Source organism: Bubalus kerabau, chromosome 5 (assembly GCF_029407905.1).
Source record: "Bubalus kerabau isolate K-KA32 ecotype Philippines breed swamp buffalo chromosome 5, PCC_UOA_SB_1v2, whole genome shotgun sequence".
NCBI lineage: Eukaryota > Metazoa > Chordata > Mammalia > Artiodactyla > Bovidae > Bubalus > Bubalus kerabau.
The window spans coordinates 80265687-80554044 of NC_073628.1; the positions used below are offsets into that span (position 1 = coordinate 80265687).

At 40.6% G+C, this 288358-nt stretch overlaps 1 protein-coding gene, 3 long non-coding RNA genes and 1 pseudogene across 4 annotated transcripts; 4 read left to right on the forward strand and 1 right to left on the reverse strand.

Annotated features, from left to right (window-relative positions):
- Positions 1-3063: 3063 nt before the first annotated feature.
- Positions 3064-222400, forward strand: DISP1 (dispatched RND transporter family member 1). The gene is made up of 8 exons (XM_055581955.1): positions 3064-4279; positions 162425-162950; positions 199386-199415; positions 206526-206649; positions 207482-207609; positions 207973-208070; positions 210329-210426; positions 218768-222400. The coding sequence occupies exons 1-8, from the start codon at positions 4150-4152 to the stop codon at positions 222377-222379; spliced, it is 4746 nt and encodes a 1581-aa protein (XP_055437930.1). The 5' UTR covers positions 3064-4149; the 3' UTR covers positions 222380-222400.
- Positions 13632-84364, forward strand: LOC129652882 (uncharacterized). Its single transcript, XR_008714827.1, has 3 exons — positions 13632-18545; positions 45602-45696; positions 84131-84364. It is a non-coding gene; the product is annotated as an uncharacterized LOC129652882 (long non-coding RNA).
- LOC129652881 (uncharacterized) lies at positions 19011-24402 on the forward strand. The gene is made up of 3 exons (XR_008714826.1): positions 19011-19909; positions 21550-23372; positions 23896-24402. It is a non-coding gene; the product is annotated as an uncharacterized LOC129652881 (long non-coding RNA).
- Positions 59660-60942, forward strand: LOC129652878 (methylglutaconyl-CoA hydratase, mitochondrial-like; annotated as a pseudogene).
- Positions 207825-211897, reverse strand: LOC129652880 (uncharacterized). The gene is made up of 4 exons (XR_008714825.1): positions 211502-211897; positions 210837-210897; positions 208423-208549; positions 207825-207963 (listed from the first exon to the last, which is right to left on the reverse strand). It is a non-coding gene; the product is annotated as an uncharacterized LOC129652880 (long non-coding RNA).
- Positions 222401-288358: the final 65958 nt, after the last annotated feature.

Genomic DNA, 288358 nt, shown 5'->3' on the forward strand with positions numbered 1-288358 from the left:
TGGATGGGAGGGGAGCTTGGGGGAGAATGGATACATGTATATGTATGGCTGAGTCCCTTCGCTGCTCACCTGACACTATCACAGCATTGTTAACTGGCTATACTCCAATACAAAATAAAAAGTTCACAAAAAGAAGTGTGGGTTTCCAAAATCTTCCTCCATATTTACATACTGATGGTGGTATGATTTGCTCCACCTATCAATGCCATGGTAACTCTGACAGTTTTCCTGTAGGCAGTAGTGGAGGTGTGAAAATCTTGCCCCTGCTGTTAATGGCAACCCACTCCAGTACTCTTGCCTGGAAAATCCCATGGACAGAGGAGCCTGGAAGGCTGCAGTCCATGGGGTCGTGAAGAGTTGGACATGACTGAGCGACTTCCCTTTCACTTTTCACTTTCATGCATTGAAGAAGGAAATGGCAACCCACTCCAGTGTTCTTGCCTGGAGAATTCCAGGGACGGGGGAGCCTGGTGGGCTGCTGTCTATGGGGTTGCACAGAGTTGGACACAACTGAAGTGACTTAGCAGCAGCAGCAGCAGCTGTTGGGCCTTGGGTGAGAAGCTGACTCCCAAGTTCTGGGGAGAAGAGAGTGATGCAGAAAAGAGAATGAACAGGCAACCTTGTGTCTTGTGGACTGATGTCTTGGAATTTCATTTCTAGGAATAAAAAGCTACTAACACTAACCCAAGTCAAATGGGAAATTTACTGGAAGGACACAGAATTTCCATAGAATTTAAGGACAGAAAGTTTAGCTGGACCCCATAAGGGTTTGGATTAAAAAACTGAAAAGATAGAAACTAAGATGACCTAATTATTTCTCAGATAATTATGTCTTCTCTTTCCCCTTCTTTCTCTCTTCCATATTGCTTCTCTCTCCTCTTCCCTCTGGTTCCTCTACCCATTTTTTTCCTACCAGCATGGGACACCTTGCTCATGCCTAACCCAATCCTAGGTTTGCGTCACATTTCTATTTCAACATGAAAGGGAGACCAAGTGGAGGGCTATATGTCAATGCTTAAATCCATGCATGAGAGATCCTCTTAGCCTATTTGGGTTGTGTCTACATCCACTTCAGCTTCCTAGGTAGCTCAGTGGTAAAGAATCTGCCTGCCATGCAGGAGACACAAGAGAACCAAGTTTGATCCCTGGGTCAGAAAGATCCCCTGAAGGAGGAAATGGCAATTCAATCCAGTATTCTTGCTTGGAAAATCCTATGGACAGATGAGCCTGGCGGGTTACAGTCTATAGGGTCACAAAAAGTTGGGCATGACTGAACGCATGCTATATTCATTTCAGTTTGCTGTGGCAATGAATGTGGATCATTTGACTCAGTGCCTATTCAACAGGAGCTCTGGGAGTAGATTGTCTTAAGCAAAATTACTTTGGTTGCAAATAGTAGGAATCTTTCTTGCCTAGTTAAGCAAAACAAAAAAATATTTCAGAAGTACACAGGAATATTTCCTGTAATCAAAGAAAACAGATCAGGTCCTGTGTCCTTGGTAAGGGGTGTTAATAGATCTTTTCTGTAGGGCACTGCCACGTGACTCAGCTTTAATGGCCATTTTCTCTCTGTGTTCCTTCAGTTCAGTTCAGTTCAGTTGGTCAGTCCTGTCTGACTCTTTGCAACCCCATGGACCACAGCACACCAGGTTTCCCTGTCCATCACCAGCTACTGGAGCTTACTCAAACTCATGTCCATTGAGTTGGTGATGCCATCCAACCATCTCATCCTCTGTCATCCCCTTCTCCTCCCACTTTCAATCTTTCCCAGCATCCGGGTCTTTTCCAATGAGTCAGCTCTTCACATCAGGTGGCCAAAGTATTGGAGTTTCAGCTTCAACATCAGTCCTTCCAGTGAATATTTATGACTGATTTCCTTTAGGATGGACTGGTTGGATCTCCTTGCGGTCCAAGAGACTCTCAAAAGTCTTCTCCAACACCACAGTTCAAAAGCATCAATTCTTCCGTGCTCAGCTTTCTTTATAGTCTAACTCTCACATTCATGACTACTGGAAAGACCATAGCTTTGACTAGGCAGACCTTTGTTGGCAAAGTAATGTCTGCTTTTCAATACGCTGTGTAGGTTGGTCATAGCTTTTCTTCCAAGAAGAAAGCGTCTTTTAATTTCATGGCTGCAGTCACCATCTGCAGTGATTTTGGAGCCCAAGAAAATAAAGTCTCCCACTGTTTCCATTGTTTCCCCATCTATTTGCCATGAAGTGATGGGACCGGATGCCATGATCTTAGTTTTCTGAATGTTGAGTTTTAAGCTCAAATCTGTGTCTTTCTACTCCATCCAGAGGTGATACTATGCCCTCTAAGTACAGATGTTCTACAAGATGTCCAGTCTTCCTTTTATTTTACCATAATTCTATCTCCATATATTGGAACATAGTTTGTTGCTGGCAAAAGGAAAAGAATTGGAAAAACTGCTATACCATTTATTTCTCAAAAGGAAAAATGGGGTTTGGTGTGCAAGAGGGTACTGATTAAACAGTTGGAGTAGCAAGTAAGAGAATAGAGACAACAGTCCTCATTATTGTAGCCGGTAATGAAGTTTCTTCCGTCTCAGCCCCTTCATCCCATGGTTGCCACAGCTTCAGCTGGCCACTCAGTTGGTTGGGGTGATTTGCCCAGTAGACAACCCCAGGGGTCTGAACTCTGGTGGCCTTCCTGTGTAGAGTTGTTGTAGTCATCCATTGTTTTTACATCTGGGTATAACAGTTTAAATTGATGCTTTTGTACTATGGTGTTGGAGAAGACTCTTGACAGTCCCTTGGACTTCAAGGAGATCAAACCAATCAACCCTAAAGGAAATCTGTCCTGAATATTCACTGGAAGGACTGATGCTGAAGCTGAAGTTCCAATACTTTGGCCACCTGATGTGAAGAACTGACTCATCAGAAAACTGACCACCTGATGCTGCAAAGGACTGAGGCAGGAGGAGAACGGGCGATGGAGAATGAGAGAGTTGGATGGCATCACTGACTCTATGGACATGAGTTTAAGTAAACTCCAGGAGATGGTGATGGACAGGGAAGCCTGGTCTGCTGCAGTCCGTGGGGTCACAAATAGTTGGACACGACTGAGGGGCTGAATTGATGACAGCTTGAGAAAACACCCTCACAGGTACAATGTTCTATCCATGATCTTTCAAGTTATTTTCCTTTGATGAGTAGGCCAATCATCCTAATCAACCCATGACTCAGTGTTTTGTCTGTTCCCCTACAGATAATGTGCTGATTCCCTGTTGCCTGGAGTCTAAAGTCTAAATTCCTTAGTATAACGCAAAGCAGTCTTCCAGATCTGGGCTTGCCTCCTCTCACTGCTTCCTCCCGCCTTTCCGATCACAGACCTTGCTAAATTAGGTGTACTCTCCTCCAGATCCCTAATCAAACCAAGCTCTCTCTGGCATCCTTCTCCTCTGCATGCCCTTCTCTACCTTGTTTGACCTTTAACTCTTATTCATCGTTCATTTCAGACTCACCGAGGAGCCAGTATTTCTATCGTCTTGTGTCTGCTCACCTTCCTACCGCCACCACTGCCTTCAGCTCGGCCATAGTTCCTTTAATGCGCGATGGTTTCATTGCACTTATTTGTTCATATATCTGTCCCTATACTACTCTAAGTTTCCCGAGGGACGGGTCGCTGTTTCATTTACTCTCTGCCTAGTTCATTGCCCTGAGTGCCTCCCTCGCTTCATAAGACAGGGGTTTGCATCTGTTTACAGCCTAGTCGGACACGACTGAAGCGACTTAGCAGCAGGTGATAAACATCTGGATTAAGGAATGAAGCAGTGCTGCCTTGTGGTGTTATTCATCTCTGTTTATATTTATGTCAATTTTCAACTAGATTGTGGGGGCAGGGGTCAGGGTCTGAGTCATCTTGTTCCTCTGGGGGCGTCAGCAAGAACAGCCCCTTGGTCAAGCGATTGCAGGTGCGTTGGCTCATCGGCTGTAAAGAGAAGCTGCAAGGAGAAAGACTTTTGGCGCCTTGGCCCTTCACGGTAAGCCTTTTTTCTCTAGGCCGGGTGCCTACGACCCCTGTTAACCCCCAGCGAATCCTCCTGACGTTCTGGCTAGACCCCACTGTGCGCTCTTTGCCCGCCGGCCGGCGGGGAGCGGGCGGGACTTCCGCTCCCGCTCGCGAATGCCTTCCGGCGCGAGGCGGAAGCCCGGCTCCGGTCCAGATCGGAGCCGGAGAGTCCCCAGGCACTTGTCTCCTCAGTGGATGCTTCTCGGCGCCCCTGCCGCCCCGCGTCGCGGGACGCGGATACCGGGTAGGGACGGGAGAATCGGGACTCCCCGCGCGGGCAGAGGGAGAACGGTGACCCCAGGTTTGAGGGAGGGGACTAGAATTGGGGGTCGGGGACCGGGGGCGGGGAGCTCAGGGCAGCCGTGAGGGTTTGGGGAGGGAGGCACTGGGGACCCCGAGGCCGGAGAGGCCCTGAGAAGGGGAGGGGGACTGGCGGGTGACCCTGGGCAGGAGGCGTCTCGGAGGAAGGCTGTCCCGCTTGGGGGAGTGTCCCGGGACTTGGCAGAGATCATCTGTGAGGGTGGCATGAGCTGGCAAAGGTTGGCTTGCTGAGGAGGTTTGAGAGCAGGGAGTCAGCCCTTCTCTGAGGGTCGTAGGTGAGAAGGACTCTTGACCTAACGGATTAGAAAGATGATCAGACCACCTATTGGATGCTGAACTCCTGTTGCCTCATTTGCAATTAATCCTGGTTTACTGATGCGGCTTTTTTTTTTAAACCCTTGTGAATTTCGGTGAAGAATTTACATTTCCAGGGAAAACTTGAGCTCTTCCGCACCCAGGTTCAACTGCATTTCTTTGTCAAATAGATATTACTTTCAAGTTATCCTCATACCAGTAAGCCAGCCGAAGTTTCCCTTTTGGAATCTTTCCTACCTTGCAGAGTTTAGGCTGTCTTATTTCCTTTGTCATGCAATCAGCTTCTAAATGCGTTTAGAATTACAGTGATAATTATATGGAAAGCCAGTGCACTCACGTTGTCAGTTACTGTTCATTGTTTTTCTATGTAACTTTGTAATGTATTTTTATTACAAGTTATCCGGTTGTGTTTAGTTTTTGAGTGCAATTCCCATGGATTTACTGTTACTTTTTATTTGTGCTACAAGGAAAACATGTATTTTCCATTGGTAGATTTTTTAAAAGTATTGATAACCCAAGATCTGTTGTTACATACATATTAGCATATTTAGTTTTCCTTATTGGCGATTGTGTAGTGTGTGGGCTTGCTTTTATCATTACCAGAGCTAATTATTATTAATTTTAGTTATTGTCTGCATTTATGTTTTATGGACTACAATTGATATGTACTTCCTAATCTACATCATTATAGTATCTCACTTCTTTGTACTTATAAAGACTGTTTTGCTTTAGGTAATGGCAAATTTTGTATTTTTGTCACAAGCTGGGCAAGGTACCTAGGGAGAGCGTTGTCCTTGGTGGAGGGTGATATCTGATGATTGAGTCTTTTGCTTGTTTCAAGCAGTTTATATTTCGAAGGTTAACATTTTTTTATTTTTGAAACTACAGTATTGGTTTGTAGATCTTTTAGATCTGATTTAGTGGTTTGACTTGCACTAATTCAAGTAAACCTGAGCAGTTTATGTTTATTGATGGCTTGGTGTCTTGCTAGCTTGTAAACTCTTTTCCTCAGCTTTCATGAAGCATACTTGACAAATCAAAATTGCGTATACTTGAGGTGTACAACGTGATAACTTGACATGTACGTATATTGTGAAATGATTATCACAGTCAAGCTAATTAACAAACCATCACTTCACATAGTTACTAATTTCTCTCTTTCCTTTTGTGGTGAGAACGCTTAAGATGTACTCTTTTAATAAATTTGAAGTATGCAACATAGTATTATTAAGCTAAACTCTTGATGGCTTTGAAAATGTATGCTTGGGTAAGATTGTTATAACTTCCTGTGTTTAGGGGCACACCTGAAACTTTCAAGTGGAAAGCATTACGTAAACATAAATAATGCTGTAACATGAAAGGAAATTGAATAATTTTTCAAATTAGAAAATGAAAAGATGACACTTATCTTTAAAGCTATTGAATTAAATGTCAGGTAGATTTCTATATGTTTTAATTCAATCTTATTTCTTTAGACATACTGTTTTTCTGAAAGGCCTTTTCTGATTTTTCCATATATTGTTGATTTGAAAATGTGTTCTTTTCCCCTTTCCCTTGGTTTTAGGAGAAAGCCTGTAGGTTCTTGGACATTAGTTCATAGGAGAGGAAGTGCTCATTTTTTTGAAACATAAGAGCCCTGCTTTCTGTAGCAAGTTTCTAGTTATGTGTCTGAGTAGTATGTTTGAAATTTAATTGCTTTGTGTTCTCGATTATCTTTGGAATTTTTGTCTTTTGTTCTAATGCTGCATAAATTTCTTAGCCTTCTCTAGATAAATGCTAAGTATTATTTTGTAGGATTTAGATGTATTTTACAGTTTAACCAGTAATGGCATTTTTTTTTTTTTAAATCAGGGTATGGCAGATTACTCATTATTCTTATGAATTTACTATTTTTTATTTCTGCTGCACTGAAACATGTATCTGTGCATTGGAAGAACTGTTAAAACGGCTATAATCAAAACCGCCTTGATATACACATGCTAGCACGTTTCTTTTTAATCACCAGTTTGTAATACGTGAAGTAGTAGCTTGTTATATTGAGTTTTTTGGTTCTGTACTCTGATTGGGCTTTCTTGGTGGCTCAGTGCTAAAGAACCTGTCTGCCAGTGCAGAAGATTTGGGTTCCATCCCTGAGTGGGTAAGATCCCCTGGAGAAGGAAATGGCAACCACTCCAGTATTCTTGCCTGGGAAATCCCATCAACAGAGGAGCCTGGCGGGCTACAGCATGGGGTTGCAAAGAGTTGGACATGACTTAGTGACTAAACAACAACTCTCTGATTATCAATTCTATGATTTATGTAGTCAATTCTCAGTTATCTGCATACCCTAGTGGGCAGCCATTCCCTGCCTTTTGATGGAATCAGGAGGATTTGTTACAGCTGAGGAGTACAGCTTTGAACAGGGGGATACCAAGCAGAGTGTTGATCTGCTGATTTTACCATCCAACTGTGTACTACCTTTGATGCAGGCCCTCGGCAAGATTAACGGAGGCATAGTCGACCCCTTCTTTTAAAAGCTCTTTCTGTCCTTTTCTTTCTCTGAGTTAGACCTTTTTTTTCATAGTGACTAAGATGACATGGCCCTCCGTATGATGCAAGGCGAACAGAGGCTGAAAGGACTGCAGTTATGCTAGGAGAGCCTTGTTCATTCTGCTGAGTCTGAGCCCATAAATCTTGGCAAATTTTCCAGTCTCCAGGCATTGGGTTATGGCTGTGAACCACTTGTTTACATTATTGTTGTTTGAAAAATAGTTTTAATGCTAAATCATAATTGAGGTGATATATAGAGACGCTACTTAGTTCTGTTTGAGAGAGGCATCACATTAGATTTTATATGAGCTTTTCTATTAAAGTGACAATGATATGCCTCACAGTTACAACTATTGTAGAAAGTACACTGATTATTTTTAATATTTGTTGTTCTTATTATTAGCTTTTGTTTTTATTTTGAGATCCTGAGGTAAAGAAAAACTATTGGATAAAAGATTTGGGCAGAGGTTGAAGAGGCTGACCATTACTGGTGACATGTTAAGGGGTAATGTTTGAAGCTGTCTGCAGTGGTTGGAAGGAGTGTCTAAACATTAAGGTTGTTTCATATTGCCAGTGCCTGGTGATGATAAGAAGCAGAAGGACTTTTAGTTGCTTTTATTATTGTTTTAAAATACCCTGCAGACAGTGTGCTCCCTCATTGCCTGTAGCGGGCAGGGAAGAAAATCCCTTCCATCTCTGCCACCTCTGTGAGAATGACCTGGCACAGGCTGGGAAGTCAAAGTTTATATGGTAATTAGGAGTGTTGGGGAGGTTTAAAGGAAGGGTTGAAGATTCAAGAAGTGTCAGTCGCTTAGTCCTGTCCAACTCTGCGATCCCATGGACTGTAGCCTGCCAGGCTCCGCTAGTCCATGGGGTTCTCCAGGCAAGACAAGAGGGAGACGATATATATGTATGTGTGTATATGTGTGAAAGTCACTCATTAGTATCTGACTCTTTGCGACCCCATGGACTATACAGTCCATAGAATTCTCCAGGTCAGAATCCTGGAGTGGGTTGCTGTTCCCTTCTACACACACACACACACACACACACACACATCCATGGAATTCTCCAGGCACGCGCACACACACACACACATCCATGGAATTCTCCAGGCACACACACACACAGAAACACATCCATGGAATTCTCCAGGCTAGAAAACTGGAGTGGGTTGCTGTTCCGTTCTTCAGATACATGTGTGCGCGCACGTGCACACACACACACACACACACACACAATTTTGATTTGCATTGTTGTATGGCATAAACCAACACAACATTGTAAAGCAATTATTCTCTAATTAAAAAACAAATTAAAAAGACATGTGAATAAAAAACAAATATTGAAGTTTATTTGCAAAATTGAGAGGAAGTAAACATTGGGATTGATGAGAACACTGTAGATGCCAGAAGACCAAGCACTATTTATGAGTGAACTTGTGTTAATTAACAGCAGAGGAGGGAGGGCAGGCCCTAGGAAGTGATACATAATCAAGTTATAGGCTTTCCCACAAGAACTAGTAAGATAAGCCGTATCAGTCAACTCCTAATATTTTAAACCTAAATGATGACTATTTCATAGTAATTGAATAAAGTTGCAAAAATAAAAATAGTACAGGGAACCACCTGTATACTGTTTACTCAGATTCACCTATTTTTAACATTTTACCTTATTTGCTTTATCACTTAAGTAAGAGCACTTTGATGAAAGTAGAAAGCTCATAAAAAACATGCTCCCAAGTATAACTGCTAACTTTATTTCTTTTCCTAGTAAAGTTATTTATTGGTTCTAACTCTGAGTTCTAGAGCTGGAAAGGACCTTGGGAAATAATCTGATTTGACTCCCTTAAGGATATTAAATGTTGACCAATCCAGGACAAGTAGGTTTTGAGTTCTAAATCCCTATAGCCTCTTCCAGGGTCTTATCATCCTGACATGTTGGATTCGTTTCATTTGATCTCAAAAAAAGCATGTAAAATGTTATTCTCTAGACCTGCCTGTAATCTCGCTTGCAACCATTTAAGTCCACCTCTTCTAAATCTCATTTCCTTTTCCTATAGAAAACAGCTGAACAGCATTCTTTAGAAGAACACACAACTTATTCTATAATAAATACCTTGTTACTATTCTTTGGAGAAGACTCTCTTTTCCTTGAGGTTTTCTACCCAAAACATGCTTTCTGTGTCTCTACTTAAATCATAAGGTCTGAACTTGGTTGATTTTTATGATAATAGGTTTTTCATATCCTTTTTAAAGTGAGGTGAACAGAGCTTAGAAGAGTCAGACTAATGTAGAACAATAACAGTGATAAGTTATGTATAAATTATTTAGGTAGTGCTTTTCTTATTTGGTCCTTTGATCCTTGAGGCAGGAGAGGTGGTATCCTTAGTTCAGAGGTAGAAAAACTTAAGCCACAGAAAGGTTCACTGACTGGCTAGGCTGGGCTGGAACTGGGATGCAGCTATTCAGCATTTTTGAATGAAAACACTGCACTTGTATAACTGAATTTTAAATTGAGATGCATGACTTTACACTTGCTTCCTGTTAAATTTTATCCCGCCTGTGTTTCAGCTGTTCACCATTTTAAAGGAAAAGTCTTCCAACCCTAAATACAGTTCTCTTTTCCACCGCATCTCACTTTGAGGTCCTTACATACCATGTATTTTAAAATGTACCTTAAAATCACTTGGCTGTCTTATTTCTTCTCTCCTTTCTCTAACATAACTTGCTACTAGGGAAATAAAGAGTCTGTTGCCTCAGCCTGTACTTTTTCTTCTGCACTTAAAAGAATGTTACTGCAGAATTGGATGAACCTGTAACAGTCCCTTAATCCATTCTTCTACCTGATTTGGGTACCCTGATAACACTTCTTATCCGAAAGGACTTGAGGCCCTTGCCTGAATACATAGAGTGACTAGGTGTTCACTTCCTTTTTATGCAACAGATCCAAATTACCTATTGTGTATATTTTTTAAAAATCTAGTTGGTTTAATTGTAGAGAGACACAGAAGAACTATTTCCTCTTTGCTATGTAAAGTTTTGTCACATATTTAAAGATAATTATGTCTTATTATCTCTTCTTCAGGTTAAATAATGCCAATATCTAGATCTCTCACTAACCCAGTTGTCTTATTCTGGATGCAGTAGATTGTCAGTATTTTGAAAATTCAGCTTCCATAACTGTCTACAGTAGTTTAGGTGTCTGATCAAGGCAGCAAATAGTGGGACTGTTAACTTCCTGTAAGGTGGACACCATACCCTTTTTGTCCAAAATTGTGTTAATATCCAAACAGACACGTCTTGCTCTTATATTAAGCATTTGGTAAGCCAAAGCCCCCTACATTTCTGCAGGAACTCTCTGTTAGTGTGGTCCTTGTACCTGTAGAGCTGATTTTTAAATTGAAATGCATAACTTTACACTTACTCCCTATTTAATTTTATCCTACCTGTGTTTCAACTATTCAGCTTTTTAGCTTATAAAGACGTACATTGGTCTCAGTATTCTTGTTTGTGTATTAGCCATCCTTTTCAGCTTTGTCCTCTCTATTTATAATACTTATTCCTCAGATATTGTGTTGAGTCAGGGCTGGCTTTGGGCTGTTTGTGGCTAAGTAGCTTGTAGCACCTTGTAGGTTTAGAAGTGGGTCATATAGAAAGTTCTCTGCAGAGAAATGTGAGAAGTGCTAGTTCCCTGGACCTGGTTGCCTTATTCCCTGGGAGACTCAAGAATTACTTATAGACCATTTCAAACCCTTGCTGTTATTTTTTCCTCTTCCTTCCACTCACTTTTACATGCATGTCTCTGAAGAATAAAAAAATAAGTAAATCATTGAAATTATGTTCCAACGTGCCTGTCTCTCTTAGCTCTCAAAACTGAATGTCACCACTTAACCTAGAATAGTTGGAAACTTGGTTTAAAGAAAGTATCTGGGACCCACCCTTACTTATGTTTACGGTGTTGCTTTGGGATTTAGTCTTTGAGATACTTAAATACTATAGATGGGGAAACAGTGTAAACAGTGTCAGACTTTAGTTTTCTGTGCTCCAAAATCACTGCAGATGGTGATTGCAGCCATGAAATTAAAAGACGCTTACTCCTTGAAAGGAAAGTTATGACCAACCTAGATAGCATATTCAAAAGCAGAGACATTACTTTGCCAACAAAGGTCCGTCTAGTCAAGGCTATGGTTTTTCCAGTGGTCATGTATGGATGTGAGAGTTGGACTGTGTAGAAAGCTGAGCACCGAAGAATTGATGTTTTTGAACTGTGGTGTTGGAGAAGACTCTTGAGAGTCCCTTGGACTGTAAGGAGATCCAACCAGTCCATCCTAAAGGAGATCAGTCCTGGGTGTTCATTGGAAGGACTGATGCTGAAGCTGAAACGCCAATACTTTGGCCACCTTGTGCGAAGAGTTGACTCATTGGAAAAGACCCTGATGCTGGGAGGGATTGGGGGCAGGAGGAGAAGGGGACGACAGAGGATGAAATGGCTGGATGGCATCACCAACTCGATGGACATGAGTTTGGGTAAACTCCAGGAGTTGGTGATGGACAGGGAGGCCTGGTGTGCTGTGATTCACGGGGTCGCAAAGAGTCGGACACGACTGAGCAACTGAACTGAACTGATGGGCTCTTACTTACACTCTAGGGCTTCCCTGGTGGCTCAGTGTTAAGAATCCACTTGCCAATGTGGGAGATGCGGGTTCCGTCCCTGGGTCGGGAAGATCTCTTGGAGAAGGAATGCGAGCCCACTCCAGTAGTCTTGTCTGGAAAAATCCCATGGACAGAGGAGCCTGGTGGGCTACAGTCCATGGGGTCGCAAAGAATCTGACATGACTTAGCCACTGAGCATGAGCACGATTCACACTCTAAGACTTAAAACTGCCATGAACTATAAAAGGTATTTAGAGAGACTTGTACTAGGAAACAATAATTAACATTCTTAGAAACTAGGCTTGCCGTTGGCCTTAGTCCATTATACATGTGTGTGTATAATATGTAGACTTATGTGGAGATTATTTCCACTTTCAGTCAATGTCAAGCCTTAAAATTTTTAATCTAGTAATCTCTTACATAGACAGTTGCAGATACTGAACATTTCTGCCCTCTTGAATGCGGTTCTAGAGCTGTTCTGTGCAGAACAAGAGACAGCTCTCAATAACATAATTGAATGTGGAAAATGGACTGGCTTAGAGTAGAATCTTTCTGTCTGATGCTCAAGGGCAGTTGCCTCGGTGATGACTGGGTTCTTTCATTGACTCTGTAACACTGCCAGTTCTCTTCACAATTGGTTGGAAATAATCAGTGACAGCTCCAGTGTGCTGGAGGACTTAGAGGTCCTAAGCCATTTCTTGTGTATTTAATACAGCAGGGGAGAGGAGATACAGAAACTGCACCTACATTGAGAGATCTGTGTTTTTCTGTAAAAATGACTTCAGCTAGCCAGTGAAAGTTGTTGTGTTTAAACTCTTGAAACACGTTAGATTTGTTTCAAAATTGTGGGCAAGATTAGTGTCTTTGTTAGTGAAATTTGGTCAAAAAGATTTCATTAGTTTAGACCAGTGGTTCTTAACCTGGCAGAGCCAATAAAAACAAATGTCTTGTAGTCCCCCCTTTATTATGCTGAAGTGAATTCATAGATACATTGTAACTACTTGCAAAACTGACTGCAAAGAAATGAACGTAATGTTCCAACTGTAAATATAAAGGAGAAATAAAGTCATTAAATATATTTTTCAAAACACATATGTTCTATACATAGCAAGTGGTTAACTTTGTTACCTGTGTCTGGAATTATTGTGACTGAAATAAGTAAAAATTCAGGTTTATTCAGATAAATTGTACTTACATACACTGAATTCTACTGCAGTCATTGAGATGATTTTCCAAAATGTTGAATTAACTCTTGGCAAAATTCAGAAAAAAAATTTAAATACAGTCTTGCCTTGACTTTCAGAGCAATTACACTTTGGGCAAGCTTATGTATTATTAAAAATGTGAAAAAGAATTCCTATTTGTATGTTAAATGGAGTTAGAGTCTAGACTTAGATAATGTAAACAGGTCTATTTCTAGTGGGATATTAAAAAATCGAGGAGGATGCAGGATTATCCTTTGTTGTACAGCAGTGCCCCTCATTCCTTAATGCGCCAAGTGCCTTCGGCGGCCCCGGTCATTGTCAAAACCAAGAAATGTTCACACAAACTTTCAAAACATCCCATAGGGTTTAAAATTAAATCATATTATTTTTCAGCTTCATAAGCTTAAAGGAAGCCAGTTTCTTTTCTGTGTGTGTGTGTGTGTGTGTGTGTGTGTGTGTGTGTGTAGAACTATCTTTTTCGATTAGGGATAACAAATATGTTTTAACGTCACAGTTCTGGTTCATTGGTGATGGTTGCCTTGAGCATTGTATTAAACATTCTGAGGCAAAGTCCAACCTCAGTAGGAAATAGTATTGTGATTGATTTAGTGATGTCTGCCCTAGGTAGAAGGGGAAATGGCTGCGTGGACAGCTGCTGCATATCCCATCTCAAGATAGCGCAATATATCTTCACCCACTGGGTACCAGTACCCCCACCTTATGAGATTTGGGAACACGTGGGGAAGGTTTTGGTTGTCATAGTGATGGATGTGTATTTGTGACTGTTCATGAAACCGGGAATGCTAAATGACCTACAGTGCTCTAGATAGTTCCACACTGTAGGAAAATATCCTATCCAAAAAGCATGAAGTCACTTATTGAGGAATAACCAATCTAGCTTGGAAAACAGTTCATTTATAGAGCCTATTCTGAGCCAGATGGTCACTGGTGTTGGATATAAAGATATCTTGGCATTGAATGGGAGTTTGCCGTATGATCTCCAGGGTCTTTTCTAGCTCCTTGATTTCATGTGTATGAATCAGAGCTTAGCAAACTATGGTCCACAGGCCACATCTGGCCTGTTTTAGTAAATCAAGTTTTATTGGAATATCAGACATACTCATTCATTTATGTACTCTCATTGGCTGCCCTGGGGCTACAATGGCAGAGCTGAGTAGTTGCCAATGAGACTTTACGGCCTGCAAGGCCTAAATACTACTGACCCTTTACAGAAAAAAAGTTTATAGGTACCTAGAATCAGTAACACTTTTTGAATGGAACCAGCATATGAACTGATATTTCTAAATATGTCATTCTATGTCTTTAGTAGTTTCTGTGTATCTTGGGATTCTAAGATCTTTTTCTGTGTCAGGGTACCATGGCGGGCTAACTAGTTGATGCATCAACAATAAAACTTAGAGCTGGAAAATTCCCAGCTTGATTCTGCAAATATACCTCAATAAAGTACTGCAAAATCTACTACTTCTCTTTGCCTGATTCCTCAGTCTTTAAAATTGGGCTGGTCAGTGACTTTCTTCAGTAATGTTATATAATGGCTAGTTATGAAACTCTTTGAAGGCCATGAAAATGAGAAAAAAAGTTGAATCTCAGAATTTTCTGAAATCAGTTTTGGAATTTAACAGTTCAATGTGGAAAACATCACTGTTCTTTTTCTTCCTGTGTATTTTAATAAAGAAAAGCAGAGTGAGATAATCATTGCAGTAACATTCTGAATACTTATTTAAAATGCTTTAATATTTTAAAGAGGTTACAAGAAACAGACATCTGTTAATTCTTACTTAAAAAAGAAAATACTAGTTTGAGTATTTAGTATGTTAGTGTAGCAGTCAGGGTTCTCAAGTGAAACAAAACCACTCTCATTTGTAGTGCATATGTGTGTTTTTAGAAAGAGATTTGTTTTTGTGAATTGACTCATGACATGGTGGGGGGACAAGTTCAAAATTTGTAGGAAAGACTGCCAGTTTAAGGTCAGGTGATGCTTCAGTATTGAGATAGGATTCTTTCTCTGGGAGAACTCGGTTTTTACTCTTAAGCCCTTCGACTGATTAGATGTGTCCCACCCACATTGTCAAGGGTAATCTTCTTTACTTAAAGTCAACTTACTGTAGATATTAACTACATCTACATAATACCTTTACAGTAACACCTAAATTAATGTTTGATTAAGTGACTGGGTACTATAACCTGGCAAAGTTGACAGATAAGACTAATCTTCACAGTTAGTATGTGGAATACTTTTGGTGTATTAAACAAATATGTGGTGTATGAAATATTGCAGTAGTGATTAGTTAATAGGAGAGTGTGTATGTTCATAGTCTAGTAGTCTTTAAGGGATTACCTGGGTTTTCAGTCATGTGTCAAATAGAGAATGGAAAATGGACAACTTAATCTACCTTGTCACCCTTTGAAATTTAAGTTTTTCTCTGTTTTTATGGTTTTAATATGTTGTATATTAATTTTTTTAAAATGTAAGATGCCTCAAGTAATTTTAATATTTCATAACAATTTTTCTGTTTTTAAAAGTTAATTGCTTTTGGTAGCCTTTTTATAGGAAAAAAAATGTAGATCTAGGAATTAGTCTTGAACTCATTTAGTCTAATTCCCTTCATTAACAGTTGAGAAACTAGTCTTGGAAAAGTGGAGTGATTTGCCCTGGTAACATGCTATGTTATGCTAAGTCACTTCAGTCGTGTCCAACTCTGTGTGACCCCAGAGACGGCAGCCCACCAGGCTCCCCTGTCCCTGGGATTCTCCAGGCAAGAACACTGGAGTGGGCTGCCATTTTCTTCTCCAATGCATGAAAGTGAAAACTGAAAGTGAAGTCGCTCAGTCGTGTCCGACTCTTAGCGACCCCATGGATTGCAGCCTAACAGGCTCCTCCGTCCATGGGATTTTCCAAGCAAGGGTACTGGAGTGGGGTGCCATTGCCTGGTAACATATCCTACTGTAAAAGAACCAAGATTAGAAGCCAGATCTATCCAGATCTGGTTTCCAGTCCAGGGCCTTTTCTGCCACCAGAATGGTTACAGTTAAATGATGCTAATCATGGGCAGGTTTTCTGAAGAGAAAGTCATTTTGAGTCTTATTTAAGGGAGTGAATATGAATTAATAGTTAAGAGAATAGTGGTGAAATTCATGCCATTCAATGACACTGAAAGGAGGGGGAGGGCAGAGAGAAGTGTGATACTGTAAGATATTTCCAACTGGACAACGCATCCATCTGGGGCGCACAGTGACATGGGATACCCCCAGGGCTTGAAGAGATTTTACTAGGAAATACAATACAGCCTAGCCACTGGATGATTCACAGGGGATATTCCCAAGGATCTTAAGAGTAGGTAACACTTGGACCAAGATAAGTTACTGAAAGCTTTCTTTGTTGAGGAGATTGAGAATAGAGAAAAATGTAGCTGTTGTAACTCAAGGGCTCTCTGTAAGCCCGCATAGGGCAAGGGTTTGGAATCCCTCTAGGAGGGAATTTTAAGGACCTTGGGGCATAGAGAAAAGTTGTAGGATGTAAAGGGATCCTTTAGAAGGTTGCCAGGTTTCAGGTATAATCTGAGCTTCCTTATCTGTAAAATCATAATACCTGATGCACATAGTTGTTATAAGGAGTGAAGGGGATACTGTGTGTAATGTGCTTAGCAACGTCTGGCACATAGGATTCAGTAAACAGTAGCATTTATTTTATTATGTCATAGCAATTGGCTGAGGGTCTAGAGTGAGATCCTTTTTTCCCTACTTCCTTATTCTTTACATCTCCTCCATTGCTCTTTATCGTGCCTTTTCCCCCCTCAAGTATTTTTTAATCTCTTTATTTTTAATTAGAGGGTAAATGCTTTACAATATTGTGTTGGTTTCTGCCATACATTGGCATGAATCAGTCAAAGGTATGTGTGTCCCCTCCGTCTTGAACCTCCCTCGCACCTCCCACCCCATCACACCCTTCTAGGCTGTCGCAGAGCACCAGATTTAAGCTACCTGCGTCCTACGGCAGATTTCCACTGGCTGTATCTGTTGTACGTACGGTAATGTGTATGCTTCAGTGCTGCTCTCTCAGTGTGTCTCACCCTCTCCTTCCTCCCCTGTCCGTAAGTCTGTTTTCTTTGTCTGTATCTTCATTGCTGCCCTGTAGGTAGGTTCATCAGTACCATCTTTCTAGATTCCATATATATGCACTAATATATGTAATATATGATATTATCCTCTCAAGAAAGGAGAAAATTATATTAATATGAAACACTAGGGGACTCTTCAGCATGCTTTTTGTTTCAGGTTTCTTACTTCCGGGCAGGTGCAGGTGTCTGACTCTGTTTCGTACTTCTCTACCTCTGTGATCCTCAGGCTAGCTCTTTTTTGAATAAACTCTGCACTTTTTTGGGGGGGACCATATTTCAATTTCAAAATTCCATCTCATCAAATTAAAAGGATGTATTTTTCTAACAGCACTATCTCCAATTAACTTTGTTGCCTCTCCCCCACCCCCAACACTCTTTGGAATTTAATTGTGAAGATATGGTTGGGAAGGGAAGTGGAAAGTACAAGTTTTTGGAGTAACTTCTCACTTTCCCTTCAGAGGGTTATTTCTTTTAGTTTTCAGAAAAAAGCAAACTATTTGATGGATGTCAACTCCAAAAATAACTGGTTTAAAAAAAAAAAGGAATTTTCTATGTTAATTGTGTGTTAAGATAGAAAAACACTTAAGAATGTAGACTTGGTAGTCAAGTGACAGATTTTTTCAGTGTGTAGGCTTATGGGGTTTTTTGTTTGTTTTTTGGCCGTGTCTTAGGGCATACAGGATCTTAGTTCCTTGACCAGGGATTGAACTTGTGCCCCCGGAAGTGGAAGCACAGGTCATAATCACTGGACCGTCAGGGAAGTTCCATGGGCTAAATATGAGGCTTAGAGTATCTGTCTCAACTTTACTGCGACTGTTTCTGAACCAGACCTGGAAACCATTGCACTAGTGTTCAGAGGCTGGTAAAGTTTACACTTAACTTGGAGTGACTTAGTATGTTATCATTCGAAGGAGCCTTTGCAGTGCTTGAAGATCTGTTAAAAAAGGGTTCTTTCTTGGAACCCTTAGAGGTGAAAGAGAGGTTCTGTGCACAATTTTGTACGCTAGGCTTTTAAATTTAAACTGAGAAATTTGTTGTATGTCTACATTCATAAGCAAAGGAGTTCAGAAAAGCTTGAAAGAGGCCTTTAAGGAGAAGTGAATTTGACTCTTTCTTTCTAGCGATCCCTATTTTTTCCCCCAAAGATGCAACTAAATAAACATCACATTTTAGTGATTTTTGATTTTTCTATAGTTTGATCATAAGATAGAACAGCTTCCTATTTTCAGGCCCCAGTGTTTCAAATTGTATGGTATTCTGTTTCACAGTCCTACAGTTGATAAGTATTGGTGGTTTGCAGGAGCGTTTGGTCAGTGAGACATGCTGGTAATTATTGTCTCAAAAAAGTAAGTGCTGTGTTGATCATTAGTGTTTGTTCTCTGATGCACACTCGCCTGCAATTTCTTCCTTTCCTGGCTGTTATTTCCTCCATTGGATAATGACGCTTTCTCATCTCACAAGTGCTCTATGCATTCATAACACTTGTTTTTCTTTCTTTTGTCCTTTAATCTCTCCTCCAAATGAAATCTCTGTTTCTCTCATATCTGATAGCTAATGTGTAATTATTTGATTAAGTTAATTCAGAGTAGGAGTGGAATGATTGATAGACCTAATCACAAGGTATATTATGTAAGTTAGATGTATTTTAAAGTGAAATTTATGAAACTAAACAAAAAAACCTGTCAACTCAGAGAAATAGCAGATGGTTTCATATTTAGAGATGACATGTTTCCTTTATTCCTTCTGACTTCCTTTTTTTTTTTTTTTTTTTGATTCCCAATTTCTGTGAGAACATATTTCTTCCCTCCAGAAATTGAGAAAGAATAAGAGGAAGAGACAAGATGTTTGACCAAAAGGGATAGCTACTTCTTGACTCTTCCTTCTCCAGGCCTTCCCTCTGTAATGTTGCTGTATGTTTTTTGTTTGTTTAGTTAGATACTCTTCTTGTGAAATATAACTCATCTCTTAGTTCAGGTTCCTGTCTTCCAACTTGTCAAAAGAAATTCTCCTTTTTTAAATGTTGTCAAATTATGTGTTCGTCTATGAAACTTATGATTTTACTTTGTTTTTCAGAACAGTTTTAAGTGACATGATGAATTTTTTCCATCAAGGAGTAAAAGTCACTACTAAGTGTGTCCTGTTGTTGAAAATGTCTCTAATAATACTAGTCTTTATATGTTGATAATGTATTCAATACTATATGCCAGGCGCTACACTGGGCATTTAATATATATTATATTCAATCCTTATAACAGCCTTTATATAAGGTAAATATTTATATTTCCCTTTTAGAGATAAGTGAAGTTTGGAGAGAGTAAATCATTTGTGTAAGTTTATACTACTTGTAAATGGTGGAACTAATTTTAAAACCCATCTGCTTTTGGTTGTACACTGTTTTCCTCTGCATTTGAAAAGCACCTGAAATATTTTGGGGCCTGTACCTACAGTACTTTTTAGAGAGTATGAGCAGCATGTTGAGTCTAGAATTTTTTTGTTTTGTATATCCTTATACTCCTGAAAGTGTTTTATGATTCATTTGCTCCACTTTAAACTTTTATTAATGCAATCAGTTTATTACTGATAAATGTGTTTTTTTCTTTTGTTTGTTTCCCAAGGATGGTACTATAATTAATGTAGCATCTAGCATAAAGAAGTAGATGCCTAATATTTGCTGCATGAATAGAAATAACAATGAAAAGAGAAGTGACAGGTAATATGAGGGGGGTGTTCACATAAAAATTCATTTCTTTTGGAATGTGAGGCAGGAACATTCCTCATATTATAGCATGCTGAAGGGCAGGGTTAGAATCCAAGCTTTGATTAAAATCATCCAAACTCTTTTATTTCTTTGCTTTACTACCACAGATTTTTGCAGGCTGAAAAGAATAATGGAGAGAGTAATGATGAAATACATTTCCATCTGCTGCAAAAAACAACAACAAAACAACATTTAGACAGTTTCATTTTTTTTTTTAACCTAGATTAAAAAGGCTGCTTTGAAATGAAGAGTAAATTAGTGGCTACCTAATAAGTAGTTATTACATTCCTGTGCTGGAAGCCTGTTCAGGTGATACTGAAGGTGCCGGCTGCCAGTTAACAGTTCAGTCTCAAATAGTTTCTCCCTTGGGGATAGTGTAAGCATTCAAGCATTCTTGAGAAGCTTTCCTTTTCATCCCCAATTGAGAGGTTTTAGATAAAGGTGTTACCTTCCCTGAACTACTTAGGTTTTCTTAGGCTGTCAAGGTCAAAAGCAAACCAAACATTTAAAATTATCTGCAGTAGATCATTTTACTCACTGGAACGAGAGAGAATGAAGCTGTTTTGAATAGCTCCTATCTCGAATATATTTCCCTTCTCACCAGCCACTAGAGCTGTCGGGGGTGAGGGGGGCATATTGCATCGCTGTGTTCACAGAATAGTTGATGGTTCTTGATTTTTTTAGACATTGTATGGTTTATCATGGTTGCCCCTCAAGATCACTTTACTAGCAATATGTTGTTGTTTAGTCGCTAAGTCATGCACAACTCTTTTGTGACCCCATGGGCTTCCATGGTGGCTCAGATGATAAAGAATCTGCTTGCAGTGCAGGAGAACATATTTAATCCCTGAGTCGGGAAGATCCCCTGGAGAAGGAAATGGCAACCCACTCCAGTATTCTTGCCTGAGAAATCTGGTGGACAGAGAAGCCTGGTGGCATATAGTCCATGGGGTCGCAAAGTGAGTGGACATGACTGAGCGACCTAACACTTTCACTTTATTTCACTTCCACTGTAGCCCACCAGGCTCCTCTGTCCATGGGATTTCCCAGGCAAGAATACTGGAGTGGGGTACCATTTCCTCATCCAGGGGATCTTCGCAACCTGGAGATTGAATCCTGGAACCCATGTTTCCTGAACTGCAGATGGATTCTTTACCACTGAGCCACCTGAGAAGCAGCAGTATAGTGTAGAAGAAATTCATTAGTCACTTAATACTGTAATCTAATTATTAGTAATTAGATCTCTGAGCTCAAGTGAGTAGATTAGTAGTCACCTTTATGCTTTACTAATTTTTAATGATTTAATTTGTGGTTCTTTGGTGTTGGCTTCAAGGTTATTATATTTGCTGAATGTTGTATGATGGGCATTAGGATTATCTAGTCCCATCAACGAGTGAGAACATAATTTCTTAATTTAACTCCTTCAGGTGATTTTTTTTGACACTTCTGCTAGTGTGGTGCCACAAAGCAGTTTTAGATAGAGGATAATAGTTATACAACTAGCTAATAATAAATATTTACTATGTGCCAATCATTGTGCTCATTGGTTTACACCTGTTTTCTAATTTAATCCTCGTTGCAATTTTATTAAGGACCCTTATTATGCCAACTTCTGCTGCTGCTATGTCGCTTCAGTCGTGTCCGACTCTGTGCGACCCCATAGACGGCAGCCCACCAGGATCCCCCGTCCCCGGGATTGTCCAGGCAAGAACACTGGAGTGGATTGCCATTTCCGTCTCCAAGGCATGAAAGTGAAAAGTGAAAGTGAAGACGCTCAGTCGTGTCTGACTCTAGCGACCCCATGGATTGCAGCCTACCAGGCTCCTCCGTCCATGGGATTTTCCAGGCAAGAGTACTGGAGTAGTGTGCCATTGCCTTCTCCAATGCCAACTTCATAGATACAGAAATTGAGTCGTATGGAGGCTAAATAGCTTGCTTATGTTACACAGGAATTAGAGGTGGGATTTGAATGGGGACAACCTGACTTCAGGGCTTTAGCCCTTAACTGCTCTACTGTACAGCAAGTTGATGCCTTCTGTTTTATGCATAACAACTCTTGTTAAGATTTCCACTCGTAAAATTCTCCCATGTTGTTTCCTGTTAGAGTCTGTGTATACAGATTTTCCATTTCTATTCTCATAAAACTTTCATCTTTAGTTTTAGAGGTTACCAGTTGGTTTCCTGCAAAACTTTTAAAGTTTTTACCATTTTTATTCCAGGTAAGAGGGTTGTGTCACCTTGCTATTTGACGTATGTGCTTTAAAGTTGGCAGTAGTCGATCCTTTGTCTCAGTAGAAATGAACAGTTAAAGTACTTAAACTTTATTTCGGATTAGAACAGTTTGTGGGTAGATTTTCCATTTTACATTTATCTTAGACACATGTAGAAGTTCATTTTTATTCTGTAAATGTGCAGATGGGGAACTTCTGGAAGCAACCTTATGCAAAAGAAAAAAAGAATCCTCTCAGAATTAAGAATTGGTCATGCTGAATTTAAAAAGTGAGTGGGAGTGTGGATAATCCATATATAGGTTGTTGAATGAAGAGTTTTTCACTTTTTTGTCCTTAGTGTCAACGCTTATAACACTGTTATTGGGAAATACTAATTTCCCAATTAGTAAATTTGGGAAATTTGACTAAACTTTTACTGAGGATCTTAATTTTCAGAGCACAATATCTAATCCATGAAATAATCTTCATGCAACAAGGTATTTTATTTTATTATGGGATTACATGCTCATTCTGAATTTCAGCAAATTGATTAACTAAAGTGAGTTACACATCTTTGAGGTGACATAACTAATAGCCATTTCTTTTTCTCCCAGCAAGTTATAGATAGGAAGAGTAGGTAGCTATTTAATAAAGCAGCCACTGGGTTTTCTTTGTCTTATATGAAGTGTTCACCTTTGCCTTTTACTATGGAAGAGGTATTTGCTTCAGGTTAAACTTATCTTTCTTTGAAAACCTAAATATGTTTAAGCATAGTTTTGAAGCAATAATAAGCTGGAGGTACTTACACATAATATGATTTTATTTGGAAGCTTTTTTAGTCCTGAATAAGGAAGGAGTATAGCAGAAAGCCAAGGAAGCAAGGATGACAGTTGTATGTAATAGTTGTGGAATTCATGATTAAAGTGTCTCATTTAGTCTAAAACAATGACCTGCTTATTAGTGACTGTACTTCAGTGTCATGAAAAGGGAAAGGAAAAAGTTGTTTATGCATCTTTATGGCAGGCACTGTGCTGCTATTGAATGTTTGCACAGTAACTCATGTCCTGGGTTTAATAACTTTGAGCTTTTAATCTCTTTTTTTTAAAGATGAGGAAATGGAATTTTAAATAGCACATGATTTGTCTGTGGTGAGAACTAATACTTGGCAGGGCTGGGATTCGAACTCAGGAATATCTTATTCTAAGGTATGAATTCATATCCCGTGCTGTCTTTTTTGTTTCCCTTTGTTTTCTTATTCCATTTTTACCCTTAAACTCTGTTGGAAGTTTTCACTTTTATTTCTTTTCTTTTAGTGGTTACCCTAAGAAATATTGATATGTATACTTAAAAAGTAAATGTTGCTCAGTTGTGTCCAACTCTTTGTGACCCCATGGACTGTAGCCTTCCAGGTTCGTCCATCCATGGGATTTTCCAGGCAAGAATACTGGAGTGGGTTACCATTTCCTTCTCCAGGAGATCTTCCCAACCCAGGGATTGAACCCAGGTCTCCCGCCTTGTAGGCAGACGCTTTACCATCTGAGCCACTAGGGAAGTCACCTGTATACTTAACAAATTCTAATATGTATACTTAACAAATTCTAAATATGAGTAGTATTTTTACCTTCTTCCTGAGCATGACCAGTAATGTGGAAGAAGTTGAATGGTTCTATGAAGACCTCCAAGACCTTTAAGAACTAACACCCAAAAAAGATGTCCTTTTCATTACAGGGGACTGGAATGTGAAAGTAGGAAGTCAAGAAACACCTGGAGTAACAGGCAAATTTGGCCTTGAAGTACAGAATGAAGCAGGGCAAAGACTAATAGTGTTTTGCCAAGAGAATGCACTGGTCATAGCAAACACCCTCTTCCAACAACACAAGAGAAGACTCTACACATGGACATCACCAGATGGTCAACACTGAAATCAGATTGACTATATTCTTTGCAGCCAAAGATGGAGAAGCTCTATACAGTCAGCAAAAACACAACTGGGAGCTGACTGTGGCTCAGATCATGAACTCCTTGTTGCCAAATTTAGACTTAAATTGAAGAAAGTAGGGAAAACCACTAGACCATTCAGGTATGACCTAAATCAAATCCCTTACTATTATACAGTGGAAGTGAGAAATAGATTCAAGGGATTATATGTGACAGAGAGTGCCTGAAGAACTATGGTCAGAGGTTCATGACATTGTATAGGAGGCAGGGATCAAGACCATTCCCAAGAAAAAGAAATGCAAAAAGGCAAAATGGTTGTCTGAGGAGGCCTTCCAAATAGCTGTGAAAAGAAGAAAAGCGAAAGGCAAAGGAGAAAAGGAAATATATACCCATTTGAATGCAGAGGTCCAAAGAATAGCAAGGAGGGATAAGAAAGCCTTCCTCAGTGATCAATGAAAAGAAATAGAGGAAAACAATAGAATGGGAAAGACTAGAGATCTCTTCAAGAAAATTAGAGATACCAAGGGAACATTTCGTGCAAAGATGGGCTCAATAAAGGAGAGAAATGGTATGGACCTAATAGAAGCAGGAGATATTAAGAAGAGGTGGCAAGAATACAGAGAAGAACTATACAAAAAAGAACTTCATGACCGAGATGATCACGATGGTATGATCACTCACCTGGAGCCAGACACCCTGGAATGCAAAATCAAGTGGGCCTTAGGAAATATCACTATGAACAAAGCTAGTGGAGGTGATGGAATTCCAGTTGAGCTATTTCAAATCCTAAAAGATGATGCTGTGAAAGTGCTGCCACTCAGTATGCCAGCAAATTTGGAAAACTCAGTAGCGGCCACAGGACTGGAAAAGGTCAGTTTTCATTCCAGTACCAAAGAAAGGCAATGCCAGAGAATGCTCAAACTATCGTACAATTGCACTCATCTCACATGCTAGTAAAGTAATGCTCAAAATTCTCCAAGCCAGGCTTCAACAGTATGTGAACTGTGAACTTTCAGATGTTCAAGCTGGATTTAGAAAAGGCAGAGGAACAAGAAATCAAATTGTGAACATCTGTTGGATCATCAGAAAAGCAGGAGAGTTCCAGAGAAACATCTACTTTGGCTTTATTGACTATGCCAAAGCCTTTGACTGTGTGGATCACAACAACTGTGGAAAATTCTTCAAGAGATGGGAATACCAGACCACCTGACCTGTCTATTGAGACATCTGTATGCGGATCAGGAAGCAACAGTTAGAACTGGACATGGAATAACAGACAGGTTCCAAATAGGGAAAGGAGTATGTCAAGGCTGTATGTTGTCACCCTGCTTATTTAACTTATATGCAGAGTACATCATGAGAAACGCTGAGCTGGATGAAGCACAAGCCGGAATCAAGATTGCCTGGAGAAGTATCAATAACCTCAGATATGCAGATGACACCAGCCTTATGGCAGAAAGCAAAGAACTAAAGAGCCTCTTGATGAAAGAGGAGAGTGAAAAAGTTGGCTTAAAACTCAGCATTCCGAAAACTAAGATCATGGCATCTGGTCCTATCACTTCATGGCAAATAGATGTGGAAACAGTGAGAGACTATTTTTGGGGGCTCCAAAATCACTGCAGATGGTGACTGCATCCATGAAATTAAAAGATGCTTACTCCTTGGAAGAAAAGTTATGACCAACCTAGACAGCATATTAAAAAGCAGAGACATTACTTTGCCAACAAAGGTCTGTCTAGTCAAGCTATGGTTTGGTTTTTCCAGTAGTCATATGTGAGAACTGAACTATAAAGAAAACTGAGCGCTGAAGAATTGATGCTTTTGAATGCTTTTGAACTGTGGTGTTGGAGAAGACCCTTGAGAGTCCCTTGGACTGCAAGGAGATCCAATCAGTCCATTCTAAAGGAAATCAGTCCTGAATATTCACTGGAAGGACTCATGCTCAAGCTGAAACTCCAATACTTAGGCTACCTGATGCGAAGAACTGACTCATTTGAAAAGACCCTGATAATGGAAAAGATTGAAGGCAGGAGGAGAAGGGGATGACAGAGGATGAGATGGTTGGATAGCATCACCGACTCAATGGACATGAGTTTGAGTAAACTCCTGGAGTTGGACAGGAAGGCCTGGCGTGCTGCAGTCCACGGGGTCGCAGAGAGTCAGACACGACTGAGTGACTGAACTGAACTGATGGAACTGAGCAATAAGATCAACCTCCTTCTGGTATAAATTATTTTTATTAGAAGTTATATTCCTCAGACTTGATCTTTAACCACAGAAATGACAGAATAGCAGTGTTTAGATTTACCTGTATTCATTTATAATTTCTTTTTCCTTTTGATTGTATGCCTGTTCTTCATGCGTATTAGCTGGAAGATGAATTGGTTTTTAGCCACCCCCAATTCAGGGGTCCCCCAGCTCCCTGGTTCCCCAGCTTCCCTGTGGAAACGCTGCTGCCCTAGCTCTCCACCTTGAACAGGCCCTTGAATTCTGCCTCTTGTTACCCTATGTCATATGACTTCCTTACTTTCCTCAATCAGAAGAATTTTAAACTATTGACTCTAGCATTTTTAGGCGATTTCCAAGCATCAGATCTGCACTGCCAGAAACAGAAGTTCATGCTATCGTTGTGCTTGACTGGAGTGTTTTGCATTGACCCTGGGAGGTGGGGAGAGGACCTTTATTTTAGTCTACCATACCTATTCCTAGTAATTGGCAAAAATCTTTTATTGAGAGCATAAGAAAGAAACTATTTAAGGGAGAATGATGGGATTCAGGACATTCTACCCCCCAAATATGACACCTAGACATATTGAATATTTTAAGCTGAAGGGGTTTGAGAAATGGCAGGTGTAGCTCCTAACCTTCCCCTAGGCAGGTCATACGACACCTCAGTGTATGAGGTGTCCTCCATGTACACTAAGGAAAAGAGCATCCTTATCTCCTAAGGTGGAGGAACACCGGAGAAATCTAAACGTACAGTCCTTACTAGGTTTTCCCCAGTTCACTACTCTTAGCTCATACAACTTTTTGTCCTGTCATATTTTTCCACGACTCTTCTTTTCATCAAACTTGGTATAAAGGCGCAGGTTTAACCAATTCTTGGTCTTGATTTCCTTGTGAAGGCTCCTATGTCACATAAAACTTAATTTGTATGTTTTTCTTTGGTTAATCTGTCTTTTGTTACAGAGAGCCAGCTGACAACTTAGAACCCTAGAGGGAAAAGATAGTTTTCCTCCCCTACAGTTTCTGGTGACCAGGAAATGATGACTGGGGCACCCTGTTCGCTCCAGAAGCTGCAGATGGAATCTTGGGAAAACTGACAAAAGTTAGAGGAAAAAAGCGATTCTTAACCAGCCAGCACTCCCAGATCTCTGTCTATAGTGCTCAGTCAAGAGAGAAGGGTAAAAATTGCTTTGTCCATTCTTTTCCAGATTCAGATTAGCAGGAGAAAAACAATTGTAACAGTTAGTTCTTTGAAGTTTGACTCTTGTGAGTTTGTCTTCTACTGGCTACTGATTATTAATCCTGTCCCTCTCAGGTACTGCTGCTGTTCTCCTCCTTGTCTCCTTTTGTGTCCTGAGAACTTGGCTTGGCTTTCCTCCTGCTGGGGCATTCGGGTTGTTAAACCTGTGTGAGTGGGCATCAGTTGTCAGATTGGAGGCACCTAGAACGTGAATGGCACCTAGAATGGGTTTCCCTGGTGGCTCAGATGGTAAAGAATCTGCCTGTAATGGTGGAGACCTGGGTTTGATCCCTCAATAGGGAAGATCCCCTGGAGAAGGGAATGGCTACCCACTCCAGTATTCTTGCCGGGAGAATTCCATGGATAGAGGATGGGGTCGAGAAGAGTCAGACATGACAGAGTGACTAACACTTTCAGAATGTGTCCAGATAGAAATGTGGAATGCACCCCATTTGGGGGTAATGTCCTCCCCACCATTGCCAGTTCTTGGGCAGAGTGAAGGGTTGGGATCTTGGGAGGGCTATATCTTCTGCACCCTCTGAGGAAGCCTCTTGTGTCCATGACTGAGCCGTAACAGGCTCAATGGTTTTAAGTCATGAAAGGCTTAACAGTTTTGAGTCACTTGAGATAGGCATACCTTTGGTTTTAAAATCAAAACAGAACAAAAAACACGCAGAACTTCCAGATATTTACCGTTTGCCTTATGTGATACCTGATTTTAAGATATTTGAAAGGATACAAGAGCTCTATGGTCAGAAGTTGGCATAATTGAAAGCTGATATTCAGCACTTTATAGGAATTTTTTGGTTTGTTTTTTAAAGTCCTTTCTGTTTTTCCTCTTCGATCCTGCTCTTCACATGGAACTTCTACATTGAGTGAAACTCCCTTCAGAAACAAAGACTGTATGTTCCACCAGCTTTGTCTAATTCAGTTCTGATTGGCACAGTTTTGCTGAGGATGGTTTAGAACTTTGCTGACTTCTTTGAGAGACTTAAGATCTCAAACTGGCTCTTCTGAGACCTCATTCTTCCTTCACTTATGATTCTGTTTCCTCCTTTTGCCACCTTCGCTCTTCTAGTTTCCTTGAATCCTTTGATAGGTCCCTCTTCAAGCCCCTATCTCTTCCACCCTTTATTTTTCTCTGCCAGATATTTTCCACTTCAGCCCCTCAGTTACTTAAACTCTGGTCTCCTGCTCTCAGGGGACACAGGGTCCCTCCCACCAGAGTAACGATCTGAGGTTGGGAAGGAAAAAGGCTAATTGGGTGGAGTATTTTATGTCCTCAGATGAGCTTTAGATACATCCAGACAGCTGCTCAGTGTCTCCTCAATCACCTGCCTAAAATGTAGTTCACAGGCTGCATCAGAGTATATATCAGAGAAGGTGAAAATTTTAAAAGTCTTCTCCACAAATATTGATAAAAAACATTAACCTCATATTGAGTAAGTTACCTCAACTGATCCCATTTGCCAGAAATATAAAGTGAGTAAAATCCAGTGATTTTTGTATTACTATGTTTTACTGACACATGGCTGAAATTTTATTTATTTATTTATTTATTTTTTAAATTTTATTTTATTTTTAAACTTTACAGTATTGTATTGGTTTTGCCAAATATCGAAATGAATCCACCACAGGTATACATGTGTTCCCCATCCTGAACCCTCCTTCCTCCTCCCTCCCCATACCATCCTTCTGGGTCATCCCAGTGCACCAGCCCCAAGCATCCAGTATCATGCATCGAACCTGGACTGGCAACTCGTTTCATACATGATATTATACATGTTTCAATGCCATTCTCCCAAATCTTCCCAAGTTATAAAATCTTTGTTTGCATTTATCTATGTGTGTATATATGTCTATGTATGCATATTATGTATATGTGCTGTTTTTCTTTCTTTGGAAGATTAATTTATAAGATCCCTTAAAGAAGTTCTGTTCAAATTGGCTTAGAGATGAATGAACATTTATATAAACTTAAGTATTCCTAAAATTCTCAGGAGTATAGAAATTAACCCCAACTTTAAAAAGAAGTTAACCCAAACTTTTTAAAGTTCACGTTATCTGGGATACCCTATGGTAAATAAGGCTAGTTTTAGTATTCTTGGTAAAATAAGAACAGGTGTGTTCTCATAGTTTTCAGTATTAAATATAATGCAGAAGTACACTTTTTTTTTCTACCTAGGTTTACTAGTCAAACAAATCTGTATTAGATATTTAAGATTATGAAACTAAGTCCAACCTAGCAGCAAAATATGTAGTAAAAATAAATTGCTTGATGTATGTTAAGCACAACAGGTTAAAAATAAAAACAGTTGAAGGGAATCATGTTTAGCTTTTTGGGTTCTTTGTGTTTGTGATATTTTTTATATTTGCCTGTTTTATCAACAAGAAAAATAAAATGATGGCTAGCTTTGTTTAATGTCTCATGAAATTTTCATGAGCAAGTCAGGCATAATTGTTAAGAATAAGTGAGTTAATGTAAGTAGGATAAAATTTATAAATGAAATTTTCAGTGATAATTATATTTTATAATATGTCTACTTAAGAATAATTTCCAAAATCTTTTTGGTAACTTGAAACCTTAGAGCATACTAAGTTATGTTCAAATGATGGGTGTTCATTGAATATCTGATCATTTCCACATAAAATGAAATACTGAAACGTTGATCGCTGGATATAGCTTATCTTCTTTTGGCATCCTAAATTTTGTAGAGGCTAAAGATACTTCATTCTATTAGCAAACATCTTCTTTGCCACATGGAAAAACTATACAAAGAGGAAGTATATGCTTCCAGAAATTGTGAAATGGCGTATTTATAAATTTTCAAAGCTACCACAGACTGTTAGTATGAGGTGGGCAGTTCACAAATGTATGCTTTTTATTAAGTTTTCACTGAAAAATGGAGTGACTAGGGATTAAAAATTTTTATCAATTATGTTAATGAAACTTCTAAGAATAATAAGGACAAAGGAAAAAAATCTCTATATCCAAAGTATACAAGGAAAGTAGGATGTGTTTCTGATAAGGAAAAATATACACAGTATGAAGAATATGTTTCTGTTAAGGGGAAAGGAAAGTAATTTTATCCTAAAATAGAATGGTTATTCCACAATGAGAAAGAGGAAAAGCATGGGACCAAAACATAGTGTATATATTGAAAAAAAGCAGTAGTGTAAAAGGTTTGAGGGAAAGGAATTTTATTTGTGGTCAAGCTTCTAAGATTGAATAGATTTATTTATAAGTTAAAAATAAAAAAATAAGCCTTAATATCAAAAGGATACTGGATGTAACTAGAATGACAACATTGTCTTGGATTACTGGTCTTCCCTTATTAAGAAATTGTTAAAAAGTTTTTCTCTTAAGTAATCTGAAGAACCAAATTTTTCTGTTTTATCAGAGTGATTTCCTGTACTTCACAGTTGTCTTTATCAGATCTTTGATTACTTCAAGATTAAAAAAGCTCAGGGTTTGTTGACTATATTATCTTCTGGATCTGCCTTTAAGATTTTTTATTGTCACTTTGGTTAAGTAGATAATGATTTCCTGTACTTCACAGTTGTCTTTATCAGATCTTTGATTACTTCAAGATTAAAAAAGCTAAGGGTTTGTTGACTATATTATCTTCTGGATCTGCCTTTAAGATTTTTTATTGTCACTTTGGTTAAGTAGATAATTAAGTATTATTTTATAATCATCTGCATTCCTATTTAATCAGCTGCTCAAACCTTTTGACATTTTTGACAAACTTCCCCAAATCAAATTCTAACTGAAGTGTTTTGTTTTTGTTTTTTTTTTTTTTTACTTTGGGGTTTCCCAGAGAGTCCTCAGAAAATCTTAAAAAATTTGTCTCTCATCTTATTAAAGGAAACTAATTAGGTTTATTCGATATATTAAGCTGCGTAGGAAGCATTGTCAAATAAGAAGTGATGATGTGCCTTCATTAGGCTGTATTTGTGTGGGCGTATGTTATATAAGTATTTCAGAAATGGTATGAAGTTCATAGCAATTTGTCAATACTTGGTGTTCATATGTTCAGCATTATGTTATCAGTCATATTTCTGGTTATTATGTTAAAATATTGTATGTCACTGAAATAAACAAAGTTCCTTGTCAATTATATTATAATGACTTCGCATCAGATTTTTAACCATGGACATTTCAAAGTCTTTTGTCATTCCCAGACAGTTCTGTTTTACTCCTAATGCTTCTCTGAAAGTGTTTACAGTCAGCTGCTAGCGAGACAGCTCCATGATGCCATCACTTGAATAACTTTGAGACCAGGCCAGTGGAATAAGAATTTTCTGAACTAATGAAGTTCATGGATTCACAAAACTGCTAATCCAAGATCAAACAGAACAAGTATTAATCACATGAGACTGAATGAACTGATGAGGATGATTATAATTTTTTAATGACATTTGTTTGAAACATTGCCTATTCCTTAATGTTTTGTTTTTCTCTTTTCTCTTAAGCTATCTATAAGTTACAGCAATTTGGTAAAGTATACATTTGTGAACAAAGACGAAACAATTTATTTTCTCCCTACCTGATCCCTCCAGAATTCAGAAACTCATTAAGTATTTTTATTTTCATGGCAATATAGTTATTTGCACAAGTTCAATAAGAATCTGTTTTCCTTGTAGTAGAACATAATGAAAACATCACTTGTATTACCAAGGCTTTAACTGGACTTCTATATTTCAGAATGATGTATAAAATCAGATATGACCAGACAGCTTTAAGGAACTATGGTGGTCTTTATGGAACTAATACTTATAAACTCTCTTGGAAAAAAACAAAACAAAACAAAAAACTGGCCTGGTACCTGGCTTACAGGGTACTCAGCATTACAGGTAAGTGACGAATGTCACTTCTAGGGAGACTCAGTGAGTCAGTCAGTCAGTTCAGTTGCTCAGTTATGTCCGACTCTTTGTGACCCCATGGACTGCAGCACGCCAGGCCTCCCTGTCCATCACCAACTCCCAGAGTTTACTCAAACTCATGTCCATTGAGTCGGTGATGCCATCCAACCATCTCATCTTCTGTCATCCCCTTCTTCTCCGGCCTTCAATCTTTCCCAGCATCAGGGTCTTTTCAAATGAGTCAGTTCTTCGCATCAGGTGGCCAGAGTATTGGAGTTTCAGCTTGAGCATCAGTCCTTCCAATGAATATTCAGGACTGATTTCCTTTAGGATGGACTGATTGGATCTCCTTGCAGTCCAAGGGTCTCTCAAGAGTCTTCTCCAACACCACAGTTCAAAAGCATCAGTTCGGTGCATTCAGCCAAATCTGCACGTTTGAAGGGAGGTCTGATGGCAAGTTTCTGGCTTGACTTCGTAGCCTTGAGAGGCTTTTAAAAGTCTCATTTGAGATTCCTTATTTTAAGTTCTAGCAAACTTAAAAAGAGTCTGTATGGTCTATCACTATTCTTGCTGCACTTATGTAAATATCAGGCCAAATTTAAGAAGATGAGGCTGATTTTGCAAACAGAGTAGTCATTTATTATCTTTGCTAGAAATTGGGGTGACTACGAAGATCATGGCATCTGGTCCCATCAGTTCATGGGAAATAGATGGGGAAACAGTGGAAACAGTGTCAGACTTTATTTTTTTGGGTTCCAAAATCACTGCAGATGGTGACTGCAGCCATGAAATTAAAAGACATTTACTCCTTGGAAGGAAAGTTATGACCAACCTAGACAGCATATTAAAAAGCAGAGACATTACTTTGCCAACAAAGGTCCATCTAGTCAAGGCTATGGTTTTTCCAGTGGTCACGTATGGATGTGAGTTGGACTGTTAAGAAAGCTGAGTGCCGAAGAATTGATGCTTTTGAAGTGTGGTGTTGGAGAAGACTCTTGAGAGTCCCTTGGACTGCAAGGAGATCCAACCAGTCCATCCTAAAGGAGATCAATCTTGGGTGTTCATTGGAAGGACTGATGCTAAAGCTGAAACTCCAATACTTTGGCCACATCACATGAAGAGCTGACTCATTGGAAAAGACTCTGATGCTGGGAGGGATTGGGGGCAGGAGGAGAAGGGGACGACAGAGGATGAGATGGCTGGATGGCATCACTGACTCGATGGATGAGAGTTTGCGTGAACTCCGGGAGTTGGTGATGGATAGGGAGGCCTGGCATGCTGCGATTCATGGGGTGGCAAAGAGTCGGACATGACTGAGCAACTGAACTGAACTGAACCAAGAGAAAAAGAATGTTTCAATAGAAAACCATAGTACACCCTTGTGTGTCTTAAGTTCTAGTTCTGACCATTGTTTTTAAGGTTTTATCTACCTGTTAATTGGACTGGATTCTGAATTCTTCTAGTTGCCTCCAATGTTTGGCTATAAGTTAGCATTTCCAATTTTTCTCCTACTCTTCTGACATGGAATCATTGAGAACTAAAACTGTCCTTTTTCCTGAATCCTGGAATCTGAGGCTGGCTGACTTGATTTAAACTTAAGAGAAATCATGACAATAGATCATGTATGGGCAACCTTCATGCCTGTTGCTGTGTAGGCTACTCAGAAAGTTCATGGAGTATTTGATGACCTCACTACAGACATTTTAAACAGCCAACCAGGAAAATCCATCAGATTTCTACTGCCTGTCCTCACTCTACCATCTAAAGGTACTTTTAAGCCCAACATCAAGAAATTTTAACTGACTGCCCTCTGGACTCAAAAACTGAGTTCATGTTCTAACCATGAACCTTTACATATTTTTCTATTTGTTTTGTCCCTTATTAAGTGCTTGATTGCTCATACTGTATAGAGAACTAATAGGTAGGCATTTACTCCTACCTATGCCACCACCTCCTGAAATGAGACACAACTGTTTGAATGGACTGACCATTTTCCAGGACTGAAATTGATTCATTGGGTTATGGGATAGTCTATCAACTCAGCTTCTGGGAATGAAACTTCTCTGGGAAGTTTCATATGGGAGAGTGACAGGGTTTAGGATATGCTGCCCCCAAATATGGCATCTTGGCATGTTGACTGTCTTAAGATGAAGAAATTCGAGAAATGACAGGTACGGGACTTTCTGATTTCCCCCTGAAGCATGTCATAAGATCTCATGTAAGAGATGCTCTGCCTATACCCAAAGGAACAGAAGGATTTGAACAAACTGGCCTTGCTAAGTTTCCCCCTGTTTACTACTCTTAGCTTATACTCCTTTTTGTCCTGTAATACTTTTCCATCACTCTCTACTCTTCATCAAACGTAATATAAAAAACTCAGGCTTAACCATTGTTTTGGTCTTTATTTCTTCATGAAGGTTCCTATGTCACATAAAATTTAAGTAAATTTGTGTGCTTTTCTCTTGTTAATCTGTGTTTTATTATAGAGATCTAGCTGAGAACTTAGAGGGGTAGAAGGAAAAGATACTTTTCCTCTCCTACAGGACCAGATGGTTTCCACCAAAGGACTTTCCAAAAAACTTTTTAAAAGCTCTCTTTACTGGAGACTTACGTTGACTGCCCTCTGGAGGAAGAAAAAATATTTGAAAACAAATCTTTTAATGAGACATTAAATTGCTTTCTCTTGTATCTTATTCTGAAATAAACAGGAGCTATGATTGATATGAGCATTGATTGTCACTTGTAAAGCTCAAGTAGGAGCAAATGTTCTAGGATTTATTTAAGCTGAAATTCCCTGGTGGTTCAGATGGTAAAGAATCTGCAATGCAGAAGGCCAGGGTTTGATCCCTGGGTAGGGAAGATCCCTTGGAGAAGGGAATGGCTGCCTACTCCAGTATTCTTGCCTGGAGAATTCCATGGACAGAGGAGCCTGGCGGACTACAGTCCCTGAGGTCACAAAGGTGTTGGACACGACTGAGCAAGTGAGTGACTAGCACTGAAATTACAGTGGACATGTAAAAATGTATTGGTATTGGAATTTTGCAGAGTTTGTATCTTCTTCAAGGGCCTCAGTAATCTTCAAAGAGAAGATAACCATACTTTATCAGTTCTCATTAAATTTTAGGCTCAAAGGTAGTTTTTCATTTTTTATAAAACATTTATACAAGACAAGCTTTTCTCATGTGTTTTAATTGATTTTCAAGTGAAAAAATCATGCATTATGAAAAATAGTGCCTCAACTGCTTTTTACTTGTTCTCCTTATTTATTAGTAAATATTATGAGTATATCTAGAAGTAGAAAATAACTTTAAAGGAGTATTTTCTTTATTGTTCTTTCTTTCGTATAAACCTGTGACCAAGTTTTTATATAAGATGTATGTGTTTTTCTTTGCCCACTAAACACTGTAAAAATAATATTTTAATTGAAAAGATACTTAAACCATATTTTTTAATAGTTAAAAGTTTTATCAAGTTATTATTTTGTAGTGGGAGGTGTTAATTTCGTGTTTTTAGCAGTGACTTTGTTAGTGCTAATACAAAGGATGAGCATTCGAAGGGAAGCAATTGCTTGCTTTATGAGTGGTGATGGTGAGTAATGGCTAAGTCCATTCATTTGCACTGCCATTATAGACTCCAGACAGATATTTCCATGTCTTTTCCACAAGTGGGTCGTGTGATTTGGTGTTCATCACTGACTTGAATTATCTTCAAGTCTTACAAATCATATAACTTGACCATGAAATCGAGCAGCTGTTTCAGAGGACTCTTTACAAGTAGATTTTATTTTTAATATTTTTTGGCCACTGCAATGAAAAGAAGTTTGTGCCATTTGTGTATGCATATTGGAACTTTGTTTCTCTCCCTCTCTCCCTCCTTTGTCCATGGAATTCTCCAGGCAAGAATACTGGAGTTGGTAGCCATTCCCTTCTCTAGTAGATCTTCCCAACCCAGGGAATGAACCTGGGTCTCCTGCATTTCAGGCAGATTCTTTACTGTCTAAGCCATCAGGGGGCTTTCCAGGTGGCAGTAGTGGTAAAGAACCCACCTGCCAGTGCAGAAGATGTAAGAGACGTGGGTTTGATCCCTGGGTCGGTCCCATGGACAGAGGAGCCTGGCAGGCCATAGTCGCAAAGAGTTGGACATGACTGAAGTGACTTATCACGCACACACACTTCCTCCTTTCCTTTCTTCCTTTCTTCTTTCTTTGAAGCAAATTTCAGTGGAAAGATTGCTATAGTACTTTTTGACTGGTCTTCCCCATGTGATCCCTGCCATTAGTAGAGTTGGCTTTGTGCTAGGGCTACTAGGCCATTATGTTTTTATAGATCTGAGTCAGCATCTGTGAGGTTGCAACCTCTGCATTTTATTTAAATCTGCTCTCTGTGCTTTTGTTTTATGGTTAATGGAGAAGCCTATTCTCTATAAAGAATGGTATCTAAGTTTGTGAAGAACCTGCCAAGGTTGTTGTGGTGGCACATGTGATTGGCGAATCTTTTAGATTTAGATACCTTTAGTGTTTTCAGCACATGTTTAGTATTAGAATTGTTCCTAGGTCCTTTCTTTTGCAGGATATATATACAGATTGATTGTATAGAATCTTTAATATGCTGACCTTCAACTGTGTTAAAGTGAAATGATTCTCTGACCTCTTGCAAACTAGGTTATTTCTTTTTTTTTTTTTTGACTGTGCCACGTGGTTTGTGGGATCTTTGTTCCACATCCAGGGATTGAATCCATGCACTTCCAGTAGAAGTGCAGAGTCCTAACCACTGGATTGCCAGCGAAGTCCCTAGGTTATTTCAAGATTGAGAATTTCAACATTATTGTCTGGTAAAAGCTATTACTCTATTTTAAGTATTACACAGTTTGGCATTTACATACACACATACATATGTGGAATTTTGAATTAAAGTTAGGTAAAAAAATGGGACAATTATATCAGAGGCATTGTTTAGTTTTTGATAATAAAGGCATCTTAAGTTCATTTGACAGATATAAACTAAATGCCCATGTAGAACTTGTTTGGTACTGGATAGAATTTATAAACAGCCATAGCTTCTCATCCCTTAACCTTAAAAACCCTATAGCTGTACTTGGTGAATGTAAGTGTTGTAGTAGTTGTGATGAGAGATTATCACAGGACAAAGAGATTAGAGAAAACTTTTTGGACGCTCAAGATAGGATTTGGAAGGTGTAGGTGTAGAGGAGGAAGTACCCAGTAGAGGGAGCTGAGGTGAAGGTGAGACATCGCAGATGTGTGTGCACATTGCAGTTGCTTGTAGTGCTATGAAATGCATGTTAGGGAACAGAGAAGATACGACTGGAGCTGGGGTAGATAGGACACTGAATACCATCCTGAGAAAACTCGAAGTCTTGTAAAACTATGGGTTGATTGAGGGCCTAAATTGACGGTGTGAAACTACTTCCAGGTCTGAGTCCTGATTCACTACTTGATGGCTTAGTAATCTTGTACAAGTGTTTGGACCCTTTCTGACAGAGCTAGATTGGTTCTAGATGACACATTTGCAAATCACCAAGTCATTGATTTTACCAAAGTTTCTAATGTTTAAGGTCATAATAGTTCCTATAAGACCCTACATTTGGGGTTACTGATCATAAAATATATAGAAAATTATCTTCTTATCGCTAACAAAAATTTTATTACCTAGCAGTTTTCTAGTTGAGGATTTTTTAAATAAAGGACTGTTTTATATAGTTTTACTTTCTTTTGGATATTGTTGATTTAATTTTGAGTTAACTTTAAGGTGAAAGTAAATATAAGTTAAATTAGATTAACATTTTAAGTTTAAATATTAAGTTAAAGTTCAAAAGCACCCCAAAGAAATCAGAGCTAATAAGAACAGTCTGGTACCCATCCTGTGGATGGAATGAGAACATTGAGGGTTCTGTGCTTGAAAAGAGCCTTGTCTTTGAGAATAGACATTTAATGAAATGGTATGGATAGCTGAGATAAGTCACAAGTACAGCTTCACAGGAGTTTATATTAGAGTGGCCACAGTGTGGGTATTAATTAGGTCCTTCCAGACTGTCTCCTTTGCTGTTTAGGGCTACTCTGTGGGCTCTGATCTTGGGTTGACAGTGGTGTTTGGATAATCCACAACTACCCTTTTGTACCCTGCTTTTTGTGACCGTAAACTACCTTTTGACCTCTGAGACTGTTGGACAGTTTAGTTGTATGTTCAAACTGCATGGAGAGACTTGTGATGGAGAGTGGTAGACGGGGTTTTGTTCAAGGAGAAAGGCGGTAAGAGAGGCTTGGGCCTACTGCTGTACCTCAGCCTTTAGAATCTGTCCCTTTGGTTGTTGACCGCTTTCCTCAGATGACCACTGGCTTGCCACGACGGGTGTGAAACTACGATATGATGTGTGGGTTACGAGGAATTCACTTCAGATGTTATAAATTGGGCTCTAAATTCACCTGACAGAAACCGGACTTCTCTTCAGAGATCATTGGTGAAGGAGAATTGGAGCCAGAGGACCTGCTGCTTGGCTCCTGTTCTTACTATTTGTGTCACCCTGCAAAAAATGTTGTTTTTCTTAATCTCTTTTGTCTTGAATAAAGGGAGGGATAGTCATTTCTATCGCAGGTTGTTGCTTAGATAGGATGCTAAGAGAGGATTTTATAAAATTCTAAAGAGCTAATTAAATGTGAAGCATCATTGGTAGATTGTGAGTCTTTGGAGGCAGGCATGTGTCAAGAGTACCCACAGTGCTAAGGCACAGGTCTTGACCTTGTGAGTTCTGTGAGGGCAGGAGCTTGTTTGTTGCACCACCAGTACCTAGTGTTTTAATTTGGGTGTACCTACATCGTGTTCTCTATTTCTAAGTTTAAAAACTTTTACTCTTTTTTTTTTGTTTATCTGTTTCCTGAGAAGTTTGATTATCCCTTCTCCATCTTAGAGAAGATTCCCTGGAGAAGGGTAGACTGCCCACTCCAGTATTCTTGGGCTTTCCTGGTGACTTAGATGGTAAAGAATCCACCTGCAATGTGGGAGACCTGGGTTCGATCCCTGGATTGTGAAGATCCCCTGGAGGAGGACATGGCAACCCACTCCAGTGTTCTTGCCTGGAGAATCCCCATGGACAGAGAAGCCTGGTGGGCTACAGTCCATGGGGTTGCAAAGATTCAGACATGACTGAGCGACTAAGCAGGCAGGCACATCATAGAGAAATAGTGTAACAGCATAGCACCATATTCTGTGGCTGGAGAGAGAAGCTAACTCTTTGTGGGCTAATCCCTTGAGTAAAGAGGCGGGATCTTAACAGCAGGTTCTCTGTCTGCCTCAGATAAAAAGGAGCAAGACAGTAGGTAGGAATCTGGAGGACACAAATATTGAAAAAGAATGTTTGGGTCCTTCTTCTAGGTAACTTTGGCATCTGTTGAGAAATTTAGCTTAATTCAGCAGACATTCTGGATTTCTGTTTTGTATTTAGGACAGTAGCAAAAAGTATCAAAAAGAGTAAACAGACCTTGTATTAGAGTGAATAATTTTGACTGTTGAGATGGAAGGAATATGGTGTTTCATTCTCTGAGGGAAAACTGGTTACTGGACTCTTTCGGTGACCATGAAGGTAAACACAATTAAGAGAAAAATCAGACTTCAGTTCTTCTATTCTAGTGATGTTTGTAAGTGAGCACACTAGATTTTAGAAATATCTGTACAGACAAACTGTTGACTGTGAAGGTTTCCTCCTTTAGCTTTATGTTGGTAAAATAACATTGCTTGATAAATTTTCAGTAAATGTACAGAAGTAGTAATGTGTGGCCAAACTTTAGGATTTACTTGGGACTGGAGCTTTATTATCACCTGGAAGAAAAAATTATCATTTAAACTGTTTAACATCTGGGAATGACTATAATTGTGATAGACAAACCTTACTTCCACTGGGATAGTGAAAAGAACACTGGAATGGAAGTCAGGAGTCTCGAATCTGTCTACTTACCTTGTATATCCAGCAGAACTGTCTGTCAGCCAGACCCAAACCTCCTCTTCCTCTCAGGTGACTGACTGCATAGGTGCAGGTGCTGGGGGGTGGGGGGAACAGAGGCAGCATAGCAGGAGTGGGCCCATGAGCATCTGGGCTGCTTCTTCATATATTTTACCTGTGCCTTCACGGCCTGCTGAGCCCGATCAGGTGCACACTGCTTCCATTTGACAGTGACGTGTTGCTGTGCATGCCCAACTTTAGGGCTCAGTGGGTCATATAACACTCAGTTTGTATTGGGCAGCTCAGGTCTCATGGTAACTTGGTAGCCCGTGGTCAAGCATTTGATTTGAAGCCCAGTAGCAGGCCAAAAATTGTCTCTTAAAGGGAGAATGATTATCTGGAGATGATGTAGGGTCTTGCTCCCACATCCTAAAGTTCCGTGCTGTGATTCAATGTGAGGGCCTGCAAAAGGCTCACACAGCTTCGCTGTCTGCCAGTGATCTTTCAGGCACTGTGGGATCTGCTGCATCATGTGGCCCCAGTGCAGAGCTGCTTGCCCAGCAGCCAAAACCTGTCATAAACCTTCTGTTATTCTGGGACCCCCTCAAACCAGCAGCTCTTCTGATCACTTGGTAAATGGGCTGGAGTAACACAGCCATGTGAGGACTATGTTGCCTTTAGAATCCATCGTGGTCCCCTAAGCACTGTGCCTCTTTCTTGGTTGTGGGAGGGGCCAGATGCAGCAACCTATCCTTTACCTCAAGAAGAATGTCTCAACCTGCCTCATACCAATGCCCCCTAAAAATTTCACTGAGGTAAAAGACCCCTGAAGTTTAGTCAGATTTGTCTCTTGTCTTCTGATATACAGATGTCTGACCAATTAGTCTAGAGTAGTTGCTGCTGCTCTGCACTTAGCGTCATGTCATGGGTATAATGGGACGATGTAATGTCTTGTGGAAGGGGAAGACAGTAAGATCCCTGTGAAGTATACTGTGACACAGGGCTGGAGAGTTGATACACCCCTGAAGTAAGACAGTGGAAATGTATTACTGGTCTTACCAGCTGAGAGCAAACTCCTTTTGTTGGGTCTTATGGACAGGATAGAGGAAAAGGCATTTGCCAGGTCAATAGCTGCATATCACATCCCAGGGATTGTATTAACTTACTCAAGCAATGAAAACACATCTACTGAAACTCCTGCTATTGGAATCACCACCTGGTTAAACTTACCGTTGATCCGTCACTCTCCAAGATCCATCTGTCTTCTGCACAGGCCAAACAGGAGATTGAATGGAGAGTGGTGGGAATTGCAACTCTTGCATTTTTCAAGTCCTTGTTGATAGCCTGATTTCTGAAGTCCTCCCAGGAATGTGGTATTGCTTTTGATTTACTGGGTTTTCCTTGGTAGAATCAGTTTTAATAGCTTCCACTCAGCCTTTCCCCATATGATAACCCCCACTCCACAGGTCAGGGAGGAGACAGTGTGAAAATTCTGCCATCTAGTAAGTAGGTGTGTTACAATTATGTATCCTGGAACTGGGGAACCCACGGAGTGGGTTTGGGGACCCACTGGGCCCACTATGAATGGACCTGAGCTAAAACTCCATTGGTAACCTGTCCTCCGTAAAATCCTACTCTTGATTGGAGGGCTGTTGTTTTGGGTTCCTGGAATCAGCGTCAGTGTCCATCAGTCCCTGGAAGGTCTCGTTATTTTCTTTTCCCCAGTCCGTAGTTACTAAGGTTGGGAGAATGATTAACAGCATATGTTTTCAGTAGTCTACTGGGGTCCTTCTTCAAGGGAACTGACATTTTCATTTAAGGGGTTCTGGGTCTGTAAACTGGCTCAAGTCTGTGATCAGTTGAGGGGCCATGACTCTCTGTTTTTATGATTTGAATTAGAATTTTGTTCCTTTGACCTAGACTTTTTTGCTTATTCAGATAAAATAAGAAGTTAGTAAGCTTCCTATCTATTTCACTTCTAGCAGTACCATGATTAGCCAACATCGTAGGTCTGTATGAATCATACTATTCCAGTTGCTTTGACTCTGTTGTTCATTATGGTGACTATACCCACCTTACTTTGGCAGCTAAATGCTGCCAGTTGGTCCCTGCCACCTTGGGACCCAATTACTCCCATTGTGTGTAGGTTTTCTGGTTGAATCGTTGCGGTTCCCAGTGGAAGGTCTAGCTTACAGAGAAGAGTAATCAGAAGGCTTTTCAAGGATGTTGGGGCACCTGGCACAGATTTATTTCTCAGACTTTTCTGGATCCTTGCACTGTGGGCAAGTAGGTCTTAATTGACAATTCACTCTTAACATTTCAATTTTCCTAAGCCTTTGAATCCCTTCTGCATTAGGCCAAAGGGGATCCAGGGGTGGGGTGTTTTAAATTTGCTCATGGTATGCCATCTTTTGATGTTTTGGCCAACCAGCCAAACTGTTAGAGCCCTTTCTAATGACCCCAGCTAGAACATTAAAGGCAGAATCTTTGCTTAGTGAGCCCTTATCAAGAAACTCAGCCTGATTCAACTTTATGTTCCTTGTACCATCATCCCATACCCTTAAATACTCATTTTCAGACATGTTCCCTCGGTTTCTGCAAGCATAAATTATAATTGAAAACCCAAGTAGTTCTTTTGGAGTGTACATAGCAAACCTCCTACTTTGTAGCTCACTTTTAGGGACGTGCTGGAACTTGAGTCTAGTTATAAATCTAGAGGGAAAGGGGGGTGGTGGAGGTGAGTCAGCATTGTCTTACATGGCAGCTCCCGCTGGGGAGACCCTTGGTGTTTCATTAGGCGGAATGGGGTTAATTCCCTCAGAGGTGGAAAGGCTGACACCAGTGTGGGTGGGGTGGCTGCTACTGCTGGACACCCAGGATTATGGTTAGAATCAATCCAGTTCTGCCACATTTAGTGAAAAATTTTATAGTATATATACATTCCTATTGTTATTTAATATGATACAGGAGACATAAGTAATATATGTTTGATCCCTGGGTGGGGAAGATCCTCTGGAGGAGGGTGTGGCAACCCACTCCAGTATTCTTGCCTGGAGAATCCCATAGACAGAGGAGCCTGGTGGACTACAGTCTGTTGGTTTGCAGAGTCAGACAAGACTGAAGCAACATAGTATGCATGCACGGTAGAACTAGTATAGGATCAAGATAGAGTTGAATCGTGGCTTAATTATTATTAGCCATATGACCTTTAGGCAAACAGCTCTGATTTTTCAGTTTCTGCATTTATAAAGTAGAGATTATAATACAGACCTGTGACAAAAACTGCTAACTGTGCCCTTAGAGCCATTCTTTTTTTTTTTTTTTCTTTTGAGAAATGGAATTCCCAGCCCCACCCCAAGTTTTAGCCAGCATGACCACTCAACTACAATTACATTTCTCAGCTAGATGTACCTAAAAGGGGCCTGTGACTAAGTTTGAGACCATAAGATGTTAAAGGAAGAGATGTGGACAACTTTTGGGGTGATCTTCTTAAAGAAAAAGTCATTTGCCTTGGATGTCCTCTTCTTTTTCTCTTTGGGAAAGGACAAGAATTGAAGCAGGAGCCTTTATCCAGAGATGGACCCCAGATGATGGAGATGGCAGAACCAGCTAGCTAGTGTGGGTTCCCTGGAGCAGAGCTGTTCACTTGCCCTAGAGTCCTCACTTACCTTCCGACTGTTATGTGAGAGAGAAATAAACTGTCTTATGTAAGCCCTTAAGACTTTTTCTCCTTTATTAGAGCTGTTGACAGTTTGTTACAGTCTGCCTAAACACTACCTTAAAGAGCTGTGAAGATTAGAGATTATAACTGGCCTAGTGCAGTGTGACATAGTGAGTGCTCTGTCAGTGTTCTCTGTGGCTTGTTAAATGTTTACTTTCTACCTGTTGTGGGTGAGGCGCAATGCTAAATATAAGGATAATGAAAGTGATTTTTGTTAACAGTGGATTTAAGAAAATTAAAAACAAGGGTTCTTTGAATTAAAAATATGATAAATAACTAGCAATAACCAGTTAGAGAACAAAATTTTTATGGTGTCATTCAAGACAGTAGCCAAAAATATACTTGTCTAGAATGAAATAATAAGAAATGGGCAAGAGGATCTGTATGAGAAAAATGTTTAAATTTAAAAGAACTAAAAAATGAATAGAGAGATTAAAATATTTAATAAAATATTTCCATTGTTTTATGCTACTTAATGTTATAAAATATCTCTTACAGAGGTTAGTTTATAAATTTAATTAATGTTAAAAGCTCAAATAATGAGGTAAAGTGTGTAATGAAAAATGTTGATCCTTGACTAGTTCTTCTCAACCTTGGGTTATTATCCCCGGTGGCAACTATTTTTATTATCAGTTTCTTTGGGTATATACTTCCATATCTTTCACTGTTATTTATGAGCTCATTTCTTAATTTTTCAATTTTAGTCACTATATGTTGACTTTCTAATAAGACAAATGAAGATTTAGCTCTTTATACCTGCCTTCCATTAATTCTTTCCCTCTCCCCATCAACGTTCTTCTTCCATAATAGTACAGTTTTTGGTTAGTCACTGTCTTCATTATTATAATTATGTATTATTCGTAGCTGAGCCACAAAGTGATTATTATGATTATACTTACTTTTCTTTTTAACTTATTTTTCTTGGAATTTATGGGAAATTTTCTTTTATTATATCTTTGATAATTTCTTCTTCTTTTTTCTGTCTTCCAGAATTTCTGTAGTCTAATTAGCTATTGTAGATTTTGATCTTCCAAGTTTCTAGAGTCTGGGTGATTTCCTCAGCTTTATTTTCAGCCTTACTGTTATATATATTTTTAAAGTTTCTGCTCTCATTTAAATTTTTCAAAAGTTTGTTTCTTATTTTCTAGGTTTTCCTTTATGTATCCCCTATTCTTGTTTTATGGATACAGTTTCATCTCATCTTACTGAAGATATTAATTTTAATTTAAAAAAAAAAACAGTTTATTTGTGTACTGTATAGTTTTTTTTTTGTTTTGTTTTGCTATCTGATTTCGTTTCTTTTTTATTCATGATAGAATCATGTCCCAGTTGTTCCTCAAATGTTTAGTTAATGCAGAAAATTTTAGTGGAATCTCTGTGAATATGAATTGTACTCTAGGACCATTAGTTGAAAGCAAGATTTATATTATTGAGATAACTCTTGACTCTTAAAACTTACAGTCTTTTCTTTTGAACTGATTTTTCTTCACAAGGTGGAATCATTATCTCCTGCCTAGGCAGTAAAAGGCTGGTCTGACACTTGAGTAAGAGAAGAGAGCTTGGGAGTTGGGGGTGATCTCACTGCTTAGTAAGTAAACTTGTATCACTGCTTAGTAAGTAAACTTGTATTTACGCTTCTTGTTTTCAGTACAGTATCTTATCCTCACACTCAGTGTCTTTAGTTCCTAAGTCAAATCTGTCAGATTCAGTTTTTACCAGAGAGTAACTGCTTTTCTCTTGCCGGAATGAGTGTTCATGGGAGAATTGGAAAGAAGTGTCCAGTGTGTAGTTGTTGCTTATGAGAAGTTTCGTCATCCTCCTGATTTCAGCCCCACTCATTACTCTGCCTCATTCTGTGCCTTTCTGGGATTCTTTATTTGTGGATTACTTTCTTGTTGGCATCATTCTCTTAACTACAGGTTGTTAAGTTTCCACTCTATCTGTTCTGCTAAGTCAGAAACTGTTCAACTCTTTGCTTTCCATCTTCCAAAATTTTATTAGCTTCTTTTGTCTTTAATTTCCTCCAGTCTTTATCCCAAGTATTTAATACTTAAAAATTTTTCCTTTACTGTCTTTTTAGTGGAGTTTTGGGAGTGAGTGATGATAAATGCATATATTATACATATATAGTAAGAGATCTTTCAATTTTAAAAAATAGTAAACAAAGTTTAAGCAAATAGCATGAAAACAAAAAGACTGGTAAGAGGAAGTAGTTTCATACTCTCTGGATTTCTTTAGAGGCAAACCTCATTTAAGAATGTCTTGTTTTCTCTCTGGCTCTAGCATCTTAACTGTCATCTGCACAATTGTCTTAGGACATGCAGGGCCTCTGGTGTTTGGAATGCTCAGTTTTCCTGGCTCCTGCAAATTACTTTCTCATGACTAGTGAAAATCTCCCATAGCAAGCATTTTCTCATTTTTTTCCCCTAAGCCATTTCTGTATTGTATCTTAATAAATTTCTAGTCTAAAATTTGTTTTGAGTCTAAATCAGTGGAAATTTTAGTGATAAATCACATAGAGCTTTAACCATGTATCATATATATCAGATAACGTTTCTAGTTACAAATAACCGAAAACTTGACTTGGTAAAACAAAGGGAATTTGTTTCATTTACTTAACTGGAAAGTTTAGAGACAGGTCAGTCTTCAGAAGCTATTTGAGCAGGACTCTGGCTCTGTTTATTTGTAATTCTCTTGGCTTTGCTCAAATCTTCATGCTGATTTTGTTTTTAGGCTGGCTTTCCTCATGATTGCAAAATGGCTGCAGCAGTTCTAGGCATCATATTTTATACCACCATCATACAGAAGAGGAGAGATGTTCTTTTCCAAAAGTTCCCAGGAAACTTCTCCAGACATCAGGGTGAAGTAGGGGATATTACACTGAATACCTTGAACCTGAGTCCTCTGCCTTATTGCTAGAGTGAATGTGGTTGCCTCCCCGCTAAACATAAAGGCTGTGTGAGGCAGGAGTAGTGCTTCAAAGGCAAAGTAGGGGACATGGTTGCTGGGGGTGCAACCACAGTGTCCATTACAGTGTTTAGTTTTAATATTTCTGCTTTCTCACTGTATCGCCATTTTTATATTTTATATCATTATGTTTTTTATAAGTTTAGTTCAGTTCAGTCACTTAGTCGTGTCCGACTCTTTGTGACCCCATGAATTGCAGCACGCCAGGCCTCCCTGTCCATCACCAACTCTCACGTGCATTGAGTCGGTGATGCCATCCAGCCATCTCATCCTCTGTCGTCCCCTTCTCCTCCTGCCCCCAATCCCTCCCAGCATCAGTCTTTTCCAATGAGTCAACTCTTCGCATGAGGTGGCCAAAGTACTGGAGTTTCAGCTATAGCATCAGTCCTTCCAAAGAACATCCAGGACTGATCTCCTTTAGAATGGACTGGTTGGATCTCCTTGCAGTCCTAGGGACTCTCAAGAGTCTTCTCCAACACCACAGTTCAGAAGCATCAATTCTTCGGCGCTCAGCTTTCTTCACGGTCCAACTCTCACATCCATACATGACCACTGGAAAAACCATAGCCTTGACTAGATGAACCTTTGTTGACAAAGTAATGTCTCTGCTTTTTAATATGCTGTCTAGGTTGGTCATAACTTTCCTTCCAAGGAGTAAACGTCTTTTAATTTCATGGCTGCAGTCACCATCTGCAGTGATTTTGGAGCCCAAGAAAACAAAGTCTGACACTGTTTCCATTGTTTCCCCATCTATTTGCCATGAAGTGATGGGACCAGATGCCATGATCTTAGTTTTCTGAATGTTGAGCTTTAAGCCAACTTTTTCACTCTCCTCTTTCACTTTCATCAAAAGGCTTTCTGGTTCCTCTTCACTTTCTGCCATAAGGATGGTGTCATCTGCATATCTGAGGTTATTGATATTTCTCCCGGCAATCTTGATTCCAGCTTGTGCTTCTTCCAGCCCAGCGTTTCTCATGATGTACTCTGCATAGAAGTTAAATAAGCAGGGTGACAATATACAGCCTTGACGTACTCCTTTTCCTATTTGGAACCAGTCTGTTGTTCCATGTCCAGTTCTAACGGTTGCTTCCTGACCTGCATATAGGTTTCTCAAGGGGCAGGTGAGGTGGTCTGGTATTCCCATCTCTTTCAGAATTTTCCACAGTTTATTGTGATCCACACAGTCAAAGACTTTGGCATAGTCAATAAAGCAGAAATAGATGTTTTTCTGGAACTCTCTTGCTTTTTTGATAATCCAGAGGATGTTGGCAATTTGATCTCTGGTTCCTCTGCCTTTTCTAAAACCAGCTTGAACATTGGAAGTTCATGGTTCATGTATTGCTGAAGCCTGGCTTGGAGAATTTTGAGCATTACTTTACTAGTGTGTGAGATGCGTGCAATTGTGTGATAGTTTGAGCATTCTTTGGTATTGCCTTTCTTTGGGATTGGAATGAAAACTGACCTTTTCCAGTCCTGTGGCCACTGCTGAGTTAGGATTCCCCTAATTATTCAAATTTCATCAGTCTTACCCATAAACAAAGCATTTTTGTCTTCATCCTAGAGGCTTTCTGTGAAAATTTGTTTTATAAAAATTCTCCCCCAAATTCTTTTGTCTTTAGAAACCTTTTTATTCTATCTTATTATAGTCTCTTATAAGGAAAGAGAATTTTTCTTCTCCCTCTTTCCCTTCTTTCATTTTACTTTACCTTCCTTCTCTCATCTCAGTGAAGCCCAAAAAGAAAAAGAATTGTATTTTTACTGCTTGACAAGTGCTCCCTCCTGGGAGGAAGAAGTGTTCTGTGGTTCCTTCTTTCACATGCTGTTTGATCCTGTCTCCCCTTCTGCTTTCTAGATGTGCTTATTGAATGACAGGAATATCAGCATAGAGCCTTCCTAATGTCTTACTGTGTTTAATTTTGGTTTGCAGTGTACCATTTCGTTTCTTCCTCTTGAGACCATGTTCTCTGATTGCTTTTGAGATAATCTCTTTGTCTTTGGTGTTTGTATAGTTTGTTGACAATGCATCTTAGTGAGATGTGTATGTAGGAGGTTTCTCAGTCTGATGATTAATGCCTTTCATCATTTTTGGAAAATTCTCACCTATTTCTTCAAATATTGCTTCTCATTCTGTTCTCTTCTTGATTTGCTGCAAGTTGTTACTAGGTCTTTTTTCCTATGCTCTGTATTTCTTAATGCCATGTTTCATTTTCCATGTCTCTGTTTTGTATCTGAGTAATTTCCTAAGCTCTTTGGTTTTTCCCCTAATACTCACTTATGTATTTGGCTGTGCTGGCTCTCAGTTGCAGCATGCAGGACCGTTGCTGTGTCCTGTGGGACCTTTCATTGCAGTACGTGGGCTCTGTAGTTGTGGCACACGGGCTCTGGAGCTCGTGGACTCAGTAGCTGTGGCACTCGGGCTAGTTGCCCCACAGCATGTGGGATCTTAGTTCCCCCACCAGGGATCGAACCTGTGTCCCCTGCACTGCAAGGCTGACTCCTAACCCCTGAACCACCAGGGAAGTTCTAACTCTTTGTCTTTTTTTTAATGGTTTCTTAAGCTGTGTCTTAACCTGCAGCTTGCTATGCTGTGCTTAGTCGCTCAGTTGTGTCCGACTCTTTATGACCCCATGGACTGTAGCCCATCAGGTTCCTCTGTCCATGGGGATTCTTCAGGCAAGAATGCTGGAGTGGTTTGCCATCTCCACCCAGGGACTGGACTGGGGTCTTCTGCATTGCAGGTGGATTCTTTACCATCTGAGCCACAAGGGAAGCCCAAGAATACTGGAGTAGCTAGCCTATCCCTTCTCCAGGGGATCTTCCTGACCCAATATTCGAACGAGGGTCTCCTCCATCTCAGGCAGATGGATTCTTTCCTAGATGAGCTACCAGAGAAGCCCAATCTGCAGCTTAGTAAAATATATATTTTAATTTCAGTGCTTATAAAACTCCTATTCCCCCTCCCAAATCTGTCTGACATTTTTGATATGTTTTATAATGTCTTTTAAATAATTTTAAGCATGCTTATTTTGTAAGGTCTATCTGTACTATTAACTGAAGTTTTTATTTGTCTAATTCTATTGTCTTTTATGTCTTCTGTTTACCATATGGTGGGTTATTTCTTCAGGTGCTTTGTAACTTTGGATTATAAGCTCATCTTTAGTGAGGCTTTATTTTTAGAAATTCTCTAGGTCTAGAATAGTTTTGCATTTGTTTTTGCTAGGTATCCCAGGAGTATTATTGGCCTGAGATGAGTTTTTTTGATAAGTTTCTGAGCCTCGGATTTCTTGACCCATGCAGCTAATATACATTTGAACTTCAAACCTCTCTAAAGGCTGGGCCACACTCTCAAGTTCTCAGTGTAGGCTGTTTTTGTCCATTAGAACCCTGGCCAAGATAGTTAAGCCTCTTAGCTGGGTAACTTGTTTTATGAGAGCATTTTATTCTAACTCTCTGTTTCTCAAGGTTAAGGCCCCATTTCCAGCTACTTAATAGGTGTTAAAATTCAAGCCTTTTGGTTATTGAAACTGGCATGTCTCCCCACAGCAACCACAATCAGTTCATGCTTATGGCTCTGGTTTTCTCAGTTCCTGTCTCTTATTTTTGGCCTCTCACGGCTTAATTTCCTTCTATGTGGTTAAAGGGTTATTGTTTTATTTCATCCAGCATTGTGAAATGTTTAAGATAGTCTTAGGTCTGGTTCTCCAGGAAATAAGAGAGTTGAGGCAGAGATTTGCATGGAGGAGGTTTTTGAGGCAGTTCTCTTGGGAACAGCATCTGTAGGAAAGTGAAAGATGGTGAAGCAGGATTGAGCAGAGGGAGAAGCTAACCTACAGTGCAGTTGCAACCAGAATTTCAATTCTCTGGGGAGCTCTGGGCTGGGCTCAGTGTTCAGAGATATTTCAGTTTCAGGTATGGGGCCAGGTCTTTGTACCTCAGGGAACCCTGCTCTCTAATAATATTTCCTCTGGTCAAACTGGCCTATGAGGACAGCTACCGCTGAGCTGGATGATGCTCACCAGCGCGTTCCTTACTGCTTTGGGGATATAGTGTCTTCTGGGCCCTCCTGTGGAGTATGGTTGGCAGGCACCTTTTTTTCAGTCTAAACCTGATGTGTGCTCTCCAGGGTCCCACTATTCCTTCACTTTACCGTCTTCAACAACTGCTGCTGCTGCTAAGTCGCTTAGTCATGTCCGACTCTGTGTGACCCCATAGAGGGCAGCCCACCAGGCTCCCCCGTCCCTGGGATTCTCCAGGCAAGAACACTGGAGTGGGTTGCCATTTCCTTCTCCAATGCATGAAAGTGAAAAGTCAAAGTGAAGTTGCTCAGTCGTGTCTGACAGCAGTTCTGGCATTTTCCTTTCATGTACAGTAGACCTTTACATCATCCAAGCTTTAACAGCTATCTTAGTAGTAGAGTAGTATCATTTCCAAGGTCCTTGTCTAGGTGTTAAATTCTGTATCATGGGAGGATACCTGCTTTCAGCTAGATGCATGCTCAGTCACTCAGTTGTGTCCAACTCTTTGTGATCCTATGGATTGTAACCTGCCAGGCTCCTCTGTCCATGGGATCCTCCAGGCAAGAATACTGGAGTGGGTTGCCATTTATTTCTCCAGGGGATCTTCCTGACCAACAAATTGAATCCACGTCTCCTGTGTCTCCTGCATTGTCAAGTAGATTCTTTACCACTGAGTCACCTGGGAAGCCCTTTCAACTAAGCTCTCCTTTATCCAACTTTATATTCTGTCTCCCTTGATCAGCATTTTCAGGATCCAGCCCTACATGTACTTTTCCAGCTGCTGTGGGTAAATGTTGGCTAAGTCAGTCCTGCAGCTCCTTCAGCATATAGTCCTGTTCTACCTTAGCACATTCCGCACTTCCCAAGCATAGTTGTTTGTGATTGGTCTGGAGGCTGGAAGGGGAAGTGGAGGTTGACCGTGGAGGAAATAGGTTGTCTTGTGTAGTAGAAACCTTTGTATCATCTTCAGGCAAGGACAAGTGTTATTAATAATTCCTCAGGATCAGATAGATCCTGGGAACCTGGAGATTCAAGATTTTCAAGCTCATCACTCAGATATCCTCATGCTAAGTCTTAGGGTTCCATGCCTTTCTAATCAGAACCCTGACCTTGATGTAGTTGATTTGAGGGGATTGAAAATCCAGCCTGGAGCTCAGCTACCCTTGTGTTGAGTCTTGGGCTGAAGCTTTGGTTTTCTGTTGTTTTTGTTGTTGTTGTTGTTGGAGATGAGAGGCTCTTTATATGCTGCCAAGAGGTCTTTTGACTTTTGCACTTTACGTTCAGTTGGTGATTAATCAGTCAGTTGCCCACAGCACCAGTAGCATCTAGCAAGAGCCATGTGATTTCACAGTTCTTATAATTACTGCTTTACTCTTAACTTCTCAAATCCTGAAACGTGATATCCACCAGCTCATTCATCTTATACTGGTGTCTCATTCCAGATTACTAGTGGTGAACGTTCTAACAACTGTCCTGCCACCTGCCAGGGGCTAATGGTACTCCATCTCCTCCTAGTGATGGGCGTCTTTGGGTGAGGGCAATTCCTGGAGTGACTCTTGGCTGTGAACCAACAGTAGCTAACATTCTTGGCAGCTGGGGAGATTGAGTCTTCAAGCACAAGACCTGGGAGATGAATCATAGTGTCCACTCCAGAAGGGTTTCTGGTATCTTGGTGTGTAGTACAGCCAGAAATAAGAGCTAGCCCAAACATGTAGAACATAAATTCTTATGTGGACTCTTTTTCTTAGTAGGTAACAAGTTTGGATGTGATTTCTTTGAGTCATTCAATCCTCAGCAGAAATTCCATTTTCAAAGTGTATATAAATCACTAATCATATTACTGGATTGGGAGATCATGATTTTGTGATAAACTTAGGCATTATTGATTTATTACTTTAAGGGGTAGATACTACTTTTTGGTGATATAATTTTTCTTAGAAAGTTTTGTAATAGGGTGTCATGTTGCCAGCTTATTGAAAAAATACTTTTTACAGAATCTGTTCCTATAGCTTTAATTACGGACATTCATGGAAAAGAAAAGTTAGAAAACATGCTCATCCAGTCTAGTGGTTTCCCGTTTATTCACATTTGGTTATGCAACCATTACATCTAAGTTTTGAAAAATTTTAACACTCCTAAAGAAACCCCATACTTGTGAGCAGTCACTCCTCATTCTGCTGCTTGCCCTTCCTCCCCCACCTCAGCACCAGAAAACCACTAGTCTCCTTTCTGTTGGTATGGATTTGCCTCTTCGGGACATTTCATATAAATGGAATCATACAATATGTGTCTGACTTCTTTGACTTACAGCCAATACCTCTTTATTGCACTGTAGATTAAGCCTAGTAATGATTTTCTGTCTTATAGTGAGAGAAAGAACATTGCACACCAAAGCTGAAACCCTTCTAATACCACCTCTACTTTATGCCACTCCTGTTCCATCAGCTATGGCTTGGTGAGAAGTTTCTAGTTATGGGTAGCAACCACAGTATATCATTGAAGTGGCTGTATTTCAGCAGTCTCATGAATTAAGTAGTAATGGATGAAGTCATTTCAGAGATTTATTTATTTACTTAATTTGTTCATTGATTCATTCATTCACTTATTCATTCAAACTGGCTTTGTGGAAGGAAAAGAATGAGGTATCTTATATATTTCAGCCTGCTCTAATGAAGAACTGCATTCCAAGTAATAATGGGTGGTGGTTTTGACTTTTTTTTTTCTAGAAAGGAACATCTCAAGTATTTTTTTTTCTTTTAGAGAACTAGAACAGTTTAATTTCCCTTCTATTGTTATCTGATTATAAGAGAAGAAAAGTGCCTGTCATCATCATAGTTGTAATTCTAATATCATTTGTTGGCTGCTTATAAGCTGTTGGCTTATAAGCCAACAGCTTATAAGCAGCCTGTTGGGCACTGTACTAAACAAGTCACATGAATTATTCTCTATTATTCTAACAGCCTTGTCAGTTAAGTGGTATTCTTCATATTAGAAATACGAAAAATGAAACTCAGAGATTGAATAACGTTCAGATTCACATCTGTGCCAGCTTGAGTGTTCACGCATTTCTAGATGGCTGTTTTCTGATTATTCTTTTAAAGTCTGTAATATTAATGTTAACCCCTACAAAGCATCTGTGTAATGCGTTGGTCATGATTCAAATGATACCTTCATGAAGGCCCATGGAACTCCATAGTTGTGTGCCCTACAGCTCAGGAACGGTGTTCCTTCTTAATAGTGTGCCTAGAGAGCTGTTTGTTCAGATTTATCGCTGCATATTAATAGTACCTGTTTTAGGCTAACATTTATTGGGTGTTTATATGTGCCAGCCTCTATGCTGAAGGCATTGTCTCATTTGAACTTTAAAACAACTAATGTGACTGTGACTTCTGATATCCTCATTTTCCAAATAAAGCAGCTAAGCTTTGAGAAGTTAAGATAGCTCCCTTTGGTACCCTAAGTTTATATCTGTATAAAGAGACAGCACTGGGATTTGAAGAGTGTGTGTTATCACACTCTTAACACACTGTGCTGTGCTGGCTCTCTCGTTGGATGTTGGTAACGGTCATTTTTACTTGTCTTTGGTGAGCTTAGTCTTTCCACTCCTATGCCGTTTCTCTTTATTGATGATCTTTGTCTTCTTTCAAGACCACTTGTTCATTTGCTAAGTTGTGTCCAACTCTTTGCAACCCTGTGAGCTGCAGCATGCCAGGCTGTCTTTCACTATCTCCCGAGTTTGCTCAGATTCATGTCCATTGAGTCAGTGATGTCATTCAACCATCTCATCCTCTATTGCCCCCTTCTCCTCCTACTCTCAGTCTTTCCCAGCATCAGAGTCTTTTCCAGTGAGTCAGCTCTTCACATCAGGTGGCCAGAGTATTGGAGCTTCAGCTTCAGCAGCAATCCTTCCAGTGAATATTTAGGGTTGATTTCCCTTAGGATTGACTGGTTTGATCTCCTTTCTGTCCAAGGGACTCTCAAGAGTCTTCTCCAGTTCCACAGCTTGAAAGCATCAATTCTTTGGCGCTAAGCCTTCTTTATGGCCCAGCTGGTCTTGTCTTTTTAATTTTGATGGAATGGTGAACTGCTGTGTTATTTATACTTGTAGATTAATTGTATTTTTAGTCAAAAAATTTGAAAGATAATATGTGATAAAACCAATTAAAGTATTTACAAATTTTTTTCATTGGAGAAGTAACATATTCACTGTAATAAAGGGGAAAACACTTAAAGCTATATGTATATTTATTCCTTTTTCTTGGTATATTTATTCTTTTTTCTTCTTCAAATTTTTGTTTCATTTTAAATGTTCTTTATCTGTTATCATCATAAGAAAGTAATTATCATCTCAAAGACATTTTAATCATCAGCAGATAAGTGGAAGGAAGTTATTTTAAAGTGGCTGTGCATTAAAAATTGCACTGTTTATATGTTATATCCCAAAGGTAAAACTTGATTCACCTTTAAGGATGAAGACAGGGAAGGGCGTGCTCTAATCTATTAATAGTTTCTTCCCCTTAATTCAGATAGCCTTTGGCATCTTGGAGGAAGATAAGCCCAGAGGTAGATACCTGTATCTATTAATATTAGAAGCATACTTTTCAGAGGTGCTGGGTGCAGGAGAGTGTTTCCTCTGCTTACTGGCTCCTATTGCGATCTGTATACCTCATGGCCACCTAACATATTCATGACAAGAAGGCCTTCTCCCCTTCCTCCCTTCCCTGCTGAGTACAAGTTACACTTCCTAAATCTCAACTTCTCCCGCATACTCCTGGTTATAATCAGTAGATTTCCTGGCACACTTGTACATGCTCTAATATTTAGTAATGTTTTCTTAAGGAAATCCCTTTTCTGGAATGTTGGAATGCATTTCTGTGCCTCTCCATTTTTTACCTCCTATACAAATTTTTTGATAAGGAAATATTTCACTAGAAAACATAGAGCTTTTCCTTATGCTCGTTCTTTTCACCCAACTTTCTAGGCTAAACACCTAAATGTTTGTGCTAAAAACATCAAAAAAGTTATAATAATTTACATGTTCTCCCTTTTTCTCCTCCTAGTGTAATTCAAGCATATTTTAAATAGACTAGGTTTTAAAATAGAATCATTGGTAAGTGATTTGACAGTATTTATCCAAACTTTTAGTACCTGTTCTCTGGACCTTATTATGTGCAATTTGGAGTACCACAGTTAAAATTTTAAAGGGGCTGATTAGAGTTGAGTGTATCCTTTTTGCCTGTAAGATAGAGAAACAGGAAATTAATGATACAATGTATACATGTGTTTGGGGGGAGTGACTTTGTAATAATATAAAAGATTAGAGAGTATATTGGTGGCATTAAAATTTCATGGGTGAGCATGATTGGGGGAAAATGCCTAAAAAGGCACCTTAGGGAGATGATAGAAACAACGATCTGGAGTATAGATAGTTCTTATGTAGCATGTTATATATTGTTGTTCAGTCACTAAGTCGTGTCCGACTCTTTTGCAACACCATGGACTGTAGCCCTCTAGGCTCCTCTGTCCATGGGATTTCCCAGGCAAGGATAATGAAGTGGGTTGCCATTTGCTTCTCCAGGGGGTCTTCCCGACCCAGGAATCAAACCCGTATATCCTGTATTGGCAGATGGATTCTTTACCACTGAGTCGCCAGGGAAGCCCACACCTAATTATTTCTATTATCTCTATCCCAGGGACAGAGGAGCCTGGTAGGGCTGCCGTCTATGGGGTCGCACAGAGTCGGACATGACTGAAGCGACTTAGCAGTAGCAGCAGTACGTATTTATATGTAAAATATGTAGTATTTTGTATACTATGTATTTTATATGTATATAAATATGTGTATATAATACACATGTATTATATATATAATTTATATACATATAAAATATGTACTATGTTATACTTAATATTAGCATATTTTATATGTTAATACATATTTATATGTAAAAATGTACATTTTTATATTCTGGATGCTGCTGCTGCTGCTGCTAAGTCGCTTCAGTCATGTCCGACTCTGTGCGACCCCATAGACGGCAGCCCTACCAGGCTCCTCTGTCCCTGGGATTCTCCAGGCAAGAAAACTGGAGTGGGTTGCCATTTCCTTCTCCAATGCATGAAAGTGAAAAGAGAAAGTGAAGTCGCTCAGTCCGACTGAAGTGTCCAACTCTTCGTGATCCCATAGACTGCAGCCTACCAGACTCCTGTGTCCATGGGATTTTCCAGGCAAAAGTACTGGAGCTAGCCTGCTTTAAATAGCAAAATATCTAATATTGAATAGAAAGCCCTGTAATAACATGGCATGTGTTGATTTCATCTCCCAAATCTGCATTAATCATGTGATTTAAAATATTTAGCGTTCTTAGAGGTTTTAAAATTTGTTTTTTATTATCCTGCATGAACTTGTCATTTGAAACTAAAAGTACAGATTTCTTTTTTATTTAGCATACTTATTTTTTACAGCATTTTTAGATTTATAGAAAAATTGAGTGTAAGTACAGAAAATTCCCATATTCTTTTCCCACTTCCATCCCCACCCCGCCAGTTTCTCCTATTGCTAACTTTTTGTGTTGTACAAGTCTGTGAGTTTTGATGACTGCATAATGTCATATATACATCATTGTAGTTTCATACAGAATAGTTTTACTGCCTTAAAAATGTTAAATGAATGTTAAATGAAAATAAGAAGTCCTTTTTTTGACCCACCTTTCCAGTCTGACTCCAGGAAACTACGGTTAATATTTTCTTGCGTGTATTTTCAGAATTGTCTTGCAATTTGACTTTTTAATGAAGCAATGAATTTTGGACCTCTTTCCATATGCTGTGTGGAGATACTGCCTATTTTCCAGTGGCAGCCGAGTAAACATTCTGGAACCCTCTTGAAGGAATTTTCAGTGACTGTGGGGACCAAGCCCACAGTGCATTTGCTTGGAGCAGTGCTCTTAGGAGGAGACCATAAGGTGGCATAGCTAAATGCTACACAATAATGACACTTTGGTATGAAAATTGAATGTTATAACATAGTCATGATTTTAGGATTATTTAACACATAATAACGTATTATTAACTGGAAGATGAAGTGCTCTGACATATAGGCATACGTGTATTACGTTCACTTCATGAGTACCTTTGTCTAAATAGAAAAGCTTTTACTTAATATTATTCAAGACTTAATAATAGTTCCTCATTCTGGATATTTTAAACCTTTAAATAGCTTTCATTGATTATATGATTAAACGCTTGTCAAAGAGTGTATTGTGTTTTCTCTTTGAAATATGAAATTTGAAAAAAATGTCATTCAGTGAGGTTATAAGGATGTTTCAGGAAAAAAAAAATCAGTCATCGTTTTAAGCTTCCCCATAAAGTTATAAGAATATTTGCTGTGGAAAAAAGATTTCTGAATACTCGTGCATGATAAATTCTTGATATGTGTTAATTTTAGATATAAAAATTAGGCATTGTTCAATTGACCTGGTAGACTTTTAAAACTAATTGTGAAAGATAGAGAACTTAGTGACAATTCAAATATATGCGGGCCTTTTGCTATTTTCTGTTTACCAGTTTTTAAAAATAATTTTATTTATTTATTTGTTGTTTGGCCGTGCTGGGTCTTGGTTGCTGCGCGGGCTTTTCTCTAGTTGCCGTGCTGCAGGGGCTTCTCGTTGCGGTGGCTTCTCTTGCTGTGGAACATGAGCTCTAGAGCCCACACGCCTCAGTAGTTGTGGCACACGGGCTCGGTTGCTGTGTGGCATGTGGGATCTTTCCAGATCAGGGATTGAACCTGTGTCTCTTGCATTGGCAGGCATTACCAGTCTATTGAATGGAGATGAGCACCTTTTATTAGAAAACCAAGTGATAATTTGTTTTGGTGTTTTTCTTAGCTTTCATATACATCATTGAATAATTTAGTAATATGTACTTTAAATGAATCATTTAATTTACATTCGTAGCAGCATTATTCGTGATAGACAAAGGAAGCAACCCAAGTGTCCATCAGTGGATAAATGGTTAAACAAAATGTAGTATATACATACAATGGAATATTATACAGCCTTAAGAAGGAAGGAAATTCTGACACATGCTATACAACCTTGAAGACATGCTAAATGAAATAAGCTAATCACAAAAAGGCAAATACTGTATAATTCTACTCATTAGGTAGCTAGGGTAGTCAGAGTCATGGAGATAGAAAGTAAAATGGTGGTTTCATTTATTGTTTAATGAGTGTAGAGTTTCAGTTTTACAGGATGACATTGGTTGTACACAGTGTGCTTGTATTTAACACCACTGAGCCGTACACTTAGAAGTGGTTCAGATGTTAAATTTTATATGTATGTTCTACTACAATTAAAAATTTAAAAAATCAATTTCAAGATAGACACAAACTAATTTTTTCCCGTGGAGTAGTCTAGCAAGGAGTAGAGAAGTCTAGCCGTTTGAGAGACTTTTCCCAAGATTGTACTATCTCATTTCCTAAATATTTGGAAATATGTTGCTGGTTCAAATTGCTATGACAGGGCAGAGGGAGAGGATTCATTTGGTAAGTACTGTCTGTTCTTAAAAGGATATATAGACTGAGACAACATGGCGGTGGCAGCTTCCGCGGCACCTGGGGCCTTGGGCACTTTGCAAGCCAGCTGTGCCTGCTTGGTGGCCGCTTGCTGTGCGCGGCTAGGCGCCAGGTGGAGGCTGCCCAGCTCCTGGATGTGCCCGCGGATCGACTCGACATGGGTCCGGGGCTGGACGCCCGCGGCTGGGGGAGCGGCCTGGCAGAGGGGCTACAGTGCAGAGGTGAAGACTGAGGAGGAGCTGCGGGTGCGGTACCTGGAGGAGGAAAACCGAGGAATTGTGGTGCTTGGAATAAACAGAGCCTATGCCAAAAATTCACTGAGTAAAAATCTTATAAAAATGCTTTCAAAAGCTGTATGCTTTAAAATCCGATAAGAAAGTACGGACCATAATGGTCAGAAATGAAGTCCCGGGGATATTCTGTGCTGGTGCTGATCTTAAGGAAAGAGCCAAAATGAGTTCCAGTGAAGTTGGTCCTTTTGTCTCCAAAATAAGAGCAATGATTAATGAAATTGGGGGAACACAGCGACTGCCACGTGCCATTGGGGTGTCCCTGGAGAAAGAGCTCATCTTCTCTGCGCGTGTGCTTGATGGCCAAGAAGCCAAGTCAGTGGGCTTGATCAGCCGTGTTCCAGAACAGAACCAGGAGGGGGACGCTGCCTACAGAAAGGCCTTGGACCTAGCAAGAGAGGTTTTACCTCAGGGACCTGTTGCAATGAGAGTGGCAAAATTAGCAATTAATCAAGGAATGGGGGTTGATTTAGTAACAGGATTAGCCATAGAAGAAGCATGTTATGCTCAGACCATTCCAACAAAAGACAGACTTGAAGGTCTTCTTGCTTTTAAAGAGAAAAGGACCCCTCGCTATAAAGGAGAATAGAAGAAACAGAAATCTTTAAAATGCCAATGTAATAAATAATACTCCTGGAAGTACCTTTCAGATCCACATATGCCTCAGCACCTGGAATTGCAGTGACCAAAGTGAAGAACGAGTTATCTGTGTACTGAATTAAGTATCTGGAGTGGGCCCATATGCGTACTTTTTTCAAATATGTATCATCATACTCATTCAGATTTGTAAGCTAGTTGTGTATACTGTCAAAAACACCAATTCAAAATTAGGTATGCATTTTTAAATACCTCCTGCATATGAGGCTTTCTGTTCTTAATTTTTTTAATGTGAATAATTTATATATTATACACTCTAGGAAAAAATATTGATTGTATGTCTCCTGTGCTATAGTATGAAAATAAATTTTATTTCTATACACCAAAAAAGAAAAGGATATATAGACTTAAAGCTTTAAAAATTTCTATATGAGAGTTTTCTTTTAAAGACCATTTATTTGACTATTTATTTGTATCCATTGTTTTGTGTGCATGGTGTCTCCAAGTCAAATAATATAATCTAGAGGTTATGAAGCTAAGTAGATATAAGGTCAAGTTAGAAGATTTCTGTGTCATAATGCTAAGATGCGGGTTGAAAAGTATAGCCTACCCACAACAAAAATGTGAGGATATAAGAGCAACCATAAATCTGCTTCAGAGAAAAGAGGCAAATTGCATGCTTCAAATTGCTCCTGTTCATTTTTCTCAGAGTGATCAAATTATTTGATAACTGAAAACCATATTAGTTTCTTTCAAGTTTAACCATCACAGCCAGGCTTTCATATCCAACGTTCTTTAATTAGCTGCTGGGTTCTGAGAGAAGAGTAAGGAGAAGATGTGTTTGGATACACTTGTCTGTCTGTTTCACCAGCCTTCAGCTTTTATTTGCAATATGTTTAGAAGGGTTCTTTAAACTATGATGACAGCAGCAAAACCACATTACTGTGCATAGTTACACCATTTAGTTAAATGCTATGTAAGTGTCACATTTTCTTTAAATTCTTAATAAATTCAAAAGTGAGCAGAGTACCTGATTAGTCTTGGGTCACAGATTTTATCTTAATTATCTCTCTTATTTTATCGTATTTATCTCTTAATACCTAGCCCAGTGCTAGGAAAATAACCTATTAGTAAATGTTTGAATGAATGAATGAATGACTAAATCAATGAACTTGTACTCATTTGTGAATTGGAATAAATGCCAGTTTCATCTATAAATCTTTCTTTTATGAATATAATGTTTCATTTGCCTTCCCACGATTGATCTCACCGTTATGGATTCTGTGTCTGCTTATGCTATCAATTACTGTAAAAGAAGTATTGAAGTCACAATTGGAAATGTGAATTTGTCTGTTTCTTTTTCCATTCTCTCCAGTTTTGCTTCATATAGTTTGAATCTCTTTTTTGAATGGGCATGCATATTTAGAATTGCTATGTCTTTTTGATGAACAGCCCCTTTGTCATTATGTAGTGTTCCTCTCTACCCCTGGCAATATTCCTTATTCTCAAGTCTACTTTGTCTCATTTTAATAAAGCCACTCTACCTTTCAATAAGTAAGTAAATAAAGAAAAATGAAAGCTTTTTACCACACTTTCTTTAAAATAATTTTCTTTTGTAATAGGATTCTATAACAACAACCTTTATTTGCAAATGTGTATTTAAAGGTATATTTAACAAAAATTTGTATAGTGCTTACATGTGCCTTGTACTGGTCTCTGTAGGTCATAAAAACTCCTTGCCCAGTTTGTCCAGTGCTGTGATCTAAGGAGTTCTGAAGATTCAAACTTTAGTCGAGTTTGAGTTCGATTATTTCACAGATCAAGACACCAATTCATATTAATGGTTATATGCAACCGTTCTTTAAAGCCTTTTGGGATATTTCTTAGTACCTTGGTTGTTTGAAGTCCCTAAATAGTTACATTTTTAAAAAGTCTGAATTCACTGTGATATTTATTAAACAAAACCTGTCATCTTTTTGAAAAATAAGGAATCATCTATTATATTCAAATATAACTATAGCAGAAGGCTTAAATATGAACAGAGCACTATTTATCTTATCAGGTGTAGCTGCTTTAGAGAAGAGTAATACCTACATTTCTGTTTTTTAAACCTCATACCTTCCCTTTTCACCCAGGTAACTAGTGCTCTCACACATACAGTATCTGACAGAAATTGCTTTATTGTTGTTGTTCAGTCACTCAGTTGTGTCCTGCTCTCTGTGACCCCATGGACTGTAGCACACCCATGCTTCCCTGTTTTTTATCATCTTCCAGAGCTTGCTTAGGCTCATGTACATTGAGTCAGTGATGCCATTCAACCATCTCATCCTCTGTTGTCCCCTCTGCTTTTGCCTTCAATTTTTCCCAGCATCAGGGTCTTTCCTGATGAGTCGTTTCTTTGCATCAGGTGGTCAAAGTATTGGAGTACTTTGACTGAAGTACTGAAGCTTCTGCTTCAGTCCTTCCAATGAATATTCAGGGTTGATTTCCTTTAGGATTGATTGGTTTGATCTCCTTGCTGTCCAAGGGACTCTCAAGAGTCTTCTCTAGCACCACGATTTGAAAGCAGCATTCTTCTACTCTTTATTTTTGTGTTTTAAAAATAGCATTTATGCATTTGTTTCTTAAAATCTTGTCAAACCAGTGTTCTTACCAGGCTTTAATAGACCTGATGTGTTCAGATTTCCTCCAGCTCCTTTCTACTTCCTTTGATATTGTATATTCCTTTGTGGTAAGCAAAGCATGGTGTAGTATCACCCGTTTTGTAGAAATGGGGAAATCAAGGCAAAGGTTAATTGGCTCTTTTAGGAATGGAGGAAAGGAGGCTTTCAAATGTCACTCAGAAGCTAGGAGTTTGGTATTTTTTAATATATGTGCTGCTAAAGAGAGCACAGGAATTTGGTATTTTTATAAGGAAAGAGTATTATGGCTAATTGAGCAGACTTTATGAATTTAACTTTTTAATGCTTGATTCTACACTTAAGTATTAAATCTTTCAAGTATTATCTGTATCAGTACTAACTAATCTGCCTTTCATTATATAATGGATAGCTGATCCAGCCTTTCCTTTTAAGAAAATCCTTGATGTATTAGATCGTTAAAACAAATTCTAACATTTGGTGTTCATTAGTGTTGTGACCGAAACAAAAACATTTTAATGGTTGATCCCAGAGTATTTTGAAGTTAGTATAACTTTGCTGGAAAGGTATTTAAGCTCTAGTATCAGTTGCAAATAGGCCATGAGCCAGTTTTCAAAGCTGTTTCTAAGATACTGAGTATGTCAGACTGCAAAAAGTACATTATGTGGCACTGTGCCATGTGGCAAGGAGACAGAATGAAACGATTACAGTGGGATTTGTATCGATAATTGTGTTTCTGAGTAAGTAGTTTAAGATACTATGAAGCAAAGTTTAAAATAACTCCCTATCCTGTTCAACAGTCACTTTATTTGTTTGAAAGAGGTGTTTTGAATATAAAGAAGAATGAGAATTGTTTGAGAAATGGTTAAGACTTCAGGCTCAGCGTTTAGGATTTATATCTAATTGACCTGGCTATAAAAAACTGCGGATTATCATTTATCTAGCAAGGTAAAATAATGACTATGTAATCTCGTGATTTAAAAGGTAAAATTTTCACTGACGGTAGCTCACTGCTTATTCTTGACAAAAATATTTCTTCTTTTAAAGAATACTCAAATAATTTACTTGTGGTACATGCCAAAAAAAAAAAAAAAAAGGGCACAGTTAATGTTATATGCACATTTGAAATTGAAATTTTGTACTTCATTTGCCATCCTAATGCAAACAAGAAACTGAAGAGAGAGTAATTGGATTGATAGTAAATACAGCCTAATAGTTACATGTGTGTTTTGGCATTTAACCATGGACATTATTATTTGCAAGAGCTCTTTAAAAAAAAAAAAACTCAGTGTATTTTTTTATTCAGAGTTGTCTTCATTAGTGTAATTTTTCAATGTAAGATAAAAGGTTTAAAATTCGCATAACTATTAGATCTGTTTTCAACAAATGTTTCTGAAGCATATGTAGATTTGCAGTGTTATTCACATTACCACAATAAACATTTCCTAACACAGTCCTTTATGAGTTTCTGGTTGTTTGAACATGTTTAGGTTGTTTTGAATTATTTTTATTATGACTGAACTGATTTGTTTTCATATGTGTATTTGTGTATTTTGGCTTTATCCAGATCTCAGATAGTTTAATGCCAGTTCTGTCAGAAGATAATTTTGAAGCCTTACTCTTCACTTTTTTCCCCCTCTCTGATATACAGCTTTTTGGTTGGAAATACATTTGAGGATGTAGTATTTGGAGTGTGTGAATCACTTGGTGAGCTTCAATATTTAAAATAATTTATAGTGAAGCTGAATTTTCAGTGGCTAATCAGTATCCTTTATTTGATACTTTTACTCAAGTAAACTGCAAATTTGTCAGGTTGAATTTAAGGATACTTTGAAAAAATATTGATTTTCTATCTTTAATTTTGAAAAAATTCAACTCAGTTAAAAATTAAGTTTTAGTTTTTAGCTTATTAATGGTTTTTTGTGTTGGTTTATTATTTATTTTGTTCTCAATTCACATGATAGAACCTTGCTGTTACCATAAAATGTCATTAGATCCAAATAGGCTTGAGTAATTTTTAAAATCACCCTTATGATATTTCAGTAATCTTCTGTTGTTTCTTGAGCCTATTCTTTTGAGTGAATGTTACCTTCTGACTTTTCCTGTGTTAGCCAGTATGATTTGTATGCAGAGTAAGAGCTATGTGTGTTCATCAGGGAGAAAAAAAATAGAAGATGGATCAGTTTGTTGGAAAGCGTTTTCAATGATGTAAACACTGACATACTGACTAATAAAATAAAACTGTCATTTTTATGATGATAAATAAGTGTAGGTAACAAAAATGAGAGAGTTTAAGAACTGGTGTCAATTTCTGACACTCTTTCTATTCAAAGGTGCAGTAAAGCTGGAAATCTGTAAAGCTGTAAGAGGAGATCATCTCCCATTTTCTAATTATGGTAAATATCGCTGTTTTATGAGTAATGGCTTATATATATTTTAGATTACTTTTAAAAGTAGATACCATATGCACATGGTACAAAATTCAAAAAGAATAAAGATTGAGTATCAATCTCTCTAACCTTGCCCTTCAACCCACCTGTTCCTCTCCTTAAAGGCAACAGTAATACCAGTTTCTTAAATATCTTTCCAAAGATTTTATGTGAGTACAAGCATATATGTAAAGTGTGCATATATTTTATTTTATAGTTTATTATTCAAATTATAGTAAACTAATAACAGTGTAATATCCTTTTTTTCCTTTTCCCCCATTTAACAACATATCTTGGAGATCATTTATTTGAGAGGTGTTAATTGAGTGCCTAGTCTCTCTCCTGGGAATACAGCAGTGAACACAACAGACAAGGGCTCTGCTCCTATGGTGCTCAGGTTCAAGTGAGGAAGATAGAAGGGGAGAGAGAAAGAATACTAAAGTAGGGTTATATGGTAAAAAAAAAAATGACTAGATTAGGTGCTTAGGAAAGGTCTCTGAAGAGGTGACTTAAAAAAAATTCTCTTTAATTTAATGTATATTAAATGTTCTAATATTCAGAATACTTCTGAAGTTCATATTATTGTTAATCTTTCTTGTATTTATGAAAAACAAGTGGTGAGTGAAGTAGTATTTGTATCACGAGTTATAAGAGAGGGGCACTTGGAAGAGCCTGATGGATTTCAGAGCCTGAGATCTTCCAATTTTAGCAGGAAGAGATATGCACCCCACCATGAGGCCTGCCCATTAAAATCCTTAATGGATCTGGGGTTTGTTTTCTAGATGTTGAAAATGTTCTGCTGTTAGTGGTGATGGTTGCAAAATGTACTAAAAATGACTAAATTGTACAATTTAAAATGATCAAATTGGCAAAATTTATGTTCCGTCAATTTTATCTCAATAAAAAATTGTGTAAATAGTCAATGTAAAAAAACAAACAAGCAAAAAAAATTATTTATTTTAAATTGAAAGATAATTGCTCTATAATATGGTTTTGGTTTCCACCAAACATCAACATGAATCAGTCATAGGTATACATATATCCCCTCCCTCTTGAACCTTCCTTCCACCTCCAAGATGGAGACCGGAATGACACAAAGGGACTGGCTGATGAAGATCAGAGGAAAGAGGCTCCAGGGACTTTAGGAAGGCCAATGTAGATGGAGCATGGGAGGTAAAAGGGATTAGATGGGCAAGAGGTAGGTGGAACAGGGCCAAGGCAAAGGATTTTATTTTTAAGTGTGATGAGAAGGCATTAACAGGTTTGTTTATTTGCTCATTTGTTTTTGTCAATACTATGATACCTGCTTTAAGTTTTTAGAAGGTAATTCTGACTGCAGTGAGAATTACAGGTTGTAGATTTGGGTGTGTGCAGAGCTGCTTGGTTTCCATTGTACAGATGGATGGAGTGTATTTACTTAGTCCCCTTTAATGGACCTTTAAGTTGTTTTCATTCTTGGATTTTTTTTATATGAACAATACAGTTTGTACATTTTTAATGTACAAATCTTATTTGAAAAATTTAAAAATAATTTGGAACAGTGTTGAAACAGGATGATTCTTATAAAAGAGAACTAATAATATGCACCTAAACTTTGTACTACCAAATAAAATTTTGCAGGTGGCCAAATACCTTTACCCTGAACAGTGTAGGGGCCAGGGCAGTATCAGAAGCATTACAGGACCTCAGTAACCAGTGTGGAATGAACATTTTTGAGTCTCTCAATTTTATTTTCTTTTAAAATTAACTTTATTGAGATGTAATTTGTGTATAAAATGTTAAGTGTATAACTTTAGGTGTTTGACAGCCATGTAACTACCACTGCAATCAAGATATAGAATATTTCATCCCCTAAGAAGTTCTGTTGCACACTTGTACCTTTCAGTTTCCCCTCCTGCTGCTGGCCCCAGGCAACCACTGATCTGCTTTTGTCACAAATTTAAAACAAATGGCACTATACAACATGTCCGCTTTTGTGTCTGGCTTGTTTTGCTCAGCGTAATATTCTTGAGAGTCATCCATGTTGTATGTGTGAGTAGTTTGTTCCTGTTTATTGCTGAATAGTTTCTGTTTTATGGGTATATCACAATGCATTTATTCACTTGTTTATTAATGGACATTGGGGTTATTTCTAGTTTTTTTGGCCATTATGGATGAAGCTTCTGTGAACATTGGTGTATAACTCTTTGTATAGAGACATGTTTTCACGTCTCTTGGGTTAATACTCAGAATTGCTGGGTCACATGGTGAGCTTATGTTTAACTTGAAGAGAAACTACCAAATCGTTTTCAGAGTTGTACTGTTTTACATTCCCAGTAATTATATATGAAAGTTCTAGAGGCTTCACATCCTTATCAACTGATGATGGTGTTAGTCTTTAATTTTAGCCATTTTGGTGGTTGTGTAGTGGTGTCTCATTTGGTCTGCACCTGTATTTTTCATGTGTTTATTTTCCATCCATATAGCTTCTGTGAAATGTCTTTTCAAGTCCTTTGCCTGTTTTTGACTTGGGTTTTCTTCTTGTTATTGAACTTTTAAGAGTTCTTTATATATTCTGGATGCAAGTAGTTTGTTGAATATTTGTACTGTGATTATTTTCTTCAGTCTGTGCCCCGCCTTTTCATTTTCTTGATGGTGGTTTTTGAGGTATACATTTTTATTTTGATGAAATTGTTTACCTATTATTCTTACATGGTTTGTACTTTTTGTACCTTCTCTTACCTTGTTTAAGAGATCTTTGTTCAGCGTAGGGTTTTGAAGATTGCCTCTCAGATTTTCTTTTGGAAGTGTTATTAACGTTTTTAGCTTTTATTTTTAGGTCTGTAGTCCACTTTGAGCTGATTTTTGTATAGATTGAATATGAATTTGTGTGTGTGTGTGGTCAGTAGAAAGCTGCTGAAAATGGTTGTATACGGAGACAACTTTAGTGACAGTGTAAAGGTTGTAATGAGAGGGTGAAAAGGTGAATGGTGTGAGTTAATAAAGACCTGAACGAGAACACCAGTCACGCACATGGCATTTTAGAGATAGCATTGGATCGGGAGGAAAGATGAGGCTAAGCTTATGGTTCCAGGAAATAGTATAGCCTGTAACCAGGACTGGAATATAGGATAAGGAAAAGATTTTTGATGAATGGAGAAGGGTCCTGTTTTCACACTACTGAATTATGTGATAGCTGGATCTTTAGTCCATGTTCAACACATGCACACATGTTGGGGCATAGCCAGATTCTTAGAACATTTCTTTCTTTAACTCACTATAACCAGGTTTCTATGTTGTTACATAGTCTCCATTATGTTAATTTTTATGGCTTTACAATTTTTAAGTTTTATAGTGAAGCTACTCGGAGAAGGCAATGGCACCCCACTCCAGTACTCTTGCCTGGAAAATCCCATGGACGGAGGAGCCTGGTAGGCTGCAGTCCATGGGGTCACGAAGAGTCGGACACTACTGAGCGACTTCACTTTCACTTTTCCCTTTCATGCATTGGAGAAGGAAATGGCAACCCACTCCAGTGTTCTTGCCTGGAGAATCCCAGGGACGGTGGAGCCTGGTGGGCTGCCGTCTATGGGGTCACACAGAGTCAGATACGACTGAAGTGACTTAGCAGCAGCAGCAGCGGCAGTGAAGCTACTATATTTGCAGTATAAAAGAATGATGTTAAAAGTTGTTTCCACTGTGTTTATCTCCATCCATCACAGCATAACTGCTAATAAAATTATTCTTTCAGTTTTTGTCTAGATATGCAGACATACACTTTTCACATAAGTAAGATTGTGTTATTTTTATTTTGATTCTCCAAATTATCCTAGAAATGGCCTGTGAAAATTACTTCAAGCTGACTCGTGTCCTTTTGACATGTCCCTGGTGGCTTAGACGGTAAAGCGTCTGACTGCAGTGCGGGAGACCCGGGTTCGATCTCTGGGTTGGGAAGATCACCTGGGGAAGGAAATGGCAACCCACTCCAGTACTCTTGCCAGGAAAATTCCATGGACTGAGGAGCCTGGTGGGCTGCAGTCCCTGGGCTCGCAAAGAGTCAGACACGACTGAGCAACTTCACTTTCACTTTGTGATTGTTTGAACACTTCCTTATATTCTTTCGTAATGACATATTCTCAGCTCATTTTGCACTTTCCCTGCCTAAGCCCTGTACTCAGTCATTTCTCCAAGCATCTCTGGTTCTTTTTAGTGGAGAATGGTACTTAGAAACAAAGATCTAGATATTAACTATGATCATTGCTACTAAGGCCTCATTGTTTTTAGGTCCTATCATCATACAGAAGATGGAAATTATATATAAATATGTGTATATGCATATAGGTATATATACACACACACATATATAGAATGTACATATGTATACTTACTTTTATATCTGCCTATTTATATAAATAATCATGAGTTCATACCTATACCTTTAATTGTAGTCCAATGTCATGGGCTTTTCCCCTTGGTTTTCCTCTTTCCTTGTAAGGAAGCCTGTCTTCCATTGACTGCAGTATATTTGCTTATTTGCTCAGTTCCCTTGTACATCGCAAATCTTCTGGGTACAGATGGCCAAATTTTTCCTGCAGGACATGCCAACTCTTTTTTCTCCAGCGGCTGTGTCCAGCCCAAGGGAATGGGGAAAAAGATGAAAGAGAAGGGGGATGGGGAAAGGTCTTCCTTGTGAAATTTGGCTCAATTACCCCATTGGATTAAGAGAACTAAAGAAAAGGCCCATACAGAATTTTAAACTTAAAAATAGTAAATCTATCTTTTAAAAAATATTTTTTCTTCCATCTCACTTTTTTCTTTTCTTTTTAACATTTTAATCTTTAATAGACCTAAGATTTTAGACAGATATTTTAGGATCTAATTGTATTTTGTTTTTCCAAATGTATAGTTATTCTAGCATTAAAATTAACTAATCTGTCTTTGCCCCAGTGAGGTGAAATGCTCTCTCCATTGGATCGGAGAGAACAACATTGTTTTATGTTGTTCTCTTTCTATACTTTTATGTTCTGTTTACATGTTTGTTTCATCCATCGCATGCCTGCTAGTGGGATAGTGTAATAGTACCTTGTAGGGTGACTGTGAGCATTAGATGAGAATTGCACATAAAATGAATAGATACCAGTGATATAGTAGACACATATTAGCCGTTATTATTATCATCTCAATAGAAAATGAATCAATTTTGGGGGGGTTATTTTTAATTTATTTATTTTTAATTGAAGAGTAATTGCTTTACAGTATTGTGTTGGTTTCTGCCAAACATCAACATGAGTCAGCCATAGGTATACATGTGTCCCCTCCCTCTTGAACCTCCCTCCCTCCTCCCGCCCCCTCCCACTCCTCTAGGTTGTTACCAGGCCCTGGTTTGAGTTCCCTGAGTCATATAGCAAATTCCCATTGGCTGTCTGTTTTGCAGATGGTAATGTCTGTTTTCATGTTGCTCTCTCCATACACCCCCCTCCTCCTTCCTACCCCTCTCCCCCATGTCCACAAGTCTCTTCTCTATGTCTGTGTCTTCACTGGTGTCCTGCAAATAATTTCATCAGGACCATCATTCTAGATTGTAAAATGAATTAATTTTTTTAAAAATAGGGGAGTAAATTGCAAAAGGTAAAAGTATAGTAAGAGATACGGACATCTCTTTTTTTTTCCATAAAAGCTTAGAGCTCCTAATTTTTTATACTATGCTTATAGGAATGTCAAGAACTCATATTCTTTTTATACAGATAACTTATATTTTAAAAAAGTACAACCGAGATTAAATGATAGGTGTTGTAGATTACAAGCTCTTTGAGGGCGGAGACTATGTCTTAATTCATTTAACAGATGTTTATTGAGCACCTCAGTGTGCCAGGCCCCGAGCATAAAACAAGATATAACATCCATCAGTCTTAAGCAGCTCACAAGCTAGTTGGTGAAACAGATAAATACAAATAAATAAATACAAACACACACACACACACGCACACGGATGTTTTTAGTTGCCTTCCACTAATGTGGAAATATTTATGTCAGAACTGCACACATTCAGTCACACATTTTCCTAAACGTAAGGATGGGATAATGAGAATATTTAAACAGTGTTCTTATGCTGTCTTCCTGTGAACTGTTTCTCAAAGTGCTTATTTGACCCTCAATCCCCTACCCCCTCAACCGTATATAATATGTCACAAAGAAGACAAAAAGTCACATTTTTGGAATGTTTCTTTTGTATATTTTCTGCTTTTAAAGATCTTAACTCTATTACTGCATGTTTAGTCCTGAATAGTGAATGCATATACTGTACTGCGTATTAACAAAATGATGATGATTTCAGTACTCATTCTAATATTATTTTCTATGAATGCTTCCTCTAGTTCTGTGACTAAAATCATGTAATTGATTTCTGTTTTTATAAGATCAAGTTAATGAATTTTAAAATCCAAGCATCTGTTCTATATATGTTCCACACCTGTGACAAGATGATTTTCACCATTCACTTATAAAAGAGAAACACATTTTTAGGAAAGGGTCCCCCAGCTTTGATGCCTACGTTCTATTTTTTGCTTGGTAACCATGTGAAAAATACCAATTACCGAAACTCTGAGAAGAATGAAGTTACTTGTAAACCTAGTATTCATACAAAAAAGGCCCTCTAAATCAAAACCATACCAAGATGCAATAGACCAAATCTGTATAACATAAAACTTTCAGGATCAATGTAGCTAAAAAAAAAAATCCATGATTTGGGAAGGCAGCTTTAACAAAACAGTATTGTGAAAAATAACTAAAGTGAAACAGCTGGCAGCCAATCTGACAAACACGGACCACATCAGGAAGTTGGGGGCTCAAACCACTGAAGTGAGTATTCAGGTAAATATTAGTGGACCATTAACAGGCCATATTTCTGTACATTTTTGATAACCTTTAAATGCATTTGAAGTGTTTTGACAAGTGGAATTATGTAATTTTTTAAGATTAAAAACCTAAATTTTCAGTTGAAATGAAAATCATGACGCACAATGTTACATGGCAATTGTTTGTTAATAAAGCTGGGATAAAAACGGAAATCATGACAATTTCAGACTTTGATGAGAGTGTAATTTAGGTTTTGGTGTATGGGAGACCCTGGTTTGATTTCTGGGTTGGGAAGATTCCCCTGGAGAAGCGATAGGCTACCCACTCCAGTGTTCTTGGGCTTCCCTGGTGGCTCAGACAGTAGAGAGTCTGCCTGCAGGGCATCATACCTGGGTTTGATCGATCCCTGGGTGGGGAAGATCCCCTTGGGGAGGGCATGGCAACCCACTCCAGTATTCTTGCCTGGAGAATCCCCATGGACAGAGGAGCCTGGCGGGCTATGGTCCATGGGGTCGCAGAGAGTGGGATACAACTGAGCGACTAAGCACAGAGCTCACACACAGCGTCTATTAAGAAAGATAATGTAACAAAGTGTCACTTTCATTATTAGAAAATTTCTTCAAGAGGAATACAAATATGAAAGGTCTAGGAATGCCTTTCAAGTGGCAGAAAAACAGGTTGTATTGTGAGTATTGCTAAAAAATGTAGAGGCTGGCTTTGGGAGCAGAAAACAGGTTGTTTAAATCCTAGCTCTGCCTTTAGTCTGTTGAACAGTCTAGCTATCTGTGCTTCAGTTTCTTGAGCTGTGAAATTTATAAAATAGATCCCTTAAAGTGGTTGTGAGATTTATGTGCGTGGACACATGAAAAATGCTCAGTGTGTTATTAGCACTCGAGCAGCACTTGGTCAGTGCTGTCAATAAAGTTCAGTGTGAACACGCATGTCTCCCCTCATGCATTTTCACTCCAACTTTCTTCTCTCTGCTTACTCTTATTTTATTTTCCCCTTTCTCTTAGTTTTCTAATTTTCCCACTTCTCTTTTTACTCCACTCCCTCCTTTGTTGTTCATGCTTTCTCTCTTTTAACTCTGCTTTCTCCCACTTTACCCCAAGATTTTATCTTTGGAAATTTCCCAGCTCCTATTCCTTTGTGTGACAGACCTGGTGGCTATACTTTTTACCCTTCATAGGTCTTCCTGTATCTCTGCCTTGGGGACTCTTAAACCTGAGATCTTTGAATGTCCTTCAGAGGGCCTAAAGAACCTCTGAAATTGTATATAAAATCTTATGAAGAAGCGATTTCTAAGGGGCAGTTTCCATTGCCCCTGGTTGCTCAGAAGGTAAAGCGTCTGCCTGCAATGTGGGAGACCTGGGTTCGATCCCTGAGTCAGGAAGATCCCCTGGAGAAAGGAAAGGCAACCCACTCTGGTACTCTTGCCTGGAAAATCCCCTGGATGGAGAAGCCCGGTAGGCTACAGTCCATGGGGTCACAAAGAGTCGGACACGACTGAGCGACTTCACTTCTGCTTTTCCATAGTTCATTACCAGGGATTTAGAGAGCTTCACAAATTCTCCGAGGTTGAGAGCCATTGCTTCATGGAATATAGCAGCTACCCTCCCTTCCAGATGGTTTCTTGGGCCTTTGACCGTTTGCCTCACCGGTATTGGGGCACGTCTCTACACATGGAAAAGTGCTCACTACTCTGTTTTCTGTGCTCGGAGGGCACCTGAGATTTGTACCATAGTAATTATTATCAAGGAACTTAATTCCGAGGTGATTCATCAATTGTTGCATTACTGTGTTGTGATTTCATATTTATATGCATCAGCTTCATTTTAAAAAATGCTAGTGGTTTTAGAAATACAACATTATGTATTCCATAAAATTATTTTCCCTGTTTCAAATATTCATAACAAATGGTCAGCTTAATGTAAAACAAAGTAGATATTTCTCAATTTATTCTTATTTTCTATTTCTGGAGTCAAAGCTCAATATTCTGGAAACTCAATATTTTGAAGCCAATTGTTCAGTGAAAAAGTATATTTGGAATCAGTTATAAATTCATTAGGAAAAATATTCCATGTTGACAAGCATTTGGGGTTTCTTTTAAGCCTTTGAAGAAAGGCATGTCAACTATGACAAAACAGCAATGTAGACTTTTAGTGTTTTTTTCTAGTTGGTCAAAGAGCCAAAATTGTTTCCTTAACTAAAATCGGCATTCACATGAATCATCACAACAGCTTGAAAATTTTAGAACTCCTCTAGGAAAAGGAGATACCCAAGTATCACATTCTTCATATATCTTATCGTGTGTATAAAAGTCTAGAGAAGAAAAATATTCCTTTGAAAACAGTGCTTCTTTCATCTCTCTTGTGATTATTCTAACCTCAAAAATAAAACACCCATTTTCAAGGGCTTTGATTCTACTGGGGAGTAATCAAACCAAATTAACAAGCACAAACCCCATGTCCTATCCCACCCACCCTGTCTCTTTAAAAAATTACTGGTGACCAGCATTGGAGAAGGAAATGGCAACCCACTCCAGTGTTCTTGCCTGGAGAACCCCAGGGACGGTGGGCTGCCGTCTATGGGGTCGCACAGAGTCGGACACGACTGAAGCGACTTAAGCAGCAATCCTGGCTTCAGTTCAGTTCAGTCGCTCAGTGTGTCCGACTCTTTGTGACCCCATGAATCGCAGCACGCCAGGCCTCCCTGTCCATCACCAACTCCCGGAGTTCACCCAGACTCACGTCCATCGAGTCAGTGATGCCATCCAGCCATCTCATCCTCTGTCGTCTCCTTCTCCTCCTGCACCCAATCCCTCCCAGCATCAGAGTCTTTTCCAATGAGTCAACTCTTCGCATGAGGTGGCCAAGGTACTGGAGTTTCAGCTTTAGCATCATTCCTTCCAAAGAAATCCCAGGGCTGATCTCCTTCAGAATGGACTGGTTGGATCTCCTTGCAGTCCAAGGGACTCTCAAGAGTTTTCTCCAACACCAGAGTTCAAAGGCATCAATTATTCGGCACTCAGCCTTCTTCGCAGTCCAACTCTCACATCCATACATGACCACAGGAAAAACCATAGCCTTGACTAGATGGACCTTTGTTGGCAAAGTACCTAAGTGTCATAATTGTGTGGAACTTAGCTAACACAGTGCCATATACATACATAACAAAAATAAACCAAGTGCTTAGTAGGTGCTAGGATATTGTTGTACAGTACTAAACACGACACCTAAGGTTCTTGCCCTTGAGAAGAATAAATACATGTATATGTATATGATATATATACACACGTATATGTACATATATTTACATATATGTAAATATATGTATGTATGTCTTCATATACAAATAGTGAAAAGTGCAGTGAAGAAATGAATAGGGCCTGAGAAGGAGTCAATTTGGCTTTATAAAGCCACCTACTGATAGTTATTTGATAGAAAAGTAGAGCTCCTCCCTTAGTCCTGATTAATCTGTTTTCTGTGTCTTAATAAAGTTGATGCCAGCCCATGATTTTTGGCTGTACCACAAAGAAGGCACTCTGGTCATCCAAAAAATTTTTGTACCTTGAAACATAAAATTTGCTCTGAAGTGAAAACATGTAGATACACATTCAAGAGATGTTGGCCACAGCCTGTAGTGGGGAGTAAGGCTGGAAGAGCTTTATTATTTTTCATCACTGTGTTTCCCTAACTAGTAGATCCTTTAAACAAGGCTGAATCATAGAAGCTGAGGTCCTAGAGTTCCTGTTTTGGAAGTAGCTATGAACCCTGGGCTCTAAGGAATAATTTTAACATCACCAAAATTAGTCTGACCCTTTCACTTTTCAGGTGTAAAGTGAAGTGCTTTATTGCCCTCCTTTTGTATTAGTTGATTAGAGGGGGGGTCTTATTGCGGATCCTAAATATTCTGATCCAGTGTTTTGTTTCTTTTTTTTTTTTTTCATTGTAAATGGCTACCCATTTGAAACCTGAGTGTTAAGGAGGTGAGATAATCCCAACTTCTTGAGATAATCAAAATTTGAGGCAATAGGAGAGTAGCTTCTCTAGGATGCCAGCAATTCTGTGTTTCCTGGGGAACTGAGGAAGTTCAGTCTAAATCATTTTCAAACTTTGCTTTGTAGCTTGCTGCTGCTGCTAAGTTGCTTCAGTCGTGTCTGACTCTGTGCGACCCCATAGATGGCAGCCCATCAGGCTCCCCCGTCCCTGGGATTCTCCAGGCAAGAACACTGGAGTGGGTTGCCATTTCCTTCTCTAATGCATGAAAGTGAAAAGTGAAAGTAAAGTGGTTCATTCGTGTCCGACTCTTCGCAACCCCATGGACTGCAGCCCACCAGGCTCCTCCGTCTATGGGATTTTCCAGGCAAGAACACTGGAGTGGGGTGCCATTTGTCGCTTAGGGACCCCTTAGAGAATCCTTGGGGCTCTCAGTGGAAGTAGGTTTGTTGAGAAGGGAGAAGTCTCTGCCTGTGTCCCTCCACCCTTAGCTAGGGGGCAGATGCAAAGCAAAACAAAGAACTTGAAAACAGTAAATGAATTCTTTGTCATAGAACCTTCCTGAGATAGAGGGTTTGTTTACCAACTCTTGAGGATTCCAAATGAAAAGGAGCCTTATTAAGACCTTTAAGCTAGACTCCCATCTTCTTTTCTCTTTCTGCCATTCCTCCTCTGCCCCTCTCATCACGCAGCCCTTTTGTGCAAAGGGAAATAAGAAAAAGAAATACCACAATTGAACTTTCCACACTGTGGGAGCTGTATAATATCGGTTGGAGATGATAGATGTAAACAATTGATATTTGAAAGCGCTGAAAGTTGTGTTCTTAAATTACCTAATTAAATGGGAAAATATATTATCTTCATTAAGAATATATGTAGAAGTAACTAACATGCTGAACTATTTAGAAAGCAACATATTTTAGCAACATATTTAACTAGTGTTAACCTTCACAGGATTAGCACATGGAAAATTTTTATGTACCGGTAGATAGCTCCATGTCACCATACTTGTCAAGGATGAAGTCCTCATTATGTCAGGGCTTTCTGCTTTTTGCAGTGAATCTTAGTTGGTTGCTAAGTGCTTTCCGTGCTTAATGAAACAAAACTTAGAGAGATAATTAACTTAATTTTGCAGTGTAAAATGCTTCCTCCTCTTTATTTTCAAAACGTGTTTTTTGCCCTACCTTTTGAGGATATTTTGACTTATTCAAATTTTGCCTAGTATTAGAGTACCATAATTTATAAGCTGTAATAGTTTGTGATTTGAATGCTTTCTATCTAATATGCTTGGAATTTTCCTCCAATTAGAGGAGAGGCAAGACCATCATTCTCCAGTTTCAAACAAAAGAATGCAGCTGCTTGCAAAGGGAAAGCTAAACTAACAGAACATTTAATATTTTGAAAAATATGTCCTGGGGGAAAAGGCTTTTCTGTTCAAAAAGATATTAAATTATTTAGCTTGGCAGCTCCAGGGTGTGAATATTTTGAGCCCCATCACTGTCATTTATTTTTTTATTGCATTCAATTGGAAAAATTGAAAACTGTTCTGACATGGAGCCCTTTATTAGATCTCATATAAAGCTTTGGCTGCAGCTGCCTACATGTTACTGAGATCTGCATAGGCACATTCCATTTTTAGTGGATCAGTGTTTAATTTTCAAAATTCTCGGCAAATAGCAGAGCTGCAGCCAAAAATTCCTCCACTGAGATTCCTTCCGGCCCAGATGAAACTAATAGTTCCAAGCTGTGTTGCTGTCATTCATTACTAATCCAGGTATGGCTGCTTCACTGTTTTTAATTTTCTTTTTCTGAACTTAAAGGCAGTGTTTGCCTTTTTCCCATGAGAAGCCGGTGATAATGTGCCTGAAATTCCAGCAACTGGAGATAGTGGATCTTTTTCACACCGACATAACTAGCCTTTGTTTTAGGGCTAGTATAGTTAGGAACTTGATGATAGACATAATACAATGGAAGACAGGCTTACAGTAGGGTTTTAAGGAAAAATAAGGATGTATTAGGGATTTGTCCCAAGGTTTTGAAGTTGATGTCTTGGAAAGCAGCTGTTTGCTACCACGAGATACCCTTTGATGCCACTCGCCATTTGGGGACAGAATGTTGAATTGGGATAGACAATATATTTTCATGTTTTTTAAAGTTCTTGTTATAAAATTAGTAGAACTTTCAGAAACACTCAAAACGTTATCACCATTACCATATTGTTAAAATCAGAGTCATACTGCATTTTAACCTGTTTTAATTGATACTGAAAAATAGTGTACAAAATAAAGATCATAGAATTTGAAATTGAACAGTTCTGACTTTATCTCAGTTGGCTCTGTCCTTAGGTCAATTTTGAGTCTCAGTTTTTTCATTTGTAAAATGGGATAATAGATTAGAGATTCTGGTCCCATCTTTGAGTCGGAAAGATTCCCTGAAGGAGGAAATGGCAACCTACTCCAGTAATCTTGCCCAGAAAAATCCCATGGACAGAGGAGCCTGGTGGGCTACAGTTCACGAGGTCGCAAAAGAATCAGGCACAACTGAGTGGCTAACTAACAACAACAGCAAATTGATACTGAAAAAACAGTTTGTACAAAATAAAGATCATAGAATTTGGAATTGGACAGTTCTGGCTTTATCTCAGCTGGCTCTGTAACCTTAGGTCAGTGATAGAAGATCTCTGAGTCTGATTTTTAATTTATAAAATGGAATAATAGATTATAGAGTTAGTGTGAGGGTTAATAATATGGTAGATATAAAAATATGCCCTATGTAAGGCCTAGGGCATATTTGGTACTCAGCACATGGTATATTGTATATTTATTATAAATTACCTGTCCAGTCTGTTCATATGTCCACCCATATGCCTATTTACTTATATTTATCTTCTAGTTCTTTTTTGTTGTTGTTCAGTCACTAAGCTGTGTCCAACTCTTTGCGACCCCATGGACTGCAGCACACCAGACTTCTCTGTTCTTCACCGTTTCCCAGAGTTTGCTCAAACTCATGTCCATTGAGTCAATGATGCCATCCAACCATCTCATCCTCTGGCTTCCCCTTCTCCTCCTGCCTTCAATCTTTCCTAGCGTAAGGGTCTTTTCCAATAAGTTGGTTCTTCTCATCAGGTGGCCAAAATATTAGAGCTTCAGCAGCAGTGCTTCCAATGAGTATTCAGGGTTGATTTCCTTTAGAATTGACTGGTTTGATCTCCTTTTTGTCCAAGGGGCTCAAGAGTCTTCTGCAGCACCACGGTTTGAAAACATCAGTTCTTTGGTGCTCAGCCTTCTTTATGGTCCAACTCTCAAATCTGTACATGACTACTGCAAAGACCATAGCTTTGACTATACGGACCTTTGTAGGCAGAGCGGTCCTTGCTTTTTAATATGCTGTCTAGGTTTGTCATCTGCATATCTGAGGTTATTGAAAGAAAGTGAAGAAAAACTAAAGAGCCTCTTGATGAAAGTGAAAGAGGAGAATGGAAAAAGTTGGCTTAAAGCTCAACATTCAGAAAACTAAGATCATGGCATCTGGTCCCATCACTTCATGGCAAATAGATGGGGAAACAGTGGCTGACTTTATTTTTTTGGGCTCCAAAATCACTGCAGATGGTGATTGCAGCCATGAAATTAAAAGATGCTTACTCCTTGAAAAGAAAGTTATGACCAACCTAGTCAGGTCAGTTCAGTCACTCAGTCATGTCTGACTCTGCGACCCCATGAACTGCAGCACGACAGGCCTCCCTGTCCATCACGAACTCCTAAAGTTTGGAGTCTACGCAAACTCATGTCCATTGAGTTGGTGATGCCATCCGACCATCTTATCCTCTGTCATCCCCTTCTCCTCCTGCCCCCAATCCCTCCCAGCATCAGGGCCTTTTTAAATGAGTCAGCTCTTCACATCAGGTGGCCAAAGTACTGGAGTTTCAGCTTCAGCATCAGTCCTTCCAATGAACACCCAGGACTGGTCTCCTTTAGGATGGGCTGCTTGGATCTCCTTGAAGTCCAGTGGATTCTCAAGAGTCTTCTCCAACACCACAGTTCAAAAGCATCAATTCTTCTGCGCTCAGCTTTCTTCACAGTCTAACTCTCACATCCATACATGACTACTGGAAAAACCATAGCCTTGACTAGACGGACCTTTGTTGGCAAAGTAATGTCTCTGCTTTTTAATATGCTGTCCAGGATGGTCATAATTTTCCTTCCAAGGAGTAAGTGTCTTTTAATTTCATGGCTGCAGTCACCATCTGCAGTGATTTTGGAGCCCCCCCCAAAAAGAATAAAGTCAGCCACTGTTTCTACTGTTTCCCCATCTGTTTGCCATGAAGTGATGGGACCAGATGCCATGATCTTAGTTTTCTGAATGTTGAGCTTTAAGCCAACTTTTTCACTTTCCACTTTCATTTTCATCAAGAGGCTCTTTAGTTCTTCTTCACTTTCTGCCGTAACAGTGGTGTCATCTGCATATCTGAGGTTATTGATATTTCTCCCAGAAATCTTGATTCCAGCTTGTGCTTCCTCCAGCCCAGCATTTCTCATGATGTACTCTGCATGTAAGTTAAATAAGCAGGGTGACAATATACAGCCTTGACGTACTCCTTTCCCTATTTGGAACCAGTCTGTTGTTTCATGTCCAGTTCTAACCATTGCTTCCTGACCTGCATACAGATTTCTCGAGGCAGGTCACGTGGTCTGGTAGAATTTTCCACAGTTTATTGTGATCCACACAGTCAAAGGCTTTGGCATAGTCAATAAAACAGAAATAGATATTTTTCTGGAACTCTCTTGCTTTTTCGATGATCCAGAGGATCATCAGGCAATTTGATCTCTGGTTCCTCTTCCTTTTCTAAAACCAGCTTGAATATCTGAAAGTTCATGATTCACATATTGCTGAAGCCTGGCTTGGAGAATTTTGAGCATTACTTTAGTAGTGTGTGAGATGAATGCAATTGTGTGGTAGTTTGAGCTTTTTTTGGGATTGGAATGAAAACTGATGTTTTCCAGTCCTGTGGCCACTGCTGAGTTTTCCAAATTTGCTGACATATTGAGTGCAACACTTTTACAGCATCACCTTTTAGGATTTGAAATATCTCAACCTAGATGTCATATTAAAAAGCAGAGACATTACTTTGCCAACAAAGGTCCGTCTAGTCAAGGCTATGGTTTTTCCGGTGGTCATGTATGGATGTGAGAGTTGGACTGTGAAGAAAGCTGAGCACCGAAAAATTGATGCTTTTGAACTGTGGTGTTGGAGAAACTCTTGAGAGTCCCTTGGACTGCCAGGAGATCCAACAGTCCATCCAGTCCTAAGAGACCAGTCATGGGTGTTCATTGAAAGGACTGATGCTGAAGCTGAAACTCCAGTACTTTGGCCACCTCATGTGATGAGTTGATTCATTGGAAAAGACCCTGATGCTGGGAGGGATTGGGGGCAAGAGGAGAAGGGGACGACAGAGGATGAGATGACTGGATGGTATCACCGACTCGATGGACATGAGTTTGGGTAAACTCCGGGAGTTGGTGATGGACAGGGAGGCCTGCTGTGCTGTGATTCATGGGGTCGCAAAGAGTCAGACACTGAGTGACTGAACTGAACTGATACCTTTTAAGTATTTGAATAAATGAATCAGTAAATAAAATAGCCCTGTTGTTAACTCTGTATATCCTCATGGCTGTGACTGGTGCTTGGCATGAGGTAGATGTTGGTTAAAACTTTGTTGAAGAAATGGTTCTTTACTCTCCAGTATCTTTGTTTTTAACTTTCAAACAAGGTGAGATATGACTCCATAAGAATATTCTTGTTTTCTCCCATATACAGAGTGAATCTAGATAGATTACTCAATGAATATAAAGTCAGTCCTTTTTCCAATAAGAAAAAGTCATAAATAAAAACAAAATTACACTATAAGAAAAATAGTTCCTTTGTTTTGTTTACAAAAGCTCAAATGTGGCCTTCACCATTGAAAAGTTTCAGCATTTCTAGTTACAAAAATTGTAGCTTGCAGAGCCCGTCTGGCACATTTTTCACATTCGTCAGCTCTGGTGATGTAAAGTATGTTCTTCATCTGAACTCCCCTCCTGTACCCCCTGCCGTCAGGCAAAAAGAATTTACATTTCACTGCTGCTTGTCATTAAGCTGCTATAAACAAGAATGCTTGACGATAACTTATAAGCAAGGGACTTGAAATTTCTGATAACCTTAAGACTCATTGCCAAATTATATTACTAACTCTGTGAATAATCTGGGGAAAACAGTAGGGTTTCATTCACCTCTGCCCTCAAAGCTTATAGATTTACAATTTAGGACAGCCATTAGTGATGGTACCTCTTGAAGTGGATTTTTTTCTCCCTTAAACCTCAGGAAATGTGGTCTGTTTCTCTCTCTGATGTAATTAAAACTAACAGCTCCTTGCACATAAACTCTCAGTTTATCCCTAAAAGTTGCTTAAAAATTACTCTATATTTAATTTTTCTGTTTAACTAAAGTATGTTAGATACAGCATATGCAAGGTAATCTATACTGTAGAATTCATAATGTAAAATTTCTCATGTCATACTACCAGAAAAGTAGGAAAGAAAAAAGAGAGTTAGTTTTATGTTAAGAATGACTTTTCTATCAGATTGACTGGGAATTGATTATTTTTGTTTTAAAGAAGTTTTTCTCCAACATAGCTTCTTTAACCCTTTATGGAAACATTTATTTTAAAAAATTTCCCCCATGCATATAAGGGGAAATATCAAGTTTCCTTTAAATTAAATAGAAAAACCATGACATTTAAAGCACTTCAGTCTTCAAAGCCTATAAAGAATAACTATAGCAGTTTATATAAAGTCTTCTTTCCCAAGATTGAATTGTTGAAGGCAAGGTTTTAAAGTTTCTATGGATTCATCTCTTCTTTTTTTAAATTTGTGATAGTGTTTTGTTGCAGTCTAAAGGTTATCTTCTTTGTTGTTGTTTCAGGCTTTTTTTTTTTTCCATCCAGTTTTATTGAGATACAACTGACATACAGCATTGTATAAGTTTAAGGTAGAGCATATTGTTTTGACTTATATAAATCACAAAACGATTACCACAATAAGTTTAGTAAACATCTATTATCATATAGAAACAAAAAAAGAAAATGAAAAGACATTTTTCCCTCCAGATAAGATCTCTTAAGATTTACTCTCTTAACTTTCATATATAACATGCTGCTGTTGCTGCTAAGTCGCTTCAGTTGTGTCCGACTCTGTTCCCCCGTCCCTGGGATTCTCCAGGCAAGAACACTGGAGTGGGTTGCCATTTCCTTCTCCAGTGCATGAAAGTGAAAAGTAAAAGTGAAGTCATTCAGTCGTGTCCAACTCTTCACGATCCCATGGACTGCAGCCCACTAGGCTCCTTGGTCCATGGGATTTTCCAGGCAAGAGTACTGGAGTAGGGTGCCATTGCCTTCTCTGCATATATAACATAAAGCAGAGTTAATTATATTTATTATGTTATACCTTACATCCCTAGTACTTATTTATCTTATAACTGGAAGTTTGTACCTTTGGATTGTTCTCCCTCCCTGTCTCTACCTCCCACCACTGGTAACCACAAATCTGATCTCTTTTTTCTATGAGTTTGTTTTGGAAGTATAATTGATATACATCATTATGTTAGTTCCTGGTGTACAACATAGTGATTTAATATTTCTATACATTACAGACTGATCATCTCAAGAAGTCTCGTTATTATTTCTCACCATGCAAAGATACTACGTTATTATTGACTTGTATTCCCTACACTATGATTATACAGTGGAAGTGACCAACAGATTCAAGGGATTAGACCTGATAGACAGAATGCCTGAAGAACTATGGATGGAGGTTTGTAACACTCTACAGGAGGTGGTGATCAAAACCATCCTCAAGAAAAAGAGAAAAGAAGAGAAGGAGAAAAGGAGAGGTACACCCATCTGAATGCAGAGTTCCACAGAATAGCAAGGAGAGATGAGAAAACCTTCCTTAGTGATCAATGCAAAGAAACAGAGGAAAACAATAGAATGGGAAAGACTAAAGATCTCTTCGAGAAAGTTAGAGATACCAAGGGAACATTTCATGGAAAGATGGGCACAATAAAGGACAGAAACAGTGTGGACCTTACAGAAGCAGAAGATATTAAGAGGTTGCAGGAATGCACAGAAGCACTATACAAAAAATGCTTTAATGACTTGGACAACCACCTAGAGCCAGACATCCTGGAGTGTGAATTCTAGAGGGCCTTAGGAAGTGTTATTACAAATAATACTAGTAGAGGTGATGGAATTCCAGCTGAGCTATTTGAAATCCTAAAATATGATGCTGTTAAAGTGCTGCACTCAATATACCAGCAAATTTGAAAAACTCAGCAGTGGCCACAGGACTGGAAAAGGTCAGGTTTCATTCCAATCTCAAAGAAGGGCATTGCCAAATTGCACTCCTTTCACATGCTAGCAAGGTAATGCTCAAAATTCTCCAACCTAGGCCTCAATAGTACATGAACCGAGAACATCCAGATGTTCAAACTGGGTTTAGACAAGGCAGAGGAACCAGAGATCAAATTGCCTATGATCTACATCCGTTGGATCATAGAAAAAGCAAGAGAATTTCAGAAAAACATCTACTTCTGCTTCATTGACTATGCTAAAACGTTTGTGTGGATCACAACAAACTGTGGAAAACTCTTAAAACGATGGGAATACCAGACCACCTTACCTGCCTCCTGAGAAACCTGTATGCAAGAAGCAACACTTAGAAGTGGACATAGAACAATGAACTGGTTCCAAATTGGAAAAGGAGTGCATCAAGGCTGTATATTGTCACCCTCCTTATTTAACTTATATGCAGAGTACATCATGAGAAATGCTGGACTGCATGAAGCACAAGCTGGAATCAAGATTTCCGGGAGAAATATCAATAACTTCAGATATGCAGATGACACTACCCTTATAGTAGAAAGTGAAGAGGAACTGAACAGCCTCTTGAAGAAGGTGAAAGAGGAGAGTGAAAAAGTTGGCTTTAAACTTTACATTCAGAAAATGAAGATCATGGCATTTGGTTCCATCACTTCATGGAAAGTAGACGGGGAAAAAATGGAAACAGTGACAGACTTTCTTTTCTCGGGCTCCAAAATCACTGCAGATGGTGACTGCAGTCATGAAATTCAAAGATGCTTGCTCCATGGAAGAAAAGCTATGACAAGTCTAGACAGCGTATTAAAAAGCAGTGACATTACGTTGCCTACAAAGGTCTGTCTAGTCAAAGCTATGGTTTTTCCAATAATCATGTATGGATGTGAGAGTTGGACCACAGAGAAGGCTGAGTGCCAAAGAATTGATGCTTTTGAACTGTGGTGCTGGAGAAGATTCTTGAGAGTCCCTTGGACAGCAAGGAGATCAAGCTAGTCAGTCTGAAAGGAAATCAGTCCTAAATATTCATTGGAAGGACTTAAATTGAATCCTGAAGCCCCAGTACTTTGGCCACTGATTGAAAGAGCCAACTCGTTGGAAAAGACCCTGATGCTGGGAAAGATTGAGAGAGGGAGGAGAGGGGGCAACAGAGGATGAGATAGTTGGATGGTATCATCAACTCAATTGACGTGAGTTTAATCAAACTCTGGAAGAGACTGAAGGACAGAAGAGCCTGGTGTGCTGCAGTCCATGGGGTCACAAAGAGCTGGATACAGCTGACAGACTGAACAACACAAAGTTCTCTACACTGTGCATTTCATAATTGTGCCTCATTTATTTTGTAACTGAAAATTTTTACCTGTTTTTAATCTCCTTCACCAATCTTTCTTACCCCTACTCCCCTCTTCTCTGGCGTATACCTGTTTGTTTTCTGTATCTGTGACTGTTTCTGTTTAGTTATTCATTTGTTGTTGTTGTTGTTATTATATTCCACATCTAAGTGAAATTATATGGCATTTGTCTTTCTCTGGCTTATTTCACATAGCATAATATTCTCTAGTTTATGTTGTTACAAAAGGCAAGCTTTCATTCTTTTTACAGTTCAGCAGTACTCCATTGTACATGTAAACACAACTTCTTTCTCCATTCATCTGTTGATGGACGCTTAGGTTGCTTCCATATCTTGGCTATTTTAAATACTGTTGTTATCAACATAGGGGTGCATATATCATTTCAAATGAGTGCTTTCGTTTTCTTTAGATAAGTACCCAAGAGTGGAATTGCTGGATTGTATGATAGTTTTATTTTTAATTTTTGAGGATTCTCAGTACTGTTTTATATAGTGACCACACAAATTTACATTCCCACCAGTGATGCATGAGGGTTTCCTTTTCTTCACATCCTTGTCAACCCTGGTTATTGTTGGTTTGATAATTGTAACAGGTATAAGGTGATTGCTCATTGTACTTTTTATTTGCATTTCCCTAAGGATTCATGGTGTTGAACATCTTTTCATGGCCATCTTTATGTCACATTTAAAGAAATGTCTATTCAGGTCTTCTGCACATTTTAAAATTGGATTGTTTGCTTTTTGGATGCGTGAGTTCTTGGTATATTTTGGATATTAATCCCTTGTCATAGGTATCATTTGTAAATATCTTCTCCCATTTAATAGGTGGCCTTTTTTGTTTTGTTGACATCCTTCACTTTGTAGAAGCTTTTTAGTTTGGTGTTATCCCATTTGTTTATATTTTGCTTTTTTTCCCTTGCCTGGAGGGTGGGGGCATAGACCAAAAAAAAAAAAAAATTTTCTAAGACCTATTCGAAGAAATGTACTACCTATGTTTTCTTGTAGAAGTTTTATGACTTCAGGTCTTATATTTAAGTTTTTAATCCATTTTGAGTTTATTTTTGTATAAGATGTGAGAAAGTAGTCTGATTTGATTCATTTGCATGTAGCTGTCCAGTTTTAGTAATACCATTTATTTAAGAGACTTTTCATTTTTGCATTGTATATTTTGGCCTCCTGTGTCATAGATTAATTGCCCATATAGGCGTGGGTTCATTTCTGGGCTCTCTGTTCCATGTTTATTGATCTATGTATCTGTTTTTATATCAGTTCCATACTGTTTCGAGTACTGTAGCTTTGTAGTATAGTTTGAAATTAGGGAGCCAAATACCTCCAGTTTTATTCCTCTTTCTCACAATTGTTTTAGTCAGTCGGTATCTTCTGTGGTTACATATAAATTTTAGAGTTATTTGTTTTAATAGTGTGAAATATGCTATTGGCATTTGATAGGGCAATTTTGTATCCTGCAGCCTTACTGAATACATTGATGAGTTCTAGCTTTTTGATGGCGTCTTTAAGATTTTCTATGTTTAGTGTCATGTTATCTGTAAACAGTGACAATTTTACTTCTTTTCCAGTTTTGATTCATTTTATTTCTTTTTCTTGTCTGATTACTGTGGCTATCTTTGTTTTACGCCTGATCTTAGAGGACATGCTTTCAACTTTTCACCACTGTGTATGATGTTAACTATGGTCTTATTATATATGATCTTTATAGTGTTGAGATAACATTCTCTCTACATGCACTTTGCAAAGTTTTTTTTTATCATAAATGGATGTTGACTTTTGTCAGAAGCTCTTTCTGCATATCTCTTGAGATGTTCATAGGATTTTTATATTTTAATTTGTTAATGCCATTCATCACATTTTTGCAGATATTGCACCATGTTTATATCCCTCCTACCAATCTCGTTGTTGTTCCTATTTTATATCTTTAGTTGCAGAAGAACTTTTCTGCTAGTCTCCAGGTTTTTCTCACCAATAGTTGCTCTGTAAACAGTTATAACTTTGGTGTGCCCATGGGAGATGGTGAGCTCAGTGCTTTCTATTCTGCCATCTTGGCTTCTCCTTGGGTTTTATGTCTTTTAAATATAGGGATATAAAGCTAATATCCTAAAATTGTTGCTTAAGAAGTATTTGGGGGTGGATTGGTATTGTCATGTCATTGATTCCTTGTTGCCTGTTTTGGTTATCTCTATAAATAGAAATAGCTCCAGCATCAGCCTAATGTTAATAAACTTTATACAACCTAATATTAATGATTTTCATATCACACATGTACACAGTACCAACTATTAGAGTCAGGTATTCTTGGCTTATTTCCAAAAGTATCTCTGCACCTTTAGCCAAAGTTATGTTTTTGTTTTCTCCTTGAATTTTCATGTAAGAGATCTCTTATCTTTTTCCATTTGTTAGTCATTTTGTCTGGAGCAAATAGCATTTTCTCTCATTCACTCTCTTTACTCTTACCTCCTTTTTTATTTTTACTTCTTTCTTTCACAGAAGAATGGTGCCTCAGAAATATGATCAGTGCATGGTATTCTTAGGATATTTTTATATTTTTTTCTTCTATATGTGTTTTTAAGTCAAAGATCAAGCAAAGTGAAAATCCAGGTATATTTTAATATTGCTTATGAGCTAAATATAGTTATGGATATTAAATTACTAATTCCCACCTCTTTCCTATAAGTTTGCTAAACGTTTCTGCTAGTTGAAGTGACGACTAATTTTTTTGTTGTTGTTCTTTAACAGTGCGGTGGAATGTTTGCAAGAAAATGATACATGAGTATTTTTAAAGATATATATTAAAATTTAAATGAAGTTGAAAGCAAGGGCCAGTTTGAATCAGAAAACAGTCTGAAGTGCAGAATCATAGAATGATACCATCTTAGCACCGGGAATAGTTAGGGTGGCCATGTTTTCTTTTCACAACTGTATTCTTAGTACAGCAGCAGAATATCTGCCTGGAACATCGTAGATGCTTGGTAAAGATCTGTTGAATGAATAAATGAATCCTAAAAGTTTTGGAGATACTTTTTAATTTTACAGATGAAAAAACTTAATCTAGAAACTGAGTAGCTGAGGCAGAAGTGGAGCCCAAGTCTCCTGATGACCATTCAGTACTGGCTACATTTTTAAAAGAAATTAATTTTATTTTTAAGGTCTGTAATAATGGGACCCAAGCCAAGCATATATAATGACATAAGATTTCTCGGCCTGCTGTTTCAATGAATTGGCCATTGTGATTAGCATATTATTTGCCTGTAAATATGTAATTATGTTCTTGTGGAGATTCTTAAACTTTGCTTTCTTGTTTAGTTACAATATTTTTTTCTTTTGAGTATTGTTTGTACTGTTAATTTGTAAGTAAACCCTTTGTGGAAATTATATAGAGGTTCCTTTAGTAAACTCCTTTCTCTGGGCTATCATAAAGTCTGTATTCGTTGGAACAGTACCATTATTATTGACTTTAGTGTGAAGAGACTTTGGAAACTTTCTAGTTCAAGCGATTCATTCTTTAGAGGAGGAGATGGACCTCTAAGTAGTTAAATTACTTGTCAGCATCACATCAGTCATGTAAGTAGGGCCCGGGTTTTATGGTTCTCTGTTCAGTGTATCTTTTGCTGTTAAAGAGATCTAATAGACAAAAATTAAAAACAATCTATAGCTTTTTGTGTATGTTATTTTTTTAATGAGCTTGTAATAGTGAAGTTAGTTAATAGAATTTCCCACAGGAGAAAACATACAGATTATCTGGCCACAGGATTGCTGAACTCTGGTAGTTTCTGATACACTTAAGTTCTTCAGTAATAATGTATATACAGAAAGAAGCATCTTGAAAATAATTTTTAGATATGCTTTTTCTATGATCAGACTTTTCTAATGGTAATATTCTTGATTTACATAATGTTAAGTATTTTTCAACTTATTTTATTTTAGAAATCTTTTGTGTTTAGCAGTAAACTGATTAGTATATTCACTAATGAAAGGTGAATATTGTTTTCATGTGAAAGCAGGGCTAAAATATTCTCATAATGCTCTTGAGTCAGTTAAGACTCAGACCTTCCCTTTGTCAAGAAAGGTATATATATGTAGTGTAATTAAAGTTTTTATTTAAAGAGGGGGCAAAATAAACTCTTTGCATCTTGAGAATTTTTGTAAATTCTAAGTCTCTGACCCTTCAGTAACTCTAAATAAGTGTAAATGCCTTGTACTTTTCCACCATCAGAGATGTCTCAGGTCCTAAGTGGTTGTTTGTTTGTTTTAAATGACAGGTGCTAATAAAAGAAAAATATTTTTGAATGTAAATATTTACCAGGAGTCTGTTAGTCATAGGTTTCATGTAACACTAACAAAGGAGTTCTTCACATAAAATCTAAAAACTATAAGAAAAATACCAGTAACAATTTGAGTGTATTTGGGATGGAGAAAACAAAATACTAACCTTTTTTTTTTGGTTAAGGTGTGTGTTATGAGTTGCTCTTGTAGCAAGCTTTTATTTTTTTTCACTGAAGTAGCTCCAAATGAATATCTTTAAAAGACCATAAGATTGTAACCCAGACCTGATTCAAGCACTACCTTTTTAACAAGGGAATTCTTTCTCTCTGAGGAGCTAGTAAGGCTTGCAGAAACCATGGCCATCTGATCTAAAAGCTCATGATAGCTTTAAGGATTAGTTGATTCAGGCTACAAAGGAACAAAATAAATTACACATGATGAAACAGTTATAAAGAAAAATAGAGTGATCTGGTCTTCTTACTGGTCTTTTCCATGTTTTGAGATGTAACTTATAGACATCTAAATTTGCATAGATTAGTTTTATAAATTATAAATTTGTATAGTTTCCATTCTAGTGAAACATTAAAATTAACCCTTCATGAATTCTGACCATCTCTTATACTTAACTATTTTTATAACTCTAAGTGAAAATTAGATAATTGTCAGGTCAAAGGAAGCCATTACTTTAATATACTAATTTTTTGGAAGGGGTAAGGTGAAAATAGAAAATGGGAGAGAATTCTGGGCTGGAAATGGGGTGGGGCTGGTGGGTCATTGAGCTTGGGCCTTAGTTAATATTCTTGGAGGGCCTTAAATTTAAGTTTTTAATATTATCACCAAATAAGGTCCATGATATATAATTCTATGTGTTTTGTCTCTGTTTTAAAAACATTACACTGTAGAATATACTATAGATTATTTTAACTCTGTTTTGGCTTTTTTTTTTTTTCCCCTTTTCCATATACGAGGATCGGTCTGAGCCTCTCTTGATCTTGTAGAGGGGCAAAGAGTATTTTTCGATAGGGAATAACATCAGAAAACATTTTTTAAATATTTTTATTATGAATTAAATTTAAATGTTTTTGATCTTGCTATTGCATTTTAAGATATGCACATGATTGTAAAGTTTACCTGGAAGAAAAAAATATGAAAGCAGCCAGGAAAATTTTGAAAAAGAGAGTTATGAAGGGAGACTTGATCTATCAGATAACAAAATGCAATAGCAGCAGTATTTACTTCTTAGGGTTTTCATGAAAATTAAATGGAGTATTACTTATTTAAAATTTTCAGAATAGTGTCTGACATAGTACAAATGTTTAATAAAATTTTAACTTCTATTCTTACCTGATTTGGATATTCATTTTATTTCATAAAAATTCATTACTTGCAGTGTGTGTATGGGGAAGAGGTATGACTGATCAGTCATGGTGAGGGGAGAAAAGAGTAAGATTCAGCTTCTGGAGTATATAATGTGATTTGTCTTTAATCTTTAATAAGTAGGTTAAAAATGGAAGTAGAGTACCAACACTGTGGTGAGCAGTTTTGCCTTTTCTGTGCACATTTTTTATTCCTTCTTTCCAGCAGTTTCACTTCATAATGAAATACATTGGAAAAATTCCTGCATATATATGGGAGACATACATAAACAGATTTTTTACAGCGCTGTCTGTACTTGTAAAATATCAAAACTACCTACATGTTCATAAAAAAAGAATAAATAAATTTTGATGTCTTTATATTGTTAAGCAGTTCAAAAGAATGAAATAGAGCTGTATGAACATAAATCTCAAAGCCAGCATTGAGTAATAAGGTTGCAGAGTGATAGATACCATATGATAGTATTTCTATGAAGTTTGAACACATGCAAAATACATGTATTATTTATAGATACATATGTAGTAGTAATAGTGGTATAAGATAGGCTTCTGTGCACGCTAAGTCGCTTCAGTTTTATCTATCTCTTTGCAACCCTATGGACTGTAGCCCACCATGCTTCTTTGTCCGTGGGATTCTCCAGGCAAGAATACTGGGGTGGGTTTCTGTGACCTTCTCCAGGGGATCTTCCCAACCCAGAGACTGAACCCACGTCTCTCATGTCTCTTGTATTGGCAGGTGGGTTGTTTACCATTAGCACCACCTGGGAAGCCTAGTATAAGATAGGCATGGAATGAAAACCCTGAATTTAGGCTAGTGGTTACCTCTTTGGAAGGAAGAAAGAAAATAGGATTCTAGAACCATCCACAAGGTCTCTGTTTTGCTTGTAATATTTTACTTAAAGAAAAGCAAAGAAGTCAAAATTTTAAGATTTTTATGAATCTGGGAAACAAGTACATGGATATTTATTAGGCTTTTTATTTCCCTTTGTTGAAGTATTTCACATGCATGCAAATTAAAATGGATATGTGAAGATGTTCTACAAGCAGTACAGAGAGAAAGAAGCTGGCCTCTGGAGTCAGAGAGGCACAGGTTTGTCGTCTCTCCCTGCTTGCCTCTGTAGCCTTGGGCAAGTTGCTGTGTCTCTCTAAGATTGTTACCTCATCTATAAAATGAATATAACAATACTTCCGTCCCAGTTTATTGTGTGAAATAGATTACACATCTAAAGTGCCTTTTTTAGCTCTTGAGATGCAGAAGTGTCAGGAATACAGTATGAATGACAATAGGCATTGTCATGCCACCCTTACGTAACTTTAGAGTCTAGATGGGGAAGTAAATGATCAGTTGATCCCCCAAATAAAGGTAAATGGTATCTGTGATCTGTCTCTTAAAGGACAAGTGCAGTGTACCATGAGTTCTTCTAATAGGCTGTATTATGGATTGTGTGTTTGTGTCCCCTGGCCCAAATTCATATGTTGAAACCCTAATTCCCAATGTGATGATATTTGGAGGTGTGGCCTTTGGGAAATAAGTACTTAAGTCTGAATGTGGAGTACTCATGATGGGATTAATGCTCTTAGAAGAGAATCTAGAGAGCTTGCTTCCTCTCTCCCAGCTGCCATGCGCAGAAACCAGCAAGGGGGCTCTTGGCTGAACCCAGTCATGCTGGCACCCTTATCCAGGACTTCAGCCTCCAGAGCTGTGAGGAATTGGTGCTTGTGGTTTATGACACCCTTTTGATGGTATTCTTACTATAACAGCTCCAACTGACTGGGACAAGGGGAAATCTTGAAAGGGCTCCCTGAGAAGTGCCTTAGAGCCGGGTCTTGAAGAAGAACAGGAACCTCAGTGCAGAGGAGAGAGTTCAGTTCAGTTCAGTTCAGTCGTTCAGTCGTGTCCGACTCTTTGCGACCCCATGAATTGCAGCACACCAGGCCTCCCTGTCCATCACCAACTCCCGGAGTTCACTCAAACTCATGTCCATCGAGTCAGTGATGCCATCTAGCCATCTCATCCTCTATCGTCCCCTTCTCCTCCTGCCCCCAATCCCTCCCAGCGACAGAGTCTTTTCCAATAAGTCAGCTCTTCGCATGAGGTGGCCAAAGTACTGGAGTTTCAGCTTCAGCATCATTCCTTCCAAAGAAATCCCAGGGCTGATCTCCTTCAGAATGGACTGGTTGGATCTCCTTGTAGTCCAAGGGACTCTCAAGAGTCTTCTCCAACACCATAGTTCAAAAGCATCAATTCCTTGGCGCTCAGCCTTCTTCACAGTCCAACTCTCACATCCATACATGACCACAGGAAAAACCATAGCCTTGACTAGACGGACCTTTGTTGGCAAAGTAATGTCTCTGCTTTTGAATATGGAGAGAGTAGTGTGGTCCAACCTGAGGGAGCAGCCTGAAATGTTGTAGGAGGGAGCAGAGCCATTAGAAGGAGCTGAAAGGAGACAAGGGGGATGGAGCAGAGAGTTCTAGGCAGAGAACAGATGTGCCCTGTAGTGCTGAAGAAGTAGGAAGGCGGGGTCTGCAGAACTCTGTAGGCCCCGTTGGGTAATTAAGAATATGAGAAGAGCAATTAGAAGACACTACTAAGCTGGAGTTTCGTGAATCAGGGCGAAGGGAAGAAATGCTTGGAGGACAGTTTGGAAACCACTTTAAACAGTGCGACATTGTTAGGGGGTTCTAGAAAGTGGTCAGCTGAACTGGTCCAGAACAATCAGAGCTAGTGTTGATGGCCTATTAGAAGACAAGAATTAAGAAACTGAAGTTGCATATACAAACCAACGGGTAGTTTAACTTTTATGCAATCGGAAGGGTATTGGTCACCGAATAATCCCTTTTTTTTTTTAAACCAATAATTGCTCACCTTATTGGCCATCTTCTTTAAATATAGAGTCCTTAGTTGTGTAGATTCTGAATTTATGCTGTATTGTACAAACACAAAGTTAGAGTCTTAAATAAATAGTGAACCAATACCAAGGAATTTGACAGTATTCAAGATGGATTCCATTGTGTGGGACCACTGTTACCAAAATGACCAAAGATATGTTTACCCCTCCATCAGCTGAAATGCTTAGTACATTAATGTTTAAAATGTTTTCTATACATTAATGAATTAGATACTTGTTGAGGGTTTATTATATCTGTGTCACATGTACAGTGATCGGTAAATGAGTTTGTTGATGTTTGTTTCTCACTCTGAAAGGCTATTCCCTTCCCTTCCCCTGCTTTGGAGCTGCTCCCCTTGTTTCTGAAGCATTTCCATGTTGCCTCCAGCAATAAAGAGGTGACCAGAAATTGGAAGACAGAAGGAAGGAGGGAGTGGGTGGGTTGGTTTTTAAAATTATCTTCGAAGTAAGCCAGAAAGAAAAACACCAATACAGTATACTAACGCATATATATGGAATCTAGAAAGATGGTAACAATAACCCTGTGTACGAGACAGCAAAAGAGACACTGATGTATAGAACAGTCTTATGGACTCTGTGGGAGAGGGAGAGGGTGGGAAGATTTGGGAGAATGGCATTGAAACATGTATAATATCATGTACGAAACGAGTTGCCAGTCCAGGTCCGATGCACGATACTGGATGCTTGGGGCTAGAGCACTGGGTCGACCCAGAGGGATGGAAAGGGGAGGGAGGAGGGAGGAGGGTTCAGGATGGGGAACACATGTATACCTGTGGCGGATTCATTTTGATATTTGGCAAAACTAATACAATTTTGTAAAGTTTAAAAATAAAATTAACAAATAAAAGAAAAATAAAATTATCTTCCAAAAAAGAAAAAAATTCTCTTGCCTCATTTGTCAAATTTAGAGGATGCTAAGAAACCAACTTATTCTGAAAACTGGTGGCTAAAGGAAAAGAAAGAATAAAGGTTTTAAAGTATAAATTTAAACATAGAGAAATATGAAGATAAATATTTTTTTCATGGCTACATAACAATTCTTTTACAGGAATGGACCTTAATTTATTTAACTACTTCCCTGTTGATGGATAATTTCTTTCTTTTCTCTCTCCTCTTCCTTCTTTTTTCTTCTTTTTCTCCTTTACTAAATAAAGAATAGTACCACAACATCTTGTATCTGTTATTTTGATGAACTTTTGGGTTAGTCATAGGGTAAACTCCTGTGGTAATGGGATTTCTGGGTTACAGGTATTTTTAAAGGTATATTTTTAAGCTGTTGGTAACGATCGCTGCACGTCCTCTAGACAGGGTGCCCTCGTTTACGTTACCTCCCACAGGCACAACAGTGTACGTGTTCCCACACCTTCACCAGGGTGAGGGATCAGCAAACTTAACTTTAGCCTATGTGACAAGAAAAAAGAGCATCTGAATGTTTTGATTTGAGTGTAATGTAGTTACGAGTAAGTTAATTTTACTTTATTATTAATTTTTGGCCAATTGTTCACATTATTTAGGTAGTGCTTCTAATTTTTCATGTCTAACCAGGAGTCCTTAGGTTTAATGCTTAGTTTGGCTCCAAGTGGTCAGCAGCTTTCATTATGCTTCCAGACATTGGACTTTATAAGCAGGCACAGTGGGGGTTTCAGAAAGATCTCGAGGGTAGGAGGTTCGGTCTGCGATTAGCTCTATGGAGAATCATGTACTGGTGTCAGCGTAGGTGCCCTCTGTGAAGGTTAGGGGTTATAATGATCAACTACAGCATCTAATGGCAAATGCATTTTTGTAAACCCCAACGTAGCATGGAAGTATGACGTGTTACATTTTTTCTAAGTTTATTTACTTTGAAAATAAAAATCTCCAGATGTTCTGTTTTATTCTTAAAAGATCTTTAAGGGAGCTTCTGTAATCTTAAAAAGTTAATTTCAGGAAAGTGGAGATCTGTTCTTTAATACGGGGCTTCCTAGGTGGTGCTAGTGGTAAAGAACCCACCTGCCAATGCGAGAGACATTAGAGATCCAGGTTTGATCCCTGTGTTGGGAAGATCCCCTGAAGGAGGAAATGGCAACCCTGTCCATTATTCTTGCTTGGAGAATCCCATGGACAGAGGACCCTGATGGGTTACATACAGTCCATGGGGTCACCAAGCGTCGGACACGACTGAAGTGACTTTTATACACTTAAGATTTTATGTGTAAGGAGACTAAATGTAAATACCTGCTTTGGGGGTATAACTAAAAGCAGCATTTTATTAATAATTGATGTCTGCTTGTGTGGCAGCTTGGTCTTTTGATTTTTTCTTCTCTTCTTTTGTGCAGTTAAAGACTCTGCCCTGTAATAGATGAGGGGCTCTAGTAGTTTTACTTTATACTGAAATTGACTCTCTCAAAAAAGGACTTTTTAAAAAATATATATATATTTTATTGAAGTATAGTTGATTTACAGTGTTTCAGGTACACAGTAAGATGATTCACTTATACATATACACATACATTATTTTTCATATTATTTTCCATTTTTAGGTTATTATGTGATACTATTGTTCCCTGTGCTATACAGGAAACCTTTATTGCTTGTTGTGTACCTTTTTTTTTTTTAATTAGAAATCTCACATTATTTTCATACTAATTAAACAAGTGGAATCAAAATGTCATTAATTTTTTAGCTAGGTAAGAGATTTATAAGTTTATAAAAATATATATTTTACATACTATTTATATATATATATCTACAAAATCTTTTCTACTATGCTTGATAAAGGCTTGAGAAAGAACATCAAGTGAAAAAGAAGAGCTGGAGAAATTGGAAAATACAAGCTAAATGAAATGGGAGCTGCTGCTGCTGCTGCTAAGTCGCTTTAGTTGTGTCCGACTCTGTGCGACCCAGAGACAGCAGCCCACCAGGCTCCCCCGTCCCTGGGATTCTCCAGGCAAGAACACTGGAGTGGGTTGCCATTTCCTTCTCCAATGCATGAAAGTGAAAAGTGAAAGTGAAGTTGCTCAGTCGTGTCCGACTCCTAGCGACCCCATGGACTGCAGCCCACCAGGCTCCTCCGTCCATGGGATTTTCCAGGCAGGAGTACTGGAGTGGGGTGCCATTGCACTAAATATGAAATAGAGAATGTGAAACAAACTAGATAAAAATAAAAGATCATTATATAGCCCAGTTGTTGTTAAACATGACTGCTCGTTAGAAACACATCTGGATCTCTGGAGGAAAAAAAGCAATGCCTAGGTATTTGTATTTTTCAAAAAACACCAAGATAATTCTGATATGCATCTGGATTTAAAAAGTTATTACAGGTTTTTCTATTAAATGGTAGTTTTAGTGATATAGCATTTTGTTAATTTCTCTTGACCAATTATGATACAATAGTATTAAGTGAATAATAGTAACATAGTCACAAAAGTAAAATATATTTATCAGTTTTCACAATCAATAGCCAGACAAAAAAATGAAAGATAATGACAGTTGCAAGCCATAATGGAAACATGAGTAACCTAACAATGTAAAATAATTACATACGATTTGAGGGGTTAAGTAGAGTGATATGGTTAGTGGAGGTGCATTCATGCACATGTTTTCATCCCCCAGCCAGTCTGTGTCTTTTGGTTGGTGCATTTAATCCATTTACATTTAAGGTAATTATCCATATGTATGATCCTACTAGGATTTTCTTAATTGTTTTGGGTTTATTTTATGTATGTCTTTTCCTTCTCTGTGTTTTCAATGATGGACTCTTGACTTTAGTTTTTAATTTGTACTTGTTAGTGTAACATTTGTTTTAAAAACAGAATTGTTTAATGTCTTGAGGGACCATCTCCTCACTGGTGATAAGACATCAGGCTTAGTTAATTAAGACCTATGTGCAGTATTTTTACTTTGCCATATAAAATATATTGATGTGCTGTAAACCCAAGCAAGCAAACTTGGTGCCTGTTTATTACACTTGAGTATGTTAAGCGTGGTTGTTAAGAAATGGGGAATAACTATGTTGGTGAAGGAGGTGGTAATGATGAAAAGAGTGAACTATGTTCTATTTATTTCTTTAAACCTCATATGATATCATGATGACTTGAACTGAGGAAATTTTTGAAATTATATAAGGAATATCTATATAATAGAATTTTCAGTTTCTGTAAAATGCAGTTGTCTACATTTTCCTCTGTAGATTATGAAGAATGTATTTTAAATTTAAAGTCATTTTTTAGGACGTAAAATTATAGACAAAGATAGAAAACTAGCTAGTAATGCTATAGTTGCATCAAAAATGACAAGATTGATATCTATGAACTATAAATTGTTAAAAATACAGATTGATAAGAAGACTAAAATCTCAATAGACAAAAAGGCAATTCACAGAAGAGGACATATATATTACTCGTATATAATGGAAAAGATTTGGTTTTCTTAGTGATCAAAGAAATGTACATTTTTAATAAGATACTGTTTTTACCTAGTAATATTAACAAAATATATTTTAACACTCCATATTGTTGAAGATGGGGAAGGCAATGGCACCCCATTCCAGTACTCTTGCCCGGAAAATCCCATGGACGGAAGAGCCTGGTAGGCTGCAGTCCATGGGGTCGCTAAGAGTCGGACACCACTGAGCGACTTCACTTTCACTTTTCTCTTTTCATGCACTGGAGAAGGAAATGGCAACCCACTCCAGTATTCTTGCCTGGATAATCCCAGGGACGATGGAGCCTGGTGGGCTGCCGTCTATGGGGTCGCACAGAGTCGGACACGACTGAAGCGACTTAGCATAGCATTGTTGAAGATTTATTGAAATGAATATGTATCAAGACTCCACTTCTAGGAGTTTTAAGGAAACAATAATAAATATGCAAAAAGGTCGTGTATAAAGTATTCATTGAGTTTTTTTTTATTGTAATGAAAATCAGAAGTGATCTTAATGTTCATTCACAGCAGGGAATGTGTGAATAAATTACGAAGTGTCTATATGATGAAATATGCAACTGTTACAGTTTAGATTTATAAAATTTAAATTAACTTGAAAAAGTGATTGTTGTGATATTAAGTGGGGAGAAAGCATAAAGCACAATCTCAGTTATATTTTAAAAAGACATGGGTATATTAAAAAAGACTACAGATGCCAAGATGTTCAGAAGGTATTCAGGCGTTAGGATCATGGATGGTTATGTCACTGTTCGTGCTTTTCTGTGTGATCCAGTTTTTCTTCAGTTTGCATGTGCTACGTTTGTAATTATAGAGAGAATGGACATTATTTTCTCAGAATCATTTATTTGTGTGATGACATTCCATGCTAGGGAATTCAGTCAGTCCAGGCTTTTGTAGCAGATTCTTTTTCCATGGGGTAGGCTGTTTATCACAAGGGAGAACTTAGGTTTTTTTTGTTTTTTAAAGAGAGGGCAACATTTTCCTCTTTGATTCAACCCATCAAGAATAAATATATTTCTGTGGAAATTATGACTATGCTGAGTTTGGAGAGAGAAAGCCACATGTAACTTGGTGGATAGTCATCCTAAAATGTAATGTCTAGAAGAGTTCTAGAAAAGTGTTACATGTAGGAAAATTGATTTTAACTTGTATAAATTGGATAAACTTCTAAAGCAGAACTTGTCAGTTTCCTTCAGTTGTTGATAAACATTTCAGTTCACATTAATGGATTTTAATAAAGGAACAAGATGGTCACACAAGTGCTTTTATTTTTCCTTCCTTCTTGCAGTTCTCTTTACAATGTTGAAGTAAGAGCTGTGTTTGCAGCTTCATAATGGATTTATTGACAAAAGCCTGCTGACATTAGGGATCGTTCAAACTTGTAAAATTAGCAACATTTATTTTCAGTTGTTATGCTCAAAGGTTTTTACAGGTCATTTATATCTTTAGTTTGGTTTAAAGGAAAAATACTGCTTTGACAGTTTTTAATTCTAGATTTTTGGAAGGGACACAGAAGATACTTTAATATTAGAGAGTGGGCTGGAACACTTTTTTGAGCACTTCATATGTATTCATGTGTGTTTATGTATCTGACATGTACACATAAAGTAAGATTGTTGCACTAAATTAAAACATTTATGAAGACAGTTAACAAGACTGAACCAACAAAAGGAAAATTTTAAGGTGGGTGGAGAGGGTTATGGATTTTAATCTTAACATTTAGAGAAAACAGGTATTTTCATTTCTATAAAATTGGCATTTTGACAGATATTTAAAGGAAATGTATGAACATCCAAGAAATTATCTAATTTGTATCTGAAATTGACATGAAGAAGTTTTAGATTTTCTTAATTTTTTATTGTGCTTTATTTGCCATATGTATTCCATGTTATGAGGTAATCAAGAATAAACTACTGTACACTGCAAATAATTTTAAAATGTACATTGCAAATAAAAATAATAATTTAATTTTTAAAATAATTTTGTCTCCTCTTTTAAAATTTACCCTGTAAATTTAATTCCTCCTTGAAGCCGTGTGAATTTTGCTTTACTTCTAGAGGGCTATTCCATCATCTGCACTACAAAGGAGCAGATTCTCATTCTATTTTAGTGATCTGGGAATGGCAAATATTTAGAAGAACTCCAATACAATGGCAGAGGAGAGGGAAATTGAAGTGTGGTGGGATCTTGTCTTGTCTGCGCTACATTTAAAAGCATCTTTGTCTAGGGAGAGAAGAAGAAATATTGCAAATTTGCAGGTTAATATGAAAGAATTAATTTTTTCTCTTTGTAATTTATGAATGAACGGAGAAAATTATTCTCTGTATGTTTCTTTTGTTCCAGTTTCAAAAATCCCTATGTTATGTGTTTGACTTTTAGGCTATTTCTCATGTCTCTGACTTGGTTTTCTATAGAATTTGACAGAGCAGAGAAAGCATTTTATGATGGAATTATATGAATTCCTTCTCTTCTTATGACAGGCTAAACCTACTGGAAATAAATGGATGATGATAATTAAGAATATCTTTAAACATCAGAATAGTGCATCTGTGTGAATATTTAGAAACTAATATAGTGAAAAAATTGAATATTGTAGAAACAAGGTAAATTTTTGTCAAGAAATTTTTCAGGAAGGATGCTAAAGTCTGTCACATGTAAAACTTCAGTGAAATAGGTAAGACTATGATTGGCCCAGGCTTTAGAACACATATGTATATATATATATTAACATAGAAAAAATGCAGAATATATGTAAATATAGAAAATATATATATCTCCACATAGCAAAGAAGCTTGTGGAATAGCATCATTACTTAAAGAAAAGCCAGTTAAAATAAGGTAGGAGAAGAATCCAAAATCACTGCAGATGGTGATTGCAGCCATGAAATTAAAAGACGCTTACTCCTTGGAAGAAAAGTTATGACCAACCTAGATAGCATATTGAAAAGCAGAGACATTACTTTGCCAACAAACGTCTGTCTAGTCAAGGCTATGGTTTTTCCTGTGGTCATGTATGGATGTGAGAGTTGGACTGTGAAGAAAGCTGAGTGCCGAAGAATTGATGCTTTTGAACTGTGGTGTTGGAGAAGACTCTTGAGAGTCCCTTGGACTGCAAGGAGATCCAACCAGTCCATTCTGAAGGAGACCAGCCCTGGGATTTCTTTGGAAGGGATGATGCTAAAGCTGAAACTCCAGCACTTTGGCCACCCCATGCGAAGAGTTGACTCATTGGAAAAGACTCTGATGCCGGGAGGGATTGGGGGCAGGAGGAAGAGGGGACGACAGAGGATGAGATGGCTGGATGGCATCACCGACTCGATGGACATGAGTTTGAGTGAACTCTGGGAGATGGTGATGGACAGGGAGGCCTGGCGTGCTGCGATTCATGGGGTCGCAAAGAGTCGGACACGACTGAGCAACTGAACTGAACTGAGAATAATTTCATATCTTTTAAACTAAATTTTGTTTTCTTCTTTAAAGTAGGTGATAAGTCCTGGTATCTATCAGATTGTTGGATGCTGAGTGCAATTTGACAGTGCAATTTAAGCTCTATAAATATGTTCATATCCTCTGACCCAGTGATTCCAAGCATGAAAATTTATGCTAAGAAAATAATTTAAAAGATGACAAAGAGGAAAGCAGCAACAACCAAGGGTGTACATATGTACAAAGCTTTTTACAGAAACATTACTTTTTTTAGTTTCCACATTTTTCTTTTTTTTTTTTTTAATTTTATTTTATTTTTAAACTTTACATAACTGTATTAGTTTTGCCAAATATCAAAATGAATCCGCCACAGGTATACATGTGTATGATAAAGGTCATACATTGTATTTAGAGACAGACTATGCAAGAGTTACAAGAAACATTTGCATAGGTATAAGCATACACCGGTTAGTTAATTATACACATGTAATTATAAATGTGTTTGCAAAAGGCTTATTGTGTCTCATAAATATATATGAGACTGGAAATACACAATGTGTCATGATACATTTCTGTCCTTAAACAAGGGAACTGGACAGTATACTACATTTGCTTCAGTTCGGTTCAGTTCAGTCGCTCAGTCGTGTCCGATTCTTTGCGACCCCATGAATCGCAGCACGCCAGGCCTCCCTGTCCATCACCAACTCCCAGAGTTCCCTCAAACTCATGTCCATCGAGTCAGTGATGCCATCTCATCCTCTGTCGTCCCCTTCTCCTCCTGCCCCCAATCCCTCCCAGCATCAGAGTCTTTTCCAATGAGTCAACTCATCGCATGAGGTGGCCAAAGTACTCGAGTTTAGCTTTAGAATCATTCCTTCCAAAGAAATCCCAGGGCTGATTTTACAAGTAGACAAAATGCAAAATACATCTGTACTCAAATGGAGGGGTATCACAGTAAAAGCTAAGAGGTCCTCCTCAGACTGTAGGAAAAGCTACCAGACTGACAGCACTTTGATGACAAGAACTCATCTTGTCTTACTCATCTGGAGTAAGACTACTCACCTGGCGAGGAGTTAGTTGACTAGTAGTAAATGACTACTATTTGGATCTGTCATTTTTTTTTTTCCTCAAAATCCTGGTCCCTAATCAGGTTCCCAAGGCCCTACTGGGTGACTGCATCACAGTCATGTGGGGGTATTTAAAGATACAGTTTCTTAGGTCTCCCGCCTCTGGAATTCTTACTCATTCATCTAAGCCCAGAGGCTTTTTTTTTTAACCTTTCATTTTTGAAATAATTTAAAACCTTTAGAGACTTTACAGAGTTTCCACTGACCTTTCACTCAGGATCATTTGTTACTATTTGTATTCAGTTTGGGGTTTTTGTTTTTTGTTTTGTGATTATGGTGAAACATCTTGGAAATCCTATGAGTCAGATCAGTACAAAACAGTACACCCTGAGAAGTGTGAGTCTTATTTTTAAAAAGTCCCCCAGATGATTCTGATACTCAGCTGTTTTCAGAACCACTCACTGGTTTAGCCCATAGACTTTGAAGTCAGACCTGAATTTAAAGGTACTTTCTCTCAGGTAGGTAATGGGGGTCAGTTACTTTCCCTCTCTGGGCTTCTGATTCCTACCTCTATGGGTTGTTGTGAGGATATAAAAATATACATGAAATGTTCATGAGAATGCCAGCAGAGTGGGAACCCACATAATAGTTGTATTTATTCTCTCATACGTTCAGTTAGCAAATATTGATTGCAATGCTGCTAAGTACTGAGGCACTATACTATTTCCCGGTGATACAAAATACCTAAGACATGGTTCATGGCCCTTGAGTAGTTCACATTTTAGGGGGCTCGTAGCAGTTTTTCAGAAAATACAATGACTCTTTCGTACACTGATATGCAGTGTAAGAGGCTAAGGTAATAATTAAGTCATGATTTTATGGAAGCTTTTCTCTAGAAAGACTAAGTATCATGGTTCAAAAATGTCTGGAGAAACAGTTATGCATCTCTGACTCTCAAATACAAATCCTTTTAGGGTTTTAAAAATGTATAGATATCAGACCATTTGAAGCTGAATTTTCTAGTGAGTGCCTATAGACAGGTGATAAACGTTCTTAGGTACTAGACTTTCAAGTGATAAATATGTCACTTGTTTTAGAGCAGTGTTTTTATTATTTTTTTAACAGCATTTCTCCTATGACTTTTTTTTCAAACTTAATTTTTTTTTAACTTCCAATTTTATGTTGAGATATAATTGACATACATAGGCTTCCCAGGCAGTGCTAAAGCATCCACTTGCCAATGCAGGAGATGGAAGAGACACAGGTTTGATCCGTTAGTTGAGAAGATCCCTGGAGTAGGAAATGCAACCTGCTTCAGTATTCTGGAGAATTACATGGACAGAGGAGCCTGGTGGGCTATAGTCCATGGGGTCACAAAGAGTCGGACACAACTGAGCACACACACACACACATAACACATTGTATACACTTAAGGTGTACAGCATAATGATTTGATATACATACATCACAAAGTGATTACCACAATAAGTTTAGTGAACTTCCATTACCTCACATAGATACAAAATAAAAGAAAACTAAAAAAATTTTTTCCTTGTGATGAAAATTCAGGATTTACTTTCTTAACAAGTTTCATATATATCACAGAACAGTGTTAATGATATTTGTCATGTTGTACATTACATCCCTGATATTTATCTTATAATTTGATCTTGTGTATGATTCTCTTTGCTTCCTGACCCGGATATCCGTTTTCTTTACCAGGTTAGGAAAGCTACTACTACTAAGTCACTTCAGTCGTGTCCGACTCTGTGCGACCCCAAAGACGGCAGCCCACCAGGCCTCCCCATCCCTGGGATTCTCCAGGCAAGAACACTGGAGTGGGTTGCCATTTCCTTCTCCAATGCATGAAAGTGAAAAGTGAAAGGGAAGTTGCTCAGTCACGTCCGACTCTTCGCAACCCCATAGACTGCAGCCTACCAGGCTCCTCCATCCATGGGATTTTCCAGGCAAGAGTACTGGAGTGGGGTGCCATCGCCTTCTCCGGTTAGGAAAGCTATTAGCCATTATGTCTTCAGATATGTTCTCTGCCCTTTTCTCTGTCTCTCTCCTCCTTCTGGGACCCCTATAATGCAAATGTTAATATGCTCTCTGTTGTCTCAGAGGTCTCCTAAACTGTCCTCAAGGTTTTCCATTCTTTTTTCTTTTCTGTCTCAGCTTGAGTGATTTTCCCTGCTGTGTCTTCGGTTTAATCATCTGTTCCTCTGTATCATCTAATCTACTGTTGATTCCTTCCACTGTATTTTTTATTTCAGTTAGTGTGTTCTTTAGTTATTCTTTGTATTTTCGAACTCTTTGTTCAAGTTTTCACTGTATTCTTCTCCCAGGTTCATTGAACTTCTTTATGATCATTACCTGGAAATCTTTATCAGGTAGATTGCTTATCTCACCTTTGCTAGTTTTTCTTTTGAGGTTTTATTCTTGTTCCTTCTTTTAAAAAATATTCCTGTATTGCCTTATTTTTTTCCCGATTCTCTGTTTTTATTTGAATATAGTAGGTAGGTTGGTTATGGTCCCCATCCTGGAGAAGTGGACTTATGTAGGTGATGTCCTGTGGCATCCTGCACACTCCCTTCTGTTCACCAGAGCTGTGTTCTCTAGGGGTGCCCACTGTGTGGCTGTGTGGGTTCTTCTGTCGTGGCAGGGTTGACTACTGTGGGAATGCTGGTAGTTGTGACTGGCTCCCAACCCATTTGTTGTTCAGGCCCTGCCTAGTGTAAAGGCTGCTGACTACTGGAGGGCAGAGCTGGGTCTCGGGACTGGTCTGCTCATGAGTGGAGCCAGTCTGAGGTGACTGGCTGTGAGTTTGGGGTCCCAGAGCTGGCGTTGGCCAGCTGGTGGATGGGTCTCTGGTTGGGGTTGTCCAAGGGCTGGTGCCACCCACTGGTGGGCAGGGCTGTGTTCTGGGGAGTACTGATCCTGGTGCAGGCTCTTGGGAGGTGGAGCCATGTTCCATGTGCCTGCCTGCACAGCCTGGGGAGTTCTGGTCCGAGTGCCAGCCCACCGGTGGACAGAGCTGAGTCTCAGGGTCTCTGGCTGCAGGCCTGGGGTTCCAAAAGCTAGTGTCAGCCTGCAAATGGGCAAGACTAGGTTCCAGCTGCTGAGGGACTCCTGAGTGTCTCCTACTCCTGCTGGTTTGCTAGTGATTAAGGCTATGTTCCTGTGCAGCCAGCTGCTTGACTAAGGGGCTTTAGGACTGGTGCTGACCAGCTGCTGGGTGAGTTTGGGTCTTGGCACTAATAAGCTAGAGGGAATGCTCCAAAATGACGCTTGCCAACACCAAGGTCCTCCTGGTAGACTGAGCTCCCCAAATGGCTGTTGCCAGTGTCTGTGTCTTTAGAGTGAGTCTTTGCCTAAGCAGTTGCCTGCTGCTTCTCTGAGGGACTCTCCTAGATCTGAAAGTAAGTCTGATCCAGGCTCCTTTCAAATTATTGCTTCTGCCCTAATGTCAGAGCACATGAGATTTTGTGTGCACTCATTAAATTGGAATGTGTATTTCTCAAAAGCAAGGCCTTCTGGCCTTCAAAGCCAGACATTCTCAGGGCTCATATTCCAGTCTCAGGACCCCCAGGCCAGGTAGCTTGAACCTGATGTGAAGCTTGGACTTCTTGCTTCTAGGGGAGAACCTCTATAGTTCTCCCATTTGTGGTCACCTCCCTGGGGGTGTGGATCTTGACTATCTGTCTCCACCCCTCTTACCTCTCTTTGTGTCTTCAGTTGTAGGAGAACTTTTTTCTGTTAGTCTTCCCTTTTTCATTGCTAGTTTCTCTGTAAACAGTTGTAACTTTGATGTGCCCCTGGGAGAAGGTTTGCTCGGGATCTTCCTGCTCTACCATTTTGGCTGCACACCCAGTGCTTCCCAATTTTAATATGCACACAGATCATCTGAAGGTCTAATTTAAAAGATTTCAAGTTAGTAGATCTGGCGGAGGGACTGAGAACATGCATTTACAACAAGCTGCAGATTCAGTGACGTGGGTTACACTTTGAATAACAAGTTTATTGCACTGGCTTTGAAATCATATACTTTCTGGCCTTGAAACTCAGTTCTTCAGCTTCTTAGATACACGCATTTATTAAGGATTAATTTCACTCTATGTGCATATTGTACTTTGAGTTATTAGCTATTGAAGTTACCACTTACGGTGTTTTAAGATTTTAAATTAACACTTGGTACGTGAAGGCAAACCTCTAACAACAAATGGGTAGAATTGAAAAATAAGTGCCAACATTTGGTAATGCAGCTAAAGATGTGTGCTTCTTTCATTTGGATCTGTATACAATTTGTGAGATTTTATTCCCCACTGTGACAGCCACTAGAAGTAATTAATAAACTGAAATTGGAAGCTGACTTACAAATCCCTTTATCACAAAGGGTTAAATCAAGATTTTCTTTAAAAAAGCATATGTAACACTCTACCACTGTATTAATATATAAATAATAGAACAATGTTTTATGCAGCAGTTTTGGAGCCATTAATAAATAGAATGCTTAATGTGTTATTTCCTTCATCTTTCCTTTAAAATTTTCTAATTTGTATGTGTTTAAGTTTATCTCATTTCTTGGTATAGACGTTCACCTCTATAATTTACATTCTAAACTGGGGGTGTGTGCACAAGAATACTTTGCTCATGGTGGGGTGGAAGAACAAAGTTTAGAGTCTTCTGCTGTGTAGCACAGAAAAGATGACTTTGTTTTGGAAACAAACAAACTGAGGGCAGATGTTAATAGCTTGCCACCTCTACTAAATAAAAATCTCATTAGGGTATTTTCAAGGTGTCTGATACTGAAACGTTCTTTATGACCACCTCATGTGGTTTAGCTTGAATTTGGTGCTTGTCATTCAGAACTAAATATTTATGGCAATACAGGATCCCTTCCCCCATAACACCCCCCCCCACACACACACACACAACAGAGGATAATGGATCTTTAAGTGATTAATTAGTGTGTTACATTAGTTAAATTAATTTGTCCTAGTCCCAATTAATGAGACTTCTGGGATCCTCAAAACACAAAATAATTATTATAGGGACATTATAGGGCTATAAATATAAATGAATTAACTCACCCAGACACTGTGAAAATGCAAGTTGCTTAGGTTTTATTTATTCTAAGCCCACATCTAAGTCTCTGATATATTTCTTTTCCTTAGCACTGTCCTTTCAATCTTTACTAGTCGTTTCCTCCTCTCTAAACCAGAGGCTGTCAAAAGTTTTGATCTGTAGAACCCTTTATACTATTAAAATTGGTTGAGGACCTCAAGAAGCTTTTGTTTATGTGAGTTATATCTATCAATCTTTGCCATGATAGAAATAAAAACAATTTAAAAGTATTCAGTAAGTCATTAAAAAATAAAGTTTACATAAATAACATATTTCATGTAAAATAACTATTTCTCAAAATAAAAAATTAGAGTAGTGGCATTATTTTACACTGTTTACAAATATCTTTATGATATGGCTTAATAGAAGACATCTGGGTTTTTCTAGCTGCCTTTACATTCCATTTGTTGCAATATTGCACATCATGTGGCCTCTAGAAAACTTCATTGGCCACTCAAGAGAGAAAGAGTGAAGAAGGAACATAATGACTTGATATTGTTATAGTTTTGATCTTTTAGATCCCCTAAAAGGGTCTCTCAGACCTACAGGTGCTGCCTTTCTCCCTAAGCTAAGGAGGGAGTTGCCATGGCTGCCTAGGACCTCCAAAGGCTCAATCTACTTTTCTGAAGAGGTTTGCCAGGAGCATAATTAGGGGATGCTTTGGAGATGCAGCCATCCCCTCCATTTTACTCTCCCTGATTATGTCATAACTTCATTCTCAAGCACTCTGATGTCTCACAAGCTCCTGGTTTATATCTCTGCTAAGTACATAAACATGACATGAGTATCACTGACTCAGCAGACATTGAGTTTGAGCAGACTCAGGGAGATAGTGAAGGAAAGGAAGCCTTGCGTGCTGCAGTTCGTGGAGTCGCAAAGAATCGGACACAACTTAGTGACTGAACAACAAGTACAGTAATGGTGGTCTTTTCCAAGTTGGCTGAAAATGACAAATGGATAGAATTTGCTCAGTTTTTAATTTTCTCATAAGTTTTCATGTTCCTACTTTCTGTTAGTAAACATTAAATGGTAAGACAAATGAACAGTTAAATCATATTATCCTTGATGATCATATAAAATTCATAAGCTTATTTTGTATTGTGATATATGAACCCTTGTTTGAGTTTTATTAAAAATATATACGCATTAATATTGTCTGCTGTGAAATCATCCCTGATTTGTATGGCAGAATTAAACATACCCTGTTTTATAATCTCTCACCAAGAGTCAGCATGATATCTCATAAATAGCATCATGATTTTCTGGTGCTATTCCCTATGAGAAATAAAACCCTTGTAGAAGGCAACTTGGAAGGAGATGTATAAGTTTAAAGCAGTGTATTTAATATAGCGTATAGAGTCCTGCCATTGCCATCTCCAGTATAGGGAGATAGAGGGATGAAGGAAAAGATTAGTCAGTGATACTCTCATTGGATAATGGTGCTGATGCACTTTTTTCTGCTGCAGATGACAAAGAGAGCTTGCTAGGCAGTGGCAGATGTGACTTAGTGAGTGCTGAGAGATCACCTGAGACAGGAAGCAGAGCAACATCCTGAGGTTTATTAGGTAACACTCCAGATGACGGGGGCTTCTCCTGGTAGCTCAGCTGGTAAAGAATCCGCCTGCAGTGCAGGAGATCCTGGTTTGATCCCTGGGTTGGGAAGATCCCCTGGAGAAGGGAAAGGCTACCTACTCCAGTATTCTGGCTTGGAGAATTCCGTGGGATCCAGATGATGGGGGCAGCTGCCACACCCATTAGTTTGCACTTCTTTGTCTGCCATTCATGAAATGTTTATTGAGTACTTACTATGTGCTTTAAGATTACATTGAAAAAGTCAACAAAGCCCCCAAATTTATTTTCAGACAAAGCTCCACTGACTCTAAAAAGACAGAGTTTAGACCTTTCTGGTAAATAATACCTGCATTTCTTCCCTAGGGAGGATTAATTCAGTATTGGAGGCTACTGAGCACAAATGTGTGACTGGCTGGGGGCCAGCTCTTTGAAGTTCCTTAACTTGCACAGACTAACCCTGTCAATTCCAAAGGTATAGGAAGCTGGAGTGTACTTTGATGTCAGAACTGTTTTGAGAGACCATCTTCTGTTGCGTTTCCTTTGAAGCAGAGTGACTCAAGGCAATCTTTGCTTACATGGGGCCAATCATCGGACCTAGAAAGCCTAGAAAGAAAAAATCCTTTGCCAAAAAGGAGTTGAAAATAGCTACAAGTGATTTGAAACATCATGTTTACTTAAAGAGTTACCAGAGAGATCATTTGGAGTTAATCTGATTTACTTAAAGGCAGAGGATTAGTTGTTCAAAATGATTCCTTATGGGAATTTATAGTTCGATGTAATCCGTCTCTCAGAATTCTCAGGCACCGATGCATTTAACATCAGACATTTTTGGGAAGGGCCAGTTTATTGATAAATGCACAGCTCTACGTAAACACAGAGTGTGTAGTTGAGATATTTTTAAAAGTCAGCCAAAAAGGACTTTAAATGGGAAAAAGAAATCACAGAAGCTGAAGGTCCAGTTGCAGAGATACCAAGTGATCAGGTTTCTTCGTAATGTCAGGTTAATGGGAAACTGGAAACTGAAAGCTGGTGTGTGTTACCCTCTTCCACCTTAAAATGTTGCTTGTTAAGACAGGCACATTTTTAAAATACTTGTTTGAATACCTGAAGTACAAGCCCTTATTTTCCTGCCTGTTTGTCATCCTTCTTATTGGCTGTTCTTCTGATCATAGCCAGAGCATCTGGATATTTGGGGGATAGTCGAGATTAAAAGAAACTTGTCAAGGTATTTTCTTCTTCATTATGCTGAAATTTGTGGTTTAAAATACTTGTTAGTTTCAGGCATAAAAATTTCCTGAACTAGATAATTATTTATAAATATTCATTTTATTTTTAATATTTTCATTTTTAAAATAATGATGTCTTTGAGAATGGAAACAGTGCTTTTGTCCTAATTTGGCAGGTCAAAACAGGGTGTAGAGGTCATAGTAGCAGAGAAGTGACACCGCTGACCCGTTGTCATTTGATTGTGTCAGTCACTAATCCGAGTTATTGACCCTGCGTTCAGATTGGGACACTTCTGAGTCCTTGGCTACAAATCCTTGGAATATTATTGACTGTGGGACTTCAAGGAGTTCACAGTTTTGGGTGGGTTTGCAAAGTGGCTCTACCTGAATGTTAGGAAGAGGTTGGCATTTCCTACCATTTGTATCATTTAAGAGCCTTTCTCTGGGATCACTGATTCAATGGACATGAGTTTGAGCAAGCTCTGGGAGATGGTGAAGGACAGGGAAGCCTGGTGTGCTGCAGTCCATGGGGTCACAAAGAGTCGGACATGACTGAGCGACTGAACAACAACAAAGAGCATTTCTAGGAGATGGTTTTATCAGTTCAGTTCAGTCGCTCAGTCGTGTCCGACTCTTTGCGACCCCATGAATCGCAGCACGCCAGGCCTCCCCTGTCCATCACCAACTCCCGGAGTTCACTCAGACTCACGTCCATCGAGTCAGTGATGCCATCCAGCCATCTCATCCTCTGTTGTCCCCTTCTCCTCCTGCCCCCAATCCCTCCCAGCATCAGAGTCCTTTCCAATGAGTCAACTCTTCGCATGAGGTGGCCAAAGTACTGGAGTTTCAGCTTCAGCATCATTCCCTCCAAAGAAATCCCAGGGCTGATCTCCTTCAGAATGGACTGGTTGGATCTCCTTGCAGTCCAAGGGACTCTCATGAGTCTTCTCCAACACCACAGTTCAAAAGCATCAATTCTTCAGTGCTCAGCCTTCTTCACAGTCCAACTCTCACATCCATACATGACCACTGGAAAAACCATGGTTTTATAGAGTTACCCAAAACAGTCACAACATGGCCCTACTTGAGTTTTCCCCCATTCACTGCTAAGCGATGGGTGTGCAGTGGAGAGAAAGGCCCACTAGTAATCTTTAGTTTTATACTAGCTGGTTGTACTAGCCAATCATAATAAGCATCACTTGTGATATACAGGCTGACTACTACCTGTAGGACATGAATGAGTTGAAGCATATTGCTACATGCAAACATATATAATATATATCAAACCACCTTTTAAAAAGTAAACATGTCAAGCTATTATGTGTGTTGGACAAACCAACTTAAGAAGGAAAGAATCTTTAAAGCAGAATTTTTTGTGATGTTTTTGTTGAATGAAAAGAGTTAAAAGTTCTACTTTCAGTAAATTTTTTTCTGGAGTAAGGGAATGCTGAGGGTGTGGCAGTATAAAATGAAGAAATTAGAATTTCAGTAATGGGAGAGTATTTTTAAATTTCGAGTTTTTCAATGTTTTTATCGGAGTGTATTCTGATAACAGAATAAATTATGCTGCACATTGAAGATAGCAGATAAACCAGGAAGTGTTTAGATAATCCTTGTTTTCTCCCACAACTGGGAGAGAGCAGCTAGATCTTCCTAAACATCAACAGTGTTAACTTTTATCAGAACTATGAAAATTTTAAGATTTCTTTTTATATCATTTTGTTAACTACCTTATCTTGAGTGACTGGTTTTGTTCAGTTTTTTTCTTTTTTTTTTCCTGTTTGAAAGACTTTTAAGAAATTTCTTAGTTTCCTTGGTTGTTTGCTTCTTTTTAATCTTAAAACATGTAATAGAAATGTTTTTTCCTGAGATTCTGATAAAAATACATGTTATACTTTGAGTAGCACCTGCTTTATACTTCTGATAGTGTGATTTGGGGAAAAGGTGTTGGGATCTTTGTGAGGTCAAAAATGTTTAAGGTTAAGAGTGAGAGAAGGAAAAACTTTCAAAATCTAAGGAAGCTAGTATTAAATAAATTGATGTTTAATCTACTGAAAGCCAGGGTTTTGTTTGGTATCCAGTTAACTTGTATGCTTTGTCTGTTGAACTGAATAATGATAGAGGAATCTGTTTTCCCCCGAATAAGTGCTTTTCTGCAGTTCCTAAAGATTTGTGTTTAAAAGGAACTCTTTCAAGAGATCTTCAGATTAGAGGTGACAGAATACAAACAGGAGCATTTGGACACTATCTCTTGGCTTTTGTAGTACTGTTTTTCTTCCAAATGTAGTTTTTAGTTGGTTTATCATTTTCTGCATGTGACGATTTTTCTTATAGTTGTAGTCACATGCTCTTCAGCTACATGAAATATATACGCTTTGGGGCAAAGTCTACAAGAAACATAGAAAAAGGAAAATACCTGTTGCGTTAGAGACACAGGATAATGGCTGAAAGTAATTTTAAAAAATGTCTTAATGTTGCTGGTATTACCTCAGCAATACATAGCATTCAAAGGAAGACAATTTATGTTTTTGACAATCTTGAAAAAAAATTTTTAGAGACTTTTCCATTTTGCTGTTTTAGAAAAGAAATCTTTACGAAGAAAATGGTAAGTTTTATATCTTCATTCCATGAATTTAAATAATTTTGAGATCAGCCATAGCTGGGCCTTTTGAGTTGTTTTGTTGGCAAATATTCTTAAATATTAAATATCAAGTGGAAAGCAGAGGCAAATTGATAAATAAAATATTCTTACTGTAAAAGATTTACTATATTATATGAAAGGTTACTATCTCCAAACTTTTAGTATATTTAAACTTCCTGATAATGATATGCTTGTCATTATTAAATAGGTTCATTCATTCATTTATTCAACATATATAATTATTATTTTTATTTGTAACTTATAAGTTTAATATTATATATATTTGTTACTTTAGACATTCTAGTATAGCTTGGTAAAGCTATTTTCCAGAGTTAATATCTCTATACCAATGTAAAAAGGAAGATGCATTATCTAGAATGATTGAAAATGGGATATTTTAAAATTGAATGGTAGATGAAACTTATCTATTGTGAATTATGCGAACTACAACCTGTCAGAGTGGGAAATGACATAGCTCATAACTCAAGAACAGGGAGGGCATCCTGGGAATAGGTTAAGTTTTGAATTAGTCATGTCTTTTCATGGACATATTCCTTCCATTTGGAGCAAAGGTTACAATTGTTGTCTGAACATATATAATTATAGAGTGCTTTCATATGACCATATAGCTTCCTATATATATGTTGAGCAATGGAAACAGTCACTAGTGAGCAAAACTGTCACAGGTTTTCATCTTAGAGTTTATTTATGCCTTAGTTCATTTAATAGATAACTACTGAACACCAACCATGTACCAGGCACTGTTCTACAAGCTGGAGTTATGCTCTGTGAAGGGAGAAACACGTGATAAATAAGGATGTAAATAAATGATTATGATCATTTCAGGTGGGGATCAGTGCTTCAAAGACAGTAATGCAGGGAAAACTAATCATGTACATGTGCTGATCTATTTGATGGACTAGTCGAGGAGATAAAAATCAGTACAGTGAGTCATGCAGACAAGTCTGATGAATGCCATAAAGGAAGAGTAAAAGAGTGTTGTGAGACCATGTCCATTTGAGGGAGTCAGGGAAAACTCTCTGGAGGAAGTGACATTTGAGCTAAGATCTGAGTGATGTCTACATGTGTTAGTTTCCAAGGGCTGCCATAACAAGTGCCACAGACTGCATGGCTTAAAGAATAGAAACTGTTTCACAGTTCTGGAGACTAGAAGTCTGAGATCAAGGTGTCCGCATGGTTGGTTGCTTCTGAGGGCTTTGAGGGACAATGGGTCCCATTCCTCTCTCCCAGCTTCTACTGATTTGCTGGCAGTCCTTAGTGTTCCTTGCCTTGTAAACACATCACCTTGACTGTCATCTTCACATGACAGTCTCCCTGTGTGCATGTCTGTGTCCACACACTTTTTTCATAAGGACACCAGCCATATTGGATTAGAGGCCCACGCTCCTTCATATGACCTCATTGTAACAAATTATTCTGCATCAGCCCTATTTCCAAATGAAGTCCCACTCTGAGGTACTAGGGATTAGGATCTCAACATATACATTTGACAGGAATACAACTCAATCCATAGCAGCAGGAGTTAGCAAAGTGAGGAAGAGGGGAGGGGAAAACACCTTTTTAGAAAGTGAGAACACCTCTTTGAAGGTCTTGCATTAGAAAGAAGCATGGCTCATTCAGGGAACAATCTGTAGCTAAAGCATAGAAACTTCAGAGGAAAGGTGGAGTGAGATGATTCCAGAAATATTTTGAAGGTAGAATAGATAGGTAGGATATCATGGCCCACTGAATGTGGTGTGAAGGAACGGATAATCAAAGATAACTTCCTGTATCTCTAGTCTTCTTGAGTTAAAGTGCTATTGCCATTTCCAGTTAAAGATACCCAGGAGACAGAAATTTGTATCAGCAGGTCAAGAGAGAGCTGAGGCTACAGATAAGGATTTAGAAGTCAACTGAGCTTAGTGTTAGTGTTAGTCACTCAGTCGTGTCGAACTCTTTGTGACCCCATGGACTGTAGCCCACCAGGCTCCTCTGTCTATGGAATTCTCCTGGCAAGAATACTGGAGTGGGGTGCCATTTCCTTCTCCAGGGGATCTTCCTGGATCACGAGTCAAACCCGCATCTCCTGCATTGGTAGGCGGGTTTTTTGTCACTGAGCCACCAGGGAAGCCTGAGTGATTCATTTGTTGCTTGCTAAGTCGCTTCAGTGGGTGTCTGACTCTGTGCGACACTATGGACTGTAGCCCGCCAGGCTCCTCTGTCCACGGGATTTCCCGGGGAAGAATACTGGAGTGGGTTGCCATGCCTTTCTCCAGGGGATCTTCCCCACCCAGGGATCAAACCTGGGTCTCCCGCATTGCATTGAGGTCAGAGTTTGCTAAAATGACTCGGGAAGAGTGTTCTAGATGAAAGGGCTGGGACTTACTTAGAACCTTGAAAAAAACACATATTTAAAGGGGAGGCCAGAACAAAAAGCCAACAAAAAGGCAAAAAGCAATACGCAGTAAAAAAAAAAAAAAAAAAAAAAAAGCCTGGATGAAATACTACTTAGAAAACCAAGTTAGAAGAAAGTTTTGAGAAAGACTAGTTTGGCATCAAATTCTATACAAAGATCAAGTAGAGTAAGAACTGAAAAGAGGTCTCATTTGCCAATTCATTAGCAACCTTTAGTAAGACCAGACCCTGCAGAATGGTAAAAGTGGAAACTAGGGTTTTGTATGTTGAGTAGTGAAAGGCAAATGAGAAAGCAGAGGAGTAAAAATAAAAAATATATTTATACACTGTATTTATATAGTTACACTGTAATCATACGTTTATCAAGAACTGGCAGTGAAATGAAGGGGATAAGTAGGGGGGCACAAAATCATGTGGGTTTCAATCAACCACATGATCGGGAGCCAAGAGCAGAAAATCAGTGGGAGTGGGAGTAGGGGTCGGGGTGGGGGATTATCGATAGGGAAGCTAAGGAGAAGTGTTTTCATGTGGGGTTTGCTTTGTTTTTATCAGACGCCAAATAGTGGAGAAATCAGCAAAATGGAGAAAGTTACAGTGCTCCTATTAGAATTAAGGTTTAAGAATCAAGGCAGAGATTGTGGATTTAAAGGAGTTCATTGATCTGAGTCCAGAGCAAAAGCAGGAACCATTGACCCAGGGGGTCACAGGTTAAGATGGACATTTCTGAGAACCTGGATAGGAGCACAGAGGAGAAAAGGGTTCACAATCAGTCTTGCTTGTGGCTCTTGCCGTGTGTTAGTGGGTATTCCTAGTCCTGTCTACTGCTTATTGTGAATCATTCTTGGAAACAACATAAATATTAATAAGTTTATCCACATAGTCCACTTTGTATAATTCCAATGAGTGATGTCCCAAGAAATAACAAGTTTCAAAAGCAAAGTAAGTTCTTAAATTGGCGATTCAGACATGTGTTTCTATGTTATGTTATTAACCTGCTAGGAGATCTGAACATTATGTACTTCCCATACTGTCTAATAACGTTTGGGTTTCCAGTGTTTGGTATTTGCCACAGGCTACAATTATTTGTAAATACATTAACAGAACAAATGCAAAGAAATGTGAATGTGGCCATGTAATACTTTACCATGAAATCAGAATCTGATGTGTCATCTGAATTAGCAAAGCACCATAGTATAGTATGACTTACCAGGTGGCGCTAGCGGTAGAGAATCTGCCTGCCAATGCAGCAGATGCAAGAGACACAGGTTTGGGTCGGGAAGATCCCCTGGAGTAGGAAATAGCTACCCATTACAATATGCTTGCCTGGGAATCCCACGGACAGAGGAGCCTAGCGGGCTATAGTCCATGGGGTTGCAAAGAGTCAGACACGACTGAGTGACTGACCACGCATGCTCGCAAGTATAGTATATGGTTCCATTTACAGAGTTCTAGAACAGGCAAAAGTATTGTATGAGTGCAGAAATGAGATCATTGGTAGCCTTGAGTGGGATACACTGGGGAGATTGACTATAAGAAGGTACAAAAAACTTTCTGTGGTGCTGGAAATATTCTGTAGTTTGACTGGGTTTGTAGGAACATGGATGTATCTATCCATTTGTGAAAATTCATTCTACTATATACTTAAAATCTGTACTTTCTATTGTGTGTTAAATTATATTACAGTAAAGTTGGTTAAAAATAAGAAAACGATTAAATTGTTTTTAAAATAGTTAAAATATTGCTAGCATCTAGTTTTGTGTATTTTTGAAAAAGCATCTGTCACTTAAATTTATGGGGAGTTGGTCTGTATTTCTAGGATGCTTTATTAAACTTTCTGAGAGGCAATTCAATGATCCTGTCATGAATAATTTAATTTTGCACCTAATAGTTATAGTTAAATCCAGAAATAATGAGGTAGACCCCATTCCCTTGAGGAAACATTTCTTAACATCCATAGCTTTCACTTTGATTTGAATGTTTTTATATCTTAAAAATATGTACCAGTTTTATTATATTTACTCTGTTGTATTTTCAGAGGCTAAAGTTTTGGGGAGTTTTAGTCAAACTACACGTGCCTTAAAAATAAGAGTATACCATTTTCGATTTACTTTCAAAAACATTCTAGATCTAATCTGAATCACAAGAATATGTCTTTTTCAATCCAAGTCTTAAATCTTCAGTCAGTAGTGCATTTTTACTGTCATTTTTTCTTTGGCTTTGTGTCTTGATGTCCTACAGATGAATTGTTGACATCCGATTTTCACTAGCCGTGTTCTTTGAGAAAAAACATAAGCTTTCTTATTAAATCTTATTTGTGAAGTTCTGGTCACTTTCTCAGGGATTATAGCTCTTAGTAGATAGAAGAAATTTAACTGCAGGGACATAAACTTTGTTTTGAATGGAAAAAGTCCATACTAGCTGATATATTATAAAAGTTTAAACCAGTATCAAAGTTTCTTTTTCAGAGGTGGTAAAGAGAATTAAAAAAAAAAAAATTGAGGTCATACAGCAGAGAAGGAAACACAATTATTGAAGTTTCACCTTTATTTTTAAGAATGTGGCATAGAGTGTTCTTTAAAGAGTAAAAGTGATTCTGTTGAAAAACAAACGGAAAATTCTTAGATAATTTATAACTCTTCATAATTTATAACTCTCCTCCTGCTGAATTTTTAGTTTAATAATAGCAATACTAATCTTTTTCAATTAAAAATGCCTAATGGCTTAAAACATTTTTAGATGCGTCATCTCATGACCTACACATCAGAGCAGCTCACTGTGAAAGATATGGTTTTCATTTTTAACAGATAATGTGTGAGGTTGCATCAGGTTTGGCTGTATTGCATTACTTTCATTCCCTTACATCTGTCTCCTATATATCTGAGCTCAGCTTTTGACTAGCTTAAATTAAATTATCCAGTTAGTGTACTTGGGTCCTTATTCTGGTTTTTCTAAGCATGCACGTAATGCTGAGTTAGTTTAACTCTTGTACTCTTTAGTCTTTAATGTTTCTGGAAAAAAGACTTAAATGTTTTCTTAGTAAATAAATTGTAAATACCTTTCAAAGCAGCTTCTATGTAAAATAACACTTTATATGAATATAGCCTTTTTTAGTTGATTCCGACAATAAGGCCATAAGAAAACCAAAGTTCACAGAAATTAAGTTTAACACAGTCTTTCTATGTCATTGTGCTCTCTCCCCTAGATTTCAACCTATTGATTTTAGGGGGGAAATCAAGAAAAAAGTGTCTCAGATTCTAATGCTAAGAAAAAGTTTAAGATACTTTTTAAGGTGATTTGCTTTCAGTATCTGCCTGAGAAAATTAGAACATGTCTTCTAAGTTGAGGAATTATCTGTGATTTTTCAAGTTGTGAAATGGTCAGTAGTAATTAAAAAATGGTTGAGAGTAATTATGAGCATTAATTCCAAGTTTTATGTGGATCGAGTATGCAAAATAAAATCTCCATTTTAATTATGTGTTTGCTGCAAAGGGTGAGGGCCTTGTATTATATTGTCTGCCTTGAAGGAATGAGGTTATTTAATTAAAGCAAGAGGAAATTCAGTGTTACGCACTGTATAAAGCTGGCTTTTGCTGTAAGAAAAAATTTCAAAAAGCAATTGTTTAACACCCTCAAAGATTTCTGACTTTGAATTCAAATAATTTTATTATGAAGTTTAATAAAAGTATAATATATACTGTATAATTAAGAATTTAGTAAGATTAATTAAAATAAGTAAAATTCAAGTGGTTTAATTCCTAAAAGTACTAATAGGATTCATGTGTTGGATAGTATACATTTCCTTATTAACATAAATCCTGAGATTGAGATCGGTAATACAATGGTTAAGAGTTTAGGCTCAGGATTCAAACTGCCTAGGTTTGGGGGTCAGTCCTGCCACTTTCTCATTGTATAACTTGAGATAAGTTTTATTTTTCTCATTGAGAAATGAGGTTAGTCATAGTAATTGCCTCTACAGGTAACAGTGAGGATTAAATGAGATAATATATGTGAAGAATTTATATCGTACATTTAAACTCAACATGATACAGTTAATGTGGATTATTATCTATGATATATGAGATACCTAAAAAGGAAATCTAGTTGATGAGTGGTTTTGACTTTACTGCACTCTTAAGTTTGTTGATTTTCAGTACTTCTGTTTTCTTTCTTCTGTTGGAGATCCTAGTAATGGATTAGTCAGAATATGGAAAAGTAGTGATTCTCAACAAAGTAGCAAACTGGATGACACATAACTGGAGAGCAACACCCCAAATAACCAAGAACCTGCTTTAAAAAAAACAACAAACTTCATTTTTAGAGGAATTTTTTAAATTAACAGCAAAATTGAGAGGAAGATACAGGGATTTATCATACAACCCCTTTCCCCACACGTGCACAGCTTCCTCCGCTTTCAGCACCCCCACCAGAGTAGAATGTTGTTACAAATGATGAACCTGTGTTGACACATTGTGATCACCTGAAGTCCAGAGCTCACATTACAGCGCACTCTTGGTGTTTACATCCTATGGGTTTGTGTAAGTATTCATCATGATAGTATTATATAGAGTATTTTCTCTGCCCTAAAAACCTCTGTGCTTTGCCTTTTCATCTTTCCCTCCTCGCCTCAACCCCTGGCAACCACATTTTACTGTCTCCAAAGATTTGCCTTTTTCTAGAATGTCATATAGTTGGAACCGGTCAGAATGGCTCCTTTTACTTGCTAATACGAATTTAAGATCCCTTAGTTCTGTATTTTCATGGCCAGGCAGCTCATTTGTCTTTAGGGCTTAATAATACTCCAATGTCTGGATGTACAGCAGTTCGTTTATCTACTCATCTACTGAAAGACACTATGGTTCCTTCCAGAATGTACTTTTAGTGCATTAAAATAACTCACCTGAAAAATTAGAGAAAGGAGATCAAGATAAAATTAGTGAACTATGATCTCAATTGATCACAATATGATTCCAATTAGGTTAACTATGATCTTATTGTAAATAAGCTATTATCTCAACTAATTATATGAACAGAGAACTGAGGGGGAGCTGAAGTTAGGTGCTTTGTCTGGAGATTTGGGCAATAGCTCAAGGGAGATGTGGACCAAGAGAGGTTTTGGTTTGTTTTGTTATTTTAAAATGGGAAAAGTAAAAGCATGTTTGTAAACTGATGGAAATAGTCCACTAGAGAGAGAAAATTTTATGAGGAAAATGAAAATTGTTTGACAGTGTTCTTTAGTAGGTGAAAGGAATGGTATCTCGTACACATATGTCATGGTTAGCCCTAGATATGAGAACAGTTTACCTCCAGAAACAGCGGAGATGGCAGAAAATGAATTTGTATAGGTGAGTAGCTGTGATGACAGGCAGCCTTGGAAGTTATCTTCTGATTGTTTGTGTAGTGAAATAGATACCCAGGTCATGAACCCAACATGAGGATAGAGAAGGATTTGTCAGAGGGATGAAGGGCCAAGAAAAGGTTTGAAATAGTCATCTCTAAGAGAAAATATTAACAGTGACCAGAGACAAAAGATAGGTTTCGTACCAAGAATGAAAATTAATATTGACCCCAGACTTCTGGTGGCTCAGATGATAAAAGTGTTTGCCTACAATGCGGGAGACCCAGGTTCGATCCCTGGGTCAGGAAGATTCCCCTGGAGAAGGAAATGGCAACCCACTCCAGTACTCTTGCCTGGAAAATCCCATAGATGGAGGAGCCTGGTAGGCTACAGTCCATGGGGTCACAAAGAGTCAGACATGAGTGAGCAACTTCACTTCACTTCAGACTTCTTGCTGCTGCTAAGTTGCTTCAGTCGTATCTGACTCTGTGCGACCCATAGACAGCAGCCCACCAGGCTCCCCCGTCCCTGGGATTCTCAAGGCAAGAACACTGGAGTGGGTTGCCATTTCCCTCTCCAATGCATGAAAGTGAAAAGCAAAAGTGAAGTTGCTCAGTCGTGTCCGACTCTTAGCGACCCTGTGGACTATAGCCCACCAGGCTCCTCCATCCATGGGATTCTCCAGGCAAGAGTACAGGAGTGGGGTGCCATTGCCTTCTCCGTCAGACTTCTTAACAGATGCCAAAAGGCTGTGGAATAATGTCTTCAAAGTACTGAGGAAAATATTTAAGAGTATGAGTGAAAAGAAGGCATTTTGAAATGTGGAAAGATTGAAGATATATACTATTCAAAGATTTTTGCCAAAAGAGCTACAAAAGCATATGTTTCAACTGGAAAGAAAGTGAACCCAGATGTAAAGTGTGAAATGCAAGAATCAGTATGAGCAAAGAAAAAGGGGTAAATATGTTGCTGTGTCTAAGTAAGCATTAATTGTAAACAGTAAGGTTTTTTTTTAAGTAAGTTTTAAAATGTAAAGTTGCATATTTAAATATATCTACTAATACAATAACGTGAAGAATTTGGAACATAGGTTTTTATTTTATCAAGTACCTGAGTTATTGTGTTTTCCCTTTAGGATGAGAGAGAAAACAAAAGCTCCATAAGCTGGTTTTAAAGATCTTGTGTTATTTAGACTGGAAAGGAAAAAGAGTCTGTTTATTCCTTTCCCTAATCAGGGAAGAGGAAGCTAATAGTTGTTGGACATTGGCTGAAAAATATTCTCATGTCCTTTAGGTAAAGGCCTATACATCCTTGGAAATCACTTGAAACATGGAAGGTGTTGGATTACCTGCCATTGTGAAGTTTTTCATCTCTTTTATTTTTCCAAAGCTAAAAAGTTATCTCCAAAATATATTTATGGGAGCCTTCCTAAGCCTCTGCTCTTAAGTGATCATTCAGTGTTTGGTCTGTTACATTGTAAGTCATTACTGAGCCATTTATTGTTATGTATATACTAACATGTTTTTAGACTTTTTCATTCTCAATTAACATTAGCATTCTTTTTAAATTGATTGGTTGATTTTTACTTTTGGCTGTGCTGGGTCTTCGTTGCTGTGTGTGGGGTCTCTCCAGTTGTGGTGAGCAGGGGCGTCCTCTCCAGTCCCGGGTGCAGGCTTCTAACTGTGGCTTCTCTTGCTGTGGAGCACGGTCTCCAGGTGCACCAGCTTCGGTAGTGGAGCGTGAGGGCCAGCACTGTGGCCCATGGGCTGAGTTGCCCTGTGGCATCCGGGATCTTCCCAGACCAGGGGTTGAACCAATGTCCCCTGCACTGCAAGGCAGTTCTTCACCACCAGACCACCAGGGAAGCCCAATACTAGCATTCTTGATGTTCAAAAGAGGCTAAAAGTTCATTTCTGAAGTCTTTTCTCTTATTATGGTACTTATATTAAATTTGGAAGGAATAATTTCTCTTTAATTTATTCAGGAGCTCGTGTCCTAATAAAGTGATTTCTACTTATTATATTATTGGAGTAGTTTATTAACCTTATTAAACTATATTTTACTATGTTTCTAGAAAAATATAAAGTATACTCATGCTGCGAGTGATGTATGCTGGTAAATGCAAATCCTAATTTATGTTGAGGCTGATCTTATTGACATTTTAGATGAGGATTTAATTGTTAATATTTCTAAAATAAAGAAATTAAATAGCTGCCATAAACCCTTTTAGGAACAAGTTGGAACATAAAAATGCAAAAATGGATTATGACATAGTAAGTGTTCTGTTGGGTTAACATTTTATTTTAGTATTAGTTGAATGATTTAAGAAAAATTTCTTCCCTTCAATGTTAATTCCAAATCAGGCTAGTATGAAATACATGTTAGTAATGCTCAGAATGGAAAATATACACCTGTGGTAGAAGAATATGTCATAGTAAATATGTTTATACAGCTGTGTGGTAATGTTAGTTATTACAGAGTACATTTACAGAATCATGTAATGAGACTCATTTTCAAACAACCATTAACTTCGGCATAGAAATAGCTAATTAAAGAATAACTTCATTTTTCAGATGCAGACCATATAAGCAGTATATAGCATCACTGTAGCTATCTGCAAACTCTGAATGCATAAGTTTGATTATAAGTATATGTTAGCTAATTTCTGAGACATTACAGACTTCTATAAGACTATGTTTTATTTATAATTTATGTTTTCATTGAATATAATGCCTACTCTTAGTACCAGACTGAGTTTCCATTAAACTTTATTGCACTTACATGGACTCTTCTGTCATGCTTTAATAAAATTATAACATTGATTTAATTGGGTCTGTGTGAAAGTTTCTTTTAGCATTAATAATTCCATTTATTCCATGGAGTTATTAGTTTTGGATAACTTGTATGACTTCATTCAGATTTGTGCTAGAATATGAATAAATATTATCTAAAATTTAAGTAAGCATGAGTAAAAGCAAATTTTAAAATGTACTCATAGGACTTTGAGGATTTAAGAAATATTTGATTCAAAAGAGTGAGTAAAATGTTACCATTAAATATGTATTGCTATAGTGTTATCTATAGAAATATTTTATATGAAGAATTTAAAGGGCATTGAGTAGTTTCATCCTTTTATCTAACTTCTGAGCAATTGTTGTGTGATCTGTGAAACTCCAGAGACAACAAGATGTAAGGTTTATTTTCTGCCTTCAAATATTTCAGTTTTCTTTTAATTGTAGAGAATACCAAGCATCAACTTGTAATTACTAGCACTTACTTTTTTAAAGCCTATTACGTGAGAAGAAGATATTGCAAATCTATTCAGCTTATACGTAGTGGCATCTTTTATTAAACCCTTAACTCTTTTTACAGTAGATTCTAACTTATAAGAGGATCCCCTATCCCTTCTCCAGAGGATCTTCCTGACCCAGGAATCAAACAGGGGTCTCCTGATTGTAGGTGGATTCTTTACCAGCTGAGCTACCAGGGAAGCCCTTATAAGAGGATAAGGAAAGAAAGTATAGTAAGTTCATTGTATATCCATTTCCACTTCTGGAAAAACCAGTTCAAAATGCTTTTGGGGGGTCAGAAGTTTTTGATTGTTTAAGGAATCTAATTTCTAAGAGAGATTTAGAGTCATGGGGTGTTTGGTGTTGATTCAAGGTTAATTATGGAAGATTTGACCTCAGCTTTTTTCACAGCACCAAGCTTAGTAACTAACCCATAGTACCCACTGTGGTGGTACTTCACAAATATTTATTGAACTAGTGAATGAATAAATAACCATTGATTAAGAAAATAGTAAAAATTTATTGGCAGAAAAAGAGAACCTCCTTGCAGAGGGTGAACAGAAGTGGCAGAATTGTGAAAGGGTTTGCTCGGTTGGACAAGAGATGAGGTCAGAATGAATGAGGAATCTGATTTATAGAGGGGCTAACATTAAATGGAGTAGCTTTAGTAAGAGAGTGGTAGATACTACATAAATGTCTGATCTGAGGAGAATTCATTTGATTAGCTTTGTTAGTTCAGTTGCTCAGTCATGTCCGACTCTTTGCGACCCCATGTATCGCAGCACGCCAGGCCTCCCTGTCCATCACCAACTCCCGGAGTTCACCCAGACTCATGTCCATTGAGTCAGTGATGCCATCCAGCTATCTCATTCTCTGTCGTCCCCTTCTCCTCCTGCCCCCAATCCCTCCCAGCATCAGAGCCTTTTCCAATGAGTCAGCTCTTCGCATGACGTGGCCAAAGTACTGGAGTTTCAGCTTTAGCATCATTCCTTCCAAAGAACACCCATCAGCTTTGTAGGATATAGTAAAAAGGGAAAGAAGCTAGAGCAGTGCTTCTCAAAGTTGGCGCCTCAACTAGCCATTTCAGCATCCTCTAGGAGCTTGTTAGAAATGTAAATCTCAGGGCCCTAGCCTGAAACTAACAAATCAGGATCTGGTGGGGAGTGGGGAAGGGGAAGACCCAGTGATCTGTGTTTTATTGGACCTTCTAGAGAATTCTGATATCAGTAGGCTCATCAGGTAACAGCTAACAGTCATGAGATTAGGAATTCTATAAAAGAGATGACCACTGAGGTCATTTCCAACTGTAAACTGAATGATATAACAATTTGATGACCTAGTGTAGCTGTGCTGAAATTACTAATCGCTGAATGTACAGAGTTTTAAATGAAGTAGAGATGTTTGTACTTTGGTGCAGTAACCTCGGACTTTCATCATTGCTGGTAGAAGGACACTTGTCTGTTTAGCCAGTAGTAACTGAAGACTTATTTGTGAAGTATAATGTCAATTTTTTTATGTTATGGTGGGAACAAAACTAGCTCAGAGCAGAACAATACACTTCCATTTGCTGTGTTTATTCTCCTAAAAGGTAAACTTCTAAGTCAGAGAGGTCCTATGATGGACAGAGAATTAAAGGCAATTGGGTATTTTTAAACATTATTTCTTTTGAAATCAATAATCTAATGAACTTGCTTTCTCTGTACCAAGCATATGTCAGTGAAAAATAAAATCAGAAGACCATTTCCAAAATCAAAGACCATTTTCTCTTGGCCAGTGCTCAAGACCCTGGATGGATTTTTTTATTCTTTGATCTTTTCTTTTTCTTTCTTTCTTCCCCTCCTTTTTTTTCCCCCCCTTTTTTTAAGAATACTTGGGGATAATAGCTCTACTTTCTGTGATGTTATTGTACTACACTTTGTAAATGTATTGTATCCTGTTGTTTCTTGGTGTGCTTTGGAATACCTTTTCTTCTTCCTTAGAGTATACTCCTCTTACAAAAAAGCTTCTTGGGGTGAGTTTCTTCTGGGAATGATATGTGAATGAATTTGCTAAATGAGTATGGATTGATGCATGTTAATTTCTGTTTCTGATTCAAGATAAACTTTTCTTAGAATGATATCACCATTAGTATATTGTATGTAGAGAACAAAGGGATTCAGGAAGAGATAAATCAGACACTGTGGTTAGTGTTTTATGCCAATTAGCTCACTCATTTTCTTAAAATTATAACTATTTCAAGCTTATTATGAATTACACAGAAGTTATCACATTCATGTGATTGACATGCACAGTATGGTTATTTTTAATCAGAGCAAATAAAACATATTCTACTATGATTGTTTAAGAATGTATTAGTGCTCCTCTATTGTGATTCAAGATTCCATTGACATATTTTCATATATACACATTTATTTGCACTTTTTGTGTGAAAGTTACTTATTGAGAATCTCTTCTATGTTTGGCACCATACTGGGCACCGAGGTTCAGACAAAAGACACAGGAGAGTTCTGGTCAGGCTTGGTCCAAAATGACTTGTTTCAACACCATCCTCCACATGGCAGTGGCAGAATATAAAAAGAGAACAAAAATGTCATAGCTGACTCAAAATCAAAACAAACATCTCAGACGACCTGAAAGTGATCAGAAATAGAAAGTTGTTGGTACGACCGGAACTGTTAGCCTGCCAAGCTCCTGGCCAGAAGGCAGAAGGTTGTTCAGCTGCTCCTCAGAAGATGGGAAAGGAGCCAAGCTTATTGCTTAAAGGAAGGAGTGGAGTGAGAACCCTTTCTCCCCAGCCTGATTTCCATTATTGTGTCTGAAGCCTGAAAAGTTGCCAGCGCTGCCAACTTTGGGAAACCATAGTGTTATTAGAAGCTGTGAGTTAAATGGGGAAAGTAGGATAAAAGCACAGTTTAATGATCAGAAACTGAGTTATTTTGTCTGCTGGCTCTATATATCCCTAATATCACTGTAGAGGTATAGTTTTTAAATGTTATCGTCTGGACTGTTTTAGAGCTAAGAATTGTACAAAATCCAGCTAGGAGAGGGAGCAAGTGCAAGCAACTGCAAAAACAATTGTCAGGAGAGGGGAAGAAAGGAAAACTGGGTTAAAACAAAATAAAAAATACTCCCATTAAAAAATGAGCCTGCAGTTACCAAAAATACAAGTTTAAAAACTCCCCCTCTGCCAAAAAAATTTTTTTAATTAGAGTTGAATTCACTACTATGCAGTTTTAACGAAGGTTGTAAAATAAGTATGTTCAAAGAGCAGAGGAGGTAATATCTCAGATTTTCCAGAATTGCTGAAAGCTATGAGTCATCACATCAAAAGTGTACACGGGTACTAAACAGGGTTGTTGTTGAGTCACTAAGTCATGTCTGACTCTTTGTGACCCCATGGATTGTAGCCCTCCAGGCTTCTCCTGTCCATGGGATTTCTGGAAAGTTCATGGGATTTCCCAGGCAAGAATACTGGGGTGGGTTGCCATCTCCTTCTCCAGGGGATCTTCCCGACCCAGGAATCAAACCCGAGTCTCCTGCATTGCAGCTGGATTCTTTACCCCTAAGCCACCACGGAAGCACCCCTTACCCCCACACTAAACAGGGTAAATAAAGCTAAATCCACATCAAGAAACAATATAGTAGAACTGCAGCAAACAAAGGAGAGAATATGAAAACAGTTGGGAGAAAAAGGCTTTACCTAAAGGGACTTAGTTAGATCTGTACTAGATTTCTCATTGGCAACATAGATGCCAGAAGACAGAACTAACAGCTTCAAAGTTCTGTTAGAATAGATAGACTTTTGTATTCTGCTAAAGTATTATTCCAGAATGATAGCAAAATTAAGAAAATTTCAAGTGTATGAGAGTGTTCACTATTCACCTAACCTCCTGAGAAGAAATGCTAAATTAAAGGTGCCTTCAACAATAAGAAAAGTTATCCCGGAGGAAGGGTGTGGGCACAAATACAAAACAGTACTGAAGTTGATTAAATATGTCAGCAAGGTGTAGGAATCCTGTCTTTGAGAATGTGTGTACATAATATATTAAACAAGAACATTAATTATTCTCACTACAAAAAAAATGTGCTATTATAACACTGTAAATATCCAATACATGTTATAGAAACCAGTTGTTTGGTAGACAGAAGAGAGAATGATCTCTGTGAGGCAGAGCAGTCTAAAAAGAGAAAAGGAAATTTACCTGTACCTTGAAGAAATAGGTAGAATTCAGCTTTGTCAATGTCGTGGAGGTGAGTAGGGAGAGAGAAGGAGCAATATGAGCAAATTGTATGTAAGTGATAAAGTTCAAGACTCATTTTGAGAATAGTTTGGCTGGGCTTGAGAATTTATGTAAGAGCATGATTGGGAAGGTTCTTTTTAACCCTTTGGAACCCTTCTGGTAGGCAAGGGGGAATCTCTGTATCGAGAGTAATGGGATAGCATCGTTTTTAAAAAGTTGACTTTGTCTAGTCAAAAATCTAGTATTTGTATTCTATAAATGATCTATATACATTTCTAAATGTATATAGATTACAATTACAATTACAATAGTAATTGATTTACTGGCTTTCCTTTTTTTTTTTTCTTCTCTAGTCAATTCTTTTTTCTCAAGCTGTGTTTTCTTTTTTCCTGATGATTAGGTTATTTGAAAGCCTCCATCTCTCTTATATTATTTTAATGTACAGTTAAACCTATTTTTCATTTTGTCCCAAAGTTGATCTTTAGACTGAATAAATGCTCTGTAGATAACAGTAAGGGTATCATAGTATCAGAGATTGTCTTCTCTAAACCAAAATCTCTTGCTGTTTCCAGTTTGAATTGTCTAGGAGACAAAGGAACCTGCAACAAAAGAACTGGGTAATGTGGATTTACATTTGTTTATATTTGTGGATTTACATCTGTTTCAAGTATTACGAGACTGTATAGAGCAAAGCTAAGGAACTCTTAAAAGGAAGGATGCCATTATCTGGTGCCTTTTTATTTCTTTGGCAGATGGAAGAGATTATTTTAATGAAGAAGTGAGGTGGTGATTGCCACCTTGAGAAGTAGCGAGGAGTGGGTGCATGGTGGCAGACAAGAGTTAGCACTCAATATGACCCTTGTCCATAGGTCAGAGGAGGCTGACTCCCATCTCTGGTAGTCCAGTAGTCCTCTGTTTTTCATAAGCTCTTACTAATGTGCTTTAATCAAGTTCCTGTGTGTTCACAATTACAATGAATGTTATGGGGTTATATAGAAAGTCAGCTGGAATTTCAAGAGGAACCATAGTGTACAGTTCAGTTCAGTTCAGTCGCTCAGTCGTGTCCGACTCTCTGCGACGCCATGAATCGCAGCACGCCAGGCCTCCCTGTCCATCACCAACTCCCGGAGTTCACTCAGACTCACGTCCATCGAGTCAGTGATGCCATCCAGCCATCTCATCCTCTGTCGTCCCCTTCTCCTCTTGCCCCCAATCCCTCCCAGCATCAGAGTCTTTTCCAATGAGTCAACTCTTCGCGTGAGGTGGCCAAAGTACTGGAGTTTCAGCTTTAGCATCATTCCTTCCAAAGAAATCCCAGGGCTGATCTCCTTCAGAATGGACTGGTTGGATCTCCTTGCAGTCCAAGGGACTCTCAAGAGTCTTCTCCAATACCACAGTTCAAAAGCATCAATTCTTCGGCACTCAGCTAGTGTACAGGAGTGCTTAATTATACCTCTGCAGTAACCGTAGATATGTGGAATGTTGTAGTTTCTTCATTTGTATTTTTTTCTCCTAATAAATTGTTTTTATTTATTAAGCAAAGCAAATAAATTGTTTTTATTTATAAAAGCAAAGATTACCATGCTGTGTTAGGTTACAGCATGAAACACCTAACTTTTCTTCTGCCCTATTTTCAGTGTTGTATTTTCTCTTTTTCTTCCAGTTTTCAATTTTCCTCTCACTGCCTCCATTTCTACCTTGCTTCTTTTCATCCCCATTACTTGTGTGTGTCTTGAATTTATCACCCCAATACTACGGCCATTTTGCATTTCCCATGTTCCTTTTACCATTTGCCTTCTGTTACTCCTCTCTTTTATATCCGTTGGCTGTAGTTTCCTCATATGTTAAACTCTCTTTCTGTACAAGAGATTTCTTAAAGTTAATTATAGGGGGTTGACTCATGTATTAATCAAATTGTTCCTTTTAATTTTATTCTCAGAACTTATGAGGCAGTAGAAAATAAAAGGCAATCATACTGTATTCCTAAGCTTCAGTAAACTTTTGTTGAACTTATTTGGTTATTTGAGGTTTCACTAAAGAATGTGAGCTAGAAAAATAGCAGTGATAGGAAAGTGCTTTCATGTCTGAGTATTGACATATGAGGTAGTGGGAGCAAGAATGAAGTATCACCGCCATATGCAGTGATGTGATCTTGGGATACGAGACAGTGTGCAGGACTCAGTCCACAGAAGTAGATTTTTATAGCAGGAATGCCAAAAACAGAAACACAACTGTACTTTAAAAAACTTCGAACTATACTTCAGAGTTTTAGAATAAAGTAAAAAATATTGACTGGAACTTAGAATGTTAAGATTTATTTTGATGTAAAAAATACTGCCCTCCACCCTTTCTCCTTGATTCTTGATCACTTGTATTCTCCTTAAAAACTTAGCTATGAAATAGTTTGAAGTGAAATATAAAATTAAGACTGAATCATTTTATAAAAAACATTAAGAATCAAGCAAATACATTCATAGATTAAATTTGTTTTTCATGGATGAGATAATTTGCTTTCACGTGTTAGTATGTATGTATCTGTAAAGAGCAGAGAGAGCAGAGATGTTACTCTTATATCCATATTATCTAAAATATGAACTTCCATGTTAGAGAGTTTATTTGAAAAAGAAGTTGGTTCATAGCATATTAAAACTACCTGAACTATATTCTCTTCATTTACTTAGCACAAGATTTTATCCTAGCTGGTCTTCCTTTGCCTCTTTTCCTCTACTTTTATTTAAAAAAAAAATCACTTGTCTTAAAAAAAAAAGTGACACCAAGATGTTAGCATTAAACATTTAGTATAAAAGTAGATGAAAAATAAAATAGGAATCTTTTTTTAGTATTCATCTTAGAGATAACTTTTATGAAATTTGAAATTCAAACATTCCAGAGCCAAGGAGAGACAACTTGTTTTATTCCCAAATTCATACTTGAAATGGAAGTAGTTTATTTTTAAAAAATTCTAAACAAAAAAATGGATATGGTCTGCTCGTATAACTAATACTGTTACATGTTTCTCTTACCCATGTCAGTATAGGCTTACTCTGATGCCAGCTGATCCAGAGAAAATCATTAAAATCTTTGGGCTGTTATAAAATTCCTTGCTCTTCTATTTGAAGTTAGTTTTGATCAAAGGGACCAGTATTTAATTTTTTTAAAGGAACTTTTAAAAAATAAAAACTCTTCTAGGGAGACTTCGGCATATCCACAGTGAAACCTTTCATGTATACTAGTACCAGAAAACAGGAATAAATGTGTATTTCTGTATACAAACTTAGTTGATTTCAAAATGTATTATACCAATGAGATATTAGTTTTATGCTCTGAAGTTGGGATCAGAAAAAAAGTATTTTTCTTGTGACCTGGTGAAATCTGTGCATTATTATTAATTTGGATTCGAGTTTCCTTTGGACTAGTTCAAGGGGCTTTGCCCTCAAAGATAAGATAATATGAACACCAGGACCTTACCTCCTTTTTCAATCTTCTCACCTCCCCCCTTTTTTTCACTCACCCTCTTGGCAAGGATACAGAGTTATTTATCACTGTGAGAATAAGCACTGCCAATATTGTTGCCCTCTTAGGAGGTATAATGACAGAGCTTGTAAAATTTAATCTCTGACAGTGTCAAAAAATATATATAAGGAAGTTTAGATCATAGTAGCAAAGACTGAGGATCTTTCATATACTCCTGGATATATAAAATCTGAGTTTAGCTCTAGCTGTCCTGGATACTGTTTGAATACTAGTTGTCAAGTGTGTATCAATAGTAACCACCATTGCAAATAATCAGAGATTAAGAAAAGCAGTTATTTCCAAAAGTTGGGCTTTTTTGGTCTAAGCAAAAGATGTATCTTAGCTTTATGCAAGATTCGGGATCAGTTTAGAAGTTTGTGATGCTATACTTGTTGCTCTATAGAGGGTCTGAGTTGGATCCTTGATGCTGGGTTTGACTTGTTGCAAAGCCAACAGGGTGTGGGTGCATATTACTAAGGCATTCCACTTGGCAAAGAAAGGAATGAGCACGGCATGGCCTAATGTCCCAAAGGGATGGTGAGGGGGCGTGTGTGATGTTCCTTCACTGTGACTGACGGCCGTGCTGACAGTGTACTACGTAAGGAACTGTGACTTGAGGCTGTTAAGTAGAACACATACTTAGCAATTCTTGGTCATTGACCGAGATATCCAGGAAAGCAGTCTGTTGGGTGACTAACAAGGTGGATGCCATAATTTAGAAATAAAACAAAGAACTATTTAGTTCAGTTTCTCTGACTCCTCAGTTTTTTTCATCCTTCATTATCCTGAAGTATGACACTTTCGTTGACAGTTCTTTGTGAAGTCTAAATACTAAATAATAACATTGATAAATTGGTAAATATTGATAAATATCACTTCTCTGTTTCTTTTTAAGGCAGACGTTGTCTTGGTGGTATTCTGTTGTTAACATAACTTGGAACTCAGATACAGTGATCTGCTTAGTAAATAATGTACTTTCTTGATGTCAGTAACTGTGTAAGTTTATTTCATTGCTGCTGTGGCTTTGTATTCAGAGTAATGGAATTCCTATCTCCTTTGGTGTTTCTTTGCAAAGGCAATGCTTGAACCTATGCTTGTTACGTTATCTGTCATGGTAATTTTTAATATACAATTAGGTTTTGAGTTTTATTATAAAGGAATAGAAATATTTAAATTCGCTTTAAATATTTTTTCCCTATGTTTTTGTCAGAAGTTTTGTGATCTTGGATTATATGAGTACCTGGAACAAGTTAGCAAAGAAAGTTGTGGGCTTGTCCTCTCTCAAGATGTTTAAGGTTAAGGATGCCTCAACCGGCTTGTTGTATCCATCCCCAGTTATAGTATCCTAAGTTTTGGGGGATGCCAGAATCAAATGATACATGTCACAGCCCACACATGCTGGTTTGGTATGGGCATTGGACAGTTGTCCTGTTGTGTCCACACTTCCCAACACTGGAGCTGGAGAATTTACCAGTACATACCCAGGAGATCCGTTCTGGCTGACAGCCCAGAAAGGTCCACCATTCAGGGATGGTAATGACCATCTAGAGCGTGCTTATACTTTCTTCATTTGAGGTTATATGAATGTGCCAAAGATGCCTTGTTCTTGAGGAGCACCAGTCATGGTGATGATTTTTGTTTTAATGTTTTTAAAGTAGCATTTGTCATGCTATTAATAAGTTACTATGTTAAATACATTAAGATAACCTTTTACTAGGATAGAAACAGAGGGAATATTTCCTAACTCATTCTATGAGGCAAGCATTATCTTAATACTGAAACCTGATAAAGATATTACAAAAAGAAAACTACAGATCAGTATCTCTTGACATAGATTAAAAAAAAATTCAATGAATTATTAGCAAATTAAATCCAATAATGTACAGAATTAGAGTTGACCCTTGAACAACATGGGGTTTAGGAGCCCCAACACCCTGTGAGTGGAAAATCATGTATAACTTTTGACTTCCCCCAGACTTAACCAGTGACAGCCTGCAGTTGACCCAGAAGCCTTATGAATAACATGAAAAGTCAGTTAACACTCATTTGGTATGTTATTTGTATTATATTTGTATTCTTACAATAAAGTCAGCTAGAGAAAAGAAAATGTTATTAAGAAAAATCATGAGGAAAATACATTTTCCTACGTTACTATATTTATTGATACTGTAAATTTACATTGTCTGTTTACAAGATGAATTACCTCTCAGTACTTACATCAGTGTTGCTGTATATGTTACAAAACACTGTAGATGTTATGCACGTTAATAACACTAGAAATAAAAAATAACATGGGAAAAAGAGATAACCTTTTATTGTCCATAGTAACTAATTCTAGATTCTAATATAACCCATTTACAAATGTGTTCTTTCAGCCACATCTATATACAGTCTTATAAGTATTCTTACTCCTTTCCCACTTGTTATTACATTATTTCTAATATTTTTAGTCATCTCACAGAATTTTATTTCATGTAGACGACTTTTTGAAGCGACACAGCCTGAGTTTCATAATTTTGAACTGCTTGAACTGAATAACTAATGTGTGTGCTTTCATCGTATGAAACAACTCCTGCTACTTTTGTGAAATATCTAACCCTAATAAATATCTTCTGTTTTGGAGTTTGGGTAGTTTAGGGTTCTTTCCTTGCCAAAAATAATATTGCCACATGTTACAGAAAGTATAAGTAAATAAAATAGGATTAGAATTTTCATTTACTTTCTCCCATACAATTTCATTTTATATCAGAGAATGCAGTGTGTCATAGTGTTACTTGATCAAAGCCTTTAGTAATGACGATAGGTATTTGTACGCAAGTGACGCATATTTTCCAATAAACTCTGACTTTTGGAAAATTAACTTGCCTGTATTTTTATTTCATGACATAAGGAAAGTTAGTGTCATGTTCTCCATCAATATTAGAAGTCTAACTTACAGAAAAATTTCAGTTTATTGGTCATAATTCTTCCTAACATATGCATACTGCATTCATTTTTAGATTCACTTCAGGTTTAGTAACAATACAGCTGTAACCATTATAATAATGTTGTAATTAGATTATAGTTAAGACACACTAATCTTCATTCTAGGACTATATTTCATGTTAGGGGCATCTGTGGTAAAAGTAAAATATCTTATTTTGAAATCCTATATTGCAAACCAAAAATATTTTGGAACCTCTCCAGAGCCCGTGACTGCTCTGTGCTTTGCTTCTAAATCATCACACATTGCAAGATTATATTCTCAGATGATCTACAGTCTAGTTATTTTGTTATGGCTGAAATGATCCAGCTTGTTTTTTATATAAAACTATCAAATCTGAGCCTCCTCTCCTCCTCTAAAATATGAAACATTCTTTATGCCTTGTGTGGGAGAAAGGCTCTCAGGCAGCGTGCTGTTTATGCTGCTCATGTCAAGACAAGATATTCACCAGAATACCAACGTGAAACCTACAATAAACTAACCTGCTTGAGTTATTTTTCACATTTAAAAAGTTCTTTTTAATAGTAATTTTTTTTTTATCTTAGGAGAGCTGAAATGTTTGCCAATTTTTTTTGTATTGCGTAGTAAGATATTTTTTCTTCACAGAACAAAGACCTACATTTTCTCTGAAAGTTATTAATCTCTGTGCTTTTTGCTTAAGATATATTTTCCAGCTTCTGATCTTCATTAAAAATTTTGGAAGTGTATGGATTGATACGTAAATTTCATTCTGGATGACCAAAATGCTCTCTGGATTGTTGAGAAAATGCATACGATTACCTAGTTTCTAATCCAATTAAGCAAAGGACGTAATGAATACAAAGATTTCTCAGATTAATTAATGCTTGTTTCCAAGGCGTTTTATCACAGAAGTTGTATTTGCTACAGTAAGATCAGTCGACAGTTAAACAGAAAGTCTACTGTTCATTAAATTGAATGGCTTGCTGCGGGGGAAAACTCATTTATTTTCATTCCTTAAAAATATTTTTTGCTAATGCCAAGGAGAATCTTACCTTAGAAACAAGACAAAAAGAAATTTAAAACCTGTCCAGGAATAAGCTTGCATCTTAGCTTCTGGAGTGACCTCTACTGGTTTGGAGAACAGGGTGAGAAGCCAGTTACTGACATCTCTGAGTATTTAGCAGAAGTTTAGTACTCAGAGTTTAAAAGTAGAGAACAGTGCAGCATGTTGCAGTCATATTAAAATATATTGAATCTTGGCTGTTGTTTCTTTCCTACAACCACAGTGGACGTGGTCCTTGGGGCTCATATAAATCAGCAGGAAAAATAGGATTTTGTGTACTGAATTTTACTTTGCAGACTACATTCCAAAGGTACATTTATTCTGTTTAATAAATGATAGAGGTAATAGTAACACATTGTAAAAACAAATTTAAAAAATCACTTCTTCAGTAAGTATCTGTCAAGTACTTGCTAGCTACTAGATCTTCTTGAAGTATGTAAAAATTATAATAATAGAGCTTGTGCTGCTATGTGTAGATAAAGAGGGTAAGAGAGGTATACAAATGACCATGATAAAAAGTTAACATGTGCTGAGTGCCACACGAGCGCTCTCAGGGTCATGTAACTTAGAAGAGGATGAAAGAATTCCTGTCTTAGGCAAGCACAGAAGGCTTCATGGAAGATATGTTATTTGTCATGTGTTGTAAAGAATGGATGGGATGGTGGAAGTTGGAAATGTAAACAAAAAGCACTGCAAACAGAAGGAAGAGCATAAGCACTGAGCAATTGTGTGCCACTTTTCTTTGGACTAAAGCACATTCTGTCTGACAAGGGCACTGAATAGGAAGAGAAAGGACCCAGATATTGGAGGGTCTTGCATGCCAGCTAAGTACCATGTTTGAACTTTCCTTAGTGGCATGCAGGAGCCATTAGTGTTTTCTGTACTGAGGAGCATCTTGATCAGATCTGTCTGTTATGGTGAGAAATCTAAAAGTTCTGTGTTGCTTAGATTGGAATTTTAGGGTACCATAGATTAGATCACGTCTGGTAAGCTGTTGCAGGTTTCTTTAGTGGCTCAGTGGTAAAGAATCCACCTGCCATGTAGGAGATGAGGTTTCAGTCCCTGATCCAGGAAGATTCCCTGGAAAAGAATATAGCAGCCCACTCCAGTATTCTTGCTTGGGAAATCCCATGGACAGAAGAGCTTGGCGGGCTACAGTCCACGGGGTCACAAAGAGTTGGACATGACTGAGTGCCTAAACAAGTAGGCTGTTGCAATAATTTCAGGCCACAGTACATAGAAGGTAGGAGAGGAAACGGAGAGGAAAGGAGGGTTTATGTGACCATGGCTAGATCTTGAGAACAAATAAATAAGGGTAGATAGTGGTATAAAGGTCAAAGGTACAGGTCAGGTGTTCAATGAATAAATATTTAAGTTAAAATTTGGGGCTTAAGTGACTGAGTAAATAGAAATAGAAAAATCAAGAAGCTGTTTGAAGATGATAAGATAATTTGTAGTGGACATTACTGAGTTTGAACTGTCGACAGGACATATATAGTGAAATGTCCTTAGATAGCAAACATTGTAAAAATGGAACTTAGAAAAGAAGTTGAATGGGATGACATAGGCAGGAAGCATAGAACAGAAAGGACAAGTGACAGAAGGCTTGGACAGTGCCTAAGATTTAAAATAAGAGAGTTCAGAGGATCTGCTAAGAAAATGGAATAGATGTTAAAGAAGTCGTGAGTGTTAGAATGATGGGAACTGAGCAAGGAGAAAAGGAGTTTGCCAGCGGGGTTGGGAAATGAAGACATGTAAAGAAAATGAGTATTGAGAAAGGAATTTTGTTTCTGAAGAAACAGTTCTATTAGATGGTGAGTAAGATTGTTCGGGGCTTCCCTAGTGGCTCAGATGGTAAAGAATCTGTCTGCAGTGCAGCAGATGCAAGAGACATGGTTCCATCCCGGGGTCGGGAAGATCCCCTGGAGAAGGGAATGGCAACCCACTCGAGTATTCTTGCCTAGAGAATTACATGGACAGAGGAGCCTGGTGGGCTACAGTCCATGGGGTCACAAAGAGTCGGACCCTGCTAAGCGACTTTCACTTGGGCTTCCCAGGTGGTTTAGTGGAGAAAGAATCAGCTGCAATGCAGGCGACCTGGGTTTGATCCCTGGAGAAGGGCGTGGCAACCCATTCCAGTATTCTGGAGAATCCCAGGACAGAGGAGCCTGGTGGGCTACAGTCCATGGGGTCACAAAGAGTCAGACACAACTGAAGTGACTGAGCATGCACTCACACAAGATTGTTAGAAGTTAAGGAATGAGAGGAAGTGAGGCTTGAGTATTGCCTGGCAGTGAAGGGAAAGGAAGAGAGAGACCTGAACACCAGCAGGCCAAGACAAGGAATGACTTGGTTGGGCTGTGGGAAAAAACTAAATATTTTTTTTCTAAGGAAATAAAGAAGTTTCTGGGGGAAAAAAAAGTTGTAGCTGGACTTGGGGAGGGAGGGTGAGACAGGTTAAAGAAACATAACAATCTGGAGCATGTGGATCTAGAGGAGAGCTGTTCAGTGAGCCTTTGCAGTGATGGGCATCTTCTCTCTGCTCTGTCCAGTGCAAAAGCCATGAGCTGCGTGTAGCCCTGAGCACGTGAAAATGCGGCAAGTGCACTCGAAGCATGAACATTTTAATTGCATTTGATTTTAATTACTTTAAATATAAGTAGCACATGTGGCTACCGGCTACCACATTGGGTAGCACAGACCTAGTATATAAGTAGTTAATTTAGGAAAGAGGCATGGACATTGTGAGAGATAAGGGATGAGTTCCAGAAGAAGTGTGAGGTAGAGATGATAATACTTTCAGGCACTCATGGTCATTTCTTTTTCATAAAATAGATAGCATTTTTCATGGAGGACGTTAAGATAGGGAGCATGGGAAAGATTTCCAGCAGTCCCTGTGGGGATTTCAGTGAAGAATCTGTGATAGATGAGATGAATCTCAGCAGCTCGGGGAAACTTCCAGAGGTGAGAGTCTGCATTTGGTTTAGGTCTCTACCTTCCTGTCTAATGACTTTTTTCAGTAGCATTCCCAAACCTGGAAGGAAGAAAAGATAGTGGGAAAGCAAGTTGAGGGGAGACCTTCGAAGGGCCAGCACAGTAGAAGGCTTGTAAAGTAAATAAATGTTGACCATAAAATCTGAATCAAGGAAGTGCAAAGCAAGGGAAAATAAAAGAGGCCTTGGTAAGGACTCCAGGGCTGGAGTGAAGAGCAAAAGAAGGGTGAAGAGGTTCACCCTCAGGTTCCTTAGCGGGGTCATCACATTTTCATTTGTAAGCATTGTAGTTTTTGAAGATAGTGTTTTCAACAGGAAATAAGATGTGAAAAGAAGGCGTAAGATATTTAAATGTGAATCATCAGGTGAGAGGAATATGTAAGATTGATGTACATATTTCCATCTTGATGGAAAGGAATTTTAGCATCACGGTTATTTTATTTCTGCTCCAATTTGCTTACTTTATGGTCTTTACTCCAAACTCACTGATTCAACTTTGACGGTATAGGTTTTTTTCTTAATCCAAATTTGAATAGTAAAACCGTGGTTCATTTTATCCATTTGAGTGATATGCAAATTCATAAAAACTGAATTCATAGTCGGGAGGGACCTGTGAGATTATTTCATCTAAGGTATGAAAGTGAACATGCTGGTTGCTCAGTCATGCCCGGCTCTTTGCGACCCCATGGACTGTTGCCCACCAGGCTCCTCTGTCCATAGATTTTCTCCAGGCAAAAATACTGGAGTGGGTTGCTTTCCCTTCTCCAGGGGATCTTCCCGACCCAGAGATCGAACCTAAGTCTCCTGCATTGCAGGCAGGTTCTTTACCTTCTAAGCCACTGGGGAAGCCCCCATTGACTTTATAAATAGGAGGTCCTAAGCTCTGGATCAAGTGACTAGTTCATGGGTACAGAGCTGGTGAGTGGCAGACCTGACAGTGCACATCAGGACTCCACTGAGTTCCCAGTTCTGACTCTGACTTGAGCAGTTCCGGGCTGAAGTCTTTCGTGTACTCATCAGTCTGTACTCTAAAAACACTAAAACACAAGGTAGGATGTTATCTGAAGAACTTTCTTGTCATTACTTTTTCTGAACTTGTACTTTCCAGTTACAAAGCTGTAGACTTGACCATACTGAAATAGAAATCTGGCTGAAGCAGAACTCTACCATCTACCTTAGACCGCAGTTTATTCACAGCTAACTATTTTGAAGTTTAACCCACACACAAAGATTAATAGGTGGGACTTTTAAATGTCAATAAATATAACAACATCTGGAATCACATTTTGGACTGAGTTCAGATGTGAAAGAGTTTGTTACCCAGTGGGTTTTTTTTTTCACTTTTTAAAAAGTACCACCTGTTATGTCTCTCCGGCCAGTTCTTGTCTCTGTGTCCCTCTCCTGTGCTGTTCTGTCTTCCTAGTAATGAAGAAAGATACCTAAGTAATGTGATCTGAGAAAAACTAGGATTTTGTTTTCAGAAAACATCAGAACTTTGTAAGGTTACTAGTGTTTTCTTTTTCATTCTAATATGTTGAGAAACATATAAACCAATTGGAAATAATCCTGATTATTATCTATAAAATAATGGATTTCACATGACAATACAAAAAGTGTACTTTAAATTGTAACTGTATTTTAATGTAGACCCATTTTTAAAAATTAACTTTCACTGAAGTGTAGTTGCTTTACAGTGTTCAGCTAGTTTCTACTGTACAGCAAAGTGAATCAGCTGTACATTTACATAGATCCCTTCTTTTTTTGGGTTTCCTTCAACACAGACCCATTTTTTAAAAACTTTTTACTTTGAATTGGGGTATAGCCAGGTAACAATGCTGTAATAGTTTCAGGTGAACAGCAAAGGGACCCAGCCATACATATACCAAATCCATAATCCCCAAAGTCCTCTCCATCCAAGCTGGCACATAACATTGAGCAGAGTTCTTGTGCTATACAGTAGGTCCTTGTTGGTTATCCATTTTAAATATAGCAGTGTGTATATGTCTATCCCAAACTCCCTAACTACCCCTGACAACCATAAGTTCATTCTCTAAGACTGTGAATCTGTTTCTGTTTCGTAAGCTTATTTGCATCATTTCTTTTTAAATTCACATATAAGGGATGTCATACGTTAGAACATAGACCATTGTAAAATAAAGTGATTAAATGTACAAATTAGTGCCTTTGGTAAAAGCAGAAATAAGAGTTTACATATTTATGCGTTGGGAGTTCAAGTCTTTGGTTTCTGTGACACCTTAACTAAGTTAAGAGGTTTCCTGGAGTAATTTATGGGATCCATGCTCTAGAACCTTTGTTTACATCTCTTGGAACGATGAGCATAGTGAAATGGGGTTAGCTTTTTTACTAAACTAAACCAAAGTACTATTCAGATGACCAAAGAATGATTAAATACCTTCATTTTCAATTTTTAAATTTTTAATTAGAGGATAATTGCTTTACAATGTTGTGTTGGTTTCTGCCATACAACACTGTGAATCAGCCATAAGTATACATATATTCCTTCCCTCTTGGACCTCCCTCCTTTTGCCCAACCCCATCCGACCCCTCTAGGCTGTCACAGAGTGCGAGGTTGAGCTCCTTGTGTTACACAGCAACTGCCCACTAGCTATCTGTTTTACACGTGGTAATGTGTATATTTCAGTGATACTTTCTCAGTTTGTCCCACCCTCTCCTTGCCCAGCTGTGTCCACAAGTCTGTTCTTTATGTCTGCATCTCTATTTCTGCCCCACAAATAGGCTCATCAGTATCACTTTTCTGGATTCCATATTTATGCATTATATACAATATTTGTTTTCTCTCGTTCTGATTTACTTCACTCTATAACAGGCTGTGAGTTCATCAACCTCACTAGAACTTACTCAAATTCATTCCTTTTTGTGGCTAAGTAATATTCTTTTGTATATATATACCACAACTTCTCTATCCATTCATCTGTCAGTGGACATCTAGGTTGCTTCCATGCCCTAGCTATTATCAGTAGTGCTGCAATCAATATTGGGGTACATGTTACGGTTTTCTCAGGGTATATGCCCAGTAGTGGGATTGCTGAGTCATATGGTAGTTTTACTCCTAGTCTTTAAAGAAATCTCCATGGTGGCTGTATCAATTTACATTCCTACCAACGGTGCAAGAGGGTTCCCTTTTTTCCATTATCCTCTCTGGCATTTATTGTTTGTAGCTGTTTTTATGATGGCTATTCTGACCAGTGTGAGGTGATACCTCATTGTAGTTTTGATTTGGATTTTAATTCTTTAATTCTCTGGGGTAGATTTTTAGGTGTTACAGCCTTTGCAATGCATAAGGCATGAAGTCAGCATACCATAAGTTTGCAAGGACTGACTCTTTCAATATATTTACTTGATTAAATATTTCTTATCCCTCCCTCCCTCTTTTTCTTCCCCAAGATTGGCTCTTTTTAAGGGAAATTTAGAAGATACAGAAGTGAAAGTTACCTTTCCTGTCCTCCAGAAGCTTATACATTGTCTTTAACACACTGGTTTTCAAAATGTGGGTTTCATACCAGCAGAGTCAGCATCGCCTGTGGTCTTTCAGAAAAGCAAATTCTCAGGCCCCATCCCAGATCCTCAGAATCGGAATCTTTGGGAATGAGCTGTAGCCCTCTGCCTTCTCCCAAACTTTCTAGAAGATTCTGGTGCACACTCAGGTTTGAGAACCACTAGTCTAATGACTAGAATTTTATACCTTTCTTATTTTTCTATCAGGAACTTCCCAGGTGGCGCCAGTGGTAAAGAACTCGCCAATCAATGCAGGAGACATAAGAAATGTGGGTTTGATCCCTGGGTCAGGAAGATCCCCTGGAGGAGGAAATGGCAACCCATTCCAAAATTCTTGCCTGGAGAATCTCATGAACAGAGGAGCCTGGTGGGCTGCAGTCCATGGGGTCACAAAGAGTTGGTCATGACTGAAACAACTTAGCATGTACACAAGCATTTCTCTATCAAGGTAAAATCCACATATCATAAAATTCACTATTTTAAAGTGTACAGTTCAGTGAGTTTTAGTGTATTTACAAAGTTACGAAACCATCAGCACTGCCTAATTCTAGAACATTTCTATCACCCCGAAAGAAACTCAATACCTGTTAGCAGTCACTCCCTCTGTCCTCTGTCTCTGCCCCCCAGCCCCTGGCAACCACTAATCTATAGATACATTTTATCTCGATGGATTTGACTGTTCTGGAGATTTCATGTAAATGGAGTCATATGATATGCAACCTTTTGTGTGTGGCTTTCACTTTGCATAGTGTTTGCAAGGTTCACCCAGGTTGTAATATGTATCAGTGCTTTTATTCCTCCTTATGGCTAACAATATTCCATTGTATACATGCACTACATTTTGTTCATCCATGCAGCACTTGATGGACATTTGAATTGAGCTGATGCCTTAGTTGTTGTGAATAATGCTACTGTGAACATTAGTTATGAGTTCTTTCATGAACGTAACATTTTCAGTTCTCCTGGGTATATACAGTTGATTCACCTTATTTGTGGTAGTTATATTCTTTAAAGTCTCTGCAAACACTGCATTAATGCATACTAAGTCACTTCTCTGCAGGTAAAAACAGGCTTAGGTTCCTTCAAGCCTCTGGTCACATTTTGTGACATCCAATCAGTACATGCCCTTGTTTTGTGTGTTTCTGTTGAAAGATATCTTACCAAATATATGGGACTTCCTCAGTGGTGCAGTCGATAAAGAATCTGCCTGACAATGCAGGAGACACCAGAGACATGGGTTCGATCCTTGGGTCAGGAGGATCCCCTAGGGCAGAAAATGGCAACCCACTCCAGTGTTTCTTGCCTGGAAAATTCCATGGCAGAGGAGCCTGGTGGGCAACAGTCTGTGGGGTTGCAAAGAGTTGAACATAACTGAGCATGTGTCTAATATCTATTGTTGACTCATTAACACTAAGCTCATATCCAGCAGCACTATAACTCACTTCTAAATAAAGCTTTTTGAGCACATGTATTTTCTCTGTAAGGCACATCACAGCCTTCTTGAGCTTTGAAACTCCAGACAGCACTGTACATGACACTTCAGGACCATTTTAAACAGTGAAATTGCCAACAAAAGGGATGAAAATGTGAAAAACATGGCACCAGAATAGACCACAAAAGGAACACTTGTTTTCAGGGTGAGAGCTGAAGCAAGAAGGCAGTATGTCACCTTGCTGAACCTCGCCTGGGGACTTGAGTGCTGCTGCTTCTGCTGCTGCTAAGGCACTTCAGTCGTGTCCGATTCTGTGTGACCCCATGGATGGCAGCCCACCAGGCTCCCCCGTCCCTGGGATTCTCCAGACAAGAGCACTGGAGTGGGTTGCCATTTCCTTCTCCAATGCGTGAAAGTGAAAAGTGAAAGGGAGGATGCTCAGTCGTGTCTGTTAGAGGACTCAAATTTCCCCCTATTCTGTGTGTGTTCACGTTGGACTAAGAAACACCACGAAGATTATTTGGGGATTACAAACAAATTTTAGCATGTAGGCATATTTGCAAATATGGAATCCACAAATAATAAGGATCAACTCTACCTGGGAGTGAAATTGCTGTGTCATATGGTAACTCTATGTTTATTTTTTGAGAAACTGCTGGACTGTTTTCCATAGTGGCTGTAAATACTGTTTTACTTCCCACCAATGTTGTATGACACTCCAGTTTTTCTTTGCCAACTCTTCTCTCCCTCCTTCTCTTCTCCCTTCCTTCCTTTCCTCTCCCCTTCCTTCCTTCCCACTCTTCTTCCTTCCCTCCCTTCCTTTCTTCCCTCCCTCCCTTATTCCTTCCTCGCCTTTTTTGACTATAGCTATCTTGTGGTAAGTCACTTCATGTCCAACTCTTTGTGACTCAGCTTCCTCTATCCTTGAGATTCTCCAGGCAAGGATACTGAAGTAGGTTGCCGTGCCCTCCGCCAGGGGATCTTCCCGATCCAGGGATCAAACCTGAGTCTCCTGTGGCTCCTCCATTGCATGCAGATTCTTTACCTCTGAGCCACCAGGGAAGCCCTAGGTATCCTTGTGGCTGTCAAGTGGTCTCTCATTGTGGTTTTAATTTGCATTTCCTTAATTACTAGTGATGCTGAGCATCCTTTTATGTGCATATTAGCCATCTGTATATTTTCTTTAGAAAAGTCTCTATTCTAAAACTTTGCCGGTTTTTAAATTAGATTATTTGTCTTTTTATTGTTGAGTTGTAAGTTTTATATATTATAATTACTAGCCCCGTAGATATGCGGTTTGCAAATATTTTCTCCCATTCAAAAGGTTTTTTCACTTTCTTGATAATGTTCTTCAATATATAAAAGTTTTTTATTTTCATGAAGCCCAATTTCATCTATTTTTTCCTTTGACTGCTTGTATTACCTTCCCTAACTTTGAAATTGCTATCAATACAGCCCGTTGTAAGAGTTGTTTACACATTTTTATTAAAGTCATAAAAAGTTAGATTTCATGGATTCAGTAAATTATCACTTACTTGCCAATAGCAGTCATAGGTAATTTTAAAGCATTTATTTGAAGGTATTTGTAAGCTTTTTATGTTGTGACTGTGGAATTTTAAATACTGGCATCAATAGGACCACAAATTTATAAAAAGCAGTGTCAGATTCATTTAACTGTTTTTGTTAAGGACAATTGAAGAGAAACACTTAAAACTGCTTTAAATAATACTTTCTCTTTTAATAAAGAAGGCTGCCTCTTTGAAAAACTATGAACTTTCTGCCTTAAAAGCAGAGTCTCAAGAGCCATTTGTGAAAGAACACAAGAATCCCCGGAACTTGGAAATAAACACGATTGGTGTTTATTTGTGTTAGTTTAAATGCAGTAGCCCTATGTGTCAGAAAACTGAATCTGCAACACTTAAGTTAGGCTAAGCAAGCAAATAATGTCAGCTAACATGGCTTTAATCTACTAAGTAACTTTAAGTCCAAAAGATCAAAGGAAGTTATAACTAAAAACAGTCCTTCGTGCAATTTCCCTGTAGAAGCAGGAAAAGGCTAGAAATTACATGTCAGCTTCATATCCTGGCTTGCTGACCTTGTGCTCAGATCAAGCCCCTCTGTATGCCAGCTGTTACCATTACGGAGACCTTGCCCCCAGGGGTTAAGTAGGAGAAAACCTCTCCTGTCCTATAGGAGAGCAAACTCGGAAAGTTCCAGCCCCTAACATGCCTAATTCAAAGCAGTCTGCATGTGCTTGTCATTGGGTCTGTCCTGCCGCTCCGAGGAGCTGCTCCTGCGACTCTGTGGTCGCCCTCTGCTGTGCTGTGTTCCTGCGGCCACTTTCGGCTGTTGCTACCGCAGTCACTTGCAGACCAAACCGAACCAGGAACGCTGCTTCTCTTAACAGAAAGGTAATACATTTATTCATGCTTCTCTGAATGTATTTGGGGAGAATTTCTTTTAAAGCTGAACTTTGCTGTGTGCTTCTCAGATTGAATTTAAAATTCTAGCTCACAGTTTTCTTTCAGTGTAAGCTTTGCACGGCATCTGAATGCATTAAAATCCCTCATGAAGTGTTTTGAATGTTAGTCTAGCACAGTATGGTAAGGTAAGCTATTTCTTAAGGTTTATTCTAATGTGCTTTCTTTACGAAGTTGGGAAGAAACCTCAGATGTCAAGTTGTTTAGCTGTTTCATGCTTTGAGGTTCTTTTTTAATCACTTTCTAATCAGAAAAGTCAGAAAATAAATGCTTCTCTCGTTGCCAGTTGGTCAAAAAATAGATGTAGAATTGTAGGAAGTGCCTTAATCACTTTTTGTGAATTAAATGTTGTAAGAAAATAGTAAAATATTAGCATCTTCCAGCTTTTAAAAAGAGAAGTTGGGAGCTAAGCTTGGGAGCCAAGCTTCCATACCAAATTTAATTTTTATCAATGTTCGTTTTAAACACAGAGCTTGCTCTACACTCTCAAGTTGTTTTTGAGATGATAAAATGTTTCATGTATTATGTTCAGTTTAATGGTGGCAATAATAGCTACGTTATAATTGGATTTATTACCCATCGTAGAAAGCAGAATGTATTTGCCATGTTTACTTTTGCTTAAAATTAAAGTGGATGATTTATATGTGACTGGTAGAAAATTTCAAACTAGAGTAACTTGTGAAATATTTTTATGTTTTGTAGCGAAATGTGAAAATTTTCTAAACCAAGTGGGTAAAATATTTGCAGAAACTGGAGTATATCATGCAAATCATTGACAGAACATAAATGATTTTTTCAGGGATAATGTAAAAAATGGGCAGCATACTTTACAGTTTGCTAAAATTTTCTGTAATAGATATTCCTGTTGAAAGGGAAAGAATGAATATGTCCTGTTTATAAATACTATTATCTTTATCTTAGATAATAGTATTTATACTTAAGAAAACTCGTTCCCTTTGATGGCTGGGAAGTCACTAAACTATGTAAATAAACTCTAGAATGTTCCACTGGTAGACAGTGGCTTTATCACTTCCCATGGTTTTAATGTCTGCTGACACATTTCTACTTTTTAAAGTGTTAAACAGTACTTGGCATTATTTTTAAAATATCATTAAAAAAATTATTGTACTTTAAAAATTACATCTCTTAATAAACTATCTTATGCTTTCATTGCCAAATCTTGAATATTTTATTGGTTGATTGTACTTCATTTGTCAGTTTTTGTTTTAGTATACAAAGATAAGGCAGAGTATTTTTTATGTGTCTTCTATGTTTCATATAGCTTGCATCTTAGACATGGATTATAGAAGTATGAGCATGAGCTATTTGCATTGATTATGAAAAGTGTGTAATGTTTAAGAGTCTGAAATGATTGACCTACAAAGTAATGTAGTAAAATACATGTTAACCTTGCCTCAGTCCAGGAAATGATATGTACTATAAAATGGATTCGTCCACAATTTTAGTCTAGTTCCAGTTGTCTTTTTAGTGTGTCTTAAACCGCTCAACCCCTTTTTGGTAACGGGGGGCCTGCCTTTCAGTGTTTGCCGTGAGTCAAGTCTTTACCTTTCATTCTAACTGCTTTGATTTCTGGGACTGGATCACAGCCACCCTCAGCAGTACAAGCCTTACAGCTCAGTATGGGTGATGGAAGCCTTGACACACTGACTAAATGAAGATTTCCGATTTTTCAAAAATTGCAGGTCCTTATCACATCCTAACACGGGAAAGAAAACTGAGTGTTGAGGATCAAGACAAATGAACTGCTTAACCTCTCAGCCTTTTGGAAAAATATAAAGCAAAAGAACTAAATATATGAATAAAGCAAGACTGGAGAACAGGGTGGCCTTTTGTTCTCTCTCCCTTAATTTCTCTTCTTTTATCATTTTAATCACTATTCAACAGGCTCACTTACTTCAGGCTTACATATTAGATTCCAAAAACACTATTCACAGGGAACATGGTAGGCTTATTATATGCTTGCTAAATAAGGACACTCACCTATTGAACTGAAAAATACAATTTAATTATCTTTGTGAGCAAATGAAATTCCCACTTGAACAATGTAAATGGAATTTCAGTTCACCTAATACATACAGGAAAGAAAACAGCAGAATTCACAAGCATTTATAATGGTAATTTAAGTAAGGAATAGAAAAAGATTTATAAAAGGTGTACCCAGACTCTTGCTAAGGGTTACTTTACGGATCCAATTCAAGTAAGAAAAGCAATCAAAATTTGATGTTTTTCTAAGCTGAAAGTAAATCTCAGTATCCTTTATTTAAGTAAAAAGATGTCTTCAATTGTGTCTCATACAAATACCTTGAGATATGTCTTCCAAGTTGCTCAGTAGACTAAAGGATACCCCTGAGACTTGATTTGCTGAACTCTGCAGGGAAGAACCCATTTGGGGAGCTGCTTGAGGAAATTTGATTTGCTACTTCTCAAACTTCACGGAACAGCAGGGAGCGGAGCCTGGTGTCAGATGCTTAGCATTGGTGGGAAAAGCTTAGATAATTCTTAAGTGTAGGATGAAGAACCAACAGGTTACCATTTAAATCAAACAACTTTCAAGCGCTTAATGGTGATTGATCTCAGGTTTTGGCTTTATGAAAGACGTTTTAAAAATTCCGTCACATTCTTTTGCTTCACAGTATGTGGATGTAGAATTTTTGTATTTTGATATATCTCTGTTACGGTGTTTTCCTTTGAGCTGCTAAATTTTGAGGTTTTGAGATGTGCAAAATATTAAACATTCATGGTGTCTTTAGACTTGCTTGTGTGATCTCTGTTCAACAACATGAGTCAAGCTCAGTCATATGATTCTGTTTCTACTGGGGAAGAGCTGTAGTGATACAGACAGATTGCTCAATGCTTTGTGATTTTAGTTAGAGCAAAATAATTTCAGGTGAAATCTTATGACTTAAAGATAGATCTCTCACATCTTGGGGGTTCTGTTTATTACCAAAGCATCTTGTGATTAATTGTTGTGGTTTTTTTTTTTGTTAGTGGGATATGAGGCTAGATTAGTAGGTCTGGTGTCTGGAGGCTGTCTGACTCTAGAATTGGAACGTTTAAAATGCTTAAAATGCAATCAGAAGGCTTTTTCTTTCTTTTTCCTTTCCTTTTCCTTCCTTCCTCCCCTCTCTTTTTTTTTTTCTTCTTGCTTTCTTCCTTCATTCTCTCTCCCTTTCTTTCCTTCTCTTTTTGGTACAAAGCTTTAGGGAGCATGCTCTTTTAATAGAGAGGCTTGGGACTTCACATTGGAGATTGACCAGGTGTTGGGGAGATATTTTTTTCTTGAGGGTTAAATAAACTTGTTAGTCAAATTGGCTATATTCTAAACTCCATTCAGATGATCATAAGTATGGGCTTGGCCAAAGAGTTCATTCAGGTTTTTGCATAACATCTTATGACCAACCCAATAATTGAGACCATGTGACAAGTTGTTTTGTATTTCCACAACATTGTTCCACATGAATTTCACACTGTTGCCTCTCAAACTAATGTGTTATTGAGGATTTCTCTTCCTGGCATCCTTGTCCCCACCCTTATAACTTCAAGGGTAACCCAAAAAGAAGTAAAACTAATCCAAATACTATAATACATGTCTAACTTGAAGTACCAGGTCCAAATGTTTTAGAATATACAGTAACAGTCTGCATTTCAAGCAATATTTTCTGAAACAGTATTGAATATTTTGAGAGTTAGTTGCTTGCTCTTATAAATTAATCAGCATTAATTAAATAAAGTATAAATCAGTAGTTCTCAATCCTAGCTGCACATTAGAATTATCTGGGGAGTATTTAAATAATGCTAATGCCCATACCCCATTACAGTATGAATTAAATCATAACCTCTCTGACCAGAGCCCCGTGTCTGTAATTGTTTCATGTTACTGAAGCGATTCTAGTATGTAGAAGGAGTTGAAATGGCTGTAATAGACTTGTAACTTTGTGAATGTTTGTTACATTGATTATGTTCCCTTCAAGACTTGCAGCAGAGTCCAAATGAATGTCTCAGCTGGTTCTTGAGTTAGATAACAACTTTTTAGGGGGCTTTCTAGAATTTTTTTGAAAGACCCGAGATTGACATTTTTTTAAAAAATTGAAGTATAGTTGATTTACAGTGTTGTGCCAATCTCTGCTGTACAGCAAAGTGCCTCAGGTATACATATATATACTTTCTTGTTTTAAATGTTCTTTTCCATTATGGTTTATCACAGGATATTCAGTATGGTTCCCTGTACTGCACAGTAGGACCTTGTTTATCCATTCTAAATGTGGTAGTTTGCATCTACCAACCCCAGACTCATTCAACATATCTGATTGTAGAAACTTCTCTAGCTTTATTTTGCATATTCTTAGTTTGCAAATGAACATACAATTTAGGGTTAAATTGTTGCAGCATAATAGAATTGAAACTCATCTGAAATAGGAATCTGAAAACAAAAGAATACTTTCTCTTTTTTAAGAGCATTGATGCTTATGGATATAATATTTTTCAAGTGTGGGGAGAAGTGGTGAGTATTTTGTGGAATGATGATTTTGGTGGATGAACTTGGAAAAGAGAGCTCTAAAAACTGCTTTAATAGCTACAGTATAGTGATAGGGCTCTTGAAATGTATTTTTAGATAGAGAAGTGTTTATATTGGAAAGAGAATGTTCTCAACAATCATTTATCCCAGACTATAAAAGATAAACTTTCTTACACCACATTTCTCTTCTCACATAGACCTGCTACCAAAGGTACATCAAATATAACACATGAGAAAAATGAGAGTAATGTTTCTACAGCAATAAAACTCCTATCACTCAGTCCTATAATATGAAGCTCAGCTAACTCATATCTAGCAATAAGACTGTTTTCCAAATTCAGGGTCTTCAGATTTGCTATGGCACTATAATATCTTCCTAACATTGTTTAACTCTTATCTGTCAATACAGTTTTGTAAATCTGGGCAAGGGCAAAACTGTATCTGTTCATTTAAATTTTTCTTCTGTATCATTGAGCTGTTTGTAAATATTATGATTGTTGTTTAGTTGCCAAGTTGGGTCCAACTCTTGTGCAACCCCATGGACTGTAGCCCACCAGGCTCCTCTGTCCATGGGATTTCCTGGCCAAGAATACTGGAATGAGTTGCCATTTCCTTCTTCAAGGGGATCTTCCTGATCCAGGGATCGAATCTGTGTCTCCTGCATTGGCAAGCAGATTCTTTACCACTGAGTCACCTGGTCAATGGACATGAATTTGAGCATACTTCAGGTGATAATAGAGGACAGAAGAGCCTGGCATGCTACAGTTCATGGGGTCACAAAGAGTCGGACACGACTTAGAGACTGAACAAAAACAGCAAGTATTATGAATGGTTTTTGTCAAAGTGAAGCATATAGCAATTTATCGGTGCCTTTATCAATATATATCTTGTGTGTAATCCTATTTAAGAAGTTATATAAAAATGTTAGGTGTATTTCATTTTCAAAGATGTGGTTTGTTATTATAAGTTGAAACTACCTTCTTGATAATATAAAGTTAAAGGAAACAGTGAGTGTTCATTGTAAAAGAATAGTGATTCCTTGCTTTCAGACTGCCTGGAACTCAGTTTGCTTTCTCAGGGTGTGATGGAAAGCATAGTAGTACCTAATGGGTTCTTATGAAATGTTGTTTAGTAGTATAGATTCTCAAAGGTATAACATTGTTTCCCTGAGAAAATGGCTTCTGATTTATTGCAGTTTATGATTTATGGGAAATGATATCAATAATGCCTTATTTCTGTTGAGTTCTTTGCAACACATAAAATGCTTATAGGTGATTAAATGAAGATATTTAAAGTGTTCTTTTTTTTTTTTTTTTTTTTTTTTTAATTTTATTTTATTTTTAAACTTTACATAACTGTATTAGATTTGCCAAATATCAAAATGAATCCGCCACAGGTGTTCTTATTGAAGGAGAGTTTTACCATAGAAAGTTCATGAACTCAAAGAAAAATTTAATTTGTCTCAGAAGGGAAGAAGATTGTTTCTTTATTTAAGACTACACTTTTTAGTTCCCTAAAAGGACCTGATTCATTGATTAAAGATACAGATTTTGCTGCCAGGTAACAATTACGTTCTTTTAAAATAGTCCAAATACTACATGACAACCAAAATCAATCCATCACCTTGCTTTTTACTGTTTGCATTTTATGATACATGGGTGGATAGCACTTCTTTTAATTCAATGAAATATGTCTCTCACACTCTTGAATGCTGAATTGTACCATTTAAAACTGTCTTGGGAAATATTGAGTTCAGAGGATATTTTTCATGTGGACTGAATTTTATATCAGTATCCTTCAGTGGTCCTATAAAAGCTAGTTGAACTTGGCATTGCCCTAGAAGCATCTTGAGATTGTTAGAGAAGCCTTACTTTCAGAGACATGCTGGTCTGAGATTAAATCCCAGCATGTGATTTGGATTAGTTACACTATATTTTTGACCTTCAGTTTTCTCTAAAATGGGTTTAATAAGATCTTTGTAGAGGTATTGTGAGGGAAGTGTCTGACAGAGTGAGATGCTAAAACACACACATACACACACACACACACACACACACACACATTTGGATAGCCCTTTGAAGGGTAATATGTAGTTAGAGACAAAACCTGGCTGGTGTCTTTCTACCATCCAGTTTTAATAGCTCCACTCTAGAAGCTACCTCAGATATTCTTTGTCAATTTCTCTGGTGCATTTAGAGAAGCTATTTATTCTCTGGCTATAGCACTAAATATTAATAGGTCATTTTGGTACCAGTGATAAGAAATGAGACCATCAAACAATTTTAGGGGACTGATTTCATATTAAAACAGGTTTGGTTCATAATGAATAGCTGCTGCTGCTGCTAAGTCGCTTCAGTCGTGTCCGACTCTGTGCGACCCCATAGACGGCAGCCCACCAAGCTCCTCCGTCCCTGGGATTCTCCAGGCAAGAACACTGGAGTGGGTTGCCATTGCCTTCTCCAATGCATGAAAGTGAAAGTGAAGTCGCTCAGTCTTGTCCGACTCTTCGCGACCCCATGGACTACAGCCTACCAGGCTCCTCTGTCCATGGGATTTTCCAGGCAAGAGTACTGGAGTGGGGTGCCATCGCCTTCTCTGCATAACGAATAGAGGTACTCCCAAACTGGCTTTATACCTGATGTGGAAAAAAAACTTCAGGTACTTTATATCTGAAGATCCAGTCTTCCTCTCTAGGAAGGAAGGATTCCTATTTTCCAATATCTAGTACACTTGAAAGAAAAAGATTGTCACATGCAGTTACCTGGGCAAGGTACTTCAATTCACATATATTACACTAAAAAGATTAAAATCTGATTGGTTGTTATTTCTATGCACACAACAGTTTAGGGGCCTGAAATAAGCCATAATTAAACTTGGTTATCAATTAGAACTTCTACTATTAAAATTTGTTACTCTTCTCTGTCTTAATTAGAAAAATGGACCTTTTGTTTCTCTGTTAATTGCTATCTTGTCTGCTTTCATTGGGCATCATTTTGCCATTGCTTAGGCCTAATTCTCTTGAAGCCTTCCCGCCTAGTTGTGTCTTTGCCTTGCTACACAAAGTGTTTTTTTGAACCAACAGTATGGAAGATTGGAAGATTTTGTCACCCCACTCCAAATGGACTGTATCAGAATCTACATTTGAAAAACACCATATCAGTGTTGTATATTTTGTCTAATAAAACTGTGTTATAGGGAACATCACTCTTCTTGAAAAAGCTGATTGCCTACAATATGGAATCTTGTTTTTGATACAGTCTTGCCATTTATTGTTAAGTTTGGTGTTATGAATCTAATGAAGCAAAGGGTTGTTCTGGAATACATTGAGCTTATGGAATGTAGTTTAGCAGAAAGCCCTCAAAACCTCAGCATCAGACTTCCTGACCCTAACCATTTGAGACTCTGTACTTCAAGTTTTTCTTTTGCAAAGTAGAGCCATAATGTGTGCCACACCTGTTTTTCTGAGGGCTATTAGGAGGATCAACTCGAGTGAGATCATGTGTGTGAAAGTGTTTGGCAATACCAAAGAGGTGTGCCATCGTAACTGTTGACGTGGATGAAGACGTTGTTCCTTCAGGCTGTCTGAGCCTCGTGTTTGTCAAGGATAGGGATGATTCCGCTGAGTGGTTACTGTGGTAATTGGAACATGTCTGTGTAGTCTCTTCAACATTACGTGTAGATTTTAACTTGACAGTTTTCTGGCTATACCAGCAGTTCTGGCTTCCAATTGCAAGGAGTTACCATGAGGTTTTTGTAACCCTTTTATTAATATTAATAGTAAGATTGCATCTTTTGGGTAGGTTGTGTGTCACTAACAGACTTTAATATATCATATCATATGTTGATGAATAACATTTCCATAATTTCCTCAGTTCCTACTATGATTATATGATAGCATTTTCAATGAGATACTACTCTTAGTCTTAGAAGCAGGGTAATTTCCTTTTATCTTACAGGTGTTAGTGTCCTGAGCCCCAAGCCAGAGTAGGATGTAATTGTTTGAACCTTCTAAATACGTGAATTCTGATGACTTTTCTCTTTACATTTCAATATGATTGGAACACCTCTATATTTGTCCTCTGTTTCTCTGTTTAATGCTTATGAAACTAGTCATAGTAATTTTGGTTCACAGATAGCTTTGGTCCAAAAAATAATAATTTATGTTTCCCCAAATTTGAAAGCAATGAAATTGAAAATCATTTTCTAAAAGTTTGTATTCATCTGTTCTTTCTCCTTAGCTAGGTTTTGATTTCCTGCTTTATCCAGTTATTTGATATATTGTGTAGGGTGTTATCGGAGAAGGTAATGGCACCCCATTCCAGTACTCTTGCCTGGAAAATCCCATGGACGGAGGAGCCTGGTGGGCCGCAGTCCATGGTATCGCTAAGAGTCGGACAAGACTGAGCGACTTCACTTTCACTTTTCACTTTCCTGCATTGGAGAAGGCAATGGCAACCCACTCCAGTGTTCTTGCCTGGAGAATCCCAGGGACGGGGGAGCCTCGTGCGCTGCCGTCTACGGGGTTGCACAGAGTCGGACACACAACTGAAGCGACTTAGCAGCAGCAGCAGCAGCAGCAGCAGCAGCAGTGGGGTGTTATTATAAGAGAGCTGATATATACTGGAAGACAAACAATTTAAAATGCATCCAGTGAATAGATGACTATTAATCCTTTAAAGTAAAGTAAGTTTGTTTCTGTTCTTGCATTTTAATAATAATTATCTTCTGTTCATTATTAGTCACCATGCTAGAAACTTTATATGTTGTTTCATTAATATTTTATCACTATGAAGATAGCACATTTATAGTAAAAGTTGCAAGCAGTACAAAAAGTAAAATATGAAAGTCTTCTTTACACTTCCCAGTGCAACTGGGCAGTGTAATGGGCAGTCTCGTGGCCCAGTGCAACACTCTAGCAGGAAACAATGTTAGCATTCCCCATATTCTCCTAGAAGCTAGCTACGTATATACACTAACCATATATGTGAGTCTTCTCCCCTTTTTCAATGAAATGGATTCATACCACGTTGGCTCTTCTGCAGCTGGATTTTATTCACACATGAAGAGGTATTACTTTGGACTTCTTTCCCTGGAAGTAATCCTGATTTAACTCACTCTTTTATTGTACAGAATACGAAATTTATGGCTATGACAGAATTTGAGTCCCTTACTGACCATTTAGACCATTTCCAGTCTGCACTGTCACGGGCAGTGGTGCGGTCAGCATCTTTCTGTGGACTTGGCTTTACACGTTGCTCAAGGATATCCAAGCTGTAAGCCCTAGCAGAATTGTGAGTCAGAGGATGAGGGTGTTTTACAGTTTGAATAGTAACGCCATGTTGCTCTTTCAGAAGGTTACATTAGTTTGCTTTTCAAACAAATTTAACTCTATACAGAGTCAAGACTTTGAGACTTTAAGAATGTAAATAATTTGACCCAGGTATTCAGTAACTAGCATTTAGACTCATCCAGGCCATTTCTTCTAAGCTACAGATATCGCTGATGCCATTTTAAAACATAGTTTTGGCTTTGAAACTAGGAAGCATCATTTCAGGTTTTTTAAATATTCTCCTCACTTAAGGAATACTAATAATTCTTTCATTGTAAATACATAGCCTTTTATGGTTTTAAGTATATTTTTACATTCTCAGAGTAATCATATGAGGTGGACATTGATTTGTATCCTGATTTACACTTGTGAAGAACTGAGGCCCAAAGAAAAAAAATCTTAAATTTTAAAATGTAATCAAAAGGTGGTCCTTGGCCCAAGGCCGTATAAGCCTCAGAACCGGTAAAGCACTCAGGACATAAAAATAGTAGAAAGGTTGAAAGAGGAGGTGTGAGATTAGTGGCTTTGGGTATATTGATATTGGCTTGTTATACTCAGAAACAACAGGAAAGGCACTAAAATACTGGCTATCGGGCCTCACCACACCTCAAGCCAGCGCCTCAAGAATAGCTTTCTTTTGGCAATCGCTGTGTGTTATGGCCCTGGGGAAAACAGGTGATTTCAACATAGCTCTTCTAAAGTCATTCATTATATTTGATCCAAGACTGATTTTAAACTTCCACGGTAAATAATAACTGGCACTGCATTTGTAATCACATAGCATTACATTTATCACAATAGTTCCTTTTTATGATGTTGAATCTTCCTCTAGCTCATCTCTTTCGCTGTTCTTTCTGACTCGGATCAAATTTTTTTTCACTTGTTTCAGTGAATAAACTTCAGTGAAAGTTCTAAAGAAACAAGGTCTTTCTCTTTGTGGCCTTAAAGTCAACTCTTGACTTTAGATGGAAATTTTGCCATTGTCCTGGTCACCTGAATTCTTACACAGATACACTAATTGAACTTAATCTGTAAACATTTCTGAGAACAATTTTGTGCCAGCTTTTGCTTTTTCATCATTTTTAACTTATAATCTGCAACTTATTTATAAAGGCAATTTGATTGTTCCCAGTTTATGCTTAAAGAAACTGAATCTCTTAGAAAGCTCATGTGAATTACTTCAAATACAACCACAGTCATAGTTCAATTATTCTTTACTATCCACTCATACCTACTTCATTACAAGAAGTCTCCAAGTTACCAAACAAGTTATGTTCCAAAAGTTCATTTGTAAGTAAGTTATTTGGCACTTGAACTGCAGTTTACCACACCGCTAGAAAAAATGTTGTAAATCGTGATTAGGTCCTTTGGCTGACCTGCAAAAATCTATTTAACTCTTATGTAACTACAAAATGATGCTTTGGCAATAAAAATAAGAGAGAATGATAGCTGTCATTCTTGTTACACAGAAAAAGAGAAATTATTTTTCCTGATGAGAAACAGAGTCAATGAGAAGACAGGGAAACAGAGACATTTTGGAGCGTCTAGAGGGGGTCTCAGGGTACTTTCACGAGCATTCAAGGTTGAGGTCACTCTGTCTGAAAGTCAGTTTCACTTGAAAACCTTGAGGATTTTTGTTAGATACTTCTCACCAGCCTAACTCACCTGATACCTATGATTAGCGGCAGTAGGACTGATTGAATTAAGCCAAAATAAACTCTCTGAAATGATATTAACCCACCTAGTATGGTCAGACGGAGAAGGCAATGGCAACCCACTCCAGTACTCTTGCCTGGAAAATCCCATGGACGGAGGAGCCTGGTAGGCTGCAGTCCATGGAGTCGTGAAGAGTGGGACACGACTGAGCGGCTTCACTTTCACTTTTCACTTTCATGCATTGCAGAAGGTAATGGCAACCCACTGCTGTGTTCTTGCCTGGAGAATCCCAGGGACAGGGGAGCCTGGTGGGCTGCCATCTATGGGGTCACACAGAGTCGGACACAACTGAAGCAACTTAGCAGCAGCAGTATGGTCAGAAGAAATCAATAGACCAGAAAAAGAGTATTCCTATTCTGTCTGTCTGTCTTGATAAAAAGGCCAAGAGGAGGTCCTGATTTTCTCAGCAGATCTCATCAGCTCCAGGAGCTTGGCTGAGGTCCGTAGAGGAGTCTTGGGAACATGAGTCATGGGTAAAGGCAAGAGAAAGCATGTGCCTTCCGTGATTTCTCTAGAGCATTTGTACCAGAGTTTCTGATGCTGAGAAATGACTACATTTTTATCTCATCAAGTGATTACTTCTTACATTTTCTAGATGGTCTTTCACTTAACCGTGAAAATAAACATCTTAAATTTCCGTTAACTTTTTATGAAGTCCAGTGCCTTTTTAGATGGCCCCTCATTAGGGGCCCCTTTATCATTTTCAGAACATTTGCACACAGCTTTTTGTTTTGTTAACAACAGAAGAAAGGATATATCCTTCAGTAAATGGAAACTTAAGGGCACAGATCTTGCTGAGATGGCAGATTAAGAAAGAGAGAAAATTAGAGTCTGTGCCTCCAGGATCAGTTTAGGGCTCTTAACCAGTATCCACACTGTCTTCCCACTAGTTGGATAATACATTTAACTACAAATGCTCTGTGTTGGGGATATCATTTAGATGTTTTTTAGTGGGTATTTATACCTGGAGTGATTTAACTGAAGGACAAGGCATTTTACTACAATTCAAAATCTTTCTCAGTGGTCATTACAATAGGAACTTGGGACTGGCAGACCACTTTCAAAAGTGATGGTAAGGCTGATGAGAGAAGTAGCATCTACTTGATTTATATATATGTTTGATATTTATAAATTTTTATCTTTTCCACTAAAATCATGGGGTTGCAGAGTCGGACATGACTGAGTGACTGAACTGAACTGAACAATGATGTTCCTTGGAAGAATAGCTGTGCCAAACTTAGACAGTGTTTTAAAAAGCAGAGACATCACTTTGCCAACAAAGGTCTGTTTAGTCAAAGCTATGGTTTTTCCAGTAGTCATGTACGGATTGAGAGTTGGACCATAAACAAGGCTGAGCACCAAACAATTGATGCTTTCAAACTGTGGTGCTGGAGAAGACTCTTGAAAGTCCCTTGGACAGCAAGGAGATCAAACCAATCAATCCTAAAGGAAATCAACCCTGAATATTCATTGGAAGAACTGATGCTAAAGCCGAAGCTCCAGTACTTGGGCTATCTAATGCAAAGAGCTGACTCATTAGAAAAGGCCCTGATGCTGGGAAAAATTGAGGGCAAGAGGAGAAGGGGGCAACAGAGGATGAGATGGTTGGATGACATCACTGACTCAATGGACATGAGTTTGAGGAAACTCAGGGAAATAGTGAAGGACAGAGAAGCCTGGTGTGCTGCAGTTCATGGGGTCACAAAGAGTTGGACTTGACTTAGCAGCTGAACAACCACCACAACAAAGAGTGTCTTCTGGGTATTAGTATTCAGATTGAAACATTATGCATTGTTCTGGCATTCTCTGCTCAGAAAGGTCCCTGTTGAGTAGTTTATAATCTGGGTGAAAACATGCATAGGAATCGTCCTCATGAGTGATGATTTCTTCTGGTACCTGTGTGTCTGCCAGAGGTGGGGAGGGACTGGAGAGAGATTTCTCCTGAAGTTGTTTTGTCTACTCAGAAGAATGCTGTGCCAGAAGGGTTAGTGAGCCAAACAATGGTTCTCTTTTTTATTCTTGGCATCATGTGTAGGTCAAATAAACCAATAGCATTTGATGGCCCATTTTTCTTACTGCATTTCCAGATTTTGTATGTGTGTTGGTCAGAAGGTGGTAAAGTAAAGAAGGTTGTTTTTGTTTTTGTTTGTTGACCAGGCAGAAAAAGATATTACTGGTAATTTGAACACTAATTTTTCCTTTATATTTAAGGCCTGGACCCTTTGATAGAGGGGAAAAAATTAATTAAAAAATCTCACTTGAAGCAAATCCCAGCCATAGTACTATTTTTCTTATGTGCAAGCAATACTACCCTATAGGACATAACATAGAAAACAAGTTAATAAGATCATGACAACTTACATTTATTATTTTCTTAGCATTATATTTGTTGGTTTAGGGGATAAAACTTTTGCATCTGTTATCTTGGTAGCCACAATTCTTAGCTTAGCTGATTGGTTTCTATTTTCTTTTGTTTATTCTTATTCTAAGACCTAAGTGACTTAGACTTAGAAAGTGACTTCTAAGTGACTTAGAAAATCATATTTCCTTGACATTTTTAAATGATGTAAGACATTCTTAAGATTATTCACATTATCTTAACCCACAGAACTAATTGCCCTCACGAATAATCACCCTCGCCCTTCATTTTGTCTGTTGTTTCTGTATCAGAACACCTCAAGCATGATATTATTGAAAAGCCAAAGAATGATATTGGTGAAGTAAATAGTAAATGTTGCTCAGTCGTGTCTGACTCTTTGCGACCCCATATACTGTAGCCTACCAGGTTCCTCCGTCCATGGGATTTTCCAGGCAAGAATACTGGAGTGGGTTGCCATTTCCTTCTCTCAGAGATCTTCCCAACCCAGGGATCGAACCCAGGTCTCCCACGTTGTAGGCAGACGCTTTACCGTCTGAGCCACCGGGGAAGTCCCCTCTCTATTCTACCACCTCCCCACCCCCATCCTAAAATATTCTAATTCTTTTTTTTTAATTTATTTGATTACATCTTGTCTTAGTTGTGGCTTGCAGGCTCCAGAGCATGCTCAGTAGTTGGGGCTACAGTCCATGGGGTTGCAAAGAGTCGGACATGACTGAGCGACTAAGTACACGGGGAGGAAGTGGTCAATGGGACAGGAGAGGGGTTCTGCCTGGTGTGGCTGGGAGGAGAGAAGAGGAGGGCTAACTTACCAGCTGGTTCTGTTGCACGCGTGGCAGGGCTTCCCCTAATGCTTTCACAACTCCTGTAAGAACCCTTGTTTTCAAAGAGCTATTTTAAAATATTTTTCCTGCCTTTCCTGCATAACTGTCTGCCTGACTATAAGTGGTTGATTTTATATCATTTTCTTTCTTAGGGTCAGGAAACTGGAGCATGGCTATGAGCAACGGAAACAGCGATTTTATGGTTCTGAGCAATGGCAGCATCGCAACCAGAGCTACCACCCCTACTCCCCTCAGCCCCTGTGATGGAGACCCTGCAGCCCAGCAGCTCGCATCCAAAGAAGCACCCAGAACAAAAGTGAGTCCAAATGGATGCCTGCAAGTTAATGGCACCGTTAAATCATCCTTTCTGCCTTTAGACAACCAAAGAACGCCTCCGGTGTTACCCCAGTGCTGCCATCCTTGCCCATACCATCACCCTTTGACTCCCCATGACAGTCACCAAGAGTGCCATCCCGAGGCTGGCCCTGCAGCACCTCCTGCTTTGGCCTCGTGTTGCATGCAGCCACACTCAGAGTACTCTGCATCTCTCTGTCCAAACCATTCACCTGTTTATCAGACAACGTGCTGTCTTCAGCCCTCTCCATCCTTCTGCCTGCATCATCCGTGGCCTGACCATTTTCAGCATCAGCATGTGCCACAGCACATAGCCAACATCAGGTGAGTGGTCCGCAAGGTTTGCTGGACTTTAGCATTCGACTAATTCCATGTGAATGTGACTGCTTGTGTTGATTTCTCCAAAAGGAGGAGAGAATAATGTATCCGGAAAAGGGAATTAATGAAACTGCTTACTTTGTGGATTGTGTGAAGGCTGTTAAAGTGCAAATGAAGTATTATTTTATTTGTTTTATCCGGTGACTTCTCAGTCAGTTAAACCCTCTCTTCCTTTTTTTCCTATTGGTGAGCTGGTTAGGTGTCCCTGCTAGGACTTGAAGTATAAAGTTCAGTAAAAGGTTTTATTGTCAGTAATTTCTATTATTAAACATGGGAGATGGATATATTTGTGATGAGGCTGCCTGAACAGGAGTCCTTTTTGCTACTATTGATAGTGATCAACATTTATGAAAAAGAAGTATAAAACCAAGTGCTTCATTATAGCTGTACTCACAGTTTCTATTCAAATGGTTTGGCTGACTATGTAATATATTGAGATGATACAAAAGCAACAATTTCTTTCATAGCAGGTAGGAGAAGGCAATGGCACCCCACTCCAGTACTCTTGCCTGGAAAATCCCATGGACGGAGGAGCCTGACAGGCTACAGTCCATGGGGTCTCAAAGAGTTGGACAAGACTGAGCGACTTCACTTTCACTTTTCACTTTCATGCATTGGAGAAGGAGATGGCAACCCGCTCCAGTATTCTTGTCTGGAGAATCCCAGGGACAGGGGAGCCTGGTGGGCTGCCATCTATGGGGTCGCACAGAATCGGACAGAACTGAAGTGACTTAGCAGCAGCAGCAGGACCTATAAATCTGTAGCATAGGACTTTTAAAAAATGTACTTTGTAAAATAAAGCATGTTCAGATCTGGTAGGTTGAAAAATACTAGAAAATCTCTGCCATTGCCAGTTCTCCTTCCTATCTCAGGCCATGATTTCTCTGATATATGCTTTCCAGCTTTTTTTTCCATGAGTAAGTTTAAAGTCACACATACTGCAGGTGAGCAATCATAACATATTTTATAAAATCCTAAGTACTTAACAGAGACCAAGAATTATATTTTTTGGTAGTAAAAAGTCTTAAAAGAGCTAGAAGAGGACATTCTCTTTTAAAATTAGGGTATGATTTTTATACAGGGAAATGCATATATCTTAAGTGCATGGTTTGATCAGCTTTGACGAATGTATACAGTAGTATAATGCGTACCTTGGTCAGATGTAAAACATTTCTGTCACCTCAGAGAGTTCCTTTATGCCACTGCTTAGCCTTTCCTTCTGTCTTCACCAGAAGCACTATTCTGAGTTCTGTTACCATAGATTATTTTGTTTGCTTTAAAACTTCATATAAACAGGATCATCGGAGAAGGCAGTGGCACCCCACTTCAGTACTCTTGCTTGGAAAATCCCATGGACGGAGGAGCCTGTTAGGCTGCAATCCATGGGGTCGCTAAGAGTTGGATACAACTGAGCAACTTCACTTTCACTTTTCACTTTCATGCATTGGAGAAGGAAATGGCAGCCCACTCCAGTGTTCTTGCCTGGAGAATTCCAGGGATGGGGGAGCCTGGTGGGCTGCGGTCTATGGGGTCGCACAGAGTCGGACACGACTGAAGTGACTTAGCATAGCATAGCATAAACAGGATCATACAGTAGGTACCCTTTTGTGTCTGACAATTTTGACTCATGACCTTTTTGAGACTATCTAACTGCTATGTGTGTTACTTTCCCTTTTTATTCCTGAGAAGTAATTCATTGTGTGCAGGTAGCAAATTCACTTGTAGGTAAAGGAGTACAAACTTCCAGTTCTAAAATAAATAAGTCACGAGGATGTAACGTATTGTGTGGTGACCATAGTTAATAATACCATATTGTAAAGTTGAAAGTTGCTAAGACAATAGATCTTAAAAGTTCTCATCACAAGAAAATTAATTTGTAAATATGTGGTAATGGATGGTAAGCAAACGTAATGTGGTAATCATTTTGCCGTATATACAAATATCGAATCATTATGTTGTACACCTGAAACTGATGTTATATGTCAGTTGTATCTCAATTTTTTTTTAAATCACATCCAGACAGGGATTAAGTAATAAATACTTTTCACTTTTATCAGGTTTTAGATGCTGCTGAGATTATCTGGTTTCAGTCCTTTGAAAAGAGAGGAAGAGAAAGGTGGGGAGAAGGACAAGGGATGGGAGAGAGGGCGTGGGGATCCTCTGCAGCGTGTTTCCGCAGTTGCTGAATGGTTTTTTCGTATCAGATGCGAGAATCTTTTAGTCACTCACCAAAGCCGTTTCTTAGAAGATTGGTCCTGACAGCATTGTGTAGCATGGCTAGTTTCAGACTCTTTCCACTTTGAATGAAATAGTATAAGTGATTAATTTTAAAATTATATGGTCATAAATATTGATATTTTAGAATCATAAATTATATGGTTTCAGGGTGTGAGATCATATTTTGAAGCTGATCCCTCCTTTAAAAACTGTCACAAAACAGTAGAACAATGGGCAAGAAAACAACTGTTTCAACATGACAGACATATCAGTACTTTCAACATATCAGTACTTTCAGGATTCTGATTTAACATTTCTCAATGATCTAATTTTAAAGGAATGAAAGTCCTATATGCATATGACTTTAAATACAATGGTATTAAAAAAACAAACTGATTTTTTTAAAGTACCATATTTGCCCATCAGGAAAAACTGTAGAATAAACTGGAATATTATGTGAAAAAATTTTCATATAAGAATTTTATCTCAAGAATTTGAACCTTTTGATGAACCGTTTATAACAGACATAGAATTTTTCAAAGATGCCTGTGAAGAAATGGTATGTGTCCAGTTGTGTATAGTACATACTTTTTGTAAAATTTGTGCTTCCAGAAAGTCTTCCCTATCTGCTACATTTATGTATTTAACATGTATATAGTCAGTAGTATTTACTGAATATTTATGTGTGCCAGGTACCAAAGATATAATTCCAAATGAGATGAGACTTTTTTCCCATCATAAAACTATAAGCTAGTAGGGAGGGAGACAGAAAGGCAAACAGGCAGCTCTTATCTCTTATTGTGATATGAGATACCAAGAAGGGATGAAAAAGAAAAATGTTGCAAATGGAGAAGAGGTGGTCTGGTCGGCAGTGGGAATGGTCTGTGTAAAGACTTACAAAGTAGTGTGAACCCAACTCCAGCATGGTTGAGTATGACTAGGCGCTGGAGGAGAAAGTGTACTAGCAAGGGGAGAGGTGTACTGGGACTAAATCCTGAGGGGCGTGTGAATTACCTGAGATTTCTGGGCGGTATCCTGAGCCAGTGAGAGGCAGCGTGGATGTTTGTGTATGCATGACTTTTTTATTGTGAAAAAGATATGCAGAACATAAAATGTATCATTGGAATCACTCCTGTGACTACAGTTCAGCCGCATTAAGTACATTCGCACGGTTGTGCAACCATCACCACCATCCCTTCTCCAGAACACCCGTCATCTCCCCAAACTGAAACTCCCTACCCATTAAACAATAATTTCCCATTCTTCCCTCCCCAGCCCTTGGCAACCACCATTCAACTTTCTATCTCCATGAATTTGGCCACTCTAGGTACCTCATATGAATGGAATCATACAGTATCTGTTCCTTTGTGACTGATTTCACTTAGCATAATGTCTTCAAGGTTCATCCAAATCGTAGCATGTATCAAAATTTTCTCCTTTGGAAAGGCTGATTAATACCCCATTGTATGTATATACCACATTATTTTCATCCACTTATCTGTCCGTGGATACTTGGATATTGTGAACAGTGCTGCTCTGAACATGGGTGTACAGATACCTGTTTGAGTTCCTGCTTTCACTTCTTTTGGTTACATACTCAGAAGTTAATTACTGGATCATGTGGTAATTTTATGTTTAACTTCTTAAGAATCCACCACACTGTTTCCACAGCTGCTGGGCACATCCTTGCCAACACTTGTTCTTTTCTGTTTGTTTTTTTAAATTGTTTTATAATAGCCATCCTAATGGGTGTGACATTATAGATTTTTAAGCAGAAAGTAATTCAGATTCATATTTTAGAGAGGTCTGTAACCTGCATTGTGGAGAGTAGATTGAACTGGGTCAGGACTGTCGTAGAGAGAAAGAGCTTTAGAAGCCTTTTTGCAGGTGAGAGAAGGTGATGACTTGATCCAGGATTTAGAAATAATTTCACACTAGAAAGATTTATGAGGTAGAATCTCCTAGGTTTGGTGAACCACTGGTTATGGGGGAGGAAGAGAAAGAGAATCACAACTAACTTGCAGTTTTCTGGTTTGAGCAACTAAGCAGGTAGATGGGGATGCCAGTCACTAAAATGGGGAGGACAGAAGAAGGCTTAGCAAGCAGAGCTTCTGGGGTTGGGGGTGGGTAGTAACAATGGAAGAGTGCCATCCTTTGAGCTTTCTTGAAAGAATAAGGATGCTGCGTTATACATGACAGTTACACTGAGGGTAACGATACTGTTGGAGGCGATCGTAGGATGAAAACTGGAGCATTTAGACTCAGCCCAGCGTGCATGTATTTGCAGCACTGTACTGCGGACAAGGCAGTAAGCCAGCTGCTGTGTGTGTCTTTCCCAAATCAGGAAGACATCCACGGAAACAAATGCGGATGTGGATATAGCTGCTGTGTAAGAGCAGGACAGTTTGGGATAGAATACACAGGATGGTCTAACTAGGAAATGCTGAAAATAAGGATGTTGTGTGATACTTTGCTGCCTTTTATTAGTTACTCTACCCAACACTTTTAGGACAGTTATTAGAACAAAGATTCTAGATGCTGTTCCTCTACCAGGAATGCTGATTCTCTAAATCTTTTTATTTTCTTTTTGTGATTTCTTGCATGTTGCTTTTTTAAAAATTAATACTCTCAAATACTTAATGAATATTCAATTAAAGTTATTCAATTAATGTTTGAGATGTACTTCTGACTTGATAATAGTATAGAATGTTCACATCACTTTAAGACTATCTTAAAGGTTGACAGCCTTGTAGTAAAATTATGTATAGATGGAAGATCTCAGATACTTTCAATTGCTATTCCTTTTTGGACCTACAGATGCACCCACCTGGTTGGTATTTTAAAGTTGTTGTTTGTTTATAAAGTACTTAAGTCTTAAAAAGCCAATCAAATAGAAAGTATAATTTTATCCCAGCTCATTTGCCACCTCCTTTCAGTTGTTCATATTCTCCTTTCTATTTTCCCCACCTTCTGTACTACAGTAGGTCATCTTTCATTGTTTCTTGACTCTCTAAGCTGTAATAAATCTTTCTAAGACATTCATTGTAGTCAATCACTCGTGTGTGTGTTTTTTTTTTTTTGCTGTTTTTAAAATTATCTGTTAATCATCTGACTGATTAAGATCATTGCAGGGGTCACATTTAGTATATTCTCTTGATTCTATTTATCACCACATATTAAGTAGTTCAACTTAATCTCGTATTAAAGCTTCTGGCTTTTTCATGTATAGATTCCTATCCTCATGCCCATCAATCAGCTGATAATGTGACTAATTGAGAACACTCAGGATTATTTTTTTAAACTTTTTTGTGTTGGGGTATAGCCGATTAACAATGCTGTGATAGTTTCAGGTGAACAGCGAAGGGACTCAGCCAGACATATACATGTATCAATTCTCCCCCAAACTCCCCTCCTATCCATAATATTGAGCAGAGTTCCACGTGCTATGCAGTATGTCCTTGTTGGTTATCTATTTTAAATATAGCAGTACGTACATGTTTATACCAGTTTCCCTAACATGCCCCCATCCTTGCCTCCTGGCAACCATGATTTCATTCTCAAAGTCTGTGAGTCTGTTTCTGTTTTGTAAAGAAGTTCATTTGTATCATTTCTTTTTAAAGTCTACATATAAGGGATGTCATATGATACTTCTCCTTCTCTGAGTTACTTCACTCAGGATGACTATCTCTAGGTCCATCCATGTTGCTGCAAATGGTATTATTTCATTTTTAACGGCTTAGTAATATTCCATTGTATGTATGCACCACATCTTCTTTATCCATTCCTCTATCAGAGAACACTAAGAATTTTAAAAAGGCAGATAGTAGTCTCTCCCTACCATGAGACGGAGCCTATATCCACAAGTCCTAAACCTAGTTGATTATCAGTATCCACCAGGGGAATCAAAGAATAAGATTAAGTATGATAGTAATGAGAAGTTTAGCTTGCAGTAGAAACGATAAAGCATTCAGGAGTTCAGAAATGGGAAGGATCCCTGCAGGTTGATAAAGTTAGGGACAGTCTGACAAGAGAGAACTTGAGTGACCCTTGAAGGGTGACTGGGAATGATAAAGGGACTGCCTGCATAGTGCAGAACACAGAAGGTGGTGGGGAAGACTGGACAGGGGAAGCGCACAAAAATAAAAGCCTACGTAAGGAAGATAAGGAGAACAGGATGGCCGGGGTGAAGGGATCATTTGTACGGTCAGGAGGGACAGCTTTTCCTAATTTTACATCCCGAGTACAGTCAAGTCCTCTAAAAGGCTGCATGGTAATGATCTGCTCTTTATCCACAGAGCTCTGGAAAAACCTCTCAAGAGCCAGTCACATTCCACGTGTGCTCACTGAAGCAAAGTTTTGAATGATTCATTTGGGAATCTTCTTATTGCCGTATTAAAGTGAAAGGGTAATGGTATTATGACAGTTAATAAGGAGTTCTGCATCCAAAAATAGCATACAAGATTTCTAATCTAAACTATACTTACCTTTTAATTTGGTGTTGCAAAAAATGTTCCTGATGTTCACAGAGGGCTGCATAAAGGATACTTGGCAATGACCAATAAACTCGTTATCATGGTAGGGAACCTGTGATAGTTTTGGGTGCCTGCCAAATGCATTTTTATTTCTCTGAGGGTGATTTCATAGACAGATGGTCACTTTGAATGTTCCCCATGGCACTCTGGAGGAATTAGGGCTATACCGAGTTAAGAAGACTTGGCACAGAAGGGGACCATGGAACCCTACCATTAGTTCAGCCCCTGAAAGGTTAAACAAACATTGTCCCTACCTCCACATACATTGTGACTATATAATTTTTGTAACCTATATTTCCTTTCTCCTTGAGTTCTTTATTAGTTTTCCAATTTCAGACTGGCTTTTCTCCCAGGTTTTCTTTTTGTTTCCCTTTAGGACACTAGTTACTTTCTCTGAAGGGAACAATTTTTCCTAAAAAGTAAGACCTGAGAATTCTTGTATTTGGTTAAAAGAGATAGAATCTACCACTTGAAATCTGGTTCCTTTGTGTATGTTGTATCATAACGTCCAGGGGTTAAATTACAGACCTGAGCACCATTTTCTGAAGGGTCTTACTTTGCCGCACCTGGCCTACAATGCTCCACCCTCCCCCTTCCCTAAGCCTGCCAATGATGTTATTTTAGTTAGCTAGGAAATTTGAACCAAAAGTCCCTCTGAACACTTCATCAGCAGTGTAGCATGAACTTGGCATTGACACAGATCCTGGAGTCTCTGATTTGCCCAGATCACCAGACTCAACTCAAATGGCTTTTCTGAGATGTTGGAGCAGTGAGTGGAGAAATTTCAAGGTTAGTTACTCACTTATTTAGTAAGTATTTAATAAATACTAAGTGTTAATTGCTGGAGACAGGGGTAAAAACTGCAAGCATGGGTCCTAATTTCCAAGATGTAGAGGTAATGTGGACAGGGTAAGATGCTCAGATTTCAGCATGAGTTGACCTCAGGTAGACAGCCCTTTTTGATCAACAAATATTGACTGCAGAGCTGCTCTGTTCTCTGGAGCACAGAAGTTAAATATCAGTGCTTTTACAGAGACACAAGCAGGGTTTATATATTAACAAAAAAGGAGAACGAGACTGTCTACTGTTTTATAAATTCATTTTCCCCTCTTTTCCTCTCTTACCATTGGAAGGTTGTGTGCATGTGTGCTAAGTTGCTTCAGTTGTGCCTGAGTCTTTGTGACCCTATGGACTGTAGCCCACCAGGTTCCTCTGTCCATGGGATTCTCCAGGCAAGAATACTGGAGTGGATTGCCATGCCCTTCTCCAGGGGATCTTCCCAATCTGGGGATCAAATCCGCATCTCTCATGTCTCCTGCATTGGCAGGTGGGTTCTTTACCAGTAGCACCACTAATAGCTAAACAATCATTTGTCTTTATATACAATTACTATAAATTATAACCTGGCCAGGACTGCAAGGCAGGGGTCTTTGTTCAGGATCATCCAATAAAATGAAAAATTCAGCTCTTCAGTCACACTGGGCACCTTGCAAGTGCTCAGTAGCCACGTGTGACTAGTGGCTACCATATTGGACAGTACAAATACGGAACACATCCATTACTGCAGAAAACTGTTATTGGAAAACTATCTTTCTTGACTCTGTTAAAGCAACTGGAATCCCTTTTTAACCTCTGTGGCAGCAAGTGGAGCATGTATGATGTAGAGTAACAGCAGTATTTGACAATGAATACCCTTTTTGGTCAACATAATTCTAATTCATTGGAGTATGGTTGCTTGTATTTTGTTTATAACAAGGAAATGACAAAAGATAAAATTCCCTTTCTCCAAAAATCTGAAAGTCTAAAGCCCCATATTATTATTATTATTTTTTAATGTAGCAGGTCAGCAATATCCTTCAACATCTTCTAGAAGCCACAGTTAATGTCTAATAAAAATTACTGCAGATCAATCTGGAGGCAAAAGTGCCAGTGTATTGAATTTATAGTTGCCTGCACTTTCTATTTGTGGATCTAAAATACAAATGTTAAAACAAAGTTTTCCTGAAAGGTAGATAAGTAAGTACAGCTAGCCTAGATTACTCCTAGAGGAGTAATCATTGCTACTACATTACAGCTCTCATTTTTCTTTGCTCAATCCTTCTTCCTTTCCTTCCTGTATAACATGAGGTGGGAAGAACATGGACTTTAGAAGAGATGCCCTGTATTTGAATCCTGGCTCTACCATTGAATAGCTTTGTGCTCTTGGGTAAATATTGCATCTCTCTCAGCCTTCATTTCTGTCCCTATAAAAATGGGAGTAACAGTGCCTGTGTACTTAATCATTCAGTCGTGTCTGATTCTTTGTGACGCCATGGAGTGTAGCCCACCCAGTTCCTCTGTCCATGGAATGCTCCAGGCAAGAATACTGGGGTGGGTTGCCATTTCCTCCAAGGGGTCTTCCCAACCCAGGGATGGAACCTGTGTCTCCTGTGTGTCCTGCATTGCAGGTGGATTCTTTAAAGTTGAGCCGTCAGGGAAGCCCTAAACCAAGCATAGTGCCTAGAACCAGATTATCAGTCTCCTTTCTCTTTTTCTGCTTTTGTTCCTTTCATTTTCTTCCCTTAAGTTTTTGTCATTGTTGTTCTTTGCTTTGTGTACTTATTTTTGTTAATATTGTTTCAGGAATCAGGTTATTATTGAATCTCAATTTAAATAAATACCTGATGTGTTGCTTTTCACTCTCATTTATGAATTGTGTATCTTTTTTACCCCATCAACCTACAGGAAAGGGCAAATGGGAAAGATGGTCACTAAGTTGCCTTTTGGAAGAGGAAAGGGGAGTTGTTGAGAATAAATGGGCCTCTCCAACCCCAAGACTCAGAGCCTTTATACGTTATACTAATTGTATAATCTGATTATGACAGTTAATTTTAGAAGTCTGGTAGAATTTAATCTTGATTTCACTGAAACCAAGGTTTATTTTTACATTCCTCAAAGTAGTCAAAATTAACTTTTTAAAACAGGATAATGTTTGTAAAATTTAAAATGTTCCAAGCTTGCTTGCCAAAGTAAGTCAGTTTGGCAGTCAAATTGAGTAAAGGCCTATTTTATTAGTAGGACGTCTTTTAGAGACGTCTATATACTATAAATGAACCGATTTTAGAGTGTGCTATGCCTCATGGAATGCATTGCACAGTCTGTAATACATTTCAAAATATGAGCCTTGGTCATCTTTTACTTTAATAATAAATGTCAGGCAACAATACCCTCTTTATTTCTTAAAATTAATTAATATAACATTTTGGAATGAAGCAAATGAATTCTCCAATTGCCCCCTTTCTATAGTGTTCCTACTTGTTTAGCAGATTCTAGAGACTGAAGAAAAAGAGGAATGGTTCAGTTTTTTCTTTTTCATTAAAAAAAAGTTTAAAAAGGTAAAATATTTAGCAAACAGCAAAACATAAAAGATATTGTTATGAATCAGTTATATCTCTAATTGCAGGAAGGAACCAACTGTACTACTGAATCTTCTTTCCAAACTTAAGTGGATTGTTAGGTGTAATTTAAGAGACTTTCTAGGGCTTCCCTGGTGGTCCACTGGGTGGGAGTCCACCTTGCAATGCGGGGGACGCTGGTTTGATCCCTGGCCCGGGAAGATACTGCATGCCACAGAGCAATTAAGGCTGTGTGTCACAACTCGGAGCCAGTGCATGAGAACAGTCCAGTCCAGTTGAGAACCCATGATCCTCAACTACTGAGCCCAGGCACTGCAACTGCTGAAGCTCTCATGCCTAGAGCCCAAGCTCCACCACAAGAGAAGCGACTGCAATGGAAAGCTCACACACCACAGTGAAGAGTAGTCCCCATTCACTGAAACTAGAGAAAGCCTGCATGCGACAAGGAAGACCGGCCACAACCAAAAATAAACAAGTAAATCTTAAAAAGAAAGACGTAGAAAACATCTTAGAAAGGAAAGAACTTACCATTTTATAGGAAAATTTTCATTGCTATACTATGTTGTGGTCTTTTCAGCAAAATTTATTCTACAAAATTGTATCTTAAAAAACACAAACCAGAGAGCTAGCTGCTTAGCATTTTAGAGTTTGAAATGCAGCCTAGTCTGGGACATATTTGGAACTCAAATATTTATTGAATGACTTATTACTGTCTCCCCCCGCCCCCAATTCTCAGGGCATCTTTTTTTTTAATTGTGAAAAGTTGATAAAGCTTAAATTTTTTAAAAACCTCACAAAGCCAGATTGGTCACTGCCATCAAGCCGTTTATTATTTAATAGAGATTGGGGCAAAAATAAACCACTGGCTTCCCCAGTGGTTCAGCAGTAAAGAATCCGCCTGCTATGCAGGAGACGCAGAGAGTGGGGTTCGATCCCTGGGTCAGGAAGATCCCCTGGAGGAGGAAGTGGCAACCAACTCCAGTATTTTTGCCTGGAAAATCCCATTCCTGGCAGGCTACAGTCCATAGGGTCGCAAAGAGTCAGACACAACTGAATGACTAAACAGCAACAGCAGCAACAAAAACCACAGTCTCTGAAAACCAGAATCAGAGTTTAGAGGGTTATGTGAGTCCCAAAGAGGAAGGTGGAGTCATAAGACAGCTTAGAGAAGCAGCCTTGGGAGATGGAGTCTTTCAAAAATAAGACAGGAGACCAGTTGCCCAAAATGTGGGGAAGGAGGCTGGGAGGAGATGAGAGTGGGAGCAAGTGTGAGGGCAGCCTGGCAAGCAGCGTCATCTGTCTGGGGAAGAGCCCAGAGGGGGCGGCACATTGTAACCATTGGGCTTATTTCATTTGACCTTTGGATAACAATAGGCTATAGTTTGTCAAAGACTGCTCCCCTGAAACAGTGGATTCTGAATGTTGTGGAGTCAACATAAAGGACTTGGGAAGTATCTGAGTACTTTATGTGCAGTGATGTCTATAGTTCGATACCTTTGATACACTGGTATTTCCTTAGGCTCGCTTGTTGAACTATTTCTTTAGTACTAATTTTGGGTACCAGCTACCAAGATGCCTAGCATTTAGCAAAGACTTGGAAATTGTTGAGTGAAACGAATAAATAATTGAACACCAGGCAAGTCCTTCTTATGCGGAGCTTGATTTTATGATGTTTAACTTTGATAATGAAAATCAGACACATTGGTCTCCTGGAATAAGGTATTTCCCACACAGTGGCAAAGGTTTAAAATGTTTTGTTCCCTTAAAGACCCTATTTTATCAATTGTCAAGTCTCTTTGGGGGGATATCACCTCTGGTCCTTTAAATCCCCACTCAGTGCATTGGTTTCTAACTTTAAAAAAAAAGATTACAGCCTCATTCATGAAGAAGTAAGAAAGGAAAGGTAGAACAAGATGGTGGAGGAGTAGGTGGACGTGGAGTACATCTCTCTCCACGGACACATCAGGAAAGCACCTTCAGACACAGAAATGCATGCAGAGCACGAGCTGAGAGCGGACAGGAGAACCTGACCAGTGGAAAGAATATATAGCACCACACAAAGCTTGGTAGACAAAGGAACTAGGGGGGAAAACAGGAGTGTTAGTAGAACTTGACCTGTCCTCGACGGGTGGGGAACTGAGGCAGGGGTCCTATCCTCACATCAGGGCAATTGTCTGAATCAGAGATGAAACATTTAAGGCTGAGAGTGAAACAGCTGATCTGTGGCAGCCTAAATGGAATGAGAATCAGACAGTCCTTGCCGCAGCCAAACATACCCAGGACAGGGATGCAGGTCCCCTGGAAGGTGCAGCAACTAGGAGCTGGAGTTTAGGGATTGTGGAGCAATCCCAGGGCGAGGGCTGCTGCTGACTGCAGAGAGACAGATCGAGAGGATGTGAGGGAGGAGACTGTGGTGGGAAATGCCTGTGGAGGAAAGCCAGGCAGCCATGGAAGCCAGGCGATACCGCTGAGTCACGTGAGGGGGTGGAGCCATCACCATAGCCTCTCTTTCCCCACATCTGAAGCTCAACAATAGATGGGCTGGCCCATCGAAGGCCTGACTCACCGAACTACAGAGCAGGACCCTACCCAGGGGGCCCCTTTAAGTGCCTGATGCACCACAGATCTACAGAGAAGGACCCCAGCCAGGGGGATCCCTCTATGTGCCTGAGTTGCCAAACAATGGAGAAGGACCCCTAAGGACCCCTAAGTGCCTGAATAGTCAGAGCTACCGAGAAAGACTAGCCAAAGAGGCCTTCTGTTTGCCTGCTACAAGAGGCTAGAAAAAAGACTCTGATAGGGTCGTAACTCCTGGGGCGGAGGCAGTCCCTATCCCTGCACACTTGGCGCTGCAAGGATCCCCACAAGCCAAGCAGCTGCACCACCTTCACACTCAACTCTCACTGGGGCAGGGCTGCCACAGGCAAAAAACATCTTGCCTCTCTGCGTGCAGGATCACTTCAGTTGTGTCCAACTCTTTGCAACCCTATAGACTGTGGCCTGCCTGACTTCTCTGTCAGGGAAGGGGGTTCTCCAGGCAAGCATACTGGAGTGTATTGGCCAGTACTGGTCACCATACCCTTCTAGAGCACTATACTTCCTGCCACCCCAGCCGCCAACCCCCTGAGTACCTGGTGCTGCCAGAACCCCTGGGACCCAAGCAGCTGCACCACCTCCACACCTGGCCCTCACAGGGGCAAACCCAAGCCCTCCAGGGCAGACTCAGGAGCAAACCCCAGTGGACAACCCACATGCAGAGGTGGAAATAAAACCACAGTTGAAACCCAGGTGAAGCGTGGCTAAGGAAGAAGACCCACGACCCTCCCACCAGCTGTACAAGCTGCAGGTTAAATCCACACAATCAACTAGGCAGACTCTATGGAATATATAAAAGGCCATTGAGTGCTCCCACAAAAGAAAACACACTAGTTCTGATAGTTGTGGACATTGGAGGCAAGAACACACAGGAGTGGGACCAGATTAGAATCTGAGCTGCCCCCGCAACAGGTCTGGAGACCAGCACAGTGTGGAGGGCATCCTAGTGAGGAGAGGTGGCCTATAACTCCCAGCAAGGGAAGGGGCTCTTGACAGCAGTGACTCAAGAAAAATATGTATTATTCTTATGTTTTGACTTGTTCTGTAGATTCTTTTGGATTTTTTTTTCTGTTTTTCCTTTTTTTCCCCTCTCTGTTGTAGTTGTCAATGTTATTGGCACTATAAAATCTAATTAAGCTTTTGAGTCTTGTTTTTTTCTTTCTTTTTTTTCTCAGCCACATTTTTTATTGCTGTTATAAACCTCTGCCTCTACATTGGGCTTTTCAGTTCTGTGGAATTTTCCTTTTTTTTCTTCTTTTCTCTTTTTTTAATTTTAATTTTTTAAACCTATTATTATTTTTTCTGCATTTTTCCTTTGTTTGCTTTTCCTACTGTTCTTTTCCCCTTGCAGTTAATCTTTAATGTATATAGATCTTCTTCATCTACTTCTATTTAAGACACTAATGAAAGAAATCAAAGATGACATAAACAGATGGAGAGATATTCCATGTTCCTGGGTAGGAAGAATCAATATTGTAAAAATGACTATACTACCAAATGCAATCTGAAGATTTAATGCAATCCCTATCAAATTACCAATGGCATTTTTCACAGAACTAGAACAAAAAATTTCACAATTCATATGGTAACACAAAAGACCCCAATAGCCAAAGCAGTCTTGAGAAAGAAGAAGAGAGCTGGAGGAGTCAACCTTCCTGACTTCAGATTATACTACAAAGCTACAGTCATCAAGACAGTATGGTACTAGCACAAAAACAGAAATATAGACCGATGGAACAAGATAGAAAGCCAGAAATAAACCCATGCTCCCATGGGTACCTTATTTTTGACAAAGGAGGCAAGAATATACAAGGGGGCAAAGACAGCCTCTTCACTAAGTGGTGCTGGGAAAACTGGACAGCCACATGTAAGAGAATGAAATTAGAACGCTTTCTAACACCATACTCAAAGATAAACTCAATATGGATTAAAGACTGAAATGTAAGACCAGAAACCATAAAACTCTTAGAGGAAAACAGGCAGAACACTCAATGACATAAATCAAAGCAAGATCCTCTATGACCTACCTCCTAGAGTAACAGAAATGAAAACAAAAGTAAACAAGTGGGACCTGATTAAACTTAAAAGCTTTTGCAGAGCAAAGGAAACTGTAAGCAAGGTGAAAAGACAACCCTCAGAATGGGAGAAAATAGTAGCAACTGAAACAACTAACAAAGGATTAATTTCCAAAATATATAAGCAGCTCATACAACTCAATACTAGAAAAACAAACAACCCAATCAAAAAGTGAGGAAAAGCCCTAAACAGACATTTCTCCAAAGAAGACATACAGATGGCTAGCAAACACATGAAAAGATGCTCAACCTTTCTCATCATTGTGTGAGTGTGAGTGTGAGGTCGCTCAGTCGTGTCCAACTCTTTGCGACCCCGTGGACTGTAGCCCGCCAGGCTCCTCTGTCCATGGGATTCTCCAGGCAAGAATACTGGAGTGGGTTGCCATTTCCTTCTCCAGGGGATCTTCCCAACCCAGGGATCGAACCCGGGTCTCCTGCATTGCAGGCAGACGCTTTATCCTCTGAGCCACCAGGGAAGTTCTCATCGTTAGAGAAATGCAAATCAAAACTACAATGAGCTATCACCTCACACCAGTCAGAATGGCCACCATCAAACAGTCTACAAACAATAAATGCTGGAGAGGGTGTGGAGGAAGGGAGTGCTCTTGCACTGTTGGTGGGAATGTAAATTGATACAGCCACTATGGAAGATGGTATGGAGATTCCTTAAAAACTAGGAATAAAACCACCATATGACCCAGCAATCCCACTCCTAGGGATATACCCTGAGGAAACCAAAATTGAAACAGACACATGTAGCCTACTGTTCCTTGCATCACTATTTACAATAGCTAGAACATGGAAGCAACCAAGATGTCCATTGACTGATGAATGGATAAAAAAGTTGTGGTACATATACACGATGGAATATTACTCAGCCATAGAAAGGAGTGCCTTTGAGTCAGTTCTAATGAGGTGGATGAACCTAAAACCTATTATACTGAGTGAAGTAAGTCAGAAAGAGAAAGATAAATATCGTATTCTAACACAGATATATGGAATCTATAAAAATGCTACTGAAGAATTTATTTACAGGGAAACAATGGAGAAACAGACATAGAGAATAGACTTATAAACATGGGGAGAGGGGAGGAGAAGGTCAGGTGTATGGAAAGAGTAACATGGAAACTTACATTACCATATGTGAAATAGATGGTTTAGTCACTAAGTCGTCTCCAACTCTTGCTATCCTGTGGACTGTAGCCTACCAGGCTTCTCTGTCCATGGGATTCTCCAGGCAAGAATACTGAAGTGGGTAGCCATTTCCTTCTCCAGAGGATCTTCCCGACCCAGGAATCGAACCTGAGTCTCCTGTATTGCAGGCATATTCTTTACTGACTGAGCTATGAGGAAAGACCCTAAATAGATAGCCAGCGGGAATTTGCTATATGGCTAAGGAAACTCAAACAGAGGCTCTGTATCAATCTAGAGGGGTGGGAGGGGGAGAGAGATGGGAGGGAAGTTCAAAAAGGAAGGGATATATGTACACTTGTGGCTGGTTCATGTTGAGGTTCGACAGAAAACAACAAAATTCTGTAAAGCAATTATCCCTTCAATAAAAAAAATAAATTAATTTTTTAAAAAAGAAAGGAAAGGTAGAGACCCAGTTCACTCCCACAGTGGCTCCTAAGCCTCTTTCATAAATGATTCTAGAGCCCTTTTGAGAAAGACAGGGCAGGGCCGGGAGACTCTGTGCCCAAGGAGAGTCAGCATCAGCCCAGAATAACCTTTCTGTTTGCTCAGCTCTAGCCACCTTCAGGATATTTGTAAATCTAGTAAAAGTGAGTTTATACAGTCAGCAGATCATAGAACTGATGGATAAAACATAAATTCCTAAATAATAGTTTGGACTTTTTTTGGTCCATATGTATTTTATGACTTAGAATAAAATGAGAGGATACAGGGCCAGATTTGATGCCTTAATCTCTGTGAATTTGCTAAGTTGTTGGTTTAGTTAAATCAATTTATTTTCTCCATTTGAACGGTACAGGGCTCTGATGGTTATCAAATAACTTGAGATTCAAGCATGATGCTTTCTACAGGAATGTGAGCAATTTACTCTTTCTGAACACTATTTTGTGTGTCTACTGAGAAGCAAGGATGGACAGTTAACACATTCATTCCTTCAGACCCTCGTTCTGTGCCTGTGGTCACTTGAATCTGCCCACCTCCCTCTGCCTGAAACACTGCTTTCATTATGTCACCGCTCTGCTCAGAAATCTTCCATGGTTTCCCCAAACTCCTTGACCTGACATTGAAAGTCCCTTTAAAGGGATGGAGTGTGTTTTGTGGGGGAAGGAAGGGTAGCTCAGGGAGGAGGAATCTTCTAGCCCTGGTCAGGAAGAAGGTGACAGACCTCAGTGAATGAGATTACTGTATCACATTTTCCCCCTGCACTTTAGAAGCTTAAACAGAAATCTGATCAATGATTGTATCTCCATTTCTATTTATATTAATATGTAGTTGAGAACTAGACTCAGATAATTTTTTTGGTCCTGGTCAACACTAAATATTCTGGGTCTTTGTTTTTAGCTCTCTGTCATTGGCCACTCTTATTGGCTACCAGAAACTGAAACTACTTCATTGTAAAGCAGTCCCCAGGAGAGATTTATTTAAATGTATTATTTGATTGTTAAAAGGTCTCCCTCTAATGCAGAATTAAACCCTACCTTGAGCTCCAAATTGTATTAATTTTTTTTTAACCTCCTTACCCATGACCTCCATCTCCCAAAGCTCAGAATTCTGAGTGAGCAGCATTAGTATCTGGTGAGTATTTTGGCTTGAGGATTTTAAACTTCATTCCAGCATTCCAACCTCTTAAGTTAGTTAAATTTAATAAGATTTTTCTGGCTTTCTTATGAGCTTTTCTTGGATCTGCTATTAGTGATTATTATTCACATCTTATTAAGAAAAGTATATACTATAGTCTCATTTAGCATGTTTTGTTTCAGGGCTTATAGCAAGTCTGGCATGGAAAGGCTTGAGTTTAAGGGCAAGTGCTTTATAATTTAGTATAACTTTAAAATGTAACACATGGAGCTGTTCAGTTTATAACTCCAGCTAAACTATGCAAATTTAAGTTCATGGGCTGAGGAAGAATGTTTCTTTTAAGCAAAGATACTTTTCAACCGTTAAAAAATATTTTTAATTAACCAGTTGTCTTTTTCAGAATGCTCATGTTTTAAACTATTTCTTTTAAAATCATTCTTAGATTCCTTTTGGGGTGTGCATTGCATAGGACCAGAACCATGTGAAATTCTGGCCTCCAGTACTACAGGGACAAATGTATTTGAAAGTGACAAGGGCAAAATGTATCTGAAAATGAATTTCCCATGCTCTGCTTCCCTCTTCTTTGAATGAACGGCTGAATAGCTGCCCTTTGACGACTGATCTGCCAGGCCTAGAACTCCACCGTTTTAAGAAGAAATAATTATTTAATTATATAAGAGGAAATTACCCCCCTCCCTGTTCTCACCCAGATCTGTATAACACAGTTCTTTTCTTATTTATTGCAATAACTGGGGAAAAAACAATATAATTTCTTTCTTGCTTATTAGGGCCAGGCTCTACTAATAAGAGAAAAATTTCTTTTTAACTTAAATTGGAACTCAAGCTGTTACATGAAAGTCTGATTCGTTCCAGCTTTATAGGGTTTTGAGTCTGAGTGGGACAGACAGGGAATATTGTACATTATGTACAAAGCATATTTTTCTTATGGAACATCACACAGAAATGCCTTTGTGGGCTGCCAGTCTCAATCACTAATTGAAGTGACGTCTAGTAGATCCAGTGAGTGGGCAGTTTCGCCTGTCAGTTTTCCCATTGGACTAACTTCCTTAAATATCAGATAGTTGTCTTTGCCAGCAAGTTTAGTAAAGTTAGCATGTGGATTTATAAATATGTGGAAATGCACATTTTTATCATTGTTCACAGCAATCTTTTATCACATCTCTGCGGTATTCCTAATGTCTCTAGGGAGAAAACTGAAAATTATTTAACAGCTAAATTGGAGGTGAGTTTTTCTTAGCTAATCAATAGCCACCAATGGCTTAAGCAATAGAAGGAGGTGAAAGATGGCAAAGGAAATTCAGCTGTAGGATTGCCTATAATCCATGGACATTTCTTCTGCCTTTGGCTGGCATGTTCCTGTCAGTTATCAAAAGAACATACATTTTTATATTCAAAGTGTAGACATTTATTATTGAAGGTAAGAATGGTCATAGTCAGGGATCTAGATATATCTTGAGAGAGAAATTCAACATGGGTGTAAGTCTGATTTTAGTATCACATAGTTCAGAAATTAAATTTTTTTTAATTATTTAAAATAACTAATCTCAGATGTTCTGTTTAAAAACCGTGATTTAAAAGAAAAATGATTCATCACTGAATGAAGTCTGTAAAATTTATAGAGTATACCTAAGCCGAACATTATACGTGTTTCATCACAGTTTCAAAATGGAAAGAGACGAAGAACATTTTGAAGAGGTGTATCTCCTTCTCTCACCTACAGATGTAGGCTTTGCATGGAAATATAATTACCTGTAAATTGTTTCTATATTACTGGAGTACTTGACTATATCTGACTGGTCCTGTAAGCAATTAAGAATATTTAGTTCTCTATCAACATTGCAATTTAGACTACATTTAATTCTTATTCTGCTATCACATGAGTGTCTCTTTTGTGTAATTTTATAAAACAATCTTTCAAAGAATTTTTAATAGCAAGTTTTATTATTATTACACATATTCTAAAAGATTCCAAAATAATAATAGTCTTTGAATGTAAAGAATTTTTTTTTAATTGTGAATTGGAACTGATCTGGTCATGTGTTGTACCTGTATTTGGTGAAGAAACATGGACATTAATAGTATAAAGTCTCAATTAAATTTGCAGTAACAGTATTAATGATTTTACTGAACCCTTACTATACACCAGACACGGTGCTATATTTTACACACACTCTCTGATTTAATCCTAAAAACGACCCAAGGAATTCAGAGCTATTATTGTCATTTCCATTTTATAGATGAAGAAACTATGGTTAGAAAAAATTAAATAGTGTTTAAAAGATCAGTTCAATAGTTAGTGATAAGCAGTAGAGCCTGGAATTGAGTCCTGGTCTGTCTGATTGGGAAGCCTGTCTTCTTAGTCACATCTATGTGCTGCTCAAATGTAAGAGAGGATTTTGTTTTTGTTTTTACTGATTTTTTTAGCAGTACTTCAAGAAACAGTTACTGAGTGCTAGCATAGTTGGATGGCATCACCGACTCAATGGACATGAGTGTGGGCAAGCTCTGGGAGTTGGTGATGGGCAGGGAAGCTTGGCGTGCTGCAGTCCATGGGGTTGCAAAGAGTCAGACATGACTGAGTGACTGAACTGAACTGAACTGAGCTATATAGTAAGCACTGTGCAGATTCATCCTTGAAACCACAGAGCTAAGACGGCACAGATCATAGATCACAGTCATGAGAAGCACAGATGACTTGCCCCGGGCTTTCCAAGTCCTTTTTAGATCACAGAAAGGACACATTCACAGCAGTACCTTGTGCAGACCCCAAGGAAGAATCCCGCTTGATTTCTCCCGTGTGTTTGTTACAGGTCCACTCATAGGCGGACACCCAGATGGCACAGTGGTAAAGGAATCTGCCTGCCAATGAGGGAGATACAGGAGATGTGTGTTTGATCCCTGGGTCGGGAATATTCCCTGGAGGAAGAAATGGCAACCCGCTCCAGTATTCTTGCCTGGAAAATTCCGTGGACAGAGAAGCCTGGTGGGCTACAGTACATGGGATTGTAGAGAGTCAGACACGACTGAGCGATTGAGCATACACTCACAGGGGGTCACACAGCAGGTACTTGGCCAGGCTAGTAGTAAGAGATAGATTTTCCACATTTTAGGTATAACATTTTATTTGTGCCTAAATCATATTTTCTAGTCTAAATGTCACACTCCATGCTATCATCCTCAGGATTTTGGATGCCTTTGCTCTGGCTCCCAGACTGCCAACCAGTGCTCGCTATAACAAGATGGAAACTGTAGACCTTCCTTATTATGACTTCATGTAGTCTGGTATAACTCGGTCCTCACTGCTAACTCCTAAACGTACTTTCTCTAGCAGCATTTTCCATGTGCTCTTCTATCTGTCATTTACTCGAAGCATAGTTGACTCTCTCCACCCCTGAGCCGTAGGCAGCGTTACCGACCACTATATTATGAAAAGAGTGGAAACTTGTGTGGAGTGCACCTTTGAGATTAAAAGGGGGAGCCTTGTAGTCAATTGCCTGGGTCTGAATCCTGCCTCTAACACTTACTATGTGAGCTTGGGCAACTTATTTAACCTTTCTGTGCTTCACTTCCTCATCTATAAACTCTACTGCCTAGGATTGTTTTAAGAATTAAAAAATCTTTCAGTATATGTCAGGGCTTCCCTGGCGGCTCAGACAGTAAAGAATCTGCATGCAATGCAGGAGACCTGGATTCAATCCCTGGGTTGGGAAGATCCCCTGGAGAAGGGAACTGCTACCCACTCCAGTATTCTGGCCTGGAGAATTCCATGGACGGAGGAACCTGGCACACTACAGTCCATGGGGCCACAAAGAGTCGGACACAGCTGAGCCACTTTCACTTCAATATATGTCAAGTGTTCAGGACAGTGTTTGGCACATAGCGAGGTTCTATAAATGTTGACTATTAGTTTTTTTTAATATTAGTATATTTAATGCTTTTACTTTGTATTACCTCTTTCCTTTTTAATGCCTTGCAGTCTAATTTATGCCATCACTCCTTTCCGGGCAATCCTGGGGTCAGTGACTTCTTTTGACAAATTCATTTCTTCTCCTCCTTCCTTCAGTGGCATGTAATTCCCATTTACCATCGCTTCTTCAGCAGTCCTCTTTTTTGCATTCTATCACTGTATGCTTTTCCTTCTTATCTAATGTGCTGTGACCCTCCTGACCTCTCTCACTGTTGATGGAGACTCCTTTTCCACTCTTTCACATGACTGTCATTTCCATAATATCTTGCTCACTGTTTTTTTTTTTTCATCCACTCTCAACTGTTAAAAATTTCAGATCCCCATTTCCTGTCTGAGTTCTCACTGTAATGGATATTCCCATAGTTCACAGTAGCATGTAGGACATCTTTATTTAAATATCCTGCCAAAGTGTCAGAGGATGAGTACTGTATACTCCTTCAGTTGAAGTACTTGCACCCTAAGTAAGCATAGCCATTTACTGTAACTAGATATTGTTGACTCAGGAAAGATCTTGAACTTTGGAAGAAGCAGAGCAATAGGGGTTTTAGGACTAGTTTGCTGTAGATCAGTGAAATTCTGTTGCTCATCAAAGGCCATTTATAGGTAATCTAAGGTCTGTACCTTATAAGTCATTAGAACAGATATTTCTAAAACTTTCAAAAAGAAGTTGACTTATGACTCATCCAGGAGTTACCCATTTAAAATGTTATTGGAACTTCCTTTTTATATGTTTCCCCAAACTTGAGCTAACCTGAATCTTAACTATCTAAGGTTCAACTTAAACTTTTGTCTTTGGCTATCTTGAAAAGGGTGATACTTTAGGCAAAACTTATCTGTGGTGATACAAGCCTGCATGTTGGCTACTTCTGATTGTGATTATTGATTGGAAGGGGCACATGCAAGCCTTTTGGGTTTCTGGGAAATGTTCTATGTCTTGATCTGAGTGGTGGTTCCATGGATGTAAAATCCATCATATTGAACACTTAAACTTTGTTAAACTTTGTGTCTCTTATCAAAGAGTTGGTAAAATAGCAAGGGTTTAAAAGAATGACATAAGGGATTTAGGAATCTCTCCTCTTTAATTCTAAAATATCCTTTCACATTCTTGGCCAGTCCATATATACACTTAGAAGCAGAGATAACATTCTCTTAAATTTTATATTCCCGATTATGCATTGGGAGAGAGGTTGGAGGTTAGGAGGAAGGCTTAATAACAGCTACCATACTCACCTCCTCCCAGCAGAGTTTCTTAATAAACCAAGCTCCACTCTGAGCTGCCACCTTGCTGTTTAAATATGTATGTTTTTTCCTCTTGATTTGAAAATAGTAAAGTTAAGCTGCATTTTTGAACTTTTACATACTTTTATTTTATTTTTAAATTTTATTTTATATTGGAGTATTAACCATGTTATGTTAGTTTCAGGTATACAGCAAAGTGATTCAATTATACTTATACATGTAGCTATTCTTTCTAAGATTCTTTTCCTGTGTAGGTTATTACAGAGTATTGAGCAGAGTTCCCTGTGCTATATACTAGGTCCTTGTTGGTTATCTGTTTTGAATCTATGAGCTGCATTTTTATTTCAGAATCTGAAAAATGGAGTCTTTTGTGACATGATCACATTCTTGCACACACCTTGCCTTATTTGCTTCCCCACTTGCATCTTCTGTCAGCCTTCCATCTTCCTATTTTGGTATTTGAAAGTAGAAATTGCATTTTTACTTTTTACTGCTCAAAAGTGCTTAGCAGACTGGAATTTCTCGGGTGGAGAAAAGATAACAAAATGAATGATTTAATAATGCTGAGAAAATCAAGGGCTGTCCTTGGACAGTCTTCCTTAGGGAAGGTAATAAAGCATCTTTCCCAGCCTTCTGCCAAACATTTCATGATAGAGGTAAGCCAAGATTATAAAAAGATTTGTTTTCCATGTGGAAGAGACAGATTTAGGGCCAGGAAGAAGGAAAAGAAAGGGTGTTTTTAACATTTATGACAAGAGAGAGCCCTTGGATTCTACATACGTAAAGCCTTTTCCTCCAAAATACTTCAACCTATGACATAAGTCAGGTTCTGGGAAAACTTACTGTGCTCAGTTGACTTAAAATTGAATGTGAGTTTACTTTGCAAGAAATACCAGTGCACAAGGAAAGCATAGGGGAAACTTGCTATAATACTGCCCTTGAGGTTCATGCAGTTGTCTTATGAAGTTTTTCCAAATGAGCTGTAATTTCCTTTAGAATCTTTGTTCTAGACTATCATTTAACATGTGTATGTCATCGAAGGGTTAAGTTTCCTATATTTGGTTGGGGACCCATTTAAAAATCTCTTTCAATCTTTCACTAATTGAAATTGTTTTCAAATTACCAACGCAAGAATAATACTATGAATCTATTAATTCTTCAAAGGAAATTAGGATCTCCTAAATATATTCCATCCTGGGACTTCAGCTGTCTTGAAGCCAGAGTAACTAAAACATTATGATTCTATGGAAATAATTGGACCAAATAGACCCTAGTATGTGTAAAACTTTAAAACTCCTTAGAAACTCAGTGGGCTCCTGACTTCCACCTAACCCCTATTCTCAAACAGGGCCAGACCCAAATTCTTATCATCTGATCATAGGCAACTCTCTTTCAGGAAGTGAAAGATCTCTGTATTTGTGTTTCTCTCTCAGCCCAGTTTCCCCGCATCTAGCTAACAAAATGGGTGCCAACTAACCGGGAGATTTCTATTACCACTATGATAGTCCTGGAAGGCCGAGCCAAGCTCCAAATCCACATGTGTCCCCACTGATAATTAAACCAAGAGAACAACTGTTACTAGATGGCGCCAAACCGTGTGCTGGGATGGATTTGGGCGGCTCAGCCAGACCATGGAAATCTCAGTCTCCTAGCTGAACAGGTGTACCATGGTCAGCTTATTATTCCCAGTTTCAAATGCCATATACTTTATAAAAATGAATTTTTGGACTCTACTTTTCCCCTTGAAGTGAGACCGTGTAGAAAATGATAATTGAAGCATCACAAAATAATAGGCCTGGCCTAGATTATCAGTAAGTGGAATTGGAAAAAACTGACATCTGGATTAAGCATAATTCTTTAATAATAAAAGTAGTCAACCAAATTACAAAGGAAAATACAGCCATTGAAATTTTTAGAACGCATGTCAAAAATCGTGTTGAAAAATGTATCACAAACTAGGAAAATTTTGATGTTTCAGAGCTTTTATACTCTTTCATAAATAAGTAGGAAAGATATATATTAATATAAGCAAAAGAGACATAAAATAATATGTTAATGTGATTACAGCTATATGCATATGTTAAATGAATTTGGGGAATGAAACATTATACAGCTACTAAACTCATGTTTTTCCTGTTTTTAGAAGGTTTTAATTATTAATACATGGGAAAGACTCATAATAAAAAGTGGTAACACTTTATGCATCTAGTATGATCCTAAATGTGTGCATAGTTAAGGTGTATATTTAGGCACAAAGGAAAAAATACTGAAAGGAAATAGATCAAAAAGAATTACAGAGGTTAGATTGGTATAGTAAGAATATAGCTGATTTTTGTCCCTTCATAATTTTCTGCATTTTTCAGAATTTTTTGAAAAAGTGTGTGTTTGTTTCATAATCCGAATACAAAGCTAACATTAAAGCAGAAGATATGTCTCCTCAGAATAGCCCTTTTAACTTGAGCACTTTGTCATGTGTGTTCTTCTGGTAAAATGTATTAGGCTGGTGAACTAGGTGATTCCTCACCACTTCTTAACCACCAGCATCTTCGATAACCTGGCATGATTCCCTGCAGTGTTTTCTTCTTTCTTTGACACATACTAGCAAAAATGTGTTACTGACATCACAGTTCATCAGTCTTCATGTTCATTAACCCGGAGCACCCTGCCCCATCCTCCTACCTACTCCCTTTTTTCCTTAAACCGTTTATCTAGCTATTTAGAAAGCCAGTCTCTCGAGCTATTCACATAAGGAGCCAGCAATCATTTTAAAACCTAAGTTCATTCTTACCTACCTTATGGGGAGGGGTGTTGTTTTTTAATTGATTATTCACTTGAAGTATTTCAACATGGGAATTTTGATGAGGGTAACCTGGCTTCCCAACTTTTGGCATGGTAGAGTATTGAAATACTTAGGTGGTAACTTGGATTCTCTGAAATTCCACATGAGCGTACAATAGAATTTCACAGCAGGAAAGGACCTTAGAAATAACTTAATCCAACTCTCTTTCAAAGATGAGGAAATTGAAGCCAGAGAAGTTAAAGCTCAGATTAATTCCCCAAGTTAGTAACAGGTCTTCTTACTTCTCGCTGTGGTCTTGTTAATACATTATTCTTAGAATAAGTTCCTCAACCTGGTTTAATGGTTTTTGGTATGATAGGTTTTGGGGTTGCAGACAGAATCTGCACCATTATGAACTGAATACAGCACCTGATCACCCTAACGCCAGAGTGGAAAGAGGCCCTCAGCACACAGCCTGAGGACACATGGTCCCATCATCCTGGGGGTTTCCTCGTTTTTCTTCAAAAATTCTCATTTCTTCTCAGTCTAATTCTTTTAAGCATAGTTGATTTTTTTTTTTTTTAACCTTGACTTTGGCTAACAAGACTCTTTTCCTGCCAGTATTATTTTTATAAAAAACTGTGTTGGAGTTTTGCTTTGATCTCTTTTAGTAAAGCTTCTAGACTGTTGAGTTATATAAATGTAACTTTTTAAGTTAAAGGATAAATATGAGAAAATTTAGTTAAGGAAGAAAAATCAATTTCACTATATGTTGTTCTGAAAAGCATAACTAAAGAATTTCTATAGTAGTTGAGGGAATAGTCTATCCTCCTAGCCAGTAAAATGAAGATATCACAACAGCTGCAAGGTATTGGTTACACCGTTGGAATTCATTTTGATACAGTGGATTTTTATTATTTTTTTAACTTCCCCACCCTCCCCCCAAAGTTTTTGATAGCAGGTGTGACTTTTAACCTTCCAAACTCAAACTTGTTTGATACTGAATAATTTTGTGGGGGCCAAAATAATCCAGAATATATGGGAAATGAATTTGAGAAAGATTAATAATCTTCTAACGTGGAGTTTGAATACCTTTTGCTCAGTGTAAGATCTTTAGTTCTTACATTGAACAAAATGCAGAATTTTGCAAAATGCAAAATTGAAAACCAGCAATATTGGAGAAAATAATTGGCAAGTTTGTGGATTATGATTATGTTTATACTTTTGATCTCCAGTCTAATTGATGAAGGTCTTGTCCTATTAATAAAATATTAATAGATAACTTATTTTCAGGAATGCAAATAGACCTCATTGAGGTTTTAATTAACATACTAACTCTTATTTGTATACTTTGTAATAAAAATGCCAAACATTTTTACTTTTTTACAGATAGTGAAAGTGAAAGTCACTCAGCTGTGTTTGACTCTTTGTTACCCCATGGACTGTAGCATGCCAGGCTCCTCTGCCAATGGAATTCTCCATGCCAGAATACTGGCCATTCCCTTCTCCCTTCTCCAGGGGATCTTCCCACTCAGGGATCAAACAAAGGTCTCCTGCATTGCAGGTGAATTCTTTACCATCTGAGCTACCAGGGAAGCCAAGATCCATAAAATTTTGAAAGTGGTGAAATGTTTGTGTAACTTACCTTAATGAAAGGAAAGAAATGTATTTGTTGAATCAGGCTTAATGGAAACTTCTCAAATATACATAAAGAACTATGCCCTCAACTTCCAGACTAACCTTTTGGACAACCCCTTTGTGTTGTAATTCAAATTATCTCTAGCTTCATTTCAGTAGGTACTGCAGCAATTTTTAATTCCTTATGTAGAGATAAGTGAAGTTTTAGGCATTTCTCATTGTACTTAAAGTTCATCATTATGTATATTGAATAAATATTAATGGGCTTCCCTGGTGGCTCAGATGGGAAAGAAACCACCTGCAATGCAGGAGAACTGGGTTCTAAATAACTGAGAGTAGGAAAGTGTGTTATACATAGAATATATAAATTTATCCAAAAGTTCACCAGAGTTTTCTTCATGTAATATATATTTTTAATATTATTGAATATATAATTACATATTAACTATATCTATATATTTTATATTAATAACATAGATAATAAATATGTAATTAATAACAATTATATAATAATTTATGTTTTGTCTTTCCAATTTTTATTTATTTTTAATTAATTTTATTGACATATAGTTGATTTACAATGTTGTGTTGGTTTCTGCTGTACAGAAAAGTGAATCAGTTATACATAAATATGTGTGTGTATGTGTGTGTGCTTAGTCACTCAGTTGTGTCCGACTCTTTGCAACCCTACAGACTGTAGCCCACCAGGCTCCCCTGTCCGTGGGGATTCTCCAGGCAAGAATTCTGGAGAGGGTTGCCATGCCCTTCTCCAGGGGATCTTCCTAGCCGAGATCTAACACAGGTCTCCCGCATTGCAGGCGGATTCTTTACCGTCTGAGCCACCAGGGAAGCCCATAATATCCACTCTTTTTTAGATTCTGTTCCCATTTAGGTCATTAGAGCATTGAGTAGAATTCCCTGTGTTATATAGTAGATTCTTATTAGCTATCCATTTTATATATAGTAGTGTGTATATGTCAATCCCAATCTTATTATATATTACATAATAATATATTTATGACAATAGATCCTCATATTTTGATTCACATATGTATGTATAAGATTCTTAGAGGCTTTCTGAATCATTAAAGGAAGATTAAACTCTTCGTCATTTCTTTTTCGCCCCACACTGTACACCTAGAACACTACACTAGCTCCCAGTCTGGTCCAGTAGCGCTCTGCACTATTCCCTCATTAAGTCCTGTTGCCATTGCTCACGCTGCTATGGGACGGTGTCTGGCACAGGACTTAGTACTGTTTGTTTCCAAGGAAACTGTGCCTCCTATTTATCTGTCTGAAATCTAACTATCCTTGAAGACCTAGTTCAAATTCTACTCATGTCGAGTTCAGTTGCTGTTCTTTGTGGAATACTCTGTTCCAATATCATCTCCCCTACTCAATATTTTGTACTATACCTTTAAGTTTTTATTATTTTCTTGTACTATTCTCTAATTGCTTCTTGTCTGGAAGTCACATTTTCCTGGCAGATTGTCCTAAGCAGTGGTTCAAGCTCTGACTGTGTAGGCTCTATTCCAAGACCTACTGAACCAGATCCCTGAGGACCCTGGAAATCTCTTTTTTAAATAAGCTACCCAGGTGATTCCAGTGAAGATCAGATTACGTGGTGTCATTTAAACTGTGCAGTTAATATTTGAATTGAACAAAATTAACTGTAGATTTTATATTAAATGTATTTTGTTTTAAGTTCTTTGATAATTTATGATCTGTGTATAGTGTTAGCTATTTTCATCTAGTATATAGTTAGCTGGGATGTTTTCATTCTTCCTAAAGTCTTTGTCAATGAGAGAAATTTTCAAATAAAATATTTCAGTCATATGTACCTAAATGAGTAAGTATGCAATTTCTCTCTGTAAAGTTCTCTCCCATTTCTTTGTAACTGTACAACGAATATATGAATACGTTCTCATGAAGGATTCAAAAATATAAAGTAAAACTCACTCTTGATTCCTTCTCTCATGGTAAACAAGGATATTGATTTGCCATGTTCCCTTCTGAATTTTTACATTTACATATTTTATATAGTTTTTCTCAAAAATGCCATATGAAATCATATTGAACTTTCTCACTTTGTCTTGGCACCCTTTCTGTATCAGTCTACATCTGTGTAAGTGTACCTCTGAGAATTTGTTCTGTGCAGTGTTCCACAGTATAGACGCACTACCATTAATTAAGCATCCTTCTATTAATAAATGGGCCTTTAGGTTGCTCTCACTTTTTTCCTTACTGTAAACCACACCTCAGTGAACATCCTTGCAAATGCACGCTTATGAACACGTACCATTTGCTCTTAAATAAGATCTTGTTCTGCCCTGCTTTCCATTTTGGTTCACAGGCAGTATCTCATAACCTCCATCAGTGTACTCTTTTCCAGGTTGTGGCCAAAAGTACAGGATCAAGGCAGAAAATTCACATTCTAGACCTGGCTCTTCGTTGACTTTCTCTGTAACCTTGTACCTTTTTCTCTTGTTATATGAAAACAAAGACTAGAGGGAAGACTTTTAGAGTTTCCTACAGTTCTAACAACTTCTTGTTCTAATTAGGCTTGCGGGTATGATACCATTTATTTTTATTACATTCAGCCAGTAGCAAGTGCCGCTTGCATCTTGTAAAGTAAATCATAAAGGTTCACTATGCTTATGAACAAAAGCACAGTACACTTGAGCCTTCATTAGTCTTCTGCGTCACTCCCTTACTGATGCGTAAGTGCCATTTCGGGATGAGCGCCTAGTAATGGTGGTGGTGCTGGTAGTGGAATTAACAGGAATGCTAGTCGTAGTAACAGAAAACTGTTACTCAGAGTCCATTCTTTGTAGTATTCATTCCTCACAAATACCGAGAAATTAAAGGACTTGTTCAAGATCGTTCAACTAATGAGTTTCATTGGTTTCGACTTTAACTCACATTTTTTAATACAGGCAAATATATTCTTTTTCAGATTCTTTTCCATTATAGGTTATTACAAGACATTGAATGTAGTTCCCTGTGCTGTCCACTAGGACCGAGTTATTTATCTGTTTTAACTCACATTTTTTGATTCCTAAGTTCACCTGTTTTCTTAAAGACAGTTGCCTCATACTCAAATATTTAATTTCTGCTCAATTTCTTTTTTAACACTTATAAAGAGATGTCTATTTATTACATGCTCTCTAAATATTAGTCCACGTCCAACCTTTTCCTGCTCTCCTCGTTTATTTTTTTTAAGATTTTTTTATGTAGACCATTTTTAAGGTTTTTATTGAATTGGTTACAATATTGCTTTTGTTTTATGTTTTGGTTTTTTTGGCCCCAAGGCATGTGGGATTTTAATCCGGGAGATGGTGATGGACAGGGAGGCCTGGCGTCCTGCGATTCATGGGATCGCAAAGAATCAGACACGACTGAGCAACTGAACTGAACTGAACTGAGGAGGGATCAAACTCGAGCTCCCTGCTTTGGGAGCAGAGTCTTAACCACTGGACTGCCGGGGAAGCCCCTCTCCTAGTTTATATTTTTTTATGGTAGTGGGACTCTGGTCAGTTACAGCAGTTTGAGATGTCAAAGTGACCAGTACTTTTGAGTCAGCATCTCTTGAGCAGTCAGGACGTGCGTTATGCAAGTAGTTGCAGTTATTGTTATCTTTCAAATCACTTGACACAGACCATAAACATTCAGCTCTGGTGCATGAAGATGAATTAAAGGCCAAGCTTAGCTTGTCTACAGGGTATCTGTTTCATCTTCACGTTAGACCCCAAGCGTGCCAGTGATGATTCATGGAAATACTTAGTGATGAAGATTGGTTTTGTTTGTGTTGGAAATCTTTTAAAGAATGCTTATCAAAGTGTGGATTCTTTATTTTCAGATACTTTCTTCGTAACATGCCAGCATTGAACTGAAGTTATTAATTGCAGAATACCCCTTTTATAAAAAGGCAATGTGGCGCAATCCTGTGGGACTAAAATATGGAACTACTGAGACTAAAATATGCTACTTTAAGCATTTTTTAATTTAAATTTGGTTACTACCATGAAGTGGAAAATGTATTTCCTTCACAGCATTTTAGTTGTTCAGAAATATACAGAACTGTTTTTTTCCACAGCTTTGGTTTTCCTGAATGCTAGGAAGAGCTATTTGGAATTTGTGAAACTTGATACAGTCCCTTTCTAAGTTGTTATATTAATTCTGCAGTTATCTCAACAATTGAGCTCTCTAGATGGGTGGAATGTTTTCATGTTTTAGCAGTCCCATTTTCCTCACCCTACAATCTGCCATTCTTTTCCCAAAATTTATCAAAAGAAAGAGGAAAGGTGAAGGAAACCAAGAAACAGACCATTTGTAGCTTTTCTACATTCCTTCCTGTTTCCTGTTAACTTTTTCCCTCTCATACTTTTTTTAATGACCTTTTTAAAAGATCTTCCTTCTGTATATCCCCCAACCCCCATTATCATGATTACCTTTCTCTGTACCCCCCACCCTCCCTTCTTCTGAGAACTCTACACTCTCGTTAGTTGGTCCCTTGACCAATATATGTGCACATACCACAATTCACTGGTCATCTGAGCTGGAGCCAAGGTTCTCAACTGCTATTACAGTTCTCAAATGTGAAGTGCCAGAGGCAATTACTTACTTAGCATGAGAACTGAGTGCAAGTGCTTTATTTCTTTTTTTGAAAGAAGAGTTGAATTTAGCTCGACAATCATGTCACTGTTACCCAGTCACATACAGAAATATTTTCTTGAGTGGGAGAGAGAATGACACTCCAGCTGGTCATCTGGGGATTGTGCACAACCCAAGCTTATTTACAATACAGCCTGTAGAAGTTGTGTCGTGGAGCCTGCAAATGTCATCCACCTTGGGGCTTTTTCTCAGCAGAAAAGAAAATGTCTACAACCCTAACCAAAGAACAAGCAGATGTTTCCACCTAATATTATTATTTTTTATTTGTTTTTTTGGCATGGGTTTTGACCAGATGCTATTAAAAGGTGAATGAACCTTGGAAAAACATGGTTTCTCTCTTTTTGTTTTTACCAGTTGTTATTTAGCAACACAAGACTGAGGTTAGGAGGAAAAAAAATCATTCTGCAGATTTTATTAGACAGCTATTAAAAGTAGCAAATCAGAAAGATGGTACAAATGAAGAAAGACCAGTTTTGATCATGAAAGTATGTGGTGGATTCCCTCGCCTGCCTTAAACAGCTATGTTCTGGTAAGAGACTGTAGGGCAGAATTCAAGATGGCAACACCTTAAACCATAAATCAAACAGGTTTCATGTTTTACCTGCAGTTGTGGTTTTGGTGTTTCAAACATCTGTTTGTCATGTCCATTAGTATAAAAACTTCAAAGGGATCTAATGTTTTCCCAGAAGGTATCTTTGCGGTAACCTCAATTTTTCTTTCTCAACTGATGTCAACAATCTCTACTTATTGTCTCAACTTTAACATAAAATGAAGTTTTTACTCAAGCAGAAAGAATGTGATGAATACATAGTTGACAGAAAGTCCCTTGGGAATAAACTAGTTGTAGATCCATGAATTTCTCAGTTTAAAAAAAAGTTAACAGGGGTGAATAGGAGGGAAAAGAATATTTATATTTGTAACAACCCAAAATGTATATAAATAAAACATCTTTTTTTTTTTTGCAACTTCTGGGTATGATCCAGCCCAGAGCTATGGCTCTGGGGATCACCTTCAGTCTAAAGACAGCAAAATCTGTTAATTTCTTGTGGAAATTCAAGAGGTAGTTTTGAGGATGTGTAACTTGAAAAGTGAGAGTGACAAATTAAGGTTTTGTGTACAAGTTAAGTGACTGGCTTCTTTGGTCATTGTCTCCCTCTCTGTAAAAATAAATCTTCTCGCAAAGCTCATTAATAGCTTCATCATTGGAGTTAAGATAGCATGTTCTTTAAAAAGCAGTGTGTGGTTGTAGTGATGGTCACACAACTCTGTGGAAGCACTAAGACCCATTAACTTGTGTGCTTTAAATGGAATAATTATCCTTAGAAGGAAAACTGTATCAAACCTAGAGAATATATTATAAAAGCAGAGACATCACTTTGCCTACAAAGGTCTATATAGTCAAAGCTGTGGTTTTTTCAGTAGTCATGTATGTAAGAGTTGGACCGTAAAGAAGGCTGAGTGCCAAAGAATTGATGTTTTCAAATTGTGGTTCTGGAGAATACTCTTGAGAATCCCTTGGACATCTAGGAGATCAAGGCAGTCAATCCTACAGGAAATCAAGCCTGAATATTCATTGGAAAGACTGATGCTGAAGCTGAAGCTCCAATAATTTGGCCACCTGGTGGGAAAGGCCAACTCTTTGGAAAAGACCTTGATGCTGGGAAAGATTGAAGGCAAAAGGAGAAGAGGACAGCAGAGGATGAGATGGTTAGATAGCATCACTGACCCAACAGACATGAATTTGAGCAAAGTCCAGGAGATAGTAGAGGACAGAGGAGCCTGACGTGCTGCAGTCATGGGGTTGCAAGGCATGGGCATGACTTAGCAACCAACAACAAATGTGAACTGTATCTCAGTAAAACATAGTTTTAAAAACATCAATATATAATTATATTTGAGAAGACTGTGGGGATTTTCCCTTGGTAGATTTCCCTTGGCATCTGTGTATGCATTTGGGTTTCCCTGGTGGCTCAGACAGTAAAGAATCTGGCTGCAATGCAAGAGACCTGGGTTCCATCCCTGGGTTGGGAAGATACCCTGGAGAAGGAAATGGCTACCCACTCCAGTATTCTTACCTGGGGAATTCCATGGTCAGAGAAGCCAGATGGGCTACAGTTCATGGGGTCACAAAGAGTCAGACATTACTGAGCATAAGTTACAATTAGATATGTAAGAAATGTCTGTGGCACTTTTAAAGAAGTTTTTACTTTAACCTTTCTGATTAGCCACCAAATTAATGATTCTTGCAGCATTTAATAAAAGGGTAGTAAAGTGGGTAGTAAAGCTTAGGATTCACAGATATGAATGTGTTTAAGTTACAGAGGGTACGTTTGTGTCTATGTATGTGTTTAACAGGTAGATAAACAAATAGAAAATAGAGCTAAATTTACTTGTGTTGATATTTATGTCTTCATTTTCTTGCTGTCCATTGACTACTGATTTCACATCTGTCAAACCTGAGAAATGTAATAAAAGATTCATTAATTTTCATTAATAAAAGATTCATTAATTAACTAATTCATTAATTCAGAAAACTCTGATCTGACATCTACAAGGGACCCTGCATTATACTAGACTCTGGAGGTGTGAGCACAAATAAGATAGGTCCCTGTGTGTGCTTTTAATGTCAGTTTTTAGCTTTTAAAGGGAATTCTCTTTATTGTATATATATTTTAAAATAATACATTTTAGAGTTGATTTCTTTAGTAATGCTAAAGAATATTCACAAATATTTGGTCTCATATTTATTTGTGAAGCAACAAGGTCTCTTATGCTCTTCTTACTAGAAACTCTAAATTCCATATCTCCCCACAGAAATACTACTTATTTTCATATATGACAGATGAATACTTTATAATTATCCCTATGTCATTTTCCCCCCTTGGTATTACAGATTGACACACACAAGACTAAGAACAGCAAAGTGGGGATCAGGAAACATGAATTCTCTCTACAGCTCTGTTCCTAAGACCCTGAATGACCAAAGGCAAACAGAGGCTCATCTCTGAAAATAGGACTGGGATGGAATTGGGTTATGTCTTCTCTAAGACTGGTTCCAGTGCTTGCAATCTCTGGGGTTGTTTCATCTCCTTGAGTATAATATTTTTAAGGGGCTTAGAGTCATCAACGAGGACATGTGCAAAACACATGAAATTTAGAACATATGCATCTTTTCTGTAAGCAGATTGATACAAAGTGCATTCTGGAATGTGAGTTCCATGAAGTTTGGGACCCTTTTGGTCTCATTCATGGCAATACCAGGAGTTAAATAAATATTTTTTAAAGAACGAATACATATATATTAGTGAGACATATAAATAAGAGAGGGAAGAATAAGAAAGGAAACTTTAGATCTCAAAGAAAATCTAAAACAGAGTTCTAACTACTGAAAGAGTAATAAATTGAAGTAGAAAAACCAAAAATAGATGTTTCATTTTGTTTTGTTTCCTCAAAGTATGGTATAGCCTGGTGGTAGATTTCAGATTAGGAGAGAGTACACAGGTAGGAAATTACTCATTTACTAAGCAAATATTTAAGTATCCTCTCAGTATTATTGTAATGGTTATCAAACCTTTTGATCTCACAACTTTTTTACACTTTCAAAATTATTAAGGATCCAGAGGTATTAATATTTTATGTGTTATATCTGATATGTACCACATTGGAATTGAAACTGAGAAATTTAAATTTTTTAATTTAACTCTTTTAAAATAATGACTGTAAGCCCTTTACATGTTAACATAAGTTATGAAAAATAATTTCCAAAATGAAAAAAAAAACTGTAGTGAGGTGATTAGCACTGTTTCACATTTTTGTAAGTCTCTTTGATGTGTGGTTTAATAGGAGACAGCAGGCTTCTCATGCTTGCTTCTGCCATCAGTCTATTGCAGTCTGCTGTTTGGTTGAAGTATATAATATTATGGACGAAACCCAGCCTTAAAGAGGTATGGGGTTGGAAAAGGGAGGCCCTGAAAAACCTCTCTGTGAAGGATATGAGGAACTCCCAGGGGTCTTCATCCCACACGGGGAGAACCATTGTCTTCCAGCATGGTGAAACATGAGCAGTGAATTTTGTGACTGAAGAGGTGATATGATATTTCTAGCTGAAGAAGGTATTGATGTCCAAATTAAAAGAAAAAAGATGTAAGTAAGAAGCAGCTCGGATTGGAGAGAGGTATGTGGCTTCCTGTTGTGAGAGAGATGAGGGAATCTGTAGCTATAGGTTTGGAGAATGTCTGGTATGACTATGATTCCCCTAGGAGGGTGTGATGAACGTCTGAGAATATGCCTCCTACTGGCATACAAGGTGGGCAACATTCATTATTAAATCCAAAATCTCTCAAATAGACATGTCTTTTTTAACTCTTCAAGGATTCTTTCATAAGGAGAGATAATAAGTGAAATGTTATATGTATATATAAAGCATTTGTTTATATTATGATGCCTTGTTTCTGATTGTTTTTCCTTTGCTTTTTTCCAGACCATCCAGACCTTTCAAGTTACCAAAAAGGTAAAGTAGTCTGGATCATCTTATGAAATAAGTATGTGCTTTTCCCATTTTAGTATTTTCTTTACGTTTTGCTGCTGTTTTTGCCTTCCTCATTTGTATTTTTGTGAAGGAAAATTATATTTCCTCTGATTTGGCTGCTTGAGGAATCCTGAACTCCAAAAAGTGGTTTTAATCCCACGGGAGTCTTTTAGCCTTTAAATTCTAGTTGGGTTTGATCATTTATGGGCTTCCCTGGTGGCTCAGCTGGTAAAGAATCTGTCTGCAATGCGGGAGACCTGGGTTCAATCCCTGGGTTGGGAAGATCCCCTGGAGAAGGGAAAGGCCACCCTCTCCAGTATTCTGGCCTAGAGAATTCCATGGACTGTACACCATGGGGTCGCAAAGAGTCTGACACGACTGAGCAACATTCACTTTCACTTTGATCATTTATATTTGCATGATTATTTTGAATTCTTTCCTGTATGGCTTGGCTTCTCAGTGTCTTACTTATTGATGAGAGAGAAACCATCCAGCCAACTGCCATGACTTGAACTCACAGCAGTTTATTTCAGATGGCTCATCTGTGTCTCTTCAGAAAAATTTTGTTGTCATGTTAAGATGGAGGTACTTTTTTATGTGAAAATTTTTAAGTTTGCATTTTTTAGTAGAAAATCAAAGTTTTAAATGGACAAATGTTTCCAAAAAAAAAGCATTGTCTCATCAGATGTCCTTTTGCATGGTGATTCCAAATATGAGGTTGTTAAGAAATTCTTCATGATATTTGAAATTCATTTGCTAAGGAAGCTCAGATGCTGATATCTCTGAAGCCTTCCTCAGGAAAGTTATTCTTTCTTTGGAATAAGATTGCTACATAAATTTTAATTAGTAAATTCCTTTTATATTTAAAAATATTAATCTGTAAATTGTAATCAAATAGACATAGCATAAAATTTACCATCTTAACCATTTTAAAGTGTACACTTCTCTGGCATTAAGTACATTCACATTACTGTACAAACATCACTACCATCAGTCTCCAGAACTTTTTTCAACTTGCAAAACTGAACCTCTGTACCCATTAAATAGTACCTGCTCATTTCTTCCTCCCCCCAGCTCCCAGCAACCACCATTCTTCCCTGTCTCTATTAATTCCATTACTCTAACATCTCATATGAGTGGAAGAGTACAGCATTTGTCCTTTTTTGACTATCTGATTTCACTTAGCATATTGTTCTCAAGGGTCATCCATGAGCATGCATCAGAATTTCCTTCCTTTTTAAGACTGAATGATATTCCATGGTATGCATATACTACATTTTTTTTACCGAATTTTGCAACAAAAAATATGGAAAAAAGATGAAGGAAAGAGGTTATACGAAAATGTGTCATAAAGTAAATATGACACGTGAAGAAAATGAATTTCCATTTTTCTGGAAATAATAGGGTCTTCTTAAATGACCAAAAGTCTTACATTTTGAAAGAGTCATATGTATTTTTCTCTGTTAAAAGATTTGTATTTTTAAAAGTTTTCATTTCTTCTTTTCAATATATGCACATGTAAATACAACTTCTTCCTAAAATTAGCTTTTTCTGATTCCCCTTTCCCACCCTAGCTGGCAGTAATCTTTTCCTTCATAGAATTCACAAAATTTTTTATCTGCATCCTTGTAAACATACACCTCTGTTGACCTAGTTCTGTAGGTATTTGTGTACCTGTCTGATTTTCTGAATTAGGCTCTAAGTTCCTTGAGGATAATATCCATATCTACTATGATTTTATTCCCAGAAAACCTGCGTCCTTACTATGTAATACTAACTGTTGAATGAGTTTATTACTTCACAAGAAAGAGTTCTGTACTGTTTTCTTCTGTGAAATTCCATAAGCTTCAAATATTCCACTAAATTGATAGTTGATGCCACTAGAAAAGTTAGGATTAATAACATTTAGAAACACAGGAGGAAGAGATTTTTTTTTAGGAAGCAAGCAGTAGCTAAAGTGTTAAATATTTCTTAGGTAAAAGAAGATGAAAACCAAGACAGTTGACATTGGCAGTTTCAGAAGACTCACCAGAGCAAAAGCCAGGCTATTAAGGGTTAAGGACTGGGTAGTTGGTCAGGAAAAGAGGCCTCAGGTCCGAGGTACTCATACTTTCTAAAGCCTGGCTCTCCGCTAGGAAAGGAAGGGGAGAAAGAGGAGAGGGTTTCCAGAAAGGCAGCAAAAGTCAAAAGAAAAAGATCTTTGTAAACTAAGAGAGGAAAGTTTACTATGGAGGGTCTTATTGTAATACAAATGGTCCATTTAAAACAGGTCCCCCTTATAATGTCACATGAGCATAAGTTCGCCCTGTAAGATACTTCATTTATTTGTTTTAACAGTTATTGCTGATCTTTTTCCAGAGTAAACCCAATAATAACGTGATTGAGAATCTATGAGTATGTTTGAGGGACTTCCCATGTATGCGTGTGTGCTTAGTCGTGTCCAACTCCTTGCGACCCCATTGACTATAGCCCACCAGGCTCCTCTGTCCGTGGGATTTTCTAGGCAAGAATACTGGAGTGGGTTGCCATGTTCTCCTCTAGGGATCTTTCCGACCCAGGGATCAAATCCGAGTCTCCTGCACCACAGGGAGGATTCTTTACCACTTGAGCCATCAAGGTCGATATACCTCATGAAAACTTTAGCAGGGCAGGAACAGCCTGGACCAGGGTGCTAGGCAGCCTGCCCACTCACTCAGATGTGCAGTTCACCCACAAACGCAATCCATTCTCCCTGCTCCTTCTGTTATCTGTCATTTTATAGAAGGAGAATGAATCCTTCATATCTGTACTGTTTGATACGTGACCTCTTGAGATGATGATGTGCTCTTTTATATTGGGTTGGTCAAAAAGTTCATTCAGGTTTTTCTGTACCAAGTAAAAAACCCAAACAAACTTTCGGCCAATCCAATCCAACAGTGCCATGGGTAGTGCTGTGGGCCTAACCTAAGCAGCTGATACAGCAGTAGGGCCTTGAGGAAAACCATCACCTGGTCAGTCAGTCATTAAGAAAAGACTGCCTGCTGTCATCCAGGAGCCAGAGAAGTGGATGGCATGTACAGTTATGTTGTAGTGTGGTCTAAAGATGTACAAAATTAGATCAGGCAGATGAAAGACAATTACTACATGGTATACAGAGGAACATAGTATAGTAAAAGAGTGGTCCTTTGGGAAATTCTTCCAATGCATGTGTAGTTGACTTTTCAGAGAAAAGAATGCACAGGTCCTTTATTCAAATTTAAACTTAGAATATGTACCTTGAACTCAGATGCAGCATGAAGGGAATTAGCTAGAAAAATGTAGCTGTAAGATTTATAGGTCATTTTTAATTTCCTTTACTTCTCCAGTTTTCCTGCTTTATTAGATTTTTGTCATAATATTACAACCATTGTCTGGGTTTCATATTATATATGAAACTTTTGTTTCCCACATGGTGCCCGTAGCTACACAACATCTTAGCATAGACAGCAGGAAGCAGAAATAGCCTCAGTCACTGTGTGATATTTAGGAGAAACCACAGTCTGAGTGATATTTACTCAAAAGAGTTAGGGCTTTCCCCCCGTGGTGCTTGATGTCCTCAGGATGGTGATTCCATTTCTTAAGTGCAAGCAGTTGTCTCTAGGAAAGGTTAACATGTGAAACATGTGCTGTGTGAGGAAGTGGACTTGTAAAAGGGTAAGGTTAAATGTGTTTGGAAGAAATGTGCTGAAATCACTAATACCGTAAAGTTTCCATATGTAGTCCATGCACAGATATGGTAGAGAGCAGTGCTGTAAAATCAAAACCAAATGTTTTCAAAAGCAAGAAAAAGCGATTATTGAATGAGTTTTTAAGATTGCTGTGCATGTGTGCAGATTTTTCAAGACACAAACAAAAAGTCATTATATAGGTAAATTAAACCACAGTATGAAAACTAAGCAATTTGGGGCCCATGGCCTTCTATTGATAACATGTTTGTAGGTAAAAATGCATAACTTCTGGTTTATTTGAAAGAAAATCAATCCATTTAATATAAAGTATAATGAGTAATTGTGTAAGCCTGGAGCCCTTTTCACTTCATAGGGCTGATATTTTAAAGGTCTAAAATGTAAAGGACTTTTTTTTTAAACCTGAAGCAATGAACAGAAAGTCTCAAATGTGCTATTGACAAAGGATTTTATTGCTTCAAACCAGTTACTTTCATCTTGGTTTGCATTTGGTGGAGGAGGAAATAAAGTATAGAAAATATAAGCATTGGGTGTGTTCTGGAAATACGAACGATTCTGACCACTTAGTGTTTACATTTGAATAACTACAATCAACATATTCTGATTTATGTGTTTTCAATACATTCAGGATTATTATTAAGTTATTCCACCTTATCTAGCATAATTTTTCCTTAATGAGTTTTTAAATGCAGAATTTACAGTTAGTGAATCATGTTCAAACTTGAAGTCCTTTGGGTCTATATGATTTTGTACAGAGAAATTAAGAGTGTGGCTTAGGAATTTAATCCTAAATGACAGTTTTGGAAAGCATCTGTTTGTGGCAAGTTGATTTATTCTTGATGTCTTTTGTTTCTCTTGTGTTCAAAGCAAAAGATGATATCATAGTGGCTAAGAAGCCAGACTCGTAAACCAGACTACCTGGCTTCCTAGCTTTGTGACTTTTTTTTAAAGATATAATTGATATGTAACATTATATAAGTTTCAGGTGTATAACATAATAATTTGATATTCATGTGTATTGTGAAATAATCACTACAATAAGTCTAGTTGACATTCATCACTACACATAGTTACAAAATTTTTTTCTTTCTTGTAGTGAGAACTTTTAAAATCTACTCCCCTAGCAGCTTTCAAATATACAGTATAGTATTATTAACTATAGTTACTGTGCTGTACATTACATCCCGAGGACATACTTGTTTCATGACCGGGGCCAGCTTGTGACTTTGAACAAGTTATTCAACCTGACCATGCCTCAGTTCCATCTCATAAATTTGTTGTGAGAATTCTGTGAGATGATAATCTATGTAAAGCATCAGAGCAACTGGAACTCTTAGTGGGTGCAAGCTATTATTCTTTATTCTCCTAAGGTTGCTTTTAAAAGAAAAATAATGAAAAATGCCTGTGCAAGTGCTCCCTTAAAGCATAATTATGTTATATTTTATTTAATGTGAATATCTCTATGAATCCAGATCTATGAAGTTGAGCGATCAGAATATAAAAATCAGCCATCTATTCTTAGAGACATCTTGTAGCTTTTTTCAGAATTGTAGAGCCACAAGCTTTCTTTAAACTGCCAGCATGATTTTGAAGAAGAAACTCAAAATATCTGAGCAAGAAGTCTATTTCAAATGAGCTGTAAATAGCCATCACAGCAGCCCAATGAGCTAACACTGTTGAGACTTAAAGAGTAATTGTCCAGAAGTTAGATGTTTCTTTTCTTCTCTGATAAAAGTTCAAGAAACCTGAAGTTGGCAGAATACATTTTGAATTTTAGAAGAGTTCAATTTAGTCAACTTCTATTAAGCACTAAGTTGTTAGCAAGATCTGCAAGCATCAGGTTAGGAAGGCCTGGTCCAAGATCTTACAGAAGGGCCCAGAAACAGGTCTTTCAGTGGAAGATAGTGAAGGAGGGTGTGGGAAGGGTATTGGGAGAAATGACTTGATTGTGGGATTTGGTAACAGAGAGGAGTTTCTGAAATGTAGTAAGAAACCACAGCCAGGCCATGGTGATTAGAGAATTGAGGGAAGATAGATATATGGGTGTTTATATACTAATCAATAGATAGTGACCAAGCACCTTTTAAAAGACACTATTTTGCAGACAGGATCATCTATATCATTTTTCTATTTGCACAGCAGAAATAGAGACACAGACGTAGAGAACAACTGTATGGATATCAAGGGGGAAGAGGGGATGGGAGGAATTAGGAGATTGGGTTTGACATATACATACTACTGATACTTTGTGTAAAATAGATAACCAATGAGAAGATACAGGGAACTCTACTTAGTGCACTGTGGTGACCTGAAATGGAAAGGAATTCCAAAGAGAGGGGATATATATATGTGTATGGCTGATTCGTTTTGCTGTACAGTAGAAACTAACACAATATTGTAAAACAACTATACTCCAATAAAAAATAATTTTCAAAAAAGAAAGTATACAAATGTTTAGCAAAAAGAAGGCACTAATACTGTACTAAATCAACCAGTCAATCAAATCAAAAGTCTCTGCCCTCATGTAGCTCACAGTCTAGTGGATAAGTTCATTATTGTTCTGTGTCCAACTTTTTGTTTTAACTAAAAGGAAGGTTAATAGGTTTATGGGGAGGTTTCAGTTTGGTTTGGTTATTCTTAAGACTTACAGGCTTTCCCGGGTGGCTCAGCAGTAAAGACTCTGTCTGCCAATGCAGGAGACGCAGGTTTGTTCCTTGGGCCGGTAAGATCCCCTGGAGAAGGGAATGGCAACCCACTCCAGTATTCTTGCCTGAAGAATTTCATGGACAGAGGCGGCTGGCAGGCTACAGTCCATGGGGTCACAAAGAGTTGGACACGACTTAGCATCTAAAACAACAATTCTTAAAGCTTACCTGAACCTGTTTATGGGCTGGGTTCTTTTTCAAGAAGTGATGGAGTGAAAGTAGGAAGAAAGGAATAACCGGAGAAACAAAAGTTCTGGAAGAGACTGCAAAGAGGATGGAGCCTCTGTTAAAATATATTTCTTTCTACTTCGAAAGTGTAGATTCAAGATCTTTTTCCTAGGCACAGATATAGCAATGAAATATTACTTGTCAGAAATGGACATTATGCTCACTTTCAGTTGGTTAGATAGCATGACCGACTCAACAGACATGAATTTGAGCAAACTCCAGGAGATAGTGAAAGACAGGGAAGCCTAGCATACTACAGTCCGTGGAGTCACAAAGAGTCAGACAAGACTTAGCAACTGAGGAACAACAGTTTATAATCTCATTAGCTTTTTCATTGATAAATACCTGTACTAGGTCTGAAGTAGGAAGAATTAACAAATTGCTCTGTTAGGTAGTGAAAAAACTTTACTCTGCTTCTAAGCTGCTTTCTCTGTGATCTCTCTCTGCTTTTGTAGTTACGCAGCCCTGATAGCAGACTGGCCTGTGGTTGTCTTGGGCATGTGCACGGTGTTCATCGTGGTCTGTGCCTTGGTTGGAGTATTAGTGCCAGAGCTTCCTGATTTCTCTGATCCGTTGCTGGTAAGGAAAACTGAGCCAATAGACTCTGCTCGTCTATTTTATTTAGCCTTCGATCATCTCAAAAGATTAAGCATTTTAGGACACTTTGTCTTATGCTATCTAGTACCCTCTCTTTTGAAACCTTCTCAAGCCATCAGTAAGTATAGTCACTTTCTGAAAGAGGAAAGACTTGCTTGTATTCTCAGGTTCTCAAAGGCGGTCAAGGAACTTGCTCACCTTCAAAAATCTGGAAATCTGTTTCTTGGTCTCCATGTTAAGCTAAAAAGCTGTAAATTGGAGAATCTGCAGACTATAAAAACATTTTCACAAAATCTTTAAAACCAGAATATCACCTTTTTTTTCCTGAGGAAGTTAAAGGAATTTCAGTGTTACTAAGAGAGAGCAGGGTCTGTTTTTAAGTATTGAAAGATGTCCCTCGGGTGTGGAATAGGGAGGAAAATATGAATGAGGATAATGATAACAATAAACTCTTTGTAAAACATGCATAACATAATTTAATTTGACCATAATGTTTTATAACATAAAAATAAGTATTTACTAAATGCTAGGGATGCATATGGAAGAGAAGCTTCAGATAAGTTTTTTATCCTCCTCTTTGCTGAGATATGTAACATACCAAAGAATCAGGCCATTTTGTCACAGTAAATAGGTGATCATTATTATGTCAAATCATCTTGTTTTAATGCAGTTCACCTCTGGAGTAGCTGTGAGGAACGTATTTATTTTCTGTTGAAAGCTATCCATCACCTTGACATTGCCTTCCCAAGCTGTTATAACTATACTTAGCCTGAAATGAAGTACACTAATGGGAATTTGTAATATTTTGCCTTAGGGTTTTGAACCAAGAGGGACTGCAATAGGCCAGAGACTGGTCACATGGAATAACATGGTGAAAAATACAGGATACAAAGCAACATTAGCAAATTACCCCTTTAAATATGCAGATGAACAAGCCAAAAGGTAACCGTTTATTAACTTTTAGACAAAACACTGCTAATGAATTCCACTTATAAACACTGCCTGTGCAAAACGATTACATCTAAAATGTGTGGCTCAAAATCTTTACCACTGAATGTGTTGAAATTGTCATTGTCTTTTAAGATTGTGTTGTCTGTTAGTGAAGGTTTGGGTTTGGGGTTTTTTGTTTTTTTTTTTTCCTTTTTCAGGAGTGAGAAAATTAATGGTGGTTACTTATGCCCATCCGTCCAACTTCATACCAAGCACTAAATAGGTCATGGCTTTGAGGCAGTATTGTTACCAGTAGGCTTCTCATCCTTGGAATGGTGAGGACTTGACTGAAGATCAAATTGTGTTCTGTTTCAGCCATCGGGATGATAGATGGTCAGACGATCATTATGAAAGAGAGAAGAGAGAAGTTGACTGGAACTTCCACAAGGACAGCTTTTTCTGTGACGTTCCAAGTGAGTGGCATCATAAATGACAAACTTCTCCGAGTTTCCTGGGATTGAACTTGACTGATAACCTAGACTGTCCGGGTGTGTGTGACTGGTCACACAGCTTTACTGTTTCTATCATGCTTCAAGAGATTTTGTTTAATTAACTTGTAATTTTACTTCTCTAGGTTAGTCAACCACTAATCTGAATTTTGGAGAAGGCAATGGCACCCCACTCCAGTACTCTTGCCTGGAAAACCCCATGGACAGAGGAGCCTGGTAGGCTGCAGTCCATGGGGTCGCTAGGAGTCGGACACGACTGAGCGACTTCACTTTCACTTTTCACTTTCATGCATTGGAGAAGGAAATGGCAACCCACTCCGGTGTTCTTGCCTGGAGAATCCCAGGGACGGGGGAGCCTGGTGGGCTGCCGTCTATGGGGTCGCAGAGAGTCGGACACGACTGAAGTGACTTAGCAGCAGCAGCAGCAATCTGAATTTATTTACCTATGATTAAAAAAAATAATGAGCGAAAAAGAAAAAAATAATAAGAAAGAGAGGATTGAGTTATAGCCAGTTTTAAGACAGATATAAATCTAATAAAATTATTGACCTTGCTCAATATTTCAAGTCATTTTAAAAAACTCCTTGTACATATTTTTAGATTGAACCCTGAAATAATCTACTGTCAAAATACCTGTATTAATAGCCTTCTTGTGCCTGCCTTGTCATTAGGGATTGGTGGAAGAAAGACGAACAAATAAAGTCCAGAGGTTCAAAGCTTGCGTGTCTCAGCGACCCAGCTCATATATGGATGAGATAAGTGAACTGAGTTAAGACAGCAGGAAGTGATGGTGATTAAAGAGTATATGGCAGAATATGGCCTTGGAAAAATGAGGGCCCAAATATTGTAAGAAATTCCCAGAGGCCAGGAATCCTGATTTCAGTGTGGCATCTGATCTCTAAATGTTGGCAGCAAATTCACTAAACAAAATCTGCTGTCACCTAGAGTCAACCTGGTTCCTCTGTAGCTGCCAGGAAAGAAGAGTTCAGAGCCTCAGAGAAACATGTTAACTTTGTATGTCACTGATTAGCCCTCCTGGTTACAAGTGAGGAATTGTGATAACTTCAATTTCTGATTAAGTGAATATTAACATTGAAGCTCCTTTGGTTTCACCTTGTTTTGTTGTTGCTGAAAATCCTTCTAAGATGTTTTTTTGTCTTATCTTCTTAGATCACTAGGGGACCTATTGGGTCTTAGATGTTTCTATATCTATTCAAACTTCAGGGTCTTTGTCTTGAAGACAGTTTACTAAAGAAAACTTTGTGACCATTAATAAATGCTCATGTAATAAAGCTTTATTCATAAATTTGCCAATTGATTTTCTTTGTTTGCACCATTTGGCATTTTCGATCATATAAAATTAACCTACTTTGTTTCAGTTCACTTATGTTAATTTTTTAATGGCTGAGGGAGCAGAAACAGTACTTATTGAGCACCTGTTTTTCAGTATCTCATTTAATTCTCAACACCTTCTTGAGAAAGTGTTGCTGTCTTTATTTTAGGAGGAACTGAGGCTCAGGGAAGCTGTTAGTTGCCTAAGATCACCTAGCTAGTAAATGACAGAAGCTGGTTACAACCCAGTTTTCACTCTAAAGACCATGTTCTTTCCAGGATATCACACAGCCTCCCTTGTTCGGAGATGTATTTTGTAACAGTATGATTCTCAAAATATTTTTTCTAGAACTCTGAGCACTTAGCAAGAATGACGAGTATGTCTGTGATCCTGGCTAGCATTCTGTATTTAGCTGACTTTTGTTAGTGCTTTAAAATTGACCGCTTGCCATCTTTGCTCTCTAGTTAGCTGCCACAGAGAACACCCCTATAATCCATTCTTGATATGCGCTGGCGCCTCATTCTTTGATTTTATATACCACTGTGGTGATATGTTGTGAAATTAAGAGGGAGGCATTCAGTTGGTTTTCTGCCAAAAGTTCTTATGTATTGTTCTTCCTAATTACAGTCTGATCAGAACTAGATATGTTACATAACTGCTATGATTTTTAAGATGCAGTGAGTCTACAAAGGCTTTGAGGTAAAGCAATATTTAAAAAAAAATGTTTTTTTTACATTTTTCACCTGGAATTTAATGAAAGACAGGATTCCCCACTGCTAATGAATTGCCCATATGGTTTCCCAGTTTGAATTATTTCTGAATGCTGAGTCTTCTGAAATAAATGAATAATTTATAAACTTTTTTCTTTTTTTTTTCCCCCTGTCACCAGGTGACCGATATTCCAGAGTAGTGTTTACTTCAGCTGGAGGGGAGACATTGTGGAATTTACCTGCAATTAAATCAATGTGCAATGTAGATAATACAAGGGTATGTAAAGTAAAACTGAAATCTGTTCAGCACAAATAAGGTTATATTTCTGAAACTCCTTTTACTGCTGAGCCTGGTGCCTGATCAGATGAAAGCACTTAAGTGGCTTACCTACTGAAGAATAAACACCAGGAGAATTGCTTTGCATTCTTTCCAACCCCAGGATCAAAGTGTATCTGTTTCCCCACCTTTAAAACATACCATCTTCCTTAATAAAGATCTCTTTCTTTCCCACTCATGTTCTTTGTCCTTGATAGTCTTTTGTGTTATTTCACAGCTTATTTCCTTTCAGGATAATAGTTAAGCCTTTTTCTTCTTTTGTTGTATTTTCTCTTTCCTAGTTTCATTGTTCACTCCACTTTCCCCCTGAGGCAATTGTCAGCATCTTAATTATGCAATGAAATGCTCACCTTTCTGGCAATCAATGGATCCTTTTGGCCGGTGACCTCAAAGGAAAATTTAGGGCACAGGCTAGGAGAGGACATCAAAGAACATAAATACAATATCTATGGAAATGGCCTGAGTAATCCAATCCAGATTGTTCTGAGTTCTGAACACCTTAATGCTTTAACAGGACATAAAGATATAAGAAGACAGGCACTTCCACTCCTAATCTTCTGTAGAGCACCAAAAAAAAATAAAGTCACCTACTTGGAAGAGCAGTCAATTTCATGTGTTCAAATGTAGGTTCTCCAAGTAGAAACTGCTGTCTAAGGTCACTAATGGCCTTGTCCAAGCACAGTAACAAGGCGGAAAAGGAACTTGTATTCTGAGCATATTTCTATTCTCAATTAATGTCTCAATTTGATCACTATCAACTTCGGCTGGTCTACCTGACCATGGAGCATTGTCAAGTGAGAAACTCCAGCATGAAACCCAATAAAATGTAAAATCACTTGTCAGTTGAAAATCTAATCACATGCCTTAAGAGCTAGCCTGACAATCCAGGGAAATCACCTGTTCTATTAACAGAGTTCTTTAATGCATAGGAGGCGAAAGGACCCTTTGAGGTCACCCACAGACCAGCACTGTCCCTGTGCAGATAAAAGGACCTTCTGAGAACTGAGTGGCTTACCCAGGTCACCTAGTTAATTGGTCCCAGATCTCCTGACCTCATTCTTCATTCCGAGAGGCCATTTATATATTTTGAAAATAACTTTTGCATTGATGAGGATATCAGGATTTTCTGTGAGTGCCATCTTGTCTCTGTGCAACTCCAAATAGACCAAAGTCACAAACCATCTATAAACAGCCTACAGTTTCTTCACCAGCGAGCCATTTTTGTCGTATTTTGTTCTGTTCTACAACAATCAGTGGATTTTTGAAAGCTACTCTGAGCATATTTCTCCCTGTTATGGGTTACACCTGTTCTCATACAGAAAGTTGACTCTAACTTTGGAGAGCACTTGCTGTGCACAAGGCTTTATGCTGAGAATTTTACATCTCTCACCGTAAACCTGTGACCTTGGAATAATACCTTTTAACAGATGAGCAGTTAAGCTTAGAGAAGTTAAGCCAGTCTGGTTACTTTATAATCACACCTTGGATGAAAACAATTCATTAACCTCTTAGACCCTGTTATTCCTACCCTTGCAATTAATCTTTAGACCTTCCCTCCCTTGAAGACACAAAAGTGATTGAATTCACTCAGTTGATTAACAGTTGATATTTTCTGAGTGTTATTGATATTTGTCAGGAAGTATTCTAAACACTTTAATGAATTATTTCATTTAATCCCCACAACAGTGTTAGGAATGAAACACTCATTTTGCCTGTTTTGCAGATGAGGAAGTTCACACAGGTGGTAACTGACAGGTGCAGGATTTGAACCCAGACAAGTCTTAATTCCACTGCCAATACAGGTGATTCGGGTTCAATCCCTGGGTCAGGAAGATCTCTGGAAGAGAAAATGGCAATCCACTCCAGTATTCTTGCCTGGGAAATCCCATGGACTGAGGAGCCTGGCAAGCTACAGTCCATGGGGTCTCAAAGAGTCGGACATGACTGAGCAACTAAACAACAACAAAAGTCTAATTCTAGAGTCTCTGCCTTTACCCTCCATTCTTTATGCTCCCATAATGCAGATTACTGCTCCCTCTCCCATTTATCTTTTGTATTGTTCTGCTATATATACCATTTCCCACTCAAATGAACCTCAAAGAATCATCATGGCCTAGAATAGAATAAGTACCTTTTTTAAAAAGCTAGCAATTTATTCTGTGAGTACATCTTAGATTTTTAATAAACTCAAAAGCCGGTAAGCAGTACTGTGCTATTACTGCTTTCATAAGTGAAGAGTATATTATATATACATATATGAGTATATTTCAGATGATAAGATATCAGCACCAATAGGAATCTTACAAAAAGGCATACAGAAAGGATAAATAACTGAATGAATTACTTGAAGGAACACTAGTGGGTGGAAAATAAAGCTAAGGAAGAGACTGGACATACAATAATGCATACCCCACAATTCTGTGTATTTGCGTGGTGGTGAGCTTCAAATTTGTCTTTAACCTTCCTGGCAACCAGAGCAAAGAAGAATTCATGGTCAGAGACAAAAGTCACTTAAATAGAGTGACAAGTTTGTTTTTTAGAAGAAACCCATCTTGCCTTCATACTAAGACAGGAAAGGATTGTTCCCATACTTCCAAAAGAAGTATGATGTTCTGAAGAAAGTTCTTAACAGAAGGTTTAGCAGGTTTACGAGAGGTACAGTATTGATTCTTACTTGGTTTGTAAACCATATCTCAAGTAGGTTGGTACTGGAGATATAGCAGAAGCTTTTCTACAAGAGATAAAGCAATGAAATCTCAATACGTGGTTTCTAATGGTTTGGCTTGAAGCAGCTGCAAAATTTAAACTATTGAAAAAAGTAGATGTACTTTGCTTGTCTTTTTTTTCCTCTACTGAGCTCATCATAAGAATGTTTGGCTGTGACTTCAAGCCTGTACTCCCTGGGAAGAACATAACGATTTGTAGTGCTCTTGTGAAAATGTGAGGAACAGACCCAAAGACGCATCTGAATGAATGGTCAAGCCACTGACAGATACATACCAATAAATGAATAAACATAACCAAGGTCCTGAAATTCTACCTCAAGGAATTTGGTTGTAATTTGAGCTTTTTAAATTAAATGCTATTTTTACCAATTGCACATGTCCTTGTATTCTAGCCTCAAACTCCTGCTATGAACTTAGAACAACATGTTTCTCACAGAGAATATATTTAGTGATGTCTTGTGTGCACACTCAGTCATGTCTGACTCTTTGACCCCATGAACTGTAGCCCATCAGGTTCCTCTGTCCATGGGATTTCCCAGGGAAGAATACTGGAGTGGGCTGCCATTTCCTCCTCCAGGGGATCTTCCTGACCCAGGGATCAAACCCACATCTCCTGTGTCTCCTGCATTAAAGGCAGCTTCTTTACCGCTTGAGCCATCGGGGAATAATACCTAGTGGTTAACGGTTTAGATTTCAGATTATTACTGTACCTTTTTGAGTCTCCCAGGTCAAGACCCTTTGGGGATTTTTATTTGTGTTGGTGCTTTGAGCAAACGGTGTCCTGAGGCTACTTGACAGTCTTTCCCTTTCTTCCCCCCCCTCAAATCCTTGCTATCGTACCTAAGCACTTGATTATTAACAACGATCAAGTTGAATGAGACACATATGAAATGATCCAGAGCAGAAGAGCTTAATCGTTGGTCAGTTGACTCCAGAAAGCATCGGGTAATCAGTGTAACGTCACCATGAGACCAGGTGTTTCAACTGTTTCCTGCCTGTGTTGATAGCACAGTGAGTTCAAACACCAGTTCCCATTTAAATTACATGGCACTTGTACTCACAGTTCAGACGGGTACTGGTTTCCTGACGCTCCACCTGTCTCCTCACAGAAATGCTTGATTTCTGAGACTCTCTCAAAAGGGGACTCAGTTGCTTCCCCTGATCTTCTTCATTACTTTTTCCTGCACTTCTGCATTCCTGTGGGGCATGCTGGCAGAGAGTCATTAGTAACAAAGATGTTTGTGTGTCTAATCTTGACTCTGCTGGAAACTCTTAACCCTGGTTTTAGTCTTTGTACACTGTAGACATTGGTGCTCAGAGGAATCAGCTTGTAGTAGGGATTTGAAATTTGGTACCTAAAACCCTTTTTACTTAGGTAGCTTTTGTGGACAGCTGGAATACACCCCCCTCCTCTGAAGCTTAGAAGATTCTAGAAATGTGTTTCTTGATGCTTGGAGATTTTGTTTGTTTGGTTTTTTTTTTTTACATTTTGGCTGCACCATGCAGCATGTGATGAGGGAATCTGAGTTCCTCAACCAGAGATTGAACACAAGCCCTCTGCAGTGGAAGCTCAGAGTCTTAACCACTGGATTGCCAGGGAAGTTCCCTGATGCTTGTTTTAAAGAGAGCTGTGGAGCCCTTGCTTCTTCTTTCATCTCTAGGCTCCCTTCAACTTTTATACATGAAGAACTTAGTCACGTGGGGAGTGAGAGTCCAGCAGTTGATTGAATCTGGTATTAAGGGCTTAATTTTCTTGCCTTTTATTGTTTTCTCAGTGTCTTACCATATCTCCAACTTGGCCATTAGATTTGAAAGTTAAGGTATTTAAACTATGCTGGTTTCTTCTTTTTCTCTATTTGAAGGCAACTCCACCCCTGCTCCCATCTGACCAGGGAAGTGTGCAAAGGCGTGTTAGCACCACACAAGCAAAATGATTTCCTAAAACTCCCATCTGTGAATACCTAGAATGAAAAGGGCATCCCTCATGAGAGCTGCAAGATATGACTCTCAGAAACTCCATCCTTATTTTTATAAACTTCAAAGATTTCAAAATCATTCCTATGATGGCAAAAATATGCAAAGATACAGCTGCGTTCTGCATGAAGATACACCTGCTTGCCAAGCGCTTTCAGCCCCCCAGTGTAACATATGACTCTGTATTGGGGTGTCTCCATCCCAGATGACTAAGCCGTGCTTCTCTCGCATTGCACTTGCGGACTTTGGCGCTCTATCCACAGGTTCACATAGACTCTTAAACATAATATGTTGCTTCTCATGCGAATTGTCATCATTGCTTTTCTTGTCTGATTTCCCCACCTCACCACGAGCAATTTGAGGGCAGGACCAATTTGCCTTATTTGTCTTGCCTGCTGCTGCTGCTGCTAAACTGCTTCAGTCGTGTCCGACTCTGTGCGACCCCAGAGACGGCAGCCCACCAGGCTCCCCCGTCCCTGGGATTCTCCAGGCAAGAACACTGGAGTGGGTTGCCATTTCCTTCTCCAATGCATGAAAGTGAAAGTGAAGTCGCTCAGTCGTGTCCGACTCCTAGCGACCCCATGGACTGCAGCCCACCAGGCTCCTCCGTCCATGGGATTTTCCAGGCGAGAGGACTGGAGTGTTGTCTTGCCTAGGTGCTCAATAAATATTTTTTCTTTTGGATGGATGGATGGATGGGGACATACAGCATCACTCCCTGAAAGCCTAGATGACCCTTGAGCTCCATGCCTTTAGATTTAGGGCACTGGCATCCAACTCAGGATAAATGTCTATTTTCTGTCGTTATTTTTTACCCTCTAAAACAGTCCTCAAAAACTGTTTTCCAAAGGTTGTACATCAGCCAGCATCACCTTTGAATTTGAGGATTGGCCCTCCAGAGGCTCATTAGCATTTATTTTTTATAGCAGCCATCAAAGTTGTATTTGGTCTGTGTTTGTCATGTCCAGCTTTTTAATCTCTGGTCAGATACACACATAAAAAACCCTCTGCAATTCTTTGAAAAGGTTAGGCAAGGACAGAATTCTGTGCCTTTTTCCCAGTTTTAGCTGGCAACCCTGTTTCCTTTATGTTTGGCGTTTGGTTATTGGGACAAGTACAGATATGTTCCTTCTAGCTGATAGTGGGTTTTGTAATGGATACAGTTCATTTTCTTCCATCTGAAAACTGTCAGACACTATGCATTACCTTTCTTTCAATTCAGTGGGCTGAGCCCAGGGACTTGCCTGTTATTTCTTTATGGGATAAAACTGGTTATCTGAGAGATGCTATTCCAGGATTTCCTGTTATTTATTAGGTGGTTCAGTTCCCCCTGAGTGAGCTTATGTGAATGTTTTTACCTAGGAACAATTAAATGTTAATTATCCTGTTTTATGAAATGTCCAGTAATTATCACTCTTTAAAAATGAGCTTGAAAATTAAGCCTTTGTTAAAATCAGCGTTATTTTAGTACACTGTATAACAACCCTTTGATTCATTTTTTTAAACTCCCAATAGAGTATCTTTTTGGACTTTCCTGGTGGCTCAGACAGTAAAGCGTCTGTCTACAATGTGGGAGACCTGGGTTCGATCCCTGGGTTGGGAAGATCCCCTGGAGAAGGAAATGGCAGTCCACTCCAGGACTATTGCCTGGAAAATCCCATGGACAGAGGAGCCTAGTAGGCTACAGTCCATGGGGTGGCAAAGAGTCGGACACGACCGAGCGACTTCACTATATGCTATAGAGTATCTTTAAAAAAACAAACAAACACTTTTTATTATGGAAATTATCAAACAGATGCAAAAGTAGACTAGTAGAATGAATCCCTGTGTGCAGGTCGGAGAACTTCAGCAGTTCCCAGTATATGGCCAATCTCCTTTCATCTACACTTTGCCCCTTACAGGATAAGTCCCAGTAAAGTATGCTGATCGCCAGGGCTTAATGAGTTACAAGTAACTTGGTTCTTGGATAAGTCTGAGTTCTAAAGATGACTTGTTCAACGTCTCTACTTTGAGAAAATATTTCAGCGCATGGTTGATAAAATGGCAACCCACTCCAGTATTCTTACCAGGAAAATCCCAAGGACAGAGGAGCCTGGTGGGTTACAGTCCATGGGGTCGCAGAGAGTCGGATATGACTGAGCACACACACACACACTTTAAAAAAAAAGGGAAAGGGTGGTTTTAATCTCGTTAGGAAAAAAATTCTGAAGCCCTTCTTGAACTTGGAGTTTCTTCCCTGGAACAACCTTTGGTAGACAGAGATGAAGAAAGTGATAGGGGTGGGTCGTCTTTAGCCCTGGCACTTCCAGAGAAGTCTCTGGACAGGCTCGAGAGCAGGCGGGTATTTCTTACTCTCAGCCTCAGGGTAGAGGGGCCATTCATGTACTTTATAGTTTTTAAAGCAATAGGATTGTGCAGGCTTCACTCTAACCTTACCAATGCCACCTTTGGCATTGGAACAGATTTCAATTTTCTGTACGAAGAACAGCCATAAGAAGAAAAGCCTTCTCCAAGAATAGTGTTCCAAATGAAATACTGTCCACATTAAATCCAGAATTGTTACTTACTAATATGCAGCAGACCTCTGTTTACCAAACAGAAAGTTCCCCAAAGAGGGAGGGGTGGTTAGCCAACTTGAATAAACTTTGAAGGCTGTGGAAGAAATAAATTCCTACTTAAGTATTTTATTACCTGTATATGTTTATTTAAAATCATACATATATCATTTTAATTTAGAAACATTTCCCCTTTCTACTTATATATCAGGAAACCATTTTATTCCAGGTTTTTCATGTATCTTTAGCATCTGCTTCTGATATTATTACCAGGATCACTTTTTGAGGTTCACTGACAGTTTTCTAGAGAATATCTACAGATGAGAATATCTAAAAATGAGCTTGAAAATTAAGCCTTTGTTAAAATCAGCGTTATTTTAGTACACTGTATAACAACCCTTTGATTCATTTTTAACAACCCTTTGCCTTCACCTAAGATGATGGAAATATAGTACCTCTGTCACCAAATATTTCATACTGATCACCAGAAATTTTAGGTGAAGCCACAAATTCATTTCATGTATCAATTGGGCAATTGTTCTCTTAATTAATCCAGTAGGTGTTCATACATATGCTTCACAGCCTATCCATTTAATTGCTTTTTAAAGTGACTTTGAAAGGGCTTGTTTACCAAAGAGGTGTTAATTTTATCTCCTTTTTGAAACCAAACTGGCATTGATTGAAATTGTTTCACACTTGGATGTCATCCCCAAATAGTAGTTTACTGTTCAAAATGAAGTGACCTAGCAGGAAAGCCTAATGTGCTGCAGTCCATGGGGTCACCAAGAGTCAGACTGAGCAACGGAACAACAAAGTGAGCCTTCTGTAGCCGGAGAAAGCAGACTGGGTCGGGGGTGGGGTGGGGTGGGGTTGGGGAGGGAGTCTCACCTTGTAGTCAAACTGACGCGTCCAGAGGATGATTCTGTAACTCCGGTAACTTTCCTGCCCCTCAAGGCCGCCGTCCTTCAGACCTTTGCATGAACCGATTTTAAACCGCAGTCCTTCCGCCTGTCTCTGTCTCCGCAGATCCGATCGCACCCGCAGTTTGGCGATCTCTGCCAGAGGACCACGGCTGCTTCCTGCTGCCCCAGCTGGACGCTGGGGAACTACATCGCTATTCTGAACAACAGATCATCCTGCCAGAAAATCGTGGAGCGCGACGTCTCTCATACCTTGAAGCTTCTCCGGACCTGCGCCAAACACTACCAGAACGGCACCCTGGAGCCAGACTGCTGGGACATGGCGGCCCGGAGGAAGGACCAGCTCAAGTGCACCAATGTGCCACGGAAATGCACCAAGTACAACGCCGTGTACCAGATCCTCCACTACTTGGTGGACAAGGACTTCATGGCCCCGAAGACAGCCGATTACACACCCGCTCTGAAGTACAGCATGCTCTTTTCGCCCACCGAGAAAGGCGAGAGCATGATGAACATCTACCTGGACAACTTCGAAAACTGGAACGCATCCGATGGCGTCACCACTGTCACCGGCATTGAGTTTGGGATCAAGCACAGCTTGTTTCAGGATTATCTTCTGATGGATACGGTGTATCCCGCCATCGCCATGGTGATCGTCCTTTTAGTCATGTGCGTCTACACCAGGTCCATGTTCATCACCCTGATGACGATGTTTGCCATCATCAGTTCTTTGATCGTGTCCTATTTTCTTTACCGAGTGGTGTTTAACTTTGAATTTTTCCCTTTTATGAACCTCACCGCGCTCATTATTCTGGTGGGCATTGGAGCAGACGATGCTTTCGTCCTATGTGACGTCTGGAACTACACCAAATTTGACAAGCCTCACGCGGAAACATCAGAGACAGTGAGCATCACGCTGCAGCACGCTGCCCTGTCCATGTTCGTCACCAGTTTTACCACGGCAGCTGCCTTTTACGCCAACTATGTGAGCAACATCACGGCCATCAGATGCTTCGGGGTGTATGCGGGGACAGCCATCCTCGTCAATTACGTGCTGATGGTCACGTGGCTTCCGGCGGTGGTTGTCCTGCACGAGCGGTATCTGCTTAATATCTTCAGCTGTTTCAAGAAGCCCCAGCAGCAGATTTACGACAACAAAAGCTGCTGGACGGTGGCCTGTCAGAAGTGCCACAAAGTCCTTTTTGCCATTTCAGAAGCATCTCGAATTTTTTTTGAAAAAGTCTTGCCGTGCATTGTTATTAAGTTTCGCTACCTCTGGCTATTCTGGTTCCTGGCCTTAACGGTGGGCGGGGCCTACATCGTCTGCATAAACCCAAAGATGAAGCTACCCTCCTTGGAGCTGTCCGAGTTTCAGGTGTTCAGGTCGTCCCATCCTTTCGAACGTTATGACGCCGAGTACAAAAAGCTGTTCATGTTCGAGCGCGTCCACCACGGAGAGGAGCTCCACATGCCCATCACGGTCATCTGGGGTGTATCCCCAGAGGACAACGGCAACCCCCTAAACCCTAAGAGCAAAGGGAAGCTGACCTTGGACAGCGCCTTCAACATCGCCAGTCCAGCTTCGCAGGTCTGGATTTTGCACTTCTGTCAAAAACTGAGAAATCAGACCTTCTTTTACCAGACCGACGAACAGGACTTCACCAGCTGCTTCATCGAGACCTTTAAGCAGTGGATGGAAAACCAGGACTGCGATGAGCCTGCCCTGTACCCATGCTGCAGCCACTGGAGCTTCCCCTACAAGCAGGAGATTTTCGAACTGTGCATCAAGAGAGCCATCATGGAGCTGGAGAGGAGCACAGGCTACCACTTAGACAGCAAGACCCCAGGGCCGAGGTTTGACATCAATGACACCATCAGGGCAGTTGTGTTAGAGTTCCAGAGTACCTACCTCTTCACCCTGGCTTATGAAAAGATGCATCAGTTTTATAAAGAGGTGGACTCATGGATTTCCAATGAGCTGAGTTCTGCCCCCGAGGGCCTCAGCCACGGCTGGTTTGTCAGCAATCTGGAGTTCTACGACCTCCAGGACAGCCTCTCCGATGGCACCCTCATTGCCATGGGGCTGTCTGTGGCCGTGGCCTTCAGTGTGATGCTGCTGACCACTTGGAACATCATCATAAGCCTTTACGCCATCATTTCGATTGCCGGAACTATATTTGTCACCGTGGGTTCTCTCGTCCTGCTGGGCTGGGAGCTGAATGTTTTGGAATCAGTCACCATTTCGGTGGCTGTGGGCCTATCTGTAGACTTTGCTGTCCATTATGGGGTGGCTTATCGCTTGGCCCCAGATGCTGACCGAGAAGGGAAGGTGATCTTCTCCCTGAGTCGCATGGGCTCTGCCATCGCCATGGCTGCGCTGACCACCTTTGTGGCCGGGGCCATGATGATGCCCTCTACGGTTCTGGCTTACACTCAGCTGGGCACCTTCATGATGCTCATCATGTGTATTAGCTGGGCTTTTGCCACCTTCTTTTTCCAATGCATGTGCCGGTGCCTTGGGCCGCAGGGGACCTGTGGTCAGATCCCTTTACCTAAAAAACTCCAGTGCAGTGCCTTCTCCCACGCCTTGTCTGCAAGTCCTGGTGACAAGGGACCAAGCAAGACACACACCCTGAATGCTTATCATTTAGATCCCAGGGGCCAGACATCAGAAATGGAACACGAGTTTTATGAATTGGAACCTCTGGCAGCCCACAGCTGCACAGCCTCTGAGAAGACCACTTATGAAGAGACCCACATCTGCTCTGAATTTTTCAGCAGCCAGGCAAGACACTTAGGGCTGCCTGTCCATGCAGCTTACAACAGTGAACTCAACAAAAGCACCAAAAATGAAACGAGCCCTGCCTTGTTGCAGGCCTCCCTTGAACAGCACACCATGTGTCACTTCTTCTCTCTGAATCAGAGATGCAGCTGCCCAAATGCCTACAAACATTTGAAATATGGCCCGCCCTCTTGCCAGCAGATGGGCGACTGTTTGTGCCACCAGTGTGCTCCCACTGCCAGCAGCTTCGTGCACGTCCAGAACAGCCTGGCGCCTCTGAGGGCAGCACACCAAGCCCCCGAGGGCTTCGTGCATCCAGTCCCACACATCCACCCCTGTCCTGGCCTACAGTGCAGGGCAAAACCGCCTGGAGCCCAGAATGCTCTGCCCAGGAGTTTCTTCCTCCACCCAGTGCAGCACATTCAGGCCCAAGAAAAAATCACTAAGACCAGTGTACACAGTCTTCAGAGCCTCGAAGAGCATCTTCCAAAGACGATAGAGCCATCATCGTTGGTCTGCAGAAGCGCTGGAGCCTTACACAAAGCCTGCTGTGGTCCTGAGACTCACCCAAGGGGACTCTGTAAAAACAGAGACCTTGGGACCACAGAGGGCAGTGGCGGGGCCACCGCCAAGGACTCCGTTTCAGTGAGTCAGACCAACAAGGCAGAAAGGCAGGTGGAGCCGAGCCCATCACAGACTGATGTCATTGTGAGCTCAGAACATTTAAATCAGAATGAACCCAAATTTCTATTTAACCATTTAATAGGGGAGGCCAGTTATAGGTCCTGCCCAAACAATCCTCAGAGCTGTGGCAGAATTGTGAGAGTTAAGTGCAATTCTGTGGACTGTCAAATACCAAACATTGAAGCCAACGTGCCTGCTGTATTAACATCCTCGGAACTTTCTGGCGAAAGTTTGTTAATAAAAACACTTTAATAAATATAGTATTAAACCAGTGCCTCAGTCCTTCCTTTGAAATAGAAGTAAAAATCTGGAAGTTTAGAAACAGTCCCAAAATACAGGAACAAGCAAGTTTCACTTTGTTAAAAATCATGAAGATTCCATATGAACAATCAACAAACTCACGTATCTAATGAGTGTTAAAAGGGTTAGCTGTTTGGGGTTTCATATTTTCAAAAAGCACAGTTGTTTTTTGACATTTATACTCAGCTTGAACAGTTATTGCCTCTTTCTCTACCCTCTCATAGCAGTGAGTCAGAGATCTAGGGTCTGAATTATCTAGAACTTTCCTTTCTCCCTGGCAGTTGTATTTACCTGATAACCCTTATTCTAGTGCCTTTGGTTGTCAGTAGTCAGGGCTTTTGATGACTTAAATACTGATTTTTAAGAAAGCTACTTCAGTTAGGATCCAGGAACTAAACAACTTTAAAATTTCTAATTTTGATGAGACCTCATTCAGAAATGAACTGCCAAGCATTTAAATAGTGCCTTCCACCTGTGTGCATGGGTAGACTGTCCATAAAGCCAATGATCCGTTTATATCCAAATTGGTGTCTTTCTTTCCACATTAGCCAAAATGTACAGTCATTCCATGGTTACACCTGTTCACTCAGGAGTCATGGGCATCATCTTGTGTCTGGCAACAATGATGTTAGGGCCACAGAAGGAAGAGCACAGATGTAGAGAGGTGATCCCCTGAAATGATAAGTTTCATCTTGACCAAGAGAGCCCCAGGTCAGATGAAGCAGTCAGAGAAGAACTTGTTCTATGCAGGTTTGTTTCAATCTCTGCCCAGCCCCCAGGGGATGTGTTCAGAGGGCTGCATTCTCCTGGGCTAAGGTGTCTTGGGATATGCATGGATGATTTTATTGTGCAACGAACACCTAGAAATGCTAAACCTGCAGGCAGCGTCTTAACTGACACTCCTGTATCTTGTGTTAGATCAAGCTCCAGTCCTTGAGCTGTCGGAGCACGCTTTCTGGGTAATTCTTCAGATGACAGAGCCTCCTTTCAGGCTGTCATCTGACACAGTACGCATTCCTGTCCCAGGCAAGGAGCCTTCCACTGCGTTCTTCCTTCTGGATTCTGCCTCCAGTTTGATCCTCTGAAGAAAACTGGAGGGAATATTTCTAAGTACAATGTTCTTTCCAAAAATTCTGTTTTCTCAGATGGTTTTCCATCTTAGATCTGCATGTTATTCAGGACCTGAAAAGGCTGTCAAGAGTTGGAAAGGGCCTTATGGTTCATTGACTCCACTCCACCTCCACCAAAACCACCTTTCTGTGAAGCAGCTTTCCAGCTTTTGCTTGAATACTTCAGTGACAGGAAACTTACTTCCTGACTACCTTGTGTGCGTGCTCAGTCACTTCAGTCGTGTCCGACTCTTTGCGACTCTATGAACTGTAGTCCAACGGGCTCCTCTGTCCTTGGGATTCTCCAGGCAAGAACCCTGGAGTGGGTTGCTGTGCCTTCTTCCAGGGGATCTTCACAACCCAGGGATTGACCTGCGTCTCTTAGGTCTCCTGCATTGGCCAGGTGGGTTCTTTATTATTAGCACCACCTGGGAAGCCCCACCTGACTACCTTGGTTGAACCCAAATCTGTTGTCCTATAGTTTTTCTACGCTATTTGGTTCTCATTCTGTTCTCTGAAGTGGAAACACATGGCTCGCATCTTTCTGCCAGATGGCATCCCTAAAGAGATTTCAAAACAGTAGTCCTGTCCTCCCACTCACATCCCCAGTTCACTCTACTGTTCTTCTCATGACCAGGTTTTAAGTGATTGAGCAATGACTCTCTCTGGATAAGTAAAGTTGTTGAACTCCTTGCCCAAATACCAGATCCAAACAGACTCCAGTAGAGCACAGGAAGGAGGGCCAACCCCAGGGAGACAGGATGGTGCTTCTGGTAGCTCACTTAGAGATGGAAATAACTTCTGGCTCAGGCCTGACAGCTGCCTCACATCGCAGCTTTGAGGAACCTCAGCCCACTAAGTCTCTCTCCTGTACTGCTGCCAAGCTGCCCCTTCACACCGGTTCCTTTCTGACCCTGATATTTGGGATCATATGTGCATACCCAGTGCAGTCAAGCTCCCTTAGAAAAATCCAAGGAAGAGAAGGGAACACTGAAAAACAGGATTCACAATCCCCAGCACTATATCCTTTGTTTTCCTTCTGAAACGTGTAAATATAAAGTTGGCCACTGAAAATGTAGGGATCTGAAGGCACTTCTATTTTTTATGCTGAGCAGGGACACAGATTGAATTAAAGGGCAACGAGAGAAGCAAATTTCTCTACCGGGAGTCCAACCCGCAAGACTCCTGTGAGCTAAGCGCTATTTCATGTAGAAATTAAAAACTGGAATGAAAGGGACTTAGGAGGAGGAAAGAAGTCCTTTGTCTTTTCCCATGGGCCTCGGTCCAGCACTCCTCTTGATCTGCCCCTGCACCTGCTCTGGTTTTGGGGGGCTGGAGGGGCCTCTCTTCCCTCCACACCACCCACCCTGCTTCATCACCCTCAACCTTGAATGCTGTCAGAACCTTTTCACATTGATTTCATCTACAGACTGTGAACTGTGAATTGACTGTATTTTTTATGCAAGAATTTTCTAGAGAATTTGTTAGGTGGGACTAGAAAGTTGTTTTATTTTTAATTATTCCTCATTCTGGGCAGCAAAGGAACACTATTTGTAGCTCCGTTTCACAAAGACATTTTGTCCACTGTCCTCTTCTAGAGGGACTGCAGAACAGAGGAGGCTGATTCGTACACAGGGGAAAAGAGTCCTTTTACTGTGAAAAATATTTATAACTTGGAGGGTATTTGCTTATGAAAAGGATGTTCTTACATTCTTGTGCAACAGAACACACCTGAGATTTGATTCCATGTTACCAAATTTGTCCCTAACTTCTTCCTTGCAAGGTCACTTTTTAAATCCCGTTTGTAGTGGCGTAGTTACCAAGTCATGTCCGACTCTTGAACCCCAAGGACTGTAGCCCGCCAGGCTCCTCTGCCCATGGGATTTCCCAGGCAAAATAGTGGAGTGGGTTGCTATTTCCTTCTCCAGGGTTTTAAATCCCTACTTGATGGAAAAGTGGAATAGGCCAAGAACACAATTTTTCACAGAGAAGTGTTATATTGTTTGAAATAAACTGCACAGCCGTGTCTGCGGGTAGTCATTCGTGTATCATTGTTATAAAATGCACATCCTCCTAAAACAATGTTCTTTGAAGTTTTGCTAAGCTGTTATTATATTAAATTTCATGACGATAATCTATGCCCCAGCCTTAATCATTCCCAATGTTAAAACTTTTGCAACGGGTGATTTGAAGAGTAGTTTTACAAATGTGGTCTTACAGGAGATTAGGAAATGTTCCTCACTCACATTGTCTCACATGGAAACCATCTTTCTGCCAGCAGTTTAGGACAGATTCTGAAGGAAATACGAGGAAACAATGACTTTGAAAACAGCTGCATCTTTTTAATGAGGAGAGTCATTTTAGAAAAAAAAGTTAAGCCTATGTTAAAAAAAAATCTGAAGATTCCATTGGGTTTTCTTCATAAGATTCAGACGTGGCCATGAAAGGAGAAATTTGTTGACTCATGAGGGGATTTTTTTTTTTTTTAATGCAGAAAGAACTATCATGTTCAAATACCCTTTATACCCTAGTGGTTCTTTCCAAAATGTTTGCTAGCATTTAGTTTGTTTATCTCCAGTTGTTATATTAATCTACAGTGTTTTTTGTGAGACAGCCATTTTAATTAATGTTTGATTTTGTACACTAAGAGGTTTCCTATCTTTGCATTAAATATATACAAAAAAAGATAGGCAATGAATATTCATGGCTGACTAGTAGAATCTTGTGCCTTTTGTTCTTAACAATGTTATAAGGGCCCTCATTTTGGATTTTTCATGGGGAAAAAAGTGTCATTTCTCTTTTCATCAGCTATAGAAACCACAGCATGCACACTTAAAAACAACTCATTAAGTAACCAAGATCAACAGAGTGTCTGTCGACTCCCCTAATCCATCAGTCAGAACATGAACTTGACAACACAAGTGCCAACGAGGACACGATTTCCTAACTCAGCAAAGCCTGATGGATATCTGTTGCCCATAAGTCTGACATCCTAATATTTGAGGCATGAGAGTGCTGTGTTAAGTTGGAGGCAAGAAATAAAGCAGTGATGTTCTGAGTTCAGAAACCATAGTACAAGGAATGGCCCCTCCAAGCCTGGATATTCCTCTAGGGTTTTCTTTCAGGAAAATTTGGGAACCATATACCTTTTTTTAAACTTGTTATTTTGTATTGGGGTATAGCCAATTAACAAACAATGTTGTGATTGTTTCAGGTGAACAGTGAAGGAACTCAGCCATACATGTACACGGACCCATTCTCCCTCAAACCCCCCTTCCATTCAGGCTGCCACATAACTTTGAGCTGTGTTCCCTGTGGGTCCTTGTTGGTTATCCACTTTAAATATAGCAGGGTGTACATGTCCATCCCAAACTCCGTAACTATCCCTTCTCCTCACCCTTCCCCCCAGCAACCTTAAGTTTGTTCTCTAAGTCTGTGAGTCTCTATTTTCTAAGCTCATTTGTATCATTTCTTTTTAGATTCCACATATAAGGTAAGTCATACCAATATGTGTCTTTGTCTGTCTTACTTCACTCAGTATGACAATCTCTAGGTCCATCCATGTTGCTGCAAATGGCATTTCTTTCTTTTTAATGGCTGAGTAATATTCCAAAGTATACGTGTACCACATCTTCTTTATCCATTCCTCTGTCAATGGACATTCAGCTTGCTTCCATGTATTGGCCATTGTAAACGCTGCAATGAACACTGGGATGCATGTATCCTTTTGGATCAAGTTTTTCTACAGATATATGCCCAGGAGTGGGATTGCACGATCATACTATAGCTCTATTTTTAGTTTTTTAAGGAACCTCTTACTGTTCTCTAGAGTGGCTGCACCAATTTACATTCCCACCAACAGTACAGGAGAGGAAGCATATACTTTTAATTTTGAGTAAGAAGATAAGTCAGTGGCCTAAGTTGTTGATAGGAACTCTGTAGAGCCCATACCCTCTTCTTAGGGGTTTTAAGCAAGGGTTTGATACGGTTGTCAACCCCTCTACTCTTCTTACCTGACACCTAAAATTGGATAATTTCATGATCTTGTGCTTATTGTAAACAGCTCTGTGGTATCCCTGACCCTGGGACTAGTGCAGTGGAATTGGAGTTATGCTTGATGTCATCAGATCAACTGGAATAGCTATATTATGACATTTACCCTTCTAATCATATTTTTTCCATGTAACTCCACAGTGTAATCTACACCTTCCTAAAAGTGAAGGGTAGACTCTTTACAGTAAAATATATTTTCTTTTGGAACCAGCTCTTATAAGACCTGCAACAAAGTAACAAAAAGAATGAAATTTGTTCAACCTCTATCCACCAGTTAGATGTTTTTGATTAGTGAACTGGACTTGAGATTTCCACTGTTTAAAGGGGAAAGGATTTGCTATGTGAATCAATAATCTAAACAAGATTACAAAGAGCCTGTTCATCCTGCTTAAGAAAACAAACCCCTAAGAGTTTAAAAAACTACTGTAGTGTTACTGCCTTTGCAATATAACATGATCATTTACAAATCTCATTGATTTAAAAAAAAAAAAAAGGTCTAGTGGGAGTATCTCTAGGCAAAACTTTACCAGATGTTTTCCATACTAGTTGAGAGTATTAAATAATATCTATTTTTAAATGTCTTAAATGTGATCTTTGTTGGATGCTCCACACTCCCGTGAGAACCATTGTTCTACCTTGGGAAACTCTCTGGTCTGCTGGGTGACCTAGTTCTCTGTATTTTGGCAGTAAGGAAGTGCTTAAATCAATGTAGCCTTAAAGGATGGGATCTGTAAAGCCACAAGCTTTATCCTCCCTCTGGCAAAATTTCCTTTCCTGCAGAGATCTGAGGAAAGGCTGTGAGAAACACGCAAATCTCTGGCAACACCCTCACTCAGACTTAAGTCCACTGATGTTTGTTCTTTTCTGCAGTTTGATCTCTTTACCTTCAGTGTTCTGAAGAGTGTATGTGTTATGAGTCACATATATCAAGTGGGAGAGATAGACACTGAATAATCTTGAATTGTTTTAATAATTCTTTCACAGATCCCTTCTTGAATTTCTTTGCTCTACCCTGAAAAGGACCCTAGGCTGTGACTGGCAGGTGCAGTAAATTTCCTTCAGTGAATGACTTCCCTGCCAATCATGACAAATTATACAGCACTTTAGTGAATATCTACACATTACCAGAGAGTAAGCAGAAGTTAGAAAAGCCCATTTTGAGACAAAATTCAATCCTTCCTCTAAATCACTATGATTCAGAAAACTAATTTAGGTACAAATCCTGCCTTGGAAACAAAAGCTGTGATTTTTCTCATCTATGGGTTGATTCTTTAAAAACACTCTGGGCTGGAGGAACTCATCTTGAGCCCCTTCAGAGATGGAGGGAAAGTTTCATTTTCTCTGTGTTTTGATTTCATTATGTGGGTCTTAAAAAGCCTAATGAATCTTTTTAAGCAGTTTGGGCCATTCTGAAGAGGACTACAGGTAACCTTACTTGCTCAAATTCCACATTTCTGTTAGAGTAGGGAGTCTGTCTGACACCAAGGTTCACCACCAGCACCCATCACCTACTGTTTTCATTGTCTGGTTACCTGCCTCTCTCATTAGTCTAAGCTCTTAAGAGCAGGCACTCTTTAGCACCTTGCTGTGCTGAAGTAACAAAACTTCACCCAAAGTCCACTATATTTGGGACACAGTGGTGGGCCTCTAATGATGAAGAACCTCTGCTTTCAAGATAGCTACTATCCTTAAAAAGCAAAATGGATGCCCTCCAAGAGAAAGGAATTTACAAACAACTGCACAAATAAGACTTTTTTTTAAGTGGGGGATATGAAAAATGTTGAAACTAGGATTTAAGTAGTCTCAATCATTTTAGAGTCATCCTGGTGTGAAGCAACAAGGCCTTAAAACATCCCAAGGGATTTGGATTTTAAAATCCAAAGACTTAGGTTGAAGGATGAAGCCAATCACTGTCTAATACCTCAGCTTCCCCATCTATAAAGCTGATGATACCTACCTCATAGGAGTGCAAGTATAAAATGAGTGACCTGGCAAAAATATCACTTGTAGACTACTAGAGTAGATTCTGTTGTCTGCAACTTCGAACCCTGATCAATAACATGTGAATTCTAAGGAGAGAGAAAGAGGTTTCTTACAATCTTATCAGTCTCAGCTTCATACAAGGAATGAGCAAGAAATGAAATAAATAAAAGGAGCACTGGCCTCTCTGCCAACACTGGTCTTCACATCCCGGAGGTCTTTGAGTTCCAATCATGTTTAGGATTTACCCTGGTGTTTTAAGCTCTACCCAGAAGCCATTGATTATTTTATTTATTTAAAAGTATGCTCAATATTCTAATAATAATGTTTGGCCCTCATAACCTCTGAAACATCCACTTCTGTAGCAAATGCTAATAGTGGAAACAACTCCATCCAAATAGGTAGTTGCAGGGCTATGCCTAATTCCCCCAGCAACTTCCCCATGAGGTTTACCCATCTGAAAAAGAATGTGAACAGCTCAAGCTCTAGAGGACAAGAAATGGGGTAGATCTTTTGAGCCAACAGTGTGTGAGCTCTCTCTTCACCACATTCAGAAAGCAAAGACTGGGGTCACCAGCTTCCCTAAGGTGCAGACACTGGGCTGGCAGGAAAAGGCAGAGAACTGCAGTGCCCTATTGGAGCACCAGGGATCTGTCTCTGCTGCATCCAGGAGGCACCAGCCAGGTAGACCATTGCCTGGCCAGGTCTGCCTGGTATCGTTACTGAGTCCAAGCCTGTACTGTGAGCTGCACCATAAGCCAATAAGTTGAGACACAAGTTGTTGGGGTAAGGAACAGTCACTTTATTTGGAAAGCCAGCAGACCAAGAAGATGGTGGACTAGAGTCCTAAAGAACCATCTTATTCAAGTTAGAATTTCAGTTCAGTTCAGTTCAGTCACTCAGTTGTGTCCGACTCTTTGTGACTCCATGAACCACAGCATGCCAGGCCTCCCTGTCCATCACCAACTCCTGGAGTCCACCTAAACCCATGTCCATTGAGTCAGTGATGCCATCCAACCATCTTATCCTCTGTCGTCCCCTTCTCCTCCTGCCCTCAATCTTTCCCAGCAACAGGGTCTTTTCAAATCAGTCAGCTCTTTGCATCAGGTGGCCAAAGTATTGGAGTTTCAGCTTCAACATCAGTCCTTCCAATGAACACCTAGGACTGATCTCCTTCAGGATGGACTGGTTGGATCTCCTTGCAGTCCAAGGGACTCTCAAGAGTCTTCTCCAACACCACAGTTCAAAAGCATCAATTCTTTGGCACTCAGCTTTCTTTATAGTCCAACTCTCACATCCATACATGACCACTGGAAAAACCATAGCCTTGACCAGACGGACCTTTGTTGACAAAGTTAGAACTTAGGCGTCTTTTTTACTAAAAGGATGGGAGTGTGGTTGGTTGTTGCAAACTTCTTGGCACAGGAATCCTTTTTTTCTTGCAGCTGTTCAGGTGGATCTTGTCATAATATTCCTATAAACCTCCATCAAGACAATTGTTATTCTCTGTTCTGCAACTTTTTATCTTTACGAATGGAAACATGTTCTATCTTTAAAGGTCAGAGCCTTGAGAATGGGCTTTCCTGTATATTTCAGGCTATAGGCAAAATTCTTTTATTAATACAAAAGATGCAGAGCCACCATGACTAAGCACAGGCTACAGAGCACCAGATTAGAGCTAAAAAATAAATCCAGTATGGAGTCAGCTTTGTTCATCTGTGTTACAGTGTCAACTGACTGGGTGGCCAGTGGGTTGCTTGGTTTCTCATCTGAGCTGCCATGAAGTGCATGGCTGAGGGGGCCCTGGCTGGGGAGAAGGGGCCTGTCTTCTGCAGAAAGTGGTTTCCCGTGTGTTCATTCTTACAGGGTGCCCGGGGCCAGATCAGCTGGGCCCTTTCTTGCCACCATCCTGCTTGCTGTCACTTCTCTTGGGCTCCCTGTCCCCTGCCTTCTCATGCTGAAGGTCTTGTGGCACCCACCCCACCCCTTGGGAAAAAGCCCACTGGGAAGTGGCTGCCTGCAGTTGGGCAGGAAGCATGCAGGGCGCGGGCAGAGAATGGGCTGCTCTTCCTTATCTGTGGCTGAAGCAGGTTGAGAGGAATAAACAGGAGGCCGTCCAGCCCTGGAAATTCCTGAGCACAGTATTTCTTTTTAACTGAAAGGAAGGGATATCCTGACATTGATCGGTGACATGGGCCTTGCTCGGCATCTTTTCCAGACCACAAGAGGAAGGGCCGGGACACGGGCTATGTCCTGTGAACTGAAGGCCAGGACACTCCCAGGCCAGGCGTGAAGGGACAGAGCAGGGCAAGTCCGAGGGCCCGAGAGCCTTGGCTGCGGGGATGCAAGTCCGGCCCCCACCCCTCACTAGTGACACCTGGGGCCCATCGCTTCACCTGCCTGGGTCTGGGTGGTGAGTGGGAACAGCGCCTCTGGCCTCCCTGGGCTGTGCGTCACCTTGGCCCCAAAGGGACACCCTCTAGGGCACCCACGGCCTTGTTCTCTCATCATTCAGAACGACGGCTTGACTATGAAGGCAGAGACATGAATGGGGGACCATGCGTCCCAAGGCACTTGGTCCCTCTTCTGCTGAGACCCTGGAGGACAGAGCCTAAGGGGACATGGTGGCCACTTGGTGACCAGGAAATGCAGGTCTGGGCTGGAGCCTGAGTAGAGCTGGGGATACCAGCAGGGAGTCAGCCTGTGTCACTGGTCCCTGTGAGATACACACAGACCCCCACCAAGACTGCAAGGGGGGACCCTCTGAGGATGCAGGAAGGACCACCTGGCACAGAATCCCTGAGGAGGGGACATGCACCTCTTCTGTATCTGGGCAACAGGGCAGAGCTGGAAACCAACCTCTCAAAGGGACAGTGAGGCCCAATAACCACCAGGCCCAGGTGCCAGCTGATCACTTAAAACTCGGCTCGGGTGATTGAGGAGCTGAATGTTGAATTTTAATTTAATTCCTCCCAAATGGCTAGCGGCTGCCACAGTGGACAATCCAGCCCAGGCATCGATGGTTCTTAAACTTGCATAAATACAAGCATCACCCGAGCAGCTCAGTGAGAAGTGGCCTCTCAGAGGCTGGGTTTCCGCAGGTCGCAGGTCGCAGGTCGGGAGAGAGGCCCTGAAGGGCGTGAGTTGTCCAGCTGACTCAACTGCTATCCCCTCTGTCCCTCCCCCTCCTGCCTTTCTCCCCAGGTCTCAGCCTTCTCTGTCACCCTCTTCTTTCTCCTTTCCCTCCATCACTTGGTTTGCATTCTTCTCTGCAAATCTAACCGAACAGACAAATGAGTGCTGAAGGACTGTGATGCAGGCTTGATGGTGGAGGGCTGGGGTGAGGAGGCCGGATTGTGGTCACTCAGCCTGAGGTGGGGAGGCTAGATGGACTTGTGAGCATGGACACTAATTCTCTGAGTCTCAGTGTCTTCATCCGAAATGTCAACAACCTCAAATATGCAGATGATACCGCTCTAAAGCAGAAAGTGAAGAGGAACTAAAGAATCTCAATGAGGGTGAAGGAGGAGAGTGAAAAAGCTGGCTTAAAACTCAGTATTAAAAAAACTAAGATCGTGGCATCTGGTCCCATCACTTCATGGCAAATAGAAGGGGAAAAGGTGGAAGCAGTGATAGATTTCCTCTTCTTGGGCTCTAAAATCATCGTGGAAGATGACTGCAGCCATGAAATCAGAAGACGATTGCTTCTTGGCAGGAAAGCAATGACAAACCTAGACAGTGTGTTGAAAAGTAGAATCACTCTGCCGACACAGGGCTGTGTAGTCAAGGCTATGGTCTTCCCAGTGGCCATGTACAGTTGTGAAAGCTGGAGCATAACAAAGGCATAATGCCAAAGAATTGATGCCTTCGAACTGTGGTGCTAGAGAAGACTCCTGAGAGTCACTTTGACAGCGAGGAGATCAAACCAGTCAGTCTTAAAGAAAATCAACCCTGAATACCCAATGGAAGAACTGATGCTGAAGCTGAAGCTCCAGTACTTTGACCACCTGATGCAAAGAGCCGACTCATTGGAAAAGTCCCTGATGCTGGGAAAGATTGAGGGCAGAAGGAGAAGAGGGTGTCAGAGGATGAGATGGCTGGATGGCATCACCAGTGCAATGGACATGAACTCGGGCAAACTCTGGGAGACGGTGAGGGACAGGGAGGCCTGGCGTGCTGCAGTCCATGGGGTCACAAAGAGCAGGACATGACTGGGTGACTGAACAACAGCAGTACAGTCCAAAACATCTGCAAGCGTTCAGTGGCACACGGTGGAATCCAACAACAGGGTGTCCTATCAGCATCCAGCTACCCCTCGCTCTCCTCTGGCCCCTTCTGGTGAACTAGCACCCCTGTAAATTCAGCATCTCACCTCATACCTCTCACTGAGTCTCATCACAGACCCACCAGCCAGCATCCTTTTTTCCCCACTGTGAACACTGCCTCTACGTGCCCTTCAACATCTTTGAATTCAAAACTTTTGGAGTTTTCATAAGAAAGGGTTTAGCAGGTCAACTGAGTCTTGGGGTGGGAAGAGTCCTGCCTTGGACTATCTCCAGGAGGCGGGGAAGCCCCCCATCATGGTAGATCAAGGGAGTCAGAAACATCCCAATGACCCGGGCATTCAACGAGGGTGAAGTGGGGAATGACAGGCTGTCCTCAGAACCTGGCAGCAGCTCTCTGAAGCCCCAGGCCCTCAGCAACAGCCACTGTGTCTTGGCAACTGCCCAGGGGGAGGTGTCAGTCTGGGCCCCGTCGTGAAGTCTGGCAACCATCCGTCCGTGCTCCAGGGCCCCCAGGTCCCTGCTTCCCGAGTGAGAGGGAATCACTTTGCAGTGAAGAGATGACTCTTTCATCCCAGCACCGCCCCCTCCCCAGGGTCACAGTGGAGGCTGGTGGTTTCTGTCCGCCAAGATCTTCTCAATAAATTATAGGCTTCTCAGCTTTCTCAGAGTGATCTTATTACCCCTGGTGTGTTTCAGGTTCAAATAATGCAGTCCACCTTCCTGGAAACTGGATATTGGGCTATTCCAGGGCCCAAGCACAATTGTTCCCTGATGTGGTGAAGGAGCCGGGGAGGCGGCCGGCAGCCTCACCTCTGACTAGCTGCTCTGAGCTCTCTGATGGCCCAGGGTGGTGGGTGTGCTGAGGTCATGGGGCCAGAGGAAGCCTGAGATTCCTGAGGAAGGAGGCAGCCAGCAGACCTTAGGGGATCCAGATGCCGCCCTGGAGCTAGGACCAAAATCAGGTCAGCCTGTGATCCTTGAGCTCCTCTCAGCTCCCAGGACCCTCGTGGAGAGAGCTGAGAGGTGAGGAAGGCTGGGCACCCCTGGAGCTGGCCTGGCCTCTAGGATCAGGGCTGTAGAACCACCTGGCCTGGCCTGCTTCTGCAACCTGACTTACATGAATGACTGGCTTGCACAGACCAGAAGTTTGATCTCTTTCAAATTCAGTGGAAAGATTTTTGTGAGAGGACTTGGGGGATCACATGGCAACCTAGGGCAGGCTTCCAAGAAGATCTGGCACCCAGGCTCGCCCCCAGGCTCCATAGCTACTTCTCTGGGGTGACACGATCGCCTGTCTGTGCATTCGCCTCTCTCCATCTCTCCTCTTCCTCAGTATGAATCCGCTCCCTCTGCCCTTTACCCAGGCCCATCGGGGCTGCTCCAAAGTGGGCCTTCTTCCCTGAGCCCACAGCTCCAGCTGCTCCCTGCCCTGGATTCCTGGAGTCTTGGTGGCAAACTGCAAGCCTGACAGCCTGCAAACCCGGTTCAGTCAGTTTGTGGGCAGTAAGGCCACCAGGACATGGCTTTGGTCTCCCTGGGCAGCATGGGCAAGCTTGGCAGGGGCAGGAGGGCTGTGAAGGCAACTCTGTGAAGTCGGTTGCCAGCAGCTTCCAACACCCTTTCAGCTCTGAAGCTACAGAGCTCTTACCTACATTTACCCGTCAGGAGGCTGGCTAGGCCCAGAGAGGGCTGGAAGACCAGCAGAGCAGTGGGGCGGATGGTCCTGCCAGGCCTTGCTTTTCTGGCAGCAGGAAGCACACTGCTCTGGCCTGTGGCTCCCTTATTCCCACCAGCCCCTGTTCGAGGAGTGAATTCCACCCACAGGTTATCAGCCCGCAGCTCGCCCATCCCCGGGTTCTGACCCCTTCTTCCCAGGAGGGTTGCTCAGGCTGTATTCAGGGACCAGCCCATCTGGGTGGTGAAGACCCCCTGAAGTTGCCGTGGTTGTCACCGGTCCCTAATCAAGGTCCCTGAGGCTGAACCTCCTTCTGCACCAGATTCCCTGGTCTGTCGCCTGGCCTGGTCGGGGTCTGTCTCCAAGCTCCCAGTTGCTGGGGCTGGCTGTCTCTCTGGGTCCCCACTGGCCAGGGAGACAGCTGCCCCTGTCCATCCCTCAGTCCCTGGTTTGCATCCCAGACGCCATGAAACTCACAAGGGGAAGGAAGGCAGAACTGGGGTCCCTGGGAGCAGGAGGAGTCAGTGGGGAAAGGGGGGGACAGCAACAGGGGGCTGACCCAGAGCCTCGGGGGCAGCCGGGCAGCAGAGACCAGGCGGGGGTCCCCACAGTGCACCCCAGCCTGGAGTGTCCCCCCTCCCCTCTGCAGGTATTGGGTCCCCGCCCCACACCATCTCACCACTGCATCCTCAGGCTTCTTGCTGTGACAGGCTGGGATGGAGGCCTGACACGAAAAACAGCTGGAGCCCAAGGCGTTCACACTTGCTCAGATTTCACAGTGTTGTGATTTAGGATTAGCAGGAAGGAGAGGCGGATCAGATGCTGCCGCCATTAGAGGCTTATCTCCCCCGGGACCAGCCCTCAGCCCTGCCCTTTCCTCCTTCCGGCTTCTCTCCTCTCTGCTGGGCCCACCCTTCCTTAGGGAGCGCAGGACGGCCGCAGCTGGCGTAGGTTTCAGGCCACAGGATGTGCTTTGTGAGTCTAGTAGCCTTGAAGCTCTGGTCCCATGTGGCCAGCGGTTCAGGCAACCAGGTGGGCTCCAGGCTGTCCATGGAGAGGATGTTGGGCGCTTCCAATCTGCCTGGAGTAGGAGCAGGACTGGGGATCTGCGCACTTTGAAACTCATTCGGTTCAGTTAATTACTTGATGCACGCATGCGCACAGTGATTGAACCGCGTGCTATCAGCGTGGTGGGCGAGTGGGGACACAGTGGCGAGAGAGGCTGTGGCCTTACCCGCAGTCTAGTGAGAAGGTAATGAGCAATCAGAGTGTAAAGAGTGTCCAGCTGCGGCTGTACACGGGGCAGTTCCCCAAAGTTCCAAGTGTAATCTAGAGCAGGGATGGGATCTAATGCCTGATGAACTGAAGTGGAGCTGATTTAATAATAGAAAATGAAGTGCACAATGCAAGTAACGCAGTTGAATCATCCAGAAATCAACCCCCCTCCATCTCAATCCACGGAAAAATTGTCTTCCTCAAAACTGGTCCCTGGTGCCAAAAAGGTTGGGGACCACTGGTCTAGTGTCTTGTTATTCAAAGTGAGCCTGTGGACCCAGCCGGAGCAGGCCACTTTGGTGCCTGTTTGAAGTGTAGAACCTCAAGCCCTATTTTCTCCTTACTGATTCAGACTCTTCAGTTCAACAAGATCCCCACAGGATTCTCACACACGCTGTAATGTTTGTGAAGTACCAGTCTAATACACGGGTTCTTCATCCTGCCCTGGAGGTTGGAAACATACACATAACTGGCTCCCTCCGCATAGATTCTGACTGAATTGGTCAGGATTCGGCTGGCACCAGTGTGTTTAAAAGATCCCACAGTGATTCTAATACGCAGCTAAGACAAGAACCACTGGTCTAGAGGAAAATGCTTCTGGAGGAAATGACATGCAAGCTCACTGACTCACTCATACCCTCTCTGAGTCCTTCGTTTGAACAATAGCATTGATTCAGCTTCAAGAGCGTGAAGAGAAATCAGAACACTCCAACCCTTCACGGCTCATGAGCATAATACAAGCAACAGCAGAAAAACTAGAGAACAAGGAGCAAGGGCACAATTTGCAGAAAGCTTTTTAAAGCCCCCAAGGCAATGCAGTGACCCCCGAGGGTAGCAGTGGTCAGGAGGAAAGTTGGGGTGCACTGGGTCTCCAGGCCAGGGTCATGGGCACAGTTGTGGGTTTGGAATCTGGGAGGCTGGGGGTGGGGGCAGGGAACAGGATCTGCTTCTTCTGGGCTGCGGTGGATGGAAAATGGGCACCAGAGTGAAACTGCCCAGTAGGAGAGAACTCGAGAGCCACCCAGGACTAAATGGAGCAGGGCTCACTTCTCTGGCAGAGCGGGTCAGGGAGTTCCCCTTTCCACACCCAAGATGGTCTGTCTCCTTGGCAACAAGCATCAGAGAAGGGCTCAGCATCCCCTCAGACTGGTCAGCCTCCTCCCACAGACCAAGCGTCTGGCGTGTCCTCAGTCGGTGATGTGGGCGGTGGGGCCTCGCGTTACTGTTGCGGCCACTGCAGAGCACTTGCCTCTCTCTGTCCTTCCCTGCAGAACCCCCTGTGCTCAGGACTCCAGGGCCTGGACCAGACCTGTCACAGACAGATGTTGGGAAAATCCAAGTGGCCGCCAGAGTCTGGTCACCTTAATTCCTGCAACTTCCTTGGAATTTTCTTCCTTCCTGGGGATGGGAGGAAAGTTGTGTTTTTAAACCTCACATCCTAGTGACCCTTCCTTCCTGGAAAGGAACACTCTCACCCTGTTGTGGAAAGTGAAAGTCAAGCTCAGTCCTGGGTCTGGCAGGGCGGGTGGGGGTGAGTGCAGGGAGAGGGGGCTGCCTGTGCTGGTGGCCCAGGAGCACGTTGCCCAGGGACAAACGCGTTCCGGTGCTCTGCAGATCTGCACCACGTCATCCTCCGCCCCAGCCAGCCTGTGGTTTCCTAGCAGGCGCCCTACTCTCCCAGGTGGAGTCCTGGCCTGAACACACCCAGGCCCCTCAGAGAATTTCCAGGATTCAAGCTCATGGCCCTAATCGCTGGTTTGTCCTCTCTTCCTCTGAGGAACTTCAGATGGTTGGAAAGATTTTCTTCCCCATTTGAAAAGAATGTAATAACTAAGCGTTGTGAAGGGCGGATGCTTGTCTAAGTTGAGACTGGATGCTCTATCGAGAATTGACAGCGGCTGCTGCCAAGAGGGGACTTCCCTTGTAGCTCAGTCGGTAAAGAATCTGCCTGCAGTGCAGGAGACCAGGGTTCGATTCCTGGGTGGGGAAGATCCCCTGGAGAAGGAAATGAGAGACACAGGCAGGGCTGGTGAGGAGAGAGGTCATGTACCACAGAAGCAGGAAGGAAAGCACTGTGGACCCTCAAGGGGGTGCACAGCCCCTTCTCAGCACTGTTGGGAATTCCATGTCTAGTTCTGGGTCAAACAGATCCAAAGGCAACTGGAACCTTGCCTCCACCCCTCAGAAGTCCCAGGCTTGGGGGGTGTGGGGCAGGCTGGCCTGACATTGCACCTCCAGACCCAGCCCTCCCCATACCAAGTGGGACCAGGACCCCAAAGAATACCCCATTGAGAGGCGTTCACCAGCACAAATGTTTCCTCTCCTTCTCCCTAAGGTCCCAGGTTGTGGAATTGCCTTCCCAGAGGCCTCTGGGCTGGGAGACACACTCAGGTCAGCTGTGCCCCTAGCAGGCTCCATCTCTGAGCCCGAGGCTGGCTTCTCAGGCCTGCTAGGAGCTCCTGCAGTTCTGGAATTCTCCAGTGACCAGACCAACACGTGGGGCAGGTAAATGAGGTATGAGGGTGTCAGGGCAGCACCTGCCATGTGGATGGCACAAAAGCACCACACCCACACCTCCCAGGGTCTCCTAGACAATCACGGTGGCTCTGGGTCACTTCCCTACACTTGACCAGATCCGGAGCCAAGCCTGATGCTCACCCTCTGCCCCCAGGGCCAGGCTCTAGGTCTGCTTGCCCAGCAAGGGCCTTCGTGGAGCAGGACTTGCTTGATGCCGGTCAACTCCTTGAGAGAAGGGGCAAAGCTGGGTCTTGGACACCCCATTCATCACAAGGCAACCACTAACAAGCCAACAACCACCATGACCGCGGCTACTATTTGTTCAAAGTCTCTGCCTACCTGGCACTTTATATCCATGGTTCCGTTATTCAACTAGGGCAATAGAATTTCCATCTCCAGATGAGGAAATTGGGGCTCTCAGAGGTTAAACAACTTCCTTAAGGACAGAAACAATGAGAGCTGGAGCTGGGCTTTGCACCTGGATTTGTGTGCATAGCCCATCTGGTTTCCACTCGCTCGCTCCCATATTGAAGCCATTAGGGGCTCCTCTCCCTGCCCCCCCTCCCCCTCCCCATCTTACTCCCATTTTCCTTGCTCACTCCTCTCTGGGAAGAGCACAATGAGCTGCCGGGGAGGGACCATAGCAAGCCAGACATCATCCAGCCCCTCTCATCAGCAGGGGCAGAGGGGCCGGGGCCCTGGGGCTCCCCACTGCAGCCTCCTAACTAATACAATGCAGGCCCTACTTGTGGCCCCCCAAATCCATTATTTATCTGACATTCAAATTTGACTGGGAGTCCTGCTATTTGCCTGGCTGCTTGGCCCTGCCCAGAGTCCTAGTAGGGAAGTGAACTGGAAGTTCAAGCAGGGAAAGGAGAGATGGGGGTGAGGGATGCAGGAGGAAAGAGAGGAGTGAGAGAGGAGGGGGAGGGAGGCCCCTCAACTCGCCCAGCCTGGTCCCTGTCTATCCGAAGGCACAGGTGAGGAGGGCTGGGGGTTGAGATCCTACAGCTGGCAGGCCGGGGGTGAAACACAGTGCCACTGCCTCTGCCCCCTGAAGCCCTGAGGTGGTTCCTTTCTCGGAGAGAGGATGGAGAAGGGGGCGTCCAGTGGGCGACCTCTGGGGTTTGCACCCTGGATGAGCCAGGGATGAGTGCCACCGAACGGGAGAGCCAACGGTTGTGTCTGCTCAGGCCTCCTGCCAGAGAAGCAGTTCCAGGGACAGAGCAGGGACAGTGAAGGAGGGTTGAGCGTGTGTCCCCACCTCATCCCTTCTGGACTAGAGGTGACGGCCCTGGGGCTTTCACCCCTTTTCTGACCAAAAACAGCCTCTGGTGGGCCCTGGAGCGGGATTGTGCAAGGCTGGCTCAGGGCAACTCAGCTTCTACTCTTGAATCTTCCTAAAGTTCCCCTGGCTCCTCCTTCTCCTGGAAACATAGTCTCTGCAGCTTTTTAAGGGGTAATTGCACGTTTCACCCTGTGGCTTTTTCAACTGGGTGTTTCTGCTTTCAGACAAAATTGGTTGACTTCTACCTCTCTGGTCTCGCCTCTCTCTGCGTTGCTATGTTTGTGGGATTCCTGTAACCAGGCACACCTATTTCCAGATTCAAGCAAGGGTGGCAGCCCGCCTGTGTAAACGCCTCCGCTGCATGTGGGGGACGGGCCCCCCGGGGCCCAGTGCTGGTCGGCTGCCCCTGAGCATTTCCTATGTGGCTCATAGACGGCCTTTGTGTGATGAGAGGCCTCCACAGGACTGTGATCCTTGGCCAGTGGCAGCAAGGCTGGGTCCATGGGGCCCAGAGGGGCGTGTGGTGTCCAGTAGAGATCGATAATGTCCAGGTGGCTCAGTAAGGACCAGGCATATGGACATGGGACTCCGCAAGACATCAGAGTTAGATGAAACAGGGCCCTGAAGAGGGTGGTGGTGGGGACCAGAAAGGCCGGGTCAGTGTTCAGCCATCCCACCAGACGATGTTGCTCACAGGGCCCTGGGAAGTGTCTGAGTCGGTGGTTCTCTGGTCAGGGTTGAGATTAGGGCAAGGGGGGTAAGGTTTAAGGGTGCAAAATTTAAGGAAGCATCACACTCAGGATGGACCCTGCTCTGGCAGGGTCTCAAGACCTAGGAGTGAGTACCTCCTTAAATTTGTGCCTCATTCACCTCCTCCCAAGCTTGGCCCCGCTGGCTGTGTCTTGGGTGACCCAGCGGCCACTCCTTTGGCTCCATGTGACAGCGCAGGTGGGGTGTGTCATGGCCTCTGGGGCCGGTGGAGTCTTCGCCCTGGTTTTATGCACCCGTCCTGATGGGACAGCTCCATGGGCCCGCTGTGGTGACTTCTCCGTGTCCCCATCTCAGGGAAGGGCACTATCCATTCACCCAATAGATAAAACAGATGCTGGGCGACCTTTTCCTTCCTTCTCACCCGAATAGCTGTCTCAGTTCCTGATTGGTGTCCTGCTCTCCAGCCCCACCCACTGCCCTTCACTCTCTCCAATCAGCACGGAGAATTTTCTAACTCCCAAATCTGGCATCTCCCCACCGCTTCGGCTTGAAATCTAAAGTGATGTGAAAGTCGCTCAGTCGTGTCCGACTCTTTGTGACACCATGGACTGTATCCATGGAATTCTCCAGGCCAGAATATTGGAGTGGGTAGCCTTTCCCTTCTCCAGGGGATCTTCCCAATCCAGGGATCGAACCCAGGTTTCCCGAATTGCGGGCGGATTCTTTACCAGCTGAGCCACAAAGGAAGCTCAAGAATACTAGAGAGGGTAGCCTATCCCTTTTCCAGCGGATCTTCCCAACCCAGGAATCAAACGGGGTCTCCTGCATTGCAGGCGGATTCTTTACCAACTGAGCTATGAGGGAAGCTTGAAATCTAAAGGAAAGAACAAAGCCCTCTTTGTCAGGGAGGGTTTCCGACAATTCTGTATCCAATAGAGTGTTGTTTTCAGACTATAAAGGTAATAAATGGGGAACACAGTGAAGTACAGAAAAATGCAAAGAGGAGGATTAGTTCTTTTGGTCCCCATGAAGCTCAGCTCTGGTCAATGACTTACTTTGGCCATTGAGCTGTCAATGGAGGTAACTTGTGTTACACCAGGCAGAAACTCCCAGAGCCAGTGCTTGATTTTCCATGTTCTCTTTCTGCCACTTGGAGAGTATGTATGTGTCTGACATAGATAAGACCTCTCGCTGGTGAAAGTGGCCTGGATGGAGGGTAATCGGGCCACATCTCCTGATTAGCCTCCTGCCTTGACATGTTAGCTTTGTACAAGAGTCATCCCATCTCAGGGGAGAAACCAGTCCCGACCCAGCAGCAGGAGAATGTGGATGGTTCCATTCATGCCATTTCCCCCTTCTGGAAATTGAACCAATCCCATTCAATGAACCAATGAACCGTTCATTGAACCAATCCCGAAGGTGAGACCAGGCGCTATCTGGCTTTCCAGGACACAAAGGTTGAGTAAGCCGACAAGGGCAGGTTCCCACTGTCCTAGAGCTCACCTTGATGGGGACCAGGACACAGAGGTTAAATAAAATAATGCAGGGACTTCGCAGGTGGTCAGTGGCTGAAACTCCACACTCCCATTGCAGGGGACCCAGGCTTGACCCCTGGTCGGGAAAGTAGATCCTACATGCCACAACTAACAAGTTTGAATGCTGCATGACAAAACGAAGACCCGAGTGCCACAGCTAAGACCCAGCACAGCCAGATAAATAGGGGCAGCAAAAGACCAGAAGAGTGACTAAGAAGGGTTTTTCTTGAGGAAATGACCTGAACTGAGGAACCAGGACAAAGATCCAGCCATAGAAAGACACCAGAAGGAGGACCCCCGGCTCTGGAACACATTTGTCATGCTCAAGGGACAGGAAAGGTCTGCTGTGTTGCTGCAAACAAGAGCCAGGAGGCCAAGGCTGGAGGGAGGCAGCAAGGGCAGCTCTAAGTGTTGTTGGGAAGCTCTGAGAAGCGCTTACACGCTGAATGTGATTACACGCTGCTCTAATTCACCTTTACTTACCTTACCCTAACCCTAACCCTTGACTCAGGTGGTGGCAGCGAGCTGGGGAGAAGCACACACACTTGGGAAGCCCTTTGAACACAGAACCGATGAGACTGCAGATGAACTGAATGTGGGAGGTAAGACACAAAGGCATCAAGGGTGACTCCTGAGCTTCTACCTTAAGAAGGTCCAAATGCAACTGAAACTCGGACAGCAATATCTCCAAGTGGAAATAACAAGAGATCTCAGCAGTTTTCCTAAGAGGTCATTCTTAATGAAGCCAGGTGCAGGCTGAGGTCTGCGTCCCTTTCGCACTCTTTTTCTTCACCCGGAGGAGTGAATGGACGGCCTGCGGTGAATCTTGAGAAAAAGGCAGTTCATCTGTCCACTTCCTGCCACGTGCCCAGAGGCTGTGGTTTATTACTGCTGGTTTTGACATGAGTCTTGACTGGCATCTGATCAAGCTTGAGGAGGTCAGGGGTTAATTTCATCCTGAAGGCAGGCATTATGCCTGGCATCTGCCAAGAATGTAGAGTATGTTGAGAACTCTCTGATGTCCAGCTTTGAGTGGAAGTGTGCTCAGGGCTACACTGGAAATCAGACTTGCTCTGCTCTCCAAGTCATGGGACATGAGATGACCAACAGGAGAACTCCTGCTCTAGGGGTTCCTAAGGCCCCAAGTGGCCTATTTGTCCAGATGGAGCTGCAGAGAAGTGTGCTATCTGTGCCTGGTTGGCTCCCTAAGGATTCAGGACTTGTCCTGGACTCAGCTTCCCCTCCCCACAAGAGGGAGAGTACTAGCTCTTACTCCTCTTCTCAGTATCTTGTGGGGAGAAAGATTAGAAAAGTAATAAAACCATTGCATGAGATGCTGAGGTGGTGCAGGGCTGAGGTGGGGGTACAGGTAACAGGTGTTCTGTCAAGATGTGTTATGATTGTTCCTTTGGTGCCATTTCCTTTGGTGCCAGTGATGAATGGCCTATTCAAGGCCATTCATTGCTGGCCTTGAATGTGGGACTGAAGCAACCACATGATATGGCTGTGAAACAGGTCTATTTCTTTTTTGACATTTCTCCTCTCATCCTTTCATCTTTAAAGACACAAATAAGCAAAATGAACAAAAATCCCTACATCAAAAAATATATATTCTCATTTCTAAAAAAGTCAGTTCAAATGTCCCACAGCTATTCAGCCTCATTACCCAGTTAATTACTAGTAGCAAAAGCATTCTTCTAGAAATTTTCATGCATGAGCAATATATATATATATGTGTGTATATATATATACACACACACTCATGTATGGAACATTTATATAATACATAACATTGTAATATAATTCTAAAATGTAAATGTCAGCAAACTATAAGGCTCTTCTGCATCTTGCTTTTTTCCCTTACATAGCTTTTTAGCAAGTTCTATATCAGCATACAGAGATCTCGCTCACTTTTCCGTGACTGAATAGTACGCTACCCAATGGATAAACCACAATTTATAGTTTTAACTAGTCTCCTGCAATGGATCATTAGATCATTTCCAGCTCTTTGATGTTGTGAGAACCATATCAATGAACACATACAAAAACACATATGCTGCTGCTGCTGCTAAGTCGCTTCAGTCGTGTCTGACTCTGTGCGACCCCATAGACGGCAGCGCACGAGGCTCCCCTGTCCCTGGGATTCTCCAGGCAAGAACACTGGAGTGGGTTGCCATTTCCTTCTCCAATGCATGAAAGTGAAAAGTGAAAGTGAAGTCGTTCAGTCATGTCCGACTCTTAGCGACGACCCCATGGACTGCAGCCCACCAGGCTCCTCCGTCCATGGGGTTTTCCAGGCAAGAGTACTGGAGTGGGGTGCCATTGCCTTCTCCGAAAAACACATATAGTTAAAGTTAAAAAGTGAAATAAAGACTCCACTTCACTCAGTTTGTTGAGGTGAAGTCATACTGGAGTAGGCTGAGCCCCCAATCCAGTGTGACTAGTGTCCTAATAAGATGGCCATGTGAGGAGTGAGTGAGACAGAAGGAGCACCGTGGGAGGACAGAGGATTGGACTGATGCATCTATAACCCAAGGAACATCAAATATTACTCACCAACCACCAGAAATTAGGAAAGGGCCGACCATGGAGATACTCCCTAAGGACAGTCAATCATAGACTCCTGCTGCTGTTTCTGCATTTTGAAGAAGTAAATAAAGACTCCAGATCAATTAGAAATTTCTTTTTTTTTTTAAATTGTTTGTTGTTGGCTGCACTGGATTGTCACTGGCGCACACAGGCTTTCTCTAGTTGCAGTGAGCGGGGATTACTCTCTAGTTGTGGTGCAAGGGCTTCTCACTGTGGTGGCTTCTCTTGTTGCAGAGCACAGGTTCCAGGTGTGCGGGCTCGATAGTTGCAGGGACTCAGTGGTGTGGACTACTGAGTGTGAGCTCAGTAGTTGGGGTGCATGGGCTTAGTTGCCCCACAGCCAATGTAATCTTCCTGGACAAAGCATTGAACCCATGTCCCCTGCATTGACAGGTGGATTTCTTAACCACCTATTTCTTAACCACCTTAACCACCTGTTGTTCAAAGTTGTGTCTGACTGTTTGCAACCCCATGGACTGCAGCACGCTAGGCTTCCCTGTCCTTCACTATCTCCCAGAGTTTGCTCAAATTCATGTCCATTGAATCAGTGATGCCATCCAACCATCTCATCCTCTGTCATCTTCTTCTCCTCCTGCCCTCAATCTTTCCCAGCATCAGGATCTTTTCCACTGGACCACCAGGGAAGGCCTAGAGAGTTCTTTTTAACAGTGGCTGTGGAGAGTCTAATGGCTCAGCAACTGGTGCCGGCAATGTTAAAGTCAAGCATGCAGGGGTGATTATAATGGCCCTGGGCTGGATGCCCCCCTCCCCTCATTTCCTGGTCAGACATATGCTCCAGGCTTCCATAATTCTGTGAGCTACTGGTCTTTCTCTACTTAATTAGAGGCTATTTCTATTGTTTGAAACGTAGAACTATGCTGAGTGTTTTACATCCTGTAAGGTTCCTTTCAATTTTAAAGGATGACAACTCTCCGTAATTTTTTGTCTTTGTTGTTGTCCAGAGTTGTGTCTGACTGTTTGCAAGCCCATGGACTTCCCTCAATCTTTCCCAGCATCAGGATCTTTTCCAATGAGTCGGTTCTTCACATCAGGTTGCCAAAGATTGGAGATTCAACTTCAGCATCAATCCTTCCAATGAATATTTAGGACTGATTTCCTTTAAGATTGTGTGGTTTGATCTCCTTGCTATCCAAAGGACTCTCAAGAGTCTTCTCCAGCACCACAATTTTTATTCTTAATTACCAGTTAATATTCAATCCAGAGCCCACAAAATGCCAATTCCTAATCAGGGGGCCATGATCAGAGAGAGATTTTTCCAGAGTGGGAGGCTCCAGGAGTGTGCAAAAGGACCAGATTTCAGTTATGACAAGCGAGCACGGTTATATGGGCTATGGAAAATTCCAGAGATCATCTCATTCAATCCTGTTCTTTCCAGTCAAGAAAAAATGTGAAAGCCTGAAATGGGTAAACAAATGATTACTGAGTGTCCTATTAAGTGCACCTGTTACAGCTCTGTAAATTGTAGAAAGCTTAATAATGCAAATGATTTTTCTCTTCCCCCTCCAAAAAAAAAAAAAAAAAGGAAATTAGTTGTATACAGTAGGATGCAACTGATTATTGACTTGCTTTGGATCTATTTGCAAATTCGTTTCAGCACCTTTTATCTGCCCATATATACTGAACCAGTAACATCAGATGGGTTCCTTCACCAGTTAGTGCACTAAATAAAACGTCTGACTTGTTTTCTTTGTTTTTATTTTATGTCGATACAAGAGTCTCAAGCAGATCCTCTCTTAACACAGCAAATGAAAGCTATGGGTCCTGAGATAGTGACTCACCAAAGGTCAGAGTGTTTGTCTGGGTTCTCTGAAAAGCGTGTAACAAGATGGGATTAACAGTGCATATATTTTATTAAGGGAAATGCCTATGAGAGAAAACGAGGAGGGAACTCAGAAGGCTGGATTGAGTCATCAGACCACAATGCTAGTGTGACCATGAGTGAAGAAGAGTGGAAGGCAAGTTGGGTGGACGTGTCCTTGACCTTGTGCAGTCTAAGGTAGGCTTGTCAAGGCTATTGGGAGCCCTTGAGCCACTGGGACTTTGGAGGAGTCCTGTGACTCCTGGCTTTTCCTGGAAATCTTTGGCATTGCTTTCTTCCATTTTGCTGCATTCCTACCCATTTCATACATTTCCCACAGCTGGGCTTGAATATTTGGGATTTCTCGCCTCTTCCCTAGTGGTTCAGATGGTAAAGAATCTGTCTGCAGTGCAGGAGACCCAAGTTCATTGGCTGGGGAGATCCCTTGGAGAAGGGAATGGCAACCCACTCCAGTATTATTCTTGCCTGGAGAATTCCATGGACAGAGAAGCCTGGTAGGCTGCAGTTCATAGGGTCACAAAGAGTTGGACACGACTGAGCAACTAACACTTTCTTTCTCTCTGGAAGAGGGGATTTTGGAACTGCTTCTGACTCTAAGTTCTTACAGATGAACTCCCAAGAACATGCCAGAGCCCCCACCTCTTGGTGAGGCAGCTTCCTGTTCATTGGAAAGGTGACTTTTTTTCCTGGGGACTCCTGGTTCTTTTTTTTTTTTTTTTTTAAACTTTACAAAATTGTATTAGTTTTGCCAAATATCAAAATGAATCCGCCACAGGTATACATGTGTTCCCCATCCTGAACCCTCCTCCCTCCTCCCTCCCCATACCATCCCTCTGGGTCGTCCCAGTGCACCAGCCCCAAGCATCCAGTATCGTGCATCGAACCTGGACTGGCAACTCGTTTCATACATGATATTATACATGTTTCAATGCCATTCTCCCAAATCTTCCCACCCTCTCCCTCTCCCACAGAGTCCATAAAACTGTTCTATACATCACTGTCTCTTTTGCTATCTCGTACACAGGGTTATTGTTACCATCTTTCTAAATTCCATATATATGCGTTAGTATACTGTATTGGTGTTTTTCTTTCTGGCTTACTTCACTCTGTATAATAAGCTCCAGTTTCATCCATCTCATTAGAACCAATTCAAATGTATTCTTTTTAATGGCTGAGTAATACTCCATTGTGTATATGTACCATAGCTTTCTTATCCATTCATCTGCTGATGGACATCTAGGTTGCTTCCATGTCCTGGCTATTATAAACAGTGCTGCGATGAACATTGGGGTACATGTGTCTCTTTCCCTTCTGGTTTCCTCAGTGTGTATGCCCAGCAGTGGGATTGCTGGATCATAAGGCAGTTCTATTTCCAGTTTTTTAAGGCATCTCCACACTGTTCTCCATAGTGGCTGTACTAGTTTGCATTCCCACCAACAGTGTAAGAGGGTTCCCTTTTCTCCACACCCTCTCCAGCATTTATTGCTTGTAGACTTTTGGATCGCAGCCATTCTGACTGGCGTGAAATGGTACCTCATAGTGGTTTTGATTTGCATTTCTCTGATAATGAGTGATGTTGAGCATCTTTTCATGTGTTTGTTAGCCATCTGTAAGTCTTCTTTGGAGAAATGTCTATTTAGCTCTTTGGCCCATTTTTTGATTGGGTCATTTATTTTTCTGGAGTTGAGCTGTAGGAGTTACTCGTATATTTTTGAGATTAGTTGTTTGTCAGTTGCTTCATTTGCTATTATTTTCTCCCATTCTGAAGGCTGCCTTTTCACCTTGCTAATAGTTTCCTTTGATGTGCAGAAGCTTTTAAGTTTAATTAGGTCCCATTTGTTTATTTTTGCTTTTATTTCCAATATTCTGGGAGGTGGGTCATAGAGGATCCTGCTGTGATGTATGTCAGAGAGTGTTTTGCCTATGTTCTTCTCTAGGAGTTTTATAGTTTCTGGTCTTACGTTGAGATTTTTAATCCATTTTGAGTTTATTTTTGTGTATGGTGTTAGAAAGTGTTCTAGTTTCATTCTTTTACAAGTGGTTGACCAGATTTCCCAGCACCACTTGTTAAAGAGATTGTCTTTAATCCATTGTATATTCTTGCCTCCTTTGTCAAAGATAAGGTGTCCATTTGTGCGTGGATTTATCTCTGGGCTTTCTATTTTGGGACTCCTGGTTCTTAAATGCTGTGGGATAAAGGATGTCACCCACGGTGGGTGGTGGGAGGTGGGGTGGGGGGTCAGACTGTATTCTTTCCACACACGGATCCTAGTCATTTGGGACCATTCTGTGGAACTTTCGACTTGTGGGTTTGATGTCTTCTGGTTTTTACCACACTGTCCCAGGGGCTCTAGTTTGGAGTGAAAGGAAGATGGCTAAGTGCTTATCAAGGTGGGAAGAATAGTCCTGCACTCTGTGGTGTTGGATACTTCACGTTATTATGGTTGTTTTAAAGATGAAAATCAAGCCTCATAAGATAAAACTTTCCTCTAGCTTTGTGGAGTCTGGGACTGAACTCCCTCCACTCCCTGTCCCTCGGTGCGTGTGCTCCCCGGACCTTCATTCAGATATGTGTGCATTCACTTTCCAGCGGGCATTGGATTATAAGTGGTCAGCCCTGGTGCACAGGAATAACCCCACATCTTCTCCAGGTGCTCCCATCTTGGGAGAGAGAGAAACTGAGAGGCTGCTGGGGGACCAGGAGAGAAATGCTATAGGAACCAGAGGGCACCAAATCCAGGAAGACATTCTGGAGGAGGTGACATTTCAGCTGAGTCAGGAAGGGCAAAGGGAAAGTGGCCTGGCCAAGAAGCAGGAGGAGATTCTGGGATCGTGGAAGGAGGAGGAAAGAGGGCGTTGGACGCAGAGGGTGGGGGATTTAGGGGGTGTGTAGAGGAAGCTAAGGGGTGAGTTTGAGGAGGCAGAAGCCACAAAGAGGCCTGAATGCCACTCCAAAGAAATTTTTCTGGAATCCAGGGGCACTGGAGGCTTGCAAGCATGCCACAACATGATCAGATTCATGTCTCTCTGGGCACACAAACTCATTCTTGAAGAATCTCCTTTGTCTTAATCTGACACTTTGAACCAGCAGGAGGAGGAACCACACAAAGGGCTGCTCCTGACTCTAGGGACAAGCCTTTTACTCCTTTTTAGGCAGATTTACTCTCACGTTTGTGGGACTCGGGGCATGAGTCCCATACATCATAGGTCTAAATATTTTAAAGTTCTAAGAAGCCAACAAACCATAATGTGTTCTATTTTCCAACTGTGATAAATATACCTTTGTAACAGCTGGATGGCCAGGTTTTATGAATTTTGAATTCTTTGGTGTTTGTGCCAGAAGGAAGAGATGCTCAGAGAGCCCACCAAGCCCACCCCTTCCCTTCTCAACCTCGTTCTGTCCTGCATTGTTGGGGGGCCTTTCAGGCATACATGTGCCCCCACCTCCAGCCCAGGGTCTTACCCTGTTTCTGTCTCCCACATATGACTGCTTTTTGGCCATCCCTTGTGAGAGATGGGCCAGAAGCAGAGTCCTGTGATGGTCCCAGAAGCAGCTCAGGACCATTTGGATAGGACATGTGGGGGCCCTGGGTCCACGAGCAGGGTCTAAATTCTAAAGGCAGAGCATGGCTCTGGGCAGGGCCATCCCACTGGTCACATTGACTCTGCCTCCAGACGGGTGGCTGTGGTTCGAGGAAGCCCTGGGGAGGGTCCTCTACGGCACAGGTTTCAGGGCAGGAAGACTTCTTGTCTGAGGTGGCAGGGACACCGGGCTTCATTGGCCCAAGGATAAAGTGGCTGTAACATGGGCAGTGGCTCATGATCCCCGCAGAGGGTTTGCACTTGGACACAGGACGGAAGCCCTGGCTGGGGACCTCCGTCACTTGTAGAACTTTGGCTTCTACCTCCAACGGCTTAGCTCAGGTACTGTGGTACCTGAGGTGGGATCTCTGACACCCCAGTGAGGCTCCTGGGCTCTGCTCTCTGGGCCTTGTGGGAGGAGGGCAGCGGGAGGAGGACTCTCCACACAGCCCGGCCCAGCCCATCTCTTCTCTCTCGGGTTTTCCTTAAATTTGTTTACATGCATTTCTGCTGTTCGTCCTTTTCCTTCCATCGGGCTGGCTGTTCTATTTTTGAGAATCTGGGCAGGGACTAGGGCTGAGCAAGGAGAGCCAAATTAAACAGAGCTTTATCTGCCTCCTGCAGCCTTAATCACTTCTTATCTTCCTGCCTCAGCCTCCTCTCTCTCCAAGAAGAAAGGGTCCTGTCTTCACACTCCAGGCATCTCACCAGAGGGTGAGTGGGTGAGGGGGAGCCTGAGAGGGAGGAGAGTTTGGTTGGGCCTTGGAGACCCAAAGATTTATTCCATCAACTGAAACTGAAATATTTTTTCTGGGTTCTCTTTCTGGGAACACTTACGTGTAGGATTAATTTATGACTAGACCCCAAACAAAAACAGTCCCTAAGCCCAACACCCAATAAAGTCCCCATTTAGTTCCTCCTCACATTTCTTGCCCACCTGGCAGGCTCGGGCACTGAGGCTGTCGGCGTGTTTACCTGAGGGCAGGCCAGTCCTTCCTGGGCCTCTGCCGTCGTGTGTCTGGCTCTCTCCACAGCTTTGGCCTCTGACCTGTTAGTCAACATTCAGCCAAGCATCCTGCCTTGTTCATAAACGCTTGTGAGTTCCCTGCTCTTAATTTATCAACTAGTTATTATGCTTGGTAGATTGCGGGTTCTGATTCTGCTCCTGGGAGGCCCTGAGCCAGCCTCTGAGAAGCACTGGCTTACCATCCTTCATGTGGCAAACTCCACACGGAAAAGAGACCCTGAGAGGCAAGGAACGGGGTACCAGCTGCCTCAGGATGTCTCCTCCATGGCACCCAGACTCTTCTACGCCTAGACTCACTGATTCAGAGAGCCAGAACTGAAAGAACCTTGGGAACCAGCTGATTTTACAAAGAAGGAAACTGAGAGAGAAGTGAGTTGCCCAAGATCATACCTCAAACAAGGACTTAATGCCAGTTTCCTGTTGTTTTCGTGCCAAGCAGCCTCAGAGGCCTTGGGTGATGCAGTCTGCTTCCTTAGTGGGCCTTTTAGGCATCATTCACCCTTGGCCTCTATCCTGGGACAGTGGGTGGGGGGCTGATGATAAAAGTAGATATTGACTATGTCAGGCTCCTGGTCTTCCACCCCAGGAAAAGCAGGCTGTTGTTCAAGACCTGGAAAGGGAAGACAGCATGACACTTTCCAAGAGCTGCAGGAATGTGGGGGTGAGGGGTGCAGAGTCTACAGTGATGACCTGGTGGGACTGAGGATCCACCCAAGCCCTGGCAGAGGTAAAGTTTAGGTGGGCTTCCTAGGCCAGACCCTAGGAGTGGAGCATTTCTGTACTAGATTCCCTGCTCAGCAACTGAGCCCACTCTGTTTTTCGTTATCAACCTCCTCTCCCTCTTGGATCCTTACAATTGCATCGCAACAGGCCATAATATCTTTCACTTTAAACAACTCTCTTTAACCCTATCTGTATCTGCCTCCAGCCACTGACCCATTTCTTTGCTTCCTGTCGCAGCAAAACTTTTCACAAGTCTTTCTTTGCCATCCCCCCTTCATCTCCTCCCATTCTCTTTCTTTTTTCTTTTCTGATTTTTTTTGAGATAATCACATATCTTAAGCGTATGAATCTTAAAGTGTACAGCCCAGTGACATTGTACAGATATAATCACCACCCAGGTCAAGACATTCAATTTCTAGCTCCCAAGAAGGCTCCCTCAGGCCCTTTCCCAGTCAATACCTGTTGCTTAACCTCCACCCCCGAGGGGAAATGACTCCTCTGGACTCCAGACGAAAACTTCAGGGGTGGTGGCATCATCTTGGGTGGCCAGCTGGTGTCCTGCTTAGGCAGAAGATGACCACCTGTCCAGAGACAAGAAATCATGTAGTCTGGGGATATTTCCACATAGAAGAGGAAGTCTCTAGGAGATTTCCAGGAGTGAGGGGGAAATCGCAGCGTGCGTGGATGTGTATATGGATGGACCTCAAGGGAAAGACATCTGTATGAGAACACTGAAGAGCATTTGTGGGAGGTGGAACCCTTGGGGACTTTAGTTTACGTGGTGCCTTTTAGCAGTGGATATGTTTTCCTGTTGTCTGGGCCAGCAAAGGAACGTTTGCATTTTATTGCGTTTTTCTTATTATTCATTTTTTCCAAAATGTGCATTTGGAAGCCCAACTTGGATTAATTCTTGAAATCTAATAAGCAAACCATATTATTTGGGGGATATACTTAGGAAATTTGGTGTTGAAATGGAAATCACATGTTCTTTGATTCATGATTCATTACTTCCACATGTAACAGAATAAATTTTCCTAAAACTTTCACACCCTTCCCTCTGTAATTAAGTTCCTTTCAGGGCATAATGGTTCACCATTCCAAATACTCTACTTATTTGTCAAGTATTCATTTGTTTCCTTGTTTTTGTAGCATTCTTTTTATTTTATGCTTCTTTTAATAGGCTCCTTTTTTATCAGTTACCTTAGACATTATAATCTCACATACCCAGGACTCATTCCGCATATAACATGGATGTTATTCTGAGCAATAAAATGGTTTGGGGCCATAGGAGAAGGTGGAGAAGAGACAGTGTTCCTGGAGAAAAAGAAAGGTTTCATTAGCTGGAGGATGGAACCCGTGAGTGGGAGAGTTGGACTCCAGGGGTTTTCTTTCGGAGGCTAGAAACAGTGAGCAGTCCTGCGTGAATACATAGTGGAGACTCGGGAGACTGGACGGGAGTTAGAGAACCCACGAGGCTCTCATGGACGTATTAACGCCCAGCTGTGATGTCAGGAAGCCAATGCTGGCCTCAGACTCGATGTGGCCAAGGGTCTTGTCATTTAAGTCCTCTTTGTACTTGCAGGAGAGTTTGGAGGTGCTAACGGATCAGTGGAAGGATCACACTTTCCAAGCTGATGTCCAGGGCTACATTTACAGGATATACCCGGGATATAACCCCTGGGTTGTGTGCCCACACCTGTCCACAGCCTGTTAGGAACCTGGCTGCACAGCAGGCGGTGAGCAGTGGGTGAGCAGAGAAAGAAGCTTCTGCAGCTCTCGAGTTCAGGCCTGCATTACTATCTGAACTCCTCCCGCCCCTGCCATCCAGGGAAAAGTTGTCTTCCATGAAACCGGTCCCTGCTGCCAAAAAGGTTGGGGACCGCTGCCCTGGCCGATAGTAAGGGAATCCTTCACTCAATGTAATACAGTTCTTGACAAGATGGATTTGACAGCTGAAAACAAATTCTATTGTAAACCACCACATAATGCCCTGCTCCAGTGTCTCCTGTATCTGTTATATTTTCACCGTCCCTTATAAAAGCCTCGTGTCACACTTTCTTCTGGAGAAGGCAATGGCAACCCAGTCCAGTGTTCTTGCTTAGAGAATCCCAGGGACGGTGGAGCCTGGTGGGCTGCCGTCTATGGGGTTGCACAGAGTTGGACATGACTGAAGTGACTTAGCAGCAGCAGCATACTTTCTTCTTAGAATTTAGCGGTACGAAGTTTCATCCTTCCTAAAGGCCTTGTAGGCTTCCTGTGACAACCGTGGAAATATGCCACTTGGATCTCCCTCTAAGAAAGGACTTGTCCGTCAGCTTTGAGGTATGCAGCCAGCTGTCAGCCTCTGGTGGCAGTGTTTGAGCTAATGCCACACTCTTCCCAAGCAGCCCCCAGCCAATGACAAAGAAAGGTGAGGGCCCCAGGGAATGACTCTTTGTGTCCAACCTGGGACTAATGACACTTTTTTGCCAGAGCTCCCCTTTGGACTGGCCAAGATTTCCTTGGAGCTGCACAGCAGCTGAAGGCGTTTCCTCCCCCTTTCTTCTTCCTCTCCCAGTCCTCTCCCTATTACAGCCCTCACAATGGGGAGGCTTACTCCTGCTCCTTCCTCCCTTTGTCTTTCACAAGCATCACTCCCAATAAACCTCTTGCACTTCTAACTCCATCTTAGAGTCTGCTTCCCAGAATGATGCAACCAACACACTGACGAAATCATGACTTCTGCAGTTTCTGGGAATCTAGTTAAACTCCAATACTTTGGGCACCTGATGCGCAGAACTGACTCATTTGAAAAGACCCTGATGCTGGGAAAGATTGAAGGCGGGAGGAGAAGGGGAAGACAGAAGATGAGATGCTTGGCTCTGGGAGTTGGTGATGGACAGGGAAGCCTGCCGTGCTGCAGTCCATGAGGTTGTAAAGAGTTGGACACGACTGAACGACTGAACTGAACTGAACTGAGTTATACTTAAAAAAATATTGACATTTATTTATTTATTTGGCTGTGTTGGGCCTTAGTTGCGGCACGAAAGCTCTTCTCTGCATCATGCAGGATCTTCTGTTGAGGCACACGGACTCTCTAAATGTGGCGATGTGGGCTCCGCAGTTGCACAGCATGTGGGATCTTAGTTCCCCAACCAGGGATCGAACCTGTGTCATTGCAAGGCAGATTTCTAACCACTGGACTACCACGAAAGTCCCACTAAGTATACTTTTAAGCATATCATTCCAAGTCAGCAACTGTGAGACTGTATTTTGCAGAACAATGTTATGCTCGAGCTAATGGTGCAGCCGCTGTGGAAAACAGTATAGAGGTTGGTGAAAAAACTAAAACGGAACTACCATGTGATCTGACAGCTCTACTCCTGGGTCTGTATCTGAAGAAAACAGAAAGACTAATTTGAAAAGGTACACAGCATGCCATGTTCACGCGTGCGTGTGTGCTAAGTTGCTTCAGTCGTGTCCAACTCTGTGCCACTCTATGCACTGCAGCCTGCCAGGGAGACTCCATGGGATTCTCCAGGCAAGAATACTGGGGTGGGTAGCCATTCCCTTCTCCAGGGGATCTTTCTGACCCAAGGATTGAACCCAGGTCTCCCGCATTGCAGGCAGATGCTTTACCATCTGAGTGACCAGGAAAACTCATGTCCATAGCAACATTATTTATAGTAGTCAAGATATGGGAGCAACTTCAGAGTTCATCACCAGATGAATGGGTAACAAAGAGGTGGTATATATATATATAAGGAATACGACTCAGTCATTAAAAAAAAAATGAAATCTTGCCATTTGCAGCAACATGGATAGTTGGAGGGAATTATGTTAAGTAAAATGAATCAAAGAAAAAGAAATACGGCATGATATCACATATGTGGAATATGAAAAAAAAGAATGAACATAACAGAAACAGACTCACAGATATAGAGAAAACACTAGTAATTATCAGGGAGGAATAGCAAGATAGGGGTAAGGGATTAAGGATTGCAAACTGCTATGTATAAAATAATTAAGCTACAAGGATATATTGCACAACAAAGGGGATATAACCAACATTTCATAATAACTTTAAATGGTGTATAATCTATAAAAATTTTGAATCATGTTGTACATCTGAAACTAATATAATACTGTAAATCAACTATCTCTCTATAAAAAATTTTCTTTTCCAATTCTTTGTTGCTAGCATGTATTTAGAAATATGATTAATTTTTTATATTGACTTTCTATGCAGTGATGTAGTTAAATCCACTTATTAATTCTAATTAATCTAGTTCTAATTAATTCTAATTCTAATTGTGGATTGTTCTGAACTTTTGACATATACAATCACAGCTGCTAACAGAGGTAGTTTTACTTCTTTTCTGAACAGTTTCTTCATTTTTCTTTCTTTTGCCTTATGGGATAAAGTTAAATGGAGGTGGTGACAGTGGGTTTCCTTGTCTTTTTCTCCAGAATAATGGTAGAAAGTGCTTTGATGATAAAAGCACTATTGTTGTGTAAGGTAAAGTAATTGCATTCGACCCCATACGATCCCATCTTCCCTGCACTGAGAGAGCAATCCAATCAGCATTGTTAGGTCTTGCCAAAGACCGCATTAGTGTCTTGGATATAGCTAGGGCCTTCATCTCTCAGCAAGGAAGGAAAGGGAAGATACTGTCCCCACTGTATAAATGGAGAAACTGGGTCACAGCATTAAATCAAAGCAGAACTAGGGCCAGAATCTACGCTGCCTACCACTGCCCCGTCCCCTGGGCCAGGCTGTCCGGAGACATGAGTGGGTAGAACTGGGCTGGGCTGGTGCTTGACCTCAGGCCTAAATGTTCAGTTTTGTGATCAGAAATTTTGAGTTGAAATGGTTTTGCTTTCTGTGACAGTCACCATTTCAGAGACCCTCAAAACCCAGCACTCTGTCCAGCAGCACCAGGAAGAACTCAAACACAGCTCTGCCCCTCTGGCCCCATTTGTAGGACGGGCACATCAGTCCTTGGCTTGAGTCTTTCACAGTGATTTTGGCCATCAGATCCGAAAAAGGGCTTCAGACTGGTCCTTGACTGAATTCAGAGCAAATTCGTTTGTACTGTGATGGTGCCTATACCTTTGCTTCCATGTGATTTCATCACTTTGCTCACGATATTTAATAACAGTCAGACATCACATCATTGTGCCTTTCTAGAGCATCACCACTGGCCCCACTTATGATGCTGGCTGTTGATTTTGGACTAGCAAGTTGAGCTAAGAGAGACTGACCCTGGTTTTACATCTTCTGTCCAGTTCTAGACTAAATCGAGAGCATGTCTGAGTCATTCACCTTATCACCTTTCGGCTCTACATTTGATCTCACTGCTTCTTACCACCCCAGGGCTAGGACCCCCGTCTTCTCTCCCCAGGTTGCTTGTAGAGCTGCCAAATATTTGCTGTCGTTTCCCCTCCACACAGCCAGTGTGAGCGATCAATCTCAAAATCCTGGAATCGTCTCCCACTGCAGACAGTCCCACTGCAGAGTGAGCACAACTTCCTCCCAGAACCCACCAGGTCCTGCAGGAAAGTGCCTCCTCTGTTCTGTGCCAGATCATATCTCCCCACTCAGTGACGGCCCTCTGACCTCTCTGCTCTCCCCCAAATAGTCCATGCTCCCATCCTGAGCACTTGCTGTTTCATCTGCCCGATTCAATGCTCTTCCCAGACACTCACCCAAAGGACTCACCTTCCCAGGTCTGTCTGCTCAACAGTCACCTCATCACCACCTTATTCAAAATAACCCTTCTAATCACTCTATATCTATATATATGCTTTAAGAGTTTATTTTCATCACAGTGAGTATGCTTACTTGTTTAATTGATCACTGTATGTTGCCCTATTTTAGATTATATACTCCTTGAGGTCGGGCTTCCCTGATAGATCAGTTGGTAAAGAATCCACCTGCAGTGCAGGAGACCTGGGTTCAATCCTTGGGTTGGAAAGATCCCCTTAAGAGGGGAAAGGCTACCCACTCCAATATTCTGGCCTGGAGAATTCTGTGGACTATAGAGTCCATGGGGTCACAAAGAGTTGGACATGACTTTCACTCACTCAGTCCTTGAGGTTGGGGATGTGTCTGCTTGATTGTAACTCTGAGTATACAGAACAGGGCTTATCATAAGTGCTTAATAGATGAGTCTTGAATGAATGGATGATGAATCACGGATGATGATCCATGCTGGCAATTTCTGGTTCAGGCAAGGAGTTTGTGTTAAAGGAGATCATGTAGCAGATGTCCCACCCAGGAAGCAGAGCTAAGCCTAGGAGGCTCCACGGTGGTTGGTGGCTTGGAAAATAAGGTCAGCAGACAGCTGGTGGCTGGACTCAGGAAGGCAGATCTGTATCGTACTGAGTTAGTTGTGCACTTGTCTCCTTATTACAAGTTTCTTGAGGACCAAGCCTGTGTTTCATTCATCTTTGTATCCTCGGCACCAAATACGGTGCCTGCCACAGAGAGGATGCTCCATAAATATTTCTTGAGTGAACAAAAGATTGACTGAATGAGCAACTGGTGTTTCCTGAGCGATACTAATTTTGTGGAATGAATTGTGTACCCCTCCCCCAAACCCATGGTTGAATTCCTAACCCCTAGTTCTTCAGAATGTGACTGTGTTTGGAGACAGGGCATTTACAGAAGCAATTAAAGTAAAATGCGGTAATTAGGGTGGACCCTAATCCAAGATGACCGATGTCCTTATAATGAAATTAGGACATAGATATGTACAGAGGAAAGACTGTGTGAAGATGCAAGGAGGGATTACCCTGTTGGTCCAGTGGTTAAGAATTCACCTTCAAATGCAGGGTACACGGGTTTCATCCCCAGTCAGAGAGCTAAGATCCCACGTGCAACTAAGCCCACACACTGCAACTCAGACCCAACACAGCCAAAAAAAAAAAATAGTTCACATCCTTAAAAAAAATAAAAAGACACAAGGAGAAGACAGTTGTCTACAAGCCAAGGAGGTCTCAGAAGAATCCAGCCCTACTGACACCTTGATCTTGGACTCTGGCTCCAAAACTGTGAGAGAAATGTATTTCTGTTGTTTACCGTACCCAGTCTGCTGTGTTTGGTTGTGGCAGCCCAAGAAGACTAACACACCAGTCTAGGAATAAAATAGTTCACAGTCACAAAGCATGATTTCTCCACATTCATGCCCACCCCAAATTGTCCTCCAATTGCCCAGAATCCCTCAGGAGTCTAAACAGATGTCTCCCCCTGCTCTCACCTCCTGAGCTGATGGCCATCCACCTTCCTACCTGTTGTGATGTTTCACATCTCAGCTGACCTTGAAGCCGCGTGAATTGAGGGGACTGGCCCGGCTGCTGCTGCTACCCCATCGCTTAGCAGGCCTGGCTGCGGGCTGCTGGTGCCAGTGGGGAGGGCCCAGTACAGCTGGCCTTCGCTGCTGTCATGTTGATGGTGGCTGGTGACTGCCAGGCCATTGATGTTGCCATCATGCACCCTGCTGCTTTTACACTTAGGTGCCTCATATTTGGGGGACCTGGCCTAGACCCCAGGGTGATTCCATGGGGCCAGGACAGAGCCCAGGGAGCATCAGATTTGGTGCTGAAGACAGAGCCAAACTTCTCCTCCAATCCTGAGTCATTGATATTCTTTGTCAGTTTTTAAAATTTTGTTCTTGTTTTAAAACATTCAAATATGACAGATAAAGCTAAAGTCCCCCGCTTCCTTTGAACTCTACCAACGCTACCTTCTTTCTATGGAGACTCACTGTAGTTAGATCTTCTTCTCTGTATTCACTCACACACCTAACAGAAATATACAATTTTTTAAAATGTATTTATTTATTTTTGGCTGTACAGGGTCTTTGTTGCTATGTGGGCTTTTCTGTAGTTGTGGTGCGTGGGCTTCTCATTGTGGTGGCGTCTCTTGTTGGGGAGCATAGATTCCAGGGTATTTGGGCTTCCGTAGTCTCAGCACGTGGGCTCAGTAGTTGTGGCCCCTGGGCTCTAGAGCACAGGCTCAGGAGTTGTGGTGCATGGGCTTAGTTGCTCTGTGGCATGTGTGACCTTCTCAGGATCGGCAGGCAGATTCTTTACCATGAGCCGCCAGGGAAGCCCAGCAATTTTGGCTTATAAGAGTTTTAATGCAAATGGGGTACTACTATTATTTTCTAATTGGTTTCTGTTACATAACACTATACTTGAGAGGTATTTTCATGTTAGTAAAATGGAAAACTACTGAGGATAGTATGGCTGTACCATGATTTAAGCATTCCTTTTCTTTTAGTGGTCCTCCTTTCGTTTTTTCTAGTTTCTCTTATTGCAAACAATGTTTCAGGAAACAACTTTGCATGTGGGTTCATGCATTATTATTTCTTTAAGATTTCACACCTTCAAGTGAAATTTCTGCATCTAAGGTAGTGCTGGCTAATAGAATATTCTACAATGATATAACTGTTCTATTCCATGTTATCCAAGATGGTAGACACTTGCTAACATTTAACTCTTGAGCACTTGACATATAGTTAGTGCAACTGAGGAAGTGAAATTGTAATTGTGTTTGTTGTTGTTCAGTCACTCAGTCGTGTCCAACTCTTTGTGACCGCATGGACTGCAACATGCCAGGCCTCCCTGTCCTTCACCATCACCTGGAGCTTGCTCAAACTCATGTCCATTGAGTCAGTGATGCCATCCAACCATCTCCTCCTCTTCATTCCCTTATGCTATTGCCTTCAATCTTTCCTAGCATGAGGGTCTTTTGCAGTGAGTCAACTCTTCGCGTCAGGTGGCCAAAGTACTAGAGCTTCAGCTTCAGCATCAGTCCTTCCAATGAATATTCAGGATTGATTTCCTTTAACATTGACTGGTTTGATCTCTTTGCAGTCCAAGGGACTCTCAAGAGTCTTCTCCAACACCACAGTTTAAAAGCATCAATTTTTTGGTGCTGAGCTTTATGATCATCCATACATGACTACTGGAAAAACCATAGCTTTGACTAGACAGAACTTTGTTGGCAAAGTAATGTCTCTGCTTTTTAATATGCTGTCTAGGTTTGTCACAGCTTTTCTTCCAAGCATCTTTTAATTTCATGGCTTCAGTCAGCATCTGTAGTGCTTTTGGAGTCCAAGAAAATAAAGTCTGTCACTGTTTCCATTATTTATCCATCTATTTGCAATGAAGTGTTGGGCTTCCCAGGTGACGCTAATGGTAAAGAACCTGCCTGCCAATGCAGGAGACATAAGAGATGTGGGTTTGATCCCTGGTTGGGGAAGATCCCCTAGAGGAGGACACGGGAACCCACTCCAGTCTTCTTGTCCAAAGAATCCCCATGGACAGAATAACCTGGCAGGCTACAGTCCATAGGGTCACAAAGAATTGGACATGACTGAAGCGACTTAGCATAATGGGACTGGATGCCATGATCTTAGTTCTTTGAATGTTGAGTTTTAAGCCGACTTTTTCACTCTCCTCTTTCACTTTCATCAAGAGGCTCTTTAGTTCCTCTTCACTCTCTGCTATAAGGTTGGTGTCATCTGCATATCTGAGGTTATTGATATTTCTCCTGGCAATCTTGATTCCAGCTTGTGCTTCATACAGCCTGGGATTTTGCATGATGTACTCTGCATATAAGTTAAATAAGCAAGGTGACAATATACAGCCTTGACATACTCTTTTACCAATTTGGAACCAGTCTGTTGTTCCAAGTCCAGTTCTAACTGTTGCTTCTTGAGCTGCATACAGATTTCTCAGGAGGCAGGTAAGGTGGTCTGGTATTTTCATCTCTTTAAGAATTTTCCACAGTTTGTTGTGATCCACACAGTCAAAGGCTTTAGTGTAGTCAATGAAGCAAAAGTACATGTTTTCCTGGAATTCCTTTGCTTTTTCTATGATCCAATAGATGTTGGCAATTTGATCTCTAGTTCCTCTGCCTTTTCTGAATCCAGCTTGAACATCTGGAATTTCTTGGTTTATGTACTGTTGAAGGCTAGCTTGGAGAATTTTGAGCATTACTTTGCTAGCGTGTGAAATGAGTGTAATTGCTGGGTAGTTTGAACATTCTTTGGCACTGCCTTTCTTTGGGATTGGATGTTAATCAATTAACACTTAAATTTAGACAAGCACACATAGCTGGTGGCTTTTGTATATTGGATAACATAGGTCTAAGCCAGCATATGCCTTAAATGTCAATAAATTCAATCAAACTGTTCTCCAAGAGGTCTGTGTGAGCACACATTCTTACAAACAGTGCCTGTTTTCTGACAGCCTCACCAACACTTTTTATAAAAAAAAGCTTGTTGAAGTATAGTTGCTTTACAATGTTGCATTATTTTCTGCTATACAGCAAAGTGAATCAGCCATTCTTATACCCCCACTTTTTTGGATTTTCTTCTCACTGAGGTCACCACAGAGCATTGAGTAGAGTCTCCTGTACTCTACAGTAGGTTCTCACTAGTTATCTCTTTTAGACATAGTAGTGTATGTATGTCAATCCCAGTCTCCCAATTCATCCCACCCTTTCTTTCCCCACTTGGTATCCACACGTTTGCTCTCTATATCTATGTCTCTATTTCTGCTTTGCAATAGGTTCATCTGTACCATTTTTCTAGATTCCACATATATACATTAATTTCCGATATTTGTTTTTCTCTTTCTGACTTACTTCCCTCCTTATGACAGTCTCTGAGTCCATCCACATCCTGCAAATGGCACAATTTTGTTCCTTTTATGTCTGAGTAATAACCTCAGATATGCAGATGACACCACCCTTATGGCTTTCAAATCCTGAAAGATGATGCTGTGAAAGTGCTGCACTCAATCTGCTGGCAAATATGGAAAACTCAGCAGTGGCCACAGAACTGGAAAAGGTCAGTTTTCATTCCAATCCCAAAGAAAGGCAATGCCAAGGAATGCTCAAACTACTGCACAATTGCACTCATCTTCTCACACACTAGTAAAGTAATGCTCAAAATTCACCAAGCCAGGCTTCAGCAATACGTGAACCATGGACTTCCAGATGTTCAAGCTGGTTTTAGAAAAGGCAGAGGAACCAGAGATCAAATAGCAAACATCTGCTGGATCATGGAAAAAGCAAGAGAGTTCCGGAAAAACATCTATTTCTGCTTTATTGACTATGCCAAAGCCTTTGACTGTGTGGATCACAATAAACTGTGGAAAATTCTGAAAGAGATGGAAATACCAGACCACCTGATCTGCCTCTTGAAGAATTTGTATGCAGGTCAGGAAGCAACAGTTAGAACTGGACATGGAACAACAGACTGGTTCCAAATAGGAAAAGGAGTATGTCAAGGCTGTATATTGTCACCCTGCTTATTTAACTTATATGCAGAGTACATCATGCAAAATCCCAGGCTGGATGAAGCACAAGCTGGAATGAAGATTGCTGGGAGAAATATCAATAACCTCAGATATGCAGATGACACCACCCTTATGGCAGAAAGTGAAGAGGAACTAAAAAGCCTCTTGATGAAAGTGAAAGAGGAGAGTGAAAAAGTTGGCTTAAAACTCAACACTCAGAAAATGAAGATCATGGCATCCGATCCCATCACTTCATGGGAAATAGGTGGGGAAACAGTGGAAACAGTGTCAGACTTTATTATTTTGGGTTCCAAAATCATTGCAGATAGTGATTGCAGCCATGAAATTAAAAGACGCTTACTCCTTGGAAGGAAAGTTATGACCAACCTAGATAGCTTATTGAAAAGCAGAGACATTACTTTGCCAACAAAGGTCCGTCTAGTCAAGGCTATGGTTTTTCCAGTGGTCATGTATGGATGTGAGAGTTGGACTGTGAAGAAAGCTGAGCACCGAAGAATTGATGCTTTTGAACTGTGGTGTTGGAGAAGACTCTTGAGAGTCCCTTGGACTGCAAGGAGATCCAACCAGTCCATTCTAAAGGAGATCAGCCCTAGGATTTCTTTGGAAGGAATGATGCTAAAGCTGAAACTCCAGTACTTTGGCCACCTCATGCGAAGAGTTGACTCATTGGAAAAGACTCTGATGCTGGGAGGGATTGGGGGCAGGAGGAGAAGGGGACGACAGAGGATGAGCTGGCTGGATGGCATCACTGACTCGATGGACGTGAGTCTGAGTGAACTCCTGGAGTTGGTGATGGACAGGGAGGCCTGGCGTGCTGTGATTCATGGGGTCGCAAAGAGTTGGACATGACTGAGTGACTGAACTGAACTGAACTGAACTGAAAATCACTGCAGATGGTGATTGCAGCCATGAAATTAAAAGACACTTACTCCTTGGAAGGAAAGTTATGACCAACCTAGATAGAATATTCAAAAGCAGAGACATTACTTTTCCAACAAAGGTCCATCTAGTCAAGGCTATGGTTTTTCTTGTGGTCATGTATGGATGTGAGAGTTGGACTGTGAAGAAAGCTGAGCACCGAAGAATTGATGCTTTTGAACTGTGGTGTTGGAGAAGACTCCTGAGAGTCCCTTGGACTGCAAGGAGATCCAACCAGTCCATTCTGAAGGAGATCAACCCTGGGATTTCTGTGGAAGGAATGATGCTAAAGCTGAAACTCCAGTACTTTGGCCACCTCATGCGAAGAGTTGACTCATTGGAAAAGACCCTGATGCTGGGAGGGATTGGGGACAGGAGGAGAAGGGGAGGACAGATGAGATGGCTGGATGGCATCACCTACTCGATGGACATGAGTTTGAGTGAACTCTGGGAGTTGGTGATGGACAGGGAGGCCTGGCGTGCTGTGATTCATGGGGTTGCAAAGAGTTGGACATGACTGAGTGACTGAACTGAATATTCCATTGCATATATGTGTTGCATTTTGTTTATCCATTCCTGTGTCAATGGACATTTAGGTTGCTGTCACCAACACTTTTTAACCTTTGTCAACTGATGAATAGTAACATGTAACTGGGAGATTAAATTCCTTTTGTGTTGTACATATTTTTGTGTATTAATCAGCCATCTGCACTGCCTCTTCTGTGCTCATCTATTCATATCCTTTGTTTTTATGCTACTGGATTGGCTTTCTCATATTGATTTTGTAGAGCACTTCCTGTCTTCTGGGTATTCATATGCTCCTGTTATACACATGGTAGATATTTTCCATCTACAGTAAAACTAGGTCTGCCCCTCACTGCCCATCATCACAAAGAGGCCAAAGAGTAGGGAACCTGGATTAGGGAGCAAACCAGTGAGCCTACTCTCAACAAGAGACTAACGTGGGTGTCTTTGTGGCCTATTTGTCAGAATCCTGGATGGCCTGTCCTCTTGTTCTCCCAGAGCTTTGCAGTCCAACCTGAGCTCTGAGTGACTCAGTCAACTGAGCCTCAAGTAGGGCCCTGCTCCAGATGAATAAATGAGGACCAGTCCTGTGACAATGTGTGCCATCCGTTTGCTGTGGGTTGTCCCGTTGGATGCTGACGCTGCTGGCCGAGCACCCTGGAGCAAGGGGCGCTGGGCGATGCCTCTCGGCCCAGAGCCTGGGAGACTCAGTGTGGGAGGGGGTGGATGACATGGCCTCAGAGGACCTTTCTAATCCTAACACCGAGTCCACACCCTTCCTTGCTTTGTCCCAGCAAAGTGCTGGGGTGACTGGTGGACTTGGACTTGTGTCAGATATGCGCTATATGACCTTGAGAAGGTCTCTGAATCTGATTTTACTCATCTGTGACCCAGGGATGCAAATGTACATGTGATCTGAGCATGTAGGGCTGTTGTGCAGTGTGTGTGAAATACAGGAATGGCAGCTTGTGAGCCTTGTCACGAGCTGTACGGGCATCTGTCCCTCAACCTGGTTAACGTGACAGGAGTCTGGCTGCATTTCTGTGTAGGAGTCACACAAGCTGGTGGTCCGGTGGTTAAGACTCTGTTCTGCCAATGCAGGGGGCATGAGTTTGATCCCTGGTCAGAAAACTAAGATCCCACATGCCCTTTGGCATGGCCAAAGATAAATAATAATAATAAAGAGGCATCCCAATTTTAAAAAAGCAAGCTGGAGGCTCACCTTGCCTGTTAGCCTGTCTATTTCTATTTTCACAAGGGGTTCCTGAGAACTAAAGGGCCACCCCCCTGTTTGAGCTCGCCTGCGGCTCGGCAGAGATGGTTGACCTCTTTTCACAAGGCTGGGGCCGACTGAAGTGTGTGGCCTGGGCATCTCCACTCCTGCTTCTCAGGCACTAGGCTTCTCCCAGGAAGGTCAAGGGCAATTTTGTGGCCTCTGAATCATGGGGGACCCATGGCAGGCAGTTCCAGGGGTCCTGGAGGCAGAAGGAGGCCTGCCCTCTCACTAACAAATGCTGTGTCTGGATGTTTCTCAGCACAGGAGACTATGTATGTTCTTACTTCCTCTGACTCTCCAAACAAACCTCGTAGTCCCTTTAGCTTTCCCCTCACACCTCCCCAGGCAGCCAGCTTCTCATCCTTTTGCCCAGAGTTGGAAATAAGATTCCTTTGTGGAGTCAGCCTTACTTTCAGCATGGACTGAGTTTGTTTTAAAGCCAGGGTCTGCCACTTACCAGATGGAGGACTTGGTCACTTTGTTTAACCTCTTCCCTCCTCAGTCTTCTCATCTTTGAAATGGACGTGTTGATTTCTACGGCCCATGATGGTCCTGAGCAGTCAGTGCAGTCCTTAATGTAAAGCACCGAGCCAAGTGCCTGTCACTCAGAACTTGTTCATCTTTGTCTTATTATTAATGTAATTATTAATGCATGACAAATGTTAATGTTGAGTGGCTGATACGGAGATGAATAAAACATGCTCTCTGCTGTTTGGAGGCAAAATCTAGTTGGAGAAGAAACACAGGCATCTATTATTTGGCTATGAACAGAGGGAAATGGAGAACGATGCTGGCTTTCCATGGAGAAGGGCAGCTGTGTACAGAGGCGCACATCTGGACGGTTGTAGATGTAGAATCTGGCTCTGGCATATGTCACACTAGGCCCAGGCCCAGGGCTACTTCCCACCTGGGCCCTAAAGCAGTAGGACCAGGCTGCCTGCCTTTCCTGCTCCTCTCCTCGTGACATACCTCAGAGCTCCTGGGGACGCTCCTACTCTCACTGCCTCCCCTGACACTGCCTCCAGCTTATCTCCAGAGCTGCCTTGTAGAATTTAGACCTTCACTCTGATCTGGTCTTCACCTCTTGGCTAGAACTCTTGAAACTGAAACTGAAAGTGGAGCTGGTTCTTGACCCCCTACCCTAATCGCAACCCTTCAGCTACACGAGTCAGCACCAACGGTCAGCTCTGCCCCACCCGAGCCTTGGTTTATGCAGGGGCAGCAGGCTCTGCTTGTCTGGGTTGGGCGTCCAGAGAGGAATTGCCCACTCCTGGGGTCCACTGCTATACTCACATGGAGTGGAATGCATCTTTTGAGTTTCCATGCCATCTCCTTGGAGGCATATGAGATTGGGGGCAGGATTTGGATGGAAGAGTCTCTCAGCCTCACCCTAGTCATACAGAAACAGGTTGTTCAGTCCTGCCGCTCTAAAACATGTCATTAAGAAAATAAGCAACTGATGGACATTTAAGTTGCTTCCATGCTTTGCCTATTATGAACAGTACTGCTATGAACATAGGGGTGCATGTGTCTATTTGAATTAGAGTTTTGTCCTGATATATGCCCAGGATGGGCTTCCTAGGTGGTGCTAGTGGTAAAGAATCCGCCTGCCAGTGCAGAAGACACAAGAGATGTGGGTTCAATCCCTTGGTCGGGAAGATCCTCTGGAAGAGGAAATGGCAACTCACTACAGTATTCTTGCCTGGAGAATCTCATGGACAGAGGAGCCTGGTGGGCTATAGTCTATTGGCTCTCACAGAGTCAGACACAACTGAAGCAACTTAGCATGCATGCCCAAGATGTCCATCAAAAGATGAATGGATAAAGATGTGGTTCAGTTCAGTTCAGTCGCTCAGTCGTGTCCGACTCTTTGTGACCCCATGAACCTCAGCACGCCAGGCCTCCCTGTCCATCACCAACTCCCGGAGATCAGTCAAACTCATGTCCATCGAGTCGGTGATGCCATCCAGCCATCTCATCCTCTGTTGTCCCCTTCTCCTCCTACCCCCAATCCCTCCCAACATCAGGGTCTTTTCCAATGAGTCAACTCTTCGCATGAGGTGGCCAAAGTATTGGAGTTTCAGCTTTAGCAGCAGTCCTTCCAAAGGACACCCAAGACTGATCTCCTAAGATGTGGTACATATACACAATGGAATACTACTCAGCCACAAAAAAGAATGAAATAATGTCATTTGCAGGAACATGGATGGACCTAGAGACTGTCAAACTAAGTGAAGTAAGTCAGGCAGAGAAAGACCAATATCATATGATCACTAATCTGTGAAATCTAAAATATGACACAAATTAACTTATCTACTGGTAAAGAATCTGCCTGCAATGTGGGAGATCTGGGTTCAATCCCTGAGTTGGGAAGACCCTCCAGAGAAGGGAAAGGCTACACACTCCAGTATTCTGGCCTGGAGAATTCCATGAACTGTATAGTCCATGGGGGTCACAAAAAGTTGTACACGACTGAGTGACTTTCACTTTTCACAAAACAGAAGTAGATTCATCGACACAGAGAAGAGACTTGTGGATGCCAAGGGAAAGGAAGGGTGGGAGAGGCATGGACTGGGAGTTTGGAATTAGCAGATGCCAGCCATTATATAAATAATGGACAAACAAGGTCCTACTGTATAGCATAGTGAACTCTAATATCCTGGGATAAACCGTAACAGAAAAGAATATTTAAAAGAATATATATATGTGTATAACTGAGTCACTTTACTATAACACAACATTGTAAATCAACTGTTGAGTTCAGTTCAGTTGCTTAGTCGTGTCTGACTCTCTGCAGCTCCATGGACTGCAGCATGCCAGGCTTCCCTTTCTTTCACCAACTCCCGAAGCTTGCTCAAACTCATGTCCATCGAGTCAGTGATGTCATCCAACCATCTCATCCTCTGTTGTCCCCTTCTCCTCTGCCCCCAATCTCTCCCAGCATCAGGGTCTTTTCAAATGAGTTGGTTTTTCGCATCAGGTAGCCAAAGTATTGGAGTTTCAGCTTCAGCATCAGTCCTTCCAATGAATATTCAGTACTGATTTCCTTTAGGAAGGACTGGCTTGATCTCCTTCCAGTCCAAGGGACTCTCAAGAGTCCTTTCCAACACCACAATTCAAAAGCATCAATGCTTCTGTGTTGAGCCTTCTTTATGGTTCAACTCTCACATCCATACATGACTACTGGAAAAACCATTAGCTTTGACTAGGTGGACCTTTGTTGGCAAAGTAATGTCTCTGCTTTTTAATATGCTGTCTAGGTTGGTCATAGCTTTTCTTCCAAGGAGCAAGCATCTTTTAATTTCCTGGCTGCAGTCACTATTTGCAGTGATTTTGGAGCCCCCAAAATAAAGTGTGTCACTGTTTCCAGTTTCCCCATGTATTTTCCATGAAGTGATGGGACTGGATGCCATGATCTTAGTTTTCTGAATGTTGAGTTTTAAGCCAGCTTTTTCACTCTCCCTCCTTCACTTTCATCAAGAGGCTCTTCAGTTCCTATTTGCTTTCTGCCATAAGGGTGGTGTCATCTGCATATCTGAGGTTATTGATATTTCTCCCAGCAATCTTGAGTCCAGCTTGTGCTTCATCCACCTCGGCATTTCGCATGATGTTCTCTGCATATAAATTAAATAAGCAGGGTGACAATATACAGCCTTGACATACCCCTTTCCCAATTTTGAGCTAGTCTGTCCTTCCATGTCCAGTTCTAACTGTTGCTTCTTGACCTGAATACAGATTTCTCAGAAATCAACCGTACTTCAATTAAAAAATAAAAAATAAGTAGTGCCTATAAGTGGCAGAAGGGTGCCAAGATCCAGCCCTGCTCCCTTTTCTGGCATCATTTACTTCTTGCTGAAGGGGAATCTGTGATGTGAGAATGAGTGTGACCTGGACTAAATGAGGGAGATGAAGTTCTAAGATGGCACAGAAGGGGACAACACCTAATGTTAAGAAGCACTGACGGACCTTCTTGGTGGTCCAGTGGTTAAGACTCCATACTTACAATGCAGGGGCATGAGTTTGATCCCTGGTCAGGGAACTAAGACCCCACATGCCACTCTGAGTGGCCAAAAAGTAAAAAAAAAAAAAAAAAGAAGAAGCATTGAAGATTTTGTATAAAAAATAGAATTTCCATAAGTGATGATTTTTAAAAATCATTTACTCCTAGAAAGTCTGGCTAAGATCCAAGCATTGGCTAAAATTAACATCAGTCAATTAATGAACAGACTTGCAGGAACAAATGGAGAACTGTGACACCATTATCACCATATTAGTGCTAATTTCAGCACACCGAGTACAGGGCACCAGCTTTAAGCACTGCCAACAGAGAAACTCTCTGTGTACCCCCCTCAAATTTAACTTTGTTCAGGCTGTGGCTGAAATTTTATTTTTTAGAATCAGTTAATTATTGTAAACGGAGAAGGCAGTGGCACCTCACTCCAGTACTGTTGCCTGGAAAATCCCATGGACGGAGGAGCCTGGTGGGCTGCCAGTCCATGGGGTCGCTAGGGGTCGGACACGACTGGGCGACTTCACTTTCACTTTTCACTTTCATGCATTGGAGAAGGAAATGGCAACCCACTCCAGTGTTCTTGCCTGGAGAATCCCAGGGACGGGGGAGCCTGGTGGGCTGCCGTCTATGGGGTCACACAGAGTCGGACATGACTGAAGCGGCTTAGCAGCAGTAGCAGCAATTATTGTAAAACTCTCCTTCTATTGAGATAATAGACAGTGAATTAAAAGTAATTGAATTAAAAACACTTTTGAGTACAAAAACAGTGAGACTGATTAACTTAATTGTCTTATACTGTTTTCAAGTCACTGGAAGCATGCTCTCTCCTTTTAATTAACCTTCTGGTTTTGTTTTTTTTTTTAAGCTCTAAATCAGGCATTTATCAGCTCTTTGCTCATGAACAAACCCCTAAGGAGATCCTGTAGGGCAGAGGCCAGATGATACCTAGGCAGGTCCCATCCATCCGAGTGTGAACGCTCTGGGGTCTGTCTGTGCATGTTATTGAGGACGCCCCACGGTGGTTGTGTGTGCGCTGTATTTCCACACAGCGGTGAGATGACTGTGATCAATTTGTGGAGGTACAAACTGACAAGAAGGGCTGAACTCAGGAAGGGCCTACGGGGACCTGCTCTTCATAAATGCGGCAGTCTCACCGTCCAGCTAGCAGCCTCATATGCCCTTCAGGCATATGTGCTTTCCTTCAGCACATCAGGAATGGCTCTGTCTCTTGACTCATAGTCACGTTAGCCAAACTCAGATGTACAGACCGGAACGACATCCTTAACCATTCAAGGATCTGCCGAGTGCTTTTGAACTGTGGTGTTGGAGAAGACTTTTGAGAGTCACTTGGACTGCAAGGAGATACAGCTAGTCAATCCTAAAGGAAATCAGTGCTGAATGTTCACTGGAAGGACTGATGCTGAAGCTGCAACTCCAATACTTTGGCCACCTGGTGTGAAGAACGGACTCATTGGAAAAGACCCTGGTGCTGGGAGAGACTGAAGGTGGGAGGAGAAGGGGACAACAGAGGATGAGATGGTTGGATGGCATCACGGACATGAATTTGAGTAGGCTCCGGGAGTTGGTGAAGGACAGGGAAGCCTGGCATGCTGCAGTCCATGGGGTCGTCAAGAGTCAGACACGACTGAGTGACTGAACTGATCTCTATAGCAAAGCTGCTTGGAAAGCTAACTGACAGTTACAAAGTAGACTTTAAGCCTGGCAGGTCCCCAAGAAGATAGGGCCATTTGATTTATCCTTCATCTCTGGCACTTAGCACATAGTAGGTGCTCAATAAATATTTGTTAAATCAGTGAATAAGTCCCCAAAGGGTGATTCAGATCTGAACAGCTAAGAAGGGAGGGACTGTGGTGATCTGAGGGTGATTAAGAAAGATCGTCCTAACCCTACTTGTAGCCCCAAGAAAGGCAGTGAAATTGTGAGGAATGGTTAAGTTACAGAAGACTGGTTATCTCAATCCCATATACACCACCAGCGTCACTGGTCTGCAATGAGGTGGTGTGGCTGAAGGGGGATGTTGTCACTCAGCACCCAGTGACATGAACAAGCAGACACTCAAGGAGAGGCAGGCAGTGTGCGGGGTACAGGGGACAAAGTGTCCACTCTCAGGGGCCCCGCCATTCACGAGTTACTGGTCTATCTGCACGGAGTTATAATCTTCAAAGACCAAACTGTGTGATGTTCGGAAGACCAGAAACCAGGACTTCTTGGCTTGCCAATCGGAGCTGCCCAGACTTCATTCACCAGAAGTCTAGCTTTTCACAACTGTTTGTCATTGGAGCTTCCTGTCTGGCAAATGACAGTTTCAAGGATGGATGCACCTTTCCTGATCATTAACAGATTTTCTCTATCAAGTAGCTGGATTCTCTGAGATCAAGCCACAGGCAAAGGGTTATTCTAAAATTAATCAAAGGACTTCCCTGGTGATCCAAGTTTAACACTCTGGGCTCCCAGTGCAGGGAACCCTGGTTCAACCCTTGGTCAGGGAACTAGATCCCAAAAGCAACTAAGACCTTGTGCAGCAAAAAAAAAAAAAAAAAAAAAAAAACCAGTGTGCTAAAAAAATTTAAAAATAAAAGTAATCAAAATAGTCTTTATTTGGCTCTAAAATAAGAAGCAGGCTACACCTCTGGGCTGATATATCCCTCGCTCTGAGAAGATGAATTTGGTGAGTCCTCTTGCATTCCGGTATAGGTGGGCCCCTGTTCATTGTTCTTGGGACAAACACTGGAGAAATGAACAGAGACAAGACCTGCAGCCTGGGTTGTTATGTTTCCATTTAAGAACATAAAGGCTATATAGGAGAGATTTTTTTTCAAGGAAGAAACTGGCCAGATGGCAAGCTTTTGGGGGTCTCTGAAATAGTGGAAGGGAAATTAGAGAAGGAACTCTTTAAGTTGAGGAGAAGATTGTCAGGGTTGGGGTTATAATTCCCCCAAGCAAGGGCAACCATTAAGGGGCTCATTCACAAGCCTTGTTGTTCAGTATCACAAGCCCAGAAATGGATGTGGAGCTCACCTTTAAACCATACAAGTTTGTTGCTGAATATCACAAAACTTTAGACTTTCCCTGGATGGGGAGGCCTTCTGCAAGGTTAATGACAGTCCAGTTCCTCCCCATCAGGCTTCGGCCTCTACCCCTGCCAGCTCCCCTGTTCCCCAACTGCAGGCCAGTGTGGGGAGCTGGTTTTCCCAAATCTTCCTGGGACAGCACTGCATGGATATCGGGTGCCTATTTGTCTGTCTGTCCATTATCCTGGGGATGTAGACGACGGGGGTGCTGTGGGGAGGGGAGGCAGGGGCAAAGGAAAGTTCTGAGGCCCCGCCAATTCCTTCCAGTCTTGTAAAATTCCAGGGCCAAGTCCAAGCTCCCAAAATAGAAGCTGACAGAAAGCTAACTTCCTGGCTTCAGAGGGGCCCCTGGTGTGTGGAGCCAAGATGTTGGTCTGCAGGGTCTGGGAGGGTAGGTGGGTGGGGGCAGGTAGAAAGGAGCCTGGGTGACCAGAGGTGACTGTGACCCTGGGGGATGGACAGCACCTGGAGTGTGACCTCAGTTGCAGGAGCTCAAGTGCCCTGCATCCTGTCTTGGAAGTCATTTCTTTCTTTATAAAGACATAGTTTGCTCTTTTGTGGCCTTGGGAAGCCAGCAGATGACAATGCGATCACAGGGTCTGCAAGGTCTGGGTGACATGTCTTTGGCCCGGGGCAGCATATCTAAGGACGTGGGCACGGTGTGGATGCGCTGTGTGTACCAGCAGCCCACAAATGAGATGCGTGCCTGGGTTACTGCCTCAGTTCTAAAGGCCATGGCTTATTTATTCAACTGTCGTCAGAAGGCTCCAAGTTCATCAGCATTGTGTTAAAAATTTACAGCTCAACAATTAGCCTTTAATGTATATTTTTTCCCCTCACAATTTGTTAGGTTTAGGGAATGCTATTTTTGATGTCTTCATGGTATCTTGTGAAGACATCAGACACAGTTAAATAAAAACAAGCCTCAGATTAAAAAATCAGGACAGCCCTGCAGAACCAATTTGCTTAATGTGATCGGATGGGAGATGAATTAACTTGAATCAACTGAGCATCGCCCAAATCTCCAGATGTGCTCTTGGATTTTGCAAATTGCTTGTGTGAGCAGATGGTGCAGTGGTAAAGAATCCTGCCAATGCAGGAAACACGAGAGGCATGGTTCAATCCCTGGGTCTGGACGATCCCCTGGAGTAGGAACTAGAACCCTGCTCCAGTATTCTTGCCTGGAAAATTCCATGGACAGAGGAGACTGGTGGGCTGTACAGTCTGCCAGTTGCAAAGAGTCGGACATGACTGGGCACGAGCATGAGAGTGAGTGAGCAGGAGGCGTGTGCTTCTTCCTACCATGCCTTGGTTTCCTTCTTTGTTAGCTCTTCCCTTAAACTGATTGGAGCTGAAACATCCTAAAAGAACTGAAACAAAGCAATGGAAGAAACAAAATGTTCATGTGCAATCTTAACACTAAGTGCCTTCTGGTATTCAACTAGAATTCCCTCTAGGACTCTATTCATTTAAACACTGTTGACTCTTTGGTCTTTTTAGCTTCTTTCCCCATATGGGTCATTATGGAGTATTGATAACAGTTACCTGTGCTATACAGCAGGCTCTTATTAGTTATCTATTTTATATGTAGTAATGTGTATATGTCAATCCCAATCTCCCAATTTATCCCTCTCCCCCTTTAACCCTTGGTAACCATCAGTTTATTTTCTACATCTGTACCCTTATTTCTGTTTTTGTAGATAAGTTCCTTTTAGAGTCCACATATAAGCAATAGTGCATGATATTTGTCTTTCTCTGACTTCATTCAGTATAACAATCCCTAGGTCCATCCTTGTTGCTGCAAATGGCATTATTTCATTCTTTTTTATGGCTGAGTAGTACTCCTTTGTATATATATGTACTACATCTTCTTTATCCATTCCTATGTTGATGGACATTTAGGGTGCTTCATGTCCTGGCTATTGTAAATAGTGCTGCTATGAACATTAGACACTTACTCCTTGGAAGGAAAGTTATGACCAACCTAGACAGCATATTCAAAAGCAGAGACATTACTTTGCCAACAAAGGTCTGTCTAGTCAAGGCTATGGTTTTTCCAGTGGTCATGTATGGATGTGAGAGTTGGACTGTGAAGAAAGCTGAGCACCAAAGAATTGATGCGTTTGAACTGTGGTGTTGGAGAAGACTCTTGATAGTCCCTTGGACTGCAAGGAGATCCAACCAGTCCATCCTAAAGGAGATCAGCCCTGGGAGTTCTTTGGAAGGAATGATGCTAAAGCTGAAACTCCAGTACTTTGGCCACCTCATGTGAAGAGTTGACTCATTGGAAAAGACTGATGCTGGGAGGGATTGGGGGCAGGAGGAGAAGGGGACAACAGAGGATGAGATGGCTGGATGGCATCACCGACTCAATGGACATGAGTTTGAGTGAACTCTGGGAGTTGGTGATGGACAGGGAGGCCTGGCGTGCTGCAATTCATGGGGTCGTAGAGAGTTGGACACGACTGAGCGACTGAACTGAACTGAATACTCCTTTGTATATATGTTCTACATGTTCTCTATCCATCCCTATGTTGATGGACATTTAGGGGGCTTCATGTCCTGGCTATTGTAAGTAGTGCTGCTATGAACATTGGGGAATAAATATCATTTCAAATTATGGTTTTCTCCAGATATATGCCCAAGAGTGGGGCTGCTGGATCATATGGTAGCTCTATTTTTAGTTTTTTAAGGAATCTCCATAGTGTTCTTTACCAGTTTACATTCCCACCAACAGTGGGACAAGAGACAAGTGGTGAGTCTAGGAGAGTTCCCTTTTCTCCATACCTTCTCCAGCATTTATTTTTTGTAGATTTTTTTATGATAACCATTTTGATTGAAGGTGACACTTCATTGTAGTTTTGATTTGCAAGGAGTGAATGCATGAATATGTGTAACGATTCACTTTGCTGTACAGCAGAAACTAACACAGCATCGTAAAGCAACTATGGTGCTGGTGCTCAGTCGCTGCCGTCGCGTCTGACTCTTTGCAACGCTATGGACTGCAGCCCCCCAGGCTCCTCTGTCCATGGGATTCTCCAGGCAAGAATACTGCAGTGGGTTGCCATGCCCTCCTCCAGGGAATCTTCCCAACCCAGGGATCGAACCTGCACCTCTTATGTTTCCTGCACTGACAGGTGAGTTCTTTACCACTCGCGCCACCTAGGCTTTTTTTGTAAATCCACTATACTCCAATAAAATTTTTAAAGTGTTATTTTCTAAATAAAAGGAAATCGTTTATATCAATTAAAAGAAACACCATTGAAAAGCGCACTCTCCAGAGCTAAGGGAGAGCTGAGGGACGGTCCCCCACCCCGCCCCCGCCCCAGGATAGTGCTGGATTCCAGGGAACCGCTGCTTTTCTTTTTCTTGGTTCCCTTTTTATGCACAGACATGTGGGCTCAGGTTTCGACAAACGTGTCAGGGGTTGAACTGCATTGAGCACACACGTGTGCCCAGTCACTGTACTGGGCAGAGTGCAGATTATTAAGACCCACTAAGGGGATGGGGTTCTCACTGGGTGAAGCCAGTCAGCTCCCAGGGACAGCTGGATCAGGCTTAGGACAGTTGGTTCCATGGGAGATGACTTCACCCAATGGAAACCAAGTCTATTTGCCCCTATTAAATCCAACCATTCTCAAGATTAAATAAATGCACTGTTAGCCTATGTATTTCTTCCAGTTGGCTCAGGATGGCTCATAAGCATTCAACGGTATGGACAAGATGGTCCATGCACACAGAGGAGTTGGGTATTTTCTCCAGCTCAGAGTTCAGAGAAGCTGAGTGGCCCAGGTTCACTAGCTGATGTGGGCTGGGCTGGGCTGGGCTGGGATTGAATCTGGGCTGAGAGCAGAGTCCACACTCCTTCAGTACTCCTCCCTGGTCCTAAAGGGTCCCTTGGGCATGCAGGAATGTCCCTAAGGGATCCCCTCCCTGGCCAAGTCTTCCAAACCCCACAGTTCGTCATCCAACCACAGCAAACCCCAATGGAGCTGTGCCCCACTGGGCTTGGCAGGCCCTCCACAAATAGCCATTTTTGATAGGAGTGATGTTAACATATCAGGAGTTTATGTAATTATTATTGTTACTTTGGTCTTGACTTCCTCTTGCCAGACATGATGTCTAAACAGGAAAGACCAGCCTTCCTGTTTGGAGATCAGTGACTTCCAGAAGCATTTGGCCTATAGGAGTTCCTCTCATCCCTCCTCCCCTTCATGTGGTTTCCAAAGATTCCTTTTCATTCTTGAAGATGAGTGGGAAACGCCAATAATAGCCCCTGTGAAAGGAAGGAAAACCATGGTAGGCCAAATTAGCGGACACTGTTGTGGCCCAAGAGATGAGCTCTGCTCCAGAAATCTCTCCCTTCCATTCTGCATCCACAGGGTGCAGGGGTGGCTGGCCTGACCCCGGGCACACAGCGCAACCAGAGGGTGGGTGGGGACAAGTGTCCTGGCACCCTGCGGCCTTTCATGGGCACTTGTGCCTCATGCAGTGTCTGCTGGTCACAGTTATGGACAGCGGGGCAGGGTGTGGACGAGGCCTCTGGCTTGGGGTCCACTTTTTTGGTTCCAGGGAAGGTTGAGGTCCTTCCCCCATGATCTCCACACCACAAAACCCGGGGCTCCATCCATCAGTGTTAGTCGTTCAGTCGTGTCCAAGACCCCGTGGACAGTAGCCCGCCAGGCTCCTCTGTCCATGGAATTCTCCAGACAAGAATACTGGAGTGGGTAGCCATTTCCTTCTCCAGGGTATCTTCCTGACCCAGGGATCAAATCCAGATCTCCTGCATTACAGGAAGTTTCTTTACTGTCTGAGCCACCAGGAAGCCCATGTCCTCTATCCATCACAGCAACTATTATATAAAAGACATTGCCTGCAGAAGAATCTCTGAGACTAAGATGAATAGGAGAGTCCTTGTCCCAGGTGGCCATAGACACCCAGGTTAGCTGGATGCAAAGGCCAGGGCACAGGGACAAAGAGAAGTGGAACCGACAAATCTCGGGGCCTGAGGAGGTGCCAGGCAGCAGGCCCAGCCCAGAGGGCCGCCTGTACCCCCAAGGAGTAGGGGTCCGGCTCTGGCTCACAGGGACCTGTGGGATGGAACTTTCTCTTTCCCAGGAGCACCCTTGGGCCACCCCAGTCTCCCTTCCAGGCACTCCCAGCTTCCCTGGGTCTGCATGAGGATGGGTTGGGTGAGCAGGGCAGGGAGGGAGGGAAGGAGAGCCACTTCTCCTGGAATCCTGGAGATACGGAAGCTGGTCTTAGAGAGATGAGGTAACGTCTGTAACTGCTCTGCCGAGGAGATGGGATGCTCACAGCCACACACCCTTCAGGCTCTCCCTCCAAGCCTCCCAGGCTCACTTCGCCCTCTGGCCACCCCCCACATGCTAATTCTGCGGTAAAGCTGTGAGGGACAGAGAGCAAACAGGATCGATACCTGTGAGGCTTTCAGGAAAGAAACCTGAGGTTCCCTCCCTCAGAGCCGTGACCTTGCCGGGACATCTCCCTGCTCGGGTGCCAGCACTGTGTCTCCACCAGGGCCTGGGCCCCGTGAGGCCGGGGTGGGGAGGCGAGGGGGGAAGGTGGGAGGCCTGAGACGGGCGCCGGGAGGCAGAGGGGCACCTGCAGGCAGATGGGCACCGGCAGGCAGAAGGGCTATGGAGCAGCCACAGAGAACGGCAGAGGCCCTAGCAGGAGGAGGGCTGCAGGCTGGGCTGAACTAGGATGGGACATGACTGCAAAGGAGCCCAAGAGAAGGGGGTGGAAGCTTCTGCCCCATGGGGGTCTCATCACTGAGTGGACCCATCAGAGCTGCTCTATAGCAGGGTGACTGGACTCCCCAGGGAGACGGTGGAAGCCAGAAGGTCTTCTGAAGGCTGGCTCTAGAACTGGCCTGGTCACTTCCACTGCCTTCTACTGGTCAAGGCAGGTCACAGAACCAGTCCAGAGTGGGGGACAGGGAGCAAGTCTCCACCTACACTCGGCATGAGGGTCACCAGGACTCATGAAGTTCAACGCCTCTGCCCTTCCATGTGAGAGGGTGCAGCCCCGAGGGCCATGAACCTCTCCTCTGCCAGTTTTTGGATCCTTTCAACCCCCAGAATCTGAGATTCCTTAAAGCTCTACCCTCCACCCCAGCCGCTGGCCCTGGATGATTCCCAGGAGTGAGTATGGCCAGTGGCCTCAATCCAGCGGCCGTGGTCGCCTCTCGCTTCCTCACACAGCTCCCCCCTCCCCTCAGCAGATAGTGATCAGTGACAAAGTTCTGGCTCATTCTGCCTCATGGGAAGAGAAGACCCTTCTGTGGAGCTTCAGAGGTGGAATTTGGACCAGCTGGTCAAAATTCCAGAGAGCAGATTTTTCATCAATCAAAGAATGAAGAGTGAGCTCTCAATAACAGAGCAGACTGATTTATAAGGGAGGGAGCCTCCTGTCCCCAGAAGTATTCAAGCAGAGGCTGGATCGACCCTGCCAGAAAGACTAGAATAAATCCTAGACTAAAGGAGGTGCAACAACTCTCAAGATTCCTTGCACATTTAACCACCCTTCATGCTAACTGTCCAGACCCTACTGGGTGGCAGTTATCATTTTGCAAGTCCCGGCAATCCTCTTTTGGGGGGACAGTCCCCAGTCACTGTTGAAAAACAGGGGCTGGCAGGCTGAACTCTCCCTACCCAGACACCAAGTTAATGACCAGCTCTTCAGGTGAGTCCAAGTAGCTTTGAGTGTTTCTATTTCAAGATGCCTGAACAGAACCTGAGCCTCAAGAAGTGACCTTGTGCAGAGCCTACACACCTCTCTTTGCTTGGCCTTTGGGCTGAGATGCGGCTGAAGGGGACTTGCAGCTCCATTCCTCACGAGGCGGCCCCTGCCTGTATGTGTGTGTGTGGTGTGTTGTGTGTGTGTGTGGTATGTGTGGTGTACTGTATGTATGTGATGTGTGGTGTGGTGTGTGTATGTGATGTGGTGTGTGTGTGTGTGTGTGTGTGTGTGGTGTGGTGTGTGTATGTGATGTGTAATGTGTGTGGTGTGTGTGGTGTGGTGTGGTGTGGTGTAGTGTGTGTGTGTGTGGTGTGTGTATGTGATGTGTAATGTGTGTGGTGTGTGTGTGTGTGTGGTGTGTGTGTGATGTGGTGTGTGTATGTGATGTGTGGTGTGTGTATGTGATGTGTAATGTGTGTGGTGTGTGTGTGTGGTGTGGTGTGTGTATGTGACGTGTGGTGTGTGTGTGTGTGTGTGTAGGTGTGTGAGTCCCCCTTTTGTGTAGAGGAATTCCAGAAGGAATGTAGGTGGAGGAGGTGGGCTGTTTTCCCAGTCAGAAGGTTCCATCTGTGAAGATTGTTTGGAGTTTGTTTGTCTTTGTTTTTGTGAGCTTGAGGCTCACAGAGGTTTTCCCTTCCTGAAGCGAATGTCTGGGATGTGGTGTGGCCCTGGTTTCTGGAGGAGAGCGAGGCAAAGGGGAAGGTGGTCCCCTGGGTAGGGGGACAGATGCAGGACAGGGGTCCCACCCTGGGGCTGGCCTGTGTGAGTTCCCCCAGCCAGGCTCTCAGCACTTTGCCTCTTGTGACGTCAGGTGGCAGGGACTTGCTAGATGCTTTTGAGTCAACTGGTTTGGAAGGCTCTAGAAGGCTTTGGAGCGAAAGCCAGGCCTTGAGTTTAAGATTCAGCCTCTTGGTGTCTTCTCCCCAAGGAAGGACTCTGAGGGAGCCTTGGGCTGAGGATGGCTCAGGGCTGTGGTCCTGCAGCGCCACCTGGGGGCGATGAGGAGAATGGCCACCAGAGGAAGAGCCAGAGGGACCACTTGTGGTGGGCGATCAGGGAGTCCTCTCTCTGGCCCTGACCCCAAGGGAGACTTCCCAGGCCCTTGGGAGACCTTGGAGATCTGCTTCCTGGTTACATCAGTAAACAGAAAAAAAAAAACTTCGCCCTGAAACCCTCAGATGGCCTTGTTGGGGGATCCTGCAGTAACCAGAAGACCCCATTTCCCAGCCTCCCTGTCCCACGTTTTGTCAGAGTACCTGTTCTATTGAGAGGTGACAATTATTTACAGAGCCTTAGAGGATCATTTTACAGACAAGGAGGCTGAACTTCAGAAAAGCTGTCTCCTGACCCCCAGCCCCGCTTTCCTCCCAACCTGCAGCATGTGGTCCACCCACCATGTGGAGAGGACATCGGGCCCCCGCAGAGGGGCTCAGGGGACCCCTCTGAGGACCCACGATGATCTGAAGGGAGGAAGGCCCACCAAATAAAGCCAAGATAAGCATGGAGCTGAAAGTCTCAGAAGGGGAGCTAGAGCTTCGGGCCTGAGGCGGACAGAGTGACCCCAGGGGGCACGGAGGCAGCATTGCTCTTCAGTGACCAGGTCGTGTCCAACTCTAAGAAACCCCAGTGCACTGAAGCATGCCAGGCCTCCCTGTCCCTCACCATCTCCCGGAGTTTGCCCAAGTTCATGTCCATTGCATCAGCGATGCCATCCGACCGTCTCATCCTCTGTCACCCTATTCTCTTTCTGCCTTCAGTCTTTCCCAGCATCAGGGTACTTTCCAATGAGTTGGCTCTTCGTATCAGGTGACCAAAGTATTGGAGCTTCAGTATCAGTCCTTCCAATGAGTGTATTCAGGGTTGATTTCCTTTAAGATCAACTGGTTTGATCTCCTTGTTGTCCAAGGGACTCTTGAGAGTCTTCTCCATCACCACAGTTTGAAAGCATCAGTCCCTCAGCGCTCCTTATGGTCTAGCTCTCACAACTGTGCATGACTACTGGAAATATGAAAGCCTTGACTGAATAGACCTTTGTTGACAAAGTGATGATGACGGAGACAGCATACCTGCTGTGAAAATGTCCAGGCTGAAACCCAGGTCCAAGAGAGCTGAGGCTCTGGGGAACCCAGACTCTGCTGCCTGCCAACTCTGTGGTACAAGAGGGAATGAATATTGTGATAAATTTCATGACTAAATTCCACAGCCCAGCCTCCTTTTCTTCAGCCTGGCCTGGCCACCCTGTTATCTGATGCTCCTCATCCGTGATCCTTCCCCAGAGCCGGGCTGTTGGCCTCGCTTGATGCTCTGTCCCCACGCATTGGCTTTTGCTGGGTCCCCTTGCTGGGGTGGATGCCTTCCATGCTCCTCTCTGCTGTAGCAGAACACAGCCAGAGCTCCTGGGGCTGGGCTGGGGTTGGGGGTGTGAGGTGGGGGTAGGAGATGGGGGGTGTGATGATGTTAGTTTGCCAGGACTGCTGTAACAAAGCACTGAAGTCAGGGGGAGGTGGGGCTCAAACAACAGGAACATGTCATCTCATGGTTGGTGCTAGAGGCTGGAAGGCCAAGACCGAGGTGTCAGCAGGGTTGACTCCTTTTGACTGGGGCAGGGAGGATGTGCTGCAGGCTCTCTCCTTGGCTTGTGCTCTCCCTGTGTCTCTTCACCTGGCGTTCTTCCCGTATTCCTGCCCGTCTCTAAATTTCCCCTTTTATAAAGACATTGGATGAGGGCCTACCCTAATGACTTTGTTTTAACTTGACTGCCTTTCTAAAGAGCTTCTCTCCCAATGAGGTCATAGTCTGAGAAACGGGGGCGTTAGGAATTTGGCAGAGGACACAGTTCAGCCCATAAAAATCCATTGCGCAGATCTGGCATTTGCTGGGCTCTTCCTCCCGCTAAAGGCCATCTGAAAGCTGAAGGGAATGGATTTCTGAATGGAAATTCTGAAATGGAATATGGTTCAGAGAGCAGCAAGGAGGAGAGTTGTGGGGGTGTAAGGAGTGGATGAAGCAACTCATGTAGGAACAGAAATTCCACCAAAGATCAGAGATGGGTGGAAAGAAGTGGTTTGGGGGAAGGTTTTGTTGTTTGGGGGTATTAGATCAATTTCTCTTTCATCTTCTTTGGAAAACTTCAGCAAGGGTTTCCTTATTTATCCCTAGATTGGAGCTAGTGTGAGGATACCCAGGTTGGCTCAAGAGCAAGGGCAAGCACTGCTGAGGGGCCCAGGGAGAGCCCCAATGAATCTAAATCTTACTCATCCTCCAAGGAGCGGCTTACAACACTCTTCCCTGTATAGGTGAGCTGCTTTTGTTCCAGTGAAAATACCCACATTACAGTAAGCAGATCATCCACACCATTTCCACCACCACCAGCCACCAGCGGTTAGCCTCACTCCCTGCTCCCCCCATTCTTGTACACATGTCCAGAATGGTCAGCAACCTGGCTGCAACCACGAGTCAGCTCTGTTTCTCCCTCAGCCCTACCTGAGGGTGCTTAATACAAAGCATGCTTCTGTGAACTGTAGACCGCTGGAAGGCCGACCCACGTCATGCCCCTTTATACTAGCATTAACGCACTGCTGGATGCACGCACACCTATAGCTCCCTAGATGTTGGTGTTTGTTGGTGCCTAGAATGTTGATGCAGAGAAGGCAATGGCACCCCACTCTAGTACTCTTGCCTGGAAAATCCCATGGATGGAGGAGCCTGGTGGGCTGCCATCTATGGGATCGCACAGAGTCGGACACGACTGAAGTGACTTAGCAGCAGCAGCAGCAGCAGAATGTTGATTCGAAGAGTGATGCTCACTTTGTACCCCCTCAGTTTGAGAGAGGCCCCTCACAAGGTCCTCTTCAGATTTTCCCCTCTCCCAAATGTGGGCCACCCTCTTGCCCCCAGTGTTCAGAAGTTACTAGAAGGGCCCTGTGTTTAAGAGGGTCTGTGGCTGCTGCTCCCTTTGATCTCAGGCCCGGCCTCAGGCAAAGGAGCCGGGGAAGCATTTGGCACCCCAGGCAGATCTAAACCAGGCTTCGAGGGGCCGTTTGCTGCAGGCCCCGAAGCAATGGAATTTGCCTGATAGTCTCTGGGAATCTCTTTCCACTTAATAAATTCTGTCTGAAAGGAATGGTAATGGTTTCAGGGACAAAGTGTTCGAGATGGATTGGAACAGCGGGTTCACGGCTGCCAGGCCCACTGACACAGGCTTTGAGTCCAGCCGTGGGTGGACATATGGGCTGTCTAGACCCCGGGACGGTGCACATCCGGAGCTGGAGCGGGGCCACAGCCACGTCATGCAGGGAGGGATGCGCAAGGGCTTCGGAGCCAGAGGACAGCAAAGGGAGGAAGAGGGGGAGGGGGCTCTTTGAGTCTGTTCCAGCAGATCAGGCCCAGAGAGCCCCTGGCTGCTGGTGTAAGGCCTCTCCCAGGGGGCCAAGAGTGAGTGACAGGGACTGCTGCCTGTGCTGATGCTGAGGGCTCTGGCCTTGGAGGCCCCCAGGGCTCCAGGAACCCCTATTCTAACCAGGAGGCGGGGGTGGCAGGGTGGGATAGGGGGAACCCGGCTATGGGCCTTCCGGGAGATGGAGTCAGCTCTCAGCACATTCCCATCATTTGTTATTGTTCCCTCTCTGAGTCATGTCCGACTCTTTTCTACCCCATGGATGCAGCACACCAGGCTTCCCTGTTTCTACTATCTCCAGAGTTTGATCAAGTTAATGTCCACAGAGTCCAGGATGCCATCCAACCAACATATCGTCTGCTGCCTTCAATCTTTCCCAGCGTCAGGGTCTGTTCCAATGAGTCAGCTCTTTACATCGGTGGCCAAAGTATTGGAGCTTCAGCTTCAGCATCAGTCCTTCCAAAGAGTATTCAGGTTTATTTCCTTTAGGATTGACTGGTTTGATCTCCTTGCAGTCCAAGGGCCTCTCAAGAGTCTTCTCCAGCACTATAGTTCAAAAGCATCAATTCTTTGGCTCTCAGCCTTCTCTATGGTCCAACTCTCACCTCTTTATATGATTACTGGAAAAACCATAGCTTTGACTATATGGACCTTTGTTGGTAAAATGAGTTTGCTTACTTTATTTATTTTTTGATTTGTCTGCACTGGGTCTTAGTTGTGGCACGCGAACTCTTAGTTGCAGCATGTGGGATCTAGTTCCTTGGCCAGGGATAGAACCTGAGTCCGTCCCCTGCATTGGGAGTGCAGAGTCTTAGCCACGGGACCACCAGGGAAGCCCCCTAGGGAGTGTACTTTAGATGAAGCAGGTATCATTATTATCATTGTAATTTCCATTTCACAGATGAGAACACTGAGGCTCACAGGAGTTGGGGCTCCCTGCAGAGCAAGAAGTAAATAGTGCTGGCAGAACGTGTGGTGCTGGGGCCTCTGTTCCCGTTATGCCTACATTTAGCTGTTTATTGAACATGTACTGTGTGCAGGACCTCACAACAGCAAAGAAAAACTGAATCTTGGAGAGTTCAAGTCACTATAGAGTTGGGCTTTGAACTTGGGTCCTCTGATCCCAGACCCCATGTTCCACGTGCTTCTTGGCCCTCTGTCTCCTTGGGGTTTAGGTCATCCCAACCTTACACAGAGGGGACAGAGAGCTTGTCCAGTCCCTGACTGGGGAGGACTAGGGCGTCCTTGATAGACTGACCGGGTCAAGTCTGACCTTTCCTTGTTACTGTGTTGTCATCAGAGTTTGTCCTTGGATGCAGCCAAATCATTTTTTAAATAGGAGATCCGCTGCATTTGAATTTTTGGGCACACTTTGGGGAGTCCCATCTGCTGGCCTCCTTGCTTGTTTCATGAACTCAATAGTCAGCCTCCCATCCCCTGGGGTTTCCTGTTGGCGCCTTCAAATACCCACATTGGTCCAGAAAAACTCTTGCCATTGTCTCCTGAGTCAGCTGAGGTGTCCGCAGGAGCTCAGGTCTTTGAAGTCTGTCCCTTTCCCAGGGTGCTGCTGGGTGATAAATGTTGCTTTGCTTTCTGCTCTTTCTTCTTCTTTTTTTTCAAGTTTGTTTTTCATGAAAAGAAATGGCATTTGGCAACATCCCTGAAGTTTTTTAGTGGGGCTCCTATAATGAGGTTTGCTGAAATTCTGGATAGGAAATGTTTTCTCTGTAGGCTCGGAGGCAGGGTTTGAAACTTTTGTGATGTCTGTGGCCTTTTTCCTTTGAGCCAGCTGGGTTTGCCTCTTCAAAGATGTCATCCCCAGGCTTGCCAAGCATGGAGTTTACTGCTCCACTGTTAGGGAGTTACATGAGGGTAAAAATAGGTCAGTGCTTTTTCTTCCCCCTCTTAAAGAAGAAAGTGTATGTTTTCCAACATCCCATCAGTCAAAAACAGCTGAAGCAATTTTAGCTCACTTTTTCCCCCAAAACGATTTACTCTGAGACTGACTCAGAATGTGCAAGACTTCAAGGAAAAATTTTTCCATGAAAGTTAACTGCAATTAACGAGGAGGGAGCTGTGGGGAGAAAGAATTTGTCAATGTTTGCTGTGATGTCAATGTTGCTGCTGTCTGACAAACACATACAAAACACAGACCAGATCCACGATCAGTTCCCCTCCACATGCAGATTTCTATGAGAAGTGAGCATTTCTTTCCATTACAAATCTGCATGGCTTCATTTTCCCAGCTGCAACTTTCAACAAGACGAAATGACGCACACTGGCGCACATTATAGTCTTTGAAAATACGGCTGAAGAAAGTTTCTCAAGGATACATAAATCAAGGAGTCGGTTCAGCCATGAATACATTGTGCTTTGTGCTAAAAGGGACGGGTTAGAAGCCTAAATGCAAAACAGCTTAAATGCTTTTTACTGACTCAGGGAAGGAGTCAGCTCGGGAAAGATTGCGAGCTTTAATCCTTTTTGTATCTGACTTCTGTTTCTTCCAAGTTCAAATGTATCTTTATGGCCTTGTCTGTAAGTACAGCCATAGATACTTGCATAGAGGTTTATGAGTTGGCCTGGTCTCACCCCGCCTCCCTTCCTCCACTCTCATTTTCTACCTCCTCCCACCCTCCCCCAACCCTTGTCATTGCCCATTTTCTTCCCTACCCTCAACCACAGTCCTCTAATTTCTCCTGGGTCCTCAGCTCTACCCTCCCTACTAGGTCTTCTCTCCATGAGCATGTCTACACCTGAAGGTGCTTCATCTTCAAACTGAACAAAAACCTTCTCTTCAGCACATGTCCCTCCTAAATACTCTGTATTTTCTGCCCCTCACAGCCAAGCTGCTTACTAGAACAATCTACACTCTCTCACTCACTAGTCATCCCACAAACAACTGTCTGTGGTTTTCTGACCAGTGACCTCTACATAACCAAAGCTAGGGTTCCTCTTATGGGATTTGCTTTTTTAAAATTGAACTATTAGTTCAGTTCAGTTCAGTTCAGTCGCTCAGTCATGTCCGACTCTGCGACCCCATGAATCGCAGCATGCCAGGCCTCCCTGTCCATCACCAACTCCCGGAGTTCACTGAGACTCACGTCCATTGAGTCAGTGATGCCATCCAGCCATCTCATCCTCTGTTGTCCCCTTCTCCTCCTGCCCCCAATCCCTCCCAGCATCAGAGCCTTTTCCAATGAGTCAACTCTTCGCATGAATTGAACTATAGTTGATTCATAAAGTTTTATATATACAGCAAAGTGATTCAGATTCTTTTCCATTACAGGTTATTAATACAAGACACTGAATATCATTCCCTATGCTATACAGTAGGTCCTTATCGTTTATTTTATTATGGGATTTTCATACAGCATTTGATAATGACCACCCACCAACCCATTCATCCATTCATCCACTGACCTACCCAGCCATCCATCCAGCCAA

Bases quoted from the DNA above. Each gene is read 5' to 3' on its own strand.
- DISP1 (XM_055581955.1), top strand. From the start codon at position 4,150: ATGCCTTCCGGCGCGAGGCGGAAGCCCGGCTCCGGTCCAGATCGGAGC. The intron at 4,280-162,424 runs GTAGGGACGGGA...TTTCTTTCTTAG, and splicing joins TCGCGGGACGCGGATACCGG to GGTCAGGAAACTGGAGCATG. The intron at 207,610-207,972 runs GTAACCGTTTAT...GTTCTGTTTCAG, and splicing joins GCAGATGAACAAGCCAAAAG to CCATCGGGATGATAGATGGT.